The 288,358-nt window shown below is 41.1% G+C and overlaps 4 protein-coding genes across 12 annotated transcripts; 3 read left to right on the forward strand and 1 right to left on the reverse strand.

Moving 5' to 3' along the window:
• The first annotated feature begins 630 nt into the window (after positions 1-630).
• NRBF2 (nuclear receptor binding factor 2) lies at positions 631-15,826 on the forward strand. The gene is made up of 4 exons (XM_051619978.1): positions 631-796; positions 11,777-11,861; positions 13,172-13,212; positions 14,294-15,826. The coding sequence occupies exons 1-4, from the start codon at positions 743-745 to the stop codon at positions 15,008-15,010; spliced, it is 897 nt and encodes a 298-aa protein (XP_051475938.1). The 5' UTR covers positions 631-742; the 3' UTR covers positions 15,011-15,826.
• Positions 15,827-23,069: 7,243 nt separating this feature from the next.
• JMJD1C (jumonji domain containing 1C) lies at positions 23,070-185,570 on the reverse strand. Of its 5 annotated transcripts, XM_051619972.1 has the most exons (27): positions 185,320-185,473; positions 131,938-132,102; positions 79,386-79,499; positions 61,865-61,970; positions 57,025-57,149; positions 55,688-55,831; positions 55,377-55,569; positions 54,324-55,306; positions 53,607-53,705; positions 50,368-50,540; positions 47,830-50,039; positions 44,721-44,922; positions 42,764-42,978; positions 41,603-41,755; positions 38,701-38,790; positions 37,620-37,747; positions 37,226-37,439; positions 36,532-36,746; positions 35,810-36,088; positions 35,229-35,397; positions 34,742-34,832; positions 34,503-34,633; positions 33,246-33,368; positions 32,069-32,208; positions 30,183-30,359; positions 24,309-24,440; positions 23,070-23,974 (listed from the first exon to the last, which is right to left on the reverse strand). In XM_051619972.1, exons 1-27 carry the CDS (start codon positions 185,470-185,472, stop codon positions 23,885-23,887), a joined length of 7,014 nt encoding a protein of 2,337 aa, XP_051475932.1. In that variant the 5' UTR covers position 185,473; the 3' UTR covers positions 23,070-23,884. The 5 variants fall into 5 exon arrangements, with proteins under 5 accessions (XP_051475932.1, XP_051475930.1, XP_051475929.1 ...); XM_051619970.1 differs by having other exon boundaries at positions 53,607-55,285; positions 185,320-185,570; XM_051619969.1 differs by having other exon boundaries at positions 53,607-55,306.
• Positions 185,571-205,343: 19,773 nt separating this feature from the next.
• On the forward strand, positions 205,344-246,555 carry REEP3 (receptor accessory protein 3). The gene is made up of 8 exons (XM_051618650.1): positions 205,344-205,425; positions 225,419-225,491; positions 229,688-229,764; positions 230,256-230,376; positions 231,206-231,319; positions 238,536-238,683; positions 241,605-241,756; positions 242,507-246,555. The coding sequence occupies exons 1-8, from the start codon at positions 205,394-205,396 to the stop codon at positions 242,561-242,563; spliced, it is 774 nt and encodes a 257-aa protein (XP_051474610.1). The 5' UTR covers positions 205,344-205,393; the 3' UTR covers positions 242,564-246,555.
• Positions 246,556-249,306: 2,751 nt separating this feature from the next.
• Positions 249,307-272,482, forward strand: LOC127384136 (solute carrier family 22 member 15-like). Of its 5 annotated transcripts, XM_051618189.1 has the most exons (12): positions 249,307-249,416; positions 251,194-251,340; positions 254,969-255,101; positions 255,765-255,929; positions 257,532-257,661; positions 259,247-259,468; positions 260,727-260,867; positions 262,593-262,678; positions 266,265-266,373; positions 269,853-269,925; positions 270,422-270,585; positions 271,514-272,482. In XM_051618189.1, the coding sequence occupies exons 1-12, from the start codon at positions 249,327-249,329 to the stop codon at positions 271,524-271,526; spliced, it is 1,473 nt and encodes a 490-aa protein (XP_051474149.1). In that variant the 5' UTR covers positions 249,307-249,326; the 3' UTR covers positions 271,527-272,482. The 5 variants fall into 5 exon arrangements, 4 of the variants coding, with proteins under 4 accessions (XP_051474149.1, XP_051474150.1, XP_051474152.1 ...); XR_007889379.1 differs by lacking the exons at positions 266,265-266,373; positions 269,853-269,925; XM_051618190.1 differs by lacking the exons at positions 269,853-269,925; positions 271,514-272,482 and having other exon boundaries at positions 270,422-270,579.
• Positions 272,483-288,358: the final 15,876 nt, after the last annotated feature.

Raw genomic sequence — 288,358 nt, forward strand, 5'->3', positions numbered from 1 at the left:
TCATGCCATCCTTAGTCCCACCTAAGAAAGTTACACACAATCCCTTTATGGCCATTTCCTCCGCTATAGTCTGCATAAAACACTAAGTTAGCTGGTCAGCTTATTTGCTGTCCAGTGCCCTGATCTTTCTCAGTCAGGTTCATTCTGAATAATTAATACCACTACCTTGTTAGCACACACATGGTGATGCGGCAATTTGGGTAACCCCTGTCTTTGCCACCTGCTTTCACACACTGCAACTCCTGCGACGAACAGCCACGAAGAGCTGTTTCTTCTCCCCATCACGGAGACAAGCTGCACCAGCCGCCCTGCTGACCGCCTCAGTGCCCAGGGCCGGAACACCGGCCCGGAGCCCGTCGTGCGGGAGGGATAACGCCCCTGGCGACAGCACCAGCCCTTCCAGGGCAGGGCCTGCCTTTGCACCTCGGCCGCGGAAGGGGGCTCCTGGCTGCCTCTCCTACCGGAGGGTGACCACGGCACCGGCCCTGCGAGAGCCTCGTTTCCTCACAGCAGCCCCGGCCCCGGCGGCGCGAGGCGGGAAGGGCGGTTGGCCGGAGGGGCGGCGCGAGGCGGGAAGGGCGGTTGGCCGGAGGGAGTCTCGCGCGAGCCGCCGTCTCTCGCGAGGCGCCGCCCGGGCCGGGCCGGGCGGAAGCGGCCGCCGTGTTTACAGCCCGGCGGGAGCGGCGGCGGCAGCCGGGCCGGGCGGGGGCCTGGGCCCCGGGAGCAGGCCGCCTCCGTGCCCATGTGCCCGCAGCCCCCGCTGCCCATGGAAGTGATGGAGGGGCCCCTCAACCTGGTGAGCGCGCGGCCGCGGCGGGGCGGGGCGGGGGGGGGGGGTCCTGTCCGCCGCTCCTCTCAGGCGGCGGCGGGAGGGGGTGACAGCCCTGCCCTCCTGCCGCCGGGAGACCGGGCGGAGAGCGCGGCCGGAACGGGCAGTAAGGCCCTCTCCCCCCTCAGCACCTGTTCGGGGCTGGTGCCAGGGCCTGCCCTCCTGGAAGGGACTTGGGACCCGGACTTGAGGCGGTTTCTGAGGGGTGAGGTGGCCGGGCCCCGCTGCCCGGCCCCGCGGCTGGAGGGGAGGGCCCCAGAGGGCCCCGGGGCACGGGGAGGGCGCAGCGGCACGTTTAGCTTGGGGGGAAGGGGAGGGGGGTCGTCAGTCCGGCCTAAGCTGCACGCAGAAGGGGCAAGGGAAGTTCTGGCAGGAAACGTTTAGATGACACAGGCCGTATCTATGAGTTTTAAGTGTCTGAGAGACTTCTCAGCGGCCCCTTACTGGCTAGGTGCTGCTTTTAATTGCAGAAGGTGAGGTGCTTCAAAAATCTTAAATCGGTAATTACTCTGATTAAATCGCTAAGGAACTTTAACTGAAACACAGATATCTGAAAAAATGTGCCTTCACAAAAGCTGATCAGATTTTAAACAGCCTAAATTGTTACTTTTCTGTCACATAGACAAGATCTAGGGTCAAGAACAATTAGTTTTCTGCTGCCTTGTGGGTTTTACCAAAGCTGTATCTTGACTGTGCCTCAAATCCCTTAGAAAACTAGCTTTGGTCCAGCAGTCCAATTAGCCAGGAACAGCACACCAGGAATACAGCTGTCGTGCTTCCAGGAATGAGTTTGATCCAGAAACTGTTTAGACATTGCCATGCAAACCTCAGAGACTTGTGTCAGTTTAGTTTTTAATCAAAGCTTGTTTGCTTTGTGTCAGCCCTGGCAAACCCTTGCCTGTTCCATACACAAGTCACTCACAGGTATTTCTGGCTTGCTCTCCCTAGTTGCAGAAAGGCTTGTAAAATTGGCACTGTCAACCACCCATGGAATTAGGGATGTCAGTGTAGCAGGAAGATTGGTTATTTTGGTCTGAACTGATGGTGCAGAACCACTCTGGGGATGTCTGCATCACGCTGTCTCAGACTTCTTACTCTGTATGCTGGAAGCCTGATTGGAATAGGGGACAGCAGGAAGTAGAAAGCTCTTGTAACTTGTTGATATGATGGGATTAAAGTCAGACAAACTTGTAGCATGGTAATGCAGGAGGGACAAACTACACCTATTTCACAGACACCATAAAAGCATTTTTAAAAGTGTATCTAGTGTATAAACTTCTAATGAGGAAATTACAATTTAATATTCACTAGTAAATGACTGAAAGTGGCATCTTTGTGGCAGTGCAGGGGTCACTAATCAGTACTGAGACCATGTACTAAGGAGGGACAAGAATTTGACTACAGCCTGGTTGATGGTCCTCTGACCACAACAGGAATATGCAGTCACCACACCTGTCTAGCACCAGGCTAACAATAAGATCAAGACACTTCTGCAAAAAAACAGGAAAAAAGTTGCTTTATATAGTTTTGTACTGAAAATTATCATGCTGCCTGCTCATATATTCCTATTCCCTTTTAAGGAGTATCCCAAAAGACATATAATGTTTGGAAACTGCTGCACAATATAGTCATGAGCCACATTATATAGAAAAATTACCTGTCTTTTCAGGTTGTGTCAAGCACCGTGAAAACTCGTCATAACTAGAGCTTGAATGGGTACAGTACCATGGTTAGAACATGCCTACATTTTTACAATGACATGAACAGAATCAATTGGTTTTGCAAAGCTCTTCTATTCAAAGTTCCTCTCTGCAGCTGAGTTTCAGATTTGCAACAACACATAGGGAAGGTGCCACCCTCCAATGTAAGAATGTTAAATTAAGTTTTTGATGCTCTCTGGTGTCATATGTGTTTCACTTGCTTCTCCTATAAACCTCATATTTAGGAAGTCTAGTTCTTGTGGATTGGAAAAGCACAACTTTTTTGAAAGATGACAAAACATCAGAGAGGAGGGGAATAGGCTGACTAATCTGCTGTCAATTACTTCAGTACAAGACATTTTCCTTCTTCCTGCATATCATGGCTTGCTATTTATATGAAATTGGTTTTTCTTTATTTAAGGCGTTTCATTAGAATTTGCTATAGGTCTTGGACTTTTTTTTAATTATTTTTTTTTTTCCCCCAGTAAAACTTGTTCATTAGTGCTGTATTTGAGCATTTAGCCTTAGCTACTGGGAAGCATGAATACTCTTCTGGTTTTCATGGGATGCTGATCTGACAAAAAAAAAAAATCCTTAGTAATTTTGTATCCTAATGTCTCAATTTCTCTGGCAACATGTAACACACCGACTGCACTTAACCGCTTGTGTTGATGGGTTTTAATTTCAGTTATTGGTTATACATTTGACTATTTTCTTAGTTTTCCTAATTATAGGTGGCATGCCATACCTTGTTGTATTCTGCTAACCTCACTTACATTCTGTTTCTACCTTCTGAAAGATAAATTTCTCTCAAAATAACATTTTTATGCATCTGGGTCCTATTTCATGCTTTAAGCTATCAATGATATTTCTTTTTCTTAAATTTAGTTATATTTTGTTTTCCCTAGTTCACTGATTTACTTCTGTAGGTGGCACTAGACAAATACTGATTTGCTTTTAAACAAAAAATCCATAACCACAATGTTTTTCTTTAAAGGAAGTTGACCTTCAGGTCTATTGATTTCAATGAGAAATAGACTATCTTTTCAGAATTTGGGCTTTAGCTCTTCAGACACCTCCCCCTCCCTTATTTTTCCTAATAATTTATTTTTTTATATATACCTTCTGTGCTGTTGTTGCACACTTAACAATCATGCCGAGTCTAACCCCATCTTTCCTTCTTTTAACCTTTCTAGGGCTTCTGCTACAATACTAACTGTTGATTTGATTTTTCCCCTGAGCTGTCCTCAAGGTATTCATTGTATCCAGTGGCTTCATTTAGGTCTAAGTGGAAACAACTTTTCAAAAATCTGTTGCCATCCTCTGAGTTGTTAGAGCCACGGGAAAGTGTTTTGGGGCAGCTCTGATATTTAAGCATTCATTTTGACTTTTTTTTTTTTTTTTTGTTCTTCTTGCCCTTTACCCTCCTTTCCTCTCCCTGCTTAGTGAACCGTGTGCTTTGCAGATAAGAAACATCATCTGCTCTTGAAAGGATGGGTTAAAGCCATGATTCTTTTACTATTAAAGAAGCCAATTCTTCAACCCTACAAATAAAATATTTAGGTCATGCTGAGGAACCTAAAACTGATATGGAGTAAGTGCAGCCTGTGCACCTGCAGACAACCATATGGCAGATACCTACACCAGCTGAACTTGTTTCAAACATAATCCACTGCCAGAAACTAAGACATTTCAAAATTCTTTAACAGATTAAAACTTTTACTGCAAAATCATGAAGATAAGTCTCATAAGAAAAGACACTCTAAAAAAAAAAAAAAAAGCAGTTAAGAGTTTCTCTGGGCTACCTACTGTAGGGGCAATTCCTGCTGCCACCTGGTTTAGGCAAAGAATTCTCATCTTACATCCAGCAAAAATTTTAACCTTAGGTATTGGTTAAGAAGCACAACAGCACGTTGCTGACCATCAGAAGCTTGAAAGTAGCACAGTAAAAATGGGGCAAATAATATAAACTTCAAGAAGAGACCAAAAAGAAAACTTGCCGGTTGAACAGAGTCTTGACACCCAGGACTTCATAAGTCTGCAGATTCTACTTTAATACCTCAGTATCTCCCTATAGAATATTTGCTAAGGAGCTACATCACCTCTGCCTTATATTCTGCCTACAAGGTAATAGCACTTTATAAGGCTTTTATTAAAATAGAATGCAAAGTCTGGTGAATATCTACTGCCTATAAGTTTCACAGAGTGCAGGGGAAGAGCTGGTGTTTCAGTGGAAAACAGAAACCACAGCCCAGTGGCTGGATGAGAATACACAATAAACTCTATATTGCAAGAATATCATATAATGGAAGCTTTTAATATTAATGCTGTCAGCCATTGGTAGCAACCATTCCAGTGCAAGCCAATCCATAAGAAATGGTTTAGAAGTGAGGTAAATGCTACATCCACATGAGGGCAAAATACCAAGCAGAATAAATATGCAATGTGGTAGAGCAGGAGATGAAAATAGAAAGCACCTGTGAAAGTTTACCAGACACCAAAGGATTTAATCCATGTGGGCCAATTTGTCTGAGACTTAACGTGAGCCTACACCTCTGTTATTTTGATTGGAAAAACAAGAATATTATGTTAATCTACAGAAACATCCACTGACTCAAATTTTTAATTATTTTTTTTTTTTAATAAAGCTTGACCTGAAAGCTGCTATACTTGCTCTTCCAATCTAAAATGAAAAAAGAGAGAGGCAGATGGACTCAGTTCTGAACTCAAACTTGAGAAAACAAGCTTTTAGGTAATAAAAGTGGAAGTATCATTATATAAACATGCCTAATTCAAAGTCTGTTTTTACCACAGTGGTGGAAACCTTGTCTAGGTTTTCTCAGTAACAACATGATCTCTGTGGGGCCTTTCATTTCAGCTAAGGGAAACATAAGGTGTGAACCCACAGAGGCAGCAGCACATCTGCCTGAGTGAAGTGCCTGGAGGTGATCAGACCCTCAGCTGAATAGCCAGATCACCAATGTTGTATTCAGTCATATAACTACTACTAAAGTCCAGCACAAAACTGCTCTGTGTTGCATATCTAACAACTTGCAGTGGCTCTCAGTCAGCAACATAATTAGCTAAGTTCCTGGTGGTTGACAGAAGCATTATTTCCTCCCTGGTGTTTGTGCTTTTTGGGTACCTACCAGCAGTGACTTTCTGCTGCCTCACCCTGGCGTGACGTGCACGTTGTCAAGCCGTGCAGCTCAGCTCTGAGTGAGTGTGCCTAACAGTTTACAGACCCAGATGAAGCTGTCTCAGATGCGTGGGGAGGCAGCAGATTGAGGTCATGGCTGAAACCTTTCTGCCCCACTTCCTTGAAATTGTTGCTCCTGGAATAGTTTGTTTACTGGACCATTTGTTGTGATGAGTCAGTTGTCCCTGCTGAGGGGTAGCTCAGTTACTGTAACAGCTTGAGTCATGTGGTTTAGGCCTACATATAGGAGCCCAGATTGTTTTTGTTTATTGTCAGGGCAGTGGAACTGCTCTCATTTAGCTTATAACCTTCAGTTAGCAAGACTGTGTGGTACCAGCTGCAGCAATATATTTGGGGACAAGAAACACGTTTCCAAAGCAGCTGAGAACTGTAGGTATGCATAAACAAAATGGCTCTGACAAGCAAGTTGAAGCATTTAGTGCTTTTATCATACTAAATGAAAAGGAAGAGAATGAGGTTGATTTGACTATGTGATAGGTAAAAGAATACCACACCTTAATGAAGTTGCAGGTGATCAGGGAAAGAGTTGCAGCCATGAGTTCTGAAGACTCAACCTCACCTGAGCAGTGAATGCAGTTTGGTTTCATTCCAGATCTTTCAATTGCATTTGCATGGTGATGAACTGAGATCAACCATTTTATATCAACTTTGGAATAGGTTGGGAACACAGGCATAGTCAATTAGAGCTAATGAGTGAATTAATGTTCGTTGGCTACATGACCATGTCTGCTCATATATTTAAATTCTAATACTATTCCTTACAAGCAAGTTGAACTTCAGTATCTTCACAGCTCAATACAAAGTGAGTGAGGAGCCTGTTACTACTGAGAATACATTCTCATGAGTGTTTCATGTACTTATTTTGCTCTATAGTCACATTAACCTCTCATGTACAGTTGAGTAATTGTTTTGTCAGCCTTGCTGAGTACTTGTGACAGAAAATTGAGCTCTCATGTGGCTAGTGGTTTTGGTTGAGCAGCCACAATTGCTTCTGCCATTTTTTGTTTCTTCTTCAGCCAACTCTATCTATATAAGGAGTATTTTTAAGGGGTCTTGCTTCTGTGGATAAAGCTACAACATTACTTTTTCTTTAGACTTAGTGGTAAGTATATTTGCGTTATTTAGCATAAGTTACAGTACAACTCTGTTATACTAGCTTTGAGTGTAACTGCCTGGAAATACAAGCTTTTTCCATAGTCACCTGAGTTTTATTCATCGTTATTGTACTTTGGTTTTTTTAATTAAAAAAAATATGGATGGCCATAGTTTACTCTTGAACCTCTCAGGTCAAGTTTTCTAGTTGCATTCTCTCTTTATTCCACTTTTTCAATGCATATGCAGACATACACATTCAAACCTTTCTAAGTTCACTATTTCCTGATAAGAATGGCTTTGAAGGAGACTTCTCTAGGTATAAGCACTGACACGGTGTTTGTGGGCGAGGGGGAACACTGGAGCACCCCCTCATCCCACCCTTTGTGGCCTGCTGTTGTAAACATCCACACAGGAGACACTTTGCACTCTTCTGTACAATATGGAAGCAACTGAATGTGCACTTTCTAACTCTTCCTTTCTCCAAAATACATTCTTAGAAAAACAGCCTTCATTCTTAAGGAAACAAATCTCTAAATGCATCCCTCATTTCTCTCTCAAAAAAAAAAAAAAAAAAAGAAATAACCTTCATCATTGCTTCCAGCAGTAAGAGAACATAGGTATTGATCTTTTCTGGCAAAGATAACTGGTATCCACAGTCCATAGCGTAAAACAGATGATGTTAGCAGCAAACAGTGGTTTCACTTAAAACATTTACAAAGTGCTACATTAGAACAGCTATGCAGTTAGCTTTCCTCAGGCCCCATCATTTTAGCAGCTGGAGTTTCCCAGCTTCGTTAGTAAGTAAGGCAGTGTAATCTGTGCTTCCTAATCATATTAAAATATATCACTTTCTAGAGTCCCTTACTATGAACAAGGAAGGCTGTAAGCTTAATACCTTGTGCAAGGCTTTGTCCAGTGAAGAGCTGTTCCCATTAGGGAACAAAGGAAAACAAAACATACACGAGGCTGTCTCAGCTACAGGACTGCTGCAAATTACTGCTCTTAGGAGAAGGTAGTAGACTTACCCTATTTGAAAATGAGTAGTACTAATTTTACCTTTAAAAAATATTGTAGGATCAAGCAGATTTTTTCCTGGTACCATCTATAATAGCTATCAAGTGGAATCATATGGGAAAACAGCTGTTTTGGTTTTTTATTCCCCAACCTAAGCTAGGATCACATGGTGGTAAACCTTTAAGCTGTAATGGAGCACTGCTTCTAGCAAGAAAACTAGCATTTATATATTTATTTTTTATTTTCAGGGAATAGAAAGAGATCTGGCAAATGGGCCTGGTTGGCTTCATTTCTGGCAGGCTGCAGTCACAGCACTGACTGGTTTATATTGGGAAAAAAATAAGCTGAGCGTTAATTTTTGGCCTACTAAAGAAAGGTCTAGGCAAAGAGACCTGCATGGCTGTTTTAGAGGTTGTTTGATTATTTTTTTATTCTGTTGCTCAGAGATTACATATTCAAGGATTTGTGTTAGTTGGGCAAAAAAAAATAAGTAGGAGCATTTCTCAGGAAAAGCAATACAAACTTACAAATGCATCTCTTAACATCTCAGCTGCAGTTAGAAAGCTTGAGGAAAGCTGTCTAGCTTACCTGCTTCTGTAGTCGATCCAGAATGGTTCAAGCAACACAGTAAGGCAAGCACAAATCCCTTAACAACCAAATCTGTTGTAGCAAGGTGAGGAAGCTTTTTAGCTTGGTCATCCTTCACTCCCACCTGCTTCCTCTTAGGAGAGTCAAGTTGTTACACCTGTGCATTTGCCTACTGGGTATTCCTGCTTGTCTGGACTGGGAGAGACATCTGGAAGAGGTTGTCAGCCTGATTCCCCCCTTCAATTCCATAGCTTGTTAATCAGTTATAACTATTCTTACACCACATCCTACATTTATTTCCAGCACTGCAACTGGAAGAGGAAAGAACTGAGCTATATAAATCCACTGCAGGCAGCTGTTTCTGTAATTGTCACAGCAGCAGGACCAAATTCAAAGCAGTCCTGCATAGCAGCTTCAGAATTATTGGTGTAAACACCTTCCTCTAAAAAGACAGCAGACTGGATATAAACTTGAGAACCATTTTTTTCGCTTTATGATAAAGGAGCAATTTTTCCACTGCCAGTTTTATAATGAGATACAGGCCACTCCGAGTTCAAAATGGATTTGCAAGCTATGATTTGATGCTGTGTGGTTAAGCGTAACTGAACACTAAGAATAAACCAGTAGGCCAGACAAGATGTAGAAGTTTATCCATGATACACAGCTACTAAGCATCCAAGTACTTGTGCTGCAGCTTCATCACTTGCTGCTAGGAAACAGCACCACTAATTTCTTCAAACTGCTGGCAATGAATAATCTACCATGAAAATGGGAGAAATTCCTTGGTTCTTCCAGAAACAGCTAACTGGAACTAACACTCACAGGGTGGAATAAATGAGCAAATACTTCCTTGTTGAGCTGGCAGAAAAACATACAAAGTAAGGAATTCCTCTGCCATGACTGACTGCATAACACCTAGCTTTCTCACACAAGGAAGGCTATGCTGAAGCTGGTATCTGTCCTCTTCCTGTTGTTTCCACTGGGGAAATCTGTTGCTCTGCATGAGAGTAAGATGGCCTGACATATATATTTGGATGTAACAGCAGGAAAGGCATTTTGATCTTGTAATCAAAGGAGTCTAGCCCAACTTCTTCAGACTCCCTCAGCTTCACTGGGAGTTAATTGAGAATGGAAATAATTTAATTGCTCAGTCAAATAGCAGCTGACTGTCCTCAGATGGTCTTAATGTGCCTAAGTGATTTCAGTAAGATCATGCTCCGGTAGTTTAAAACATATGAAAATAACCTTTGAAAACAATCAGAATAAAATTCTTAAATGTAAAAACCAATAAATGGAACCAGGCCTGAGGCTTGTTGAATTGCTTTCTTAGCTCTTCTGTCTCTAGCTACCAAGTTTCCTCTCTCCCAGGTTTTTTAGTTCTGTCCATGCAGTTGGCAGAAGCAGCTGTATCAATACTAAGTTATTGAAAAATTGTTTTGCATGGAGCTAGCTCAGGAGTTTTTATGTCCATGACAGCTGATTTGCTACTGGATAAGCTGCCATGAATAACGGAGAAGATGGTTCTATATGAGCTCATACTATTTGTTCATTCCTGTGGGAAATAAGTTTATCTTTCTGGCATATGTCATTTGTAGGAGTATGTAGAAAAAGGCCAGAAAACAGGTGATTTTCCAATAGAAAAACACTTCCTCCTCTGAGATTATTTAACCTCAGGGCAGAAGAAACAGGGAATGCTGACAATGCTCTGAGGATTGGATGAAGGTGAGGAAGAAGAATATAACCATAATATTTGTTGTGAAGAATCAATGATTTGTGGGTTTTTTTAAGGAACACGCTGTATTAGCATATGAAATCAGTTTTAGAAAAGCCAAATATCTAAAAGCAGTGATATAACTGTTAGAGATTGTTTAAAAACAGCTGTTGCCAAAAGAGCATTTTCTGTAGGAGTCTTTCTCTTCTGTGCTATCAGAGCTGTTAAAATACTGGTAGAAAACTGAACCTACTGTAACACTGTAGGTGACAAGTCAGTTTGGAGGACAAAGATGACGAAGAAATTGACCTGCATTTTGGAACTTATTTTTTAAATGGATGTTAGTGTAAGTATCATGTTAGTCCTGATAGAATCATGTTACGGTCCTGTTTGGATTACCTGACCTTTAATGCTTCCACCAAGGCTGCAGGAGACAGAGAAAAGTGTAATTCCATAAGGCCTGTAGGGAACCAGCTGTTCTAACTTCTTAGGATATGGACAAATGTGCTTATTTTTGTGTTGATCCTGGAACATGGTTAAAGTGAGTCGGTGACTTACCTTCACCAAACAGCAGAAGTCTGATGTGTTCTATGCCTTGATGTGGGTGAAGGTGGGAATAGAGAATTTGTATGGGTCAGAGACAGAATTACAGAGGCAGATTTTGGGTTTGGCTTTCTTGAGAAACAATAACCTTAAGGAAAGAAAAAGACAAACAGTTTCTTCAGATTCCTAAATGTCTTGTGTTGTTTCACAGAGTCAGTGCCTGGTACCTGATGTCTGTTTACTTCAGACTCAACATGTAATGAAGCAGTCCTTAATAGTCTGTGTTAATTGAAGGTGATTGAAGCCTTTCCCATTGCACAGCTTGTCTTGGAGGAAGGACCATAAAATTAATGTCTTGTAGTAATGACAAAAGGACTTGCTTTCATGAATGTTGCAGTGCTGGTTATGCAATACTGTTTCTCACTGAGCATATGCAAATACTTGCATTAGTTGCTGCCAGCGATATCCTTAGTCTACCTTAATGGTTTACATTAGTGGCTTACAAATACTGGTGTAGACCTAACTGTTGTACAGCAACTACATGTCTTTGATATCTTGAGCTGTGGTTGTGCTGCTTCCATTAATGGGTGTAAGCTGCAAACAAAAAGCTCAGGATCTTTTTGCAAGTTCTTCACCCAAGAGGCAAAGCCTCTTGGGCATGGAGCAGTAGAAAATGTAAAAACAGCTGCAAGTTGTACCACAATTCAAATATCTTGCATTCTGCCAGGTAAATTGATCCTAAATACTTAGAGATTCTCATAACTTCTTAGGTCTTTTATGTGACTACAGTAAATGCCTGCCTATAAAGGAGAACATGGGCTTTCTGAGGAACATCTTCAGAAGGATTTTGTTGTGTACATGCCATCTTTGCTGTGTTAAAAAAGTTTGAGTTCTTACCTGTATAGTACAGATTCTTGTAAGGTTAATATTAAGAAGAAAGCAAATTCTAAAGCTTAGAAGGGAGTGGGAGGTCTGAGCCTAAAAGCTGGAGAATTGGAATCATACAGGTTTCTGAGATGTGCTGATTAATTTTAAAACATTAACCCTTGTTGATGTACTGCTCTTCTTATTTCAAGGCTCATCAGCAGAGCAGAAAAGCAGACCGTTTGTTGGCAGCAGGGAAATATGAAGAAGCAATTTCTTGTCACAAAAAAGCTGCTGGTGAGTAGGTATTTGTCACATTCCAGATTTTAAAATCAGTTTCTAGATTTGCATCCTTCATAGAAGTAGAATACCTAGTTATTTGCAAAATTTTTTTACTCTTAAAACATGAATTTGTTTTGCAGTCCAGATCAAGCACCCTTTTGGACACTTTTTTCTAGTATGAGCAGATCAAGTTAGATGTTTCTAAAGTTGTTTCAGTTTGGGTGGTTATCACCATGAAGGCAGTTCTTGACTCAAAATAAACACTGTTATTTTGCTTGTGCTTATTGTGATTGACAGCCTGTCCTGAGTGAGACTTTGTTCATTTACCTGTCTATTTAAATAATCATGCCTAATTATTTGTGTTGGAGCCTGTCAGCTGCCTGAGAGTGAGGCAACTGCTTGGCAGAAGAAGAAAGGGGCAGTCTTATTTGGTGCAACAAGTAGGACATTTCCAGTGACAAGGCTTGGATGGAGACAAAATAAGTGGCTGCTCCAAACATCATAACCTAGATACCAGGCATTCTCACTTGCCATTCATAAATACTAGAAAAACAGATATTTTCTTTGGTATTTATAAATAATCAGGGCAGTGAGGGTTAGTGCTTACATTCCAAGTTGCAGGCTTTTCTTTTTGGTTTTCTTTACTTTACACACCAAGACAAAACCCAGAAATGCATTGGATTTTTATTTTCTTCTGATGATGATTCTATGTCATTATCTTGCATCCTTCCAAATTTGGTTAAGACTTTCTTATACCTTGTGATTTTTAGCCCTAGCAACATATGCCTAAAGTGCTCCTGTGTCTCCAAGCCAGCATGTTTTCTGGGTTGGAGGGGAAGCTGATGAAATAAGTGGGAAACTATGGACTATACCTCTTAATGAAGAATATAACTAAAAAGCATGGATTCATAATACTGGTGTGCCATGGGTGAGAGGATTTTACTTACCATGTCTTGTATTAAGATGTGTGTATGTTAGAAGTCTGGTCCTTAGCTGTGTTTCTTCCCTTCACAAGAGAGTTGTTCTGAATCTTTCTGGAAATGGTTGCTGTCCTCTGAAAAACAAATTGGAACAACCTGAGCCAAGAGGATGCCACAGGAGGGGTGTAAGCACGTATTACATGATTTTACAGTAATTTTTTCAGAATTTAGGAAGACAGCAGGTGTTTCCAGCCACTGTAACTTGGTAATTACTGTGCTTCTGGACTGCTCCTTTTATGTGGGGATTCAGAATATGAAAGGTCTAAAGCCTTTTCTTAGCTTTTATGGAAATGTTGAGGTTTTTGTTACCCTGTCTTAAGTGTTTATCCATTTCCTCTTTTGCAGCATACCTTACAGACGCTATGAAGCTGACCCAGTCAGAGCAGGTGAGAACCAAGTGCAGCAGATGCCAGAATCAGCCATAGCTCTGCTGTGTGCCTGTGTGTCAAATTGTGCCCTGACTGGTCACATCTCTTTTGGGCATTACCTTCTGCATAGTTTTCTGAGCCACTGCAAATTCACCAGGAGTTTTAGGAGTGCAGTGATGCTAGCTTTCCTTGAGAGTTGTTCCAAGTTTACAGGGAGCAGGGACAAGCAAACTACTAACCCATCTAAGTGTTCTCCAGCAATGGTTTCTAGTCTGCAGGGCATCTTCAAGTAGGTGATAAAACTAGTTTCATATTTAAGTTTTGCTGGGAGGCACTTGGGCTGTTCTGCTGAGACACAAAGCTGAGCATCTCATTTGCAGTCTGTAATTTTGGTTTTATTCATGTTGACTGGGGGGTCTCTAGAACAACAGCCCTACACCTTTCCCTAGTCATTGCACAAATCTGTCTGTGAATGTAGTAGTGTAGACTGCTCAGCACTTTCATAGCAGCAGGCTTTGAGTTTAGTCAGTATTATCAAAGCAAATAACCCTTGGAGATCAGGCATCTGTTTTCCTCCAAAGGATCATTCTCGTAGAAAAATGGTAGCCTCTTACCCAGGTGGTTCCTGTGAGTTTTTTCTGTGTTGGGTGTTATTAATATATTAATTATATGTTATTAATATATATACATAGTTACCACCATAGAAGCACACACATAGTTTGTGTGATGTAGCTGAAGTGTGGCTGTGGGTGCCAAGTGAATCCCTTCTTGGTGTTGGTCACTTAAATTCCTGGTGCCACCGCTCAGAGGTACTGTAGCCTGGGCAGTGATTTAAAAATAATCAAACCATATGTTAACTCACTCCTCACCATAGCAGTAGTTTTGCTAAATTTGGGTGACGTATCTGGATCTGTTGCACTGTACAAGCAGAGAGCACTTGTTGGATTTAGTATCTGAATAACAGAAGCTCCTCCCTCACCCTCAGGCATTCTATGATGCTGTTCATGTAAATATTTACTTGTGTGTAACTTGACATGCAAGAATATTCAGGTGGGATTGGGAATCACCAATTAAAGTTTTTTATCTTGTTCTTATGCAGGCTCAGCTATCACTGGAATTACAAAGGGATAGTCACATGAAACAGTTACTACTCATCCAGGAGAGGTGGAAAAGGGCAAAGAGGGAGGAAAAGTTGAAAGCCCAGCAGAATGCTGACAAGGAAATAGCTGCACATCTTCAGACTTCTTATAAGCCATCTGCTGAAGACTCTGATGATCAAAACATACTGGTTCCCATTACTCAGAAATACAGCCCTTCCACAGAGAAACATCCACAGGATATTCAGGGTGTCTTTGACAGGGACCCGGATACGCTATTATTTCTGCTTCAGAAGAAAAAGGAGCCAGTGGAAGCATGTATTGGGAGTAAAACTCCAAAAGATGACAAAACAATAATAGAAGAGCAGGCAACCAAAATTGCAGATTTGAAACGGCACATAGAATTTCTTGTAGCTGAAAATGAGAGATTAAGGAGAGAGAATAAGCAGTTAAAAGCAGAAAGAGCTAGACTCCAAAAATCTCCAGTAGACAAGGAGCTGGATGTAGATGCTGACTTTGTTGAAAAGTCAGAGTTGTGGGGTCTGCAGCAACATTCAGAAACTGCTTCTTCAGCTGCAACTTGGCAGAAGTTTGCAACAACTGCTGGGAAGGCAAAGGACATTCCAATACCCAACCTCCCCCCCCTGGACATCCCATCCCCTGAACTCCCACTGCTGGAACTCTCCGAAGATATACTAAAAGGACTGATGAATAGTTAAAAAACAGGAAAAGTGCTCAATGTAGTTACCCAAACTTAAGAAAAGGGAAAACCACCAGGACAATGGTGATCTGAGGGCAGAAACATCTAACACAATCCTACTGTTGGAGAAAAGGCATTAAAGCTACTTTGTTACTGTGAAATACACATCATATCTGATCTACTTCATTAAAGTTACAGGTACCATAATTGGTCTAAGATGACAAGCTCTTTAGTCTTTCTCCCAATGTTTCAAACCAAATGACTGCCTGGAGAATGTTTCAAGTAACACAATCCTTCAGGGTTTTAAAGTATGCTATATGTAATAGTTATCTATAATGCCATAAATGATGGTGCAGAACCTAACTGTTATGGTTGCCATTTGGCTGCCACTTCATTTCTAGCATGAATTTAAACTGTGCATTTCATTATGCATAACTTTGTTAATTCAGATACAGTGCAATTTATACACCTCCTAGATGGATTTATGTGCCACACTCTACACTCCTGACCATGTTAACCTCAAGTCAGGAGATTTTAATTTCCATTCTATGAAGGAACCAACTTACTAGTTCTGTTGACAAGTTGGGTTTTTTTGGGTTATCTGTTTACATAACTAATCAGGGTGCATCGAATCTAGCTGTTGGTTTCTGTATAAAGTGACATTGTTTAAAAAAGAAAAATCTATACTTAAGGAAAAAATACCCTTTTTGTTTTCAGTGATGCATGAATGGAAGTAATTCTAGCTGGCAGTATTTGATTGAAAAAGGAATTGTTTACAGCTTAACCTGATTCAAAAAGGATATGAAAATAAAAAACAAGGTGTTTTGACACTAAACCTGTGTTAAATCTCTACAAATCTTGCAGCGTGTAAAAAAACCTAAGATTTATACTGACAGAGTTGGTACAGATGTACAGCTGAACTTCTGTGTTCATCACCCAGCAAATACGGGAAAACTGGGATGAATTCAGAGGGCCTTGCCTATCCATGAGGGGACTTGGCCAGCAGCTGGGTAGCGCGATGGGTTTACTGGGGGACAGGCTGCCTGGAGCTGAGGGATCCACCTGGCAGAGCCCTGCACAATGCTCAGGATTGGGTTTCTGCACCCCTGCCCGGGTCAGCACAGGTCAGCCCTGCTCTGCCACCTGACCGAGGCTTTCCCCAGGGGTTGCTGCAGTGTGTAGAGGAGACATTAGTTAACTTTAGCTGTTACTGATTAATGAAAAGTGTTAAGTGTTGCGAGCTACCTCAGTGTCAGTTATTCTTGTGCTGTTACAAGGTGAGCTTTCTTTCTAAGAGTACATTTTTCTTCCAGAATAGACTTGGATGTGCAGCAAGAACACCTTACTGCTTGTGCAAATTCTCCCCTTACCTCTGTATACCTGGTGTCTCCTGTGCTTGCTTGAAGGAGAGTAGGGATTGGAGGCTAGAAAAAAACCTGTGGAAACAAAGGTAAGACAAGTTCATTAGAGGAGGTCACTTGTGCTGAATTGTGGCCAGAAACTTAATCTTGATGGGGAAAAAAATATGTTATTTTACAGTTGGAGCAGTTTAGCACATGAACAGAACCTACATAACAGTTGTGGTCAGGTAACCTGGTCTAGATCAGCCCCAGCTTGCTGCTCCCACTAAAGGGCAAGTTACATTCTCCGCTGTCACCTGCCTGGGTGTCTGTTCCAGGCAACAACGCAGTGGAGCACAGTGTTCCTGTTCATCTAAGTAATCATCTAAGTAAAGCAAAGAAAGCAGTATATGCTCACAAGAAGGAAATATTATTTAAGCACCTATCTCATGTCACTGCCAGGGGTAAAAGCTCAAGGCTGTTAGCCACAGACACATTTCAGCTGTCTGCAGCAGCAGCTACAGGAGAAGGAAGCACATTTTTAGCCTGGCTACCTCTGCTGAGGAGTCAGGGTTCCTCAGAGGGCAGTAAGGGAATTGGAGGCTCTACCTTCTGGTTTTAAGACTAAACTGTCCCTTCATACCTAGCTGCATAAAGAAAACACCAGATATGAAGGAAGCTGCTTCTCTGTAGGAAGACAGCCAAGTAGGGGAAAAACTCCTCCCTGCTACTTTTGAAAGTGTTGTTAAGACTCTTCTCTCCTGCAATGCAAGTGTTTGTTCTTGCAGTCTGCCTAATCACCACATGACTGCTGCTGAAATCAAACTCCAGGCAACATGGCTTAGTACCAGTTTTCCACCCCCATGAGTGATGCAGAAGGGAGAAGGGGTGCAGTTTAACAGGCCAGGAGCTCCAGGCTGCAGCATAAGCATAGCCAGTGTCCCTGCTAGTAGCACACAAGCCCTATGAAGGTGATGTGGAAAGCAGAATATTTCTGTAAAACAGACACACCATTCTAGAGCTGGAGCAGGCAATATCAGTGAAGGGTCAGACTGTGGCCTAGTGAGCAACACGAGTGCTCCTGCTGAAAGGAGAACCTGAACACTGCCAGCCTCTCCTTTCCCTCCCTTCCAGGTGGCAGCATGGTCAGCCAGCCCTGAGGCCAACAGGGACAGGACAGACATGGTGGGAGCAGGTAGGGTCACCCCTTTTACCATCAGCACAGGACATTTACAAAACATCCTACAGCTGAGAATCCACTGAGTAATGGCTTTTCCTTATAAAATTCTTCACATCCCAGGGAAAAAGCTAAGTGTATAAAATAAGATTAAATATTTTAATTTTTCCAAGTAGGGAATTTTTCAGTCTGAAATCATAGCTAGGGATTTACAGTCCATTTAAAGAAAGAAAGGTTGTCTAGAGAATACTCGCCACTAGAGGACAAGTTTTACAGATATATAGTGATAAATCTAAGGAAATTCTTCTCCAACATCTGTCAGCAGGGACATTTATGCCCCAATTTAAAGCTGCTTTAAATTATTATTGCCTTGCAGCTTGTTTTGAGTTCTTCTATAGTGAAACGATAAAAAAGACCCACCGGGCTTTCCTCCCTCTGGGTTGGTTGGTGTTGTTCACGCTCCCTTTCCCCGGCCCCAGCCACCCCCTCCCCCGGCCGGGGCTGCTAGCTCGGTGGCCACCGGTGGCCCCGCCGCGGGAACCGGTTCCGCTGCCGCCGATCGCCACCTGGTGGAACCCCGCGCCCTGCTCGGCTTCTGCTGCAGCCCGGAGCCCCTTTCCTCCCACAGCTCCTGGGTTCCGCCGCCTTCCCTGGCTCATTCCCCACGTCTTTCCAGAACAAGGAAGAGGCGCAGTATGTGAATACGATGCAGAAGGTAAGCGATTTTGCATGAACTACAGCAGAAACAACGAAGTGTTAAGTTATTGGTGCTCACACAGTGTGTAACCAAAGCCTGGCACAGTATGTGGAAAGGTTCCCATGGGCACAGAGCCTGATCTGCCTTGTTTTACACTGGACAGAACTAAAAACTTCCATGGTCCACTATTCTGAAGTGTCTCACCAAGAACCAATTTTAAACATGTGTCCAGACACTGATTTCTATTCATAGACTTTGCCTTACCACAGAAACCACTCTTGTCTTGGAACACAGAAATGCTACCCCTGTCGAATATAGCCAACATATGCTTTGCAAAAAGACATGATCATTACCCAGTCTCTGGCTTTATCTCCCCAGAAGGAAAAACCAAAGGCAGCTGGGAAGCAACGTGGAGTCTCCCGAGAATAAAATCTGCAGGCTGCACCACCAGTTACTACTTAGGGTGACAGCTAAAACCAAAATCTAAAGTGCTGGGTTTTACATTTTAGTTTTATATAAAGGGAAAAGAGGATCTTGTGACCTCTTCCTCTAAGAGCATTTCCATTTTCAGGAACTCTGGCCTTGACCTCCTTCCTGCTCTCCTGTCAGCAGCAGCAGCTCTTTAGCCATCTGCAATTCCTGTTTTGCAATTTCCAACTTTCAGTGGTGGGGACTGCACCTCATCTGGGCTCCTTTCCATGAAACGCTGAACCACAGGATCTTCTGAGGTCCCTTCCAGCTGGGGTTCTTCTATGGTTCTGTGAAAGCAGCCTAGCAAAACAGATGGAGAAAAGCCAGTACAGTCACATCAGCTGATAACATCCCTTACAAAATCAATCCAGCAAACCTGTTCAAAAGTAATCAGAGCAGTAGTGTGGCCTGCCACAAACCAGGTATGGGCTAGACACTTTTTACCAGACCTTTCTGCCTGAGTATGTAGCCTGTGGAGTCCAAGTGTATAACAAGAAGCTCACTGCTCCCTAAAGACTCAGAGCTATGGCAGTCTTCCCACCCCCCACCTCCTTTCTCTCCCATGTTTGTTTTACCAGAAGTAACCTAAACATACCCAGGCTTTCTGTCTTGTAATGATTTGAAATGTTCCCTCAGGCCCATTTGCTCCAGGAGTTAAGGTATTGCTGAGATCAAACAATATTAAATCCTTAGAGCCATGAAAAGACAGGATTTCCTGCCTCAGAGCTACTAAACCCTACTCTTTAATTCCACCAAGCAAGCACAGAGGTACGATATAAGCACATGCTCAGGGACTGGAAAACTAAACAGGCATCTCTGTCAAGAACACCTTATATTGGTATAGCTGGAAGGTACCAGGAATGTCCACTTTGAAACATAACAGTAAAAATCCTCCAGTCCACCACCTAGCTTTGAAAAGGCCTGTGTTTAAAATAAAACTGTTTGCATGCAACACGTCAGGTAAAACATATCTTCAATTTGCTCTGAGGCAACATTTTCCTACTGGCTATATATAGATTGTAACTTCCTTTTCAAAACCTGCAATAACAAATGCAAGAAGCACAGAGGTTAGTCTGTGTGTGCTGCTAATGCCACAGATCATTTGTTCCTTGTCCATATGTCCCTCTGCTGAGGTGGAAAGAAAGGATGTGGTGGTGGACATGGCATCAGAGCTTCCAGACCACCAAGTGCTCCCCTGCCCTCCTGGGGCACACGGAGAAGGAAGAGGTGCACTCCTGCCAACAAAGCACAAGTTAAAAGGTGTAAAGCAGGACCACAGCTGACATTGTTCTTTGGGGCAGAGCTGGGGTTAGGAGGGAAAAGCACCAGCAAAGCCCTAGGCTGGGGGTCTCAGCAAGGAGAGAGAGACAGTGGAGAGACACTTTCAACAGGACTTAACTTGTCCAGTGCAGATGTGGGGGAGAGCACAAACATCCTGCCCGGGAAAGAGCAGAACAGGGTGATGGTGGCCGTGGCAGGAGGAAGGAAGGGAAATTCCCAGTTACTGGCGTGGGCCAGGGAAGACTGTGGGAGCAAGAGAGGGCTTGACAGGATGTCACGGCAGAGGGTATGAACAAAATTACCACCTACTGAAAAGGTCAGAGAGCATGAGAATGTAGCGCTGATCAGATGGGGTTCGGGATGCAGATCTGAGCATCTTCCATGAAGCTGGAAGAGCAGAATAAACAGATTTTAAACTCAGCCTGTTATAATCCCCTATGCCTGACCTGCATAATGGGGACCACGGTTGCACTGCTGCAATTCCAGCAGTCCAGTAACTTGTTTCAGCTGAACAATAGACAGAGCAATCCATCCATCCAGAAATACTTCAGGTCTTAGCAGCCCCACTTTATTGTTTGCTAATTACTTACTCTTCATTAGTTACCTCTGCAGTTACAGAGTATTTCCTGTATGGCAGAGCAGTGGATGGAGATGGTGATAAGGAGCTGGAAAGGGGCGAGGGAAGCCAGGGGTGTGGAGAGCAGAGTGTGCAGTTTTGAGGAGTGAGATATGAAGTTTTGAAGGACAGAAAAAGAGGGGGAAAGTTTCATGGAGAGAATAGCAGATCATGACAGAGCTTGATGTCAGTAAGAAGGTGGTGTAAGGTAACAAGTTACTTCATATTCTTATACTAGGAGTTCCTGCACTCAAAACAGCTTCAGCTGATCTCATCGAATACTTTCAGCTAAATTAAAACAGTTGGGATTGTACACCAGAAAACCCCCTGAAGAGTCTTCAGGGAAGGAAGACAGGAAAACGATGCCCAGTAACACTTCACAGAACATGGAAACAGTTGAGAGGGAAAAGCTGGCCTGAACACAAACACCTCCCACAAACCCCGCTCCAGTCTCAGCCATCAGCTATGAACTGGCAGCAAGCACAACACCAGCCAAGCTTCCTGCTCCTGCCTCCTGTAGGGAGCTCCACTCTGTTGGGACAGAGCTGGGACAGAGCCAGGAATCTTGAGACATGGGATGAGTTTGGTACACCAAGTATTAAAAAAACACAAACAACACGACCACCACACGGCAGAGGGAAGCACACCGCAGAATTTTTGGCCTCTTTTCATGGTATTTGGAATACCTGTTACCTTCAGAAACTGGTTGTGGTCTGCTGATGCACACAGCATTACTGTACATCTCGTGTAACTACCATAATAACTTACTAAACTATCAAAAAGTCATGTACACAGCTAAAATCTATAGTGATTGCAGTGAAATCCTACTTAAGCAGTTCAAACGCATGTATCAATTTATCTTTGTTACAAAAGCAGGAAAAGATCTACTCACCCCAGTGACTGTGCAGCAAAGCATGCAACACTGCAGTCCATCAGTTGTCTCTCCAAAATGAGACTTTTTGTCTTAAAATCCTGTCAATCTCACAGACCTCTCCTTGGGAGGGCTGTGCTGCTTCACCAGTCGTTTCACCCACACATTTTTGCAGATTAACAATTTTGTCATCCTCCTAGGGATTCATCAGCAAAGGTGGCAGGAAAACTGTCACAAAGGAAGAACTTTAATATTCACACATGGAAATACAAACCAGTCTCTGTTCAACAACTCCTTCAGCTACCACCTCAGGAGGTGAGTTCTTCAGCCTCGCAGGCACAGGCAGGTCTGTGAGAGCTGTAGGGTGGCAGGGGCAGCCCAAGGGCCCAAAGGACAGTCCCCAGGCCCATCCCGAGGAGCAGGGGATGCTCCTGCTGCACAAAGCACCTGATTACCTGTCAGAAGAGGCAGAGCAGGAAGCCCGAGGCTTCAGCCAGGACAGACACAGCAAACATGACACTTTCTGATAGTAACTCAGGGAAAACCAACCCATTCCCTTCAATTCAGCTAAAGCCAACCCAGGACATGGAGTGAGCTGTGGTGAGAGCTCTTTGTGTGCACAAAAAACAAGGGGGGATATCACCATCTGCAGCAGGAATGCAAGTATCAGCATCCTCAACAAATTTCAGAAATGTTACAAGTACCTCACCAAAACTCCACTCAAAAGGGTTAAATATTTAGACTTCATATTAAAATTAATTCCTTTATTTATCTTGAACTTAAAAAGAAAGAATCATCTGCAACTGAAGTCCACTTGTCATTAAGCAAATGTCCACAGGCAGGTTCTGCGTCTCCAGGGGATGCTCTAGCAAGATGCTGTGTCACCAGGTACAAAGCTGAGAATCAACTGCCAAACGAAGCAACATTAACCTATTTCTTTGCAAACTGAAACAAATTCCAAGTTTTCAAAACCAACTCCAGAACTTCACTGTTGAAACCAGAAACTGTTTTTGTGTTTCACTATTTCTGAAAAGAATTTACATGTGCTTTTTTATGTGTAACCCAAAAGCTGGTCAGACCAGGAGCAATAATCCATGTAGTGACTGTCCCCTTTGGGACATCTCATGAGCCAGCTAAGAGCTGTACCTAACCTTTGATATAAAATCTAAACATATTAATAGTTTTAATTATTTAGATCCACATACACTTTAACGTTTGAAACCAAGTCCAAGAACTGGAATTCTGCTCAGCTCTCTAATATTGATCATTATTAAATAAACAGATAAACCAAATTTAAATATCCATGATTTTCATGTATTACTTGAACTGTAAAAGAGCCAAGATGCTATTAAAAAGTTGGTCTATAGAAATTCCTTTCCCCCCTCACTCACAGTAACGCTTGGAGTGTTAAAGACAGACCATGAGCAAAGCTTCAAAGGCTTGGCCCTTCGGGAGAGGCTCTTTCTGGTTCTTTCAGCCGCGGGAGCCCCAGCACTTCCACCCGCAGTTTTGTTTCAGGCCCGGAGAGGGCAGAGCATTCCCAGCCTTAACGCCCAGGGATTCCTGCATCATCTCTGCCAACCAGCCACTGCCACACAGGGACACAAACAAAAAACCAGACAACATCTGATAAAGTCATTTTAATGGAAAATGTAAAACCCCTTTCAACTTCAATGTACAAAGCATGTGTAACACTTGCACTTTTAACAAATTAAAGCAAGCCAATGTTTTAAAAAAATACATCATTGAATGTATATATGTATATATTTACATAGCATATTAAGTTTAATATTTAGCTTTAAAAGTTCACATAAATTTTACCAAAATGAGACAATTTTTAAATAAATTACACCTTTTGAAAACGTTTAATTGTACACTGAATAGCTTCAATAAAATACTGAAGTGTCTGTATTTAATATCTACTTTATATACTTTATATTTTACAAAGTTTACAATTATTTGGCAGTAATTTTCAGATTATGACATGACTGCTGTGCGGACTCAGCAAGATCCCAAATGCAGACAATAGCTGGTGTTTGTGTCCTACTCTCACAGTAACTGTCTCAATGTAGTGAAAAATATCTGAATTATTTTAGCAAACTGTACAAGTCACATTTACATTTGATCAACAATATAGCATAGAATTTTGTGGGTTTTTTTTCCAAAAATAAATACATCATCTTAAATCTTTGACATTTCACAAACTTCATGTACATTATAATACAGGACAGCAGAATGCTGCTGAATTGTTTGCAAGTCTAACATGGAATCACAGTGGCTGTGATACGAAGCTCTACCTTTGCAGTGTCATTAACAAGGAAATGGGATGACTGTATTTCTTGGCACTGATGGTTTGTGAAGCTTAAATTAGTGTGCATACTGTTCATAGATTAGGAAAAATAACCTCCATTTGATGTTAACAGGAAAAAGCAGAGAACACTTAGTTTTCATCCATATCTTCCATTTCACCTTCATGAATCTTCAAAGCTCTCACCATTTCTTTAACTGCGTGATACAGGATATTTTTAACCTGCAAGAACATCAGACAGATTTCATAAGGCCTATGACTAAGGAACTCTGCAAACTACCTGCCTTTAGGACTGAACCCTAAGCCCAGTGCATGAAATAAAAAAGGAAGGCTACACACCAAGCCAGTGCAAAAAGAAACACCTTTTTACACGTTCTAAATCGTAAGGTGAAATATCAAGGCAGAGTAATTTACAGCCCTGGCATTCATGATGCTGCTCATTGTTATTCTGTGTGAACAGCAGCAAGGAAGTTGCTCCACCAACCGCTCCGCATTTCAATGAGCCTGAGCACGCCCTGCCCTCCCAACAGCTTCCAGAGCAGAATTCATTTCCTACCTGCAGTTTATCATCATAATTGATTTCTTCCTTGGACAGCCTCAGCTCCTGCGTTAAGTGAAATGACTGTACAAGATGTTCTGGAGACACAAAGTCTTCGGTTACTTGAACGCAGCTGTGAAAATTTTGCACCTATCCAAAACAACAAGGAGAGATGGATAATTAGTATATTGGGGTTATTCTAGGGCAGACATACTTGAGAAAAAAATGAGCCTTTACATCTCTTAAACCACTGCCTGATCAGACTAGAGGGCATCTTCATGTGTTTTATGCAGACAGCAATTTGAGTGTATTTGAGTTATCTAAGTTAGCTCTGGCAAAAGGTTCACTTTGAACAACACACACCGGCACATGCTCTGCTGCTGCTTCCACATCACTTCCACATACTCCGCTGTTATTCCCCCCTTCTCCAGCTGCACAGGCAGTGCTGCTGTGCCCCATTCCTGCTGCCTGCACCACAGGCTGCAGACAGAGCTGGCAGCTGCCCTGTCCCTGGGCCAGGCAGGCAGGCTGCCCCAGGCCCCACCAGGCCCTGCAGTGACTGAGGGTGAAAACAGTTAAAAGAAGAAAAAAAAACATCAACAAAAGGGCAGGTTCTGAAGGAGGAGGGCCATTCTATGACTATGAAAAGCATTTCCTTTTTTCCCTAAATGCTTTTTCTTACTGATCAGAGGTAACTACTGAGAGAAACAGACACCACCTCTGGCCACCCAGGTTGTATCTGGAGGACAGGAAAGGAAAAAATGCTGCCTGGTTGTGACCTGACTACCAATTGCTGTTTATCATCTTCAGAAACATACAGCATCGGGTTTTCAACCCCAAACCCTTACAAATTACACTGTTTCCACAGCATGCCAAACCCCTCATTTCCCCCAGTTCCAACAACTGCTCATAAAGTTGTGCAATATCAATTCTGCATACTTGAAAGCCAGGGGGTGGAAGAATCTTTGCCATCCCAGTCCCACCCTGCTCAGTGCTGATGAAGGTCTTCACATTTTAAGGTCAAGTCTAGCAAAATCCAGAGTTTTGTAATGCATACTCTAAAATTTCCATGGTGGTAGTGGACATTAAAAAAACAAACACCTTTGGACCTTACAGTTTAGGACACAGGCTTAATTTAAAAATTACTTTCTTCAAAACCATTGCCCATGTGTGATTTGTAAGGTTAGCTTGTCCCTTTACAAGTTACATCCCAGAGGTAACCCCCAGCTCAACACTCCTGCTGCACATGGGGGTTTCTGCAGCCTCGTAATCACCAAGGTCAAAGCAGTGTTGCTTCCTCCTGCAGACTCATCGAAAGAGAAACCATTCTGGAGATGAAGAGCATTTGTTGATGCCACACGACTGACAGATGACAGAAAGCCAGGAGCAAGGGAACAGCTGCAGAAGTGCCCCTGCAAGGCTCCCACCAGTGCTCGGGGAATTTCCTAGAGCTGTGGCTGGAATGTCTCTGTGCTGCCAGCCAGGCTGCTGGCTCCAGCCTCCTGGATCCCCTCATGCCTCTCACTGGTCATAGAAGCATAGAATCATAGAATCCTAGGGGTTGGAAGGGACCTCGAAAGATCATCTAGTCCAACCCCCCTGCCAGAGCAGGGTCACCTAGAATACATCACACAGGAAGGCGTCCAGGCGGGTTTTGAATGCCTCCAGCGAAGGAGACTCCACAACCTCTCTGGGCAGCCTGTTCCAGTGCTCTGTCACTCTTACAGTAAAAAAATATTTCCTGATATTCATCTTAAACCTCCTATGCTCCAACTTGTATCCATTACTCCTTGTCCTATCACTGGTCATCACGGAAAAAAGCTTAACTCCATCGTCTTGACACTCACCCTTTACATATTTGTAAACATTGATGAGGTCCCCCCTCAGTCTCCTTTTCTCCAAACTAAAGAGACCCAGCTCCCTCAGCCTTTCCTCATAAGGGAGATGTTCCACTCCCTTAATCATCTTTGTGGCTCTGCGCTGGACTCTTTCCAGCAGTTGCCTGTCCTTCTTGAACTGAGGGGCCCAGAACTGGACACAATATTCCAGTGTCTCAAGTCTCTACCTGCCCTTGTTTTCCTTTTTACTCCATGCAAAGCCCACACGACTGATTTCCTTGTCCTCCACTGCAGAAGGGGCAGTATTTGTTGCCCTCAGAAATGTCATTTGCCTTAAAGCCCCTTCCCTTCCAGGGCCTGTATTAGTGGTGTTCCAAGCTTTGGAGGGAAGGCAGATTTTACCTGGCTGGGCTGGCACTTAACACAGGAATGCCTTGCTGACAGCCCACAGGCAGCTATATTTATAATATTTAAAATACAAGCTGTGGCACACACAGACAAATATATTTAGCAACAACTCCCAGAGCTGGTGGGGCGAGGAGTGCAGCCCTCCCACTGCTGTGCCAGCTCCAGCTGAGCTGAGGGAACAGCTTTTCCCTCCGCCCACCTGGAACACAGGTTTTCCAGCAGGGCCTGGCCAATGGGTGAGCATTGGAAAAGACCTTGGCTGAGGCTGGAAAGGTGAGTGGGCAGGGAGGGAAGGGCTGTCCAGCCCCATGGGCAGAGCTCCTGGCTGCAGAGCCAAGGATCAGCCAGTTCCTGCACTGCTCAGCTCCAGAGCCAGTGCTCAGCCCAGCAGCTCCCAGACCTTTATCCTACATCCTTATCACAACATCAGCAGGATGTCACATCACCTTCAGCATGTTATTTTACAATATATAATCCTGCTGTTAAATCAAGATAATCCCACTATATAAATGACAACATTATAATAACCTGTTCTACTATGAACAAGTTTTGCAGGTAGCCTGAACAACGCATTTCCATCACCAACTCAAGTATTTCCAGCTTTTAATTTATCAGTGAAATATTTTTACAAATACGGAGTCAGCAAATTAAAAAGAAGAAGGGCATCCCTAGAGGATGGCTGTGACACAGGATGACCCAGAGCAGAGCAGCAAAAAGAACAAACTACTCAAAAGAACAGTAAAACCCCCTTTTTTCTTATCTGGGGAGGTTTCCAAGGAGAGCTGAGGGCTCACTGTTACAACAGCCAGAGAGAGAACAGGGCCCAGATGTTAGAAAACAGGCGACACTTCTGAGCTCCCCTACAGCCAAGAAGAAAGGCGACAGAATCCTCCAGTGCACCACTCACAGTACATTCAGGGAAGCATCTGCAGAGGAGACCCGTCCAACACTATCTATTTCTGGTTTCCCCAAGAGAACAATTCCTTCCACAAGAGGTACTGACAAGGCTACTCTGACCGTCACAGCTCACAGGAGAGGCTCTTCCCTCCTCCCCTCCCACGGAACAGTCTGACTTTAACTACTGAAATGATGACAAGGGGGATGTGACTGCTGTCTGCAAGTATGCAGGGAGGAGGGGGAAACCTGGGAAGCCAGAGGAATGCTTTAGTCTACCATATGATTTTAGGAACAAGTTACTTGAAAAGCTAGATGTGAATCCATAAAAGCTGGGGGGAGAAAAACCCAAAAAACCCCACAACTGTTTACAAGAAATATGCACAACCTTCTCCATGTAAAAACAGTAAAATTCCAGACTAGCACAGTAGCAGCAGCCCTGTAACAACAATCCTAACTGGTTCCAAGATGTAACTGTTGAAGCTACAGCTCACAGTGACTGCAGGCAGCCAGGCTCCCTAACTCCATCCCTCAGCCTGATTTTCTCTGCTCCACAACATTAATAAAAATGTTTATTTCCCACCAAATTTAGTATCAACTCGTTCAGTTTTAATTATTAAAGATTCATGATATGCATGTAAATCTGAAACACTTAACATGTAAACTTAACCTGGTAGGTATTCTTGTTCAGACTTATTTTTAAGTGTTTAAATGTGCTTTGTTTCTATGAAGTGTTGGTGCTGATCCCTAAGGTCAGGATTTATGCATCTCTACATCAGGAGTACCATGCACGTACATGAAAGAACACCAAGCTTTCATTTCCTCCTACGTGGCAGATTCACAGGAACTTCTTACTGAAGATGAAAAGGTTCTCAGCTTCACCCACTAAAGTCTAAAAACATCTTGTTATTAACTCTTTAGTGCCAGAAGCTAGAACATTACCACTTCAAAAGCAATCTGAAGTTTAAAGCCAAGGAGGTAAAGATAAGAGTGGTCTTATTTTTGGTCCTTAAACCTAGGAACTGGAGGGAAGCCTGGAACAGTCGCATGACTCCATACTTCGTTTTGTGTGCCTTTGTATAATGCCACATGGCTATGTAAAACAACTTTCCCTGGTATGTTTGCTATTTTCCATGGGTTCCCTTTTCACTCTTGAATCTTGGATACTTCCCTCGTTTTGAGAGACCAGAGTAAGGTTACTGGAGGATAATGCAATATAAATCTCACCAACTGAGAGTCCTAACTGCTTTAGCCTAACAGGAGCTAAGAACAACAGCTATGCCAGATGTCCCTTCCCCTTGTGAAGCAACATCAAGCCCTGGAGACATAGTACAGGGAAAGGTAACCTACAGCAACTCAAGATTTGGTCACTTGGGTTTTTCTTTTTTCTTTCTCTTGCCACAAAACAAACCCATGTAGATCACCCAGGGTTACCATGCCAACATGGGAAGCCCATCTGAAGACTCACTGGGATGACAAGAGAGTCTAGCCTAAGTAAGGTACCTGTTGCTTTCAATGCCCAAGCAACTGACATAGCCAGCAGACAGATTAGGGACATAATACTTGTCACTACCATAACCCATTTTTTTCCACAGAGAAAACCCTATTGCCCTGGGCACGGTGACATGCTAAGCAATTGCCTCCTCTCTGCCCAGAAGAGGCAGCAGTTAGAAGCTGACCTGCAAATCAGAAACCAAACAGCATCTTCTTCAGAAAGGCCTGGCCTCACTTGAACCCACGTGGAGATGAATGATAAGTCTTTAACAGGAAGATAGTTTACAAGCCCTACTGGAGGGTGGGGATGCTCCTCATTCCTTGATTGTCAGCCACCTAATTAGTGGTGCTTGAGCTGGCAAGGCAGCAAGAAAGCAGGCTCAATTTCCCATTGAAAAAGGAAAAGTTTCATGGAGTGAAGAAATAAATGTATCTAGAACTGCACAAAAATGTCTAAATATTTGTGCTTTCTTCCTTTTTTCACCAAGGAGAAGCAGTTTGCAGAGTGTGAGGAAAAAAACCACAAACAAAATGAAGTAACACACACTCTGTGCCAGCAGAGGACTGAAGCCTGCCACACAAATTCATACTGTTTCTCCAGAACTGCCCCACTGGCACAACTTTGTCTTACATAACTAACAATTAAATCAGCCCAGCTGCTTCAAAGGTGGTATCACATTTTCTTATGGTAAGGAAAGCTCCTGAAGGGACAACGATTACTCTGGTGATTGATGTACCTTCTGTGTAAAAAGGAACTTAATGTGGAGCAGGAAAAATCCCGTTACAGAAACATCTTGTTACATCCCAGCTGTCTCTACAATCCTATGGCCGAGGACAAACAGTGATACCTGACCATCCAATAACTTGAGCTTGGGTTGCTCTCCCTGCCTCTCTGGGTTTAGGTTAACTCTTGGTTTAGAAGAGAAAAACAAACACTAACTTGACTGCCATAACTATCACCAGTTTATTTAGAAATTTGCTAATGAAATGAAAAGTGGGAAGAAGCGGTTAATAACGGTCTGCTAATTTTTAATTTTCAAGGAAAAAAAGGACAGTGTTATCTGAAGCCCTCAAGCTGCTGTATGTTAGTGCTGGCTACTCATCTATACAAGCAAATGTGCCTTCTTATACATTCCCATAAACTAACAGCTACCAGTAGGAAAAGAAAATCTCAGTACAGACCTACTTAAGACTTTGAATAAAAATTACTGTATTTACGTTTTTTAATCCCATGTATCTTTAATGAGATGTACATTACCTGATGAAGTGCTCCTGCTGGTAGAATGACAGCATCACCAAGGAACTGGATAACTGTACAGGTTTTTACTCCATATTCCTCAAGAAGTCTTTGGCGAAGTTTTTTGTTCACGTACCAACTCTGGTCACGTATCGGGTCGTGCTCCGGTAACACCTCCAAGCCTTGCTCCTTTGCTATCTGCAAGTACAGAAAATATCCCAAGTCACTTTCAAAAGAAGCTGAACCTCTTGCTGGTAAGTTGTTAAGTACACCTCATTTATGAAGCAACACTACTGTGTTCCCAATACCCAAATGGGAATTTAAGTGAGGGATTTCAGAAGAGCGTCAAAGGAACCAGGAAGCCCCACTGAACTGAAAACATTAAATAGACTTAACTATGTGATTCAGAACTTGAAACTATTCTTGTGTATTATCACTTTTCTTCTGCATTAACTAGATACTGAGATTTTTATCTTTTATCATCAGGCCAAGTGGTCCCAAGGGCTAATAATAAATTAACCTTCAATTCAGTATTTAAAAAATACCACCACACCACAAACACAAGGTGGTACACAATTTATTCCGGGTACCATGCAGCAAATTACAAACTTCATCACACAGCATCTTAAGGGTTTTAAACTTCTTAAACTTCTTAACTGTTTTAAACCTGCTGCTCAACGAGCTTCAAACTATCCCTGACTGCTCTGAAAGAGGAAATGCTGAGTAATACTCATTGTTCACCTATTCCCTTGCATTTGCAATTCTCTTCACAACTCTTTTGCAAACTAAAGAGCCACCAACTACTTCATGAGCATCTACTTTTGAATGAACAGAAAAGCCTCACTGTGTAATTCATAATCTCCTGGAATTCTCTGTATTTTATTTACTAGTGCTTACTTTTCCCCACAGTTCAGCTTGCCAAAAAGCCAGTGTTTGAGTCACCAGAGGACAGCTGTGCTGGGACTGAAACACTGACTTAATTGTCCAAGAAAATCTCTACTGCTCAATTTCTTAGGCTCTTCCTGCTTGCAGTAGAGACCTTGGCCTGCAGCCTGTTTATGGACCCCTTTGACTTAGCCAGTTAAAACTCACTGGATTTTTTCCCACAGTAGAAGACAGTGAGGACTTCTTTTCCTTGAGCAACCACTTCAGTTGTATTTCAGTATTTTTATGTTACCCATCAAGACTGCCTTATAGAACATGAAAACATGCTAAAGACATGGCACAGAAAACTGCTTCCAAGATGTACCTCTACATTTAATGCCACTGACGACTTACCAGTGGCCCAGTGGTGGATTTTCATCTTACATGGTAAGCAATGACCTTAAGGGTTCTGGTGTCACTCTAAGTTGTTCATCACATGCTGCTGAAGGAAGATCTGCACTGTAGCTAAAGCTGAAGAAGTTTGCTGCTCTTGAGTACAGAATGCTCCACTGCTCTCATGCCAAGGCATATTCTTTGAGCTAACTGACACAACACAGAGTCCTTATGAAAACTGGTGGCTGCTAGGTTGCAAGGTTGGGTTTTTATGCACAAAATTTTATTCACAAAAATTTCAGCATCTGATAATGCAAGAATGGATCAGTGACAGAAACACTGTCCTACAAATGCCAATACTAAAAATGTAAAAATTATCCTTCGTATTAGAGACAGACAAGACTAGATCTCCATGCCCTCCTGAGCCTTCAGAGCTTGCAGGCTACCTCTAACTCTTCACAGGTAGGTATCACATCAAGTATTTTATTTGTTGACTGATGTTAACAGGTCAGCTATAATTTATGTGCTATAAAGAACTTTGCTTCCCCCACTTCCCTCAGCATACGAATGGAGTTTGTGGTTTTCGCCAGCCCCTTTGGATTTACCTGTTATTTAGACTGTATTTAGAAAGTATCTATGACAAAACCAACCTTTTGCAGAAACTCCCTTATCTTGTCGGCGTCTTTGCCAGCATAAATGTGCCATAAAGCACCAGGTAATTCACTTGAATCTTTCAGCCGCTTCCTTAAAAGGTCATCCAAGTCTTCCTCTTCAAACTTCTTCAAAACTCCTGGGATTCAACAAAAATATTCTTTCAAGTGAGACAGGAGGAAAAATTGAAACTGAACATCTTACTTTCAAATATCTTGAGTGAGACTGAGCAGATGAAAGTTTGCTGAATGCAAGAGAAGCCCCCAGGTGATGCTCTCGTTGGGTGTTTGTGATTTGTTACCAGAGCATGAATATCATCACTACCTTTGCAAACAACATCTAGTTTTTCAATTTTTTTACCTCTCTCGAATTTGACAGAACACATTCTCCTACCTGAAATAAGACAGCAGGGCTAGCACCAAAAAACTAAAGGATGAACAAGGTGCTTTCCTGCAGTCAGCAAGAGCAATGTTTTGGATGCTGTTCTGCAGCAGAAAGAGCTGGAGCTCCCAGCAGGCTGAAGCTTTGCTGCTATTAACTCGGTGCATAAGCAAGTGAAAACAAAGCCAATAAAAGACAGCAAACCTTACTGCAGCTCTGCTGGTCACAACCAAAAATCTACATTTGCTCATTATGGAATGAGAGGACAAAATAATAAGGGGAAAGCAACAAAACTATTTCAGTGATTTAAAGACTGCTTCACATAAGCAATAACCCTCATACTGAGGATTAACATACATACGGTCTCCGGTGCTGAAAAATTACATTACAGTCCAAATTCAATAAAGCAAACACAGTGTATCCAGAGGGAGAAGAATAAACAGAAGGTTTGGAAAATATATCATCCTGACATAATTGTTAGAAGTACCCCAGCTTCCAGACAATGTCCTTCATGCTGCACTTTCATTAGCTCTGCCAGCTCCAGCACAGGAGTCGTACATCAATTATAGGTAATGGCAAAAAACCTGAAGAGCTTCAAATACCATTTCATAATTCATGAACTGCAGTGTATTTTATGCAGAATTAATGCGTGTGCGTATTCTTGAAATAAAGAATCCCCCAGGTTTTAGCAAGTACTTCTGGACATCTTTCATCCACTTCAAAAGGAGAGTGTCAATTTTAAGAGCAGCAGATCATGAGGCACATCAACAGCTCTTGCAGCAAGGTTCCCTTTACCTGATTTGGAAAGCACTCCATTTCCTTTTGCTATGCCAACATAAACAAGGATGTTCACGACATCAGAAACTTCAATATGGAGATTTGTGGTTCCTATATCATGGTCTTTAGTAGCAGCCACACCTATGTCACAAGACAAAATTAAGATTTGTCGTACTGCATATTCACCTTCAAACAGAAATGTAAAACAGCTGAGAAGATATTTCTGAAAGCACACTGAGCAGCACAGAAAAGCATTTTATGTACAAACAGACTTTAATGTAAAATACTGGGATATGCAAACTACCAGCACCCTTTTGTTGCCCATGCTAAGCAAAAAAATGTTACTTTTAACCAAAGACCTTGAGATATCTCTTAGCCTGCCCAGGTAACTGTCCCTGTGCAGCAAAGACACTTCCTGAACCACTACGTTCATTCCCAACCTTTCAGGCTGTTCAGGGCAGAATATATGTGCAATCAATAAACAACACTAGCAAATCAAATGTGTCACCTTTATGCCTGGCTGTAAGCAGAGTTCTCAACCAAACAAAATCCCCAGGCAAAGAGGAAAAACAATTTTAGTTCTAGGATGTGAAAAAACACATTTAAGTCAAAAGGACACTTCAGAACACTAAGCCTTGCAGCAGGATTACATAAGGGTGGCACTAGGGAATCAGTTCTTCAGACCATGCATTGATCACTACTATGGTTAATATGCTTATTTCAAAGGACATCTGGACAACTTTTTCAATCAAAGCCATCATGCCACAAATTACAACTCATCACTTGTCCTGTTACAAAAACTTGTAAAACAGAATCAAACAAAGTTGTTTGCAAAAGGAGCAACTAGAAAAAGTTCTGAGGGAAACAACCTCTTCTGAAGAGGTGGGGTTTTTTGAGTATATAGTATAAACACAAACTATGAGAAATATGCTGAAATTTATGACCAGAATGATGAACATGATTAATACTTCATGAAGTATTTTGTCATACAGCATTATTAAAGACAGGATCTCTGTCTTTGTAAAAGTAGCTAACCATTTATATGCTTCAGAAGCCTGTAACAGCACAAGGAAATTAGAATGCACTGTAGAAGCAAATAACTTTACATTCCTGAGATGTATATACTGTTAATATGCAAGTCAGCAAAGTATTTCTCCTACATTCAGTGAAAAACTAACCTCCTAGCAAGCTCAGCTTTCTATCAAGAACAGTAACAGGGGATATTCTACACTTTATTAGGGAAGAGACAACTGCTAGTGCCTGGAGCATACTCACCGTATGCACTGCATAGTCTGGGTCCCAGATCTGGACGGACAAAAAATCCTGGCAGGTGAGAAGCCAAGTTTAATTTTCCTTCTGGACTACAATATTCAGGCAAGGGTAAACTTTTAAGTAAGTCCTCATACCTGTGAAAGAAAAGAAAGAAAAATGTAATTGAATTTGTGTCACTAAAGAGAGAGAAAAAAACCGATATGGAGATTAACTGAAGAGTATCTTTTATTACACTGAAATACCTTGCTGGCATCATAGCCTTGAAATCTTCACCAGAAGGCCAATCTTTCAGTTTTAGTAGAGCTGTTTCCCCATTTTTTATTTTCTGCCGCTCTGCAAATAACATAGAGATGACTAACAACTACTTTACTTTACTCAATTAAAACATATAACTGAACTCTTAACCTGTCTACAGAGTTTTCATCCATAAAACAGGAGATAATTAATTTCAAGACTCAAGGAGGATACAAAACAACCTCAATAAGTTGAGGAACAATATTTGTTTGGTTTCTTAGTCCGACATAACTAGTATATTAGTGTATCCTTAATTCTGCAAAGGTACAAAATGCAAGTTTCCATCACATTCTCTGGACACAGATTACCCACAGCTTTCTTTTTAACTCAGAAGTTTCTTCAAAGCCTCAAGATCCATAAAGAATATTTTTAACTTCAGTTTCGAACATTAACCATATTCAGAATCAACAGAGTAATAGATTTAAAGTAACGTACTTGAAACATCTTCAAAACCATCCCAGAACTCCTTGACATTGGTGTTTGAAATAATACTGTCCTTGCAATTCAAGATATCAGCCTGCTGGTTTCCAAAATCTAGACTGATCGACTCAGCTTTCCACAGGCTGAAGTTCATTTTCTTATGCATACCAGACACTAAAACAGGCTGTGAAAAATAAAATCAAATCATCAATACTAATAAAATCATCAACACTCATCCTTTTGGAAGTAAACACCTCCTTCAATTAAACTGGAGTACAAATGCATCTGAAAACACATGCTGAAGACCATGGCCCTACTGAGCTGTTAAGACTTCCTGCAACATAGAAATCCACACCCAAGATGTCACACACACAGAGATTTGAAATTTGAATCTCTTTAAGAATCACGTCTTATTTATTAGCAGTTAACTGAAGTTTAAACTACACATGGTGCACATGTGGGCTATACCTGACAAGCTTTTACCCACTGCTAACAAGACATTTTCAAACCTGGAGTTAGGCAAATGTGTCCTTTAACACAACTTCCCCAGAGCTCATCCTGAGGTCACTTTATAGACCGTACAGCTCAATACTTACCCTTCCCTGTTTCCAGCACTCTTTGAAGAGCTTCCAGTTGTTGCTGTTTTTGTGGTCTCTGAGCCACAAAACGTGCTTATCACAGATCCACGAATACTGAATATCATCGTACAGTTTACTGCAGTCATCCTGAACACATTTTCTATCATCCTTTGGCTCATCTTTTATTTCAGATTTTACATTTATCTTTGGTGCTCTATTTGGTGGAATCTTGTTTTCTACTACTGAAGCAATTATGTCATCAAGAATGTTTGGCATAGACCTTCCACTCTTGCCACTCTGTTAGAAAACAAACAAAAGTGCACTTAAACAATGTAAAAGCAAATAAAGTTAATGCAATTCCTTCTGCAGTAGAATGAGAACATTTCATTACCAGTTAAAAGTTTGCAGTTACATATTTCCTTTGTAGAAAAATGCATGCGCTCTGACATGGCAAAGCTACAAAACCACAGTTGTTACAAAACTAAATATATGGAATCTTCCTTTACTTTGTTAGGCTAAGGCTTTATCAAGCTTCCTGGATATTTTCTTCACAGTATGTATCAATTACCACTACCCATATATAAAAAAAAAAAGCTAACACAGATGTGTGTGCATACTAAGTTTTGTTTATAAATTAATATTTAAAGCAATCCAGGCTGCTCTAACTAGAATGTATCAAAACAAATTACAGAGATTTTTCAAATCCTGATATAAAAACCATGCATCTTGTAAACACTTACTGCTGTTCCTGTAGAGTAAACTGGAGCAAAAGCAATCCCAGCATCCGTGGAGCCTAGACGCAGTTTGCCTGCTGTTGTAGTTAATAAATCCCTTAACGTTGAGCCCTGCTCATTGTTCTGGGATGCAGGAGGGGAGCTTTTACAGTTCTGGGATTCCAAATTATCCTGGTCTTTCTCTTCCTTTGAATGTTTTCCAGAAGGACACTCTTTGTTCTCTAAAACAAAAACAGTAATTGGAAGATTACACTGTTGTATCATGATGCAGACATAGGAACAGCACCAGCATCCTGCATTTTACAGCGGTGATAATATACTGTAGCACTAGCACTTTATTCACCTGAAAACACACCAGAGGATGAACTAGAGCCTTCAAAATGCAGTCAAACAGTGTGACCATGAAAAGACCTTCCTCAGCATCTCAGACATGCAGCTGAGTGAGTACCTGTCACAAATGAGAGATGCTGTAGCTGGAAACACTGTCAGGTTACACATGCATTCCGCTGGTGGCTCTTCTGGTAACAGATTCTGATGCCACCAGGAGAAGGCATTGCAGTTTCAAGAACAAAATTAAGGGAGAAAAGAACACCACCTTTTTTTTTGTTACAGAAAATTGTGAATTTTTCCCAATTAATTCAGTTACACATCATTGGTGCCCCCAAAGTCATGGACATGATGTGACTATTCAAACACGTACCTTTCTTTTCTTCTCTGGCTTTCTGCTCTGCCAGATCAGCTAACCAATGCAGTGGTGACTGGGACTCAGGTGGTGTTAGTTTGCTGTCTGTGCTGACATCACTCCTTGGACTGGTATTACCATTTGTCTCAGACTTCTGAGGAGTGTTCTGCTGTTGAGACTCAGGCATGCACAGGGAAATTTTATTACTGTGGTTCAGGACATTCTGCAAAACCTGTAAAGAACAAATTTTTTTAAAGCATTTAACTCTGCTTTAATGTATTGCAAAGTCAAGGCTAGCATTTAACCATTGTACATACAAATCAAAATGCAACTGGTACTATTCAAATATAAAAATCCACAAGGATCAGAACACTGGAACAAACAGCGAGGTACAGACACATTTTACACTCACCTGAGACACACCATTCATTGCAGGAAGCTTGCCAGCTTGTGTGCTTTGCTTGGTGGTACACTGACAATGGGATTTAATTTCAAATTTTTCTCTAATATTGTGCATAGCATCTAGAAGATCTGTCAAAACTAGAAGACAATTAAGAGGAAAACCATCATCAGCTCTCAGTCGTTTTGTGACCCACTGTGACGCTAAAACGTTATCTCCAAACCTCTTCACAATTTAAACCATTAAAAATGCTAAATTTAACGCTCAAAAATATTCTCAAAAGACTGCCCAGTTTACCTTAAAGCTCGTGCAGAGAGGTTTTTAATTAAATAATTGCACGCTATTATTCTAAATAATCCAACCTTCACTCTACATTCACATTGCACAGCACACACCAAGCAAGTCAGTCATTCATTTACTCCTCATTGTTCAGCAGGTGCATCATTGCTTCATTTAATAAAAACCTCAGACTACAGAATGAAATGAGCCACCTCTTGACAAAAAAAAACAGTATGTGATCATGTAATTTAAGGCTGTTTGGTAATGGCTACGCACAGCAGAACAGAAGGGAGGTTATGCAGGCAGTCTTCACTAGGCTGTTTCCAGATAAGCGGTTCACAATTTAAAAATTAAAACCGGTTTCAGTCAGAACCTGTTCTGGGGAATGTCACAATTTGAATTTTATGCAATCTAACCAACCTTCATTTCTACTTGAACTAACATGTAACAACCCATAAAATAATGACTGGGTCTGTATTTCCAGCTTAAAATAACTTGGGAATTTACTTAACAAGTTTAAGGGCACAGCTGAGTTTTCAATTCCCTGCTCTGCATCAATGCTGCCAGAGATGACAAGTGAAGTTGCACCAACAACAACCACCACTCAGGCATCTGCCAGCATATTCTTTCTCTCTTCATGATCTGTGTCCCTTGCTGTTAACTGCTCAGAATCACTGGCCTTCCTATGATGATTTGACACCATTTGCAGGTTTTTAAGTGGAAAATGAGAAGTTTCAAGAAACAACTTGGGCCTATCTTCACAGAAAGATTTGGGAATAAAAACCACAACCTGCTTGCTCACAGGTGGTCTTACCAGAGCCTGGAATAATCTGTGTTGGCATCAGGTGTTTGTGATCATGGGGCTGTCCTTTCACACACTTCATCCAGGCATATAACTCCTTATCTGCAAAATAACATTGCCAATTGCTTTACTTCACTTACAGTGGCACACAGAGCTAACATTTTCCAGATTTGTTCTAGTTAGAAACGATTTTCTACACATTCTTTGAGTCTTCTGTCCTGGGACAAAGATTTGCATACAAGGATGCTTTTCACAATAAGCTAAAGAATAGTTCTAACAAGCCTGAAATCTGAAATAGCTGCATCTGTACCACAGACCCTTGCCAACAACCTCCAAGTTTTGAAGCACATTCCCTTTATTACATTTAGTGAGTTGCCAGTTTAGCATAAGCCAACATCCTTTACAGATGCTGCAGCAGCAGTGAGACTCCCTTGCTGAATTCTCACACAGAAGAGACACAATTACACTGTGACCATATTTTAATTTAAATCTGACACAATCCATGCTACAACTGAAGCAGTTGTCATCAACCAGAGAGGGCCAAACAAGCCGGTAAGAGGAACCTGCAACTGAATCCATTCTCAGCTCTGGCCTGCCAGGCAGTCGCACCGACACTACTGGTGGCACAAAGGAGAAAAAGGCTGCATCCTGGATTTATGTCACATTAAAGCAGCCATGAAACGCCCAGTCTGTACACACTGGTTGGAAATAATTTGTGGCAGTGGAGATGGCCTAAATGGTAGGAGTGAGAGGCTTTCGATTGTTTTGGGAAGACTGTCCATGGCAGAAAAATACACAGTGTAAAAGCAAGACAGAGGAAGAATAAAAGCAGAAAATGTCTGGCCAAGTAACTGGTCACTGATCTGCCATGTGATTTTGGGGCAGAAAATAGGAATGCAATTTCTTTCTCCACCCCCAGTCTTGTATCCTATCCACTGAATGCTAGTTTTAAGGTATTCCTTGAACCTTTTCACTAGTTTGCTCAGCTCTAGCAAAGTAAACTTACTAAGGAGTACACTAAAGGAAGCATTTAGCACATCTAAAGCATTGGGTTTTTTTACACTGTAAGAGACACACAACATAGCAAATGTTCCTTTCAGAGAAGTATTAGGTTTGTTGGCTATACTGTAGCTTTTGTAACTCCCAAAATATTGAAATACACCACTGCTCACCAACAAACATATATCAAATACCAAACCCAAACAGCACACATGTTCCTCATGTATTTTATCACTGAAATGTCACAACATGGCATTCCTCTTGCTGGTGCCAGGAACTGTCTGAAGACAACAATGGATGCACATTCATTCATGTAGTACTGAGAGAAGTCATTGATAAGTATCTGAATATGGAATATTTAGACCTCTCACATTCCTGCTGAAGCAGGGGGAAACCAGTGTATTCTCTGTTACATTTAGCAACTGTGAAAACAACAACCCATTCCAGGAAAAATGGTGCAATATAAAGTGCCATTATACAGAGGTGGGTGGGTGGTTCTGAACTCTGTAGGGGAGCACCAAAGGAGATACACAGTTCATATGAATCCTACAGCAGCATTAGAAATAAAGCAGCAGAGAGGGAGGCTGTCACACTTCTGCTTTTGCATGTCACGTTGTGATGAACAGTAAAGGAGAAAGTCTTCTGTGTTAGAAGACTGAAAAGAAGCCTGCTTCTGTATACTGCTTTTTTAAGTTTTCAAGACATTTTGCTAACATTTTCCTGGCTGGTTAACACGCACACTATAAAAAGCCTCTGACTGCATTTCCCACCAGGGTAAATAACACTCGGCGTATATCCTGAGCCACATCAGATGTGCACACACATGCACACAGGCTTCAGCCAGTTAAGAGCTGCCTGAGCAGCCTCCAGCATTAAAGCATTAATGACTGCTCTTGGTATTGGAAAACACTGACATTAGTTCCCTGGAAACTTCAGGCTTTGATGGAAGTCTCTGGGAACATCCTACAACTGCAGCATAGGAGGCCTCTCACCACAAGCCAATGGTAAAGTGGATAAGTGTCTCAATCTACCAAAGATTTGCCATCTAACAGTTAAACTTTATTTTACTAACATTTCACATCTGTGAAATTATGCTGCTATGACAAACATGGAAATGCTTTTCAAAACAGCATTGTGCTTGAATCAGTTCCTGGCGCTGTGTTTGACCACAGGCCTGTGCCAGGGCACAATGCCTGCCACCCAGGGGGAGGCAGCCCTTTCCAACAAGCAGCCTGAGCTCCAACATCACGGCCCAGGGCTCAGTGACCAGATCCATCTTCCAAGCTGTTCCTCCTTTCAATTGCAACCAGGCTGGGTTGCTCAGAAATCACAGGTTTGCAAGGTAGTTCTGGTATACTTCACTAACTAGACATTTCCATTAAAGCACAGGAATTAAACTGAGTATGTGTGTAGGCTTCTTGATTGTGAAACCTCCATTAACACCCATTTTAAATACTATGTGAAGTGCTCTTCTCCACCGCTTTTTTTATAACAGAAACGTAGTCTGCTAAGTCAGTGTGGCAAACCTGACACTTCTGAAGGCAGGGCTCCAGCAAGCACTCACATCAAGGCAAATCTTATCAACAATGAGTTACCATAAAGCAGGGAGGTGTAAAGGAGTGCCAGCCTCCGAGGTGAACAAGATTTAACCTTGAGGGGCAAGGCACAAGCAACCCAAGACAATCCAGACAAAGACTGAAAAGCTGACAGACCTAAAACAGTCCCCACAGCTTTCTGAATAACTGATTCTACATCTAGTGACAAAAAAGGAGGTGAAAAAGATCTAAGAGAAACCAAAACCACACAAGCAGTAATTCAACACTTCACAGAAAGGCAGTAACACCAGTGGATCAGCAGCTCTACAACAAATGAGAAAAAACAGCCTATACAATACTCTAGCTCATAAAGAACTGACCTCTAGAACTTTTTCTTTCCTTTGCCTTGTAACAATCCAGGCAGACCACAAATCCACATTTTTGGCAGACCCAGTGAATGTTAAATAATGTGGCTTCACATGCATCACACATCTCACGGACTCCTCTCACTGCTCTCTTCCATGCAATTTTGGCTGAAATACAAAATAAGCAGAATAAAAGGACTGAAATTAAAATGCAAAGCACAGAATGAATAGTCTTTATAGATGAGGCATTCATAATTTCCCCTCAGGCACAACTAAGCATGAGGGGAGAAAAGTGATCCTTCATAAACAAACCATCATCATCTACCCCCTTAGTTGCATTACACAGCAATCCCCCCACCAGTGCTACTATCAGTACACTATAAAGAAAGGAAAGCATCCAAATACAGAGACTTCAGTTATGCAGAAAGAATATTCCTGCTCAACAGGAGTGGGCTGCAAATAGGATGAAGATCTTTTTTAAACACATACTTTTAAACTCCCTGCAATGAAGAGAGCTGGATTTTTCAAAAACCTGCCTATGGGACATGCTTAATCTCAAGTGAAGCCAAACTGGTGAGCTGGATGGGTCAAGTCTGCAGGAGGGGAGGGAGCTGACTGTTCTGGAGAGCTGGTCACTGCTTTCTGCCCCACCTCCTCATCATATTGCCTGGAGTTAGTGGAGCCACCAGTCTATTTCCAGCCTGTGCCCATCTGCTGTGGGCAGAAGGCTGGGCTAACTGTGGCTTTGGTGGGGAGGTGACAGTGCTAACACACGCTCTGCAGGGCCAATGCTGTCACATTATTCTCCTTTGTTTTGGGAAAGAGACACATCAGAAACACAATGTCTGTTGGCAGGAGCCAGTACCTGGCTCACTGCAGGCCTTGGCTTGGAGCTGGCTGCTCTGGCTGGAGAGCTGGAGGCCAAGCTGGGAACTGAGGATGCTTCAAACCCAACAGCAGCTTGGTCCTTGCCCAGCACAGCCACCAGCACACAGAGGGAGAAGGGGCTGGCCCTCTGAGGAAGGTCCTTGCCCCTTCCTGACATACCCTCTTACAAAATAGCCTAGAAAAACCCAACACAACAGTCGGGTGAAGTGAGTTACTCAAACAGAAGCAATGGGTCATGATGAATGCAAACACTCGAGTACAACTGCAGAACACTTCAGATTTCCTTACCGTCCTTCTTCACCCACGACATGGCTGTTTTCTCAGATGTTACCAACTGACAGAATTTATCACCTATGATATCTAAAATGTACTTAGAAGTTTCTACATCCAGTTCATCATCTTCATAGTTTTCATGCGTCCATAAACTCAGTGCTTCATCATCATACTGATCAGGAGAGGAGAAACCATCTATCCTAACCACTCCGTTCTTACTAAAAGATAACCTAAAAATGAAAACAGGTAAGTTTCACTGCATCCATCATTATACTCTGTGACACACAGTTAACTTGCTAACATACCTTACTCCTTATGGCTTACAACAAGTAAGTTTCCTTTAGCCTCTTTAGAATCCTTTCATATTTTTTTAATGTAAAAATATATCCTACTGTCAAAAAGTGTTTTTAAAAGAACAGTAAAAAGGCATGAAAATTAAAAATAACTTATTTGCCACTTTTTTTGCATTCAGTTTACTCACTATTCTCTCTATGTAACATTTATTACTGCTTTAAAATTGCAGATATGAAAATTCTTACTGTTTTGGCTTTTTTTGCCAAAGTTTGGTTCCACCTGCACCTCACCTTTAATTTTTGGAGTGTCAGTAACTGCAGACTCATATTTTACAGATCTTTCTATTCTACTGCTCTCATACTCAGAAAACAGGTTTAAGACTGTATTTAAATCTTTCTAGGCAGAAGAAATGACTAATACAAGACAAACTTTTTTGTATCTACTGATTACTGACCTTCAAATAAATAAAGGTTTTCCTGCTACCCTACCCAACACCATTCCACTAAACCTGCCTATATTTAGCCTGTATTTAAGCAGTAATAATTAATTATTCCATCTTGCACAATACAGGATAATTTCTTATACATACCAAATATTGTAATAGTTAAGGAATTTTACAGCTATGACACTAAAATAGTCCTGAATTCAGAACTAAGTACCAAAAATTATATTTAGATACATACTTAATGAACGAGAAGACATGATGAATTTTCAGTTACAAAACCAACTTCCAACAGTAGTGCAAACTTTGTTTACAATTCAAGCCCTTACTATCTAAACAGAATGGAAAAAAGTTAAACTGCCATAAAATCCACCACAATATATTCCAAACATTCCAATTCATAAATTTTGTAACTGTTTTAAAATGTTAGCCAAACTTCATCAATAATGTTCTCTCCTTTATACAGGAGAAAAAACTCAAAACTCTGACACTGCCACGTTAAGAATCAAGAACTCTTATGCAGAAGGTGTGCAGAAGTTCAACCTTGAAATGATTCCTGTAGGACTACCAAGTCTTGTAACCAAAGCTTCATTACAGAAGATTAAACTTGACCCTAGGAACCATCTCCTGTTCAGAACAAGGTGGATCTCTTTTGACAACACAGCCCACATGCAAATTAAAGCTGTTCTGTCCTGTCTCCATAGCTGTGCTCCAGCACCACATACACTATGCTGCATCCTGGGAAATTTTCTTCCAGACTTGTGTGTCTTCCTTGATTGCCCATTAATTGTGAAAAAGGAGGTCACAACTCCTCTGTCCTTTGAAAACTCTCAGAACACCTCAAGCAGCATTCTTACCATATACTGGCATAAGAAGAACTACAAATAAGTGCAACTCTGTGGTTGTACAACTTGTCCAGAGTAACTGAGGCTTGCCTTTTGAAAATCCCACTTCAAATGTCAGACACCTGTGTAATGGTGATGTGCTGCATTTTCTGCTTGCTTATGGTACCCTGGGCAGCTGTTCTGATGTCTCTGCTATAAAACTTTAAACAGCAATGAAGTCAATCCACAAAAGAAATACAAATGTAAATACTGTTAAAATTAGACACTGTCTTTTATCAGGCAGACTGACTAAGCCAGAAAAATCAGACAAGCTTTCAAGCATGCAAGCCCTTTGACAGTATTATTTTTAAAGCTTAAACCACCACATTATCAGGAAAATAGCTGTACTTACCGCCGAAAGTAGTAAAATCTACAAAACACTGGTGAGTGAGTTGGTTCTTCTCCTTTCTTACTTCTGATTAACCTACATTCTCTGCATTTTTGCAAATTTGGTCCTATTTCAGAGCAAGAATCATCCTGCAAAAAGGACTCTCCTGTTTGCTTCAGCTTCTTTACTTTGCGCCAATCTTTTAACACTGAGCGAGGTATACCAGCTGCAAAAGTAAGGAGATGTTCAGGGGAGGGAACTGGCAGCCCTGACGTGCAGAATCCACTCAGATCAGGCAATGATCAATGTTTCTGACAGCAGATTTGTTACCTGCATAACCTATCTCGTTTTTACTTCCAGTTGTCTGCCTGTCAGCACCTAAGTTTAAAAAGCATAGCTACCCATTAGACTTAGGCAGGCTGCAGCACCTCTGAGGCTGAGCACCTGCTGAGCTACCAGCAATACCATGGACACTGTATTTTTACTTGTATTAGGTGTGTAATTCACCAAATATTCCACTAATACCATCTTCAGAAACTCACTCTTCTAAAACAACAAAGAAACACAATACCCCAAGAAAGGTAGGTTTGAGTTTTGAATGAAGATGTACACCAAAATAGGCAACAATTTAATGAATTAAAGCAGAGCTTAAAAAGTAAACCTGCTTCAAATTTTATTTTTGCTGAGGGTTACAGATGTGATGACAGAAGAGCAGCTCTATTTGTGTGTAACTCATATGAACTTGAAAGTAAAATATCCAGTGTAAGGAAGAATAGAATCAATTTGCTCTCTGTCAAGCTTGCCAGGCTAAGGAGTACAACTGAAAGTCAGCAGATCTGACACTGAGTAACACAAGGAGCAAATCTATTGAATAATACGTGCAATTTTTACTTCAACATTTTGAAATTGAACCCCACTGCTATTTAACCAGGCTTTCATTTTAATGACTTTTTAAAGTGGCACCAGTTTTACCTGCAGATAGACAGAAGTATCTGTCATTTCATCTACCACTGCTCTTCAAGGTTCATGTCCTGTAAACAGGGATCTGATGTAGGATGACAGAGAGGTCAGGGTGCTAACTTCGGACTTAGTACCTGGGTTCAGATCTGTATTTTGCCAGAGATGACTTGTGCAAGCTTTGCAAATGACAGCCTGCCTGGGCCTCAGTTCAGGGCCTACAAAATGCACACCAACTCATCAAAGGAGCACAATGATAACTGGATTAAAACTTGAGGGTAGAAAAGTACAGGTTTGCTAATCCCAAACAACATTTTCTACCTTGGAACCAGAGATCCTAGGAGTCATCTGGGAGCTATCAGACTTCAAGCTCTGTGGGCAGGAACTTACAAGACCCCCAATGCTTGCAGGAGTGTAAAATGCCTTGCTTGCAGGAGGGAGCCCTGCAGCCTGGAGCTCTTGAGTGCTCTGGCTGGCTCACAGGCTCTTGGGGCTTTCCAAAACAGCATCGGGACAAAGAAGCTTTCAACCCTGGCAGTATCCAGATACCATCCATGTTGTGAAACTGCCACCGAGCCCCAGATCTTGAAGCACAGTTACCTTTGAATACCTAAGGGGAGCCCAGGCAGCTGCCCATGGGGACCTGCTCTCTCCCAAAAGCTCCTCAAGGTTGACTATGTTTTTGTCCAAATCTTTGTGCAGTCTTCTTTGCAAGAAAATCTCTGACCAGTACGCTCTCAGAAATTGTCACACCTCAAAATAAACTAATGGGTGTATCAGAAATGCTTATCTATTTTAATAAGTCAATTAATAGGAGAATCAGACAAAGACCCCAGGTCTATTAATATTTAGAAATATGGATGGTAAGCACAAGAAGCTGTTATCATGGGACAGACCAAGCCTGTTAAATATGCACGACACAGGCTGTGCAACTCAAAACAGAAGGTAATACCAACTCCTGCCCATTTCCTGACCTAAGTTCCACGTCTTACCATATATCATTTTTATACTCAGCACCCACCAAAACAAGAAGTGACTGCCTTCCCTTAACGTAGGTAAGCAATCCTTCTACAACAAACCCATAAAAAATTACTGCAACAATACAAAGGTCATAAAGACCTAACCTGTTATCTGTATATATTTACAGTTCACTTTAAGAAGTGAAACTGAGAAAGACTTTATAGGCATGACCTCCGTGATCTTCCCGAGTTGGGAGAAACAAACAAAAAAAAAGGAATACTAATCATGACTGGACACAAGCCAAAATACCTCAGACAGACTGCAACACTGCCAGCACCCAGTGCAACTTGGAGATCAAGCACTTTCAGGTAGCAGGAGATTAACTTTGTACATAATTACAGGGAGAAGTACTCATTTTCTTACTACCTGTACTTAAAAATTCTTGCAAAAATTAATTTAATGGTAGACTTTCTCATACTCAACCTGAACAGAGACAAAAGAATAGTCCTTGGAGAAGAATAAATTGGTATAAAAAATAAGGTAAGTCCTTAAATAAAATCCCTCATGTTGGCAGACCAGTTTCTCTTTTCAGATAAATCTAGTTACAATCTGCTACATGCTACAGCATTACATTTAAATTGAAATTTGCATTTGGCTGAATTTCTTTATTCCTTAAAGAGGGATATTAACACCACGTAATGCACACGCTAGTTAGGAGTGTGAAATGACTCTCCCTCAAACCTTTCATTTAATAAACCAAATCATAACAAAGTGGCATCAGGCTCTCAAGTAACTGCCTCTGGCTTCCTGATCAAAGGATGAATTAAAGTTCAACAATAGAGAAACTCTCCCTCCAGCAGTGATCTAAAAATAAATGCATTAACTCTGTAAAAATAAAAATAATTTTTTAAAAAATCAATACAGGTGGCACAACTATATGCACCAATCTGTTGGAATTCTGATGGACAGCATCAACTAGTTTGTTTACTGCTTATTTTTAGGCCAAGAATCAGTTTTTAATACATACATACAAAACACCGGATTTTTTACACCTGGATCTTTCAAATGGCCTCAAGACAGATAAATGTGGATCTCCTCATTTACACAAGCATGTTTCTAAACTCTTTTCCCAGCTATCATGCATGACAAACCCTCCAGGATTAACAGTTAGACTTCACATTAGTCCGACTCTTCCAAATCACATCAATATACTCACTGCTGTTACTGCCGCTCTGTAACTTCAGCTTGCTTTTTTCTTTGGCACTCCTGCTAAGAACACCATTCGGTTTTACTTCTTCCTCTGTATCACCCTTTTTTTTCTGCAAATCATTTTGTTTCTTTTTGTAAGTTGGCTTGGGCTGCCGTTTAGTCCTTTGCTCTGACTTGCTCTCACTTTCATCAGAGTCCCCGCTTTCAGAGCCAGACTCATAAGTTCGTTTTGCTTTTCTCCTAGGGTGCTTATCTTCCTTTGCAAACTTCTCCGCCAAGATTTTACCATCTATGTTATTTTGCAAATCATTTGATGTAGAAGCTATTAAATTGACAGTACATGGCTTAATAATTTCTGAAACACTGTTCCCTGAATTCTCTTTTTTATTAGTGTTTTTATCTTCCTCCGAATGTCTGGTGAGCCAAGCCTTTTTCAGTTTAGTGTGGTAGTTTGGCTGACTTGCCTGGGAAGTCTGCCCACTGCCTACAGAGTTTGCTTTGTTTATTGTGTTACAGACGATCGCGCTGTCTAGGGGGAGAGAGGTTGAAAATGTCTGATTTTTCACAGAGTTGGACTCGGTCTCACTGGTGTTACTACTTTTAAACTGAGCTGCAGCCAAAGCTGCCTTGTGCTTTTTCAAATGGACAAAGTCGGTGGAGGTGGAGAACCCCGGGCCGGGCTGAGCAGGGCTGCCTGTCTTGCCAGCGGCGGGTGTAACCGGAGCCGCAGTGCTGACCTTGCATTCCTGGGGCTGCGCCGCCGCCTGGCTGGCCGCTCTGGAGGCCGCGCACTCCAGCGGCGCGCAGGCCAGCACCGTGTTTGATAAGGAGTAGGTCACTTCTGAACCACCCCAGCTGGACACGCTGGTGGTTGTGGCTGCTGAGGCGGTGACATCCGTTTTGGTACTGCAGGTCATAGTTGTGGTAGGGGTGACAGCACGAGGAACGCTGCCTTGCGAGACAGCTGGAAATTTCTTCTCATACTGTGTGCGAGCACTGTCTGAGTTCATATTTGGCAGAATGATTCTTCCAGTCTCCCTGGCTTCCGCTGTTTTCAGGCAATCCGCTTGATTTGTCACAGCTGAAGATCTCTCACTAACTCGATCTTTGGAAGCAGGCTGCATCACTGATACACTATCGTATTTCGTGCTAGAAGGCGGCCGCACAATAACAGATGCTGTAGCCGACTGTGACTTTCCACTCATCCTTTCAACAGGCCAATCAACTTTTTCGTTATTTGGGGCATTACTGGACTTCCACATTTCTGATAAATTCTGTTCAGAAGTGCCCTTGTAAACAGCCTGAGCTTCCTTAGGCTCAGGCACTAAAGTTGGTGGTTTCTGCAACTCCTGTATTTTGCCACCACCGGAATTAACGGGTTGAACGGGGGTTAGAGTGGGAGGTGACAGGCTGCTGTAGCTGCTTTCTTTCTTCTCGAGGGTCTGGTGCACAGGGGGGTGAAACACAGGGGCTCTATGCAAGGCAGGCATACTCCGGAGTGTATTTGAAGACGAGACTGACAACTGAGTAGGGCTTCTGTTGTCACTTCTAAAAGAATTTACTGAATGAGACTGCACTGACTGTGAAAGCTGCTCAGGTATCTTGCTTGCAGAGCCTTCGCTCTCTGGTTGGTGCTTAATTAAAGGTGGAGGTTTTGAAAGGGAGGAAATGTAAGAGGGGAGAGACTGGGGATTAGCTGCTGTTGAAGGACAATTAGTCTGCTTATCAACATACGCACTTGAAGCTTCCTTTGATGGGTACGACCTTGGTGGCTCGTTTACTACACTGTTAGACAGGGTGGTGAAATAGTTACTCTGCGGCAAACTCTGTGGAACTGAATGCTTCATTTTATACAGTTCTGACACAGAGCGCTCAGCATCTTTGTCATATTTTACTGAATGGCTTTTGGGACTTGAAGATAAGGATGTCACCCTGGAATAAGTCTCTCTCTCTCCCTCCAGTGCCTTCATTTTAGCTGTAAAAGGAGCAACTTCAATACTTTCTTGGAGTATCCGCCTGTGTTCTTCTTTGTATTTGCTCAGTCGCTCCCCAGTCTCCTGTGGTGGCCTTGGCAGCTGGTTCAACACTGGATCTGCAAAATGTCTGTGCATATGGCTCTCCTTCACTGCCTGTGCTCTGCTTTGCTCTAGCTCTGTCTTCACTGGTGCAGTTGTAACAGAACGTGAAGGCTCAATAAATGCTTTCCTCTCCAACTCTCTGTTTGAAAAAGGTTAAGCAGACACAGGTTAGGCTGAATGTAGCACAACGTGCTGAACAGAAGACCTTTCTTCCTGAGCTCCATACGAAGTTATTTATTAACACAAAATAAACTTTTCTTTATATTAGGTACAGCTTTCAAGAACCTTCAGATGACTCAGGGACTCCAACACCACTCCAAGCCAATAGAGCAGGGTCTGTCTTGAAGCACACTGACAAACTTTTTCCCTATCACAGGCACCCACACTTACAAATAAACTACAAGGAAGCTACAAGACATCAGCTACTGAAATACACCCTCCCACACAGAGTTAAACAACAAACTTACTCTTTCTGATGCTCTACAATACTCTTGGGCAACGGTGGGCTGGAATGCGTTGTCAGTTTGAGAGGCCGAAGGGGATCTGCACTGGACGGTCGAACAGGAATGTGACTCAGTAAACCAAGGCTGTCAGCTGAGGTCACCGGGGTGGGCTGGTGGAGCCATGGGCTGGGAGTGTTCTGTTAACACCATCCAAAACAAAACAGATTTTAAAATAATTAGGGGACCACCAGAGTTACTGTATCAAGTCCCACGTGGTTCAGCATCAAATCATGAGCAGTAATTAAAATTTTAATATTTTAAGTCACTTTTGATCAACTGGAACATCTGATTGTATTTCCCCTGGACTTGCATCATACCACATAGTTTACACATTTCAGAATAATTCTTAGAGCCATTTAATTTTCAAATATTCAACATGAATAGTCGGTTTCTATAAAAGTATCTCAAGCTCCTTATCAAAATTAGCAAACTGATGATAGTCTGACAGCACTTCAGTCACGAGGAAACTGACCATTAGCTCTTCAATGAACTACAAGAACTATTTCTTCCAAAAGACAAATACGGTTTAGTACTTCTGGAAAACAATTTTATCTTCAGCTTTGTATCAAAGCTCAATGTAAGGAACAGAAGTATCTCTTTCCTGGATGGCTCCTCTCCTCCCCAGATGATTAAGTCTGATAATCCTAATTAACCTGCTTTATTTTGCCAGACATTTTTATTTGGCATAATCTCACAATCAGCACACTATCAGAACCATAAACGTACACGTCTGCCAAACTCTGCAGCATGTCAAAAACACAATATGCACCATTTTGTGCTGTGTACCTAAGCACCCAAAAGGTGGGCAATACCAACCTCCTCATTTACACACACTATGATGGTCTTACTTTAAATAAATTGTTTTTTCAATAAAATTGACTACTTAAGGCAAGTTTCAATTAATCTCTGAAACTTCTGTGACAACTCCCCAGAACAGACCAAGAGCAACTCTCCATCTCTCCCCCATTTCCCTCTCTCCTCGGAGACCTGCTCTTGAGAAACCGGTGCAGGGGAGAGGAAAGGCAGGGCGTCCTATTTAAGTGGTGCTCAAGGGCTAGAGATGGGCCTGGAAGAAGGGACTAGCACAAGAGCTCCCATGTGCACCCCAAAGCTTTTTAGTGCTGCTCTACTCAGCTCCTGGCACTACCCAGAACTTCTCCCCTTCCTCTCCTCCCCACCAGTCCATCCCTCTCCTCCCCAGTCTTGGCAACTCCCAGTTGAGAACTGCTGCAGCAGACGGGAAGCCAAGAGCTCTCATGACTCATGCACACAGCACAGAATAGATCTGCAGGTGCTACAACTTTGAAGTTATGATTTCTGCACTTCTGAATATTTAAAGCAACTGCTTGGGTTGCACTAACAGTTCTAGCGCACACGTTTCCTAGGCCGGGAGTTCCCACGCTGTGGTTGAGTTCCCACGAACAGCCTGTAAGCTGTATTAAAGTATTATGCAAAAAAGGCCCGTCACCTTCTCCCTAGAGGAGCTGGGGAACATCTGCTTGCGCACCAAGCATTGCCCAAACAGCTTCATGACTCCACCTGCAACCATCTACAGCTCAGCCCAAAGACAGGAACTGCCAGAGCCACCTGCAAACAGCAGCAAAAGGTGGGCTTGGGGACACGCTTCCTTCAGCACACAGACACGGCTCAGCCCTGAGCCAAGGGTGGTGGCTGCTGCTGCTGCTACAGCTGAAACACAGATCCCTTTCTGTGATCGTGGCATCCATGCAAACCCACTGTGGAAACGCCCATTCTGGGTTTCTAAGACATATTTAAAAAAGGCCTCCAGTGTGAGAGCCAGAAGACAAGTCACCACAAGACAATTGCCACATATCAACATAATTAAAAAGCTACGTGCCTCAGTATGCAGGGCTGCATACTTCGGCAGCCAAAGTGAAAACAGAGCCTATCTTAAGTTCTTCCAAATGGACTTCAGCATGGGGTGGAGCAGGCAGCAACATGAAAAGATAAATCCACTTACAGTTTTCTCCTAACCTTTTCTTCTCTGCTGCTGTGTTTAACTATCACATTTTAGATCAAACTCACTTCACATTGCAAGGCCAACTCACACCGACTGACTGGGAAAATCTAAGCCACAATGGTTTGGCTTTTCTCAAGAACGGGGCTGGGGAAGAATAGCTTTCTCCATGATGAGAATGAAAAGAAATCTCTATAACCATTCAGAAACACGAAAGTTTGACGCAAAGGCTTGCAACTTGGCAGAAGGACCACTGTCAGCCACATGCCTTTCGTGGTCCCTGTCAAAATCTGCCCAAATTAGGCCAAGTTGTCAGCCTCTAAAAATCAGTATGCACATACTCAGAGGAGATTTGATTGAAACTGGCAGTAAAGCTCTCCAAAGTTTCTGTCTATGCTACGCACACTTCATCTTACACTGTTCCTCTAAGGTGCCTACAGAGAGCATGCCATATCCCAAGCCTGCAGGAGCTATGAAAACTTCTCCTACAATTGCCACGTGTGCCTGCCAAGCACTGCCACCATGCTGGGTGCTAGGCTGAAAAACACAGACCATTTCTTCTGAGACTTCAGTGGTTATACACAGCACATGGAGGAATTGCCCTGACTTGAATACAGAGGAGCAGAAAGCAGATGGGAACGCAGGGATGTGTGTCAACAGGAACAGAAGGGAAGAAAAAGACATGCCAAGAGAGGGTACACAGATAGGTGTGAAGATAAGAGAAGCAGGTGTACAGTGCAAGAAAGATTTATAAATGCTAGAGTATTTATGTTCAGAACTTCCCACTGGATTTAACACTCCTTCCATCTTAGCCTTCCTCCATTATTTCGTGAACATATATGAAATTTCACTATGAAGACAATTGTCCTACCACTCCTACTATGTTACACAATGGTTTTCATAGACTGAGGTAGCAAATATTTACCCTGTGGCCTTGAGGTCCCAAACCAGCTTGTTGACCTCACTTGGTCATAAACAAAAACCAAACATTTAATCTTTTTTAAAAATACTAAGGAAATAAAGGTCTGGAAGAACTCCCTACTCACGTCCGCTGTGAGACAGTGATTGCTACTGGATTTCCACTCTTAATCCCCTGCCTGCTCACAAAAACCCACCATCACTGCACACTCGGTGCAGTACAAACTATCACACCTGTACCAGAAATAAACTGTTGGGAGGCATCAGCCCCAGGTAAATATGTCATTAAGAAAGGAGCTAAACTTACCCTTCTCAAGGAAGCCTCCGCGTTAACAGGAGTTTCTGGATGGACCCATTTGGAGGAGGGCAGACCGAGTCCTGAGTAAGCATGTGTTCCATTTGGATACTGCCAAATAATTGGATAAAGCCCTAGCTGATTATAGGAAGCAGAAGGATGAGCTTGTCCAAGAAGATGTGGAGACTGGTGTTGTAACATCTGTTGCTGCTGCTGGTGTGCTAATGCCAAATGGCTTAAGCTGCTAGCATGAGCAGTCTCTAGACGTGGATGGCCACCCAGCAAGGAGGCAGCAGGCACTCCGGGCAACACTGCAGGAAGTAGATGAGGGTGATGAACAGAATGGTGAGATGCACTACTAAGGGGGTGAGTGTTAATAGCAGACAAGGGAGCTTGAGCTGAAGACCCAGCTAGCAGATGGGATGAACCAGTTAATGCAGGATGATGAGCATTTGGATTTAAACAGGTTCGGTGGGATGAGGAATGCAGAGGATAATTATGCTGATGCAAATAAGGTGAAATGTGATTAGCTCCTGTTTCTTGTCCAATCAGAGTGGGGTCCCTGTACACCGTGAAATGTTCATTCTTGTCAATGATAAGAGGACTTTTAGTAGCTTCTAGAGCACTAACTCTAGCTGGAACTGGATGAAAACTAGACCTAGGCAAATCATGATCAGTTTTACTGGCTGACCTTGTTAATCCAGTAGCATGGCTGTTTTGGGAACTAACCTTAGACTTCACAGTATCAGAAGATTGGGTGAATTTAGGCTTAACATCAGGTGACTTTGTTTTAGGATGATCAACTGAAGCACTAGGCTTTGACTTCACAGAATCGGGGACTGGACTTTGTTTATGCAGCTTACTCTCTTCTGCGAGAGAAGCTACATTTAACGAAGACATAAACGAGCCATACTGCACTTTTTCTTTTTCAGGATTTAAGTGTTCATTTACTGATAATGTTTTTACAACCCCGGGTTGTAGCAAATCCGTTTTGTTAACAACACTGCTAACCCAACTTTGATCAGCTTCCTGTTTTCTTGCTTCAAGGAAATTTGCATTTGTGAACTGCTGTTTTAAATCACTGCTGTGAGATTCTATTTTCTGCACCGTTTGCAAACCAAAGGTACTTCCACCAGCATTATCCTGGCTCTCCTTGTCAGAGTTGTTTTCGTGAGTAATGTCAACAACACGTTTTGGAGTAGGAGGCCTGGGTACAAACTGCTCATTTTTTAATTCCACAGGATGATGTTTCTCTGCATTGGCCTCTTGAACATGTGGATCCTTGGCATTCTGCTCATAAGGTGTTGGCTGCTCTGCTGCATGGAGTGAAGGTTTTTCCTGCTGATCTAAGATGGATGACTTCAGTCTTTCTGTCTCTTCGTGTTTTTTATCTTCCTGGACTTCATCCCATGGAGACCGCCTATCTGTTAGTGTCTGTTCTACTCCCTCAATAGCCTGGGATTTTCCTTCCTCTCCATTTATCTTTGAAGTGTTTTTGCTTTTTAGCTCATTTTCTGAATTTTGCTCTGAGGATGAATCTGTTAATCGTTTATTTGAAATTTCCGAGTCACTGCTCTCAGAGTAATCTGAGATATTGTCTGTCCGCAGTCTCTTCATGTTTAATTTTTTTTCATCCTCTTCAGGTTTTCTTCTTTTACTAAGGAAGTGTTTATTTTTGTTTTTGGGGTTTTCTGTAGAAGGAAAAAACACGTCTATCACATTTTCAGTCTAACATACTTTTAAGAAGCTCTCCCTCCCTCCCTTTCCAATAACTGCTTTTACCTCCTCGACCTATATAATCGTATCTTTCTTCTTTCATCTTCTCCTCATCAGGCATGCTGCTATCAGAGCCTTTCCTCTTATTTGGCCGAGAATTCCTCTGGTGCTGGTGCTGGTGAGAGTTCTGTTTTGGTGCTGTAGTTTGGGAATTCATTGCTGGTCGGGGACTATTTGCTTGAGCACGTGTATAATGACCCTAAAAATAATTTTGTGATTAATGGACTTCAGTGTAATTTTACTTAGTGACTTTAAACACGTATTTTTATTATTTGCAATATACAAAAATACTTAGGTAAAAAGATAAATGTATCTACGTGGACTGTGTTGCTGTTCTGGTTGGAACGAGACCGTCGCCGTGAAGTGATGCCAATATTTTCACCTTTCAACAAAGAGTGAACAACATCATCTAGAAAGGTCATCTGAACCATAGAAGGATCAACATTCTGTGGTTCTAACACCTGGTTTAAGGAAAAAAAAAAAAGAAAAAAATAATTAACAGATGTTCAGACATTGCTCAATCTGTATTTTCTGTATCAGTGTTCACCAGTCTACGTTGTGTGCTAAACACTAATCACAGAAAAGCCCACTTTATCCTGACAAGTAGAACTGACATCTGACTCTCACCACAGGCTCAAAATAAGAGTAAAACCAAAGCAAAAGTGTCTTTATGCATCACTGTAAAAATGAAAAGGTACCCCACCACCACTTCCTTCCCCACTTCATTGACCTGCAAATTTGAAATTAAAGAACACTGAGCTCTTTCACAGAGCAACCCTTAAATAGCAATTACAATATAAAAATGTTTTATAAAATGTACTTAATATACTGTAAAATATACTGCAGAAACAAACTGCTGAAAGAAAGGAACAAAAATGACTGATGGAGCATTGCTAGTGAGGGCTACTTCAGAAAAAAGAAAAAGCTACCCAGACCTTTTATCAGTGTGTCACAAAGAGAAAACAGTATTTGGGGGAAATTAATTAGAGCAAATTAAGGGAAAGAATGTATTTGAGCATTAAACTAGCCTTAAATTTTTATTGTCACACGATTTTGTCAGTCATATAAAGGCAAATGGGTCATTCACTATATTGACACTGAGCCATTACTTTGGTCCCCTGAAACATAATCCATTACTGCCACTAAAAATACCAATATTAATTCTTTCTGTAACATCAACTTCAGAAATACAACTAAAACCCACCACAGTCAATGCAAATGAGGGCTGCAGCAAATGCTTAATTCCATCAGTTGTGAAAAGCAGTTATTTCAATTACTTAGAAGTAATCGCTACTGCAGTGTTAAAAGATTTCAGCACTGAGAAAAGACATTCTCAACAGAGCTGACAGGGCAGACCAGTTCTTAAAACTAGACTGCTTTACTTCAAAGACTCCACTAGTCAAATCGCCACAACAGAAAAACAGCAAAACTGCAGGACTAGTATTAATCATATAATTTCACAAATGTTCAGCTTCAGGATGGCCTTTACTGCTAGAGCAATGCAGAGTCATGCTGCAGTTTCAGAATAGTAATAGACTTGTCCTGCTGGAACTGAAAAACTCTCTGCATATCACAGCACTAGGAAAGAAAAATCAGAACTCCCAAGATGTCATTTACTTGAAAGCTTGTTTTCTGTGTATCACATGAAACTCACCTGGTCATTCATAACCACCATAGTGCGGGTGAAGAGATCATGGTGAGTGATGATACCTGTGAACCACTGGGTGGCAGAATCCTGTCTGTACACTCTCACCCTGTAACCATTTAAGGAGTATGGACCTTCAGATGGGGAAGAAATAAAAAAGCCATTGAGGAATTAAAAAAAAAAAATTTAAATGGGTTTTCCTAGTTTAAGCTTCACAGCAAACACAGTGTGCATGGCACAGCCAGCCAACTACAGGCAATTCTGGCATAGCACTGCGTATGGCTTTCACTTTTATTCAGGAAGGCATTTTGAAATGCAAATGGTAGGCTTAAGTATGCTTTAGGGTCAATTATGCTAACATTTTCAACATAGAATTTTCTTATCTAACCAAATCTTTCTGCAGCCATGATGACAAATGATGGGAAAATTCCTGCCTACCAACAGCAACCCTAGAAAAGTAATCTGGAAGAGTAGAAAGTGGCAGCAGCAGGTTATACAGACGCTATTTAACAGGCTAGTCACATGCCCACATGCTTTGCTGGCGAAAAGATTTACAGTCTTGGTGGTTAGGCTCTGCATCTGCCAAGTCTTTCCCATAAGTGACCACAGAGTTTCTCTCCATTACAGCAGTCAGAAAGGCAGCTGAGTGATCCTGTCCCTGCTACGGCCACATAGAACCTTCAAAAACACACATGTTCTGAAGACTTCAGCTCCTGTTTTTGATTTATCAACTGCAAAGAAACCCCGCACACTGTCACTTTGCAAAGACCAGTTTAATTTACCCCCAGAAGCCCAGGGGGATGGGGAAATAATATGATACAGTACTTATTTTTATAACTGGTTTCAAGACTCAGAAATCAAGATTGAACCATTTTATTCATGTTCAGTGTCCGAACCGATCATCAGGACCCTAAGTTTCATCGCACTTAGTATTTATGTAGCATTTTGTATGCCCAAGCAACCCTACCACTGAGTTCAGTTCCAAATGTGTGGGTTTCACTACTTCCACAACCAAACCCCAGCTCAGGCATACAGGATTGGAAGCAAAACCAGTCAATGACAACCTACAAAAAGCCTAACTTAAACTATTTAAGACTGCCTAGTTGCTGAAGTGGCACAGGCAAGGCCAGAATTCCTGTCTTTCCTAAAGATCATTTTTTCCAGCCCTTGCCCAGTACATTAAAGAAGTTCAAACTTATGTAGCAAACAGGCCAGGGACCTCTCAAGTGACAGCTTTCTCTAGTGAAATATCCATATTCACACAACTGGGTCCATTATTCTCCCTGCACAAGAAACTGCGTGAGATCATAAGGGCTTTTTAATGTCAACATTTGAGATCGATACAAGTGCAAAAACAATAGTAATTTAGACATTTCCAAGTGGTATTAGGGTTTAATTTTGAAACTTTATCAAGGCCTTTTGAAATACCTTTTGCATGGGATTATCCAGGTTTTAAAACAGCTGGGAAACAGAAAACACCATGCAATGGCACCATTCTTTCACCACATCCACATTATTCACTGCTTAACTGAAACCTTGAGGCCCAGTGAACCCTCTGAGCTACTGGTGTTAACTCATCCCCGGAGCACATTTCCAGTTGCACAAACAAGGGTCAAAACTGTGCCAGCACCAATCAACGATACATATGGACAGAATAAGAGGAACAATCTACAAGCTCGTGTCTCACATTCCTGGTCTTGGACCAGATGTGGTTCCCATTGGGACGCATTTCCTGATGGCCTCTCTCCAACCCTTAGTCCATATGCCCCTGCTAAACGCCTCCAGCTCAGCTCCCACACTTCTGACTGTCTGACCCAACCCAACACGTCTCAAACTTTTCATGGCCGTCCCAAAGCTCTGCCTTGTTCAGACAGTCTCAGTAAAATTTTGCCGTTGTCTCTTCATGCCAATTTCCCATTCCTTCTTTTCTATCCCAGCTACTCTTCTCTTGCATCCTACTGTGAACTACACAATGATTTTCAGTCTCTTGAATAACCAGAACCCCTCTCCCCAGCTTCTTGTCTCATTCTAGCATTTACAATTCCAGGCCCTTGGCTTCCACATTCTTTCCTGGTCTTCTCATCTTACAAGCTCCACACTCTTTCTCCATCAGCTTCTCTTAAACTCTTCTGTGCTGACTCAGTGCCAATTTCTTTCTACTCCTTTTTCTAATCTGTGTCTGCCCTGCATCCCAGCTGTTACTCTACCTATTTTTAAAAGAGACTTTACCTTTAAAAACAGAGGGTTTTTTTCCCCTTACATCTACTGGGGTGGCAGGGAGGAGAAAGATTAAACTGTGGTCATACAACAGGACAGCTCAGCTCCAGCGCAGCCCAGCCCAGCCACAAGCAGCCATTACAGGAAAAGCCTGGCTTTGTCTCCAGTCCCTGGCTGAATCACACTCAGCTACACATTGTTGAAACAGCCTGTGCAGTACTTTCAGGAAATATCTTCAGGGCTGAAGCACACTTAGTGCTTTAAGAGGATTATTATAGACACAGCCTCAGAGATTGTAGTGATAATAAATCTAATAGGAAGAAAAAACTCCAAGATTTTAATTGTTAAAAATCAAAGGCACTTTACTATGTTCCTTGAACTGGTTTTATTTGTCCCAAAAGCTTTCAACTTGGCGAAGCTTGGGAGGTATTTGTTTTTGTTAAAACAAGGAATAAACTACTTTCCTGCCAAACCTACAAGCTCTACTGCAAAGCATGCTGCCTGTGACTGCCGCCCAAAGAAAAGGTCACAAGAGCCAATTCTTTCCTTTAGTGTCATTCTTGTAAATAAGTGTACCTCTTATAAATAATGGACTAAAATTCCCCCTCCTCATATTGCCATGTTTCTTTTAAAACATTTGGAATCTGGTTTTAAGGTTTTTCTCTGACTCTCCTCTTTCTTCAGATAAACTGCATTTTAACTGTGATAGTCAAAGCAGACAATACTAAGATATGAGATGATGGCTTCAGTGCTACAGACAAGGAAAGGGTTGGATCCTAAAAAAACTGCGGAGGATGAAGTAAGAGAATATGGGAATAGCCTTAAGAGATGTGTCTAGACAAGGCAGAACTGAAAATGCTGCTTAAATTGCAGGGAAGAGGGAAATGGTAATAACGGAGAAGGTGAAGACAACCAGGTTAAGTGAGAGAGGAGAAAGGGAGTAGAACATGCTGACTGCAAGCCACTGAAAGGTTTGTGCCAAACACAAAATGGTGTCCAGGACCAGGAGCAGATTATGGGCCAGGAGAAGGTGACAGCAGTCTCTGCCAGCTGACCACCATTCCACGGGGGTGAGGTGGGTAGCACTGCAATGGCCCATCACTGCCCGAGGAAGCATGTCCCTCCACTTGGGCCACAACACATCACATCAGGTGAGCAAGTGGATTTGAACTGCAGCTTCCTCTTAGATGAGGAGAGCCAGTCTGCAAGGACATTTGGATTAGATTCACCTCATCGGCTAAAATACTCCTAATTTGTGCATTTCTAAGCATCCAAACATCTGTTTGAGAAATCATATGAAATTATATATAAAAAGGCAAAAATACAGTTCCTGGAATGATGGGACGTAAATGAGCTGTGTGGATGATGAGCTGGCAGTTTCATTTAGGTGACTGCTTTGATATTGCTAGGACTCTGTTCAAGTGTTCAATCTGTAACACTGTACACAGAGGCTTTTATAATTGTCTTATTATTGTTACTCTAATGAAATACAACAAACAAGCTCAATTTTCGTATAGCCTTAACTTGATTTCACACCACCTCTCAATTCAGTTTTGGCAGCAAATTTCATCAATGGACTATTAACTCCTATTGTATCTGAGGATATTAAGATAAAATCTAAAATTACTAACACTGACATACCAACTTACTATCTACACAATTCCACACATTGCTTTTTTCAGCATCCTTTCTCTGTGGCCCATAAGAATAATCACATCCAGTCAAATAAAAAGCTCCACAGAAGGAGTTTTTACTGTAACTTCAATATTGTACTTACCATATTCCTTTGGTCTTCTGAGTTTTATCAAAGAAACCACACAGCAAGCAAACCTCAGCACCATCCTTATAGTATCAGATTATTTACTGCTCTTCTACCAGTCTTAACTTACAGAATGATTGCTTAAGCATTTTTGTCTTCAAATTGCTTTACTGCTTGCCTGGGGATTTTAACCTAGACCCACAGAGGTTAGTTTCTGCCTTCCACTGTTAGGAATGCTTCTGCAGAGCTGTCTGTGAGTTCTGCAGAAAGTTAATGCTGCAAAAACATACCTTTTTACTATCAGCAAGACTGAGCCAAAATAGTTTATTCTAATTCATACTAGTTCTCATGTCACTTGTATCTACAGTTGAAAAATTATGTGCGAGTTTGCTGCAACCTTCCAGCGTTAGAATCAAATTACCAAATTGTAAGCAATGTGAAAGGCACTTTTCAATCAGGAGGCAAGGAGGTGGGGTGGGGATCTGAAAGTATTCTTCAACGGGGACAAAACTGTGAAGGACTACAAGCACAGACAGATACTGGAGAAGTAATCACTGGTAACAGTAACAGAGCACAGAACAGTTTTAATCACGTTAAAAGGTGCGTGGTTGCCATTCAAACACATTTCACAAATTTTATAAAATACCTACATTCAGACTAATGATATTTAGTTTTTGCTGCAAAGACATCAAACAAGAACAGTTTGCAGAAGTCATGCACAGCTTCTTATATAGTCCTGTTTTCTTGTGTTACCAAATTCCAAAAGAGCAACTTCCAAGTTAAAAATACACTCTCTATATAATGAACCCCACAAAACTAGTGACCTTAAACTAGCTAACACAGAATAAAAATAACAATTTCCCACATAATTACCTTGCATAAAAATCTCCTGAACCTTTTGTTCCTTTACCCAGGCTTTTACCTCCTCATGTAACTGCGGGTTATCCCTGAGAACTGGGTTTAGACTGTCTACGTCGTCCTAAAGTAGAGATTAAAAAAAGAACCATATGTTATGTTTACTTGTAACATTTCTGTTGATTTCCTACATGTATTTTGGAGTACAATGTTAAGTAGAGTTGTATGTTAATTTTACTGATTGCCTGCAGATCCCTGTGTTATTTTTAGAAAAAACTTAAAAGCACAACAGTGCTAGAAGTTATTTCATGGGAACATGGTATGTCAGATCCCACATGTGGCCAGACTTGTAAGCTATTAATAGGATCACACTTTCATAAATACTGTCTTACTACAAGCTGAAATTGCCCTCTAAAGACTTCAATGTTTAGAGGTATGCAGAAAAAAATGTTTAAATAATGATTAAATGAATTTAAAATAAAAGTTTACCATAGCTGTAAAGTTTAATATGGACTTTTTGAGCATAAACATAGATATTAAACCCACAAAGATAAAATGTAAGAGATAGCTGTGTTTTAAGAGAATGTGAAAAGAACATCATTACTGATTTTCAAATATGTAGGTCTTTGTAAATTAGGTAATTTCAAATAAGACATGCTTTATTTTTTATTTGTATTATATTAAGTCATCCTGAAATAGATTATTTTCCACGATCAGAGTAGGACAACATCTGGAAATTAAGACACATTTGGTGACATCATCCTCCAAAGAAAAGCTAGGCACAAAATCTGGTTCACATCCTTGAAAGCATGGCTTAAATCACTGTTAATCTCCAGACTTTCAGAACACCGATTACTCTTCATTTCAAAGCAAACTTGCTACTTCTGCTTTTGAAGATGAGGCAGAGAAATAAAGCTGCACCACAGCCTGGTGATTCCTTGTGCAGAACACGGCCTTGGAAATCCATGAGCTGTAGGAACATTAATTTGTGCTGAAAGAGCTTCAGACAGCTAAAATAATCAGAGCAATTCTCCACATACAAAATGTAGAATGTTTTATCAGCACTGCAGCTGAGATCAAGTAATTTCTTTCCTTGATCTCCAACAAGTTCCTTGATGTTTCACAGTTTATTATGAAGAGCTCCAGCCACAGAATAGAAAGATACAAGCAACACTCAAGGAACCATGCATTGCTGCCAGGCCCTCAAGTGACATGAGCAATTTCTCTCTCGTCATCTGGATGAGATTATTCCTGCTGCCCCACTGATCACACAATGTCTATTTCAAACTCAAAATTCAGTTCCTAACACTTTTAGATTTGCTGTGGTCCGTTATGGAGAACGCATCCATGCCTTGGTCATTACAGAAAATTACTCTCCCTCCCTATGCTTTTGAAAAGGATATGGCCTCGGATGCAAAAGGAATGGTCAAGATGATAATTTTAATTAATGTATGTTAAGTGCAACAATGTAAAAGTGAAGGGGAAAATCAACTGGACCTCTATCACCCAGTTAAAACTACCAACCAGACAAGTGTGCTGCTAGCAGTATCAGAGGCACACGAGGATCAACACTAACATTTATTGAAGGATGGCCAACTAGCAAAACACTGTTTCCTGAGGCAATCTAAAACGGTATTCTATGTTCTCCTTCCCTGTGCAAATCCATTTCTGCATCAATCCTACATAGAGAAACAACACCACCACTGAAAAGAGGGAATTACTCGCCAGGGGAACTCGAAAGACCCTGGAACTGGAGCTGTGTGATGAATATTCATCTGTCCTCCTTCCTATGCACTTTCACAGCAGCTGCAAAAGATTACTGTATCAAAAATCTCCCCTCTCACATCCACAAGCATTAGACCTAAGCAACAGACTGAAGCATTGTGATACTGGAAGTCTGCATGACTTAAAAATGCAGTCTGTATGCAGATCTTGTACATTTTGAATAATTCCTTAAGTCCAACCTAAGAAAATCTCAACTCTTCATTTCAAGATTACACATGTTGTTGCTTAGTTCCATGAAGTCAGACCTGTTACTCTTAATGTTTTTCTACTTCACCAAATTCTTTCTGTAAAATTTTTGGGTCTCTATGTAGGTCTTGAGTCACTTCTGATTTATTGCTGAAGGCAACACACACTGCTTTTCTTTTTTTAGATTCCACATCCTTCCTAAGCATCTTTGCCTTCTTTGAACTTGACACTGAAGATACTGGTGGATTCTACAGACAGAACAAAAGAGGTTCAAATGTACTATCCCCCATTCAGACGCGTATCAGTACCTTTGACAGAGACTGCCTGGTGTGAACACTTAGAAAAGGAGACTGCAGTCAGTTTTCCTCACTCTTCGTGAAAGATGAGCTCCTCTCAAAGATGGGCTCCAAAATGCACAGGTAAGGTCAAATAAAAATTACACAAGCTAAACGCCAGTATGACAGGGATTAAGTAGTGGGTATCAAAGACAACCCAGAGTTTCTAAACACACACAAAACCCACATTCAACATATCAGCAATCACTGGAGGAACAAAAAAAAGTGTTTTGCTTCTGGACATGAACATGCTCTATGTTGGCTCATGAAAATCAGTACAGCAAAGAAAAAATTGTAACTGACAACTGAAGCACAGTATCAAAATACTAAAATAAGGTTCCTGAAATCTCAAGAATTCTGTTCTTCTATGTACAGATTACATACATCTACAAAAAAAAAAGCCATGTGCCACGACTGACCTTTTTTCCACCATTAATCTTAAACCTGAACACCTAGAAACCAGAACATTAACTGCATATTGTGTTAAACTGTAAGGCAATGATGGCCTTAAGCACGTTGTTCTAGAGCACAAACTTTGGCAAAAACAGGAGAGGGGGCAACAACCAAGGCTAAAGACTTGGGAGTCTCCTGCCTGTCTTAGCACTGAAGATGAGCAGATGACTGCAGTGCCCAGTCTTTTTCCTTACTCTGTATTTATTTTGTTCAAGAAATGACAACTCTGCCTACAGATATGAACCTTAGCAATTAAGGGCTTCAGTTTTCCCCTCCTTCTCAGTCAAAATGGAAAGACTGACGACACACTAACCCACAGCAGAATTAAATGCCTCATAGGATTTTCCTCCAGACTTTTCCTCATTTGAAAGTAACTTCACTCACAAAATTAAGAATGGTACTCTCTCCTAGACTAGTTTTTCTACAAGTCCTAGAATATGTCCTCCAGGAGGATGTTAATGCCGATTTGAAATCGTTGTGAAATGCAAATAAGAATGCAAATCAAATAAGTGGGACCACAATTTTCTTCTTTAAATCTAATGCAGGAAGTATGTACTTCATCTGGCAGTGCCCCTTGCTCCACAAATGAGTGTATGCAATAGCTGGAAGAAGACAGTGTATGGACTAGAGAGATACGGTCAAGCTAATCCTTCCTGCCCTTCTGGAAGACAGTCACATGAAGCAATGTGACTATCAGAAGCTTGCCAATCTTTGTCAGGTTTTTTAGATCTTTGCTTTGTTATTCTTCTTTCTTTCCAGACTAAAAGAGGAATTCACATCTGGTGGAGTGCTTAATTATCCAAAGAATACTTGAGTCTGCTGCATTGTCTCTTCTAGGTGAAAAATCTCACCCACTAGGGACACATTCAACTCCTAGGAAGTCCCAAGAAGAATAAAGAATGAAATTTTCCCAAATAAATCGATCCACTGTTTTTCTGAGTATATCTGTTCCTTCTCCTGATGCAAAATGATAGAGCAGGTTGGAAACTATAGACCATATAATCAGGTTAAGATTTCACATCACTGTAACCAGAAAGCAGACATCTTTGTTCAGAGAAACATTTTCAGAACACTTGCTCAAACACTATTTATCATTCAAAGTCACAGGTGAACAAGGGCAGATCACTTATAATGTTTCTAAATTCCTTTCAGTAATGAATCACACCAGAATTTCCAAGATGATACTCACAGAAAAACAAGTCAAAATCCAAACACACAGAGAAGTCTCCATGCACACCGGTCCAAGATACTGAGAGGCATCCCTGGATGAGCTGAACCTGCATGGTGCCTGAGGACCACAATAAGTGCCTTGTGAAAGGCTCAAACAACCATAAACTTTTTCTGTTTTAGGCTGCTGGGCATGTCTGTGGTGGGAACGCCTGCACATTTCCACAGCTCTCTACCTTCTTGCCAACAAGGCTCACACTATTGAAGCAAGATGTTTCCTCAACATTTAAAAATACTTCTCCAAGTCATTCTTCACAAACTTGAGGGGCCTGATTTAATTAAATGAGTTCATTAAATCAGGAGATGAAACCCTTGAGCACAAAACAGTAAAGAAAAGTGGATTCTAGTAAAGGCCCCTACCCCAATCAAACAGCCTGCAGGCTGCTTATATAAAGGTATAGAAAATACAGTTGGCTGTCAACTCTCCATTTTCAGTGAAGGAAAAGTAGAGAACAGACAATACGCATTCCAGGAAAATGAGTCCTGGAAAACCAGTGGCTTTTGGCACAAAAAAGGCTTAAAGCAGAGCCCTGAAGACCAAGCCTCAGCACACACCATGCATTAGAAATGGCAAATGTTTATTTGGGAAGCGCCTTCCTCGGTCACAGTGTCTCTGCATTTGGCTTCAATGCATCAAGGACGTCTTTTTAATATCAATAGGAACTCATTTCAGCTAGTGTTTTACAGAGAAAGACTAAGTAGATTTTGCAGTCCTCGCAAAGGTCAACACCACATTAGTCCTCACCATCTGTGAATTAATTAACTATAGCTTCCTCTGGCTGCTTAGAGGTTTTCTGATAATTTAGGACACAAATTAAATGAAAACTAGTACATAACGAACCTGAGAGTCCTGTTTACAATGCTCACACAGTATGTGCTGCACACAAAAATAAGCATTTTATTAGTACTTTAATGGTAGTGGGTCCACATTTAAACTCAAACAATGCAAATGAAAAATTCAGTGATCAAAGTGTCAAAGGCTTGAACATTCCATTTTTTTCTTGCTTCATGAGTGATCATCTTGAAATCAATATCTATAAAATGAGCCCCTCATACTTCCCCCCCCACCACCTTTTTGCACCAAATCATTTTTACAACTGTATGAACTTCAGCTGCATAGAAATTCAACTTGGAAACTGCAGTCTGAAAAACAAGGAACAAGGTAAGTCAACACCTGCCTACGGATTGCCACAACAGGCTTCAGAGAGCACTGGCATTAAAAAGTATTGTTTTGAAAATGTAGACTGCTGAGAATTTATACTAGTCCTCTGGTGCCAACTTCTAGAGGATTATTTTTTCCCCATTTAAAAGAAACCTAAATGCCTTACCAGCCTCAAACACATCCATGCATACTTTCACTCCTTGTTTGAAAGGTCCATACAATTCTCTTATTCTCATTCCTTTTTTTCTTGTATCTTTCACTGAGTCATCTGATTATATCACTGATCTGTAATATCTTTCACTGATTACAAACATTTTAACAAAACTTCAACCTTAATATTGCCCTGCCTGGTAACAGAGTGGGTAGAGAAAAAAGCCTTACAAAATACAACAGTGACATAAAATCTGGATAGGCAGAATACCAAAGACCTTAACAACAACATCAATTGGTCATATCCCTCTGCCATGCTACTTGACTTTTTTCCAGTGGCAAAAGATGAGAATCCAACTGAAACAGCAAAACTGGCAGCAACTGACACCCCCAAGGGTATCACCAGGCAAGCACTGCCAAGGCCACAAGGACCACACACCAAGACCCTACAGGGAAATAATAAAATTTAGCTGAGACTAAAATACACAGTCTTCTGCAGCTTCACCCATCTTTCTAGACACATATGCATGCATAAACCCCTGGTAAACAGTATATTCCTTATTCCTTTCTGACAAGTGAAAGGCTACCCCAGCTGCCAGACTGCTGCAGCTGGTGGGCAGGAGGTCAGCAGGGCGCTGGAGGCTGCGGGGCCGTGCTGCTCCACACCAGCCAGCAGCCAAATGCCTGTCCAGAGGGAAAACATCGATCCAACCCACCGCGTGCCCCTGCAACTAGGGCTACCTCCCTCCCGCTCCAGGCCTCTTACAAAGAGCAACACTAGCCAGAAACACTGAGACTACGGAAGGCTAGAAAGTTTTTTGGGGAGATCGTGACTTCCCAGTTTACCTTAAACGGCTTTGTCTGAGTGGAGAGAAGAGGCTTAGGCTTACCAGGCGACGCCAGCGCTTTCTATGTAAACCCAGCCCACACTTGACCTATTTTCTGCTGTTCCGAGCGCACGGTCACCATTTACTTCATTCAAACTCGGCAGCTGCTGGGCTACATCTGAACCAGTTAAGTCAAGCTTGAAGGCATAACCCTGACCTCTAAACAAGAAACAAAGTCGAGCTGAGGTCAGCCCTGCTCACACGTGCACAGAGGCACGCCGCATGGAATACGGCAGGAACACTCTCCCCACGGGCAGAGGCCAGCCCAGAGACAGGGTAACTAATCCCTTCCCAACAAGGGGGCTCTGAATGCGTTGTTCAGAAAATAACAAACATTTATGGATATTTCAGACCACAAACACTTAAGATTAGGGGATATTTTCAGTGTCTAGCAAAGAATAATTAGTAATTATGTTTCTATCAGCAGAAATTTAAAACTACAGGAGAGACAAGGTTAATACTAAATATCTAAGTTTTCTAACATCTCTCAGGAAAAGTCACCAACAATTTTTCTTTTGCTCCCCTCTCTTACCTATGCCTAATACTACTCCCCACACACTCCTACTTCCTCCCTCATTTTACCTGTTCAATAATCAGTTGACCCTGATTTTAAAATTTTAATTATCAGGTTTGACAATTAGAGGAGCAGGGCTACGTACACTTCCCTGAGTTATTTCAAGCTCAAAAAAGCACCTATTAGTTCAGTTCTGGAAGAATAACACACTCTGACAATTACCAGACAACTGCTATTAATTTTAATATGATTATACTATGGAAAAAGATAGTAAAGTTAGAAAAATAAATATACAGGAAAAAATTAACTTGTAGTCTAATGCTCTCCCTCATTTTGACTCATAACATAAAGACAAAACCAAACAGGTATTTGTCTTCCTGTAAGGCTACCAGTGTCCCAGGTGAAATGGACATGCTGGAAAACTTGCTTTTTCCAAGTCAGCTCGCTATTCCTGTATCTGTAGATGAGAACCTAGTATGGAAAGGCAGAAAGGAAACAAGAGCACCATACGAATGAGCATGCAGCTGGGAAGCAAGCAGCCACCACTGACACCACAGGACAAGCAAAACCAAATCTGAGCGAGGCAGATATTGTCACAAAATAACCTAAAAACTGCTCTAGTGACTGCTGTAATAGTTTTGCCATCAAAAACAAATTTAAAAAAATAGACAGATGATCCTAAGGCTCACAAGTTATGTCACCCTCTCTGAGCAGCTGGGACAAAGTGCTATCACTGTAATTCCAATCTGGGTCCTGATCTGATTTGCAGATTAGGAAGAAAACAGGAAAACTACTTGGTGTGACCAAGTGGGACAGAAAGCAAAATCTGCTGGAGTGACAGATGTTATCTTTTAGCATTTGATCAAAAGGCTTCCCCAGACAAGTGGTTTCTATCCACAAACCTAGTGGGCTGTCAGCTTCTGCTTAGGAGTGCTGCAGTGACCATTTGTACTACTTATGCTCTGCTCCACTTACAAATGAATCACACTGCTCCATGCCCATCTTTCCCCCTCATTTTGATGACACAGCCATACATTTGCTTTACTTTTGTTTTTTTTCACTGAATCACATTTCCTTCCCCTTTCTCACTGCAGGCTGCATACATTTATCACCACCATCTTAGCAATATGCAACTTTGTCCTAATTTTGCATTTTGTTTTATCTACTCCTAAGAGAAACAGAGAGTGAGTACTGGTCCTACCCCACTCAGCCAGTAACTCCCAAGTCATGTGGTGATACAGGAAACAAAGCCTTTGAGTCACTTACCAAGCAACTCGATGCCACTATGGGAAAAGAGGCCTCAAAGTACAGACATTTCCCTGAAGCAAGTAATTAGCAGTGAAGCTGATGCTAACAAGGAGAGGAACTAAGTGAGTAGATTGGAGAAAAAAATTCTGTATGTTGATTGTAAAATTTAAACTGAGACTCAGACACTCTGTGAACTGTGAACAGCTTTGAGGAGGTACCGAACAACCTCCCAAATCATGTTAGCTGAAGGACAAGCCGTATGGGTTAAGGCATCTCTAAGCAAAAAAGAAAGTACATCCTGTTGAGCATCAGTTGCTTGGAGTAGTGGGCTGCTAGAAAGGCAGTCTAATGCCCCCAGAAATCACGTCAAGGCATCAGTTCTTGCCCAGAGACCATCCATTTTACAGAAGACACAGCTTCCTTGCATCACGGACAGCAAAAGTTACTTGCAGCAGCTTCAACTGGGGGAGTTGGAAAACAATATACTGCCAGCACAGATAACGACAGGCCGGCTAGTTCATCTCTCATCTCATGGTAGTTAACCTCCATCAAATCTTTTATCAGTCATATTACTCAGCAACGCAGTATTCTTTGACGAGACTACTGATAACTGAAAGCTTACTGTATTAAAGAGCAAAGGTCTCAATGCAAATCTGGAGAAGAAAACTAAAACACTTTTCAGTATGTGACAGACTGACAAAAGCTTCTAGAATCAACACTACCTCCTAGAAATGTGCATCAGAGCACCTCACGCTTGTGGACTACCACCAACTTAGATTACCAGCAGTCACAGAGCTACTTAGTCTCTTCTGGAAATGTCCTCAATGCTCTTTACCAAATCTGAACTCTCCAGGAGCTCTGTGAACATCAAACTTTCCAGACCCTTTCCTCTGGTAACTAACAAGAATTACGGGCAGAATACAAATACAAATCAAAATATCTCAAGGATTTCTTTTTCTGTCAAAAGCGAATAATACATCTGATATCTTAAAGATGTTCTCTAAAGAATCTTCTTTGCAGAATTTCACTCAGAAGAACAAACTTCTTCTGAATACAGCACAGACACTCTCCAACTGTCTGGCTGGGCATATTAACAGGCCATGGCTGTGCAAACCTGAAAATGCTGCCTCTGCTGCAAGGCAGTATCAGAAGCAATGCAGCCATCACTGTGTGCTTTTTTCCTGCTAAGAGCTCCCTTCTGACCTGCTGGAGCCATTTTAGGAATTTTCCATATAAATAACAGAGGTCTGACCAGCTGGTACGTATATCATATTTGGATTAACGCTATAGCTCTCTGCAACTCTGGAGAAAGCAGTGGCTGTGCCTTTTATAGAACAGATGAGTAATGGTATTGCAAAGAGGAAAGACTAAATTGCTAATCAGAAAACAGTGACATTTCAGTTGGTGCTGCAATAAGGTCCTTGTGGTAAACTTAAAAAAGTAATTCAGTGTTTAAAATTGATACAATGCTCCTATCTTTCACCTTGTTTTTCTGTCAATAGATCTACTAGCACACAGAACAAAAAAATCCTACTAAAAGCATAATTCAGGACTGAGCTACAACACTTGGAAAGAAGAAAGAAAAAAAGCCTGTCAAGGACCACACTTCAGTCACTGAGTGTTTATGCATCCTGAAATCTGCTTTAACCAGATTTTTCTTGCTGTACACTGAAGTGGCATGGAGTGGTAAAAAGAAGATAATGAAAAGGAAGAAAATATTCACAACAGGTAAAAACCTAGTCTCTGACTGAAATATCATTTCTAAACTGTATGCTTAAAATTCACTAGGAAAATAAGAAAATACTGTAATTTATGATACATGCAGAAATCACTAGCTTCAAACCCACTTGCTCAGCAAAAGAATACCAAAGTACTCTGACCAGTAATGCTAGCAGGCACACAGAAGAAGAGGGGGACACAGGAAAAAACAGAATAGTTCATTTTAATTCCATTCAAAAGACAGGAAGTGTTTGGAAGATTGAAGGGGGAAGGGAATCAGTATTTACACACAATAGTAGTAAAAAAGCCTTTAGAACTATACCTATATAGTATGCTGTAAAAAAAGAAATTAATTTTTGTCAGGAAATGCACTGTACACCAAGTTCTCGACATCAAAACAAACACTGCACTTTTTCTTTTATTAGTAAAGTTATTCCAGTGTCTAAGAAAACAGTAAGATTCATACTTGGTTTTAATTTTTAAAAAATTCAAGTCTGTATAGTATTACTTGAGTTACTCCCTCAATGGCCTGGAAAAGGAATTTCATATACACACCTGGAACAGCTATCACTCTCAATCCCTCCTAACTGCAACTTGCTGAATGATGTGCAGTAGTTTTCATGAAGCACTAACCCTAGACTACAAATCAGTACTTCTAATAGGTGTAATTTAAAAAAGAAAAAAAGCCAGTATTTTGGAATAAAAAGTACCAGCCCTGAACAAAGTAACATTGTATCACAGGAAGAACAAAAGCAAACAAAACCATGAGCACTTCCTCAAACAGATTACTCCATTTATCACATCAAGCTAAAGCTTAATTCTGGTAAGAAAACATTTTAATGAAACTCAGGTTTTTCCCTACCTGAAATGCAGGAAAGTGTAATTCTCCTCCCTGGGTGAGCACTCCAATGAAGTGATTGTGGGATTTTACCCTCATTTACACTTCAGAGTTCCTCAAAGCACTAAGGATTCCCAGTCCCAACACAGAGCAACTACTTGGGAAAGCAAGAACATCCTGACAAATCACCAACCAGTTACAAAGATGCTCTAAGAGACAAGTTGATGTCTGGATTCAGAAAATAGTTAGTTAAAAACATCACATAAAAAATACTTTAAACTTTAATTTTTAACAAATAAAAATGAAGACTGGAAATTTTAAAGGCAAAAAACTGAGAATAAAGCACCCTCCTCTTACTACTGAGTGGTATTTTCCTTGGGCTTTTACTGGTGAAAAAAGTATACATTTGTGATTAAACACAGGAATTTCCTTATCCAGAAACACTGGATGGATTTGCAAATTCAGTAATCCCAAGACTACTTTTGAGAAGTACTAAAACACTTCAGTGAAAGGATTTGATCTTCACCTTCAAAGAAGGAACAAGCTTTGTACTCTCTGTTCTGATTTGAATTCTTAGCTTTTAAATTATGTATTTCAGTGCTATCCTGGGGTAGGATTAATGAAGTAAAACCATTTAACTGACCGCGTTTTTTTTTAAAAATGTGGGAAGAGTAAAACGAGTTTCTCTATGACAGTGGAAGGAAACCTGTTTTCCTATAGATTTGAGATCTACCTCCTCTGTAGCAACCTTACCTTACCCCAGGGACCTCACATCCCTTCCTCCTTGTGTACCTTCCCAAGCGTTTAGTAGCTCCACCTGAACTCCCTCCTCCTACCTGGAGGAGCCACAACATTTGCAGCAGCTCCATCACCCTCCTGCTGACTGGCAGCCTCCCCTCTGTGCTGCTGATTTCCCTAAGGCTTGTCAGATCCAAAAGAACTCCACTCCCGCCTCAAACCTCACTGAGAGAGAAAAAAATGACTTAAAGCGCTTATGTCTTAAGAAAACAAGGTAAAACAGAGAGGTACAATTTTGTTCCACCTATTTTGTGAATAAAGACAGATGAAGGCCTCAGAAGCAGCTCTTTTTCAAAGGGAGGCACCAATGCAGACATAGGAGAGAGGATGTACATCTCCCTCTGACTCTGGAAAGCAGGTGCCAATCCCTCCTCCTTCATTCCTCTCTCCTTGCAAGTGCTCCAATGAAACTCTTCTGTCCCACATGTTTAACAGGGAGCAAGTACGAGTATGAGTCATCTGACCCACTTCTAGCTGGATGCAGCTTTTTGCCTCCCCCTTCATGCTGGAACTCTACACTTAAACATAGATGTGTGGGTAACAAGCTGTTTAGACCATCATTCTTTATGAGTCTGCCAGAGAAGCCAGCTGGACTGCTTATGGGTGGTCCAGACACCAGAGACATGGGAAGTATAGAGACAGTTCTTAAAGACAACACTGAGAAGAGTTACAGATGAAGAAACTTGTCTGTGCCTCTGTTGAGGGTAGAGGAAACAAAACCAGGAGGCAAGCACATGACAGCCATGGCCAACAGCTGGCTGGCACCAGGAGTTCCCGAACTGCTTCTGCCAACCTCAAGGCTAGGACCAACCCAAAAGCTCCTGCCTGGTCAGCTGGGGTACAAGTTTATGGGAAAAGCAACTTCCAGCTGCACTAGCTTTTTTTAAACTTGCAGTTTAAGACAAGTCTGAAAGATGAGTGCACTGAATGATTATGGGGTGCTTAAAATACAGACAGACAAAATATTATTTATCCCTGTTCCAAGATGTTTAAAGATATTTTTTTTAATGTGTACATGTTATTACCACTCAAATCTCACAGCACACTTGGCTTGCTCTTAAGTGCAACCAAATCACAAAACCCGAAAGCATCCTGGCCTGAAACACTCAATGTCTGCCCATAACAAAGACAAAAGCAGAGTACTGGAGCTGCTCAGTGCCATTTTCTCAAGCCTTACTGGAATTTGTAATAAGGAGTAGCACACTACTAGCGTCTGAATTTGAGGTACTTATTTCATCGTAAGTGAGAAAGTTTATTATTATTGCTTCAACAACCTCTAAGGTGTGGTAGACATTTGACCTGCCAGCTCTCAGACATGCAATGCTCATCTAGAAAAAGAGCAAAGTACACACACCTATCACTGTGCATCTAACACCTCCCACAGGGGATTTCTCAGTGCCCTATCTTTACATCTGCAACCTTCAGCACAGACATAGAATGGCAAGACCTCACCATTTTTAAAGAGTAAGGCAACCAGACTTGTCTTCAAAAAAGGAAGAAACAAAGTTAAGAAGGATAGAAGGAGAATGTGAGTAAGCAAGGCAGATACAAGAAAGATTCCACCACAGAGAAGAAGTCTCTTCTTAATCCATTTGTAGCAGGACTTTTTTTTTTTTTTTTTTTTTTAAACCAAATATGCAGGACTTTTTGAAGACACTGTGCACACCCTCCTACTTCCTTCCTTGAGTGGAGAAATACCCTTTTTGCAGGAAGTTTAATGTGAAGGAACTGAATTTGAATTCTTTGCCCTGGCTCAGCTGTGCATACTTGTTCCGGTGCCGTGTGCTCACGTATCCTCTGGACACATATACACACACACAAAATGTGTGTGTGTATATTTGGAAATATATAATCTATCTTGCACCCTGCTCTGCCTGCCCCAGACGCACAGCCAAAATGCACTGACTGCCTGGGCAACACGGAGTCTTTCCAGTCCTTTCTGTAAGTGTATTTTATGACAGAAAAACAAGATATAAACCACTTTTTGTTATTTATTTGCCTGTGTGAAGTATAATGCAGTTGTCGCCAGCTGCTTCAGTCAGTAACTGCAGAAACACACTTCAGCCCAACAGTGCCCGTGACGGGTACTGCCAAACACCATCCAGACAAAAACACCACACTGATGAGGTCACACATACCATATGCTGAGCTTTAATGCTTCACATCCCCATCTATAGTCCTTCAAGTAAACTACAATGCTTAAAGAAAATCAGGCATGAGCAGCTTTGCTGCTGCTTAACTATGTGTCTCATAACGAACCAACACATAGCTGTCACAGAATAGTACAAGTAATTCATTAGTACAGAAAACCATTTCAGCTCTAATAATTTAATTAAGGTCTCACTTGTATTTCTGTAGGCTTATTGTAGTTCTTCTTAAAATATTCTAGTAACCATATTTGAAAGTGTGTTCATCTTCAATCTATAGCAAGAGCCACTGTAAAATCCATATTTGTCAATTTTTATTTAATCACAAAAAATACATGATACATTGTGAATGCAAAGTAGAAAAATATTAAGGACCCAACTAACACTTTATATTTCAAGACTACATTTCCTACAGATAGAAGTGTGACACAGAAAAAGACTGTTGTGTATTTTATGTCTATCACTTCCTGTGAAGGAACATAATTTTCATTTCACTGCTAAGCAAAGTACGGTGGCAAACATTCATATCTGCTTTCTCCTCAAGATCCCCTTGTCATCACCACAAAAAGAACTACATGACTAAATGGTCTGACCATCCCAGATTAATGAATGAGTCATTCTCAGTCACACACAGGCTTCACGTAGACAGTAATACCGTTTGTATCCTCTGTGAAGCAACAGAAAAAAGCCACCGGAAACCAGTTGTAAGTTGGTGTTTAAGGCACCACATATACAGATTCCCAGGCATTTTTATGGGGGACAGAATTAAAAGCAGTGCACAAGTAAGGGAAAAGAAAAAATACGTAACATTTAGCTGTAAAGAACAAATTCACTGACAAGGGTAACACTTGCTATGGAAAACCTTGTGAAGGTATGAAAAAATAAAGGCTAGTATAGCAGAGATGCATAGCCTCCTTTTAATAACAATATTCATCTAGCTCTGACAAAGGTTGTTGAATCTTAACAATTGAAACATTTATTTATGCAAAGAGCAGACATGGCATGGGAATCTGTGGCTCACAATTCACCAATGAGTCCTGCCAAAGTGTCTTTAGTCTTGTTCTGGAAGAACCACTTTCGGTAATAACAGTAACGTAGTTCTTTTCCTACTTAAACTGTTTTTCCTGCCAAGACTAGAAGCATGCCAAATGTGCTGTCTTCTTTGTCTGGAGCAGTTATCACCCTTAACCTGGACTGCACCACCTTATTCATTAAGCCACTTAGCCCAATAGTTGCATTAAACCCATTTAGCCCCAATATTTACATTCAACAACACTATGTAATTTGATCAGATCTGAGCAAAACTCATACCAAATGCTCGTCTGCTGCCCATTACTAGTACTACATGCATACACAACGATGGGAAAAATTACTCAGTAGTTAAAAACTGTATCTGAAATTGAGTCTTCCCACACAGAATCAAACTGTTTGTTTTGGCAGAAAGGTAATGGAATTTTAGGCCCTAACAGCAAAATGCAATAAAAAAGTGTTTAGATCACCACAGTCTCTAAGGACTTCATATTGAAAATGTGCAGCCACAGGAGCTTAAACTAAAAGCTAAACACATCTAGAAAGACTTAAAAGTTAACTCATCTCTGCAAAGAATGGTTCCTCAGTTGTCTGTCAGCATGTTAGCAGTATTCAAGACCAAACAATGGAGCAAAAATGCCATTTTTTCTTCTTTTTAGGAAAGCAGGTTTTCACTGCAAGTTTTCCAAAGATTTATCTAGGACTTACTTTCATGGGAAAGAAAGGCAGGCCTTCCAGAAAAAAGGAATAAGAACCACCTTAAAGTGATTGAAGGCTACAAATGTGATTCCCAGCACTAACAAAAAATAACAAGAAATTAACAGAGAGAATCATCCCACCTCAGGTATCTTTGTGGAGAAAACTGTCTCATAATGATCAAGTTAATATTTCTGTCTATCACACTGCTGGTACATAATCCAGCTAGCAAACCTTAAAAAATAGTTTCTGTGCTCTTAAAAAGACATTCTCATTCAGTATAAGTTTTATCTGTATAATTAAAGTTTGGCAATTAACTTTGCCAGCCCTGCAAAGCGACATTCTTATGAGGATGTAATTTCTAAAACTTCTTATAAACATTCAAATAAATAAATCTTTGTGCTATTCATCAGTGTGCTCAATGGTATTTTACATTTCTACATTTGATATGAGTCTGGATGCCTTAGTCCTTAATAGAAATCTCCATCAGCAACCTTCCTGTAATGTTAAAACAGACACCTGCCGTATCTCGTTACCAAACTACTTATGATTGATACAGATCAGTAGCCAACATTTCACATTTTAATAGGTTGTTAGCTCCACAAGAGGGAGAAACAACCTGACCTCTCAGAGTTGTCCTTACATATCAAAAATGGAGGCCACGAGCTAAGAAGATCAAGTTTTCATACCTGAAACTATTTTTTACAAGATACTGCTTTTGTATCAGTTTTTGGTCAACACCTCTTTTAAAACTGAAGCTGATAATGCATTATCTACCAAGATATTATAAAGCCAGCTGCTCATATGACACATTTTCAATAATGACACCTTCGGTTTGTATGTACCTTTCCAAATTAAAGTGCTTCTGTGTCAAATACTGTATCAGTAAATAATCCTTGAAGTATTCACATACTTCAAGAAGAATGCATACAGTATCACTGTGCTCCTGCCAGCCAGGCTTGGCAATAAGACTGTTTCACAAAAGGCAGTGCTTCTCATATATTCAATTTGTTTTGCTCAGCTCATCTTAGGAGAAATGATCCATTGCCAAAACCAGATTGATTACTGTTACTGGAATAAACCTTATCAGTGACACCATCTTGACAGATTTTAGGCAAAGGTCAGACGCTAGAACAAGTATTTGCTTTGTAAAATGAATCTGGAAGATCATGGCTGCACTCTGAGGGTGAATTTACAGTTCATGGCTCAGCTGCTTTAAGAGGTCACTGCTGCCAAAAGAGGATATCCCACTCCGTGTTGCATCATCCTGACCCCCTCCCTAGAGGAAGCCACAGCACTGGCTGCACCCTGGGCTAATCCAGCTCAGCTCACTAACAACATCACAGGTTTCCCCTGCCCCACTCCCCCGCCCTTCCCGTTTTTTGAAAATCACTGTTGTGCTGGCCTAAAAGGCTGAAGGTGCTAGCGTGGGGTGGGATGTTGGGAATTGTCCTCTGCAACAGCGCCAAGCTGTTCCAGCAGCTTGAGTCATAACATGTAACCTCACCCTGATGAGAAGTGTTGAACTCATTTGGCTTCCCCACCACAGACACACAAAAGCACCAGCTCTTCCACAAACTGAACCTCCCTCCTCTTTCCCCAGTATTCTCTCAGGCTCTTCTCTTTTTCTAGTTCTATATTTGGCATTGGGAAAAAAAACATCTTGGTAAAGCAGGAGGGAAGAAGGGGTGTCAGGACAAAATTACATAGCATTATTCAGGGCCATCTGTTATTCCAAGTCTCAAAGTACTATTTCTGTACCACTGCAGTGTACCACCCCAGCCATAAAGAATTCATGGCTATTCTAATTGCAAACAGTTCTGCACAAGTTGAAGTATCAAGTGCTTTTCTATTTGTCATAGAAGAGATTTTCACATACATTAATACATGAATGTATTTCTAATGAATGAAGAAAGCATTAAAACCAAGGAGACTGAAAATTTTTGCAGGCTTAAAAACAACAGCAAGAGCTCTTTTTTTTAAAAAAAATATATTTTCTGTCACTCATTCTCAAGAAAACCCAAACAGTTAGTCAGGTATCACTGTAGCACTGCTAGACCTAGAAATGAAAACCTAGCTGCAGAGGGATGGATACTGCCTTTTAGCTGCTCTACAATTAATGGTACTCATTAACCTGTAAAGGGGTCAGTTATTTTATTTAAAGGTTGTACTCCTTGACATGATCAGAGTCACTAGAATAAGATACAGTATTTGATATGTTTTGCAAAATAAACAGCAATCTTTGCCAATAGGAAATTACTCCTGTAACACAGTACTTGACTGCAAAATGCACTTTAAAATAATAAACACATGGATTTTAACTAGGCTAGATGGCCAGTACTAACAGAGTAACCAAATTTCTTACCTGATAGGGCTGAAAGGCACTATCTTCAGTTATAAAATCCAGCTGTTTGTCCACAAGGAATTCTACTGCAGTAATTGAATTGTATACACTTTTTCCAACCAAGGGTTTGAATGTCTATTGGAAAAAGAGAGAAAGAAAATTAACCAATTAAAAAAGCTCAGCACATTAAACCCCCAGGACTGTATAAACACTGATGTAACTCTTCTACCAAAACAAGTTAAAAAGGAATTACAATTACTAATTATAGGAGAAAGGAGGATTTTACGTTTTGTTGGTTTTCCTTTGTGCCATTGATGGAAAACCAGCTAGAAAAGGGAACTAAACATTCTCCCCTTCCCTCACTGTGTTTGAGCAAGAGCGTTTACCAGAGAAGCTCAAAGTACAGGAGAACAATTATATCTTAAACGTACAGCTTAGCACGCAGATCCTCTCTTTCGGCCTGCAGGACTAGCTAGTGCGGTGGTAATTGCACTAAGGACGCTGAAGTAGAAACAGACTGCAGACCTGAAAACGCTCCCCCTCTTCCTGTTCTGAAATCGTTCACCTTGCCTGGAGACAACCATCTCATTTCCCTGCCCGTCTCTGCATCTGTTCTGACTCTGCTGCCTGCCGCCCCCGCAGTCGCTCCTCCCTGCAGCAACCGGCTGCTCCGGCGCAGCGGCTTAGGAGACAACAGTGCCCAGTCCTGGGGCTTTTGCAGTGGGGAGCCAAGAGCTTTCCTGCTTCCTCCCACGTGCTGGGGAGGGGTGAAGCTTCAGGAAGCCCCTCACGGCCTCCCCAGCACGTGGGAGGAAGCAGGAAAGCTCTTGGCTCCCCACTGCAAAAGCCAAGCATAGAGATAGGGAAGCAGGGAATAATGGACTCCTCCCTCGATGCCCCCAAACAGTCTTTGTCCAAAGCACCCTGCCCCGTCCAGGCACAGTGGGAAGCAGTAGGTCAGGGAGGAGGGAGCCATGACTTCAGTGGGTCTGCCCTCCCAGAAAGGGGACGAGCAGGCAGTCCCCTTGCCTGCTGGCTGCATTTCTTGGAACAGAAGTGCAAGGAAAGCGTGACTGAGCAGGAATATACCGAGGGGGATGAGTCAGGTGAAAAGGAAATCCCAGCGGATGGAGGGGAGAGAAAACACTGCTCTGAAGGCAGCAGGGAACAGCAAGAGGAAGGCAAGAGTGAACAAAAGAAAGGATCGGCAGAAAAAACATGCAGGATATAGGGGGAAAAAACATGGAGGAACAGGAAAAAAAAGAGGAAAGTTATTCTACAGGATAAAAAAATAAAATAAAATGAGGGAAAACAAGAAAAGAAAAAAGCCCTTTGAGACTGATTCTAGATTTAAAATGCAGGAAGAAAGGACAAAGAGGAGAAACAAGGGCAGGTCAAACCACATGAAGCGCTGCGCAAATGCTACACCAACATCTGTTAAGATGCTGCTATCACAACAGGACACCACTAGCTCACATGCAACACTCTGCAGCAACAGACCCCAAGTACTTACAAGGAGAGGGTAGGATCACAGCCACCTATTTACAGATGGGGAAACTAGGGCACGAAGCAATCCCGTAACTTCACAAAAGCCACCTAAGCCGGGTAGCGGCATAGTCAGTGACCTGCCCTCAGCCAGTCTGCAGGCAGCTCCCAAGAGAGGCACTCAAGGTTTTATCAGGCTTCATTACCTACTTTACAAAGGTGTTGCCTGGCGATTACGCTAAATATAACTCTAGTCTCTCCGGAGCTTCAGCTCTGGCACTTACTAAACAAATGAAAGAATACTTCATCGGAGATATGTAATACTTTCTAATAAATACATGCAACTCTACAAATGCTCACTATTGTTTCCATTTTCTTCAAGGTTTCACTTCAGCTGCTACCCTTTCTCATACAAGCAAGGGAAAAAGACCCTACCAGCCAGCTATCTCAACAACAAGGCAACTAGATGGAAGGGCTGGAAGGGCAGAAAAATATGATAACAAGCTAACTACAGTCTGAATAGTAAATAATTATTTAACCTCTAATAGTTAAGAAAGGGCCTTTACTCTTGCATCACTTTTCTATAATGGATCTTATATTGCTAATGGTTTGAGTTAAGAGAGGGTGGAGTTCACATCACAAAATCGCTGAGCATTGAGTGTATGCACTCAAAAGCAGACAAACTTTTCCTCAAAATAAAAAAAAGTCAATGTTGCAGTCTTTCAGTTCTTAATTCACCCCCTTGTCTTTGCATACACTGCTCTACTTTTTCCACACTGGCTCCTTTCTAACTTTCTGTGCTATCATTCAGGTCAAGAAACATGTTTCCGACTACGAACAACAGGACATACCACATCATTAGCCGAAACGAAACCGTGTGGAACGCAGCTTGCAGCTCTCATTCAGGATTCAGACAACACTACAGATTAAGGTACGTGTGAGCCATCGGTTTATCTCACTGCTGGTATTAAAAGAACTCGTTCCAAATATAGATCTGTGAGTGTGATTATTCTGAGAAAAGAAACATAATGCCTTCTCATATACCTTCACAGATCTAAGCCTCTAGACAGGCCAACGCCCCCAAAACCCTCATGTGGAGGATGTAGGTTATCCCACAAGCACAGAGGAAAAATATGTAAATAAATAAAGTAAAACTATGCCACGTCACACACCTCCTCTTGTGTGGATGGCTGCTCAGCCACACACAACATGAGATTTTCCAGACACTATCAGAAAACATTCCCACTATCAAAGAGCAACAAAACCCCACCCTTTAAAAAAAAAAAAATAGCAGGCCTTCTCAGGAAAGCAAAGTCCAGACTCCATCAGCTCCAGGAGATAGGCAGGCCACCGAGGAGATATCCAAACCAGGACAGCTTAGGCATTTGAAATATCTTAAGATGGAAGGCATGACCAAACTTCACACCACACATCATATATGCACAAAGAAAGACTAAGAGCACAGCAGGCAAGAGTCAGCTACTAGAGGCAAGGCATGTGAGACATGTAACAACATGAAAATAGATGTAAGAAGGTCCAACAAGCTCCTTGCAGACTTTCAGAGGAAGACGCTCCCTCTTTCCATTCTCAAAGTGGAGGACTACTCTGGGGAAAACCAGGCATACTGGTTGAAACCAGGAAAGAACAAATCTCTTCAAACAAATATCTCCCTTTCAAACTTGCATAAAGCTTCCTTTTACCATCTACTTTAACCCAACTCCCTGAAAACCACAATTAAGCAAAGAACTCAAGCACTCAATTTTAAGTGACATCTGACTTCAGCACTCTTTTTAAGTGGCTGCTTGAAAAAAAACCCATTTTTTTTTTTTCCCCCCAGATTTCTCTGCTTGGCCAAAGGGAGCTCTATGAATACATACACATACTTTGATTGCTTTGCTGCCAAGTCCTCTGATACTGAATAAAACGTATTTCTTACTCTGCCTACCGTTCCTCCCCCCTCCATGATTTTACCCCAGCTCATGCATGAAATAACCTGCCTACAGGAAACATCTGGCACAGATCTTAGATTGGATCCTCTGGAAATCCAAATAAATTTTTAGAAAACATGAAGTACCATCCCTTCACAGCAAACCACCTCAAAACCATTCGATAGAAATCACCAAATACTCACAGATACAGCAGGGATTACTCACAGACTGCTTTTTTGAACGCCCAGTAACACGACTCGTCTATTTATTTGCCGTTTCAAAAAACCCCATGGCAACCACAGGCCCTGCTTTTCCGAGGAAGCAGTACTGAGCAAGCACAGTGCATTTTTATCTCTGCCTAATGCAATTAAGCAGCTGGAGAGGCGGCAAGCCGCCCCCACCGTGTCAGCAGGCAGTTCCCTGGCACCGGCCGGGGCTCCCGCAGCCCCGCACCTCGGCTGCGAGCTGCTGGCTCCCGGCTGTGACACCCGGGAGGCTCCTCGCAGCAGACGCTCGGGTTACAGCTGAGCTCGCAGCTGCTGCCCGCCTCATCCCGCACGTACAACCAACCACCTCCCTCCGCCTCCCCGGAGCTCCCAGCCGGCTCAGCCGGGCACCCTGCTCCTCACACCGCACCAGCGCGTCTGCCTACGCACACGCGCTGCCTTTGAATGGAAAAAGGAATTCTCTAGAGGAATTTACACCGTAAAGAGCACGGAGCTTTTTAAAACTAATAAAACCTTATCGAGAAAGCTGTTCTTAAACTAAAACACGTAACATTGTATAGGTTTTCCTCTTTAGATCACACAAATTGAAAGGATAATGTAAACTCAGTCTATAGGTGCTATTCAGCAAACTTTTCCACGTATTGTTCTTCAGGCCTCGCTGTTTAGTCTGCAATAGCGCAAACACTGGCACCTTTGCATTATGACACTTAATCATTAAACTTCAAAGCAGCCGTGCTCTTCTGCAACGCCTGGCTGTTGCCATGGTTTGTCCTCAAAAGACAGACTCACCGAGTGGAAAAGAGCAGAAGGCGAAGAGAGAGGATCTGAAATCAAAACCCAGCACCCCGTTTTCCCATGCACAGGCTGCCTTGCCTGCGCTCCCCCCGGCAGGGCCGGCTGCCAGGGCAGGCGCTGTTCCGGACGGAACTCGCTCAGCCCTTCCCCGGGGGGTGCCGGGGCCCGCCAGCAGAAGGCAGGAACCGGCGGGACGCGGGGCGAGGCCGCCCCGCCGCCGGGAGGAGGAGGCCCCGCCGCATGGCTGCGCTGGCACGGCGGGGCTCCCGGCCGCTGCCGCCTCAGCAACGAGCCCTTCGAGTTCACCGGCCGCCGTTAGCAGCGAGAAATTTAGCCTCGCTAACGTTAAAAAAAACAGATTCTGAAAGGACCTTTTTACCCGTGTTTTTCCCCCGAAGGGCGCAGGTGCTCGCGGTGCCCCCGGCCCGCACCAGCCGCGCACAAAGCCGCCGCGTGCCGCGCCGCGCCCGCCTCCGCACCCCCCCGCGCCCGCGGAAGCCCGCCCGTCACGTGCGCCGCTCCGCACACCGCGGAGACGGGAGGAGGGAGGGGAGCGGGGAACGGAACGCAAACGACAACCCCGCGGCCCAGGTGCGCGCCCCGCTCACCCCCCGCGGCCTCCGAGGGCAGACAAAGGCGCGCGGCGCTCCTCGGAAAGTTAACATGTCCGCGGAGCCGCCCCCGCCCCTCGCGGAGCCCCCCGGCCCCGCACCCGCCCGCCGGCACGCACCTCGCTGCGCGCCCCGCGGCGCGGCCTGCCCCGGCCTGCGGGACCTCCGCGCCCGCCTCCGCCTTTGAACTCGCCAGGAAAATGGTTCTCGCCGCGCCGCTTCCGGGTCGGGCCGGGCCGGGTGGCCGCGCCGGGGGCGGGGACTAGGGGGCCGGGGGAGGAGAAGGCAACGGAGGGTGGGAGGAGGAGGAGGAGAGGGAAGGCTCGCCGCCCGCCCTGGTGGGGCCGGCGCAGGCTAGCGCGCAGCTGTGCGCGGCGCGGAAGCCCCGGCGCGTCCCCGCCGCTTACATAAGGTCGGGCGCGCGGGGCGCGGAGCCGGGCACGGCGGGGCGGGGCCGAGAGGAGCCGAGCCGAGCCGAGCCGAGCGGCGGGAAGGGGCGGCCCGCGGGGCGGGAGCGGCCACGTCCCCCGGGGAGGAGCCGCGGGCCACGTGTGGAGGCGGCCTGGGAGCGGAACCGCGGCTCCCGGAGGGCCGAAAGGCCTCCCCCGGGCTCCCGGCGGCCCTCGGCCCCCTGCGGAAGGGGAAGCCTAGTTCATGGCCTGAATCCTTCCTCCTCCTGAAGAGCCCCCGTGGAAAGCCTTTCTCTCGGGGGGGCTTCTTAGAGTCAGCCAGCCAGCGGTACAGGCCGGCCCGCACACGCACACACGGGGGGGGGAGCGGCGGAAACAAACAAACATAAAAAAACCCCAAACAACAAAGAAGGGGGGACCCGGGCCTGAGCTCAGTGGCGGGTTTCGGCCCATCAGGAGCCGGATGAGGGGAGGGCCGAGCCGGGGGCTGGCTAGGCCAGGAGGGGCCGGGCAGGGCTGGCCCTCCGACAGCCTGGCACGGGGCCGGCGGCAGCACGTCGGTGCAGCCCAGAAACCGGTGCAAAACGCTCTCAAGCACAGTTTTCTACTTTTCAGCAGACGGCCTACTTTCCCCTTGGTGACAAAAAGAACCCCCCAAAAATATACAACATGTTTTTCCACCGTTGAACAGAAGTTAATGGAACTAAGCAACTAGTTGGCTACAGTTTACATTAAAACATCATCAATTCACCTGAACAGTCCAGGGGAAAAAATACATGAAGCACTACCTAATGAAAAAAATAGTTTCCAAACAGAAACTTAGCAACAATGCCTGTAATGCAGTCTTTGAGTTAAGCTCACATACACAAACACAGACAGAAGTAAAAACAAAACAACAAAAAAAATCACAAGAGACCTTGGGATAGAGGCATTTATTTCCTCTGAACCTTTTAAACATAAACAGCTGTACATTTTATACTTCATGGGAAAAACATAAGGCTTGTAGTATGCCAAGAACATATGAGAATAATGGGAAATCAATGCATGACTACCTCTCTGTTCTCATCTTGAATTAGGCCAAATGATGTAAGCTTAAAGGTGTACTGGAATGCTATAAAATACTATGCTCTGAAATAATAAAATACTTCAGTACAGTTCAAAATTAAAAGTTGAACTGGAAGGCTCTCTACCCACCACAGACCCTTTTTTTCCAGCAACTGGGTTTCTTCCACAACATTGCACGATGCTGCACGCAGAGAAGCAGGGCAGGAACCAGGCTACGTGTGCACACTGTGAGGACACTACCCACCCACTCTCAAACCACGTAACTGCAAAACTGGATTTTGCTTTGAAGGGACACCAGCAAGGGCAGTTTATTGTATTGATTTTTCCTTTTTCAGTGGTCTTCCAGACCCAGGAGCCCAAGGCTGCTGAGCAGCCTTATATGGCAGCAAGGCTGCCCCAGTGCTCGGAGTGGCCTCCATCTATTCCTGACCCCCCAGGCTGGACAGTTGCTCCTCTGGTCTCTGGCACCCCACACTGCCCCACACCAGATTTGTTTGCCCTCAAGACTAGCCAAAGAAAGGCCTTCTACAGTCAGCAGAGCATGGGGCTTGCTAACCCCCTCTGCTCCCCTAACACACACCCCCTCACCCAGCCAGGCTGTGGTGAGGATGCACTTCCTTGTCTCCAGAGACAAAAAACCAAACATACTAGTGACACCATTTTGACCTGATTTCTCTCCAATTATTTCTTCTTGACACCCCACCTCCTCTAGGGTTGGGGTGAATAACACACCTCGCCCACTTTCAGGTACCAAGACAGATCACGCAGTAGCAGAGACTAAAACACACCCTTATTCCACGTTTGGTGCCACAGTTTGCACTGCCCTTACCCCTTTGGTGCAGAAGTGTGCCCATTTTCTGCCACCAAACAGCAATGGGGAGCTTGTCAAGTGAGCGGGTGAGTCTTCCACAGATCAGTTGTTCAGAAGCCTAACCTCCTCTAAAAACACAAAGCTTGACCTATCAGTAATAGCTGACACAAGGAAATAACCTGAACTCAGACCTTGTCAAGTAGTCAAAAAATCAAATAATTTTTTTCCAAACTTAATTCTATACTTTCAGGATCTTCAATTCAGCTTTTCAGGCACATTTGAGATTACCTCCCAGAAGTAATGAACATCTCAAAGACATACTACTACTTCCACCAAACATGGTTTTCTTTTAGCATTTCTCTGAAGTAAGAGTCCCAACACTATCAGTTATTTCAGGAAGGGCAAACAAATACATTCTGCCTATTACAGAGAGCCACACACTTTGTGCTACTATTGTACTCAGGGTGCTGTGATAGCTGTGTGGTATGCAGCACAACTGTCAAAGCAGGCAATCCTTAATAAGATCCACGACAGACACTGCTAAAATACAAATCATAAGACTGTCTGGAGGACAGGCAAGTTTGCCCATTTGGACAAAGCTTTATTAATAGACTGCGACTTAGTAACAAAGAATATTAATACCCAGTGCAGCACCACCTATTAGTTACCACAGAGGGATTTTTGATAAAAATTCTCAAGTGGCACAAGCTACATGTGGAATATAAGCCCAACAACTCTATTTCCAAGGGTTTCACTTCAAGACCATCTCAGTAAAAATCGGCTAAGTGGGCAAAGACCTTCTGAGAATATAAAAAATAAGGAAGTTGCTACTGGTGGAACTGGTAATGTTGAGTATGTTAGGGTAACATAAGATGACGTTTACATCATTACAGCTTACTAAATTTACTACAATATGTATGTGTGTGTTCTCAAAACCCACACAACAACATAGATTTGCCATGTAAAGGCACTAATGCTGATTTTTAAATTACAATTTTTAAAATTACTGTCTTAAGAGTTGCAAAGCCTATGGAAAACACTGCTATGGCGTTTGCAAAATACTACACTTTAGAGCAGCTTATTTAATAGTCACATTATTTTAGCGCTGGTTCCAACTACTGTTTGCTTCGCCTCACAATCGGGCCTGAACTGTTGAACAAGCCATCCTATAAGCTTGCAGAACAGAGCTGCCTTTGTTCTTTGGCACTGCCAGTCCCCTATGGAATCAGGCAGCACAGTGAACTGCACTCGGCAAACAATCCCTGACCTTCAATTACTGTCTTGGCTCACTGCCACAGGATACATGCATTGCTGGTAACACAGTGTGCCCTATTTTGCAGATAAACGCTAGAACTACTGATAATCATGAAAATCGACGGAAAAACGCAAACATCCCTTCCTAAAATCACAGCTTTAACTCCAACTACAGCACAGCGTTCCCCTGCTGTGCCGCAGCAGCACAGCCCGGGCTCGGGCTCAGGCCATGCATGCGAGGATGGCAACACTGCGGGTTTTGTATTTTTAGAGACGGCACGAAAAATTCCAGGTGGCATATGGCTTCGCCTTTCTCTGCTGGAGGTTTTCGGTTGATTTTTTGTTTGCTTTGAGGCGGAAGGCACACCGGGTTGTGCTGGCACGGTTTTGCAAGAGCTGCTCTTTTTTTTTTTTTCCCCCTTTTCTTTTTGCCCTTTTAAAACACCGGTAGTTCTCACCCCACAACCCCTGCTCGGGGTGCCCGGGCAGGGCCGGTGGGGAGCGGGGAGGAGCCCCCCGCAGCCCCTCTTTGTTGGCGGGGCCCTGCCAGCTGCAGCCTTGTACTTGCGGGCTGGCCAGCAGCCAGAGCCCGGCCCTGAGTCACGGCCCTGCTGGGAGGCTACAGCACCAGCAACGCTGCAAGGACACCGGGAACTCAAGCATCCCCAGAGCGGGGGATTCTGCTCCCTGCGGGCAGCAAACCCCTCCAAGCGGGCTCCTTCCCCGCACCCCAGAAACCCCAGTGCGCCTGCAGTGCTGCCGGCAAGGGAAGGACACACGTCAATATTGCGAATGAGCAAATATTTAAACTTCAAAACGAATGAAAGTGATTCAAATCGGACCTCATCATTTAAATTCGCGTTTTTCTACTGATCTTCCTGTGTGCGCTGCCCTACATTTGCCCAGCAAGCTGAACCGTCCCCTGGCGACACGCCTGCAGGAGGAACAGTGTAAGAGCAGAGCTACAGACAGTCTCACGTTAGTGGAGAAATTACCCTTCTGATTACATATCTGTGCAAACCAGCCGAGTTCAAACAGTGTACTTAAGTGCAGAAGCCAAAGTCCAAAGGAGGAATTAATGTGTGTGAAACAAATTATCACTAAGACTGCAACATGCAAAATAGAGTAACTTGCTTTCAGGTGCCAGTTCATTTGGCAAAATCTTCATTTAAACTCTCCTCTTAGGTTATCGAGGTGGGCAAATCTCTCTTGGAGGCCTCCAGACATGCAGAAACTTCACCAAGCCATCTTTAGTAATTTTAACCAAATTGAGAAGCTGAGGACAACAGTATCCATGGAGGAATACGAGCAACAATACAATTCACACATAAGCGTATCAGTGCTGACTGATTTTACAGTTTAATCCCACTTAAAATTTGGGTTCTAACTTGGCAGTATTTTCAATCAACTTCTAAAATCACTTTTGTCCTTCCCTGAGCAAGCACCGTGCTGGTTTAACGTTGCATGCATCATGACTGTGCAATTTCCCCCATTACTTCATCCCCACCTACTTCATCACACCAGTACTGGAATCACAGCTCTAGGAATAAGCTCTGTTAGTAAACCTGCATTGGTCTTGTGGCTGAATTTGTGTCCCTGCTGCAACAAGAGACCAATAATCTTGGTAAAGGAAAAAACAGAAGCATGACAATAAAAAAAAACCCAACATCACACTGTAGGCAACAGTATTGCATGAGTTTTCTTACTTGCTGGAGTTTGCTGCCAGTTTTTAAATGATCTCCAGACTTCAGAAATGACAAATTTTGACTGTTGGCAAATCATTTCAGAATAAGGTGCTTTCATTTCTCCCATTACAAAACCCCAGTGCCTTGTACAAATTCAGCTTGCTCTTTCAGATTTAAGCTACCTAAATAGTACTTTTTACAGCTGCTGCTCCTAGTTTCTTTTCTTCCTAGCCCATTCTGCACCTTCCCCTAATTCTGTTTTTATCAGCAGCCCATTGCTGACATTTTTCTCTCTCACAGCCTTTGCAGTAAGCCCTTTACAGATACAACCCCTGAGACCTGGAACCTACAGAACAGTGCTCAAACTCCAGGTTTCTGTCCAAAGACAAAACATTGAGCAGTCTCTCAGGCATCCTTTTGTGGGTGTCTGTCATCTCAAGCCCAGCATCTCTGCAGCAGAGTCCTGTGTTCCTGTGCCCTGTCCCTCCATGAGCTGAGAAAAATGCTGTTACCCTGCCACTCACCCAAATCCAGTAACACCAATGGTATCTTTAAGTGGGACCTGCTCTCCTCTCTCTCACTTCCACATCCAGGTTACATAGAAGTCTTTCAGAACTTTTTTCTAAAGCTTTTAAAACACAGGTTTTCCTACCCGTTCTCATAGTTCAGAGCATCAGCCTACACTCATCCTGCATTTTGATTACTGAAGTCTCCTTCCTCTGGCCTTAAGAAATGCATACATGCTCAGATCCATTCCATATGCTGTCACAAACACCTCCAGCCCACATGGTCCACTCTTTGCTCTTCTTCCCCCAGCCGTACCATCACACAGAATAAAAGAATGGTTAGGATTGGAAGGGATCTCAAAGATCATCAGGTTCCAACCTCCCTGCTATAAACAGAGACACTTCACACTAGACCAGGCTGCACAAAGCCTCATCCAGCTTGGCACTGAACACCTCCAGGGAGGGGGCATCCACAACCTCCCTAGGCAACATATTCCAGTGCCTTACTACCCCCACGGTGAAGAATTTATTCCTGAAATGTCTTCCAGTACAATGTCTAACCTAAATCAACTCTCTTTCAATTTAAAACCTCTACCCCTTGTACTATCACTACACTCTCTGGTTAAAAGTCCATCCCCATCTTTCCTGTAGACTCCATCATCAAACTGTACTTCCAGAAACAGCATCTTCCAATCCTACTATCATTCATTTATCAATTTCAGGAACAGCTTACTGGCAACATTTGTAAAGGTGATTCACTGACATCCTTCCATTTTCTCTTTAAAAGTCTGCTTTGCTGTACTGACCCCTGAAACCTTGACAATGGCTTGGCCACTGCTTTATGGAGCCTCAGCTTCCCTCTTAAGCAATTAGTTCAGACTTCCCACCTGCCTGTTTCTGTGCGTCACCTGCCCTTGACCAAGTCTCAAATTTTAACCCTGGGGATAAAGGAACCCTTTTTATTCTGCGTTCTACAACTCACTGCACAATTAAATCCTGGACTTTCATATAAGTTTCCAAGTGTTGCGGTAATGTGCCACAACAGCCATTAACCTTGGGACTGGATTCTGGCTTCCTAAAGGAAGAACAACAGCTTCAAGATCATAATGTTCTTACCCACACTCCCTTCTGCAATATTCATAAACCCCTTTTTAACTTGGGTGCCATCCACATTTTTCAGTATTCATGCTTCTTCACCCTTCTTGCTTCCCTCACAATAATGCCAAACTCCCTCCAACTCATTTCTTGGCTTTACTCTTTTCTTCCAACCCTATTGCCAACATTCACAACATTCTTGCATCCTTTTCCCCCTGACCTTACTAGAGGTAACAATTTACCTGGCCTCCTTCCAGCCTCACCTCCAGAAAAACAACCTGATGGAGAACACCAGCTTCAGGCTTCTAACATCCACTGAACTGCTGGCTCTTCTGACTCAGCATCCGGCACTGCCTCCCTCTCATACTTCCCACTAAGTGAGGTCCATTACAGAACAGGACTCCACCTTTCACCCTCCTACTATTTCCCGCCCCTCTCATACTGCATTCCCAAATGCTTCTCTGAAGCACATCTCACTTCCTGAGAGTCACCCACATCTAGCTTTCATAACAACCCAGAGCTTAAATACCTGTCTCACCTTTTTCCATCTAACCTCCTACATCCTTGTTAGCTTCAATTCCCAGAGCACTATATTTTTTTTTCCTCAATTCTGCTGTTTTTTCTTTTGCCCTGCCTCTCACTCTCTCCATCCTTTGTCTACAAAATCTTATTCACCAGCTTAGTCAGCTTCCTGTCTCCTAAATGGATGGAATTTTGCTTTACTTCTCTTTGCTCTTCTTCAAAACAACTCAGCATGCACCCTCACCACGGAAAGCTCAGCATCCCACAGTTCAGGCTCCCTGGTTGCTCAGGCTGCCAGCAGGCCCTGTGGTCCAGGGCCACCTCCTGGAAACAAGCCACTGACTTCATCAGAGGTGAAACAGGGTGTGGTTCTGAGGGAGCCTCACTCCAGGCATCACTTCCTCTGTTATAACAGTGGTGAGAATGCACCCATGCCGGTATTTTCCATTCCCACAGCCCTACAACAGTATCCAAGCAACTCTTGTAATACCAAATGCTCCCCATTTGCCTGACACCACACCCAGGGCATGCAACATATTCTTGACATCATGCAATAAAATGGTCACTTGCGTAGGCTGGAACAACTCAGTTAAGAAGAAAGTCTCTATGGGGAGTAGAACTGGCTCTTGAAACACAGCTGGTATCAGGAAAAAGAAGCTCCTGGTTGGGGCTATCTGGAATAACAAAAGCCTCAAAAACATACAAAAGGTGAAGTATAAAAATCCTGAAAAAAATATCAAGAAGACAGCAGTATTTCAGAAGAACAAATCTTGTAAAAGCTGAAAGAGGGAAATACCTGCTTCAGATTATCATATGAATGAAGCTGTTTTACATAAATTTGGATTTTGCTTCTGAGAAGCAAAAGATTCCTCAAGGCCATTTCTCTAGTCTTTACATTTACTCCCTTTTACTGACAGCAGTGTATTTCACTGTTTGTCAGGTGGAATAAGAACTGTGGAATAAGCACATTCCATTTGCAATATATTCAGAATGGGGTTTTTTTGGTGAATAGTTAAAGGCTACAACTTCTATTCTTTCCTCCTTCTCTACTCCATCGACACCAAATACTCAGGAACCCCATTTGCCAGTTCTGCAGGCTTTCTATCTGGCTATCTCTGGGTTGCCTTAATAGGGGAAGGTCATCTGGGGCAAGAGAGGATTACTCTGGTTTTAGATACAGTGCCTCAGTGCTCTCTTAGTTCCAGCTTGCTGGGAGTGAGGTAGCACCTGGACACTTTTCTGTGCTTTGCAAAACAGCTTTTTATATCCTGCACATGTACAAGTAATATTTTCAAGTTTCCAAACACTAAGACTTGAATATTAAGCAATGTGGGTGCATTATGTTTTAATTATCTTTGGAAAAAGCTCCACCTCACTGAGACAACATGCTTAGTATATACTCCTCAAATAAAAATATCGGGTTGTTCACCTCACCTTAGTGTATGACTTAGGCAGGGAGAGATATATAATCAGGTTTTCACTTGTACAGAGAAATACCTTTTAACCTTCTTGAGAGATATTTTTTCCTGCTATGGTTGTTTTATAATATTTTTACTTCATCAGACTTCCTACACTGAGATGCAGCTGTTAATACATTGGTTTGATTCCCGAGTCCATAGTATAAAAGGTTTGGGAGGACTTCTCAAAGACAAAAACCTTAAATGCATAAACCACCAAGAAGTCAAGGTTAACAGTTTACACTTCATAATAAGAAGACTGATGGAACAGATGGGGTTTCACTCAATCTATCCCAGCATCAGGATAATGCTGAAATAATGTTGAAAGAACATCAGTCTATCTAGTAAACAAATTAGAAAATAACCTAGATATCATAATGGATTCCCTCTCCAGTATTATTTTTAGATTCTCACATCTGCCTTCCTACACGCTTGTCCAGCAGCAACCTTGATGGACAAACACTTTCTTTCCTTTCAGGAAAACACAGGACAGATGGTGTTGAAAGTATTTCTCTCTGAGATAACAAGTTTTCAGCTTTTTATAAATTCACTCATCTTCAAACTGTGACAGCTATGAGTTTAAAGATAAAATCACAATTACCCAGATCTTGTGCATCTCCTTTCTCTAGGGTCTCTAAAAGGTCACAGAAATATGTCTCACTTCTAAGTTTCTCACTAAATGTGAAATACATTTCTTATCCAAGTTCAAACTTAGTGCTATGTTAGAAAGAAGTGACATAGCCTTCTGCTTTTTTTCAAATTTGCGTCTCAGGCCTGAACTGTGAATTCAGGATCCATTTGCATAGAATATCAGACAGAATTTACCTCCAAGATCTATTTATCTATAGCACTAATTACATTCCCTCATTCCTCCCATACTAAGAGTATATGACAATGTTACTAGCCTGTATTACCTACTCCCACTTAGTCTCTCATGTTAGATTATACTTCTACACTCTAGTTATCCTCATAATCATCCTCTGTGTCCTGTTCAGTTGGAATCTATCCTTCTCCAGCATGGCTGGCCTGAATTTTTAAAATCACTCTCAAGGGCTTCCGTGCAGGGATGCTAGTGTGCCTCTATTCCAGGGAGACAAGTCTAGTGTGTCCCAGAGTCACACCCGTGATCATCCTGACGTCCCACAGGAGGTCCACAGTTCTCCTCTGACTGGCCAGAAGGCCCAGACTTTCTCCATGCCAGTGCTTCCGCTGGATGAGCTCTCATCTACAATTGCCATCTGCTCCTAAATCCACCAGTTTGTGTTTTATGCAGTTATGTTTTGTTCCATTTCTACTATTTAACTTCTCAAGGACATTCAATTTCAATTATATAAAAAACCCCTCATCCTCTGTGTTAAGGGGTTCCTCCTTTTCTGTACCATCTGCAGATTTAATCAAATGTAATCAATTAGTCCAAACACCTCAGTGAAAACGCTAAGCACGTTATTCCCAAAATGTGTGAACAACTATTGGAAGCCAGACCTATTTCACTACTACACTGCTCCACCTACTTCAACACCACATAGCTAACATGTCATAAGCCAATTCCTATGTAATTTACTGTTCACACTATTAATCCCCATCTTCCTCTGACTGTTCACCACTTGACATAGTGTGGAATGCATTACAGAAATCTAGATGAATGAAGAAAGAAGAAATGCAATTGCATTTTCTTGCCTCAGAACAAAGCAGACCAACCTTTTTGTTCAAGTGGGTCCATAATTTAACTTTTCAAGGTGCTGATGGCAAGAACAGCCCATGATTAAGGTGAAGGGGAGGAAACACAGAGCCGATATAACCAGTCCATTTGTACAAACTTAAAAGAAAACGAGGTGATGAGCAAAAGCCAGCATGAATTTGAAAATAATAAATTATGTCAAAACAAATTTCCTTTACAAACAGAAGAGCAGACTTGAGAAGCAGGTTCATATCCTGATTTAAATGAGGTTTTTGACACTGCCTCCTGTGATATTCACACACCCAAGCTAAAGAGATTAGACCTAAATGAAACTAACCTGGATGCACATCAAGAAAACAGAAGGAATACACAAAATTAATCCCAAAACATTCAGAAATCACCACTAGCTACAAAATATGTAACAAAAATGCAGTTCCCCAAGTTACCTACACTGAGGGTCTGCTCTTATTCCTATTGTCATTAGTGACCCAGATGATAGAACAGAGACTGCATTTATTAAATTGATAAACAACCAGCTTGGCGGGGCAGCAAATTATATTGAAAGACAAAAAGATAAACTGTAAACATGGTCTGAGAAAAAAAGATGACATGCGAAACATTGCACATAGGCAGGAGAAGTCAAATACTGAATGGCAAACAACTGGCTAAGGAGAGATTCCACAGAAATGGAGAGGTTAGGTACAATTTATTAACTGCTATGAGCTAACAGCATCACACTGTAAAAATGCAAATACAATACTGGGATATATGAATGCTAGCTCAACCCGTGTTCTGCAATCATAGAGCCTCAGTTGGAGTACTCTACAGTGAGAAGAGTCTTGGATATTGTTCTTCGAGACAGGTATGTGCTCAGAAGAGAGCAATAAAATGAGCACAGTATTGGAAAACACCATGAATACAGACTGAAGAGACTAGGAGGGGAAAACAGAGCTGGGTGTGTCTCCAACTACGAAAACAGGATGCTGCAAGGAATAATTTCTTAATCTCTACAGCAGACATACCAAGTTTTAACAGCCTTAATTTAGATTAGATGATCTCAAGCTCTTTTTCAGTCTTATGATTCTAGAGTATCTGCAGGGTCACTTACCTCTCCCAAATAAAACAGCATTTAGAAACACATGCCCAAATTAACACTATATTTAAGCCTGCTTTTATTACGCCATCTGCCTCTCTGTTCAGCTTCTCTGCACAACATCACCTACGTCATGGCTCTTCTCAGCAGCTACAAACTGTTGGTCCTTTGGGGGCTGCAATGCAAAAGGGAAGAGTCTCAAGACCTCACCCCCTGGCAGCAATATTCAGGCCCTCTTAGGAGCTGTGAGGTACCAGCCTTCCCCGACCCGCACTAATCCCAGCCTATGAATTCCCACCAATTGACTTGAACACGAAGATCAGCCCACAGACCTTGGAAAAGGTTCTGGCAGATCATGCCCATCCTGAAGGCCAAAAGGCTGGCCTTCCTTGTCTAGAAAATTAATTCTTCTGAAAGACAGGTACTGAGTCACTAAAATTTCTTCTTTCAAGTAGAGATCCTGGATTTTACTTCACTTCCTTTAATCTCCCAATTCCTTGATTAGTCTTTTTTTTTTTTTCCTAAAACAAACAAACAAAAAAGCCTTCCAAAACTTTACATATTTTGAGGGCAGACTGACAAGTCTTTTAACTGCTTGCATAATTCTTCCTTTCCCCCTCTTTATGTTGATATTGCTTTCTCCAGTCATTGGTACCCACAAAGAAAGATTAGCTAAAATAGTTACAATCAGCACTAATTCTTTCCTAATTCTGAGATAAAATTTCTCTTGCTCTCTGTATTAAATGACCCTTAAGTTCCTTCTGGTTGTAGCCATTTCCATTTGCGTATTCTCATTATAGATCTTGCCTTACTGCAAATAAAGCAAAAAATTTTATGTTTTAGTTGTGTATTATTGCTATTCTCTACTGTTCTCACCATATAACAGCTTATTCTTTTTATTTGTTTTCACATCATTTGCAAGATCAAATCCAACTTTTAGAAACAGAGTAACTGGAAATAAGTCCTTCCTCCACCCTCCCATTGCTCACAGGATTACTATTACTGCACTAGTCTTACTATGTATCTTGAGGCTGGCTTTTCATGCATTTTGGTCTGCAGACCAGGAGAACTCATCCTTACTTGGGATTCAGTTTCCAGACTAATTTTAGGTATATGTGACTTCAAGGCATTAGGTCCTCAAGCTCTTGACATCTGTGGTCAGCTTTGCTTACTTATATTTGCCACAAAGAACCAAAACCTAAATTCCAAACTAACTGTCCTGAATCTTTTCACATATTTCAAACTGAATCAACTCATGATTACTAAGGCTGCGATTTTTAATTCCACTTAATCTGATTAACTGTGAACTACCACTGAATGGGTAGGTCCTGAGCTGCTCACCAGCCCCAAGCACTTGCTCTGCCTCCTCTGGCAGCTCATCCATCAAAGCACACAGCCCACCCCGACAGACTAATATTCTTCACTAGCCTTGCTGCTCTAACTCCTGCTTGGGCTGTGACTGCTGGGATCAGCCAGCCAGAGGCAGAAAGGGTCACCTAGACAGGGCCAGCTCTCTCAGCAGCTGATTAAGCATAAAGTGAAACCAAATCCTCAATCCAAAATTATTTTCTAGAGTATCCTCATTGCTTTTCAAAATGAAGTCTGAAGCAACACTGATTTCCTGTTAGTTCAGTGACTAGTTTAGGGGGAAAAGTTGCCAGCAATACTTTGGCCCTATAATTTCTTCTCTAATCTTTACCTGGGAAATTAAACCACCTCATAACAAGCAGTTTTATCTACAACACCAGAGATCCCTATCCCTATTCGAGTCTAACCCGGGGGCTAACAGATTCTTTACTCCTTCTGTCACCTTTGTCTAAAGTGATTTTGAGCCAAACTGATTTGAGTCTGTCCTCGTAGCCAAGGTATTTTTTCTAGCCTACTACGTAATTACTACTGCAGAACTTCTGCTTTAGTTATTTCTGAACCACACCAAAGCTCTTTAAACACATCTAGTCCCGTTAGCAAGAGCATTCTACCATGCTTCTGATAATCATTTGGTTTATATCCTGACCTCTATCAGAAGCTTGGATTTCTCCATTTTGTTGTTCAGGCTTTCAATATGTATACACAACATTACAGTTGTTTCTTAGTACCCACATCCCACTATCCAGTGAAAACCTTTCCCCCTAGCTGCAATGCCAGACTATAATTCTCCTTCATCTTGGAGTTCTTCCCCTTCTCAATTAGTATTAGTCTTAGTGTAAATTGCATAGACTGGTTACAACTTTTTTTCGTACACCGCAAGTTCCCAGCCCTTGCACTAGCATTCTTCTCTAAAGGCAGTTTTTCTAGGTACTTGGCTCTAAGAGTGATCTCCTCAGGGCTTTCTCCTCCAGGGACCCTAATTCCACTTAAGATCATCAGACCATCTATTCTATGTCTTCTCCAGTACAGTATGCTCATCTGTAATCTACCATGGTAGAAAATCTGCTGTTGTTTATCCTATCATGAAGGCTAATGATGGAGTCTTTCCTTTCCACTCCTGCTCAAATCCCTTCAGGATCTCTCTCAGCTTTCTCCTTCTTCCTTATCTTCCCATTCAGCAACATCAAAAGTCCCACCAAGAAGTCTGCAGTTTCTCAGCCACATGAGCCTTCTCATAATTCTTGGATCCGGTTTAAGTCTCAGCTTAATTGATAGGGAGGTAAGAGGCTCAAGATCAAACTATCTCTTTTTCCTCCTCACTTTTGAACTGTATTACTGATTTAATGCATACTATATTTAGTCATCTTTATTAAATCTGCCATTTTTCAGGTTTCCTCCACAGTTCCCTAGATTATTAACTCTCAGCTCTTTCAAGTCCTTGCCTACAAAAAGGACACACTCTAAACTCCCTTGATACACCCACCAGTTACCAGCAACTACTTTTCAGCGGCTAGACTTTTGAAACATGCTCAACTGCTGTCCATAAATTACGTTCAAATCAAACACTAGTCACTGATCCTCAAGAAACAAGACTTGCTTCCCAACACCCATGGGAAAGGGTCCTATGCTGGCTTTGGTGACCTCTACTAAAAGCTCAATGCTTTATAACAGACTGGATGTGTCAAAGATGTCTGCTTTGGCTATTCCCATGGAAGTCTATCCAAACTTGGCAGAGTTAGAGGACTTAAAAAAAAAAAAAAAAGAGTTCACAGGATGTTAACTGAGAAACACTTGCAATCAAGGGGCTGTTTCCTTTCCTGGCCTCAGAGGTCAGAACAGAAAGTGTCCCCCATTGCTGGCACCCAGCACTAAAGGAAAAGGAAGACATCAACTGAGGAGCTGGCACAGGGGGCAGGAAAAGAACCACCAGAAGGGCAAGAAAGAGTCAACAGGCACAACAGCTGGCAATGGATTAACCAGAGCAGAAAGTTCTGTGTAATACCACCACATATCCCCCCTGGAAGCTGCAAACGCACCTAGAAATGCCAATTCTATTTTCTACCAAGACAGCCTATGGCTTTTTTTGTTGGCCACAAAACCAACCAGCCAACTAGTGTGAAACAAACCAGCTTCACTCTGTAAAATGCTTGAATACTAAATGACAAACCAAGGTTTTAAAGCTTCTCTCTACCTCACTACCTTCACCTCCATCATTGAAAACAGGCCTCCTTCAGGGACATCCCTTCCCCAAATTGACTGGAAGGAGCAATGCTTTATTTCTTAAAGACACTGTTCTCAACAGTGTCAAAGCACAAATCACCAGTGCACTCTTCACACTTTCCCCATGCCCTATTCTGTTTGACACCTTCCTCTCTTTCCTAGCCTGTTATCACTTCAGAGAACTTCTGCTGCTTGCAAGACACAGCATGCTTATGTGAGGATGAAGAGCACTGTCATTCCCTTGCCTTTTAACTCAGTACAGCTCCTGTAATTGTTTTAACTGTCCTAATCATGTTCTATTTTTTGTAACAATATTTCAACTGACCTTTTAAATTAAATTGTTCTTTTTTTTGCCCAAACAAACCAAGTGCAACTGATACAAAACTGTCAATAAATCAGACAACAGCATCAAATCTAGGACTATTCAAGAGTTTGGGGGTTTTTATCCTCATTTAAGGTATCTTCAAGCTGTGCTTATTCAAGATATAAAGCAAGTAATGGATGGAAGTTTAAAAATGATGCCTTTCTTTGGTCTTTATATCCTTACAACTGTAAAATTATTTAAAGAACTTTACTCCCTTCCCCACCCCCCAAAGTAACACGAAAAAGCTAAGTATTGAAGGAACAAAAGACTAACTCTCCCTGACAGTTTTTTTTTTTCTGTGAAAGTGAGCTCTTTCAGACTGAGGCCCACAGATAGGGCTAGACAACATGGCAAGCCCTAAATCTCTAGGACACCTTCCCCCCGCCTCTATTTCTTCGTGCTATAACATTGTACATTGAATTACTTCAGGAGAATCTATAAAATGAATGACCCATTTCTGGTCAAAAATCCCAACTGTGAATCACACAGCCATCTGTCCTATAAAAAGCAAAAAACAACCTTTTTTTTTTTTCCCTCCTAAAACCTGTTCTGATACAAAAAAGAAGTGAGGATGTTTTCCCATGAATATAAGAGATAAAAGCTTTTTGAGAAAGAAGCACAGTTACTTTTAGTACTACCTTTTCTTATGAAATAAATCACTCCACATACCTGCATAGAAATGTTTCATTTCTCCCAGCCATTATTGGGTCTCTGAAACAATTTCTCTGCAAGTTTCTCTATAACTGAGTTACACCCAAGTTTCTCTGTAAATCTGCTAATCTCAAAAATAAAGGGGATAAAGAAAAATGTAACCACGGTTTTGAGTTCATTTCAGCAGAAGTAAAGACACTTTATATTAAGTGGCTGTAATAGTGGTCTTCATGATAGAAGAAAATATATATCCCAGTTTAGAGAGATGGAACAGAGATACTGTAGCTATGGAAGATGTCTCTAACTCAAGTACTTTTGCAAGACTTGTGCCTTTAACTCCTGCTATTCACAATTTTTCTCTGCCTTCACACTAGAAGATGACTTAAGTAACATATCAATGGACTTCAGAAATAAATACCTCATCATTGTAATGAAAAAGAAATGGACCACTAGTTGTCAGAGCAGAATCTAAATTAGGTTTCTATTTTTAGAAGCACCACCTTTCTTTTGAGGATAGTAACGTGCTTCAGTTCAAGGACAAAAGGACTCATATGAAGTTGGTACAGAAGCTCCTGAACACAAGTATAGGTGGCAAAAAAGAGGGAAATGAAAGAAATTTATATGTAATGAGTACTGAATGTAAAATTATAACTTCAAAATTAAAACTAACCTTGTAGAAGATGGGATGCATGTGAAATTGGAAAGTGAATTTTAACTACTTAAATTCTATATATTTAAAGAAATTAAAAGGACAAAGCTATTCATTCCATTATCAGCTTTTTCTTTATGACCTTTCAAACAGAAATGAATTAAAACATTATAATGACACCAGACATCTGTTACAGTAGTAGTGTTGTAGTTATTAAGGTCTAAGGATGAAGATAGACACTTCTAATTCAGAACTGAAGAAGAATTTGAATTATTGAAGCTTGGCAGTTTAGTTCCTTACATATCTGTCAATCCAATAAAATATATTAGCTCTTCTACAGACTTACTCCACCTATTATTTAAAAAAAACTGAGGATTTTTCTTCCATTGCATTCTGCCCCCCTCCACCCTGAACTCTGATATACTTCAGTTACTCCTTTACTTTTTGTCACTGACAGACTTTAGAAAGCTGATCCACTGTAAGCAAAACACAGTATTTTAAAGTACACCCTACAAGTGAAAATTACTCCCACTGTTTTTTTTGCCTTTCATTCCCTTTCATTTTCTTTGTCACTGAAATGTTCCCATTCTGCATTTATTAAAAATAGTCAAGGTGACCCTAACTCATTTATTCAGAATCTAAAACATCCAGTAACTCCAGATGTTCCATTCCAAATCAACTCCATTTATTTTCATTTCAATTTTAAACAGACACCAGATCCTCTGGGACATATAAGTAGAAAAAAATGCAACCGGCTGAGCAAAGCGACAGTACTCAAAGCAGCTGCACTATGGAAAGTGCAATGGACTTCACAGCAGAAACTACTTTGATTCATAGATATGCAATAAGAGGGGAAAAAGAGGATTAATATGAAATATATTAGCCAGAATACTGGAACACAGTAATTCATTAGGCTGAAAAAATGTCATTCCCAATAGTATGCAACACACATGTAATCTTAACATCCAGCCACCGAGCCATGGAGCAGAACTGACCTGTTACCAGGGTGTTTAAACATTCAGCAGAACATTGGCAAGTCACCGAAATAGTTGTCTGCCTTCTTACTGAACCATCCTGCCAACTCCAATTCCAGCACACATTCTTTCAGATAAGATCATTTAAGAGAAAAAGTGAAACTCATCATCATTTTTACTCTCTGGTCTGGTAATAACTTGCAGCTCTACTTCTCACATGGAAAGATTTAGACCTTTTTCAAAAGTGCTTTCTTGATGATGTGTGCACATACACACAATGAACTCTAGGATTATAATAGTTCTAATACTATAAAATGCATACTTTATTGGAGCTGGCATTCTGCTGCACAACCTAGCTTTTCCAGAGAACTCTAACACTGAGCTAAAAATTACGTTTTAAAGATTGAAGTAGATTGATGAGGACGGGGAAGAGAAAAATATATCTATCTATTCATGCATTGCAGGGGATGTACGTAGACCATAACCTGACTTTTAGCAAGACTACAGCAGGAAATAAGCAGCTACATTCAATACAGCTATGAAAGCTATGAATTTCTTTCCTTTATTTTTTTTTTCCACCAGCCAGCAACATTTTAAAAATTAAATTCTCCTTCAAGAGGGAGACACTCCATACACAAGGCTGATGTCTATGAATGCTTCCTAAGAGATGCAGCTCACATAAATATACTTCAATATATTTTGCCTCTGATTTTAGGAATGGGCAATAATTGAATTTCAGCTTGCTGATGGGTGGGTTCAATATAGAGTTTATTAGGGGCACTCAAACCAGACTCTGCATTATGTGCAAAACAGCCACTTAAGCACTTACTCCAGAGCTTCCCCCATGCCCCCCAGGGTGGACTAGGGTGGAGGGGTATTCTTGAACATCTATACTATCTAGATTCCTTCAGATGCTACAGATTACCAGAAGACACATGCTAACATATTAAAAAATGTCTGAAAATCAGTACTGTTTAGTGACAACTTTATCATCTTAACATTTACTGAATTGCTCCTTAGCTTTTTCTGCCTGCTGCACAAGCAGGCAGTAGAGGAATGCAGACATTTGAAAAGAGAAGCCCAGTTTCAAGATCCTTTTCTGTCTGCCTGAGATCAGTTTTTGTTACTGCTCACTCTGAACCAGGAACCTGAACCTCTCTCTCCTACCTCCTGTGTCGGCAGCAAAACCACACTCCAGTGGGGAAAGGGACCACTTGATGCAACAACCTCCCCGTGAAGGTTTCCATGAGACTTGCTATGTTTTAGAAACAGTTTATTTTGCCAAAAAGTACGTTTCTGTGGCTAACTCAACCATCTAACAATGGCGGATGGTCTAATCCAGTGTAGTTTACTAATTTAAATATACTTCTCAGTTGGAAACAAAAGCTATTTCTACGTCTATCATATGATTACAGCTGATGGGGGGAATAAACACTCGCATTATAACAATGAGTATTACTCTTCTCAGCACAAAGTTGACTTTTAGAGGCTATCAGCTATCAACCCTGAAGTCTTCACTGTCTTCAGTGAAGGGCAGCATTTAATTCAGAGAAAGCAGATTTTTTATACTAAGTTCTGGAAAAGGATTTCCCATGGCTAGTCTGTTTTGACAACAGTTACCATGTTGAGACATATGAAATCACTGTAGTTTTTCCCACACTAAAAGCAGAGCCTAGACAACCATCAATTTCAGAAGCATTCATGTTTGTTAATTAAATGTTCACATTCTCATACTTACAATGAAAAGGGGTGAAATGGGATTAAACTTACCAAGCTAAGCATTAGGCTTGTTTTTGTTTGTTTGTTTTTTTAAATATATATCTTTCATTATATATTTTCTTCTAAGTACCATCAAGTTACAGTAAATATTTCACTTTATGACACTTATTAAAATAAAAGGCCTATGGCATTATAGTGTCAATTTAGCTAGCTAAAAATCATGTATGTGAATGTGTGACTTTTTGTCCATAATAGATGAAGAAAAAGAAGGCAGGTTATATTGAAGAGCATTAAGTATGATTAGAGGCTTCTCAGAAAAGCATGCCTAGAAAAAGTTCTGTTCCTATACTAAGAATTGAATATAGGTCTGGGAAGAAGTAACCAAGTACATTTTTTTGCATATACTGTATAAATAAGCTTACCATGCAAATATATTTGTAGCATAAGCAATTAGAAATCAACTAACTCCTGCCTCAGATTATTTTCCATAACTGAAGGTTATTGACTGGCTTACTCTTAGCAGAAGTGATTTAAAACAGTTGTGGTACATCAGCAAGAGTCTGCCCATGACATTCACCTATTTACACTGGAGCTGCTCATAACATGGGGATAGCAGAGGCAGCTGACTGATGTAGCCAGTGTATTTAGATTTCCTTAGAGCCAGACTGAAGGAACTGCATTCATGTCTGTGTGAGCCTGCTGGTTTGGTGCCAGAGTGTAAGAACAAAACCCTGTGCTTGGCCCTGCACAGCACTGGGAATGCAAACTGCACACCCACGAGATCCATGCTGGGCGTGTTCCCAAGGATGTCCCACCTGGAAGATGAGACAATAGCATTGCAGAGAAAATGCCCAGAGTGTGTATGTTGAGGACATCACAACCTGCCCATCTGCCATGCTGCCCCACAGCCTTTGCTCCAGCAGGCACAGCCAGGCCCTGATGCTGTTGCTTACCACTGTAGGGTCACAAGCTGCTCTAGGTTCCTCAAACTGCCTTGGTAAGCGTTTCTCTCCTACAGAAGCAGAGAAAGCATCACGGGGCTCCTATGTTAAACATATCAGCAGCCCTCCCTCTCTTTCCAAGTAGCAAAAATTTACATCCTTTTCACTAGCACACTTTTGATGTGAGGAATTCTTAACCTTATCGCAAAGGCCAGGAAGTCCTGGGCTGGACTGGTAAGCAACTGCACACTTCTTTTTCCTACAAGAAGTCTTCTGTTGGACTGGTGCTGGCAAGGCTCCCTGAGAAGTCATGTGTTTTGCCATTTACTCTTTTATTGCAGTATATGGTTCCTCTTACAACTTCCTGATCTACTGCTTCTGCTTCTCTGAAGCAGCAAGCAGATGTCCCTGTACTTGCTACACTCACACAATGTTTCAGGACTTCATTTCCAAATACGATGGGTTTTGGTCAGAATTATTAAAGGAAAAAAAATAAGATTCTATCTTCCTTATAACGGCAGGTGTAAGGTAGCAGACTAAAGCACTACCTGCATCACTCCTTCATGTTTCTCTAAGACCAGAGAAACGTCTTCCAGCCCCACACAGATAACCACCCTGGCTGAGAGACCTCAAACGTGAGAAAAGCTGACAAAAGCAACCTAGGGTGGGGCTGAAAAAAAAGCAGCTTTTAGTAACAGGTCTCAACATGCAGAGTCACTATCAAAATATCCACACTACTATCAGAAAACACAAAGCATGCCAAATAGATGTTTACTTATTGTGCATGTGAAATTTTAAGTGCCTGGTGTAGTTTATCCAGTGCTGCTGGTGTCAGTGCACATGCTACAGTAATCTGAAGATCTTCACAAGAATTGCCCAGCCCAGCTCTGGCACAGGAGACAACTTGGGTCACACCTAAAGAGCTCTACCTAAACACCTCCGGATTTGCACCTCGTATCCACTTGATGATGACAATTTCCCTCCACCATAGCATATGTAAAACCCTTACCAGTGAAAACACTTATGCTTGAGCATTTAAACGAAGCGTGATTAAAAGCAGAGGCAGGATTCAGGTGGTGTGTAGTACTCCTAGTGCATCCCTTCAGTGAGGGTGCTCAAAGTTTCATGGGGATTTTTGAAGTATGGAAGTGTAACTGAGGACTGCCTATGTCATGTCTCAGTTTAGATCTTACAGCTAAGACTTCAAAATACTGACCTACAACATAAAAGCTTAATCCATATTGCTGCTATTTGAAACCATTCAGGTGGGTAGATGAAGGATGAAGAAGACCGCCAACAAGTGCATATGGAAGATCACGGATGACCATTCCTTGAAAACAGCTTACAAAAAGACTTTACTCAGCAAACTTAGTAGCAAGTATCATGTTACTGTACTGCCCTGAACTTTTGATTTTTTTGCAGAAGTAAAAATTGCTTCCTCATACCTACTCCCTCAGTACCTGAAATTCCAAGCCCTCTTTTTGGCAACACTTGGTCGCAGATAAGATGACAATCAGTTTAGCTGGTATGGTACCTTCTTCATCTGGCATCCTCACTAATTCTTTTGCTTTTTCTGATGGCTGGAAAGCAGCTCATGGCATTTATCTATTGACAGTGACTGATGGCAGGAAGTTGTCTTCAAGTAGCTCTATTTTTCTCTTCAAGGCACACAGAGTAGCATTGGATAATTGTACATTGAAACTAAAGACTCTTTCATACAAAGTGCCCAAGGTTGAGGAGGCTCTCTGTGTACAAGGCCATCAGGGAGCTGACAAAACACTGGTTTTATCTCTGTGCCTCACAGACATGTAAGTGGCAGCCCCCAGCACATGCTGAGATACGATGACTTTGAAGCTAAACCTCAGTAACGGCTTTATTGTTTTGGGGTTTTTTGGTTGTGTGGTTTGTTTTGTTTTGTTTTTTTGCTTGTTTGTTGTTTGTTTGTTTGTTTGTTTTGTTTTCTTCCATAGACTAATTCAGGCTAGAAAAGTTAACTTGCATTTCCAAAGCCCCAAACAAACCATATTCAAATATAAGGATTAAATTAATTTCCTGCCAAAACCATGAAAATCATAAACTGAAAACTATACATTATTTTGTCTTGCTATTTGGGCTTAGGTTTTTTCGGGTAATGTACACTCCTAAGCCATCACAGAAGGTTTGAATGAAACTTTTATTTGTCAGAAAGGCACTCTCAGACATGTCATGCTTTAAGTCTTAGGTAAGAAACACTTCAGGCTGACGAACACCCATGGCCATGCATGGCAGCTAACACTATGGAATTAAAGCTGGGATGGTCACGAGGTGGCTGGGGAGAGCAAAGGGAGTTTACAACCAGGTGGTTGCTGAAGCAATGATAATCAACTTCTGATGCAAGTAAAGGGAAAGGAAAGAAAACGGAGAAGGCCCAGAAATTTTAATTTACAGCTTAATTTCTTTGTGCTGTTAATATCCTCCATCCTGCCTTCACTGAGAAAGATGAAATTACTACAGAGAGAGTTGTTCACAGTAATGCTGGAGCACAAGAGGGCATAAAGATAAACTTCCAAGAAGGCAGAGACTTGAAAAAGGCATGTCAAAATGATACAGCCTAATTCCCTCTCTGACCACACATATAGCTCCCTCAACCACATCAAAGGATGTTACAAGAAAAAAAAAATAATCAGAAACCCAGAAGGAAAAAAAAAAATTTCCTAAAGAAGCTAGCTGACAACATCTTGTCAAAGTGGTGTTTAATAGAAGCAGGAACTGCTAACTACTGTTATTCCCATCCCTTCCTTCACAAGAACATCAGCAGTGATACTGAGTCAAACAAGGTCACTACCCGGTGTCAGCGATTTCCACACACACACTTTCCCCTCCTCAAAACAGAATGATCCAGCAAACAGCGGTTTACGGACCAGTTTCCTGAGCCAGAGTCCACATCCTATTTCATTGTCCTCTCCCTGAGTCAGCATAACTGCCTGTCATGTCCATGTGTGTTTTTTACCACCACAGCACAGTGTCCGGTGGCAAGGGCAACGTCCCCTTTGTGGATCAAGTACTTGCTTTAGCTGGTTGAGAACCTGCTGCTCCAGTATTTCACTGGGCATCCACTGGTACCTCAAGGCAATCATTTTCCATGTGCTATCTCAACAGCATTCACTGCTATGCAGAAATCTGCCCCCCACCATCAGCCCTGTTCCAAGCTAGTGAACACAACTCTGGTAAAGACATCTAGGAAGTTACTACCCAGTCAGTCTTTTCTTCTGACCCTCTTTCCTTTTACAGTTCTACAATCCTTGACCAGACTGCGTTCACTACGCCAAGCAGACATGCACTGTTAGCTTCTACAGTGACATTTTTTTGGTTTTGCTTTGGCCTTGTTTTCACTTTTTTCCCCATTGCTTGCTGCAGTTCAGCTGATCACTGAGCTAAAATCCAGACAGAAACAAGCAGCCATAGTTAAGGTCAACTACAGGCACGCAACCACTACCCAGTCATTAGAACAATGCTAAAATGCTCGATAAACAATCAACTGTGCACTTACTTCATGATTTTAGAGGGCTGGTGGTATTCCAGTACCAAAATCTTTTTTAAATGCCATCAATGCATTTCAGAATTAAAGAGCTTCACAGAGAGGCTTACCAAGTGGAGAGACTGACAAAGTAATTTCTTAATTTTATGGAATTCCAGATTAATAAAAATTTGGAATTAGAAATAATGTTAGTTTTAGGTTATCAGCTGATCTGCCAGAACATTGTGTTTCCATTAGTACTTGACACTATCGATAAACACTTGTATAAAATGAATGTGTGCCTCATTTGGGAAACATGTACAGGCCAAAACAACAAAACATGTCAAGCTGATGGTTTTACTCTAGGATCCTGAAACACGCTTGCCTTTGTAAAGATCTATACTATTTGAGAAAGGCAGCTGTAGTAAAGGTTTTCCTTGGCTACTGTCAGTAGTTGAAAAGATGGCTTAGATGAACACTTATAATGCATTTTATGCTTTTTTTTTTAAAACCTGACATAATTTCTGCCATACAAAAAGCTTTATTTCAATTTATTGTAAAATCTACCTAGTCTTACATACAAAATATTAGAAGAAAACATTATCAAGACAGGGCTTGTAGGGAGAGAGTATCAAAAGATTCAGCTATGAAAAGACAGTAGATGAACTGATGACTTACAAGGACATCTGCAAGCACACAGTATCTCTAGACCACCAGAAATCTATACCTCTTAGCAGACAAAAAGCCATGCTTTTTCCATTTCCATTATTTTATTTCACAAAGTCTTTGTGTGTTGATAAATCTCACCTTGATGCCCTGCACATAGACCAAGAAGGCATTCTGAATCGTTGCCTTGGATGAACTTCACATAAAAGTACTTCCTGAGGCTGTTCAAAAAAGATGTTTGCCAGCAACACAGCTTGTAAAAATGCAGACTGAGCAGGATAAAGATATACTGGTATTATTTTCAAGATCATACAAAAGACCCCTATGCACTTTAGCCAAGGAAAAGAAAACTTTATTTTATGTTTCCTGAACATCTAAAGACAGCACTTAGAAGGTTCTAGATTGTAAGAGTACATTCTTAATGGCAACAACATTCCATCAAGCATCTATCAACAAATCCCTTTTGGGCAGAAAGTGAGACATAAGTATTGTAGCTTATTCTCCAACAATGGCTTTTAGTATAAGTAATTTTTTTTTTTCTTTTCAGAGTATAAAAGCATGCTTGAAACACCTAAAACAGTTGACTGACCTGACTTCAATTTCATCTGAACATACAGCATTATTTATATTAATTTTTTTAAAGGAGGAAAACAAGGTATAGCTGTCTTCATAATTAATGCTTTTTAACCGGAAAACTATTCTGGGCATTAGAAAGTAGAGCAGAAATTATGCTTGAGGAACACTAGGAATAAGCCTTACATAACTCTTGACCTAAAGCAAACATTAAAAAGTGATGCTTATATTAAAAGATACCTGATAGTTTCTATTTTTATAGCATCAGTGATGGAACAGAAGAACTCAATTCCTGATTAACATTTAATATACCATGCATCAAGATATTATTTGTTCAGCTTCTTTTTTTTGGAGTGCAACAAAAATACAGTAAAAATGTGTACTTTTTTTAAGTACTTTTATGCAGAACCACTAAAAGCCACTCCAAAGTATTTCACATAAAACAGAATTTATTCAACCATGCCTCAGCTACAGTTATTAAATTGGATCTCATATAAAGCTCTGTACCATATTCCACCATAGTATTTCATAGAACTTCACAGGAATTTTCTTCTTCATCTTTTACCCATCCTAGCTATTAAGTAAACATAACAGTTTTAAGGAATAAGCACATTCTAGACAATTCCTAGTACTAGGTGCAGGGTAATGGGCAGAGGGAGAGTAAAGATACGTTCTCGCATTATTTAAAAATTTAAAATACTGAAGAGCTTCAGAATAAGAAAAGACACAAGAGTGAATCATGATGATCCAGATAAGGACTGTCTTACACTTTTGACAGAAAAACTGATGGATCATCTGTCAGCTGGATTTCGAGAGATATCCAAGAAAGAATATTAGGCATTGATACTGTCCTCCTCTCATTACATATGCAACTTTAATTACAGTTTTATTCAGTTAAAACTAAAAAATTTTCTAATGTTCAGGAAGAGAGAACTGAAAATCTGCACAGGCAACTTAATCCTCCAGCCTTATCTCCACAGAGTAAAAAAAAAATAAAATTCCAGTTTTTCAATGGCTGACTTTGCAACCTGAATACTGGCTTTTAAAGTATGATTTGTTTTAATCGGTGATCTCCTAAACTCAAAAAAATTCCATCATGTGGAAGAATACTGACCCCAGAAAGATCACAAGTCTAATGTGAACTTTTAAATTTCACTTACTAACCAAACAAAGTAAATGGAAGAGTAGCAGGCACAGGGGCCTCTGCCTGCAACTACACGTATTCTCCTACTCTGAAATATTTTCTCTTCTAAAATGAAATTATGGCCTGAGATGAGGATCATCCTGAGCTTCCAAACCGAATACCAAGTGTTTCGTTGCCCAGAAGCCAACCAACAAAGTTCCTCCCAGTAACAGATGAACCAGAAGCTCTGGCAGGCTGCCACAGAACACAAACCCAGAAGACCTTGCTCAAAAGCAACCTACCTCGTCAGATGCCTTTTGCACTAAGAAGCCTAAAAACCTGTGCTGCAAGGCAACCACAGAAGCTGGAACAGTTTTAACAGAAAACTGTTCAGACCAGTCCTGAGAAAGAGATGAAAGACTATGTAAATGAGTGTCATAATTATCTGGTAGACAAGTTTTGGTACTCAGGATTCACAGGATTTATTTTTAGTTCTGAAAGGAAGTATGCTTTTTTATGGTCAATCTCAATTTGCCTCTTTCTGCTTTCACTGCTCTTACCACTTTAGCAAGAGAAATTACAGTACTTCCCACTTCAGCTGCTCATGGGTTTTTCTGTAATGGTTACATGAAACTGGGATTAATTGATACTCCCATTGTTATTCACAGAACTGTACAGGAGAGGTGGCTGCAACCAGAATTAATGCATAATTAATTTCACACTTCCTACAAAATTCTGGCCTTCCATTGAAAAACCTATCTACTCAGCTCAAGCAGTAAGTTCATATAAAGTATTAAGGATCTTTTCAGCCAGATTTGTTTTTATATAAAGTGCAAGTCCTACAACAATGGTATGGCTAGATCTTGGGCACATTAAGGAAATCTTTCCACCTGCAAACAAATCCCTCACAACCTAGAAATATGACAGAGTTATAATATAGGGTTTTTCCCCCCCTTATAACTAGAAATTGGTTTCAAGCAACTGAAATGTATTTTAAATCATTTTCTTACAACCAAATGAATAGAGGCTTGAGCTAGAGATGCATGTCACCCTGCAGACTGATGATCAGTGAAGATGGCACCGCTGTGACTCACTGTACCCTCAAATAACCTCCAGACTGTTCCGACAAGAGCTGCAGCAGAACTCTCTGGCTGCTGACTCAAACAGATGCAATAGGCACGGCCTCGTTCCCTCACAGAGCGCAGTGCCTTCTCGGTGCCATTAAATATGATTCATGCACAGCACATTGCCAAAATCAAAAGAACAGATCAACATTAGCAGACAGTAAATTCTAAGTCGGCTGTTCTTTGAATATTACAAGCAAATAACCTCTAGTATAATTCTGCATATAGCAACTTGCCTTTCAGCCTCAGTAAAGATGTTACCAATTTACCACCTTCAGTAAAAACACACATCCCTTTTCACCATGTAAGTACCCAAAAGAAACATCAGAGATGCCCGACACCAAAGTAAGGTAAACAGATCCCAGTGTTTTGCATCAACTCTTTGTTACTAGCAGACTTTGGTGAAAGCACTGACATCAAAAGTCATTAAAACCACTTCCAAAAAACACCTTCAGATTTCAGACAAACTAACACTCACCTGGACCCCTCAGAAAAGGAGCTAGTGCCTTTGGTTAGAAAGAAGGGCATGTGACAGAAGAGCTTTTAAGCTATGCTGTCAGGCAGCATGGCATGAAGCAGTTCCGGTCTTGACAGGAAAGTCAGAGAGAGACAGACTTGGCTAATAATCCCATCCTTTTCAAGCAGACAGGATGTGATTCTACAATAAAGGAACACTATCAACTGCATTAACCTACAGTGCTGGAAAGAAGTCATGAAAAATGTATTAATTTCCACTGCTCATACCATCCTCAAAATAGCTGCTACACGCTTACCTATCATTTGCAATATTTTTCAAGAAAATACCATGGTCCAGAGAGAGAACCATTCCCCAACTAGAATATTAAGTTTATTAAAGAAAGAACAAATCCATAAGTTAAACACAGTCTTTTTATCTGCTGATGTTCTTCTGTATGATGAATTAGTCCCTTCCTATGGTATAACAGACTTTCAGGCTAGACAAATCGATCTTGCTGCCCAAAATTTAAAGGTTTCACTAGCAAGGACTTGAACTTTCAGTAAAGTAAACTAGGGGAGAGGGCCTTGATAAACTGTTTATTTACATATCTGTGTACCTCTTTTTTTTTTTAATCCCTTTCCCCAACTTGTCCTTCATAAATTCAAGATGTACTAAATCAACATGCTGTTTTGGTATTTAGCTTACTGAGCTTTTTCCCACTTCTTTCCTTTTTACAATGTCTAAGAACTTTGCCAAATTCAGACAGCCTGCATACTATAATAAATGTCAATTTACAATGTTTTTGCCATTATAAAAACAGAGAAACCAGAGAAACTGACAATATATGGGAAAAATACCTTCCAAAAAAACCTATTACTCTTTATAAAATGTTCTTTGAGAGTGTCTCATACTCACTGAGTAACTTATTCCCCTCCCATCCAAATAATGGTCCTCCCCCTGTTGAGCTGAAGGTGAACAAGAGGTGTTAAAGATCCTGTTGGACATCACAAAAGCATGATGGGCTTTGTGGTAATATCCAAGCTGTTAGAAGTTCCAGTGCATGCTCCTCCCAGAAACGTAATTCATTCCTGGGACGTGTCAGACAGAGCATAGCACGCTGGGGATTGCACCACCGGTCCCAAACTGGATTTTGTGAGGAGTCAGCTCCCATTCTGAGAGCACCACAGAACAGTCACCCGTGACTCACAGCAAGTGAGAGTCTCTGCCAGCCTCTCCAGCTGCAAAGGGACAGGGCTCTAGATAGGAGAATTCTTCAAGCAGCCACAACCCACTTCCTTTCACTAAAAGCCCTCCAAGTAGCTTTGTTACTAGCCAGGCAGCAAACCTGCAACAACGGCACATCAGCAGCCAAGGGCAAAGCCTGCATTTTAGCCATAGAGCTGACGCCCTTGTCAGGTGACCGAACACAAGCTGTCTCATGTAAATGTGTGCTTTTAGTGAAGCACTTCTGGAGGCAGCTGCATACTGTGTGTCCTGTGAACTGCTGTGACTGACCATGTACAGGCAATACTGGGACATGGTTCTCAGCTCCAAAAAGAGAGCTGTGGAGAGTGACCCAACAACTGAAACAACCTGTCCCCAGGGGATAGAAAAAACTCCTTATAGGAGATATTTGTTGTTAATGAACCTGTACATTACAGGTACATTAACAGAAAATGCAAGGGTATCCTTCCACTGCTCCTGGACTGACTGATAAGAAAAGCAGAGCTGTTAGAGGGGTACACACCAGGCAGGTACCAGCACCATGAAAACCCAGCTGAACAGCACAAGAGGGGACCAGGACACTGAGTAAGTACCAAATGGCTCTGAGGAATTGTAAAGGCAATAAAAGGGAAGGAACAAATGGCACATTGACATGTTGTGTCTACATTTCTGAAGTCTGCTTTTCTCTCTTTTTTTTTTGTCTAGACTTTTATGGTTTCAAGTTTCTTTCAGAATTAAGGTTACTGTAGCTGAATTGTCAGCAGACTGTGGAACCAGAGTTCACACAAGGGAAGCACTTTGAAAAGGGAGACTTGAAGCTACTGAGAAACCCTTAAGGAGAAGAGGTTTTAAGCAGCACGTGTTTTTAAGACAAAGCCCTAGCAATTAGGAAGTGGCAGAGCATGAGGTGTCTCTAAGCCCGAACCTCACCTCACAGAACAAGTTCTACACACTGCCCTGGAGAAAACCACACTATGGGCACAGCATTCAAAAGTATGATCCAGAGGACATTTTATCTGTTATGGCCACAGGAAGAAATTCATCACAACATTGTTAGATACATCTGTGAGTTTCCTCTGAAATCTGGTTAGCCTCTTCTAAAACCACATAAGAAGAGGTGGTGTGGCTCACTGCTCAGTTACTACAGGGTTAGGAAATACTGGAAATGAAAACCTTTCTCTGTATTACATGGAGAACATCTCAAATCTGGCTGAGATTACTTCCCTGTAGTCATCAGTCTTGTGAATGGATCATTGCACAAGATCTGGCAAAATGAGGAAAAGAACTGGGGATGAAGAGGAGAAGGGAGATGTGTGTATCCTTTCAGTATTGTATCTGTCTGAAGTGAGGAAATTGTAGGCATCACAGAAAAGTGATCAGTGATTCCTCACAACTAGATTATATTGTAAAGACTCAGTAAAATGGTAATATTGCTCTGTCTGTGACCATCACTCCAGTTCCTTGGTCTTTGCTATGCAGAAGTAGCATGGGGGTTTCCTGCTTTCAGTTTGTGCTGTACAAGTAACTCACCACTACTCTGGGACCCTACACGAACAAAAATACATACTCCTTTTTTCATTAGCCACTCGTCTATTCAACACCTCACCTGGAATCAAGGTAGGGGATTCTCCCCCATCATTTCCTCCAAGAACGGCAAAAATGACAGCATGAAAAGATCACCACAAAGAAGCAAAAGGAAAAACCCACTGGACTCCACCCTATTCTGATCTGCAATCTTCTGTGGCAGCAGTAACCCTCCTTTAAAAAGCAAAATGCAGACAACAGATACTGCCAGGTATTTTATGATTCTGTTCACCTCAGGAAGAAGGATCGGTGTGCTCTGGTGAAAGAATGGGATTATTTGAACCACCTTCAGCCTCTTCTAGCAGAAAACAGAACAGGGAGAACAAAGACTCCCCCTTTTGACACCAGTGAGCTCCTGCAACAGTTCACTGAGTTTGGAAGATGAACTTGGAATTTAACAGTCACTTGCCCGAAAATGCTGTGTTTTAGTGTATGCCTCGTTCTGGCTACAGGTAGGAAAAGAATGAACCAGCAACTGCTGAAGACCAAGTCTTACATGCTAATGAATGCAATCTAGACAAACAAAAGCTGATACTGAAACAGGAGAAAAACAATCAAAACAACCTGAAGAAATGGTAAACTGCACAACTACAACGTGATGTTTGCCTTCTTTCTGTGGTTCCCCTCTCATACCAAGGCTTCTTTGTTCCTTACTGATGAATTCCCAATTCCCTTTTTTCCCCTGCCAGTAGCCTCCATCCCAACACAAGCCCCTCAGACAGCTCTAGAAGCACCAACATTGCTTGCACTGTTATCAAAACAGCAGCAGAGAATTAAACCAGGCACCAGTCATTTATTGGAACCAGATACAAGCAGTTCAGCTAGACAACTCTACTGCTTTCACACCTATCCCATTACTGATGGTATCCTCCTTTCAAACAGTGACAGACAACCTCCTATGTCAAAACAAGCACCACATCCTGGAGGCAAAGGAAGAAATGACCAAATAATTCTTTCTCAGCCGCGAAGCAATCCCAGTAGACAAAAGAGGAATTAAATAAAAACATACAGCCAAATTTTTGCATAACTGCTAAAGCCCTATCAAAATTGGAAATCACACAAAATGAGGGGGAGAGAGTCTTCTTTACTATTTCTGTGCATAGGCATCATAAAAAACACAACTGAATTGACATCCTGCCCCAAAACTACGCAAGGGAATGCCTTCTCAGTAATAAAATTGTATTTCCAGCCTTCATGTTTGCAAGCTGAGCCTAGAGCTATGAACAGGCTGCAAATCATTGCTTGCATGAGTCGGGAGAAATGACTCAGATCTGTAGAGTGCCCCGTTAATCTCAAAGCAATACTGAGTCCATGGGGTAGAAACTCTGGCCTTTCTCTACATACAGCATAAAGATGACATTTTTGCTAACAAACTTCATCACTTGGATGCAGTCAGGAACTATACCACTTCCCTTACACCACAACTGCTCCTACTTGCAAGCTTGTCCCTCAGAGGGTAGCTAACCTGCAAGACAGTTCAATAGGCAGGGAAATGTGAAGAACAAAGAGAACACAGACTCTGTCTGCATGAAAGAAGAGACAGAAATATGGTCTGGTGAACTGATCAAAGCCACAGAGGAAGGGGAAAGGATAGGGGCAGAGATTCGGTGAAGGTGGATCCAAGCTACAGTCTCTGACACAGGACACCCAAAACACTGTATAAAAAAATACATCTGTGCAGTCGAAGGCTGTTTTTCATGGGTGAAGAACTCCAACAGTTTAAAACATATAGGTCTGAAAATCATTTTACTTACAATTTTTTTATCTTCTTATTTCCACTACTCTGATGAGAAAGCTGTTTGAAGACAAAATGTTTTACAGAAAAAAAAAGCCTTACTTACCATAATTAATTTGTGGGTAGTTCATACCCACATTTTCATGTCTACCTTGGAAATGGAAAATAAGCCCCTATTTCTGATAAATTGACATTAGTGTTTTTACCTGCATACATGGTTACCAATAGCTTTTGGCTTCTCATAGTTTTGGATGATGGTTGAAAACAATTTCAAGAGAAGCAAGTATCTGCTTCGGCCTAATGGCTTGTTTTCCATAAGAAATTTGATATTCACAGTTACTGGGTTTCTCTGTTTACTTTTTCTAGTCAAAATGTTATTGCTGGCCAACATAACAACAGTTTTCAGAATTTATTGTGTTTTATAAATCTTGCAAGGACTTTCCTGTTATCTTCCATCTTCATCTCTCATTTATGAAAATAAACAGATCCTTTAGTTCATTTCAAAGACAAACTCTAAAGATAACTAGCAAAAATCTGGATTGCATTAGTTAAAAGAACTACACTGAAACTGTACTGAGAAAACAAACTGCAGCTAGTGCTAAAAATTCAGAATGTATATGCAAAGACCATGGTTAAAACCAGTGAAAAAAGACCATATATGCTAAAGAATAACATTTTTCCAACAGAAAGCAATTAGCTATTGACTACCTTTCATAATCTCACTTTGTCAAAAATGTTCACAGCTAAGTAACACACCTCTACTTTCTTTATACAATTATATAACTTACTAAATAAAATGTAAAAAACAAACAGCCAAAACAAAAAACAAACACACAAAAAACCCCCACATCAGTGCCACAGTGTAAATACATCTATTGAAGCATATGTTAAAACACCATTCATATTTTAAAAAGTGTTTAGAATCCAGTAAAACCAGGGAAAAAGCCAGTTCCTCTCCCCCCCTAGGCGACATTTGCTTGAAAGAACACCAAGATCTGGGGTGGGCACAGAACAACTTAGTTTTCTAATTCTCTTGGTAGGTAAGATGTCATGCACTGTATCAACAAAAGGCAGGTAGATAAAGGACCAATTACCTCCAATAGCATTAATCTCCCTCGCCTGGACACGTGAACAGTCACCCTTCCTTCTTTCAGTTGTACTTTGTATGTGCATTTGTAGCATTTACGGAGATCACAGAATCACACATAACCAGGTTGGAAGAGACCTCAAAGATCACCTGATCCAACCTTTCCTGGCAAAAGCACAGTCTATACAAGACAGCCCAGCACCCAGTCCAGCTGAATTCAGTGTCCAATGTCAGAGAAGTGACACGGAGATGACATCCACCATTTTGCCACTTTGAAATTAAGCTTAAGGTTAGATATTCAGAGGAGGGTTTAAAAGGCCCAATAAAAGGTTCTGTGGTTATTCTAATAAATAATCTAGTATACAATCTTATGTGTGCCAATAGTGTAATTTGTATTGAAGGAACTCCAAGTACGTCTATCGTTAAAAGATTGTGCAATTGCAGCAGCCAAAGATGTCGAAATCAACATTCTACAACAGTGTCAGTAATTTCAGAGCCATGTGCCAAAATATGATTAAAGACAGTTCACTGGGTATTTTGATAGTAACACAGGAAAACAGCTTGTCATAGAAAAACCATGTGATCAATTAAGAATGCTATCAATCCCCCATAAGCATAACCTTCTAGCAGTATCAATGCCACAGCGCTTAGACACGCAGATTAACTGCCAAGATATAGGTTATATAGATGAAGTTCAAAACTGCTAATAAGAGAGTATATGGAAAACTGCATTAAGTCTTCACTAAGAAAAGTTCATCTGAGATGATGCAAGTCTAAAGGAAACACAGACTGCTGCACGTTCAGACAGCAGTGCTGCATTTCTACCTGACCACAGTTTGGAGGGGGAAAGAAAAGGAGTCCCAGCAGGTTCTCTGTACACTACATACACTGGACAGATTTGTAGAAGTCAATCCCAGCATGTTCTCTGTACACTACATACACTGGACAGACTTATAAAAAGCATCTGCAATGCCTTCCTTCACCTGCAAATCAGGCCAAACATTATTCTGTTAGGACTGCACCAGTTTTGAGCAATTAGACACTGCTGCTGCCTGCAGCCTACCTTCACCAGCAAACTTGATGGTGCTCAGTGGAGGTTCATACAATTCTGTCTGTACAGGTGAAGCCAGACAAGTCAGTTTGCTATAAACAAGTTCTGATGCAACCTCAAACCTGTAGCTGGGGTTTTTTTTGGTGTTTTTTTTCTTAAACACAGGACAGATGCTAGTATTTTACTGTGAAATAGGAAAAAAACCATAAAGCCTTAAGTACTCAAGTGCACATAGTGATTCTATTTTATTTTTACATTATGTTTAAAAAGTTACAAAGGATTTCTCTAAATTAAATTCCCCCGCAATCGTCAACAAGTTGCCTCAAATATTTCTCATTCTTCCCATATTAATTGCACCATGAGTCTTAGAAGACAGCCACAAAGACGTGTCAGTCTGGTTGACAATAAAAGATCACTGTGAGTTCTTTACCAGCTCTCAGACTACCTTGTAAATGCTTCTTACCCAAAAAATAAAGGAGTATTGATTACATATGTTCTAAGTATCCTACAGAAGAAGACACTGACAGCTGGAGGTGCTGCCCAATCTTCAGGATTCAAATTATACTGGAACAAAAACAACGGAGTTCAGCTTGATAACAGTCTCACTAAGATACTGGTTAGAACAAATACAGCCTGTTCCAGACAAATACATCACAATGTGTAGGAACATTGTTCTCTAAGAAGCCAGTTATACTCTTAGATGGAAAACTAATGTAAATAATTTCTATACAAATGCATTTTGGTTGTATTCATATTAATATAACTTTCAAAATTGCTGGATTAATCAACCAACGATAAGTACCACCATTAGGCTTGCTTCAGGATTCAGCTAAATGCTTCAGTGATTCCAAAGGCATCCCTACAAATCCGTATTTTATTCCTATTATGATGATACTAACATAGTTCACAGCAATTCAATATGTGCATTTTAAATCCCAGCAAATCCCTCCAATGAAATATGTAAGAATGTTTCAAAGCCATCTGAAACTAAAGACATGAACAGGAATATAATGCCGAAATAATTTATTAAAATAAATGAGGTACTTACCCAATGTCTTAGACTCAAAACTGACGAGAAATTTTAAAATTAAAATACTCAGTCAAGAGTTTTTCAGAATAATTCATTGTACATAAGAATAGTTGCTTTTTTCTTAAACAGTTCCATCAAACAATTTAATATTAAGAGGTTTCATGTAAATTTCTAACAATTGATTAGCTAACGGTCCAACTTTCTTTCATAAAGCAATAAAAATGGAACAGAAAAGCACCTAATGAAAGGCCAAAAAGCTTAATAAAATAATTTTGTCTACCCATGACTGATGTGGACCCTACAACAGTCAGTAGTCAAAAAAAACCAACACTATTTGTTAATTGTGTTAATAATTCACCTATCTGTAAATAAGAAGTCAGACTTACCCAGGGTTAGATAAGGTCAGCCATGTTTCTCTAGTAATATATTAATTACTGCTAAAGGATATTATTTTCATATAAAGACCCATTCCCTGTGTTCAACAGTAGACTATTTTGTTTGCTTACAAATTCAGTCTAACAAATATTTTTCTGAAATTATTTTGGTTCCTTAAGACTTCCTGTAGTCCTCCATTTGCAGTTTTTAACATTGATTCACTTTCTGGTATTAAAAGTATGATACATGCTTTAAACATGCAATGCACACTAAATAAGATAAAACATCTTAGAATTACCAGCATTTACTGATGAAGTAACCTCAAACTTTACTGCAAGGAAGTGAAGATAAGAAAAAAAAAAATGACATAAACATAAAATCAAACAAAATAACATAAAACCACAAACATAAAATCAAGCTGCACTGTATGTCCTCCATTTATGTGAATATTCCTTGCAGTAAGGTAGAAAAGAAGTGCTTTAAAACCACAGATATGACAAAGTGGTTGTTTCTCAATATTTGATGCATTTCAAGAGTTAAATGGCTTCAGTGTTGTTCACGTTGTGTTCAAGACTGGTATCAACCTAACAGGACACACATTGTGAAGAGAAACTCTTAAGTATTCAGGTTAAGTTTTTGCTTTCTCTTTTAAGAAGTCACCGAAAGGGCATTTGCCATTTCCAGCCCTTGACTCAACTTCCTGGTTTGTCCAGCAGCTGGAGGGATGCTAATCCGAGGGTCCAAAAAAGGAAGTGCAAAACAATATGCTCCCAGCCCTGGTCCCTGAGTGCTCAGAGAGAGAATCAATTTTGAACCCACTGCAGACAATTGGATGTGTAAAATAACTCGGTTGGTTATTTTTTATTTAAAAAACTAAACAACAACAAATAAGTAAACTGCTCAGCAGAAGAAACAAACCTGTGCCTTCAGCAGCTTCTCCCTCTATCCTTCTCTTCACATGAATACTTCTTCACAATGCCGATTAGCCTGTGGTTCCTGCCTAATCACATTTTAATTCTTCTCGTCATGAGTGGCATGACCTGTGGTCAGCCAATGTTTCTGTTCCTCCTGCCCAGCTGTGGCACATGCAGAACTACCAAATTTGAGGACTTCAAAAACACCAATTAAATCCTTGTTGACATCAAGGCTGCAACATGAAGTTCAGAATGTAACACGTTTCCAGAGGAACATGCACCTGAACAGAACTGACTAATACTTCAGAAGAGTGATGTTAAGACAGTAAAGCCCGGAATAAAGGACATACTGGTTTCACTACTTAGGATTTTGGTTTTCAGAAAATGAGAATGATAACCACTTTAAAAAAATTATGTTTCCAGAAATTTCAGGACACTCAAAATATAAAATACAGATTCTATCTCAGCTAGCCTCCTCATGCAGGTTAAACACCTGAAGCCAACAACATGTTCTTATGTTCAGTTTTATCCTTAGAAATTAAGATAAATTTTAAAAGTAAGCATCCTAGATGTAGAACATCAAATCATTACTAGAACAACTTCTGCCGTGTAAGAGGTTGCTGTGGAAATTTGACTTTTTGTGGTTCACAAGAAAGTGCCATGTATGAAAACAGATTGCTCATGATAAATGTATCACACAGAGCACATTTATAAGGCTTTAGCACCTATATGACAAAGAAGAAAAAGACCCTGTACTCCGAGTACTTGATTTAGTCTGTTTCAGTGTAACTAAAGGCCTACAACATCTGCCAGCCAAAGAAGCTCCTATTAATGGTAGCTAAATACTGAGATATTTTTCAAATGCAGAGCCCTGAGAGCACAGAATGACAGAATTAAATCAAAATACACACTAAAACACAGTAGTTCAATACTATTCAAGTACAAAGCATAACGGTAATATACAACAGCATTTCCTTCTCTGTGAACACACAAGAGCTTAGTGTGAACAAAATATTTCTGTGTAATGGTGAGGGAACACGAGTGCATAGACACGCACACCTGAGGGGACAGATCTTGCAGATCTAACTGAAATTGAGGGGCTTTTAAGCCACAGTACCAAGAAGGGGAGGCAGAGGCACTGTCCCTTGCAGCATCAGTGAGATTGGTCAGATTCAGTGTGAAACCACATCCGTAACAGATTAAGCTGAAAGGAAGCTAAGGTTTTTGTTTTGGTTTTAGCCTTTTGGCAAGGCAAAAACATTAAAAATTACTACCATAGCACTAATGAGCTTCACTGCTGGGCTGCAGAGGTGAGATGATTTTCCTCCCCAACAGCTCCTCCAAACTTTGTCAGGACCACAAAGGAGACAATATTTTCTTCCCAACAGTCTAAGCTGTGACACAAATAACACAGTCACCCCATAAGGTAAAGAAGCTACCCTTTCTTCAATTCAATATCCTTGTTATCCCAAATATTATCATCCTTTTTCATATCACATGGGCTCAAAGGACTAAAAAAGTCTTCCTCTGTCTTTCTCCCCAGTCCATGTTGTCAGCTCACCTTTTAAATCTAGCAACATGAGATCGCCAACCATCACTTATTTGGCTTATTTAAAGTCATGAAAGATCATACCCAGTGACAAGACCTGCTGTTACTACTGTAAAAAGAAGTAAAGGGGTACAAGAAAATCCCAGAAAACATGAGAATATTGTTTCATAGGTGCTGCCTCTATGGTAGACTGAGAACCTAAATTACCATGATGGAATCATGACAGAACATAAATGCTCTGTGGCATCACTTCACAGAAAAGGAAACCTTAAAAGCAACAGCTGCCTTGGTTTTATGTCAATAACCAAAATTTAGGTGGAGCTGAAATATGTACTTCCATAGCACTATGAAAAAAGCCTCCTTCAGAGTCTCAGTACTTTGCAAATTGCAAAATTTTTATCCTAACCTAGCAAAATGTGGTGCTTGGCCTCAACTGCAACATTTTCACTTCATCCAGATATTAATTTCACCTGAAACCCCTATGTCTCTGCTGTAGAGAACTGAGTCTGTGCCCACGTAGCCATATGTTTCCAAACAGTCATGTGTAAACTACAGAATTACTTTTTCAGGAAAAGTCCTTCACATTTTGGGTGGGTTCCCCATGCTGCTATACATTTCAGGTGGATATTGACACTTCACAGAGCACACCACAGGATTCCCAATGAAACCCAGCAGAAGCTGCTGGAATTCTGAGAAAGGGGAAAAGAAACCTGTAAAACTCTAATTACACCTTCCTTAACTCATCTTACTGAAGTCAGCACGAAGAGAGCAGTGCTTCAGTATTGCACAGCTGACAAGTCATTAATGCAGAGAAGCAGCAGTGGAGATTTTAACAGTGGGTGGCTTTTGAAATTAGCTGCCAAGTGGATTTGACAGGTGTAAAGCCCAGCTGCTCCTCCCCACTATCACAAGAAAAACACTGAGCAGTTGCTTGTGGATGGAAATCTCCTGGCACAGCCTTCCTCAATCTGGACAGCCACCATTCATATGGATGACAAGTACCACACTGACATCCCTCCCTCACTGTACAACCTCTCAAGACATAGATCAGGAGAGCTTTTTAAATATTCTCCAATATATAAAGAAAAATATTGTATTTGTGTGTCTATCTCTATGCTTATACATCTACAAACGTCTATAAATACATACTCACACATATATACACATATATAAAGTGTATATATTTCTAAGTTATAATTGATATAAAAACAGTAAATAGACTGTGTGACCAGACTGATGGAGATACACAAAAAGCACTACAGGCATTCAGTCATCCTTCCAAAGCCCAAGCTCTGGAAGTTGAATTTCCAAAATATTGTGCTGGAATAACGAGCTGCATCCACATGCCTATATTCTGCTCACCACTGTATCTTCAAAGTTGAGCTGATCCTTCTAGTTCACTGAAGTTCAGATGATGGCTACAAAGCAATTTGTTTTCTTCAGCACAAATGGAATATTTTTTCTCATGGGAAAACTATGGAAAAAAATACAAAACTTAGGACTTACTGAATTCCATAGGACCCAGCATAGCTCTTTGCTTTTATACCTGATCAAACTGTAGAGCAGGTCAACACTGAAGCTGCAAGTGTGAATGCAGTACAGATACACCTGCAGTAACTGTGATGTAGCTGACTAGGGTATCAGCAGGAGCATAACCATATATTGAACCAATATAAGATTCACCCCCAGTTATAAAATCAATATGCAAGCAGCACGGAGCTCCCTGCAACACTGGCTGCTCTGCTTCAACTGCCTAAGCTTGAATATGAAACCTTGAGAAGCTTTGTCTCTTTCACAGAAACACAAACACATTATTACCAGCATTTTATTGCTATCTGTTCTTTGAACAGGTGCAAGTGATAGAAGCACACTCACTTGTGAGCACTGCTTAGCATTGCAGCTGAAGGACACTAAACAATACCTAGTTATTTCATTTGCTAATCCTTGGAGAACAAGAAGTGCTTTAACAGCAGGAAAGAACCTGAAGTATGGACACCTTCAGGATGACGTGACGTACTAAACCAGCTTTCTCTAGTGAAGCTACCAAAATGGCAACTCCCAGACCCGTATGATCAAAATGACTGGTGCTTACTGTTATTTTAAGGCTAAAATCTAGAAAAGACTCAATTTTGTTTGAAATTCTAGCACTCCTGTAAATGAATTTGACATTTAAAACCGTTCCTAGCATAGCACTTAAATACAAAAAGTATTTGCTGTGTTTAAAATTTGGAAGTATGCTTTTACAAAACTAAATCCTTTAAAATACAAAGGATCTCCTTTGCTTAGAAGTGCAAGTTCATAAGAAGAAAGTAAAAAAAAAAAAAAATTAAGTACAAGCAGGCCTTCAGCCAATACCTTGAGACAAAAGCTTTGGAACAAACAATGCAGTAGTGTCAAGTGCACAGAATGCACCAAGGCCACATACAAGTCAGTGAGGCTTTCCACTCCGTCACTGATTTCCAGAGTGGGAAGCCACAGGATAACATCCATATTTCTCAACAGAGCATCTGGGGAGGCAGATTTCAGTTTATTGCTGTTCATTTGGGGCATGTCCTGGGAAGGTAGTGGCCTCTGCTTAGAAGGCTTTGTGGAGAGCAGTGGCTCCCAGTAAGCAGTAGTTCAAAAAAAGCAAGTGCCAAAGTACACAGGCGGGATGTGGTACCGCTTGAGACCTCTGTGTTCTGTGGGAATATTACAGTAATGTACACTCTCCAGCAAAGTCATCTTTGAACCATCTCCAAGTGCTGTTTCTGCATGTTACTGTCTTTCACAATGCAGAAAAAAAATCTGGTCATTTATGCTCTGCTGAGTCAGTTACTTAAATTTTCTCTTCCCCCAAGTGCCTTAATTTTTCTAAGGACCTGACAGTTCCCAAGTGTTTTCTCCTCTACTGTATATATCTCATCTTTACCCCACATTAGCAAGGTATACAAGCACTAGAATTCTGATGCAGGAAACGGAGAAACTGAAAAAAACAGTATCAATTCTTTATTATTTTCCCTGGAGGCTATAGCACTTCCTCACCTCAAATTTGAATTATCTTCAAAGTTGTTAAATTATTTTTAGGACTCAGGAAACTGAGTCTTCTCTCTGCCTTGCTTTCCATATACACAGTAATCCTTTGTGAACTTATTTCTCTTTACTGCTAGAGTATGTGAGTGTCTGCTGAGGATTTAATCACAGTATCTGGCAGTGTATACTGCTATTTTTCATTGTGTAGGAGGAGAACAGGCTGCAGTGAAGTACTGGAATATGCAGGGGGAACATTAGCAGGATCTTCAGAAACTCCTGACTTTGAAAGGGATTGATCTGATCCATGGGACCAACATACAAGAGAGGAACTTATTCAGAAATGCTAAACTTAGACCACCAAGGCAAGGAAGAAAATCCTAACAAGACTGAAAAAGTGGTAGCTCATCACAGTATAAACAGGAATGAACAAGGGACCTGTTCTACTTTCCATCATCAAGCCAAAATAAAGAATTTGATTTGTCTAAAGAATCTCTAGAAGCTCTACAGAAGCTTGTTGTTCACTCTGTACACTTTCTTCTTAAATCTTGACACAAATGCCAATAAATTGGCACTTCTTAAGTATATGCTTTATAATCCAACACAATCAAGCCAGCTGAAGTAGAGTGTGGTCAAGCAAAAGGATTCTGCCATTGACAGCTGGGTCAGAAGAGTGGGGAGGGAGCAAGGGGGAGGTTACACAAGGTCAGAGGACAAGCCTGTCTTCCACGTGTCCACAAACACTTCTACTCTTTTACTTTACCACCAAGTACACTAAGGTGCAGTCAGCACATAAACATACAGGTTCATTCACATCTAACCAGAACAAATGCATCCACTACAATCCAGAAGAAACTTCCATCTCCCTCTTCTGCAGCATGACCTCCTCATTAGCATGATGGTCAGACTGAAGGTCCACAGTCCCACAGGTGCCACTGGCAATGCCCACCATAAATTAGCTGCAGATTCTCACAGTGGAAAAGAGTTAGTCATTGCCAATGAAGACCCACTCTTTGTCCCTGGTTTTGTTCTAAGCCTGGCTAAAGCTCTCTATTCTTGCAGAGCCCTGGACAGAGTCCCAGGAAAGATTGTTCTCAAGCCACTGGTTTAGCAATGACTTCACTTGTTCCAAGAAAAAGAGACAAGCGAAAAGACACACTTTTATTACAGAGGAGGAGGGTGGGGAGGTTCTGTTGTTCCTGCAGCTACCCTGCCTTGAGAGACAAGCATCTTCAGGATCTCCTCATGAAACATATTTGAGGGCAACCAGTTTGTGCTGTATCACTGTATTATCACTGGGAGTGATACAGTTATTGCAGACCTCTGTATTAGTTGAGACCACAGGGCAAATCTTTTGGTTTTACATGGTGAGTACTGGTAAAGTTAGCAAAGCACTGTCTCCATATTCAAACCAACAGAGAATTCATATGGATTCTTCTGATTTATCATTTTATGAGTTCACACCAAATTCATAAAGCAGCACCATTTTATTTATAGGTATAACAATAGGCAATACATACTTTATAAAACAAACCATATCCAGTTAAACACATGAAACTGCTGACCTATCACCTGTGCCTGTAATCTTCCCAGGCACCTCCTGTATTCTCTTAGATCCTTTTCCTGATAGTACAAACTTGCTATGCTATATCCACCTTAAACTCCTTTAAATTTCAATCATAATTTCAAGGGTAATTTTCAATAACCCTCCTTCCCTTATTTTCTTTCCAAAACGATGGAACATTCCTGTTAAAATGCTTGATTTCTCTCATTTCTATCCTGTAGACTTTCAATGATAAATTTTCATTTCAGCACATTACTGACATTTCCAAAACTCTCTTCCCAAACAAAACTAAGAAACGGCACTCAGTCCATGCCTTCCTCTGCCTTAAATATATATGTTGATGCTGCAAAAAAAGTGAATGGCTATCTACCATGGCATCCTCTACACATTAAACCTTTCTTCCACATTATTATTCTCCAAAATGTCTCTAGCAGCTTCTGTCCTTAATCCTCCCTTTTACTCCCTCTACACCTTATTTTTAGATATTATCATATGCAATTAGAGAGAGAGTAATTAAATTCAAACTGACAGCTCACAGAAGCTTTCTGTTCTGTCCATATTAAAACCTGGGCTTCAATTTGTCACCCTGCCCACACACTTATTTCTATCCCTCTCTTGGTGGCTGAGGGGATACTATCATACTTTTAAGACTTCAGACTGAACTGTATCAAAGGCATGATTTTATCACTGATCTCTAACATCCTAGTATCCAAACTATTTCTACATCTAGGAGACCAATTTACTCCCTCTAAAATACAACTATTCTTATCCACCCACAGATCAGAATAGTTTATCCATCATCTCAACTGCTGTAAAGTTGTTTCCTGAGGAATTTAAAAAGAAGGAAAAAAAAATAAATCAATTTCTCACTTTTTAAGTACTGGCAATTCTCTTAGCCCATTACTTTGAGCCTATCGCTCCCTTCTTTTTGTATCTTTGTCACACACACATACCCCCCTTGTATACCAAACTAAGCTCATGCCTTCAATTTCAACACCTTATCTAGGCTACCTTTCTTAATCTCTTAATGTGAAAAGACATACCACTCACTTCCAGTGCCTACAATTTTTAAGTTTTCAAAATCCATACTTGCCTTTTTTTGCCTTCGGCTGAGAAGTTTTCTCCTGCATTGACACCTGTAAAGCAACTCCATTATTTGAGTTAAACAACAAGAATTATTTACCAAACACACTCCTCCCTAATATCTAGGGGACGTTACTTATCGCCATTGCCATTTCTTTACATTGCTTGACAGTCTTTTCCTCTATGTTTGGAAACACCCCACATACAGGATGATTTCCAATTATACCAGTCAGCTGGGCAGCCAAGAAGTTCTCCAAACTTTCCAGAAAATCACTTCACAAGAAGGAGAAGCATTTGATTACAGCATGAACAAGCTGAGGGCACCACACTCCCTCGCTCTTTCACCGACTTGCACAGTGGCCCAGAAACAGGTACTCAGTCAACATCAGAGTGACCCTGACACCATGAAGCCTGTTGCTGCCAACAGGGCTCTAGGCTCATTTAAAGTCAACTTTTCACCTTTGGCACAAATGAGGCAGGAACTCTACTGAAAGAAAAGATCATGTCATCATGAGAGAAACTGAATTTTGGGAGATAACTTATCCCTCCTGTTACCAAGCTTCTAAACAAAGAAACTGTACTGCTCATTTCCCTGCTTTCTCAGCATCTGGCACAAGAGCCCGAAGTCTTAAAGCACAGCTAAACGAGGTAAATGGGCACTGTGCTTTCAGGAACAGCTACACTTCAGGCATCTAAAAACATCAAACATTTACAACCAACCTAGATTCTAGCAATTTCATCTACAAAGTAGAGATTACATTGCTTCACACAACTGAGTAGTAATCAGTAATTGGGAAGTACACAGATACTAGACTGATGACCGCCAAAAGGAAGCCCCCTAGGAAATGACAGACCTTGTCTTCTGATCAGGTTTGAATATCATACAGTAAACTCAGACTATGTTGATCAAAGAAGAACAGAGGGTGATCACTATCTAAATAAACATGCACATTCCAGTCACTCCACTAAAGGAAAAGATCCTGTAGAACTGATACATAAAACATGCTTAAATACTGCTTCGCTGTGGGCACATTTAGCATCCAACATGAAGTCATGCCAGAAACTTTTATTTGGGCATTTAATATGAAGACAAGATTGTCAGGTACATTAATGATTTCTTTCAATATAGTTTGCATGCATGGGAAGGATTGAGACCTTTCCTTTAATAACTACAGCAAGACTCAGCATTTCCAAAAAGTGTGCAGTATCACATCAACACTCAGTATTTCACATAAAGTCCATTTACTCCCATTGCTGTTTGGCAAATCAAAAATATTTACAATCATTTCCATTGGTTTCCCATTTTTACTAAGTCTTGTTTTGACCAAAAAACCCCCAAACCTTCATAGAGGTCATCCACTCCACTGCATCAGAGTGTTCAGATAGTCTGGAAACAAATCCCAAAGGTGTTATGGCATTCTGAGCACCTTCCCTGCTCCCCAAGGCCTGGTGTGCTCAGTGCAGCTATCAATACAGAGCAGAAGTTTGGGAGGTCGCTATAGTGGGAATCCCCTCTAACTAGAGTTAATACCCTGTATCTGCACTTATCCTAAAATACGGGTTTTCTGGAATGGATTACTAGAGGGTTTGACTCTGAAAACAATTGCTAGAACATTTGTAAGCAGGCCAAGTACAAATGATGAGAAGCTGCCATCTTTAACATCTGGAAATAGTGACCCGACAAGCTATTTTAGCACCACTTTTGACTATATTATTTCAATTTTTTAATTTTAAAAGCAGGAGGTGGATCTTTTGCAAACCTTCCTTCTCATGCCTATCAGCTACATCAAGAACATTAACATTAAAACAAGAATTAAAAAATAAAAAATATGGAGATGGAAGAAAATAATGTTTCTGCCTTCTGCTAGACCAGCACAAGAAGTCTCTACTGAGAGAAAGGTGTGACAGAAACATTTTCACACATTAACAAAAAAATAGTTCTAACCTGGGGACAGGATCAGCAGCCAGACTAGAATACTTTCTAGAAACACACTCCTTCTAAAGCCAAAAAGGACCTCTATTCTAAAAGGTAAGATTAAAAGCATGAAAATCACAGAGTACTTGGTATCTAAGTTGCTAATATTTTAAAATCAATCTCAATCAAGGAGAAATGAGTGACTTCAAAGAAAAAATGACATGACTCCCTAAAACTAAACTTTTTTGCTCAAGGATATACCGACATAAACCAGAATATTTGCCTGGAGAATCAAATATATGGAACAGCCTGTAAATCCAGAAAGTCAGCTTGCTTTAACTCAAGCACATTAGCACAAACACAGAAGGTGAGCCAATTAGGAATATTAACTGAAGAGGAGATAAGTCCATCTTAAACCACCTATGCATCTCTCTTCCACCATTAAGCTTCCTTGAACATCCTGCTCCCTGACCTTCAGATTTACTGTTCCAATCTCCAGAAAAATAATCATGAGACAGGATTTCACAAAGTTCATTAGGTACTCAGAGATGACAACACAGAAGGAATATTTTAGTGTAACACAGCTAGAGCTGAAGCCTGGAGGAAAAAAAAAATTGTCTACATTCTTTAAGATCACAAATTCCCAGAAAAAAGTTTAAAGTTACGGATACTAAGCTTAATATTAAATATATCTAAGATCTCCCTTCACCATTTTGACAAATTTGCTGGATCTCCCTTTTACCTGCTAGTCTATGAGAAATCTTCCCCAACTCTCTACAAAGCAAAAACATCCAATATAGAGGGCTCCTGAGCCCTCCTATCTATTTGGCTCTTCTGAAGACTTTGACAGCACTTGTTTCTTTGCAGAAAAAAAAGGAATACACATTTATTGCTTATTACATTATCTGATCAGATCCTTATTACTCATCAGGGCTATCAAAAGGCATGTCAAAAGTGCACACAGCCTCCCAGAAGTTCTCTCAGTAGCTTTGCTTGGGCATCAATCCAGAAAGTAGTGAGTCACAAGTATCATCTCATAAACCAGGCAAGCAATTATCACTTACTTTATTATCTTTGCTCATTTTTCTCATATTTCTGAACTCTGACCTCAGTTCTAGATACATTCAACTCCCACAAAGAAAGTATCACAAGCTTAAGGGTTTATTTTTCACCTTAATTTCAATCCTCCAGAGAGCATGTAGTGATAAGGTTGTATTTGTAAGACGCTTTATGTGAATTGCCGTTAGTTCTATTATGTCACTCAGAGCCTAGTTCTGCAGTGCTCAAAGTTGATTCAAAAAGGAAGACTGACTATTATCAACGCTGCTCCCACCCTTTCAACACAAACATGCCTTACTAGCATGTTCTTATCCTTTTTCTTACCCTCCTCCCTCTCCGTGCTCACAGCATTCCATCACCACTTGAGTAACCTAGACTTTTTCCTAAGGAGAACAGTTTTTAAAAGATTAAAATAGTTTAGTAAATGCAATTGCTCAAGTATCTTACCAATGCAGGCCATTGAATTTGTTTGATCTTTGATCCCTGAGTCTGGCTTGGGTCCTTTCTTTTCGCCCAGACCAGCTGGTACTCCACCAAGAAGGTTGCAAAATCTTCATAAACTTTAACCCATTCTCGTTTTTCCCATTCAAGGTCATCAAATTCCACATATACCTGGGGAAATTTAAGAACAGGAAAGGACATACATTATAACATATACACAGCACATGTGCATCTACACACACTTCTGAAAGCATGTGTTTTAACATTTAACACAAGAGCTTTGTTTAACAGCTTAATATACCCATTTTACTGTTTATGGTATGGAAATTATATAATCAGTTCCTGCACCACAGATGAAATTTTTCTTGGCAGTGCATTTGTGCTGCAGAGGGGAGGGTGACATTTGCTAAAACATTAACATTGGGTAACTTATCTCATGAATGGGAAGTACAACACTAAGTAGTTAGGGTATCATTCAAGTAATTCACACTGCAATTTAGATATCAGTAAATAAGTTTTAAGAATACTTCTCGTTTTCACTTCAATACCTGTCATATAATACAAACCAAACAAGGAAACATTATTTCAAGATTATTTCAAGGAAAAAAAAAAAAAAGCCACTTGGAATAGAACCAGAAAGGACATCCTGAGCCTGCAGATCCTGCTGCTACAAGCAAGGCTAACACACAGCATCTAACAGAAGAGGCTCAGGTTCTTGCCATTTCTGTTTTTCTGGAATCCTGCTCCTTTGAAAAGAGAGAGAAAAAACAAACAAACAAAAAAAAAAACACAAAAAAACCCCCACCAAAACACCACTCTTTGTTTCCAGCTACATTGATTTGGAGCCAGTTTGCAACTATTTGATCTTGTGCCATCCCTGTCCTGCAGGTTATGTAGTTTTTCCCAACACATTCTTAGAGAACAACTCCCTCAGCTGCATTCACTAAGCTAAATATGCCAGAAGTGTTGTCTCCTCTTAAAGGGAAGAGAGAACTCAGACAAAAAGCTATCCAAAAGCTATCTGCATTATCAAACACAAACTCTCGTTAAACCATTACCTTTCAAAGTTACAGAATTTATTTAAAATTGGGAAAAAAAAAAAAAATCAACATTTGAAAAAGTGTTTTTTTTTTCCCAAATAGTGAGAAAATTCTTAAGAAAAAACAGCTGGTATTATAAATAAAAGCCACTGCTTGTCACACAAACTGGAGAAGGGAAGATGCTTTGCTACTCTCCTGAATTTCAGCTCTCAGCCACACCCAAGACAACTTCTGAAACTGGAGTTTTTTCCTCTATCTGCTTCTGAGAACTTAAATCGCTGCCACAAAAATATTCTTGTCTTTTTAACTTTGGTTAATTTTAGGCCTGCAACATACTTCCTTGTCTAGACTTTCTGTCTCACACTTTCCAAACGTGTACTACATTGTGCTCCTTCTCATCTTGTCCTTCTCCCTTCTGTGTACACAATTTAAATTTGCACCAAGCCTTTTCTCACTCCTGTATCAAAATTCATCATCCCAGTTTTCCCTGCCATTATTCTCCTTTTTTAACCCATTAATCCTATTCTGTTCATACACACTCCCTTTCTTTTCCTTTCCCACTATAAAGCCCCAGATTAAGAAGATAATTTACTGCAGTTACTTTCTTATATGACAGCCATTATTGCATCTCCACTTACAATTGGTCCAAATAAAACTAAAGTAGTTACTTGTCCTGTCAAACTATGCTTAGTCAATCCATTTATGCCACTGCTCTCTCTCCTCACAGCCTCCACCAACTGCTAGCTACTCAGACTAACTGCAGCTATCACTCACTGCACACCTGTCTCCTCTTCATCCACCCCTCTACCAAATACTGACACCCAACCGTCCCTGTCCCTGGGCATGCTTCTTGTCACCAGTATCATATTCACAGCCAACTGGTCTTTCCACCTCTTACCTCACATCTCATCTTGCTACTCTTTCTCTTTCTTGCCCGGTCTTAATTGCTGGGTAAAGGTAGAGTGCATAGGGCAGTTGTTTGCATTAAATCCTGTTCCTTCTTTATTTCCCAAAGACAGAGCTTTCCCCCTGGATTCACCACATCTGGAATTTCTGCAGTTATCTTTCTGCCACTCCTCTGTCATTTCGTTTTCCCTGGCTGATCACAGTTATCCATCTCTGCAACACCTTATTCATCAATGCAACTACTCTTTAACCTTTTCCCATTGCCCATTTCACTCAATGAAACTATCACTAGTCTTTCTGGTGGCATTAGAATCTGGCCTATAGGAACAGTTCGCATAGAAAACACTCCTCTCACCTCAGCTGTCCATTATTACATCTATCACCTCTTATGCTAATGAAACAAATAGAAAACAGCTAAAACTCAAAACCAGAAACTGTAAATTGATGCCTTTCACTAGAAAACACTTCTTAATAACTTGATTTCTAGAAATTAAATTTAAAATACATAAATTGCAGAATAATGTCTCATTCAAAGCAGAGTTAACAGTAAACATTGTCACGCTGTAAAGCACTGGCAGGAAAACATGTATCTCAAATCATCTTAGCAGCACTTTCTTGTATTTACAGCTACTTTGAACCCTTCTAAAGAGACACTGATTTCTACAACTAGTCAAATGACAAAATTTAAAGACAACTTGCAGAGACAGCACAGTCAAAAATCATTCTCTAGAGTCAGCTTCCTCCTGACCACTCCTCCTGCAAGTTCCACTCTATTATTCTGGACTGGTTGAATAATTTTATTTCAATACATGGAAAGACATTTTACTTGGGTCATCTATAGCAGGATGTAAGAGGTTAAGCACCAGACCTCACACAGCCACAAATTAAAAAAAAATAGGAGGCAAGGGGAAACAAGTGAATAAACATTTCTGAAAAACACTGCTAAGTATAAACTGGAGTTAGCAGTTTAGAAACTGCCACAATAAAACATACTGTATCTTCTGGATACTAGCCAGGACTTGTGGATAACTGAGATACAATCTAGTGTTTGTGTGCAAGTTTTACACCCCAAATAAACTGAAATCCGGTGCAATGACAGTGGGAGTTATTGCTGAGCTATCAGCAGAGTCTCCTGGCACCGTATAATTAGATCTTCAAAGGAGCAGTTCCAAGAAAAGTGGAGAATGGAGCATGGCACAGAGCCAGCCTGCCATGGCCCAGGGCACCATATTCCTCTTCTAGTACGATACACACACAGAACCCTACTTGGGAATTACTTCTGCCAGCTTCCAGCACATTCAGGTTTGGACGCCAAGACTGCTGGCTTCTTAAAGTTCATTTTTGAAAGGCAGAAACAACAGACAAAACACAGCGCCCAATCCTCTGCCCATTCTCTTTTTTTTTTTTTTTTGCTAGGAAAAACTTGAATCAGGAAAAACCATTATGAATTTTTCTAAGGCAACAGTAAAAACCTCCGAAAAGCACAGGCTTCCTCCTTCTCTGCACACTGACCTACCACGCAGAGAAGAGTAGTATCCCAAGCAGCATAATTTATTAAAAAAGGGGAGAGGAGGAGGAAAGGAAGCAATCCAGCAACCTATGCCAACAAAATAAAACGCGGAGCCAAAGTTAGACCCCCTAAGGAGTGCAAAGGCTGAAAATATTTAATCTTTCTTGCTTCACTGAGAAAACCGTACTGCAAGAAACTCTACAAGATTTGCCTCCCTAAGAATTAATGTTGATTTTGAGATTTTTCAGCCAAATTTTGCTTCCTTGCCTTGTCAGCTATACAGAAGTTCATGTTCCCAGAGTGACTTAAGTCTCCTCAGCACATATGCATTCACTCACATAAAAAAGGAGAAATTCCCACTGGGGTGATATTACATTTATAATTGGCATTAATGTGCTAATTTTGTAACTCACTACTATTTTCCAACAGGAAGCAGCATAAGCTTTTAGCATGCTTTTCCAAGTAAAGCAAGACAACAAATTACTTTCCAATGGACTCAGCCAAACAATTGCAACAAAATATTGTTGTTTCATAGCCAAAACACAACAATCATGGTGAAATTCTCTACACGCAGTGCTGTGAACCAGAGTTTTCCAGTCACTTCTGCTCCAAATAAATAACGCCTGACCAAACAAATTCCAAAACCCTTTAGACCATCACGAAAGCAACTCTGACTTCCAGCAAACTTGACTTAAAATGCTAAAAAGCATAGTCCATGCACAATCCACAGTCCTGAAACCACCTGAGTGGGCGGATGCCCCAGCCTAGCAGCATATGTGTTGCCCATGGGCTGGTTAGTGCTGAAGACAACTGCAGTGTTACCAAACCAAAGGTTGGCTTCAGGTTAGGTATGCCCTGGCAAGAGCTCCAGACAATATAGCTGCAAGAGTCACTAAAAACTTGCATTATTTTAAGGCAAAGCAATCTCTAGTAACAAGGAAATTGAGTGCTATACAGCATTTACTAGATTTCTCATCTGATGTGCTAAAATGGCCCATACACCTGACCTGTATTTAAGAGAACACAAGTTCTGTTTTCTCTCCTAAAGAGGGAGTGTACAGTTTCCTCTATCAACTGAAGATTGCTAGCAAAATTTTTATTTCTAAAAAGAAAAAAACAAACCAATCTTTCTTAAGATGTCCTTAATATAGCAAAGAAAAAACTTCAGGTTTGGACCACAGAATAGTCTTTCATCAACACCAATCTGGCTACTCAAGGTGAGTGCCAAAAACACATCCCACCAGGTTTCACTCGTAACGCTTTCCAATTAAGAAACAAAATTGCACAATGTGCAATTACAATGCATATATACTTTATATGTCTCTTTTAAGAGTTGAGAACTCAATACTCAGGTGCTAAAATTTAGGTGTGGAATTCAAAAGTCTTAGTTACACAACTTAAAAGATATTTCTAAAACTCTTAGTATTTAATCAAGAATCAAAAACTAGTTGTCAGCCAACTTCCCAACCTTGTAACATATGATCAGGTGAACACAAGAATGTAAACCTTGTGTGCCACTTAGCAGAAATGTACTTGCAAATATATATTAAAAAAACCATGTTTCAATGGCAATACAGGTAATCTTTCACCTGTTGGGTTGTGTTTTGTTTTTAGAACCCATGGTAACATCATTAAAAGGAAAAACAATTTTCCTGTTTGATCCCTCCAACTTCAACAGAATAACTAAGGGGATCAGAAACTACATTACAGATGTCAGGACAGAATTTCCAAACCAGCAAATTAAAATGCAAGCCCAAGTTTAACTCCGGGGCATATACATTTTATGAGATGCTTAAGAATAGCTTATTCTTGGACCAACAGAGTGCTGGGAGTTTCCTGGTTTGTTAGAAAATCTGCTTTCAAAAAAGAAAATTCAAGAAGCCAAGCAGAGGCAGATGAAGGCAGCGACTCCAGGTATCCTAAACCAAATCACCACCAGCCAGTGATGCAGGTTTGACCCTTGGCTGGCAGGTTTCTGTAGCTCTAAACCCCAAACAACTCCAAGAGCCTGCTTAGCTCCAGTGGGCTTTTTTTACCTCTCTGTGTAGCTGTAAATGAAAACAAACGACACCGGGTTCTGAAAAAAATTCTCCCTCTAGTTATTGAGATGGAAGCAATTGCTAAATATTTAACTGATACAAATGAACACTCATTGTAAACACACAGGGAATGAAGCCAGTAAGAGTGTTTTTATAAAACCTAGTCTTCCCCTCCTGTTCAAAATATCCTCGCATTCACAGGTTTTTTACAGATTTTTTTTCTTTGATGGAAATGGCATTACCCAGCAGTCAAGCCTTTCTAAATATATCTTTAACTAATCAAATGCAATCAAAGTGCAATTTACTATAAAGCAAAACAGCTTAACACTGTAAAATTATTACTGTGTTATACAAGCGCTATCCATGTCCATGTGGAAGAGCAGTGAAATAGCAACCAAAGACAGCATTAGAGGTTTTTGTGTTTAATAAAAGGCTTGCAATGCTGTTCTGTGCTACCAAAATTTCCCCAGTCCTTCATATTGGCATTTCATAGTTGCTCTATGGTAAAAAGAACTCATGAAAGAATCATTATATCCTTTCCTTTACATATTGAAATGCTATACATTTGCATTTTGCAAACTCTTCAAGCAAAACAGTACAGGAAAAACAAGTATTTGAAAATACACTGGCATGAGTCCATACAGCCTAAAAACGGCTGGAATAATGGCAATAGAATGGTCCTTAACCATTAGATTCTTTAGGATTAAAATGTGGAGTTTATTGCCACCATGTATTCTTAAAAATAGCCAGAATCTCTACTGCAAATCAGACATATTAGTTCCTGAGTACTTATATTTGTATACAATACAGTATTTACTTTCAACAAAGAAATACTAAATGTACTGCACATTTTTTAGCAGGGGTGAGAAGACATCCACAATGTCACATTGTCTTGAAAATGTTCTTGACAAAACCAGTATATGTTTATTATTCAGACTTTTACAATTCTTCCACCATTCAAGGAACATAATAGTTTGTCTCAAAAATGCAAGAACTCTGCAACTAATTCTAAAAAACCAAAAAGCTGTAGACTCAGATATATGTTTTACAGGAGAGAACATTGAAAGCTCTTCAGATGACAGCACAAACTAACAGTGTTGGTTATTCTATGCTATTTCAGCCCTTAACATGAAAAAAACATGAAATGGTTTGGATAAATGTTCAGATCTGCATATCTGTTTAGATGATTTGTGGAACCAGCAAGTAGTAACAAAAATTTAGAGGCAGAAAAATTTGATTTTCTCTTAAATGGAAAGAGAAAGTCCTGTTAATTTCAGATGAGCTGTGCATGTCAAGAGAACAACTCCTCAAGATTAAATCCCCTTTGACACACTCTACTAACATAAAACATCATGCTCACTCTTTGGAGTTTTTTCAAAGGAAAACTGAATAGGCATATTGTCCCCAGTGCAGTCCTCAGATAGAACGTGGGAAGTTGAAAAGCACAAAAAAAGAGGCTGGTTCATTATCTGCTAGGTACTAAGTCTCTGTTGTTTCAAAACTGCCCGGAAATCCCCGTTTTCTGCAGTATGATGGTTCTGGGTCTGTCCAGCAGGAATGGACTAATACTTACTTCATGTAAACCACGGAAAGACCCTGCATAACAGCACAGAGCTGCAATTCCTCAGAAATTCAGAGAGACAAGCCCTCCAAAACCACTCCTCTCATTACCGAGGAAAAAAAAATCTGCAGCCTCACGATCATCTGCTCAAAATGTATAAAATTATATAGAGGGGCATATTCTTGCTCAAGACACAGAGTGACAGCCACACTCAAGCTGAGGCCATACCTGAACTGCCAACATCACTCAATACAATTCATGCATGGAAGAATACGGAAGACAACCCCGCTCTCTCAACAGGCTTCTGAATAAACCAGAGATACACACTTGTGGAAAGACATGTCACACATATGTCATGTGCGAGAGGGAAGAGGACCTGATGCAGCAAATCCATGCTTCAATAACCATGAATTTTCAAGGCAGCTTCCTTATACCAAGCTTTAAAACATAAAAATCCTACAAACAAGGAGAGGCTTTCAAAGAGAAGCTCAAACAAAGGTAGCCTCAGGATATTTTGGGGGGAATAAAAAGAGAAAGGTGCCATTTATGGTTAATCTAGAAACCCTAATTCCGCATTCCCTGAGATGCATGCTTGAACACTGAAAATTAAGTCGCTTTTGCAGAAAAAAAAAATGCAAAGAAAAATGGTTGCAAAATGAAGAAAAATACCAGAACTATTGCAATAGCCTGCTGCAGTCTGTAGCTTGGATTGCTAAGCAACCAGCACGTCACAGAGTACAAAGTAAGATTGCAGGGAAGACAACAGAATAAAAAGGCATCCTACTTATATTCCCCAATAAAACCTTTGAAAAATAAACACATAAACACACACGTCTTTCAACCCTCAATTTAAAAAATACATTTTAAAGAGAAAGCTGAAGGGAGGAAATATGAACTACACTGAATTGCACGAAAAAACCCCATAGTCCTTGTATGCGATTTAGAGTTTTAAAGTAGTTTCTCAAAGGCAAAAAAATAGAACCCACAGAAGCGCCAAATTTTATTGTAAAATCTTTTCAAATCACTTAGGTATTTAAAATACGTAACATACCTATTTTGCAAATCTTTTTCCAAATTCAGATTTTAGCAGCAAAGGGAAGCAAACCAGACATTCCTGGACTTACAGTGAAACTGAAGTGAAGTAGACCTATTTTAAAAATGCTTTATATGCCAAAACTACACTAGCTCATCCAAAATTAGAATCAGAAGTGACTTCCAATTTTAAGAAAGTATGAACTATTAAATCAGCTGCAACTAGTTAAAATATGCACATAACACAAAAATTTCCTGGTCCTTCAGCTTCCAAAAAATAAAAAAATTCAGATTCTCCTTGCCATCACACAACATATGAAACTTTTCTTAATTCAGATAAATTCCTAAACATGAATTTATAAAATGAATTGTTAAGAAGCACACATACTATAGAAAGCCTTCATATTCAGCTTAAAAATAGAGGGAATTTTGTGTCTGATTCAGGCATTTGTTACATTTAGGTAAGGTGAACAACATTCAGCAATTTAGATTACTAGTTAACAGCAATTCATATGTGCATATATGCACACTTCTAACGTCACACTAAAAAAGAAACACCTATCATTCAATAATGAATCATTATTGCTAAATCTCAATTCAAAAAAGATCATGCTGGTTTTAAACTCTATAAATATCATATTTAAGATCTGACCGAAAAACAACCAACTGGAGATAAGACCATTTAAAATACTAATTATTAATAGTTAAATGGAAATGGCTTTTAGTCAATTTTTACAGTGCAATGGGTCGATAATGAAGATTAAGTTTGTCCAGCAGGCTGTCAGCAGAAACAAAGTACTACAAGAGGCTGAAGTGTGTGCTGAAAGGAATAGTTTATTTCCTAGTTAGAATTCATTATTTGGTATTGTTCCTCATCCCCAAAATCCAAGTTAGCTACAAAGAGAAATGTACTTCTCTTGAGGCAGGAAACTTCACCAAATCCCCTGGCTGCAGCCTTACCTAACAAGGTATGGCTGTAAAGCCATTCATAGGGAAACAAGACAACTTCAGTCCTCCTGAGACAGTCTGGACACATGTAGCTGGAACTTAAGAAGACCAGGACCTAAGCAGAGAGGTACAATGATTACACGAGTTTTTCTCATGTCTCACTTCAGCTGAATAGCCCAAACCTGAACCATTGCTAGAGGGAATCAATACAAGTCCTAAAAGCACACGGTTTTCCCCATTTCTACCAAGACAACCCAATTACCTAGCTAAGGAGCAAAATCAGTCATCTTTCCAAGGTTCAAAAGACTAAGCCCTCAGGTGAGACCTGGACCTAGAAATATTTATTAATATCTATCCAGACCAAGCTTCAATCTGTTTCCTACGTTGTTATGGAAAGTGATGTCCACCCAAAACCACAGGGCAGAGCCTGAATAAACACTGTACTTTTCAACAGCAAATCTTTGAGGTAAAAAAAAAAAAAAAAAAAAAAAAAGAGACAGTAAAACAAAAGGAAGTGTTTGAATTGAACTTTTGATGCCTGTACCTTGAAATCCAGACTAAGAAAAAAGATCAAGTGCTTCTCAGCTGCTCTGTGTGTCCCCGTTGTTCTCTGGACAGCAAGCCAAAAACAGCAAGAGTGGGCTCACAATTTCCTTTTGGCACATAAAGCCAGGGATACCAAAAAGACATAAGCAAAGCTGATGTACCAGAGACATTTTCTCAAGACACAGTTCATGACATCAGGAATAAAATCAGATAACCTCACACAACTCGTTGCTGTTCTTTGGTCAGCTTACAGCAATTAAGAGAACTACGGGGAAATATAAAGAGCGTAACCAGGAAAACCAGAAGAAAATTTACCAAGAAGAAACAGTGTATTGCATTTTTATAGATTATTATCAACTACAAAATGGTAATTTTCTGTGTTCAGACAATGCCATGTTTGCTTTTATAACCAAGATTGTTAACTCAAAGCGACAAGCCAACTAAACAAATCCCATCAAGTAGATGAGAAAATAGTAATAATTTGAAAAAAAAATATTTCAAAAGCATCAACACAAGAATCCTGAAAGATAAAAGGAAGTTAGTAAAATTCTACTTCATTGATTGTCCACTGAAATGTCGAAAGATATTTTCCATATGTTTTTTCCTTCACAAGAGGACTAGAATATTTGACTAGGATTGTTAGAGTACCGTATCAATTACTTTGAAGTTTTATCTCTTATCACAGAAAAACATTTTACTGTTGTAATAGTAACTTGCTGTCCTCTTTCCCCCACTTAGCGTGCTGTCTATAACCACAGTCTGCACATTTTTTGTCCTAGTCTGACCTACATCACACCTCTAAGCAGTATAATAAAGAAACTGTTTTTAAGTTCTCCCTAGCTAAGATGCAGAAGTATTTCACTTTTCTTGTTGTATTCAACTTTTATTTTTTAAAATCTTATTTCTTAAAGTGTTCCCCTTTAGTGTTGTGATTGCATTCAGGGCTATCTCACAAGCCGAATTATTCTTTTGTTGTTATACACAGGGACAGCTTCTCATTGCCATTCCAGCTTTTGGGATTCAATCTTCTCTGCAAGTCATTTTTCAAAACTACATCTTTATTTCTTTCACATAGTTTATCTTCGTCTAATCCTCCATACCGAAAAGTCAGCACTCATTCAAAAATAAGACTCACATATAATCTTTCTGATATAGCTAAAAGCTTGAAGACACTTGCTAACACAGGATTCATAAACAAAATTTACAGAAGTCTACTGTTTTCCTACGGATTAACTGCAGCATAAGAGAAGAAAAACATTATCTATACTCACAAGCTGAAGCTTCAAAAACTTAAAAGCTTTCAGGTGTGCATGAGCGTCTTTTATTTTCTGTTTTATACCAAATTGCAAGGCTAGACTTTCTAGAAAAGAACTGGCTCATCACTGTTCATAGTACACCAGTGCATAAATGTCCACAAACTGGGATCAAGGTTCACTCTGTGAACTGAGACATCTCCACGTATTGATATAAGACCAGAGGACATTAAGACCAGGGGTGCTGGTGCACGTGAGTGAACCAGACCTCAGGAAACATCCTGCCAAAATTAAGTTGCACTGTGGGTGCAGAAGGAGGAACATAACTAAGGCTTCCTGGGTTTTCTGTCTTACTCCACATCCTCGACCTTTTCTTTGCCACAATGGCCACTCAGCCAGTTTGTGACCAAAAAAATTACAACTCTATAAATAATATGTAAACTGTAAAAAAGTATAGCAGCACCATAAGTAATTTAGGCAATAACCTTTTCCATTTCACAGTCTTAAGGAAATCCTTCACATCAGAATGAAGACTCATTAGTAATATGCACAGACAATTTGGTCCCAACTTAACCAACTACTTATCTTTTGTCAATGTATTTCAGGTCTTCCAATAGCTGTTAGTTCGTAGTTTGTTCTTTGGGTTTAAAAAAAAAAATACAATGAACTTGAGACATTTATAATTAATTAGGAGTTTCTACACTCAGTTGCTGACAGCAGGCAAGTTGCAATCTCTGTGCTTTAGTAGCTAGTCCAGGACTACAATGACTTCAACCAAGGGCTGCCTGTTTTGACCACGAATTCTTTGGGATCGGAAATCACATGTTTACATGACACAAAATGTAATGGAGATGTAATGTCTGTGGCTTTTCAGGTGTGACTGAGGCATTACTATACAAACCACTCTTGATCACAGAAATACAGAGACGATGGACTCCTCAGAACAACTCCCCACTTTGGTCTTGTTGCTGCCGCTAAAGCTACAGCAGAGGAAGGACTGCTTCAAATAAAACGAATTACTGATGCCTGAAAGCCTAAACACTTTAGGTTAGAGAAATTCATTCATTAAACATACATGAAAACTCTCAAAATGTTTGTCTGTAAGTGTTTTTAAGAAGATACACTTTCGCTTTATCATCTAACCTGAGTTTTCATCCTGTTACAAAATTTCATCAATACTTGAGGAAAGATGTTTAACCTGCTATATATTAAGTGTTAACTAATTTAGTTCAGTACCGCAATTCTCCAAACTACAGAAAAATGCTTGACTTTTTCCTTAATTGCATGAATATTTGTTTTTTTCCAAAGTTTACAGCATACCTTTTTTATTTTTATTTAGACATTGTCCTAGAAAACTCCAATGTACTACAACTCACACAAAAAAGTGAGGGCCACAAAACATTCTGCATTTTCTGCTCTCCTAGTGCTTTCTTGCAAAGATCTTTTCAAGGAAGAACAATAGATCTATTGATAACACCAAGAGAACAATAGATCCAACAGATAACACAGTGAAACCCTAAATGCTTGAACCCAGAAATAAGGACCTAAGAATAAAATACTGGTAATAAGTATACATCAAAAGCTGCCTAATGAGCCAAATTAATCTTAATTACTACATTAGCTATCCCTGGGTAACTTACTGGTGAAAAAGTCTAACAGGCATTCCCTGTAACAACAAGAAGGATATTTTTTAATAAATGGCATTGTAAAGATTTTTATGATAAATTAAAGTTTGTTTATGCACAATGATTTTATAGGCCATAACTTTAAGGGCTGGGCCTGGGAATAAAAATAATAATAATAATTTAAAAATCCTCCCTGCAATTCAAAATGCATGATGCAGAGAATAAAACACATTAATTCAGAACTGTACAGAATTTGCTCACCATCTGTGCATGTTTCTGGAACAACAACAAAAAAAATCAAGTAAGGTTTGCTGTATGTCCAAGACAGCTTTTCATGCTAGAAATTATACATATGACAAATGTACCTACTGCATTGACTCTGGTATTTAGAAGAGTTATTGAAATCCTTCATAGCATTGAGCAATTAAAATGTGACGCCTGCAGTTCAAACACAAGGGCTGGTACTCTTCATCTCCCCCTTTCTCCCCTTTATTTCCTCACTATCATCTTCCTGATTTAAAATTAAGATATAGTTTTATGTATCCCCCCATTTCAACCATTTCTATATATAAAAAATACAGAACAACTTCCCTCCAATTTCTAGCATTCATTCTGCATTTGCAAGTTTATTTTCCAAGGAGCTTCTTATAATTCTGATAATCACTTCAACTTCGATTTTAATGAGAACCTTTAAGGAAATGTATCAACATAGGCAAGTTCTTTTTTGTATCAAATGTTAACACACCTACTTCAAGATTTCTGAATGAGGAAACACCTTGAAAACAAACAAAAAAGCCCCCCGGACTGCAATAGATTGTGCACCTACTGTTACACACTACAGACAAGACTTCTAGAAAAAATTAAACTAAGTAGGGCCTTCATGACCTCCAGAGGTAACTCAAGCAACCACAGCCTTCCCTGAGTGAATTTGCATTTAACATTTTTATTCTATTAGGCTACGTCAGTTCAAGAGAAGATACAGCATACTCACAGCATAGTTGTTCCCATTCCCCTTGGGAATGAGCTGTTCAAGTTAAGGGATCCAAGTGTTCCCTTCAGAAAGATGAACATGCTGTAAAAAGGTACTTCTGACTCCAGGAGTCTCCAGCTGCAGATCTTGGTGGCTTAAGATCACTGAAGTATCATTGATAATGACAGTTAACCTGTTTTCAAAACATGTAACAGAAGGACAACTAAGGTTTCCACCTTGCTTTACCAAATGCCTTCTGCTTCACTGTATGGAATACCTACAATGTGGAGGTTATTTCTAACAATCAGTCTCATTTCCTTGGTAAACTGTATGTGTAACAACACATATTATGCTGCAGTAAATTTACTGTGAATGAGAAAGGAACAACTGTCCCTCATGTGAAACTTCACTCAGCATCCAAGGCAAAAATGCAGATGCAGATGTCTTCTACTGTCAACAGACATTAATACAGCAATGAATTAAAAGAATACGCAATAAATAATGTTGAAAGCAATGTTCATTACTGGCTTTCTCACAACTTTTGAAACGTTTATTTCACTGCGACATGTATCATAATCTATTTTAAAAAGGATTGAGCATAGCCAAGGCCTGCATTCATGCAACTGCAATATACTTGAAATAGATCACAGCTCTCAAATACATATACCAGGATTTTTACTCAGTGTATATATGAAACTAACTGCATGGGAGGGGAAAGGAAAAAAAAAGCAAGCCTTAATTTTCTCCCATGCATTTCACTTCCCACAACACCAGTAAGTCCAAGATGCTTTATTCTTTGGTCACTGCATGGAAGAAAAAGAGGGAGGAGGGAATGTCACCACTAAAAGCCATTCTTAAGTCTCTCTCTTAGGGTAAGGAGGAGGAGATAACTGATGAACTAGACAGAAACAAACATCTAACCCGCTCAGGGAATCAGTAAGAGTTGCTACCATCGCCCACTCCCTCATATTTAGATCAGGAGATGAAGGATGAATAAACAAGAGTCAGAAGTAACATTAAATGCACTACACACAGGCAAGGAGAACTTCTCTATTTTTGCTCATAAAAAGGGACCAGAATATTGCATATATTAAAAAATTAACATGATTTGGTACATAGATTATTAGACATCCAAACGAGCTGCCAAGGAATTTTGGCACAAATTCATGGGAATCATAAAAATAAAGAAACATACCTGACAAGTTCCACAGCACTGGAAAAATTAAGTGTTCTTGAGCATTAAGAGCAAAGGGCAAAGACTTCCAGACTTCCTAATGTGTAGCTGGCTTCTCATACCATCACATCCCTTCCTATCTAACTTTGATTAAAAAAACCTCACATATTAGCAGGATTTATTTTGCCAAGTGGTCCACAATGGCAGGACTGATTGTTCAGTTAAGACTACCTCTTGCTTTCAGTACAAGTCGGTTTCTTAACTTGTTCTCTGCACCCAAACTGTTAATTTAAAAAAAAAAACAAAACAGGAAAATTAAAAACCACACACACCCTCCAAAAAAAGTGCAAAAGTATGCAAGATAACTAATGCCAAGCCCAGATAATTTTTTGCATGTTTTTTAAATTTAAAACCAGAAATAGGCAACTTAGTCATTAAATTTTTTTTACATTAAACGCCTAATCCTTTAAATAATTTTTCTTCCCACATGCAACATACTGAAAAACAATTGTAGAGCTCTGAGGAAAGCCAGCACCTGCAGGAAAGGGTTTAATCTGGCAACTGCTGGTGTTGTTGAGTTATTCATCACATAAATCTCTTATTAAGTCCCACCTCTTTCCTGTAGTTCTAACCGTTGGAGCTTGAGAAAACAGACCTCGTTTCATGCTAAACTCCCACCACTAAGCAGCTGAATCTCCTACATTACTTAGGATACTGTTCGTGAGAGTAGACTTCACATGGAGTCATGCAACATCCTGTTCCAAGCCAAATGCTCCAGATGGGATAAGTTTCACTCCTGCCTCCCCCTCCCAGCCCATTTAGGCTTGTTCTTTTTTCTTTGAAAGCATTTATCCCGACTTGATGCTATAGCAGCATGCTAAAACTGACCTTTTATGAAAAATACAGGAAAATCAAAACTTATTTAAAATCTAAATGTCTGCACTACCAAAAAAAAAAAACCAAAAAACAAACAACCAACCAAAAAAATAACACAGAAATCCACATCCTCTCACCACTTAAAATTATCAAAATACTCGTATTAGCAAACCAATTAGCAAAACTACATAGACAACAAAATTCATTACTTGATGCACCTCTACACTGCAGGGAAATTTGCCTTGTTTCAGAAAGTTTACTGATCATTTAAAAGCTTCACATTGTCACGCATATTACTAATCTAATGGAAGTTCTCATCGACATAACAAGGAAAAAACTGTCTCGTCTGCTGATCACTCTGAATGCTGGCAATTTATCAAACATCTGCTAAAGGTCAGATTTCCACTGCATGGAACCAATCAATGAAGCTACACAACACTCCCAGCGCCATTGGAAGTGCCAAACAAAGGCCACTGTTTTACATAAGCAAAGAAACTCAGCCTGAAATCTTCTAAAACACTACCAGCAAAGTCTTCGCTCCCGTCGCCTCATAGCGCCCGTGTACCTGGCAATGGCTGTTAAGATTTATCCTAGTTTTGCTTTTTATAGCAGAAACCCAGTTACTTAATGCTAACCCAATTTTTCTGCATTGTTCAATATCGTGCAGCCAATACCACATACAGAGAAACACTACAGAGGATAAAATCAACATACATTATTACAACAAAACAGAAACTTATTTAAATGTTAATCATCACAAAAACAAAGTTTCAGAAAACTGAATATTCACACATTTGGAGCCTTTGTTTCAACTCAGTAACTTTAAAAAAAAACCAAACCCTTACTCCTGCTGAGTTCTAAAAAACAGATCTTAAGAGTTAAAAAACAGCCTTAAAGCATAAAATTCTGCCCTAAATTCCTTACTAAGGAACCTCAGAAATATAATCCAAATATCCTAACAGATTAAGGAATTGTTGGCTCCAGTTAAAAACAACATGCTCTATATTTCAACAGCTTATCACATGCCATAAAACCAGTGCTTTAGCAAAAGCCTACACAGAAGAAATAAATTATCAATTCTGATGCTGCTGAAAAGCAGAGCTTGTTCTATTTTTACAGATAAAACCTTATTTTATATATGGATAATCTGGTATTGATTTACAAGAAAAAGTCTTTTGCACACACAGGAGAGAAAGGCCAATAACAAAGCAATCTGATGGAATTTTTTTTTTTTTTATTGTGTCACTAAGTGATCTTCAAACTATCATTTTAGGCTTGTTGTATAATTTTGTGGTGGTGGTGATGTCAAGGAAAATCTATTTTAACTTCAGAGCCAACATTGATAAATGAAGGGAAGCAGACTTCAGTAGACATTCCAATAAATTCAGAAGTATTCTCCCGCATTCCTTCTAATTCAACAGCTAATACAGCAGTGGTGTAGCCATGGGGTAAACCCAAATGAAGTGAATATCCAATTAAAAAATCCAGTTATTACTAGGTAATCATGTCACCGCAGAGCCAACAGCTTTGTGCCACAGGCCTCGCTGTGCAGCGCTGCAGTCCTAGCCCCGCAGTGCTCACAGCTTTGCCCCTGACCCCCAAGCCCCCCACCACAGCAGGGACTGAGCTACCAAATGGCCTCACAACTCCAGTGCCTGAGGTGAACCACACTCCCTCTTACAAAGGAGGGAGAGAGAACTGCCATGCCAGGAATCAGTACTGTCATTGGTTAGAGAAGGTACTACCCTGTGTGAAAGGAGAGGAACGTGCAGCTGCGTTATAGGAGAAGGGACCAGGACTCCCCCAGCAGGACTAGGTTCCCTGGAAAGTGGTGTTTCCTGATAGCAACAACAAAGCAACAAAATTACGAGCTGCCTCTACAAATACCTACCAAAAAGTTTTAATGGCATGATAAAACTTGGTATTATCCGAGACACCAAAATGAAATTACTAAAACTGAATTTATCCTCTAATTTTCTCTATTATATTAAAGCTGAATAGTAGTAGGGCTACAGGATATTTCAAGGAGACGGTTATTCCTCCATACTAGTGCCACTTCAACTTTGAAAAATTACTTCAGCTCCTTCGAGCAACTTTTTTTCATTACTGTTTCGTGCCTCATCTAGCTACCAGTGCTTGGGCTGATCTGTTTTGTGGAACATTTAGGGGTAGGAAGTCTTGTCACACTTAAAAAACAGAAGGCAGCCTCAGAAAGGCCTATCAGTATCCAGCTGTCTCCTAACTTTCAGTCATTCAACCATCTTTCCACTCAAGAGAAGCCAAGAAAATGAACAAACATCAGTATGAGATGCTTCAGGGAAGAGTGCAATGACCAAAAAAAGTTTGTATCATACCCTATATTGCTTCAAGCAGGTCCATACAAATTGCCATTAGAAAGGGGTTTCTTCAAAGTATGTTTAGAACCGGTATGTCACTCATAAGGGAGGAAGAGTAACATATGCTTCAATAGCAATTCAGTATAAGGATCATAAATCAATATTATCCAAACAGTGGCAGCCTGCAGGATTTGGGGGCTTTTATATGCAAAAATTACCAATTGCATTAACATACCTGTGTACAGTTTTTACTTAAACAAATATCATACTCAAGAAGCAGCCTAGCCAGATGGAACTATAGAATATATGTGAGCCCAAATAACTTACATAAGCTCACATCTCCACATATGTGGGAGGGTATTGGCCTGGCATTCCTATTACTAGCAGTTTTACAGAAGGGGGAGAAAAGCATGCTTAACTCTCAAAACTGAACTGGAATTGTATCATCAGCAGTCAGCATAATTTACTTCTGGAAAAGATACCAAACAGGGTTAGTTTCTCCAGCTTTCCAGTATGTGTAGATGCACCTCTATTTTAGAGAGATTTTAAGCCACTGATGCTGGTTTCCAGAGGTTTTTTGATGACCTCATAATAAACCCACAAAGCAGTAAGTTGAGACAAGAAAGAGCCCGTAACGCCTGATAAACGTCAACTGTACACACAGAGTGCACCCACCCTACCTTTACCAATCTCATGCACAGCTTGGATGTCAGCCAACCAATGAAGAGGAGAGGTGTTAGAAGGGAGCTAGATGATCTGTAAAGAACAGTGTCATGACTGGAGGCCAACTGCCAGTGCATTTACTTTGCAACCCATGTTACTGCAGCTACGACAGCTTAAATCCAGCTCAAGTATATCTGTTCTGCACTGCAGTGCACACCCAGGGACTTGTCAGCTTGCTCTGCTTTACTCTCTAACTTGGGTCACTCATGCTACTTTTAGGGAATCCACTCAGAAGCAAATTATTGAAGACGGTGGTAACAACCCTCAGTAACACACCGAGTCACAATGTCACCTGGTACCAGTGAGTGAAGTGTACTACAGAAGTCACAAATTTACTCATTAAGCAGAGGAAAAAGAGGAAAAAAGCCGCTTAAACACTGCTTCCAAAAGACCTGTACAGTGAATGACTAACCCAAGAAAAGCACAAGTAGGTCAACATTAAACAGACAGTATCCTAGCTTCAAATAGATGGGAAGAAGTGCAGTACTTAGGCCTTACCCCTACAGAATTACAGCACTCATTCTGTACTGAATGGATTAGTTTACCAAAGAATTCCCAAAAGTTCACTAGTTCAAAAGATGCAAAATGTCCTTTAAATATGTGCTACCAACATTGCTACCAAAATTGCTCCCCAAAACATCGCCATGCATGCATAGTTAAGATTAACATCTATTAACATAGTTAAGATTAACAGCTTATTTAACAGACAGCCTACGAGAAAAAAATTTAGATTTAGCAGCAATTTTCTTCCATGGCTTTTCAGAGAATGAAGAATAACATTCTCCAGAGAACCTCTCAAAACAATTGCCCTTTTTCCACAACAGCTGCCATTTACTTACACTCTCAGAGGGACGGAAGCCATAGGCTGCCTCCCAGCAAAGAATAACTGTTAGCTCCTTTCATCCTTTCTCAAAGTCATCATCTATATCCCTACAGATAGGACGCCACTTTCTCCCCTGGGGGCAATTGGCTTCATTCCCAGTAGCAAAAACAGAAGGCAAGTAGTGGCCATCTTTGTTCAGGCAGTTGTGGCTTCAATCAGACTGAAAAATGAGAAGTTGCAGGCATAATGGAGGGAAACACGCTTTCAGGATCTGTTCCTTAAAAAATAATCTCAGTCCTAAACATCCTCAAACCTGCTGCATCTGAATTAGCCAACAAGTTTGATACACGGAGGGAGGAAACAGATACATGTCTGAAGCATGAAAAAAAGGAAATGAGGAAATTCAGGAATTCACAAAATATCAAGAATGAAAATAGACTGTGGGTCCTGTTGCTCTGTCAGGGAGATGAAGCAGCTGTAAATCTGTCTAAACCAGGTCTGCAGTATCCAGTTGCTCTGTAGCTCCAGAATGCATAAAACAGCTATCACATGCCAGTCAATCTGACCCTTCAAACTGTTAAAAGACTGCTTTATTGAATATAGATTCATTCTTTATGGATTTTCTTTGGGGTAAGAACACTACCTACGTGGAGTGTGAAAGACGGGTCAAGCCAAAGAAATTGCCAGAAGAGAGCTACATAAAGGCTGAGATAAGTCACTAATTTAGAATCAAAGGAAGCATTTTACTGCAGGAAGACTGGGGCCAAGGGACAACAGGACACAAACTTAGAAACAAACCATTACAAGTTTAAAATGTTAGTAATTACGCTTACCCTAGTTCACTGCAAAGTCAGGTAAATGCAGGCTTTTAACAACAGGTATGGCTAATTCCATTTTCCTTGAAATTTTCTCTTAAATATTGGTATCTAATAGTCTGCAAAAAACACTACTCTGAAGTTTAAGGGTTTTTACTACTCCAGTTGTTTGGGTGATTATTACATTCTTCCCTCATCCTAAATTACCCATCAAATTCTCTACCCTAACTTAGTGTTCCTTAAGATTTTGCTGCAATACATTTAAACTAAGAAGTGTGGCAGATAGGATTATTCAGCTGTGCTGACAGCATTACCATTTCCTGACATTTTAGTGCTTGAATTTGCAGCCTTTAATTACATTTTGCATGGGAATAACAAAGAATATAAAACAATATGAAATTACATACATGATATTCTTAACTAGAGCAGCTAAGATGCTTTTATCACAAGATGCCTGCAGGCTTTTTGCACTTCTGTTTCATACCTTTTCCAACATTTTGAGATGCATGCTAGACAGCCAGCTAATTTGATGGGTTTTGATTCATTAAATATTCTTGCACATAACGTTTGCAATACTCCTTCTCCTCCCCACTTGCAAGGATGTGAATACTCAGTTATAAGAAAGTTGAAGTATCAAAAATAAATCAGTTTTGAAAGCATAATTGCACTCTCATCCTTGAGCATACAAATAGCTAGGATTTCAGCTAAACTGTTGTCAAAGGCAGCAGTCTGCAAAGTTAATCAAGCATGGCATACGTAACAATTAGAACAATTTACTCCTTCAGAAGATAAAAAAACAAAACGAAAAATAAGAGAAAACAACCCAATGAAGTCCACAAACTACCAAGGGGACTAACAAAGTCTGCACTGCATGTTCAACAGCTGGGCAGAATCCAGAAAGCAGAACATGCATTTGCACTGTTAACATCAACTGGTACAAACAAAACTGCCATCATACTCACAGCACCTTTGAATGGAGGTAAAATGGGATGAAAGTAGCATCTTTCGCTTATGCAGGGCAGGAAATGAAATTACTTCGTACGGTGACACAGTACAAAGAATCTATTCTTAAAACAGACACACAAACGTAATAAACCTAAGGAATGCAAGGAAAAGGGTTTACCGTGTCCAAGTTTACAAATGCTAGATCCCATCACTGCTCTGGTGTAACAATTCACCTACTGGTCACAGACCCTGCAGGGCCAATTAATACCACCTCGTGCAGGTGACAAGTTACTGACATACGAGAGGTTAAACACAGCTGACATATACCCTAGCAACGGCTACAGTATAAGTGAACAACATTCCTAACTTTAAGACATTCCTTGAATGAGTATAGTTGCTATACTACTCATTCCCAATAATCCTCCCAACCTACCAGATCAATTCCAAGAATTACAGATATACCCCTTGCTACACAACGGCTGAAGGGACTTCAGGATCAAACCCAGACTCTTGCAGGCTAATATTAAAAACTTCCAGATGGCAACGGCTACTTTTACAACTGTATTGGTTCTTCCAGTATTTCAAGTACTTCATCACAGGAAAATGGAGGGGAAGCACTCAAAACAGTCCCAACATGGGCCAACTTTTTTCTTTTTTTTCCCCCCAATATGTAAAAGTACTTGATTCATTGCTGTTCATCCCATAACTATAAAGCATCTCAGAGCTTTTAATATTGTGACAATTCCCTTATTCTAGAAACACAAGCATATTCAGGATTGCTTGACAGACAGGTGAGAGTATTGCAATTACCAAGTCTGACAAGAACGCTCCATTTATTCTTACCTCCCAGAATTAGCACCTTTCCAAATTTCATTAAATACCCAAGCAGTATTCAATTATTTCTCAGAGTAGCATCACATAAACCTACAAACTGTAATCACTGACTTCTGATTTAATTTATCTATCAGCTGGCCTGCCAGTACAATTTCACAGAAGAAACGAGCTGAGACAAAACAGCATCATATGGTCACAGCTAAATCTGAAGGTAGGGGGAAGAAGAGGGCAGGAAAGAAGAAACAAGTCACAAGAATTATTACTCTGAAGTTTCAAAGCCTACCTTCCCAAATTTTTAGCATTCAACACTTAACAGAAATAAAGGCATGGATGCAAATGCTAAGGTATACCATAGACAGAATGAATGCTACCTTGGCAGGTTTGCCTGGCTTGCATTTGTGCATAGCTCAGGTCTGACAAGTAGTGTGGACATATTCCAAGTCATTAATTCTTGCAGAAATCCAATTAAATATTTCAATTTTCCTTCCACCTGCAAGAGAAAGCATCAAAGACCTAATAAAAACAACACTCTATATGGGAGGGACTGTGCTCATTTAATAATTGTCTTTTATTTCAGTTTACGATGTTATAATTTCAAAGGTGATTTAGTCATCACCTGACAGCTGAGTCTTCATGAAGGATGAATAGATGTCACCAAGTCTGCCATTCTGACTTATTACATATCCTGAAGTTTGTCATGATATTTCAACCATAAAACCCGAGTTTCTACTGCATTTTTATGCCAGCATAGAGAAATTCTATGTGGTAGTACAATTTTGAACCATGCTACCTGGGTGCAGATATTAAAAAAAATAATAAAAAATCTCAGTTACAATGTCCACACCACATACATAAACTGCTTTAGAAATCAGATCTTGCTACATTGTTTACACTGATTAATACTGGCTTACATAGGACATACCTTCCACATCACTCACTGCTTTCTTATGAGTTTTTTTTTTTTAAGAACTCTTTTCCCAGAAGCAGAAGACAAGTGTGGGGTTTCTTATGTTCCCAAATATACTCTCATCACATTACCCTGAATTCCCTATGGAGCTGCAAATTTGAGTTCCCTCCCATAACAATCTCTCTCCCTCCCACTCCATCTCTTATTACTTCCAAAAGCTTCTTCCCCTCTCACCCTCTGAGCTTACCTCCCCAACATTCTATCTTGCAGTTTTACTCAGCCTGGACTGCTGGGGATATGACAGCACATGCTGTAGCTTAACCACATGCATGACTCTGCACAGCTTGTTTGTGACCAAATTAAATCAGCACTTGCTGAGCTCCCTGTGCTTTTGTATGCAAAGTGTTAAATTGGACTCCCGCCCACTTACTCAAACATGAATTTTCATTTACTTAACCATGAAACAAGGTGTCTTTAGTTACCATAGTTTTATGAACCATTTATTTCACTGAAAATGGTCAAGAGAGTCCAGTATCAATGAAAGGGGACACACTGAATAGACAAAAACATGGAAATGCCTAAGCTTCCCCACTGTCGCCCCAATTTTCTTTGCATCTGTCCTAACACCAGACTGGCAGAAAAAAAAACAAAACACCACAAACCTGAAACAGAATTAATGAGACAAACTGCTGAGGAGCTTTGCCCTTGAAGGACAGGGGAGATATGCCCACCACTGCAGTACTCCAAAAATGCCAGTAAGAGAAGCTGGTAGAGCTGGAGAAGGGGCAGAGAAAGTGAGCCTAAATGTTACCAAAAAGAGGAAGTTCTTATCTAGAAAGACAGATGTGCACAGCAAATTAGTTCTTCAAATACCTAAGTTTTTTCTTTCCAATAAAGTCAAGAAACTTCTCCAATTTTCTAGTTCAATCATGGCAAGGTGGAGTGGTTGTTATTAAGTTGGTAAACTTAAAACAGCAACACCAAACTAAACACTTTTAGACATCCAGTGTCTATCACAGTATGCCATCTTCGCTTCAAGCCATGCTACTACAAGTTGACATGCATATAAAAATGGATATCCAAAAGTGAAAAAACTCAGCTTAACAGGTCTAAATCCTTTCTTTTACTATATAATAATTTTTCAGAACAGTGTAGCTACTAACTAGTAAATGCCTTTCACCTATGTTAACATTTACACAGCAAGAAAGAACAAAGTTTCTCTGCATTCTTGACAAACTCTTGCCTAGACACCCAAATACTTCTAGTGAGCAAACCTTTAAAATTAGGTTTCTGGCACTGAAGGGGAAAAAAATCCCACCTTTTCTTGTCCTGAAGTGTGTGGATACAGTTAATACAATTAATCATTTTAAAAGGGATGTCTAAGCACCATAACACAAGAAAATACATTGGGAAAAAAACAGAATCAGAAGCGCCTGGGTGGATGATTGTACTTGGCAGGAGAGGCACAAACTCACGCCAAACACTCTTCTTTGAGACATAATCAAACCACAGCAAAGTATCAAAACCTACACAAATGCTTATGTATAAGCAATGTGTAGAGCATCTTCCCCAATCTCTCACAGGCTCCTCTAAGCAATAAAGCTCAAGTATGACCTTTCCAGCAGACAAAGGGGTGTGTCAACCAACAGCACCGGTGATCCCGCAAAGAATGTGAGTAATACATCAACGCTAGGACAGCATGCTGAGCTGACAGCAGCTGGGGGTCAGCTGAAACCAACAGCCCCCGTGTGCTGCACTGTCACTGACTTGGTGATAGAGGAATCCAGGCATTTTTGAAGCAATCACCATCAGTTGTTCTGACACACTACCAAGAAAAATTATGGGCAACAATTAAACATTTAAACACTCTCTAAGGAGAAAAAAAAAAAAAAGTAAAACAAAACTTGAACTTGTGCAGCTAGAGTGTCCTTTACACTACTTTACCACAAAAAAAAAAAAAAAAAAAGAGATCTTGTAAGCATCTAAAATGCATTGCCTCTTGTCAGAAACAAACAGCTGCCTGCTACCAGGTCATCTCACACATACACACACACACAAACAAGTCACTTACTTCCCCCTTCAGACACAGCAGCCTAAAACATTATGAAATGGGTTATGTTGTTTGAGAAAGCCAGAAACTCAGGAGGTAAAGAAAAACAACAAGTCTGGTAGCAGTCTGGCAAGCTTCCTTCTGGAAAGACTAGGGTGTCTTTACCCAGGAATACTGTACCTGCCCAGCAGTACTAGATCCAAAAATACTGCAGTAGCTTGTTGATTTATCTGTGCAGAGAGATACTTTCGTGCATCTGGCAAGCCAGGACTCGCAGAATAATTTAGCGCTTTTGTGAGACTGCCAAAATGGCAAGAGCCAGGCATCAGATTTCTTCCAACAATTAAATGGGTCAAACAGAAACTACCCATCAACTTACTCCCAGAGAACAAAATATCCATAGTAGCAATAGGTTTATGATGAAGGAATATAATTTTTTATTAGGTGAACCTAGCATTTTAAAGTTAGAACATCCCTGCATTAGTCTGCAAGCTACCTTACTCAAAACCTGAAAGCAAAGTCTACAAAGAGAGTCTCCTGATAAGTTTGATTTTCCTGCAGCTAGGAACCAACACAGGCATGCAACAGCAGTCAAAAGGAATATATGCCTACATGACCAGGAAAATATGAATTATTTTAAGTGGAAAGAATTAAACATGTTGTGGACAGCTCACGCTAGAAGACAAGGTAAGCAACCAGTACACATGCAAAGGTTTTGTATGTGAAAGGCAAGAATCATTTTAATTAAGAGAAACAAAATCCAGCATACTTGAATGTTGTTTTTCTGTAACAATGTACATCCAAATGCAACTGGAAAGAACTGTATGATGCAGACTTCATCAAAAAAAGGATTCAATATCAAAACACTATTTTCTTTTGAAAATACTTGCTAGCATGGAAATGGAGGGAAAATGGAGATCTGGAAATGGATAGCAATAAAACCAACTATAGTTCATTTGTTTTTTTAGTTCCTGTCAATAGGAATTTTTGTAAAGTAGTAACTCCAAATCGGGTTAATTTATAGATATGAATTCTACTCATAATGAATGTACACATTCCACATAAGCTCAGGAAATTCTCTTCAGCAGCCTCCATTAGGGGTCACACAAGCACACTCCCTGCTCTCATACTCCCAGGCTCGAGCACATAAGGGTCAAAGTAACCCACAGGGCCACACGGGCCCCAGTGCAAATAAAACCAAGGTGCATGAGCACAAGGCAAGCTGCCGGATGGACAAGTACAAAACATTTCTAAGTACAATAGATATATTAAGTAACAGCTTTTTGCCCAAGTATCCATGCATATGACTCTCACTTAGCAGCTTGATCATTTAGGAGAGGGAAGCTAGAAATTCAGCTGAAAGATCAGAGGGCGAGCTCTCACTGCATCTGTTCTCAGTGCTTCCATCAGCACATTGTTTGGTTAGTGCATACACGAAGACCACGTAGCCTCTCTCCAACCCCTCACCACAGAGACCTCCCTGAAATAAGCTATGAAGACAGTCAAGCTGAACAACTTCCAATACACTGTGGAGCATTTGTTGATATCATTTGTTGTTATGCCTCAATCTGTAATCCACTTTAGTATCCTGTGCCAAAAACTACTCCTCCTACAATCAAAAGAAACAAAACAATCCAGGCACTAAGCAAAGAGACCTTGCTCTACACAAATACAGTATTTCAAATAATCAGACTATATAATTTTGCTTCAGTCTGACAAGCATGAGACAGGCACTCAGGACAGAACAAAGAGGTTCTCAAGCATTTGTCAATCTTAAATGCGATTGCTGGTCTGCCAAAAAATAACACTATAAGCACAGCTATCTTGCTGTACAAGGTCTGATAAAACAGCACCAGGAAGGTTGCTCCAGAACCAGCAAAACCACCTGGGCCTTTAATAATCTCATACAAGAAGTAACACACAAGCTGAGCCAGGATCGACAACCAACATTGTGTCTTTTTTCCTGCCAGAACACAAATCTCTGTAGAAGCAGCAGACCTACTTGAGGGATTAACTCATTTTAGGGGCACTAGGCTCAGAACAGACTATCTTAGAGACTACTATATAAACCAGAGGCTCTATCACAAAGAAGGTGGGCTACTTTGTCAAGCTCTCCACAGACATGAAATGTTTCATATTTACAACTAATCATTCCCACACTTGGACTGGTTTGGAAAAGTTATTTACCTCCCCGTTCACGCAAAACTAACATATCCAGTAATTTCTCAGAACACCTCAGTTTTCCACACAGAATCAGACAAAGATCTTGTTTGTGACTGGTTGGTTGTTTTCACAAAAGTTCATACGAAAGTTAATAACCACTGACCAAATGACTGGCGGCAATGAAAGAGTGAATAAATTTCCAAGACAACTGACAATTCTTTTCTCAGTTTGTTCACCACTAGAAACAAATTGTCTTACATTTACTTTTCTTTAAAATGCCTGATGCACCAATGCAACCCTTGTAAGAAGCATCACATACAGACATGTTGGAACACAGGCAATGACATCTATTTTTTGCTGGTTGTATGTGGCTTGTAAGCTTAATGATAAGTAGTTCTGCATTTGAAACGCATCTTGATGGAAATCTTTAACACTCTGGAACCCCAAGGCCACTGTAGAAAATTACACAGACTGGGACAGCCAGATTCGACCTTTTAACAAGGAACTGCAGGTCTCTAAGGAAAACAAATCAGAGATTACTGTTTTCTGAGGAGAGATGATTCAGGCATCTTCACGTCAATGGATAACTCCACCTACAGACTTTGCTACCAACGGATAGCTCATACAATTTTGTGAGATGCTTAATCACAAAAACCTGCAACGAGTAAAGCATTTCAGTCTCTAAACCACACCAAAGCTTAAGCTGTTTCTGCACTACATAAAATTCCTTCAAGCGGAGTTACTGCATTATCCTTTAGTATCTCTTGGGGAATACCTGAATACTGCTAATGGGAATTCTATCCTTGTAATAATACCAGTATCTGCTTCACCAGGAGACTAAATGTTGCTCTGACAATTGACCGTTACCCAGAATAATATGGCAAAGTTTGCTATTAAGCTCACTGTTGGTTTGGCTGAGGAATCAGTGATTGTTTCCCCAGAGGATTTTGATAGTACAGCTCAATAATAAACTGCTGTGTCTGGAAAATGGGGGGAAGGAGAAGAGAAAAAAATGACATATCTATCTAAAAGATCAAACTTATGTCATGCATTGTTGCTTTAATTTCTAATTACCATGACTGCTAGAGAGAATTGCAGAGTACTGTAAAGATACTCAAAACCCTTGGAAAGTATCCAATTTATGTGGTTAGCATGGTGTGATGATGTGGAAACAGAAGATAATGTGGCCCACAGAACTTTGGCAGACTTCAAAATATCATCTTTCATAGTAAAACTCTATTTTAAGGAGCTGATTGAAAAGTATTAACAAGGCATTTGGGTTGATGTCTACTGGTGCAGGGAGGATTGCACAACTTCTGAAAGAATTTAAAGACTATTGGCTCTCTTTAAAAGCTCTACAAGTCCTCTATTTAAAGTTACCTACCTAGCTCGGGGTCATCTGTGTATCGAGATCTCTGTCCTCAGGGCTCTCAAGTTGATGGCCCACAAGATGGAGACAAGGGAGACAAAGTTGCTCCCACCGTAAGTAAAGACAAGGTTCATGATCATCAGAGGAACCTGAACATACCCAAGTCCATGGGACCTGATGAGATGCATCCAAAAGTCCTGAAGGAACAGGCTGACGCAGTTGCCAAACCACTCTCCATGGTATTTGAAAAGTCAGGTGAAGTCCCTGGTGACTGGAAGAAAGGAAACATTATGTCTGGACCTGTTGGAGTGTGTCCAGAGGAGGGCCACAAAAATGATCAGAGGGGTGGAGCACCTCTCCTGTGAAAACAGGTTGAGAGAGTTTGTTTAGCCTGAAGAAGACTCCAGGAGGACCTGACAGCAACCTTCCAACACCCTGCAAGAAGGCTGGGGAAGACCTACCTGTTCACCAGGGCATGTAACAATAGGACAAGGGATAATCGTTTTAAGCTAGAAAAAGGTAGATTTAATGTCTCCAGGGATGAGGCCTCCACCGCCTCTCTAGGCAACCTGTTCCAGTGATCCACCACCCTCATATTAGTTAACTTTTTCCTAATATCTTAACTAAAAGTCAGGCTTGATGGGGCTCTAAGCAATGCGTTCCAGTTGGAGATGTCCTTGCTTATTGTACAGGAGTTGGCCAAGATGACATTTAGAGGTCCCTTCTAACTCAATACATTGTACAATTCTCTGACAGGGCTAAGAAACAGCTTTGATCAGTCACCCATTTTTCCTAACTGATATCACTACTCTTACTGGGGCCATAGCTGAGAACAAATAAATCAAGTCTTGGTTTACCAATCAAATTTGACAGAATCATAAAGAACCTGCTACAGCCAGAAATCTGGTTGAAGACCTGTAAAAAAGAGGTATTTAAAGATCCTTCTCTCCTGAAAGAGCATGAAGGAAAAGAAAGATCTCAAGCTAAGTGTATTGGAAGTTGAGTCACTTAGCTGCATAGTTCTTACTAGAGTTCTGCACTGAGGCACAGCACTGCACCCTTAAAAGTTAGCAGCTTTTTCCACCCCTTTTTATTAACCTACTTCAGTGGAGAGACTCAAAGCTTCTCTCCCATCTCAACCTGTTACATCCTAACTGCAGGAATATTAATTTTGCCAGACTTTCTATTGCCACATATTTCCCCCAAGTCAAAAACAGCAAGCAAATACCACGAGCCTCACACTGTGCTGTGTCTGAAAGCTTACTAAACCACTGCTATAGGTAGAGTCCAAGTCAGAAAAGCAGAATACTTTTTTGCCACATAGCAAAATGAGGTATCTATCAAGAGCTGCAGTACCAATTAAACTGCCCCAAGTAAAAAGCAGCTGCATGTCCTATAGCTGAATGAAGTTGGTTTAGATTAGGGCATGTCACAAGTTAATGTACTGCAAATAAGTAGCAAGCACTCTCTTGCTGGCAGTTCCAAATACACAGTGACTGTAATACTGACATCCACAACATCAAAGCACACGCAAATCTTCATGAGGGGGTCAGGTTTTCTTCATCTTAGCTAATGCAACATGCAATTAATAGGTCTTTTCTTCCTTTGTCTTTGGGACATACCTCATAACATTGCCTCTCTTTAAAGCAAAGAGAACATAAAAACTGATCAGGAATGGCACCCATTAAAGCCCTCAAACCACCAGTTGCAACACCCTTTCTACAGAACACCCCTGATCCACTTGACATGCTGGTTATAGATATCTGGGTTCAAGTTAAATAGGCTTTCTATGACTCTCTAAATCTGAATCATTTAACTTCCACTCCCATTTAATGTACCTTTCTACACAAGGATACCTTGCCTCTGCCTATGTTCCCTTAAAAATCAGCCTCTAGACTCCAATAGGCCAAAAAAGAGAGATGGAGTCCTGCTCAGTAAGAGAAACAGCCTATAAAATCTCACTGAGTGAACTGGTTATGCCTAATTATTTATTATCTATTTTAAGTGGCTCCCAAATGTTCTGGACCACTGACAGCGTTCAGCATGTCTTCCACACAGCACCTTAATCAAATTTAGGTTCTTTTTCAAATAGAGAGGCAATTAAATTTTGCAGACATCTTGCTGCTTTCTTGGGGCCCACCAATGACACAGATCTCTCTACTAAACAGAGTACACTAAAACAGCACACTGCCACAAACTAGGCTGTTTCCTTCTAGTCATTCTCATAAAACTACATGAAGAAACAACACTGACTGTAGCACGTTTACAGGAACAAAACTTCCCAACACAAGGCACAGCGAGTCCACTCCAACTCTCTGCCCAAGCATTGCAGAACATACAGAGTTTAAAATGCCCTTGTGAACTGCACGATGACATGAAGCTTCCACATAATCCTTTATGGGTATTGCTGGCATAAACTTGCCAAACCTCCCGTGCAAAGGGTGTCTGCCAACAGTGATCTTAAACTAACTAGATGATTAATTCAGTAACAGAAATGACAATAACTTAAAAATTTGCGTTGCTTTTAAGAAGGAAAAAAAAAATAACGAACAAACACCTTTATACTTTACTTAGTTTTTACAATTAAATTAAGGAACTACAAAAGTCGCATGAACACTAACGCAAACGTTATTATCAACTAACTCCAAACAAAATTGCAGGAAGTCCTGCTCTTCACGTGTTGTTTTGAAAAATTTTAGTAGGAAAATCTTCTAATCTGAAAATACAAATTAAACTTGCAAGACTGCTGCTGTTGCTGAAAACATAAAGGTCTTTTTTTTTTAATCCTTGTCTGTTTGCAGGACAGGCTATGAATAGTCATTTCCAAAGTCTTATTGATGGCTCAATTATAGTTTGTGTTGTCATGCATTTGGCATGACAATATCACCATTCACTGCTATGTGAAGAGTTCACGCCTTCTCTGCCCCCAGGCCTTGAAGGAGATTGCTTACCAGTAAAAGCAGTAGGAAAGCAAGTAAATTGAAACTGGAGAGATAACAGGCAAACACAGAGGTAAAGAAAAAGAATGTATCGGCCAAGCAGTTTTGGTGACACGGTTCAATCAGCAAAAACTAAAAAGCTGTGGCAAAATTGAGCATTTTTCACTGCTCCTGGTCAGGGTTCTGTTGCCCTGTTTGTTAAGTTACAAGACATTAAAATATATTTTTTTCAGGGATGCAGTCTCTCCTTAAAATTATCTTTCAAACAAAAACAGGTCTAGTTCGCAGTGTTCCTTTTGTGAAGAAAAAAATAAAGAAACAAGAGGTAGCCTTAAATTCTGCATTTATTTATATTTGTGATTTTAAAGTCTGAGATAAGGATTATGTCAGAATTTAGACTTCTTCCCTGAAACAGTCTTCCCAAAGACTTCTCTAAGTTACACAAATGATTTCTCTTCTTCCCTGCCTTCTCCTCCCCCCACCATCTCTTGAGAACCGCCTGAAGGCAAATATAATTGGAACCTTGCACTCACTGCAGACATGTCATGAACAAGAACATAATCCAGGGTCATCAGCAGGCTAAAGGCAGCGCACTGCACTGCCATGCAAGATGATCAGCGCTCGGATGATAAGCATGCCTACAGGCCAGCACCGCAGCCCAGGCAAACCCGAGAGACCTGAGAGAGGGCAGCTCCCATTGTTCTCAAGCAAAATCTGTTTAGACCATCTCCAACACAGCTCCTAGCTCTGAAAGCAATTGTACCTATTTCCCCACACCCCCACAACCCCTCCAGTTAAGAGGACAAAACACAAGGTCCTAAGGCTTGGGAAGGGGGAAGGGAAGGCTGAAAGCGAGGATCTGCTTACAGCCAGAGAAGAATATCATTAACTATTAATAACAAAAAGGCTGCAATGCAGACAACTTGAAATCTGGTACAGCCTACTAAATCACAACTGCATGAGAGACCATTATAGCACGGTATACCAGTAATAGCTCCACAGTTCAGGATCTTTACCTTGAAATCTCACTTTCAGTGAGAAATTCATACATTTATATGAAGACCACATAGCACATCTTCCCAGAAATTTAGCACTTACATGATGAGAGCTGTTTGAAAATTGATTTTATTTTTTTTGTTTTTCATTTAAACACTCATTTTAAACGTAGGTCTTTCTGAAACAGGATGTTTTATGCCAAACAATTTACAGACAATATTCAATAAAGCCTAAGTGCAGATCTTACTCAGTCTGCAGCAACATTGATGAGGGAGGGGAAATGCAAGTCATGCCTACCTAACAAAGCTTCTCCACTAGGAAGAAATTATGAGTAAGTTTCTTCTGGAAAGAGTCCTGTGAAAGCCAGCCTCTTTCATGTATCAAGACAGTCGTTCTGACTTCTTTCCACTTCACATCAGAAAACCAGCAATCAGTACGTAGTTAATACAGTACTGGCAAGCAAGGCATAGCAGAGAGTACTGCTGAGTGCCAAATGAATAGCACAGGAAGGTGCTGGGTTTTTGTTTGAGGGTTTGGATTTTTTTATGTTCCATACACTAGTGGCCTAGGTGGAGCCGCCTGTTCACATCTAAGCGAGACCATTTAGCTGATCCCACTTTCCTCTCAATCCCTGGACAGACATTTCAGAGAGTATTGATCTGCCCTTTCAGTTGCACTCTTCCTTGGTGAAATACAGAGTAACTGTTATCTGTTTTTGCAGAATGACAGGAGGACAAAGGGCTAAAAGAAAACAGGGGAGACTGACAGGAGAAGGGCTGGCTCACACTTGGTGCTAGTGTCAGAATATAGGACAGGCAATGCCAGGTGTCTCAGAGCTGTGAAATGAGTACAGAGCAAATGGGGATGAGAATGCCAGTGCTGCAGCAAAGTGAGGATGCTACTGGAAGAACTGCAGCTGCTTCAGTGCTGGAGGTACCCCCTCTCTCCTCACCAAGTCCCTGCTGGAGCTAGTTCAGAGGCCTGGAGTTGCATGGCCCTGTTCCCCTCCTGTTACTTCATTCATAGGCCACAGAGCAAAAAGAAGCTAGAGTCTAGCCCTACTGCTTGGGGCTCACCACTTAATGTGCTCTCCTTCCTGAAGCAAGGTGGGCCTTTGGAGTAGACAATGTATTTTATAAAAAGGGGATATTTCATCACAGCTGGTCCTGGTCTGTCAGACCTCCCAAGGAGTGGAGAAGGCTGTCCATGCACATAGATGTGGCATAAAGACAAAAAAAAACAAACAAACAAACAAAAAAAAAACAACACAACAAAAAAACCAAGGTAAAGACTCATTATCAGGTGATTTTAGTCATATTCTTCAGTCTGCAAATAATTTAGAAGTTAACAATAGCTCCAAAGTAGCCCAATATGTTGGCTACGTAGAAATACGTTGGAAATCAAGAAATAAAACACACACACAGAGCTATTTTAAGCATCCAGAGAACATCAAGAAATGTCAGGGTGGAAAACCAATTAGGACAGTTCTGCAACAAAAATTGCAGATAGTAGGAGGGTGGTCCACTTAGAAATGGAACAAAGAAGATAATCAATGTGGAGTCACAGACACATTAAAAAAATACTGCATATGCTTAAGGGTTAGCTTGCTTCTTTTTGGTGTTTAATTTTATTTGGGAATTTGAATGTAGAAATTCACTATCTCTGGGAATAAAAGTAAAAACTGTGGAAAAAAAAAAGAAATGTTAACAAATCTCAAAAAAACTCTTCTTTTTCAGGCCTGAGAAACTAGCACAGCTCACTGTTTCATTTCTTTTTCTAGCAGCTGGCAACTTCTCAAAGTGTTTGGGATAGTATTATATTTTCCCTTACACTTCAAATTAAGCATGCTGGTAACATTTTTCCTCCCATCTTCCCATTCCCACCAAGTACAGAACATGTCAGAAGCCCAAAGCCCAGCTTTCAGACACAGGATTCCCAAAAACATCAGGGATTTAGCCCTTGCTCTGGGCTCTGCAGGTCCCAGAGCTCAGCAGCAGCCGGACGACAGCTTTGAGCCCTTCTGGCTGATAGTGGTCGGTGCATGGACATTTTGAGAAATGCTCAGTCCAAAATGGGGCTTGAGAGCTGGTTCCACTAAAAGAGACAACCTATTGCTCACAAGTCTGCTGAAACACCTGAATTTGCCACAGCAGAGTGGGCAGGCTCCCTCCACAAGGATTAAATTCAATGTTTGGCCCTCACACTCGGGGGCTGTTTGTCAAAATTTTGACATATCCACAGCAGAGAAGTGCAGTCATGCATCTAAACACAAGAAAGGTGATAGAGTACAGGAGATCATTATAGAAAAAGACAAAAAATTCAATGTTGAGAGTGGATAAATGGTTTATCATCATGAGCAGTGCTGATCATGAGCTAATACAGTTGATTGCAGAAGGGCAACACTCCTTTGAGTAATGTAATGCCAAACTAATGGAACTTTGGAGAACATCAGAAACCAAAAACAGTGAAACTATTTTATCCAATAAATGTTTTGAGGCTGAAGCTCAAGTATTACATCAATATTTTTAAAAACATGCTAAAAAATGCAGGAGGATTCAGCAGAGGAGTACTGAAAAATTACTGAAAACAGGCAGGAAAACCCATTTAGTGCTACGTACTCAGATTGCTAACAAAATGAGAGAAACGATACTTGCAACTTGCAAATACTACCAGGAAATATCTCACAGGAAAACACCAGATAGCAATAGGCTACTCTGACAAAGTCATGACTAGGGTTCCTTCCAAATATTTTGGAGTTTTTGCCTATCTTTATTCTCTGCCTAAAACCACAAGTCAGTTTTCTTTCTTAACAGCATTAAAAGGTCTGCACAATCAGTAGTCCCCAAGTTACATGTCTATAGATACCTCAGATTCATAGAAAACTGGTATGTGATTCTTTTCTTCTTTGCTGTTTGAGAAGGTAAGGCATATTTGCACAATCCAAACAAATCATCTGCTGAGAAAACAGTGATAATGCTGTCTGAGCCACCACGATCTGAGACTTTTATCAAAAACGCATTTTTGTGTGACAAAAATCTAATGCTACATCAGACAGCTTTTCGTTAGCAGAAAGCTAATAAATTGATATCCTCAAATTAATTACAAAGACCGGGCAACAGGAAGTCTCATAGCAAACAAGTATGTTCAACTTCCATAAAGGCATTTGCCCCTGCATGAGCTCCAGTTTGGAGAAGACAAGGCCAGGTGAACTGGTGAACCGAGTTTCTTTCTAACAAATCTGTTCCATTAGTTCTCAGCTGCAGTAAGCACAGCTGACTTTGAAAACCAAGCCAAGCACTAACAATGATCAATAACGCTTTGTTTCTTTCAAAAAGCTCTGTACTTTTTAAAAAAAGGTTATTCTCTTTAAGATTCAGCTACATCTCTTTTCTACTGAAAGCTTGCTTCTGGACAGCACTGGAGGATTCCAAGATCTCATGTACTTTTCAGTCTGTAAATCACAAGGGCTTTTCCTCGAGTACTAAAAGCAAGACTCACAATAACATCATGGGCAGACTCGGTAGCAGGCAGCAGAGCAGCAAGAGGGGAATCACAGGACTTAAGTCACCCTGTTGTGCTTCTCAATAGGAAACGGAATACTATTTTAACAAGGATGAATCACTAACAGAAGAACATGGATTCACTACTCAGAATCTTCAAATCGAGTCTAGATACCTTTTCTGGATATGCTTGCATTAAATTTATTTTGAAAACCCAGTAAGACAGCCTCCAATAAAGCTTCACAGCCTCAATTACTCAAGAGATCATTATTACCAGCTCATCTAAATGGACTTTACTGCCAATAGTGCTGAACACTAACTATAGCTCAGGAATTCACTGTTCTATATACAGCACTGACCAGTAAATAAGACACTTCTAACATAAGAATCCTAGATTTTCCTTTTTATTATTAGTTTCTTTAAACACCAGAACAGAATATAGGAGTAAGTGCTAATTACACGGGATTTGCAGCTGCCTTGCATCTGCAGTGCAGCAGTTCATTTGCCTAAGTAAACTCAAGAGTTTAGGTACTTGAATGGCAACAGATTTATTAGCCTAGAGAGCCACATTAGCTAAACCAATCCTGGAAGAAAGGCAGGCAAAGACCAGCTAAGAAAACATTAGAAAGGAGCTGGACAGAGTGATCTGTGAACACAAATACAAGCCGCACCTGAGCATTCAAATGTGCACGTTACTGCAACCTACATTTGTCAAAATCCTCAGTCAATGCAGACAACTGGCTAAACTGTGAGCAGGACTGACGGTCAATAAACAGATTACTACTTAGCACAGAAGATTATCAATCAGTTTACGCTTCTGTTTTTGTTTTAGAGGGCTCTCTTTTGCACAAAATACTCTAAGCTGGCTCCTGTCCCAATGCTTAGCAGCTACATTAGCGCCAGACAATGACTTGCCAGCACATCTAATGCCATCATAGTAAACACATTCTGCAACACAGACATCAAAATCCTGGGATCTTGCACCTGCACTTCCCAGAACGTAACATTCCTTGTCCAATGCACTATGTGCCTAATGGAAGCTAAGCCGCCACTGTAATAGCAGAGCTCATTACAGAGACAGAAATATCCAGCTGCCAGAGCAGGACATCACTTGGCATATAATCATCTTTGCACTCTCTGCCCTGATCCACAAACGTATTCCAAAAACTGAGCCTGGGAACAAACTTCACTGAATACAAAAAAAAACACAGTAACTTGGTAGATATAAAGTGCCATAAACCCAGTAATTTTACTTCCCTCCATTCACCTCTTCATATTCCAAACATAAAACTACAATATTTTTATTTTCCTGGAAGATGAACTTATTTCAGCACTTCTTTCACCTCCCCTTCCCATCCTCTCATCTACATTGCTTCCATTTAAAAAACAGTGAGTTGGACACTGAAAAGCTTGTCTAGTTTTCTGCCCCCACCTATAACAAAACATTTAATAATAGTTTCTCTACCTTTGAACTTTGGATTGCCTGCACTCTAATAGTGACACAATAATGTCCATTTTTCAAGGGCTCCTATTTTCTCTTCATGTTTGGTAAACCTAAACGACCTCATTTGTCATTTGCCCTTTTAATTGACATTCACCTCTAAGCACCCAGATGCCACAACAAGAACCTATTGATACATCCTATTCCTCTGATCATGATCTTTGACAAAACTCTGTAATAACCATCATTAGTACCCTTCATCACCAAGTGGTCTACTACCTTGTTTACTGACTTTGATACTTCAGATGGTCTTTTTAAGAACCTGTGACCAAACTAATCTCCGGTTTTATTTAAGCACAAAGAGAAAAAGACTGAGAAATAATTCTAGAGAATGCCTGTTTTAACATCTTGTGATATTTAAGACTACTATCTAGTCAAGCACATCCATTTTCAGGACCTGTACATCTCAGTCTAAATTCTTGAATTATTACAACTCATTCTTGTGAGTGGGAGCTGAAATTGTAAAAAAAAAAAATAATAAACTTTTACATATCCAGCTTTGGTTCTTGTAAACAACATCACTCCTGAAGGCTTAATTAAAAACAAAGAAAAAAAAAAAAAGCAAGGTTGTGGGGGGGGAACAAAAGATGACAGAGTCACTGGCTTAACAGCACCCAAATTCTCTTCCAAGACACAAAATTCTCTGTTCCTATTTTCCCCAGACACCTCCACCTCCTCCTCCCCAGTAAACTAAACCAATATGTTCACACAGTTAAGTGTCCCAATAACATGGTCAATATAAAATATTCATAGTAGCTCCAAATCTATCAAATTAGGATAATTATTCCCTCTGAGTTCAAGAGGCATAAAACCTCAGAGGACTGCAACCATACAGCTGCTTTTTCCTCCCCTCCCAACTCCTAAGGTTGTCCTCTTGTGGAAGAATTAAGAACTAAATCATGAGGGAATTTAATGACAGCACAGTCCACATTTCATCATGTTTTACGACTTTCACAGGCTGGAGATGTTAAAACAAGAAGGTGTCTCAAACCCTAGTTAACAGCTAAAATTTTGTTAGGCAAAACTGAATGAATACAAATCAGAACATATGGAGCATTTCTTCTGTCTTTCTTTATGCAACTCACAGAAGTGATTAACTTGGCTTGTGACCAATTTGACATCTTGACAAATTAGTCAGTTCCTCACAGAAGGAGGATCTCAACTATTACATGTTTAGGCAACCCAGGTTAATTTGATTATTACTCAACTACTCTGTCACTCCCAAATATTCAAATCTCTACAATAAAGTGAGAACCCAGAGGTCTTTGCCACATCTGTAACATAAAACACCACACACATCACAAATTATATATGAAAAAGCCTGCTGGCAACTCAAGTTGCCACCAAGCCTTGACATCAAGATGCCAGTAACTACGGACCCACTAAATCATTAGGAAAATATTCAAATAAAGTGATTCCAAAGCTTCTAGGACTAAAAAGCTATTGTTGGCATTCAAAGTTTCTAAGATCAGTATTCACTTAAACTTGTAACAAAAGCACTATAAAGGTACCCTGATTCCACTTACCATTTCAGTTTCCTAGACCACAAATGGTCTGCACACAGATGAAAAGTCACTTGTGTAATCTATTTCAAAAATTATTTCCCAAGTTCATAACCACAGAAAGAGAAGATGTGTGCTGGAAATGAAAAGTAAATTCTCTATGCTGGAATAGGGAAAAAAAAACATTCCCAATGTACTTAAAATAGGAGCTGAATCAGACTACTTGGCACAACCCTATGATTAGGGTCACAAAAACCATCTAGAGTCACTCACTGACACTAACTTGCATAGTTTGCACCCTCAAGCACAAGGTGGCTAAGATTGAGCTTTCAGCATTTGTCCCACTGCTGTTTCCATCATCTCCTCTAAGGTCCTTAGCCTCAGACCTGTGTTTAAGTCTTGACTAAGTTCTTACCTCAACAATTGCATAATTTTTTTTTTCCTTTGGACTTCAAAGAACTTGGTTTCACACACATCATCTCTCAATACTGCTACACAATTATTATTCCACTGTGTCACAATGACAGCATCTCTCTTTTCTACATCATTATGCCTCCTTTCTTTATCAACATAACTTTGTGGGGCTTCAAAGGCTTCAAACAGCTACTAAATGCCAAGTTCTGCTTCTGATCCATACTTCCTCAAACTCCCTGTCATTGGCTGCTTAAAAAAAAAAAGGTAAAAAAAGTTTTAGCCTGCCACCACTGGAATTTTATCCCTGGCTATCCTTCATGTTTGACAGACATAACCAAGAAACACTGGTAGAGCTACTTCCTTATATGCCTCAAACCTCTCCTCTAACTTCCCAAAGGTTAGGCTGCTGCACACAAACAACACATCATTATACCCTCATTTCAGTTCCTTGTCCTTCCGGATTTCATAAACTCTGAGGCACAGACAATTTTAGCTCTAAGTTTGCACAGCACCTACCACAGTGAGGTCTTGGTCAAAGAGTGTCCTACAAAGTAAACAGAGTTGCATGGACACAGAAACGGTAATCTCAGCAATTCCAGCACAGAGACTTGACAGAAGTTTATCATGTAATTCACAGTCTGTTTACCCTAGAACATCTCAGTCTTACCTTTAGACAAACAAAATCACATGCACACACATCCATTTCTGAGGCTAGCCCCTCCCCTAATCTTTCAGATCACCTTCAGCAAAAACACCACTACTAAATCTTTGCTCCATTTACTACATACAGAACCAAACAGCCAACAGACCAGTGTAACTTTTTAAGATGAGCGATTACAAGTTTCAGTATGTTTGAGCTTCACATAAAAATGGAAGTTATTAGTTAGCTAATTATATCTTACTACATGAGAGAAGGGAGGTTTACTCTATGTGTTTCAAGTGTCAAGACAGGACAATGTGTTTATGAGAAGCCTGAAGTACTGTGACCATAAAAGATGCAATAAAGAGATGTGATCTAAGGAGAAATTATTAAAATATAGCTCAGTGGTGTAGGTAAGGAACAGGAGATGCTCAAAAGGACTAAAACAACATCAGACGGAGTGTTTTGCACAGGATGAGAGATTAAAAGCTGTGTCAATAATTTTGACTTGCATCCAAAAAGAACACAGGCGAATCTTCTAATATTTATACTTACATCACAGGAAGACATCTTCTCCCTGTGTAACACTGATCATTTCCAATTTTCTCATGCTGGCTACCTTGGTGGTTTGGTATTTCTAACATTAGAAGTTAAGAAAAAACATAATACAGCAAGGTGCATGGAGATGTTATTTTACAGCACTCATTTCAGAGCACCTCCACAATGCCTTTTATAGTTGGAATGACCATGACATTAACTGTTCTGTTTACGTGTTTAAAGATTTATTTGTAATTTATGTTTATACACTACAACCTATAGAAAAAAATGTAATCTTTTTTTCCTAGGTGTCCATTTCCCATAATAAAGTTATAAAACACTGCAGGTTTGACTCAGTGTCCAGGCTAGCTACCCTATAAACTATTAACCCATTTGGCATGACTCTGCTAAAACAGGGCTTTATTTTCTTCTAGATTGTTAGCCCTAGCTTTCATTAGAGTATTTGAGCAAGTGTTTTCCATTTTAAATAATGTTAATAACCTGCTGGGAAAAGGATTATACAAAAGGAACCAACAGAGGAAATAAAAAAAACTGTAAAGCACAACTTAACCGCATACACTGCCCACAGTCCATCATTGCTGCTCACCATAACAGCCTTCACCACTACTGCAAGTGCTGTACACCACAGAACACAACCCTAGCTCTCTTCTCCCAACCAACAATACCAACAAAACATAGCAGAGGTGAAGTCCTGCATACTCCACAGCACAAGTACTACAGCAGCAATTTTCAAGTTCTATAGCAAAGTGGATATACTAATTTCTTTATGAAATACCTTTAGCTTTTATCACCATAAATGCCAATACTAGGAGACAATGCCTCATTATCACACCTTTCTTTTTTTATTATTACTTCCTACTACTGTTTCTAGGTATATATTGCTTTCAAGCATGTTTTCCAGTCAAGACCTCCTGTTAACCTTGAGCTACCGCCACATTTCAGAAGATCTGGTAGTTTCTGTCCACCCACTAATTTCCTCTTAGAGGCTTGTTAAACAAGTGACTTGCAAATCTGTAGTTTACTGATGGTTAGCTGGCTGTTTCCCTAATTGGCATACCAACAGTTTCAAACCTTGTGCTGCCACTGCTCAGCTGACAGGTTCCATAGAAAAAGGTTTAGGATGTGGGCAAAGTCAACAGGGACATAGTGAGGAAAGCACCTGGTATTAACTCAAAGTAGATTTCAGTGACACATTCACACATTTAAGTTCGAAACCATTGTCTGCTAAACTCTGGGGGGAAAAAAAAAAAAAAAAAAAAAGAGTAATCCCCTCCACACTGAAGGAAAAGATTAATTCTCTAGCTGCTCTGCTTCAGACAGTAAGATCACACTGTAGAGAGAGTTTGAATAGCCTGAGGGTGGATAAAGCTGCAGTCAGAGTTTGCACTTTACTGGACATCTGATAAACTAATCCCCATCAAGGCTACCTGCCTGGTTGAGCTCTCAGTATGAACAGAAATCAAGCAGCCTTAGTTAAAAATCAGGTGAAAGGGCAGCCAACTAAACTGATTAAATTCAGAGGTGACTGCATTAGCACTGACACACTCAAACACTTTTCTGTGGTCCACAGGTAGTCCAAACCTACTACAGTATTAGGCAACACCTCCCTCCACCACAATATGTACTTTGTAAGACCTAACTTTCCAAATCCCAGAATTGCCCATAGCTACCTATCCCAGCTACCTGGCTGTAAAGTAGGGTTTGAGTTCAGGGTGTCTCTGCTGTACATGAAGGCCCATGGAAGAGCAGTGCCTGTCTGCTATGGTACAAGTTAGTATCCCTTATAGGGAAAATCTGATGAATGCAGGTAGGTCCTGGGAACAGAAGGAAACAAAGCAATTAAGAAGAGCTGCAAAAAAGCTCCCTTCTCTCCAACCACCCTGAGAAATATCAAACTGACAGCCTTTGAACAAGAACTGCATATGGCCCAAGCTACGATGAATGAAACAGGAGTACCAGCTTCATGTCTGCTCTTTGACTTTAAACAAGCAATACTTTTTGAGATGTTATTTTTCTGACTTTAAGGAACCATTAGCTTTGAGTAGAACTGTGAATGCAGGCACTGAACTTCAACACGTACTTCTTTTCCTACACAGATTTCTTAATATTCCATTGTGTTAGAGAATGGATCCACTGCTTTGGGAGCCAGAAGCCTCACAGAAAGGTATGCTGGCTTTTGTGCAGAAAGAAGGAGCCTTACTTTTGTCAATTTATGTCCAACTATGTATGGTTTCTATATCGAAGTTATCATATCCTCTCTTCTTTCCCTGCCTCCTCTGCTGATTGACCCACAACACTCCAGCTTCTTACATGTGCCTGCCCAGTCTTTCCATAGAAAGTACTGATCAAAAAAACTTCAGTAACCAATAAAAAATTTTCAGGAAAAAAAAATAAAATAAAATATTTTCTTTCCTATTCTTTTCCCCTCCAAATACTGGCCAACTCAGTCCTAAGATGCGCAAGGGCAACTTCAGGAGCCCTTAAATCATCCTCTTCTCAGCTGAAGACATACTACCTAAACCACTGGCATGCTCAACTCCAGACGAAAACCAGGCTTCTGTAAGAAAGGAAGGAAAAACACAGACATAGAACTAATTGCTGACTTCCACTGAAGCACTAAACTCTCAAGTCTATCAGTAAGCAATCCTGAACTCACAAGTTTCAAGTACCTGGAAACAGGCAAACTACCATAAAAAACTGATCTTGGAAAAAAACAAAGGGATATTAAATGTCACCCTTTTACCTCACCCAAGGAACCTAAGAACCCCCTGGAGATACAGATTCATCCATTTCAAAAGTACCAACTGAAGAGCCCAATTAAGTTGTACCACTACTTAGCTCTTTATTGGTCCTTATTTTAGCAGAAAAGTAAGGTGTGGGCAAGCTTAACTTTATCACATTTGAAACCAGTCAGTGAACTGCGATCAGCTTTGCTATGTTATAAAATGTGAGCCATACTCAAGTGTATTTGCAAGCTGAAATACATTTTTTTCCTAAATGATAAAAATTAGATAACAGAAAAATCTATTGAATGTAAAAAAATTATGACAGAGGAAAAAAATATATCAGAGTGTACACACACATCTCACTTTACCCAGATATGACACGGCTACAGAATTATTAAAAAAAAAAAAAAAGTAAAAGTAATGTCAGGAAGCCATTTTCCCAAGCGTCACCAAAAAGCCAAATATTTACACTTTTAAATAGAAAAATCTTCTCCATGCTTTATGAAAGTACTACATTCATTTACAAAAGAAACCGCTTGATGGAATTAGAAAGTAAGTTAGTAAGTGAGTAAGTTATCAAAAGAGATTTTTCATATTTTATTTAGTCTTAGTCTGATTCTCAGTAGTTAACATTTGGAAAAAAGCTACAGGTAACAATACTAACAGACTAATCTACACTACAAATTTCTAATCAAGAAAATGTTACAAAGCACTTGAAACATTTCCTATTTATACAAAGATATTGAAATCTATTTCAGGGAGTCAAAACTTATTCTTTCAAAAGATCATGCAGAAGGAGGTAACTACCTCATCATACAGAAAAGCAACCCATTAAATTAAGAATTGGTCATGACACTGTCTAAAAATATTCCCATGTCATGTTCTGACCTATATACAAATGTTAAAATATGACAGCGTACAAAGGATCAGGTATATTTAGGACAACCCACCTGTTGTCAAGCCAGAAGTATTTCATTACCACCCTCCTCATTTTTTTTTCCCCAAAGCTTTTACTCACTGCTTAACTGTTACTGAACAGATGACCACACAGGTTTGACCAACACCTGGGTATATTACATATCATTGGACTTGCCAACAGATAATTTGGTCACCATAAATGAAAAAGAAAAAAAGAAAAAAAAAAATCAATATACCCCAGTGGAGAAATAAATTTTTACAATTTACAACTCATTTAAAATGCCACTTTATTTCCTGAAAAAAAAACTTGAACTGAACGCGGCCATTTTAAATTAAATCTATTCAGAACAAACTGCAGAAAGGAAATAAGGTGCAGATATGCATCTCAGTGTAGATAGCCATTTAAAATATGCAAACAAACTGCACAGTCTTTGGAATAATCTGGTTCAAACAAATTTATTTGGACAGGGTTGGTAGAGGCTGACAGACAGAACAGATACCTTTGAGTCTCTCAGGTAAACAGTTCGGGAAAATTGCCACATCTATATGCACCAAGAGAGGAGCATGAGGTAGTACAGCACAGCTAATAAAAACATGAGTGACATGCAAATGGCAAACCAGGGCTGACTGTTGACTTGTACCTCACAATGCAGGAACCAAAGCATGTCTGAAACAACAGCAAGCAACCCTGAGTACGATGTGCAGTTAAAGCCTGACCCTTTATTGTCACCAAATGTTGTAAAGTTCACAGGGATTCAGAAAGGTTTCCTAAAAAATAATCTAGGAAAAATCCAGAAAGGGCTACAAAACCCAAAGACCTCTGTTGGATCAAGTCCCCAAGTTCCAAATCACCATAGGGAATGACTGAGAAAGTACAGCTAGGTGCCATAATTTTTGAGGTATGATAACTGTCACAACAAAAGCTCGTAAGTCCAAGGTAACTTGTTCACATTTGGTCTTTGACTACATCAGCTTATGTATTTTTGACTGAAATACTGGCACTAGACCACTGCTGGCTCCTAATTCTTTAAAGATAACCATGGGTCTACAGCCCAAAAGTCATTAACCTTTCCTCTAGAATGCAAGGCAACCATGCCTTGCTTGCATGTATTCGCTCCTGCTTTTTACGATGACCAAGGCTGTGAAGCTGAAGTCTTCAAGCTTCGCTTTAGGAAGAACTAGGATACAAGAAAAACGACAAATTACAAACTTCAGGCTAAAAGTTCACTACTGATTTCCCATCAATATTTCTCCAACATTTTTAACATTAACTGAACAGTTCAAATAATGTATTTCTTAAGACATAGGAACAAGTGCTTTTGTGTGTCTGATGTTGCCTTTTTGGGTTGTTTTGTTTGTTGTTGAAAGGTAGTAAATTTACCTTCTGTGTTTCAGGAAAGAATAGAAGACAAGAAGAGCAAAAGAATAAGGAAGTAAGTTGAAGGACTGTTTTAAAATCAACAGTCTTTGCCAACATTAGTTCAAAATTCAGCTTTCCAGTCTCTCTCTGCCAGACATGCAGGACTGAAGAGATTTGACTTGGGCCACCTGGCAGTGACTCAGCAAGTGCTCTCCAGATTTTAAATCACCATTTTATTAAAGAGCCCTATTCCCTTAGCAAAAAAAATAAAATCCTGGTGAGTCAACCTAACTAAGCCAGCAGTGTCTACTTAAATTGTCATACATATCAGTAGGTTACTTGCAGTGAAACATACCTGCAGTCATTTCACCATCTACATTCATCACAGTGATGACCAGAACACTCAAAAATATTACCATATTTATGCAGAAATATTATATGCAGTATTTTACTGAGGCATATGCATGCATTTTAACATATAGATGCTTAAGTTTCCCTCAAACCACTTGCTTTCCCATCTATTCTTCCAAAACTTGCTTTTGCAAATGAGAATAGCATCAACTGACAACAAATGACCATGTTATAGGTCATTTTGAACATATATTTTCTTATTCAAGTGAAAGAATAAATTATTCATACTGAACAAATAAATACCATTAATTCAATTGCAGTACAAAAATCCTGCATTACAGCTGAGCAGGTTAGGACACATTCACTAGCTACAGTTTGCTTTCAACTACTCCATTTAGGCCATGGTCCAGAGACATCTCTCCTGGAACTGGTGCCAGCTTAAGCTGCTCCTACCCTCAGACATTTGTCTCTTATCGATCCCATACCACGTCCTCAGCACAACTGCTTGAAGTGCCATATGGTGAACTCAGGAAACCGCTCAGGGTTAAAAAATTAAGCCAGCACTGCCACCAAGAGAAATGTCTGTGGAACCACAGTCTCCAAAACTTCTAAAAATGGAAGGGTCAAGCTAAAAGCCTTAAGGCTTATCCTGCATCTTCTGTGCTCAAGAAGCTCTGAACAGAGTACACAAATTACATCAAACCCAGTTTCTATATATACATAGGCAACTGCCTCATGAGTGGATTAAGTTACTCCATTCCACTTTACTCTGAAAAGAGATAACTTTAAAGTAAAATAATTTAGGAAATCAATTAAAATGTTTTTAAGAAAATTACTAGAAAGCAAAAGAAAGCAAAATCCCCAAGGGTCTTCTGGTTCCTGGGTTCTCATTCCATTTTATAATACGAAAGTAGTAGACGGGAGCAACATGAACTAACAACAGTAATTTTCTGGACAGGTCAATGCAATTAAGCAACATAGCATTACTTGGCTTAGAATTCTCCACCAGCTGAAAAGAATAAGGTGGTTACAGGCAGAACAGGCCTCAGTGCCTACCTAGTAGGGCCAGGAGGGAAACCATCCCTGCAGCAGCATAATACCAGCAAGTCATAGCAGTGTCTCTTCTGAGACAACCACTTGGTTGCCTATTTCAGGCAAACTTCTCAGATTAACAATACTTACTTTCTTCCAACAAAAAACAGAAGCAGCTTACCCTGTCCTAGTGAAAGGGAAAGTCAAGCCTGATCCCAGCAGAAATTCAAGGTTGGAACTAAGCATCTCTACAACTCAATGATAGTAGGATCAGAAGAAGGTTGAGCTTATTTTTGGCCAAATTTTTAAAGTATCACTTTTTAAATTTGCTCAATTTGACATTAAAGAACAGTTCTGCTCTTCTCAAGCAGGTTTTGAGGCCTTGGGATGTCCACAGAGAAAATGGCTTCCTGTAAAATTACTATTCATTCTTTAACACTCTTCAAGATGGCTATGTCCTGGTTTTTATTTGGTTTTTTTCAGGGTGCTTGTTTTTTTTGGTTGTTGGATTGTTGGTTTTTTTTTTGAAACCCCACCAAAGACACAAAGTTCTGGAACAAGAAAAATTTGATGTATTGTCAAGGTGGAATAATACAATATTTCTATGTATGGTAGATAACTGACAAAAGCAAATGCTTTTTTTAATTAATACCCAATATATCTTTCTTAACACCTCCTGAAGGATTTAAATATAGATTTAAACCTTTTTTCCATATTTCAATCACTACTGCATACTTTGCAACGATGCAGCAAATAAACTGCTTAATCCCTAGCTCAGGACACCAAAATTCTATTTGTAATCCTGACACTCGAATAAACCTTCCTAAAAATCCATCAGTGCAAGTATATTTATTTGTTGAACAAAAGCAAAGAGGAGGGAAGGGCAGCGTACCAAGCACTGAATCCTTGCAGTCATTTTCATAGGAAACATTTCCATGTTTGATCTTTTTGTCAACTTATTATGAGGGAGATGCTCCTTCCTGAACACTACCTGAACTTTGGCAGACCAATGAGGTGACATTTACAGGCACAGGATGACAAACTCAATCTCATTAGAAACAGAGAAAGGAAACAGGAAGTTTTCTTTACAGCTGAGCCAGGGAAAGATTGTCCAGTTAATATTACAAGACTCTTGTTGGCTTCAATACCGAAATGGAACAGCAGAAACAACTTAAAATGACCTAAATCCCTGTTGCATTTTGACCTTCTCCCACTCCTTTCTACCCAACTTCAAAAACACACAAAATGCTTCCTACAACAACACACCCTGCCTTGATCCAGAGGTAGCAGTGACTTGATAAGCTCTGACATGTTTGTAGCATCATCCCCAATAGCTGGAGTAAACAACATGACAGGTTCATCAACAACAACTTGCTCTTCATCTTTAACTCAGATGCTAGTACAGAAATATGCATATCTTTACCCTTCATTAACCACCAACAAACTATGCACAACTAGCTTAAAGCATATTTCTGCATAATCAAGAATGGAAAAAACTATTTAATTCTTAAATAGACTAGCTCAAAAGTGTTGAAAAAATACATACAGTTTCTCCTTAAAAACTAGCTTAGTGAAAGGAAAACAGAGGGCAATGCAAAATACTGCACCAAAATCAATATATGGCAGAAAACAAATGTAACCTAGAGAAGTGCAATTCTGTGCCTGTGTGACAAAACCATACTGCATTCAGAAAGTTTGGGAATGCAGAAGCAGGAAGATTAAAACAATTACAGGCCATAAAAAGACTGAGTAAGATCAGCTCCACACACAGCAAAGGCAAATTTAACTTCATCTTTAAGTGAGAAACTCTCAGCATGTGGGTAACCCCTCTAAAATATATTATTTTCAAATTATCAGCAATTATTTAAAATTATTTTCATGTTATCTGCAATACAGTACTGATAAGATTCCATTACATTCTGTGAACTTCCATTTTACTGGTAAGCAAAGGCAAATTCAGTTAAATAGACACACAAAGTCTGCTTCTCATCTCTCCAAATGGTTTTACCAGACATAGCAGATTTGTAACAATTCCTTGTTTGCCAATTACCAAAGATGAGACACCAAAAAAAATATTTTTTAACAAAATTATTCAGGTATTATTTCCCCCACTATATCTTACTGATTTCACTGTAAATAAAAAGCAAACTATTTATTATCATTAAGATATAGGTTTTTCATTAAGGATAACTAACATGCTGATGTATTGCCACAATATTATTTCCCCATGTACAATTCCTAAATGTTACATCTGCCTATCATAAAATATTAAAGGCTACCAAAGTACTCAATTCTTTTATTCTGCATTCCAAACCATGGACATCATGGCAGCAAAACTCACATATCAATAAATACACAATTATAAATCACTGCAACTTTTAACTATACTTTTTAATAAGGGTTGCAGAGTATGTGCTTAAAAGCTTATTTCCATTTTCTCTTTCATGTTGAGAAAACACAGCTGAATATATTATTATAGTCAATATACATTCAATATAGTCAATATACCATGAAAATTCACAGAACCCTGAAGCACTTCCAGTAAGCAAAATAATTTTAATAATCTTACATATATATTTTCAAATGTACTCCTCTAAATAATCACTTTTTAAGCATAATATGGGAAAACAGCTCTGCCATCAGTGTGTCAAATGTTGGCAATACTGATTAAATCTACATTTGGCAACCTATGGCCCAGAAAGCAATTCCTACAGGACAGCAAAGACCATGGAGATCATACGGTGTTGACTCCACCTCCTTCCTCCTGGCTACTGCTTTATTTGCCCAGGGTTATCACTGCAATCAGAGCAGCATGCAGCCTTTTCCAGGCAGTTAGCAGAAAGGAAAAATCCAGTTCCCAGCTTCCTCTTAATAGCACCCACTGTTACTTAAGTGGAAAAACAGAATTCTCTCAATGACTAGTGAAACAGACGCATACATACACACAAGTACATAGGTGTATATGAAGCTTTTTTTGCTTGCATTTTCTTAAATAAATGCTTTTCATGCAGCAGGAATGAAAGATCAAGAGGTCTGACTGTCAAGTTGTGACTCAAATTATGAGCATTCACCTTCCAGAAGACCAAGAGTACTCACAATCAATACCAGCTGTTCTCACCATAATCCCCACTACTGGTAAATTGCTAAGAAAGGTGAGGAAGGCAAGATTTCCATAAAATAGTGGGAGAAAAGACACTCTGGTACTGTTCTAAAAAAATCTGTTTTAAGAAAAACACAGAGACAATTTATCAGCTTTGTTGCAATCATTAAAAGTATAATGTCACTTAAAGAAAAGAAATTGTCACTTAACATACTTTCATGGAGTATCAGGAAGAAGATCCTGGGTGACTGAGTTCTCTACTTTCTTACCAGGACACTAACTCCAATGATGAAAATATTAATTAATTTAGTTTAAAAAAATACAATAATGAAACAAACTTTAGTAGCATATGAAAACTGGAGCCTTCGCCAGCTCACCAGAGGAAAGCAGCTAGTCCAGCCTTCGGGTCTGGAGTTCCTGATTTAATGAGTAGTTATGTTTACAGCAGAACCAATGAAGTTTGGTTTCCCATGGATTTGCACCTACAAAGCCCTGTGGCCACTTAACATTAATTATGTCGGTTGCCTCTAAGCTTGCCCATGTCTCCCTAATATCCTTCACCTCATAAAACTCTCCATTTGTCCCTATATTCCCATATCCAAATACGCTTGCTCTCAGAACTTTTGTTAATGCTCAGCTTTTTCTCATGCCCTTAAACCCACCTTCACGTACCATGGGCTCCATCCCCCATCACCTTCCCATCTCTGCACAGCGCTAAGCAAGAGGCAGCATATGCTGTAGCTGGTGTGAAGCTCAGTGCGTGCTGGTCGGCCAGCTGGAGACCACCTCTTCACTTCCAGGAGGAGCACACCAAATGCCATGACCTTCTTGCCTTTGTGGGTTTTTGGAAGGAGGGCTCTTGCAGCCCTTCAGATGTCATTTGTCACAGACTGAGGGAAGGTAAGCTTTCTTAGACCTCTCTCCGCTCTTAAACTGACTGGGGGTTGACATTTATTAAGGAAGAAAAGACACAAAGGGAATGTAAATGATATTTCTTTCCAAAGCTGGCGTTAAAAGGTAACTCAGCTCTGGTCATTCACAAAACATCTTGAAAATGCCCACTCTCTTCCTGCAGCTGAGGACATCTTCTCTATTTCTGCACAATTCATCCTGCTCAGAGGGACCAGGAACAAACAAAATTGACAAAAAGTAAATTTCAACATTTCTATGCTGCACCTTGTGGGCAGCAATGAAACTGTCAACAAGAATTACCATTTCATTGCCCTGACAAGTAGCAGAAGGGTCTGGAGAGATTCACAGGGATGGCCACCACAAAACGAAAGCCACAGAAGGACAAGAGCAGCACTCACTCCATCTGGGATAGTACACATGTAACCAGGGCTAACAGAAAAATGCCCGTGTCTTTCATTGGGGGCAGGGGAAAAGGATACTGACGTTAGCAAATATCAACTAATGACAGGCTAACATTAATTACAAATGCTAAAGGAGAGCCTAACACACAGAAACGACCTGTTGCTACCAGAAACCTTACTCTGGTTTCCTCCTCTACCACTCCCTTTGTGACTTATACTTGTTCGTGCCTTGAGGACAAAGAACAGGTCACACAAAAAACAACTGCTGCACTTACAGGGGGGCAATGATGCTTCAGTAGTTAAGTACTAGTCTGTGACTCATTAGACTTAGATAGCATTTCCAAAACCTTCCCAGGCTTCCAAAACTCCATCTACATAGCATAATGCAGTGCTGTGTAGCTAGGTCAAATACCAGAAGGAATACGGACACATCAGCACTGCACTGCACCCAAGCTGGAGCATCCATCCTGCTTCTCAGGGAGTTCAGATCCATCCAAATGGTGCTCTGCTACCACACGTAAGCACACCCTTAGTCATCCTGCCTCAGAAACCAGCCATAACATGACAGCTTTTCCTTGTATCACCAAGAAATGTAATGAAAAAGTATCTGAAAAGACAAACACTCAGATACTAAAGTTAGGAAGAGCAGCAAGTATCTACAATAGGCAACACACGTTATTTAACATACAAGATACAACCTCTGAAAAACCTCATTTTAGCACCCTTCCTCTCTTTATGTCAGCTTGGCCCCTACAGTTTACAAATTAGGGCTCTGACTTGTAAATGTTAGTAAATATCTCCTTAAATGTTACTCAGTGTTTCCACAATTGTATACAGATTCTAGAGAACACTACCCTGCAAGAATAACATCCAAAATAGGTTTTAAAAATAAAGCATTCTAGACTATTCTAACATATAACCAAAGGCTGAAAACACAGGTCATTTCATAAAGAAGGGCATGAAGAGCACAATACTTGAATTATAGCTGCAGAGTGGAAAAAATAACAATCCACAATATCATAAAAAGTAGCATTTCAAGTGTCAGATAGATTCTGTTTCTAAAACAAAGCTCAAAGCCTGAAACACGAAAACAAGGAATCTAAATTCTGTGAATCACACTTCTCACACCAAGCAATCAATAACCTCTAAATCCAGATGCTGGATGAGTTTGTCAAAAAGGGAAGGTTCCATCTCGAACTGTGTGTGGCTGTGAACACCTCCCCCTTTCGCAGCAGCAATATAGATCGCCCAGGGCAGTTTGGTGATTCCTTCTTTCAGTCTACGTAATTCCCATTTACTTAGTCATGGTATTTTTAAACGTGCCTTCAGAGGGACAAAATAACATAAAAACACGGAAGGGAACAACCACAGCAGCAACACGACACTCGTCAAATTCACAAATAAATTAGCGACCAAGCCCAGGGAGCACAATAAAACTCCATTTTACGGATCATGCATTCAGAACTCCAGCCCAAGGAAATCCTGGTCGTGTTTCCCCCCTCAGCAGGAGCGTGTCTGGCCACACCAGAAACGTATCTCGGCTCCTTCGCTAACCTCCACGCACATTCCTACACCCCTTAGGAAAACAGTGACAGCGGATATAAAAGGAAAGGAAACAATGACATTCTTCTCATAACGACGTTCGCTACCGCGTCCAGTACGTTAGACCCAACCGGTCAGCGCTACACCACGACAGTTTCTGCACTGGTTCCCCTGGCACAGCCGCATTCCCCCCAGCAGCAGGCTGCTTTCCCTCAGCGCCCAGGCCAGGTATTCCCGCTCTCCTGCGGCCGCCGCAGCCCCAGGCAGCTGCCCGGCCGGGAGCCGCATCCGCTCCGGGGGCTCGGAGGAGACCGTCCCCTCGCAGCCCGGCCGCACACGCCGCAGGGAAACGCGCCCCGGCCCCGGCCCCGGCGGTGCGGGCTCCACGTCAGCCTCCCCCGCCAGCGGGGCGCTGACCCGCACCGTCCCCCCGCACCCGCTGCCCCCCAGGAGAAGGGCCGCGTCCCGCCGGGCCCGCCCCGCCGCAGGCCCCGCGCCGCCGCCTCGGCCCCGCCGCAGCCCCCCAGCCCGGCCCGGGACGCGGCTCTTACCGCCAGGTCGGGGCTGCGGGAGTCCCGCTGCGAGACGGCGCGGATGACCCCGGCCCGCCAGCGCCCGCTCTCCGGCGGCTCCTCGCCGCCGCCGCCGACGCACAGGAACCGCTTCCCCACCAGCTCCGGCCGCGTCTCCACCGCCACCGCCATGGCCGCCGCCGCCGCGCAGGCACCGCACCAGCCGCCGAGCCCGCTGCTCTACGGGCCGCCCATGACGGGAGCGGCGGGGAGCGGGGCAGGCGCGGGGCTGTGGCCGGAGCGGCGGGCGGGCTGGGTGGGCGCCCGGGGCCGCGGCCTGACACCAGCACCGGGGGCGGGGAGGGCCGGGGGCGCGCGCTCCCTCCCTCTCCCCTCCCTCCCTCCCTCCCTCGCGCGCTCGCTCGCTCGCTCGCTCACCGCCGCGCTGCGGCCCCGACCACTCCGCCCACGTCGCCCACTGCCATGGAGACCGGCACCACGCGCCGTCTCCCTCCGCCAGGCAGCGCGCGAGGCGGGGGGCGCGAGCGCGCGGGCGGGCGGGCGCCGCTGCCGCGCGGCAAAGAGTCCGGCCGGCGGCCTCACCGGCCCCCGGGCCGGGGCGGCACCGGGACCCCGCGGGGGCCGGAGCGCTCTGCGGGGGCCGCGTCCCGCCGGGGCAGCCCCGCGGCGACGGGCGCGCGGCCTCACCTGCCGGCGGGGCGGGCCCGGGGCCCCCAACGAGCCGCCCTGCCCGTCCCGAGACGCCGCCACGGGAGCCCGGGCGCCCCCCGGGCGCAGCCGCCCCGCCCCGCCTCGCGCCGGCCCCACGGCGGGGTTCCAGGTACGGCCGCTGCTGGGGGCTGCCCCTCGCGCGGCGCCGGGGGCTCGGGACGCCGCCGCTGCAGGGCGGGAGGAGCGGGGCCGGGGCTGCCCCCCGCCCGGCCTGCTGCCCCCCGCCCGGCCTGCTGCCCCCCGCCGGGCCTGCTGCCCCCCGCCCGGCTCGGCGTCAGCGCGGCCCCGGCAGCCCCGCCTGGCCTCGCTGCCGGCGGGACCGCAGGGCCCTGCGGGAGCGCACCCCAGCTTAGCCCGGCTGGGAAGCTTCTAGAGGGGTAACGCTTCAGACCTAGAAGGGATTGTTGGATGGCCTGGAAGGGAGGAGATGAGAGCGGGCAGCGCGGGGCGTGGGCTGCACCCCGCGGCAAAGCCATCTCTAGCAGCAGCTGCTGTCACCGCCTCATGGCTTTCCGTGAAGCTGTAGTAAAGCCGTGTTCGCGTTGTAAAAGGGTTTTTATCCGGCACCTTATCTAGAGGTGTAAGTTTCATGAACTTCTGCCTTTCTTTACTGGTGTGCTCGCTCTCAGGAGAGCGGGTTAATGATCTCTCATCTAGCACCAGAAAGCAAATTTGAGTAGTGCACCTCTGAAAAAGAGATCACGAGGCAAAAGCGATAAATCAAGAGTGCCAACGTAGCGCATTCCCATGGATTTCAGTGGAACAAATAACTGCTGGTACAAGAGAAGTTAATTAACATAAAGAAAAAAAAAATTAAAAAATCAATTCATTATTCGCCATGACAAGTTTTTTTTTACAGTATTAGAATAACTTACAAGACGTAACATTGATATAAGAACCTCTAGCTGCCTGACATCCCACTGGCAGCAGACTAAGGACACATGGGCACGTGCTCCTTAGAAGCTGTGGAAGAAACCACGGTGCATTTGGAGTAAATGAGGTTTTCACATTTCAAGGTAATGCTGCAACAGGCAAGGAAGTCCTGCAGTCTTGCAGAAGTATGGAGCAGTTATTCGTGTGAGATATAAAAAGAAGTTACAAGGGCAACTAAATATTAATCATATCAAAACTCTTTACAGTTTTATTAGATTCTCTCTTGTTTAGCTGAGGAGTAATTCGATATTATTTCGGAATTATACACTTAAGTGGATTATATTAGTGTGCAACAAACCATAAAAATGTCCAAAACCAACCCTTACAATTCTAATAGACTACTTGGGAATTTACCATAGAAAATACTAAGAATCAAGTATTTTTCATTTGTTCCAAAAATTGTTATCAAAGTGCTGACACCATGATTATGTTCTAGTACAGATTAGAATCCACTAAAGGTTATTGTTCAGTGCTGTATCATTTTGTAGTTGTTATCACCTGAAAATATCAGCAAGATCAAGTCTCATCAGCATTTAGATGTTCATTCCTGTGCTCAGCTGCCAGCTCCTCTGTACCAAGTGAGAAGAGCAGGACCTTTGCCCAGCTCCCCAACACCCCACCAAGTACAGCACTGCTCTTGAAAAGCTTTTCACATAGACCAGGAGAAAAGAGTTTAAGGGAATGCCTTGGCATCTTGTCAGGGCAGCTTGACTCCTTGGTCACCCGCATCTCAGCTCTTCTCTCTTTTGCAAACAGCTATTCAGCTTTGAACAGCTTTTGTTGCCTGAAAGTGCTTTAGGAGTGTCAAAACGACTGTGTTCAGGTGGATCAGCACCCATGGGTGGCTGAACATCAGCAACATTATTTTCTTACCCTTTTCTCCTTTGCTTTCCTTCTTCCCTCCTTGTTTCTCTGAAAGTGCTGGAAACTGGGTGAGCTCTACATGCTCAGGATGTGGACAAGTCAGTTTAGAGCTCTCAGAAGCAGCAAAGCAAAGTAATGATGCCATGCTGTGGCTTGAGGCCTGAAGATAGTTTGGAGACTAACCTTTAGACACTCAGGCTCTGTCACACTTCAAATAGAGCTTCTTCCTTTCTCAGAAGCCTTTCCAAGTGTCAAACCAGTACCTTAATTTCCTTTTCAAAGCAACATCCCCATTTTCTTGATAAATATTGTGCAGTACTTGAACTGAAAATTCAAAGTGTCAAAATGGGGAGGGTTGAAAAGATTTGGGATGGTCTAGATTTTCTCTCAAAAATCAGTAATTTCTACTACAAAGCTAACTTTTTATTTCCAACTGTTTTACCTTCTACATAGAGTCCATGGGCTTTTCTTAATGCATCCTACCAAACAAATCTTCCTTAAAAACGTAATTATTTGGGTGGCAAGGAAGTCCTTGAGCACTGAATGGGTCATGGGTCCAGAGGAAACTGGCTTTTCAAAGATGGCTATTTGATGCAGGTGCAAACACTGCATTAAACACCTGGGGGTGCAAAGGTGCATGACAGTAAGGGTTGTGGTTCATGGGATTACATCCCCAGCTCTACCACTAACATCCCATGTGGCATTTTACTATTACACACGTCATAGAATAATAGAATCATAGAATCCTAGGGGTTGGAAGGGACCTCGAAAGATCATCCAGTCCAACCCCCCTGCCAGAGCAGGGTCACCTAGAGCACATCACACAGGAAGGCATCCAGGCGGGTTTTGAATGTCTCCAGTGAAGGAGACTCCACAGCCTCTCTGGGCAGCCTGTTCCAGGGCTCTGTCACTCTCAGAGTAAAAAAAAAATTTCTGATATTCACCTTAAACCTCCTATGCTCCAATTTGCATCCGTTACTCCTTGTCCTATCACTGGTCATCACTGAAAAAAGCTTAACTCCATCTTCTTGACGCTCACCCTTTACGTATTTGTAAACATTGATGAGGTCACCCCTCAGTCTCCTTTTCTCCAAACTAAAGAGACCCAGCTCCCTCAACCTTTCCTCATAAGGGAGATGTTCCACTCCCTTAATCATCTTTGTGGCTCTGCTGTCACCAGCTGTCTACCACCACAAATTCCATTTTAGGGCTGGGAACTGACCACTCCTGATCTTTTCCTGTGCCTTGGCTTTCTCACTTGTAAAAAAGCTTCAAATTTGCTGCAATATTTACAATGCAGGTGAATGCAGCACCCCACAGTGCCCAAGTATTGCCTTCAGGGCTTTCTCAATATCATCCTGGCTGTTGCTACAGCACAAAAAGGAGGCAGATTTAAGTTTATTGCATTTGCTAATTGCCCCAGCCATATCTGCACTAGAAAACACTGTAGTTCACAGGGTGCCACTCCATCAGTGTTAACAGTAAGGAGCACTACCAAGCCTCTGAGTGATGTTTCACAGTCAATGTTCTAGCCTAGAACAACACACCCTCATTCCAACTTATTTTTGTTCCCATTAATGAGGTATCAGCAAAACATGGCTGAACAAATTAAATAAGTAACAGACCCTCTTCCTCAGGAGCTTGCTGACATCTTAAGATATTAAGTCATCCATATTTCCCCCCTTCTTTCTTGTCACCCTCATTTACCATTGCCTTACACTGGAGCCAGCAAAACAGACCTTATGAGCATCCCCCATCTGTTTTAAATACAGTCAGCCAACTCGGCCCCATGAAGCTGCAAGGGCAGGTTCTGCTGAGCCCTGGGGCTTCTGCCCCGAAGCTGCTGAGATGCAGCTGCCGTGGGGTGGCACCACCTTTACCAGCTGCCACTGCTTTCTGCTAGAATTAAGTGCAGCCGGAGGGCAGAGCATCTTTAGACCAGCACTAACCTTGGTACCAAACAGCCCCTCCCAATCCTGAGTAGTTTATACCCTACAGAGGTAAAGAGCAGGTGGACAATAGAGATAATAAGGCTGCCAGTTAATCTCCATCTTTCCCTGAATACCTACAGACTCAGTTCCTCAGGTGGAACTTCAGGGCCCTACTTTAGCCTTATCAGATAATGTCTCCATCTAAAACAACCTCTTTGAATGTGCTTGGAGGAAAATGTTCTCAGTTTCTTCAAGCTGGGCTAATGGTCACTCGGTGCAAATGCAAGCACTGAGAGCAAGGGCACCACAGACAGCAGCAGTGTGACAACGTTTGTGGCTCTGCTGTGGCAAACCCAGAAATATTAGATCTCCATTCAGGTTTCTTCCCTACATTTCAGCGAGCTGCTGGTGCCAGCTTGAGGCTTTGACACATCTCAGGAATAAGACCCTACCAGAGCTCTCCTAGGACAACAGAAGATGTAATGCCTGGAAGAAAGAGCCAGAACTGAGAACAAATTCTTAATCAATTGATCAGATCTGCTTACAGAATAAAATCCAGAAGAGATCAGGCATGTTCAGAGCCTAAGTAGCCCCACAATGCTGCATTTCCTCCTGAAAAGACCTACTGTTTGCTGGGCTGCTCCCAGCAGCAATATTCCTTTCTCCTGTCAACAACTCACTCAAAAAACCTGAAGCCAATCATCATTAAAAGGTAATTAATCACCTTTCCAGGAGCCTTTACTTCCAGTATTGGTTCCTCCCACTTGCACCTAATCTGTATAAAGTCCAGTAAGTTGTTTGCTACTGTTTGTAGTGTATTAGGTAGCAGTTTGATCCTGTGTATAGAAATGCTTGGTTCTTTCCCATAGTCTGCTGGGTCACTAATTTGGTGAGTTATCCAGTGTGTGAGCATTTTTATTGTTTTTACCTACTGGTGAAGGCTTGGCTATTTCTATGTTTTTTACAACTAGTAAGTTTCCAAGATTAGCAGGTGAGCAATGATAAAAAGTAAAAAAAAAAAAACACAACAAACAAACCTCAAACAGCAACTCTGAGAACAAAGGCAGTTATTGCTTCTACAGTAGACTTTTATCTGCCAGAACCTTGTAGGTGAGCTTCTTTCTGTGTTGGATGAAAGGTGTTTAAGTAGATGGCTATGAGTAGATACCCCTACTGATGAAAATAATAGGATATATTTAGCACTGAAGTAAAGGTATAGACCTTCTTTGAATTAACTGACAGCTGAACCCTTTAGAGGCAGGGGTTGAAAGCTTGCCAGCAGCTTTAGACTGAAATCACTTGGGTGTTGGTATTCTTTATAGTCATGTAACCAAAATAGGTAATAGTTATGGTAAAAAAATGGCTTATCATGCTGCTACACAATGAACAGCTAGTGAAAAGCTTTGGGGTTTAGGAAAACTCTAAAGATGAGGTGAGAAAGACCTGAGTTTAGCCCTCATGAAACCATGCACTAGTTAGGAAAAATGATTTGCAATGTTATTTATGGCTGCTTTTCTGTCTGGAAAAGAAAATAGGAAGTTGTGTGGGTCGTTCTGAAAGTGACATAAAAATAAGAGCTCATAATCACTTTTAAAAATGTTCTTTTAGCTAACTTTTCTTTTTGGCCTTTCGGTTCTGTAGTATCCTTTCTCCTCAACTTCTTTCTGCCTTAGCCTAATTCTCTTATTATTCTGCCAACTGAATTCCTTTGCATTTTCATCATATAACTGTAGTACTTTCCTTATATTTTTTAGATCATTAAGCATAGTTGTTTGGTATCAAATTTGTATAAATTACTATCACATGTACTAACTACCATTTGACAAACTTGTCTGGTGGCTGTTTTTGTGTGATGCTAATTCTTCTTTCCATCTGCCAGAAAACTGGCTCCAAATTGGATTAACACCAATACACAGGTTTCTTTCCTATATTCCAGCTGCCTGTCTTGTTGAGTCTTTGTGACAGGAAAGGCTAACAAATTGGTGTTAATTGTGCCCTGCAATGCAATAATAACTATTATTTAACAATATTTACCTCTTTGGTGAGGTTTTTCATAATATTTCATAGCATTGGATGGCACAGGATGTATGCTACTGACTTCATGCTGATCAAGCAACAGGACTTTCTTCTTTTTCCTGGCACTGCTTTCCCAATTAAAACCATCACAAATTTTCTACTGAGCCAGTAACTTCTTCGATTAATTTACTGTTCTCATTAGGAGTGTTCCAAGGTCTGCCTGTCACATTTGTTCAGGCTATGCTCAAAATTGGCCCTGGAAAAGGAATTGATTTAAGTCTGCCCTTATTGCAAGAGCTATAATGAGACATTACATCTCATAATGGCAATCTGAAAAGGTACAGACCTACAGAAGCAGAAAGACAAGAAGGGACTTGCTTATCTTCTTGGACTTAAGAGCAGAAGATTGTGCTTGGTTGTTCCTGTGTGGTTTAATTGAAATTGTCTCAAGAGTCATGGACCAGGTGAGGTTGGAAAGGACCTCTGGAGACTGTCTAGTCTGACCCTCCTGCTCAGAGCAGGGCCATGTACAGCAGGCTGCTCAGGGCCATGGTCGGTCAAGTTTTTAATATCTGCAAAGCTGTAGACCTCAAGGTCTCTCTGGACAGCCTGTTCCAGTGTTCAACATCACAGAGGAAAAAGCATTTTCTAAAGCTGAAATGGGATTTCCTGTATTTGTTTGTGCTCATTGCCTCTTGTCCTTTCATTGGACACCCATGAGAAGAGGCTGGCTCTTTCTTTACTCCAGCATCATAAAAGATTCCAGCCAACTGCTCGTATTTGTATTAGTAACACCCTGCTTATTAACAAGGCCTATATTATACATTCATTATTGATTTTTGTGGTTCCAAGGGCATCCAATTAGCATTACAGATCAATGCTCCCAAGTTATCTTACTTGGGTTCCCATCCCAGCAGCACTGCCTGCTCACTGTGTCAGCATCCTTGCAGCTGCTCAGGTTGTCCCTCTCTCCTGTAGTGCTCGTGACCTTAGACTGGAAAAACTAGAGGCAGAGATGGGCTCTCCTTGCCTCAGTTGCTGAAGCTCAGCCAGCAGGTAGCTCTCTTGTCTTCAGCACATCAGCTCTGTGGGTGCAAGCACAGAGCAGCTGCTGTGGTGTACACACCAGGGAGTTATCTCTCTCCCTGAGCTAAGTCCTAACTACAGGTAAATGTCTAAAACTTAGAAAAGTGCATGCTCTGCAGCTGCAGTTTCATTCACAGTAAACATATTTAATTAGAAAAAAACATTCTTGAAAAGAAGGAATAGCAGAGAAAGATGTGCTCGGTTCTCAGTAGCTGCAGATACCTGCACTGCTCCTGTTCCCGGTGTAACTGACACTCTGTCATTTCTCTGTATAATTTTTTTACTGTTGCATATGATTTCTGGGCCTGAAGTTTCTATTAATTGTAAGATATCAGTCTTTTCAAGCGCTTATCTATACAGGGATTTATCTGTTCCTGTCCCATAACATTTCATAGGATGATATGCAGGAATCCTAAGGAACAATCTGCTTTAAGGTGTACAGATTTGTAATATTTAAAAAAGGGTCTTATTACAACGCCTGTTGCAGAAATTTTAGTAAGATGTCTGCAGGTGGTTGCCAGGACGCAGACCTGAACTCAGACTGCACAGATCTGTGGGTGACCTACCTCCTTTTGGTGAGTGGTCTGAAGCTGGGCTTGTGCTCATGATCAAGCCCTAAATCCAAGAAGCTAATGGGTGCCAGGACTCTGTTACCCTTTCTATATTTAGATACTGTTGTTGCTTAAAGAGTAATATGTCAGAATTCTTGTTTATCTCTAATATTAGAAGTAGCTGAAGGGAGGCAAAAGGAAGAATAGTAATTGAAGATAAATCCTTGTATATCAGTCCTTTATTTTTCCCCTACCTGTCATCTCTTCCCTTTTAATCAAAATGCTGTTTCCAGAAAACTTCTATCTGGTATTACTGAGTCGTGGCAGTAACTACATGGGAATATTCATTACTTGACCACATCTGAAGAAAGATTACCCCAAATTATAAAACATCAAGTTGCAATTGTAACTGCAATGAGAGAATACAGTGTGCAGAAGCTTCCCCAGCACAAGCTAGTCTGTGTCTAGAGGCACTATGTGTAACCCGGACTTCAGAAAAGGCCAGCGAGTCATTTCTGCTGGCTTTATGATGCCAGTGATGCTATTTACCTGAAGCAGACTTTAGGTGACTGCACAGCACTTCATTTTTGATGATTCAGAAAGGTCAAGGTCCAAGGCAGGTAGTGAGCCAGCCTGCATGGCTGTGTTGATGTCCTGGACTGGAGGGATGTTCCCTTTACAGGAAGAAGCCTCAAATGGCTCTTATTAAGCCTGTAATTTGGGACTCTCATGCCCAAATATAATGCAAATCTGCTGTCTTTCTTGTTTGAAATTACTGACAACAGAAGGATGAAATGGAAGTTCAAGGAAACGGTTATAATAAGCACCACCTCAAAGCCTCCAGCTGACTCCAGTTTTCTTATGTCTTAGCCTGCTTTGAACCCTCTAAGTTCTGTTCCAGCAATTAAATGCTTGTGTTTCATGTTGTTTAAGGGAACTTTTTAAATACAAGAAAGGGTCCAAAATCACAAATTTGGTGGTAACTGCTAATCCATATGGAAGACTGATGTCACTGAGAAAAGAGACTTCAGGGGTGGTTACAGCTGCGATGCAAGAAATAAGGTAAGGGAAGAAATTAACATCTTCTTTCCAGCATTTGCATGAGCTACAAGACTTTTTCTATGACAAGGATGATGGCATTTGGGTATTTGATTGGTATCTGAGAACCCAGTGCGTCAACCACATAAACTTTATAGATACTGAAACCATAAAGGAGACTTCATGTTTCTCAGTTCAACTGATCAACGCTCTTAATTGTTGAGCCTCCATCATTTGTGGAGTTAATGGTCCTAAGTACTTGAGAGAGTACTAAGGTTCCTGAGTTTTGGGTTCCACTTTGGATTTGGTTTTGTTTGGGTTTTTTTTGTCCTTTTTTTTTTTTTTTTTTGGTGTTACTTCTGGTTTCATGTATCTTGGTGGATTGTTTTTCAAAACATGGGAGAGAGAATGGAAAAAAGCATGTGAAAGGACTGGGTCTATGCAGGAACATAGTGGGAAAGGATGCTATAACAAACCAACTCCTGATTCTCATCATTGACTTGCTGGACAGTGCCTTTCAGTGTCAATTTCTGATGGCTGCAGGTTCTTCCAAGTGAATTCTAGGAGACAAGGGGTATGCAAAAGAGGGTAAAACTCTTGTGGGAAGAAGTTTTGATTTGTCTAGACAGAGCTTCCTTGATATAATGTAGATAATTGCTCCCTAGCCTCCTGCAGACTACCAGCTTAGAGCAGATACAGCACCAGTGTATTTATGCCTGTTAAACCAGAAGTTCTGCCTATTGTTTTTCCTGCCTGCATCAATTTCCACTGCTATATTCCAGCTATGTTATACCAAGACATTAAACATTCAGCATCCAGAATGTCTAGACAGGCTGTAAGACTGTCTGTGCTCCATTTTTCAGGGTCAACTTTCCTAAGAGCTAAAAGACTGTTTGGAAAGAGAAGGTGCCAGAGTTCCTGGTATGAGCCACATCTTCAAACTGCCTTCTGAAGTGAGTACAGCGTAACACACTGGTAGGGATTTCCAGCAGTGCACAAAATTCCTGTGTAAGCCTCCCCCTGCTCCCCAGAGAGGCTTCAAGCCTTTGACAATTATTGCTAATGTCCTAAGCAGCTTGTGCCTGTATTCTAAGAATAAAAGACTACATAGAAATGGACCCTGTTAGTTGGTAATGCCCTGTTTAAATAACAGGGGAAAGAACTAATGGGTGGCTTCCTTGCTGCAGAAGATGGGAAAGATTTTTCTGAAACAGAAACAAATGGTTTCCATTTAAAATACGGGACCTGTGGACCAACAGAGATATTTTGCTGTGCGTAACTGCTAGTTTTAGCACTGCTAAACAAGCAAGCAAACAAAAAAGCCGAACTTTTTGCCATGTAGCTTTTTCCCTCAGTGCTGACCTCAGTGGCTCTCTGTGTAGTAAGAAGCAAGGGCTTGTTTCCTGCAGAATGGAAGTGAAAGTTGCCTCTAGAAGCCTTGAGACTGAAAGTTAGATACAATATAAGGGCGGATGATACTGTTGATTGTACTTTATACCATAGAAACCTTAAGCTCTGAAAAGACCCTAGGAGAAGCCTGGGAGGCTTTGTTAGAGGTGTGGAGGAAGGGAGGACAATCAGTATCTGAGTCCTTGTGCTGCTCACAGGAGTGAGGACAAAAGGGTGCTCATATCCATCTGTGTCTTTGGGGTCCATCTGAGCTCCCTCTTCCCTGGGGGGGCTGAAGATTCCTGGGAGACTTTTGCTAACCCATTTAACTTGCAACAAGAAAGGGCAGCATCCCTGTGGAAGTGCTTAATTACCTTGTCTCTTTAAAGCAAAGTATATTTTGCTGTATTAAAGAAAGGTGAGCCCTCCAAGAACAGGGAGAATCAACAAAGCCTTCAGACCCATAGTCAGAGTATTAAGAAGCAGCAGGCAAGAAACATGCCTGGATCAAAGATGACAAACAACGAAATGTGACTGCCCAATATGGTGGAGTGGTAAAAAGATAACCTTTTGTTACCTCTATTCATAAGACTAAAAGGTAGATGGCAGATTTGTTATCTTATGCCATTTGAAGTCCTAAAGAATGAACCAGCTAAAATGTTCAGTATATGAAAGTACTGGAAAAAATGTGGGTTAGAGCTAGAATTCACTATAAAGCATTTAGGGACTAGGAAAAAAAGTAATTTAAAGAAGCTTGCGGTTTAATTTGTCAAGAGATTGAAAGGTGACTTAAGCATGCATAAATTATTGTGGAGAGTGCAAAAAAGCTCTTTGTCACTTAAAACAAAGCCTTTCTCTATTCAGAGGAGAATGCAGAGGCAATTATTGGGAGAAAAGGAACTTGACCAATGAAGAAATAGAAAACATTGCTCCAATATAAGATAAAAATAGGATATTGTATAAGAAAAGCTTCCATAAATGCATCTGTTGGTCAGTAGTTTTGACTAGACCTGTTTTAGGATGAACAAGGAAGGCATAGTGAAGTCAGCTGGCAGAAGACTGACTTTCGGTTGTACGTAGAATTGCTATCCTGGCTCACAGCAGTGGTCTCCTGGTGTAGCTCTCCCAGCTAATTGTGCTGTGCTGCCTTGGAAGGGTGGAAGAGGGAGGAAAAGAAAGGGAAACCTGATAGCCAACTGTCCTTTACTGGCAGCCTTTTGACTTGCTGGGTAATGTATGATGGAGTCCTTCAGCTCTTGGTTCTGATTAAGCTCCTCTGGAGGGGGAGTGTTTGAGCTCTGCATTTCGGTAGGGGGTGGGATGTAATAAAGGGAATCTAAATATCTAGAAAACGTGTCATATTAGGGTTGTTTCTTCAAGGAAAGATGTGATAGCTCAAGTACTGGTTTCAGTTTTAAAAGTTTCTGCAAAGGGAAATGAAGTTTTCCTTCCATTTTTGGGGGAGACATGATGAAAACTCCCAAATACCCCTTGACTCAGCTTAACTTTGATATAAGGAAAAGTTTCCCAGTAGGATAATGAAGAACTAGAAAAAATACCTAAGAAAAGGTGTGTAATCTCTGCTGACAGACTTCAGGAACAGGTAGAACAAGGTATCTGTCCAAATGACAGTGGGTGATCCTGGGTCTGTTATGCAGCAGATAAACTTGGGGTCCTTTCTGGTTCTATTTTCTTCTGCCTCTTCTGGACTGATAGCCTTGGGGTGGTGCACTGTTTAGCTGGAGGCTATGACTTTGTGCAAATGGATATTGTGCTGAACAAGGTTCTAAGTGTTGCCAAAGAATGTATGTCTCCTTCATTTCAAGTAAAATCTATCAGCCAGTTCAAAAGGCAAATGTTGTTCCCTGATAAAATGCAGCTGGTGTGCATATGAGTTTAGTCAGCAGACTATAAAATAGCATAAGGTTTCCATAGTGATCAGAAACATCAAAAGTAGAAAGTGTATTTAAAAAAAAAAAAAAGATCTCCAACAGATTGCTATAATTATTAAATGTGATGCATCACAAGTGGGGATGGAATATAGCTGACACGATATTACCCAGACAGGAAGAAATGTGGCTTTGGTCTCTGTCTCAGTATACAGATTTCAAAACCCAGGGAGAGGGTGGGTCACCGGATGCCAGAGGATGTGTAGCCCATCATTTACAATGGGGTTTGCTCTCAGGAGAGAGGCATGTACTTACTGTGACATCCAGCTGCAGCTTTTGAATAAGTTAACAGCTTTAATGCCAGTCTGCTTGGGAACAGGGAAGAATAAACTATGCAAACCTGTTGAGTGGACTGTGCTGCTGAAATGCAGGGGTGTCTAATCCTGGTGTGTAGTTATACCTACCTACACAATAATATTTGCAGGCCCATGTGCAATACATGTCAAAAACATTTGTCTATAGCTTCTGGATACAGAAGGAGGGGAGCAACAGGTGTGGCACTGCTGCTTTGTGAGGCTGTCTCAGGTATTCTTGATGATGTGGAAATCAGTTCCTTTGTGGCCTCTGCTTGCCCTTGAGGGGCTGCATCTCATATGCTTTCAACTCCAAATGGAAGCAATAATGTAGGATGGACATACAACTGCTGCCAGGAGAAAGTCTCAGATGGAGCAGTTGTGAACTTTCCCCTTCCTCTTTAGATTACATTTCCCTTAAAAAAAATTGTAAGGGGTGCTCTTAGGTTTCTGCCAAGAAACAAAGACCAGGGGGTATTTAACCCATTGCAACCAGTCTTTAAAAATTGACACAACCAATCCACTGTTGCACAGCCTTTTCACAGAGTGATGACTTTTTTTTTAATAAAAAAGTAAGCAGAGTACCCTCTTAATATTTGTACTTTTAATCAGGCTAATTGGATTCTGTCATAATTTCCTGGTTCTATGCTCTCATGCTGCAGTCAAAGCAGGCTAGTGCTGGGGTGACAGGAATGCTTTGGCTTTGTATTGACAGGGCTGTTCTGGATTTCTTTCAGTCTTGGCCTTATCTGCTTTCCCTGACCTATAACTTACTGATTTAGCAGTGCTATATCTCTTTCTTTTGTAGTCTTGGGAAGAAAATAAAATAATCCCTGGGTCTGATCTTGCATTTGCTGACTTCTCTGCTTGCTAAGACTTACCTCTGCTATGCAGTTTAGTCATCACAGAACCCCAGCTGGATGCCTTAACTCCGAATTCTGTACTGCTTAAAATACAGCACTAACTGAAATAGGACCCCAGGAAAATTCCTTCAAGAAACACCCCCCCCCCAACCCATTAATTTAACATCTTGCTCCTGCTGCTTTCTGAGTTTTCAGGCTTTGCATTAGCAGGTATGTCTGCTAACATGAGAAGAAATTATGAAAATTCTAATGATTTTATTTGTTGATATAGAAGCAAGAGCTTGAAAAGGAATGTCAGACTGTGTAACAAAGCTATGAGAACAACAGTGGTTAAACCTACTAGATTAAATGGACATTTCTTCATTTTTAAAAACTTTTCCTTTTTCAGTAATTTGGTTCTTTCACATTCCTAATTTGGAGTGTTAAATTTCACACAAACATGTTTCTGAAAAAAGTTAACTTATGGCCTCTTGGTACACTGTCTGTCTCTGTATTGGAAAAAAATAATCACTTAAGACACAGCTGTTTTTGCCATGTTCCCCAGCAGGATGTTGCACGGGGAGGCTGGAACACACATGTGAGCAAGAAGTGGCATGTCTAGAATTTTGTGCGAAAGCGTTGGCTGCTTTGATTTAATAACATTTCCAGTGTTGCCCAACAATTGCTCTCAGATGGAATCCCAGTAAGGAAGTAGAACCAGTGGGCTGTTAATTGATCAGAGCCTGCCTTTGACTTCATGAATAGGGAAGATACGTGAGGAGTCAAATACTTGAAGGTAGCATAAACCATAAATTTCAACCATGTTCATTAATAAACAGATATGGGAATCACACCAGCTTAGCACATGCTAAGAAACAGTAATCTTCACCCATTCTGTATTCTGTTGCTTCATCAAATAAACTGTATCCTCTGTTCCATATTCTGGCTCAAAAATAACCAACATCTCTGGTTAAGATTCAGTAATAGAAAGAATTCTGTAATTTTTTCAAGTTTTTCTATAGTCAAAGCTTGTTTAGAAAAGATGTGTAAAACAGCAAAGTTCAGAAAAGCCCAGCACCATGACTAACAGAGGTGCTTTTTTGGGAGCTACATGGAAGTGGTCTTTGGGGAGCTCATCCTCCTAATGCAGGGGGCCAAATCCCACAGTCAGCATCAAATGCTCTATCAGAAACCAGCTAGTGTCTTCCTAAATGTTGCTCAACTGCTGTTTCCACAGCTGCAAAGCAGGGAAAATGTTTTGTTTACCTGTTAAGGAGGAGGAAGTTAAACATTATTGTTGCTATGCATACATTGTGCTATACCAAAGAAGTTCAAAGAAAATCATGGGCAGGTGAACTTCACAAGTGATTTTCCAAGCACTGTTAAAACTATTTAAGGCAACTTTTATCTATATTAAGTGGCTTTTGTGGGGGCTTAAAAATATCCTATAATGAGATAGCTGTAAGTCTCTTTCTTACATAAAAATAGACAGACATATGAGTAAGACACCCCAGGTTTGAATAAGTACATGGCATGGATTTAATTGCCATGCTGCTCCCTGTGTTTCTGCTGTGCAGGAGTGTTGATTATCATGTTGTGGGAACTGGAATACAGGGAAATCCATGTGGCATCCTTGTGCCTGTATGTTGGAGGCCCAGCAAACACCACCCAGCTTCTTGCACCAAATTAAGTCTCAAAACATTTTATGAAATAAAGCATAATCCTCTTAGCAAGATATATTACTCTTAGGAGCCATCTGCCTTTACCTTTTAAAAAAAAAGGCCTCTTTGAATGTAAATTTAGCTTTCTGCTGGAGACAGTATTGCCATGGCAACAAACACAAGAAAAATAAATGCCTTTATACAAAATAAAGAGTGGCTTTTCCTCTTAAACATACTCCATATGAAATAAAATATGTAGCTATGGAATTAATGTATACACTATCTGATAGTAAAACAGAGTATCAGTCTTTTCCTGGAATTGTTCTCTGAGATAGTATCAAACACAAAATAGCTTGCAGTCAAAAGATCTATTGTGTACTTGTTTAACATGCTATAAACCAGGGTTTGCAGTTTGCTCTAGATGGGCTGGAATGCTACAAACTTCAGCGGAGTGTTATGCAGGCAGCAGGATCTGCCTCTGTGCTGGGGTTTACAGAACTGGACTCTAAAATGTAATCTTTCCCAAGTAATTTATATTATGAATGCTTCGCTGCGCAAGCTTGCTTTGTACAGTCTGCCACTGGAGAGGTTTGTTATTCCAGGGGCATGGAAGCAGTGGTTCAGTTTGCTCCTTTCACTGACTGCAAGGAAGAATGCATTCAGGTTAGGCCTGTTTCAAAAATAAGATTGAAGAGGGCTGTACTTTAAACTGCCCACAAATGAATTCCTCTCTACTTCTTCCTGCGTTGGTTACCCCCTGCAGAGGCCAAGGTGAGGAGAGACCCAAGATAGCCAACATCACTATTTTTCAAGACCCAAATCCGTGCATGGTAAAAATAAAGTTTATTTTTAAACTATTGTGTACTTTCCTACTTCAAGCTTTGCATTTCACAGTATACAACTATAGCAAACACTGTCATTGTTGAAGTGTTCCATGTTAATGTATTTACCCTCTTATTTCTTTCCCAAGTCCCTTTCAGCCTTTTGACCTTACAAGTTTTGTTTGAAGGCTGCATAGGAGGGAAGATGCCTGGGGCTGGGTTTTGGTGGTTTGAGGAGGTGAGGAATTCTGGTGCTTGCCTACAGAACAGAAACCATCCTGCACTCATCTCACACCCCTCATCTGGATAAGAATAGTTTGCAAAGATGAAGCTGTTCCTTCTCGCTGCATGGCAGGCAGGGAAGCTACGTATTATCCTTACTTAAAGACATTTGAAGAACTAATTTCTGCTGCGGGTTGTGACGCTGACCTTGTCATGTCATTCGGGGTGAGAGTCCCCAGGAATGGCAGAAAACAACCCCCTCCTCTTTCCCTGCCCTGCCTGCTGAGCGGCAGCAGCAGCATCGCTCGCCTGGGGCTGCTGCCTTGGCTGTTCATAGAATCATAGAATCATAGAATCCTAGGGGTTGGAAGGGACCTCGAAAGATCATCTAGTCCAACCTCCCTGCCAGAGCAGGGTCACCTAGAGTACATCACACAGGAAGGCGTCCAGGCGGGTTTTGAATGTCTCCAGTGAAGGAGACTCCACAACCTCTCTGGGCAGCCTGTTCCAGTGCTCTGTCACTCTTACAGTAAAAAAATTTTTCCTGATATTCATCTTAAACCTCCTATGCTCCAACTTGTATCCATTACTCCTTGTCCTATCACTGGTCTTCACTGAAAAAAGCTTAACTCCATCGTCTTGACACTCACCCTTTACATATTTGTAAACATTGATGAGGTCCCCCCTCAGTCTCCTTTTCTCCAAACTAAAGAGACCCAGCTCCCTCAGCCTTTCCTCATAAGGGAGATGTTCCACTCCCTTAATCATCCTTGTGGCTCTGTGCTGGACTCTTTCAAGCACTTCCCTGTCCTTCTTGAACTGAGGGGCCCAGAACTGGACACAATATTCCAGATGTGGCCTCACCAATGCAGAATAGAGGGGGAGGAGAACCTCTCTTGACCTACTAACCACACTCTTTCTAATACACCCCAGGATGCCATTGGCCTTCTTAGCCACAAGGGCACACTGCTGACTCATGGTCATCCTCCTGTCTACCATGACCCCCAGGTCCCTTTCACCTACACTGCTCTCCAGCAGGTCAGCCCCCAACCTGTACTGGTGCATGGCGTTTTTCTTCCCCAAATGCAAAACTCTACACTTGCTCTTGTTAAACTTCATCAGGTTTTTCCCCGCCCAAGTCTCCAGCCTGTCTAAGTCTCTCTGAATGGCAGCACAGCCTTCTGGTGTGTCAGCCACTCCTCCCAGCTTGGTGTCATCAGCAAACTTGCTGAGGGTACATTCTGTGCCCTCATCCAGGTCGTTGATGAAGATATTGAACAACACCGGTCCCAGTACCGACCCCTGAGGGACTCCACTAGTCACAGGCCTCCAACTAGATTCTGCCCCGTTGACTACAACTCTCTGACTTCTTCCTTTCAACCAGTTCTTGATCCACCTCACTGCCTGATCATCAAACCCATACTTGATCAACTTATCTACAAGGATGCTGTGGGAGACGGTGTCAAATGCTTTACTGAAATCAAGATAGACCACATCTACCGCTCTACCATCATCTATCCACCTAGTAATTTCCTCATAGAAGGCTATGAGGTTAGTCAAACATGACTTACCCTTGGTAAAACCATGTTGACTGCTCTTGATGACCCCCATCTCCTTGATATGTCTAGAGATAGTGCCAAGGACAAGTTGTTCCATTACCTTTCCAGGGATGGAGGTGAGGCTGACCGGTCTATAGTTACCCGGGTCCTCCTTCTTGCCCTTCTTGTAGACTGGAGTGACATTTGCTATCCTCCAGTCCTCAGGCACCTCTCCAGTTACCCATGACTTACCGAAGATGATGGAGAGTGGACTAGCAATGACCTCCGCCAGCTCCCTCAGCACCCTTGGATGCATTTCATCCGGACCCATCGATTTATGGATGTCCAGATTATGCAACTGATCCCTAACCCAATCCTCATCTACTATGTCCTCACCTATCTTGACTACTTCTGGGGTTATATGAATCTGGGGCTCATGGGAAAAGCCTGCAGGAGTAAAGACAGAGGCAAAGAAGGCATTCAGCACCTCTGCCTTCTTCATATCCTCTGTCACCAGGGCACCCACCTCATTCAGCAGTGGGCCTATATTGCCTCTGGTATTAGCTTTGTTGGCTATGTATTTGAAAAAGCCCTTTCTACTGTCCTTAACCCGACTTGCAAGGTTAAGTTCCAAGGAGGCCTTAGCTTTCCTAGTTGCCTCCCTACATTCCCTGACAACATTCCTATATTCCTCCCAAGTGACCAGTCCCTCCTTCCATGATCTATAGATTTTCCTCTTCCACTTGAGTTTCCCCAGCAGCTCCTTTTTTAACCACGCTGGTCTCCTAGCTCCCTTACTAGATTTTCTACCCATTGGGACACACTGATGCTGTGCTTGCAAGAAGTGGTCCTTGAATATTGTCCAGCTATCTTGAGCCCCTTTACCTTCTAGCACTCTGTCCCATGGGACTTCCCTTAACAATTGGTTGAGGAGGCCGAAGTTTGCTCTGTAGAAGTCCAGGGTTCTGGTCCTGCTGGAAATTCTGTTCCTCCCACACAGGATCCTGAACTCCACCATCTCATGGTTACTGCAGCCAAGGTTGCCATTGACCACCACTGCTTCAATAAGGCCCTCCTTGTTGGTGAGCACAAGATCCAGCAGCGCTCCTCTTCTAGTCGGCTCATCCACCATTTGCATTAAGAAGTTGTCATCAATGCATTGGAGGAACCTCCTAGACTGTGAAAGGCTGGCTGTATAAGTCTTCCAGCAGATATCGGGATAGTTAAAATCTCCCATGAGGACCAAGGACTGCAGTTGTGAGGCTGCTTTCAGCTGCCTGTAGAAAGCCTCATCAACTTCCTCATCTTGATCAGGAGGTCTGTAGTAGACCCCCACAACTGTGTCACCCATACTACCCTGTCCTTTAATTCTTACCCACAGAATTTCAACTCGCCCCTCATCAGCCCCTGTACAAAACTCAATACATTCTAGTTGCTCTCTCACATAAAGAGCAACTCCACCACCTCGCTTCACCGACCGATCTTTGCTAAAAAGCACATAGCCATCCATGGCCACATTCCAGTCGTGTGAGCTGTCCCACCATGTCTCTGTTATTGCTACCAGATCATAACCCTTAGACCGCACACAGACCTCTAACTCTTCCTGTTGTCACGGGAGGAAGGGTGAATGGTGACAGTCATGGCACAGGCAGAACTTTCTACCACCTGCTGTTCAGAGAAAAGAGGAGGCAGTCTGTTTCAGCAACACGTTCCCCTTTTACGTGTAGCAGCAGCTCTGCGTGAAGTGTGGAGCTGGTATGTGGGGACGGGTTGTGATGGATTGGGTGTCAGGGAGCAGGCAGCTCCTCCTGCCTGTCCCGACCTGCCCGACCATCAGCTTGTCAGGAGTCCCCGGACTAGGTCGTGCTGTGACTGCCTTGTCCCGCCTTGGGCAGCGGCTGGTAACGCCGCGGCCGGGGAAGGCACAGCGGTAACGGCACGGAGGCAACGCGAGGAAAAGGCGAGGGGCGAGCGCCTCGATCCGCCCTTCCGCCTAGAGGTGGTCGCTGCGCTCCGGCGGGAAGAAATGAGAAGGGGAGAAAGGCTGTCTTACAGCATTCCCAGCTAATTACTCCTGTCCCCGCTCCCCCCGCGGTCCCGGCCCATCCCCAGCCTCGAACTCGCGGCCCCGCCAGCCTCGGGACCCCGCGCGCCCCGCCCCTCGCCGGGCGCATGCGCGGAGCCCAGGGGGCGGGGCCGCGGGCACTCGGGCCCGGTGAGGGACGCGCCGCGGCCGCCGCCATCGCCATGGTCTCCTGGATGATCTCCCGGGCCGTCGTGTGAGTGCGGGGCTGGGGGGAGCCAGCAGCCTGGGCCGGGGGCTCGTCCCGTGGGTGGGCGCGGGGCTTCTGTCGGCGGGGTTGGGCTGGGGGCGGCGGCGGGAGGGCGGCGGCGCGCTTGTCCCTTCTTCCCCGCTCCTCTCAGGTGGGCTCCTGCGCGCCCCTCGGGAGCCCGTGGGGCCGCCCTGGGGCCTCGGCGGGGCCGCCTCGCCGCCCCAGCGCGGCCTGTTCCCGCCGCGCCCGGAGCAGGTGGGGTGCGGGGCGGCTGTCTCCGGGGGCCGCTTGGTGCTGCGTTCAACCGCTCCGCTCTTAGGCGTGTCGTGAGTTCAGAGCGCGTTCCCCCCCGCCCCGGCCTGGGCAGGAGGGAGGTAGCGGGAGGGACGGTTCTGCCCGGGGGTGACACTGGTCTGGCAGCAGCCGAGCTGTGCGGTGCCTCGGAGAGGGTGGCTGAGCTCCCAGAAGCTCTCGCAGCCGGCACCGGGCTCCTGGTGGGCACGGGGTGTCCCCCCTGGTCACCGCCCCGTGTCTCTCCCGCTGTGAGCGTGTTCTAGGGCTGCAGCGCCAAGCAGCTCGGGCCGCTGGTGCCCGTCACACGGAAGCCGTGAGCGTTGCTTGGATCCCAGTGAGCCTACCAAGTCTGTTTGGTAGCTGTTTTTCTTTCTGACTTGGGGCAGAGCTGAAAGGGCGAGAAGACTTGGGAGTATCAAATGCGGGTCTGTTGAGTATGGGTCCCCAGCTGATGAAGGGGTAGACTGACGGTGTTACTGTGCGCTGGTCTTTGTCAAGCTGAAATGTTGGCAGCCCAAGGGTCAAAGTTGCATAGGTGAAAAGTAACGTCTTGCATGTTGTCCAAGTTCTATGTGAGAAAGAGTAAACTCCAGTGCCATTTTTTGTCTTGGGCATTGTATGGTTCCTTCATGAAACTGATGGGTTGTTTTGTTAATTTGAGTAATATTCCCTAGTAAATATTGAGTAATATTTGAGCAACTGAGTCTTCCTCCTGCTCCTTGCTGAATAGCTCTGTGACTGTGGGGGCCCTGGTGCTTATTGGGTCACTGGATGTGAGCTTTGCTGTGTGTGACTTTTTGCCAGGCAAATGAAGTGAATCTGCTCACAAAGCAGTCCAGCAAACATCTGAATTAGTGCCAAGGATGTAGCAGGAGTGTATGACCCAAAGTAGGATGTAATAGGATTTCCCTGTTTTGTTGGTGACAAACATCCCCTCAAGCTGTCTGGTGTCATTGTATCTGAAAACTTTTATTTGCTGTCAGAAAGCTTTCTCATACTGCCACGCACATGTTCCTGCTGCGATCCAGTCGCCTAGATAAGTAGCAGTCCTTCTCCCTCTCCCTGAGACTTGTCAGATGATTGAAACTTGTGATGCAGAGCATTGTGTTCCAGGACTGGCAAAGGACAACACTGGTTTGGAAGAGAGAGGCTGTGGGAAGAATTGCTGTTCCTGCACTTTGTCAGTGTAGCCTTCCCATGACCAATAACCCAGCGCTAGAGGAGAGAGGCATATGCTGACTTTCTGTATATCAAATGTAGCTGCTGAACCTGTTTCTACTTTGTTACATAAAAGCACCAACCAGATTTTTTTTTTTTTTTCTTCTAGCAACAACTTAGACTGCCTTGGTTCTACCTAAGGGTAGTATCAGCAATGCTGAGCACATCAATTTCTAATGGCCAGGTTCATGTGAAGCTAGTGTGAAGCTAGTGGTTTTTTTCCCATGCAAATTGCAAAGGGCAGTATTTGCACAGAGGATTAAGTCCTCTCTAGGCCTAACAAATAGCACAGGGACTGAAGAGAAAAGTTACTGCTGTCCACAGATTTATTGCATGAGGCAAAAAAAGACAGTGTATTGCATTTCTGTTGTTGGGCTTTCTGGTTGCTGTTGGTCACTCATTTGTGTGCCCTGATTATCTTTTCTAAAAAGGGAGTCCTTAATATTTATGAATCCTCTCCGCCTTCTTGTGTCCATGTTTCTATCTGTGGGACTTAACTAGTTTGCCAGTGTTCAGCTTCCCAGAAAGGGAGAAGTGTTCAAAGAGAACTTGGACAGCTTCAAGGCTATTGTTTAGCTTTGCTAATAGAGCAAAATTCCTACGGAAAAGGAAGATGAGAAGCACAGAAGTTGATGTAGACATGGGAGGTCTTAATTTCAGTGGTCTTGAGACTGCCCTCATTGTCCTCTTCTCCCAGTGTCCATTATGCTGTCTTTCTCTATTTGATTTGTTTTCCTTCCTGGTCTCTCTCCAGACACACCCGTTCCACTGTCCTTGTTTCTGACTTGTGTGTCATGAGTTCAGAAGGCGTATGCTACCTTTTCCTTAAATGCCGTAAGAAGGATGGGCGTATTTTTAACTACTACACAGCTGTTAGGACCTGAAGTTCTCTATTATTTATGCAGTGTTTTAATTTTGGTGTGGTGACTTCTGGTGTATGTGAGAGCTATGCACATCCTGTGCTGTCTGCAGCAAGACCAGGAAACTGTTCTGTCGTGTTTGGGCAGCCATCAGGAATACCTGTTCTCTTGACTGGTGATTGGAAGGTGCAGCAGTTGTTCTGGCTGCAGCAGAATTCTCTCCTGACTGTCTTGCCTATTTTTCAGGGCTGAAAGAGCATCAAAATATTAATTTGTAGGTGTGTCGCAGTGCCCTCTACTGACTTTTGGCGTGGAGGACTTGTTCTGACATGTGTCCCCCAAGCAAACTGACTTCTGACTCGCTTTAAGAGTTTGCTGTTTGGGGTTAATCAACTCCACTAAAATAATTTAGTTAAAGCTTTCAGGAACTAGGGAATGGAGCTACTAGAGAATTAGAATTCTTAATTGCATGTGAATTGTCTCGGAGTCATGCACAGGAAACTGGGAGTGGTTCAAATGAATCGCTCCACATAATTTTTGGCAAAACTTCATTTTAATGAAACAATGTCCCTTTGCTCTATAAGTGGTGTTATACTTGGGCATCTAAACATGTGAAATACCTTGTACTAATTGCATGTCCTCTCCTTTCTGTCAAGAAGCACATAATTAAAACATTTTTCAGTTAGAAGTACCCATTATGGGGTGCTGCTGTAGCAAGTATAGGTCGTTACTAATTCGAAAACACACTGGCTATTGCAGCAGTTTTTTCGGAACAATTACTGCAGGGTTTTTCCTTTTTTCACTTCCAAACCCAACAAGAATATAGTAATTCCTTTCAGAGTCTCAGAAAACTTCTCCAAGTGGTACACCTTGTCACGTGCTTAGCTTTAATGATGAGAATGGCTTTTTAAATTTGTGGCTGACCATCTTGTTAACTCTAATGGAGCCTGGGCCTGTTTCTTAGTCTGTTTGGATTGCTCATTCTTGTAATTTGTAAGGTCTGAGCAATTGTGTATGCATCAGTTGCTGAGACAGTATTTAATAGTAAACACACAGTACTTGTCAGTCACAGCCTGGTATGGATGAGATCAGACTATCCTCTTGTGCCAAACAAAGATGTGAAGCATCCTAAATACAAAGTAGATGGCCATTTTGTTCTTGCAATCTGTTAAAGCAGACTGTCTGCTGTAATCTGTTAACTTTTTTTTCTCCCCTCCTCACTTAAAAATGAGAGTTCCCCCATCTGTGTTGCTTTGCAACACTCTCTCTACCCTCTTGTTTTAAGTACATGTTTTGTTTTCAGTCAAGCTGGTCAGTAGTCGTGACTGTTGGGTAGGAGAGTTGTAGTGGTTCACAGGAGAATATAACTATCTTGTGTACTAGTAGTTACTTCTCTGTCTGCTCATACTTAGAATGTCTGCCTTCCCAACCCATTTTTAGAGCCTTGCAAGGAACAAAAGATGTATAAGTAAAAGATTTGGCCAGCATTTCTTGATTCTGATATTACATTATAACTGTAACTACATGAAGCTGAACAAAGACTGGTTGAGGCCCACAGGAGGTGACCTGGAGGTAAGGAGTAGTATTAGTCTTTCAGCTTTTGCTACTTTACATATTGGAGCTGCTTCTTTCATGGTAGTTTGCAAGGCATTCTCTTACTCTGCTTTTAAGCTGCTGTTGTTCAACGTTTCCAGGCATCCACCTTAGAAGTACAAGACACTTGAGAACTGGTGGCAGAAGCCATAGCTGCTGCGTTGACTGGATTGTTGTCCAGAATATCTGGCTTAGCATTGTGGTGATGTTGTATGTAACTGTGTATGCTTTGTTTGTAAACCTGGATTGCATCTTGCGTTTGGAATATAGATTTTTTTAATTTACAGCAATAAGGACAAAAAATATTTAGTCTCTTGTTTGCTAATCAACATGCTGTCAAACATGTTGTCTTGAAACAACCATAATTCATCAGGTGGAATTAAGTAATGATAGCATCACGTGCTGTGTGGAAGGAATAGCTATGTACAGTCTGGTCTCGAAGTCAGAAGGGCCATTTGTAGGAGAGTTTCTCTGACTGTTTGTAGCCTGCTCTTCTTCTGACAGGATGGTTCCAGCTGGAGTATGAAGGATGTTGAGTGCTGTTGAATGCTGAATGCATTCCAGTTTCAAGGCCTATAAATTGCTGCTGCACTCCTGTGGAGAAAAGGAGTTTCTGTCAGAGTGTGAGTGACTGAGATGGAGAGATGTGCTGAAATGTCTGTCTTGCCACAGAACTACAAAGATTCAGTTACCATGTATCAGTTATCCTCGGCATTTCATGCCAACACTGGCCTGTTGGTGGGAGAGGCCATCCTTCCCCTCACTGTCTTTTCAGTCTCCACTTTCCACAGGGTCCAGAAGTTGTGTGGACACGGAGTGAGTCTGGCTGTTTTGTGAACCCAAGTGAAAATTAGCATGATTGAGAGAGGTTTATCTTTTGTTAGTTGCACTGACCTGCACCAGCTCATGCTTTTGTCCTGTAGTTGCTAGGTAAGTGCTGTGCTGAGAATTAAAAGTTGCAGGACAAAACCAGCATTGTTTTTGGCATCAGTATATTACCAGACTGGTTAACACATACTCTGAAACTACTTTCTTCACTTGCAAATTTTTGCTTATTCTTTCTTGTAACTGAAGCTAGTTCGAGTAATAACAGTGCAGCTGTTCTAATCAAACAAGGTGTCAGATTTTGGAAGGGTCTTAAATTTTATAGGTTGAAATCTGTAAGCATATGAAAGCCTAGGGATTAAGAGTATTGTCTCTTCTGTGTGAAAGTTTAAAATCATTTACATAATTGAGCAATTAAATAATGTGTCCAGTAGTTCAGCTTTGCAGGCAATCCTAACATGTACAGCAAAAAGTGTCTGCTCACTGAACTTGTAATGGCTATTCTGTAAGTTAGTGCAATGCAAAATGACTAGCTCTGACAATTTGTTAGAAGTAAGGGTCCCCACTGCCTGCCTGGCATGCCTTTCCTTAAATCAGTGTTTGATAGGCAGTCTAGCTGCTCTTTTTTCTCCTGTGTTGATGGGATGGTGCAGATGCAGCACATGCGTGGTCAGGGCACGCAGCTGGTGGCAGGCGGGTGGGTTGGAGTTTGCTCAAAACAGATGGAGCACAACTAGAGGCATGCTGTGGAGTCTGACAGGCTTACTTAATGATCTTGGCATGTGCTCTGTTACAAAACGTGCTGAAATACACATCTGTGTCCTATGCGTTGTAGATAAAGAAATACTAAGAACTGCATGGTCTGGCACAAAATGACATTTCTAATTAAAATGCACAACCTCTACTCCTTCATGTTCCACCACCAATGTTTGCTTTGAGCGTGTTTTAGGCTCTTGAGCATTTCTGCAACCTAGATGGAACAGCTTGTTTTTCCCTGGTTATTTTGTGTGTAGAGCCAATTCCTGATATGCTCACATAAGGCTGAGGAAGATACCAAGCCAAACTCTGATATTTAAAAAAAAAAAAAAAAAAAGGTTGCTTTGACTCAGTGCTTTTAATCCTTGATAAGAAGTTATTTAAAAATGTGTGCAAAACATGTCTGGCAGAATCCCCTGTTCTGGTGCTTCATGGGTAAAGAAGCTTCCTCTAAGCTTTTTGATCCTTTGTGTTCTGCTTTCAAAATTTATTAATTTCAAAATCTCTGTACTATTATGTGAAAGGATTAGGGTTTTAGAGAAGAAAATAGTAAAGCCAAAAGCAATACAATATCTCTGAGACTGTAACAGTTTATTGTTGGACAAATGAAATGAGGTGTATCGTCTATGTAGGAAAGATACTGCAGGTTTTTCTGTTGATCAGTGTGACTTGAAACATTCCTGGCCTTGGTGGCACTGAATAACCAATCTGAGATGCTTTTGGATATAGGGAAAGTAAAATACTCCAGAATGGCTAACTCTCTCTTGAGCTTTTTGTGCGACGTCATTGTTAGTTTCCAGTTCAGTTTATCACTGGCAAAGTAAGAAGTTGTTAGTTCTGTTTGCATGGTGGTTTTTAGCTAGTCTGCAAGCATTGACATGGAAGTGAGTTTAACTAGATGAATGTTTCCCCTGTGTTTATCATCTCTGAAATACTGCTTGCTTATCCTGAAGACAGTTGGAACTTGCATTTGATGATGGAAGCTAAGTGCAATTTCTTGCAAAAGCCTTGAACTCAATATTTAAATGCAAGGATTTCTGAGGCAGGCTTTTTCCTGAAGTGAGAAGTCTGATGTAATGTGCAAATAAAACTGTTGGAACTTGTGGTGCTCAAAGGGGAAAATCAGAAAACACTTAGTGCTTGTGCCTTCCCACCACTGTCTGGTTTTGTTATGTCCTTCCCCCACCCTGTTTTGTGACTCATTGATCAAAACCACGGACAGTGAGGAAAATGATCACTAGCTTAGAGATATCTTGTTACTTTTGATAGTATGAAACACTACCTTAAGCTGCAGTGCTAAAAAGAAAGGAAATTCTTTGGCTTTGTGCTCATATTACTCACTTTTGTCTGCTAATCTTTTTTCCCAGACTAGAACTTGGTTCTAAAACACATGGTTCATCTTACGTCTAAAAACATGTCTAGTGTTACTCTGCTGAAGTGTATTTGCTATTAGACTGTTTTAGAAGCCAGAGAAGAATCTGACCTACTCACTTTTTTCAGTGGTGAACGGCCTAAAGTTTACTTGAAAGACAGTGTAGCCACATTGACATAAAATACATGTTTTAAATGACTGCTATGGCACTATTACTTTGCCATAGATGCGTTATAAGCAGTGTTGGGTTTACTATTCTACATAAAGAACTTCGAGTGGTAGTTTTTCTTGACTAAAAATGAACTTTGAGTGCTTGAGACAAAATGGAACTTAAATTTGTATAAAGAGGATAATGTGAATCTGGTAAGTTACCTCTCCTTGACATTTGTCACAAGATGTTTCTGAAAAGGCACACATAATAATAGAATCATAGAATGGTTTGGGCTGGAAGGGACCTTAAAGTTCCAGCCTCTTGCCGTGGGGTTCTCTGTAACTTCTGGTTTCCTAGCCTGTTTATGTATTGCCATTCAAGCATATTTGTGTTAACAAAAGTAAACCTTTGGGAATTGTTATAGTGGACATTGTGTTTTTAAGAACAAAACCCAAACTCCTTTATTAATGGATGAGTCAGTAAACAAAAAACAAGAATAAATAATTTAGTTTCAGAAGGGAAGAAGTTAAAATATCTCCGAGCATGGTATTTTTGACTTAAAGGTGAAGTTACTAATGCAATTACATTAATAAGTTTGGTAGAGATTCTGCATGTTGTTGGTTCTTGACTTGGTGTCTGTCCAACAGCGTATTCAGAGTTCTCTAAGTACCGATTGTAAATGAGGAAGCTTTGGATTGACAGGTCCAGATGTTCTCATTGGTATCTGCCAAATGCAAACTTCATAGAAGAAGCCTTTTCCTGTGAACAATGGGGAAGCTTGGTTTTCGAATGCTATAGGAGACTTCAGAAATACTTTTCTGGGTCATAAAGATTAGCAGAATTGTTTGGAAATCTGGGATCTTAAGGCAAAAATGGAAGATATAAATAACTTCTCAAAAACAGACAAAAAAAAACCACCCAGCTGTCTGGGGAAGAGATAAGACAGGATAATTTTTACTTCAAGGGTTGGTGTTGTGTGGCTGTACTTTTTTCTTTGCTCATATTCTTGTATTTTCATAACATTTTCTTGAGAGCACCTTGAATCTGGTCTGCAACAATGCTATTAGATTCTAGGATGTGTAATGAAATAGAAACTTTCTTGGCCTTTGGTGTGTGAGCTTCACTTTTCTTTGAAAAACTAGCCAGCCAGATGACCATTCCGTGTTGTATGGCCTGTAGCAATATTGGACACTTCTTTAATGAAAAAAAAAAAAACAACAACATGGAACCCGTATGATGAATGCATGGTTATGTGCAGTGGGGTTTATCTTTCCTTACAAAGAGCTCAAAAATAAGATGTGGTTTTCTTTGGAACACATGGAAGCAATTCTTAGCTGGGACCCCTCCTATTTTAAATGTTAGTTTCCTATAGCTGATTATTTTTGTTGATGGTGCTCCAAAAACATTGAGAAGATAGTCATTTAGAGCAGCAAGCTGTGGCACAGTTGTGGATTTTAACTTGTAACATTCTCCAAAGCAGACCAGTGTAAGGCGAAAAAGCAAAGCTGACAAGGTAGGAGTCCAAGTGGAAACCCATTTTTTGTTAACAATATGGCATTCTGACGTATTGGAGGGATGATGGCTCAGGCAGAGATGGGAAAACTCCAGTGCAGTGACAAGTATTGAAGCCGCTTCCCAAAGCTGAAGAAAGCTTTAGGTGCAAAAAATGGTTGAAAAAAAAGCACCACTTTATAGTCTTAACTTGAGAGAATATAAACTTTTTTCTCTAATATTCAGAATCACCTGGGAAGTTATTAAACTTCCATAGTTGGAGAGTTGGATATGTCAGGTCACTTTTTCCATATACAGCTGCTGCAACAAGAGAAAATATGCTTGAACACTTTACTGCAAAGAGTTTCTCCCCATCTCATGCAGTTCAGATTTGCATGTCTATCTTGTGCTATTATGCGTGACTACCCATCGTGACTTTCATAAACTGGTGAAAGGTAATGTCACTCAGGGTCAGTATGTCCAAATTAGCACTGACAAAAAGCTGGCCTTGGATCCTTTTGGACAATTATTTTTCCCATCACTGAAAGATTTTGAACACAAGATACTGAGTTATCTTGCTTTGAGATTTAGATACAGAAATGGGTGAGGCTGCTTTAGACATTTTGTACAGGAGAATGTGATTTTTGGAGTTTTTTTGGGGTTTATCCTGGAGATGAGGTGTTTTGTATTTTTGGCAGTATTTGTTTTAGTTTGCTTCCATCAACTGCACAACTTTTGTTATTGAATTAGTATTGCTGCTCTTCAGCTGTGCAATCTTACTGTTTCTGTTACAGTTTTGTACTGGATGAAAGATCACTTTCATATGCACATAGGATTCTTACCTGGTCATTCCACCAGGATTGTGATCTTTGGGATCTCCAAGAGCTGAAGCTTTAAGGCTGTTAAGTGTTTAAATATGTGCAGGAGTTGGCAGTACTGAGGTGCTAGTATTTGCTTTATTCTTTCATGCTAGGTTTGGCTCTTCAAACATCCATGTATCTTAGCTTGTTCTGTTGGCATGGGACAGAAAGCCTTTGAAAGAAGTGGCCACTGACTATACATGAGTTAGCTAAAGTTACTGTAATCAGCAATTTTTGAGTATACCAGTTAGATTAAAATGTAAGGTGTTTGCAGGGTCTTTCCTGGATTCCTCTAGAGTGTCCTTGATAGCAGGGGCGTCATGTTCTTATACAAAGATTAAGACCTGATTGAAAAAATGTCAGAGCTTCCAAAATTATTTTGAAGACAACAAACACAAAGCTAAGAGTAGTAAGTAAGTAAATAAGAGAGCTGGTAACTTTTTTAACTTCAATTTGTCAAAACAAAACCTAAGTATCGAACGCATATGTAACCCTCAGGACAAAATTAAACACCTCATTCTTAAATTTGTAACATTCATGTTAACCTTATTTAGTACTTCATCTGCAATAAATTAGTCATGTCTTCTAGGACCTCATCAGAAGTATCCTAAATTGAGATCATCATGTGGCTAACAAAAATTTTCTGTAGGTGGTACCTCAGTAAATGTAAAGAACTCCTTCAGAAGCAAGTAAGCTCATATGTGTTTCTCTGTCAGTCACCTTCATTATATAAATTCTTTTAAAGCATAATAATCTAAAATAGTTTACTATATGTGATGGTTTCTTTGAATGTCCATATAGGTGTCAGCTTTCATCATTACATGAAAAAAAATAGTTCTGATTATGTTCTTGCTTACCTGCTCCATGGAGCAACTTTATTCATGCATGTACCAAATAGAAATAGAAAATACCTGCTGAAAATTCAGCTCCAATACTAGCTGAAAACTAGAGTTTGACCATTTTTTGAAAAACATGAAAAATAAAAATTAGTCAGTTGGTCTGTTATAACTGACATCTTTAATCCAGCTGTCCTTGCTGATAATTAAAAGAAAAGCACAGTAGAAGGGCACATATTTTTCTCTGAACTAAGTCATGCCAGGTTCTCTCAAGAGCTGCGTGAAAAGTAGATGATGTTATTCCTATTTGTTGGCTATTCTCAGTGCTCAGTTGTGCTCCTGCTCACTGATGCTACAGGTGGCTGCTGTGAGGCCACAAATACGTTACTGCTAGTGGTAAACAGTCACAGCAACAGGTGAAATCAGGGACTATTTAAGGTAGATTTCAAGGAATATAACTTATTTGAGATGTAACTAAGTGTTAGCAGTTTTGGAAATTAATATTTGTTCAGCAGGGATAGAATGCCGCTGTTGAGCTTGAGGTAAGAGCTAGGTGGAAGATTTGAGTCCTGTGATAAGGGTTACTCTGTATTGAAGGTCTTCAGTGTTTGCTCTTTATCATGTGGAAGTTTTTATAGATACATCTTGGTTTAGTTCCTCTGTGTGGGTGCTTGGAAATTATGAGTTCACCTGCTGATTGTTCTGCACACGTGGTGAAGCTTAGTAAGTCTGTAAACAGGAAATAGTCCTGGGATAGTCAGGAGGCTATTACAGTAGTGGGCAAACACGTATGCTAAAGTCATGAACTGGTAGGCATGCAGAGAAGTGACTAAGAGTTTTATAACATTTTTTGTTCCTACTAGGTTTCTGTTTTGCCTTCCAGTACTAGATTTTTGGAATTTTCTGTACTGCTGGGTTTGCTGGGCCTATTGACTGTATGCTTTGAACAGGACTTGAGAGCTAGTGTTTGAGGTTTTTTTGTTTGTGTAGTTTTGTTTTTTCAATGACACAGTGATGATGTCTCCAGGTTATATCCTTCTGTTAAAATATGCCTAGGCTGTCCAGCAGCACAAGGAAAGGTGACTGGTCCTGGACACAAGTTTCAGACACCAACTTCAGGCACAGGCATAGATTGTTCTAGTGAGATTTATATGCAGTAGCTTCTCCCCAAGCACTGTATGTGATCTATTTGTGAACAAGACACCTCTTGTTGTTTATCGGGGTTTTGTCCTGTCAAGTCTGAGAAGAGAGTGACTGGGAGAGATGTATTGTCAGAGCACTGATGCAGCTTCACTGTGTGAAAATCTCTAGGCTGACTCCTTAGAGATAGGGGCCCAGATATTGCTTTGGGAGTTGTTTTTTAACAGTACCTTATTCCAGACTGCTGCAGGCCCCTGAGAGAGGGCTGTTAGGATGCACATGCAGCAGTTTTGTTGCTGGGAGAGTGGGACTTGGACTTGTGTTCGGGGTATATTGCTGAACTGGCTAACAGGCTGCAAGCTGTGTAGGCTGTGAGTTGGAAGCTCAAGGTTAATTATTGGTGAAGGAGGCAGTACATCTCATGTTATCAAGTTCATTGTTAGTTAAGACCATGCTCTGATCTTATATTGAGTTATATAAGGTTTTGTGGGAGCAAGTTGAATGAGTAACAGACAACCTAGAAAATGCTATGAAACTTTCCAGTGCTTTCAGGTGGTTTTTAACTGCTTGAGTAGTTGTAATACTTCTGGTTATGTTGTTCTTTGGAAGAATCTGGCAATTGCTTTAGAGAATTGCAGCTTCCTAAGCTGGAAGGTTAATAGCTGCCTTGCTCTCCTCAAGAATGTGCTTTATTCAGTTCTGTCAGTGCTTCTGGGTATATTCTTTAACTGTGAAGTCTTTTTTTCTGTGTCTTTTGGGGATATTCGCTATATAAAAATGCTATGAAGATGTTAACAGACCTGCTTCTGATCTCATTCCTGCCTGTTGGTGACTATAATTTGGTCATGTAGTTGCTGAATTTAAGGTTTGCTACTGTTAGCAGACATGTTCTTTTAATGGGATTTATGATTTCCCCTGCTCCATGTTCAAGGTGGGGGTTGGAAGAAGAGGTAGGATGCAATTTGGTGTGAGGTTCAAGAGTCTCTGTAACTAGCATTTTTGTCTGTGTATTCTTTATAATTACTGGAATACGTGGGCTTTTAATGTAGATCATGATGGTTAGTGTTGTGTAGCTGAATGTTGTCCAGTAGTAACATGGAACTAAATTATGTCAGGTGTTGGAGAGAAAGACTTTGTATAGTGTTGTGTCTTTCAAAAGCATTTCAGACAAAAATGCTAGGGTGAACTTTTGTCTGGACATGTAAAAACCTAGGAGATAGCTGGCTTAGTCTAGATCTTAGTACCTAGTTGTAACCCAAAGGGAGTGTTGATGGACATGACTGGGGGTCTTGCATTTTCCATTGAATTGCAGGTTTGTGGTTTGTTGTTTTATTTGTTGAGTAGAATTCTTACAAATACTCCCCTTATGCTTTATTTTGAGCATGAGGTACCACAGATGCAAGCAGTTATAACTTAGCACATAGCTACCTTACCAATTCATAGCCAAAAAAGAAAAACCCCTCAAACTGCTTATCTCTTGTGGGAGTGGTTTACAAGTATATGAGTAGCATACAGTCTAAGCAAAAATATCTGTGCTTTTTCAGTGTGTGCTGACTGAAACCTCAGTGAACACATTGTTAAAGAGTATGGTTGTAACTGTCTTTTTAAAGCCAAGAATAGCCAGCTGAAGTCTCAAGCATTGTTCTTCAGACTAAATTTCATTCTGCTCCATTAGCAAACTTCCCTTTGAAAGAAATCTTGCTTGAACCAAATTTGCTAACCATCACATGGAATAGTAATTATAGTTCATATAGAAGTAATGCTAACAACTTCAGACCTAGTTGCTGTCTAGATACTAGAGTACAGTTAAAGCTTACATACCACTCACACAACTGGGAGTCATCTGTGTTGCTTCTGTGGTACTTCCATGGTGTCTGATCAGCTCTCAGAAAAGTTTGTGAGTGTATGTGACAGGAACGGAAGATGCTCCTGTCCTAACTTGAAGATAAAGACTAGTATTGGGAAGGGGAACTAGGCATGGTCAACAAAGGAAGTAAATTGAGTATTTATATTCGTTTCCCTGGTTTTGTGGAGATGGGGAGGATTCTTTTATTTTCCAACCTGCCAAATGCTGTCAAGTGATCCTTCAGGATGTGAGTGCGTGTTTCCACTGTAGATGCATACATTGACAAATGTCTGGCTCTGTATCGGTCTATGTGCCAAGATCACCAGTTGGTCCGTGGGTGGGCAAATCCTTGTCATCTCTGTTATCCAACTGGTTAAGGAAAGGGAGCTTAGCAAATACCATTGTCTCCAAAGTGCCTCACACTGAATGAGTTTCATCAATGGCTTTTACTGTAAGGGAACCCCTGTGGCCCTTGTCTTTCTGTATTTCAGAGGCACAAAAGAATGACGTGCCAAACAGTGTTCCTTGCTTCAGGCAGTTCTTGGGCAACCTGAACAGACAAAGTCTTAAATGTATTGTAGGTTTAATGGCTTAGCCTTTTGGGCGTCTGGATGCAAGTAGTCTTTCAGTGACTTGGTGGTTTTAATGTGTATTTATTTTAAAATTATTTTTAGTGATGGTTACTATTCAGGTTAAATATGCTCAGTGCTGGAGCAACGTCTGTGCAAGTGATTGATTTTTCAGTTATTGGTCAAACACAAACTCAGTTGCTTTGTTTCAGAAATGAATTTTTCAAATAGTTGTGCACTTGAAAGCTATTTAAACTGTAAGACTATGGATTATGCAATAAGAGAGCCAGTAGATTGTTTTAATGTAGCTATATGGATACAGAAATATTTATTCAGGTTTCAAGGCCTTTTGATACTTTTTTTGCTTTATCTTTTGATCTTCATCTCCTAGTATGTTTGAGAAACATTTCTCTTTAAATGAGCAAGAAGCTGATCATGGAAGAGGCTGTACGAAAAAAGGAATGCTACACTAGTTGCTGAGTACAGCTGAAAAACTGAAATAGCTGGCAGTAAAATTACATGGGTAAGCAGGATTATCCATATATCTACTAGTAAAATAAAGTAAATGACATCACAGTCGGCTGAAATCTGTTTCCATCTGTGGAAACTGGCTTTGTTTTTGTCCACTAGTGCAGTGTGCTGATAGCTGGTGTCAAATGCAAACTGCACTTTAAAAAAGTAACCCTTAGGCTTTTAAATTTGAGAAGCCTTGGAATAATTGGGCACATCCCTGAAGTGTGTTCTACAGTTACTGTAGAAATACCAGAGGAGGGATGTACTTATAATGTTGTAGCAGTAGATGTTACTAACAACTTCAGATATTTGGGGGTTATCAATGCAAAGGGAAAGCTATTAGAAAATGCTGGGTGGCTATTGATGTCCATGGTAGTGGTTGTACTCAGGCTCCCTGCTGTTCATGTTCTGTGTTTCTGCTTCAATCAGCTGTAATGATGCTCTCTTTCCTGCGTACAAATCTGTCATGGATAGATTGAGGGTAAAAGTTAATTTGCTGATTTTTTTCAGCTACGATTAATGGTGACAAGCTGGCTTTTCTAGTGTTAAACTGCTTGGTAGCTTTAACTAAGATTAGATGACTTTGCCCATGTGAAGGAGATAGTGATGCCCGAGTTGGCAGCAGTATTAGGCCACACTTAAACTGTCAGCTCTGGGTGTAAGGAGCTAAAAACTTGACAGTACTGGTTCCTGTTATTGCTGGCTAAATGTGCTGATCTTTTCCATTTTAGTCCTATCTGTTCTCTTCTAGTGAACAAGTGGCAGGTTTTCTAACACTTCAATGTTACAGTGATACTCAACACTAATAAGTAATAAATGTATCATGGTGTTAAGTTGCTTGTTCTTTGGTTTAAAAAGTGTTTTCTAGAATCATTCTTTAAAAGAAAAAAATTACTACTAAAATAGGGATTTTTCTGACTCATGATTTAACCAGTATTGAGTAAAGTGACCATTAGCCAGTTGGAGATAACTAGCTACATGTATGGTGCTTGTCTTGTGCTAATGTTCTCATTTAACTGGAGGTTGTCTTTTAGCTTAGTTTTATGATCTTACTGTTACTGTAACAAGCTTTCTGCTTAAGGATCAATTTTTTCCACGAGGGTGTTCTCAAAATTCCCTTCTGTCCCAATTCTTGTTTCGACCAGATTTTAGAGAACGACATATTCAAAGGATAAATTGCTGTTTAACTTTACAAATAAGGCTTTTTAAAAAATAAAAGTGGTGCTTACTTGACAGTAAAGTGAGTGGAAAAACATAGACCAAAAATTTGTAAAGTGAAAGATTCAAACTCTCTTTCAGATGCTTCATATCAAGAAACTTATTTAAATAGCTACAGCCCACACATAAAACTTTGTACTATTTTTTGGTATTTGAGAGAGGAATTATGCAGTGGTCTGACAGTTGTTAGTGGTAGAGATATTCAGGAATGTCTTGTATCATTTCTTTGAACAAATGAATTTCTGCCCTGATAACATCTGTGTTGTGATTTTAGGATTAACAGGGCTTTCCTTATCTTTGATATTTAATAGCTATAATTTCAGCCAGAAGAGCAAGGGAAGGTGAGAGCCATTATAGCTGATGGGTTACTGAACAGAGTATTGCACAGGGACAAAAATTAAAGAGATGTTGTCTGCAAAATTTCATCAAAACAAAGGGTGTTTGGTCTCATATTCCTTCTGTTTCCAGATCTCCTGTTCTTTGGATGAATTGAGGCTTTTAAACTTGTGTTGTCTAGCTTTTTTCCTAGTTGGGACTAAAACCATTCAGGTTTATTGAGTGTTGTTTTTCTTGGCCTTGGAATGAAAGGTCTTTGGCTTGTAGTAGAGCTGTGTTTGGATAGGCTTCTACAGACAAGTATGCTGAACTGGAATTCAAGTAGTCTGGATTCTTTCAAAAGGCATTTCAACATCTGAAGCATGTAGGTGGGCTCTGCTGTGGTGCAGTACCAGCCTGCCTGTGGCAGGATGCATCTTCTGTTAGCTGCAGTTTAGAATGAATTGTGAAATTCTGAACACACAGATCGAGGTTTTAAAAGGCCACTATGGGACACCAGTTATGCTTTTTTATATCAATGTCATTTTAAGTAATTGCAGTGCACCATCCCTTCTGACTACATCTCATGGCAATCTGATCTCGTGGAGACCTGCTTTAAGTGCCCTTCAGCACCTCTGCTGCTACTGGCCATTAACAGCTGTTGTATGGGTAAAGGCCCAATGTAGGCAAAGATGGCTAATGTGCCACAAAAGATTTGTTCAGACCTAGTGGTGTGGAAGTGAGTGCATCCTAGAAAAGAGCTATACATTATTAACTAGGTTTGATTCTTACTATAATGAGGAAGTAATTCTTTAAATTGTCCTAATTTCAGCTGAAACAAATTTCATGACTGATTGATGAAGTCCCTTAGGAGGCTACCTTGAAGGATAAAGGATTCCACGAAGTCTGGACATACTTAAAGAAAGAAGTTTTAAAGGCACAGGAGCAGGCTGTCCCCATGTGATGAAAAAAAACAGTAGGTGGGGTAGGAGACCAGCCTGGCTAATAGGGACCTTTGGCTGGACCTTAGGAACAAAAAGAGTGTCTCTGACCTTTGGAAGAGGGGACAGGTCACTCATAAAGTCTATAAAGATAAAGTGAACCTATGCAGTGTGAAAATGAGGAGAGGGAAAGCACAGCTAGAACTCAAACTAGCTACAGCTGTTAGGGATAAAAAATGTTTCTGTAAGTTCATTAACAGCCATAGGAGGATTAGGGAAGGTCTCCATCCTTTATTGGTTGCAAAGGGAATCTTAGTAACCAAGGAGGAGGAAAAGGCTGAGGTCCTCAGCACCTACTTTGCCTCAGTCTTTAGCAGTGGAACTATCTGTTCCATGGATGCACAGCCGCATGAGCTAGGAGACAGGGAGGGGATGCAGAATGATGTCATCACAATTAAAGAGGAAGTGGTCAGAGACCTACTGCACCATTTGGACACACACAAGTCTAAGGGACTGGATGGGTTACTTCCAAGGGTGCTGAAAGAGTTGGCAGATGTGATTGCCAGGCCACTTTCCATTGATGGTTGGACTCAGTGATCCCAAGGGTCTTTTCCAACCTGAATAGTTCTGATTCTATGAAATTATTTTTCTTAGTGCCTTCTTTGTTGTTTATAGGTATGAAAATAGTTCAGTGTAGAGGATTTTTCTTAAGTTGAGTTCTATAATTTAAAAATTAAATTACAAAGAAAATATATACATGTTACACATTCAGGAGAGAATAGGTAATATAGATGTGAGACTTAAGACATTTGACTGTGTCCAGCTTTGGGTGGATTGGTGCAAACAAGATGTTAGTTTATTTGAGAAAGTTCAGTGGGGGCCACCAGGATGGTCACAGTACACATCTCATGAGGAGAGTATGAATGAAGTGGGCTTTTTGGACCAGAGAAGGATTTGGGGGAATTATCAGCTATCTTACATACTTTTTGGAGGCTAAAAGAGCCAGGCCCCTTCTCTTGCTGTGCTACTCAGGCAAGTGAGACAAAGGTCAAAAACTGCTGATTCTGACTGGGCAGAACTAAAATTTGCACTAGGGGGCCTGTTAAGCATTGGAACATGCTGTTCAGGGAGGATTTAAATTTCCTTGGAAGGCTCCAAGACCTGGCTGGCTGAAGCCTTAAGTAGCCTGGTCCAAGTCTGACACTGACCTTTGTTTGAGCAGTAGATTGGACTAGATGACTTCACAAGGCCCTTTGAAATGTGAAGGGTTCTGCAATTATGCTTCCATAATTTTATCCTCCCACCTCACTTGTGGCATTTATAGCTTAATATTAGTACCTGTGTTAGTGTCCCCTGGCAACAGGCTTATTTCCATGGATAACAGTATGTTTGTCTTGCACTGAAGATGGATAAAAGCTCTCTGTATGGTATTTGCAATGCTGAAGAAAGTATCTCACTGTTGCTGTTAACAATTCCATACCTTTTTCACTTTTGATAATATATGTTAACTGTTGGAGATGACTTGAGCACTCTAGATTAGCTTCTTACTAAGCAGAAGACTTCTGCGTACATCAGAGTGGTGCTTGGAAGATGGTATATATCAAACTGACTGAATTCAAACTCATATTGAGGTCTTTAATACTAAGAAAGTGCTGGGGTAGACTTTACAAATAATATGTTGTAGAAGATGAAGGCTCTTGAAGTAGTTGTTTTAAAACAAAAAATACACTGGGCTACAAGTTCTTGGTATTCTTTCCTAGGTTTAATAGTAGAGCCTGGTAGCATCATGCAGTCCTCTGCAGTGGCTCTGTAGGTAGAACTACTTATTTAAAGCTAGCTAATACAATTATAAAACATGAAAATTTAATATATTATTTACTTTGGTAAACTTCAACCATTTGCCTTGAAATCTTACATGCCAGATCTGTCCCAGGTGAACTCTTATTAAAAAGATATGATACATGATTTTTCACCTAAATGAGAGAATTACAGAACCTTAGGGGTTGGAAGAGACCTGGAAAGATTATCTAGTCCAACCCCCCGCCAGAGCAGGATCACCCAGAGCACATCACACAGGAACATGTCCAGGTGGGTTTTGAATGTCTCCAGTGAAGGAGATTCCACAACCCCTCTGGGCAGCCTGTCCCAGGGCTCTGTCACTCTCACAGGAAAGAAGTTCTTCCTGATATTCACATGGAACCTCCTGTGCTCCAGTTTGCACCCGTTGTCCCTTGTCCTATGACTGGACATCATTGAGAAGTTACTAGAACTTAAATTACTTAAGCATTCTGAACTTTCTTAGATTTTTGGGTATCCCTGCAAGTGTAAATTTCTCCTGTATGGCCATCCTATGCAGGCTGTAAGTGATGCTGCAGAAATGTAGCCAGACTTTTCTGTACTGGAACTGTAACTCCAGCTGGAGCTCAGAGCATGCAATATCTCGACTTCCCAAAGTGCAACAAGCTGATGAAATAAAACTATGGAGCTCTCAGATTTGTCAAGGAGATGGTAACTACTGCTGTGCTTATTTCTTATTAAGAACTGTTCTGCTAGTCTGTGGCCAAGACTTAGAAGAAGACACTGTGTTGTAACAAAGCTGTGTTACAGCAGATCTTATTTCTGATTCTGCTGTCAGCATGGATTGCTTGGCACCCTCTCACCCTGCTCTGCCCCTTACTTTTGATTAATTTTTGCAGAAATTTGCTGTCTGAGCAAATCAGGATTTATTCCTGCTGGCCTCCATTTCCTTGTATTGCTGTTGCACAGTTTTAGGAGATACAATTATGTAACTCATCTTGTTGTCTTAAATTGCTTTTGAAGAATTTTCTGGTAAGCTGATAGAAGCAGATGATTCTGATTGCCTACCAGTAGTTGTGAGAGGCTCTCCAAGTGTGACATCGCTGCCGATGCGGAAACAGCCTTTTGGTATGGACAAACTGCAGGACTGGTTTTACTTGTAGCTGAATCAGAAGAGTGACAGGTTTTACATTATCTGTTGGAGGCTTTTCTGTTCGTGTTGCTCTGGTTGTGTGTATTGCTAAACTTCTTCCAGTACGCCTACAAAACTGTGTTTTTTCTTTTTCAAGCTACAGAACGAGATTTCTTTTGTTAAGTTGGCTGCATTGCTCTAACAGGTATTGTCATTGTTTTGTCATATACATTGTAACAGATTCTGAAAGCTCTTTTTTTTTCCCCCAATAGGCTGGTGTTTGGGATGCTGTATCCTGCATATTACTCATACAAAGCTGTGAAGACAAAAAATGTGAAGGAATATGTAAGTCACATTCCTGCTTAATTAAATACCTCTGCTGACATACAGCTGTGAAATTTTCATTATGCAGTATAATAAATCATATGAAAGCTTGGTTCAACTATTGTAGATACAAAACCTGTGTGAATTTAGTAGTCAACCTCGGATTTTGTGTGAAGAGCTGAAGTTAAGGTTTCTCAGACTTTTCATAGACTTTGTTGAAACATGTCCAACACTGTGCTGGATACAGATACGTTTAGGAGGATCTGTAAACATAAAACTTAGTGTTGGCTGCATTTCAGCCAAGTGCCCAAAATCATATATTTTTGGGCAGGAGGTAGAAAAAAGGTTTCCTCATTCTGCCAAGATCTATAGTATAAGCAAAGACACATTGATTTTCAGTGACCACTTGAGCAGTAGCAGTGGTTTAATTGCCATTGAATTGAATTCAACAGGGGATTTCAAATCTACCTGAGAAAAGGGTAGCTCTGGTTAATCTGTTATTCCTCAAAGAGGAGAAAAAATGTCAAGGAGGAAGGAAAAAGTAAGGTGAAGTGAAGGAAAGGAGCAGAACAGACAGAAGAATAAGATGGAGAAAAACACAATCACTGTAGTTAGTGCAGTTTAGAATTAATATGTTAAATTATTTACTTTTCAGGGTGAACTGCGATGATTACCACAAGAATGTTACCCAGTTGCAGTCACAAGGAGCTTTGGTCACTGAGTTACTTCCATGTTTTAAGAGGCAGTCTAACTTGACTTCTGCAGCTAACCTATATTCTCTCCTGAACCTTGTTCTTAACTTGGCTGCCTGACTCAGGATGGAGTCAGTGCCATCAGTGACTTAAACTCAGCAGCTGTACTATGACCTAGTGCTGCTGTCTGGGTGTGTGGTGTCTCTACTTTGTACTTGGCTGGAGCAGTAGAATGCAGTAGCTATTGTTCCTCCCCTTGTATGTCTTAAATTTAGTCTGATCACTTCATCAAGACTCCAAAGTGGGCACCATATTCATACTTTTGGGTTCTGTGTGCAAGCTGATTAGAAGTTATTCATTGCTTGCCAGAGCTAAACTTCTGGGAGAAAAAAATATTAGAAAATAATAGGAGAATTCCCTCTGTCTCCTGCTTACTTTACCCTGAAAGGAAAGTATGTAATGCAAAGAATTTGTAATCTGCTTTTCCTCCCTGCTCCATCAAAAGGGATCTGCAGGCTACAGAGGGGATAGCAGTTTCAGAAATAATTTTAAGAGGTTACCATTGCCTCTTGCCACGTGTTTCCTAGAAAAAGAGAATTAATGATTGTAGAATTTTGAGACTTTGACTAATCTCAGTAGTCCAGTTAGCTATAACTGAGCTGTCTGTCTTAGGCACCCTTTTTTAGGGAAGCCTGTCATTTACACAGGACCTTTAGTAGGGCCTGGAACCATATTTTTCCAACTGTGTATTGCTATTTAGAGTGAAAACCCTGCTTTTCAGTCACCTGTGGTCTTTGAACACTCCCTGAACTTGCAGTTCATGGGTCTGAGATGGATGAGACCTGTAACAGTGACTTGTTCATGGGCAGGAGTTGTATTGATTCATCAGTGAATTACCACTCCGTTGCTGGCTGGGTTGAGAGTCCAGATAGGTCTTAGGGAAGACCCATGGCTTTCATCTTCCCAGGTGGGTAATCTTCTTTCCTGGACAGGGTGTAGGTGTAACTGCAGCCTTGAACATGGCTCAGCTCTGCTGCCAGTCATATTATGGCCCAAGTACAACTTCCTTTCCACAGTTGTGTGGCTCAGGAGCCATCTGTTTTTGTTTGCTGGATTGCAAGAGGATTTTTTTACTTAGCCACTGCTTACATCAGTAAAAAAAAAAGAACAAATAAAAAGTACAGACATCTTGACTTGCTGTGTAGGTCATGATGCAGTAAATTGTTCAAAGATTATTTCTGAAAAAAGAAAAATGTGTTGCTGCTGGGTTTGGTAATTTAAAAGACTTAAGGACTTGAGTTCTAGAAATTAGGATCTGTGCCTTTGAGGAGATTTACTTGTTCTTGTAATTACCCTGGTTTAATGGAGTTGACTAAGATCTTTGAGGGTTTTTTTCACTGTGTTACACCAAAGCATTTTTAATAAGCATCTGAATTGTAGTCCAGAAGTCTGGAAGACCAGTCTTTTCAAACCCTGGCTTCAAAATCCTGATTTGAAAGGATGAGCTTCAGCCAGAGCCAACAAAGCTGAGTTTAGCACTTGGATGGTAGAAAAAAGCTCAAGAAAATTATGTAATCACCCTTTTAACTTGAAAAGCAAAACTCAGTCAAAGCTTCTGTAACATCATTTTTAAGAGTTAAGTAGATTATAGTCTTCTGGGAGGTGTCAAATATCATCTTCTGTTTTCCTGTTTTTTTTGTTGTGGTGTTTTTTTTTAAATTCCCATTATGAAAACCACTGTAAGTCACTCAGGTTCTTTTTTCAAGGATATTTTGGTACCTCACACATCAGTTGTACTAGAATGTGATTTGTCTTGTGGTTTTGAGAATCTTTGCCCAGAGCTCAGCAGGACTTTGGGCAGATCTCATGTGCCATTCTGCAGAGTGTTTGTTACTGTTCCTAGCAGCCCAAGAGAAACTTCACTTCTGCTGTTGTTCCTAACTGGATAAATAGGTGTTGATTAAAGAATTAATAGCATAGATAAAATATACTGGAAAAAAATTCAGCCTTGCATGGCATCTTGGAAATTGCATTCCATCGTGGTTAGGCTGATGGGGCAAGGGTGGATGTTAATTTTACTTTTATTCAGGTTTTGACTCTGGTTCATGGAAGGGTCACCAGTCTTTGTCACATGCCTGTTGGAGATGACTTCAGCTGTTGTGTACAGTTTGTCTTAGTTTATTCAAGCTGAAATCCTCTGAGAGACTGAAGAATGTCATCACATGACTTGGGCTTCTTTTCAAATTGAAGTGTAGAAAAGCATTTAAGATAAATGGGTCTCCAATTGTGACAAGGGAAGTGGTTTTAAAGGCAGTGCACAGCTATGAAATAGCAGCATTGCAGCATTAGGTTTTGGGAACTTAAATTTGAGTCCAATTCAAAAAAAGATGGCTTTAAAAATGACCATGAATTTACAACTCAGCCTACTGCCTAACAAAGATAGTGTCTAATGCTTTGTGGGTATACCAGAAGAGTGTCTGTTTATGGCCAATGAAATGAGGTTCCTGCATCTGCTTGTGGGGGATACTTGTCTTCTTCTTTATTTTTTTAAACTTTTTTTCTAGTACATACAATGTTGGAATTTAAAGAACATGTGGGTGTTCAGTTAGTATGAATAGCCATCAGTGGTTTGCATTGACCTGTTTTGGAAATTCATCTGTGTTGGTGGCTTTTGGCCACTGGTATCTTAGAGAAGACAAATGCATGGAACTAATGCAATAAGATTTAATCTGAAAGACATAATCAGTTTAGACAACCAAATTTGAACAAGTGTTCAAGAAAAACGAGCTAGTTAGGTAAGTGTTACAAACTAAAACCTGTATTTTAAGCGCATTGTCTGATTTCAAAATTTTATATAGTGTAAATCTTAAAATATCTAGATGTGAACCCCTGAAGCATCAAGATGCTTGTGTGAGCTCTTTTCTTAACAAGATTTGTGGGTTTTGGCATATGAATAGAACTAAATTTCTATGAAAATGCTTTTTTCCTGCCTTGCCACAGGGTTCATACCATAATGCTAAGCACACATTTAGAACTCAGCTGCCAAGTATAGCTGAGTAATGAATATTGTGAAATGAAAGCAAGGGTTGCCTGGCTTGCTAATGCTGACTTTTGTGTGCATGTTATAAACCATACGGATGAGCATTGAAGAGAATGAAACACCCTTCAGTGCTGTAGTGGGAATTGCATTTCACTATCACTCTTTGCAGTGATTTTTTTTTTTTTTTTTTTTTTAAATCCTTAAAGCTTTCCAGAGGCAGATTCTCATCTGTGAAGCCAACTTAGGTGAGGTGGTGACCCAGCCATTGCACTTCCGTTGTTGGAACTGGAACTGCTAGTAGTTCCACTTATGAACAGAAAACCCTTAGGACCTTCCTATAAGTTCACTTGAAACCTGGTTGATGCAGACTGAGATATTGTTGACTGTCTTCCTTTGGCAGCTCTGAATTGACTGTACAGGGTATAGTGTATTCTGTGTAATGGTGAAATCAGCTTTCTTACTGAGATGGTGTTTTTAATTTCCAGGTTCGCTGGATGATGTATTGGATCGTGTTTGCTCTTTATACAGTTTCTGAAACAATAACTGACCTAACAGTCTCTTGGTAAGTGCCTGCTTTTTATGAACTCTGGATGAAACTATTTGTTTCTGATGTTCTTTGATTTGTAATGATTTCATTTTTATAAAGAAGTTGTGCTTGTTGGTAGCCATTTAGTTTTCAGGAGAAGATCTTATTTCAAGCTTGCAGTACCCTGTCACTCAAAGTAGGAACTATAAGTCTTTCACCTTTGCTATAGAAACTGAATAGGGGAAAGGAATGCTTAAAAGGATGAGCTGTAATTTCTCTGTGCAAAAATGTATAATGCAAAGCAAGTATATTGACTATATTGTAATTGAATAAATTGAAACAGTTAATTTTAAATTCATAGGTCTATAACTACTCTAATTTTTGTCTAATACAACTTATTGTATGTGAAGAATCCAAGCTGCTAATATGTAATTGTGTTTCTTGAAGGGATCTCTTAATGATTATTAATTACTGTGCGTTTTCATACTGCAGTTGTTGATTTCATGCAACCTTTAACTTCTCTGTAGGTTTCCACTCTACTATGAACTGAAGATAGCTTTTGTTATTTGGCTCCTTAGCCCATATACTAGAGGGGCAAGTTTAATCTACAGAAAATTTCTCCACCCGCTTCTTTCTTCTAAAGAAAGGGTAAGAAATAGCTTCTCATATTTTTAATGCCTAATGTGGAAACACCATGTGCTGAAATATTAACTGTTGCTAGACACATGATGAAAGCAGGTAAGTGTGTTACTGATTTGCCAAGCAACATGAGCTTGGACTAGCAGAGGCAAGTGCATATGTTCACATATATGCTTCGGTTTAACTTGCACGAGCAGACAACGTACGACTTTCTGTTGACATGAGATAGCTTGGTGTTCTCTGGTCTAGTTAGTGCACCTTCTGAAATTTGAACTGTAAACTCTGAAGGTGGAACTGTAAACAGTTTGCAGCTTCAGAAGCAGAACCATCTTTTTCCCATGCTCTGCTGGCTGTTGTGAACTACTCCAGGTGTTTACCACAGCTGGGGATAAATGCCACGGCTGTTGTTCTTCATACTTAACTATGTCAAAGTTTTGCCTTCAGAAGTTATTGGTGAGCTGAGCTTACCTTTCCAAGCAGCTCTGCAATTATTATCTTGAGCATGTTCTTTCTTAAACAACTTTTTTCTGACAAGTTAGGCTTACTTTCAGTAAGGAACTTGCCTTGTAGCTGCAATGTTTCTGAGCTGGACCAAAGTGATCTATTTTATCTTTTTGTTTGACCAGGCATAATTCTTCTTTACTTGTAAATGAATGAAAGATCAGTATGCAAAGGCAAGAGTAATTGTCTGAGTATTTTCTTTGTCTAAGATATTGTATCTAAGTATTTTATTAAAGATGTATTTATGTCTTACTTCACTGATGAAAAAATAATACTGTGGGGTAATGTGACTCTCTTATGCATAGCCCTCTAAAATTTAAGTATGTTTTGCTTTTAGGAGATTGATGAGTACATTGTACAGGCCAAAGAAAGAGGCTATGAGACCATGGTCAATTTTGGAAAGCAAGGGTTGAATTTGGCAGCAACTGCTGCAGTTACAGCAGCTGTAAAGGTAATTTTCTGTTTTCATTAATTGCTTTTGTCCTTGATATAGAACAGGGTAATGGTACTGAGGTTTTGCCATTCCTAAACAAAAAAATGAATTCTACAATGTATTTAAAATGTGGAACACAAAGTAAGGCTTGCAGCCCTCTAGTCCTCTTCATACTATGTTTAAGATGGCTTGTAGTTATTTTTTGGATGATGGGGATTAATTCACTGTAATTCAGAAGATACCATGCATTTTTCTGTGCAGGCTTTTGGTAAAGATGACCATTGTTTCTTTTCTGTCTCTGTTGTGCTTTCTTGTTTGTAAACAAACTATTTAAAGGATATCTGGCTTTTCTGCTGTTTTTCTCCAATCAACTTGAGGTAACTCCACATAAGAAGTAAGGCATGAAAGATTACTACCACAGATAAAAGTTATCTTGACACAATTAACTTGTTTGCAACTTGCTGATTGAATTATTCCTTTAATACACTAAGCATAAGCTTGCATATTGCTGTTTAGTGTACTCTTGCTTTGTCATGTAATTGCCATTAAATTGTGAAGTAACCTGTGGTTGTTTCTACAAAACTCATGACCTTCAGTTGAACTTCAGAGGGTTATATGTTTAAGAAAACAAAATATAAGCTTATAATTAAGATTCTAAGCACCTTGTGGCCCACTAGGAGGAGTGTAACTTGAGGCAATGTGTATCCTATCTAATAGTACTTTAAACCAAAATGCAGAAGTATGGAAAGAAAAATGTGTATGCCTTAGTTAAATCATAGTTTTCAAGTAATCAGGATTAATTTATTCCAGGGGATAAATGAAACTGCTCTGTTCACAGTAACAGGATTGAAAACCTGGGCACTGTTACTAGATAACAGAAGAAAATGTAGATCCCTGGCTGTCAAAGTTGAGTAGGTAGAGCTAGCATTTAACTTAAATTTCTGTGGTTGTATGTGAACATCTTGCTTTATAAATCAAAGATTCCTAAAAACTACATTTTCAAATGCTGTCTCACAAAGGTTTGGAAGAATAGTCATGCATATCTTGTTTGTTCCTTTTCTCTTTTTAAATACAAGTGCGGGTGGTAGTGTGAAAAAAAGAAAAAACAAACATAACACTTTCTGGTTTAAAATATAGACTCTTTAAGTCTAACATACTGAGAATGTGGTTCAGTTTTATCACTGGTTCTGTTTTAGTTATTAAAATTCTTAGTATTGCCTTGAGGCATGAACTAATTTAGAATGCAATAGAGTATACCTCTAAGTGTAATGAAAGTATCTAGAGTGCAAATAGATGATTTAAAAAAAAAACCAAGGAACAAACCTCAAAGTACTCTACTGGGAAAAAGATTAAGAACTACATTAAATGCTAAAATGCAAAATCTTTGCCAAAAAGCAAATAATAATTTATTACAATGTGCACCTGTAATGGTACTTAGGCTCTGTGTGTTTTCCTTATGCCTGGCTGTCTGAGTAAGGTTGGATATTTCCTTGTTAATCCTTATGGTGTTACAAAAATATTGTAAAATAAATAACTCAAGTATCTCCTTCTCCTTTCTTCTGAAATAACAAAACTTTTCCTAAAAGTCTGTGTTTAGATTTAATTGCTATTCAGCTGTGACTGGCAAGATGCCTGCTAGATTTGTTAAAACTTGTTAAACATGCTCATGAATATTTGTACAGAATTAGTTGGGTGCAGCAGATGAGATTCTTGAGCAAAACAACCACTGCAATACCAATGACCTGAAATAGGCATGATTTTTAAACAGTATGGAAGCAGAGACTGCCTGAAAAATCTTTATTTTGGCATTTTGAACCTCTCTTCAGTTTGTCATTCCAAAAAGCTGATCATGACTGCTCCATGCAAGCAAATGGAGATAATGCATGTGTTCTTGATTTTTCTTCCCTATTTTCCAAGGGTTGACTGCTGCCTCCAGCAGGTGAAAAGATTATCCCTTCAGCATGAGCTGGGGGAGCATGCTATAGGATTTCAGGAATGGAATCTTTTTAGTGGGATCAGTTTTGATGGGAAGGAGACACACTTGCATCACTTTTTTTTTTCTTCTTTTTTGAGGGAGCAGACATGCCTATTCTGACATATTGGATCTCAAATTAGGAGTAGAGAATGTGGGAGGTTAAACACAAGAAGAGGTCCAAAGAAAGCTTCTGTTCACACAAGTATCTGAGCAAAAGATGTTATGATGTCTGGTTATGCTGGCTTTAAGAGGGTGGTAAAATTGCTTGGGAACTCTCTGGAATATCAAGCGTGGGAAAGTGTGTTTTTCTCCAAACGCTGTCAAAGGAATAGGGGATTAGTATTAAAAGACTAGTTGGCTGTGTTGGGGAGGCTGGAGCAGTCAGCCAGCCAGGTCAGTCTACCAAAACTTCACCTACATGTAAATCTGCTCCACTGTAGTTCAGTTAAAATGTAATTGGCAAGAGTCAAGGCTCGTGGCTTTCATTCTTACGCTGATAGCTTTAGTTGGTACAAGTTAGCCACTGTTTGTATAGAATAGTGTTTCAGAACTTGCTAGATAGCATAGATTAGCAAAATAAATGGTGTTATGAAAAAAAAAATCTCTGTAAAAGCCTGATTTCAAGAGACTTAAAGATAAAATATGTTCTAGACTGACTTTAATAATTTACTGGTAAAAAATTTCTTCAGAGTATGAAAGCAACAAGATGCATTTAATGATAAGAAAGTTGTTGGATCTCTTTCAACTCAGTAGTATATGGATTTGTGAAAATTATGTCCACAGCACTAAGTTCTACTGATTATATCTTGGGAAAGCAGATGCATCAAAATACAGATCTTCTGAGATGCCAGTTACCTGTGCATTCCAATCGCAAACACAGAAATCTTAATTTCTTAAGCTACTAGCAAAAACTGGTCTGTTGGTTGCTAAGTAAGCTGTGAAATGCACTGTCCTTTGTGAGGTCACACAAATATTGTTCATTTATGAAGTATTACTTGGTTAAAAAAAAAAAAAACAATAATTAAAATGTAGGGGGTTGTGTTTCTATATGTCTTTTAGTAATCCTGAATCTGCTGCCTCTTTGCTGGTGAATATTATTCTAGTGGCCTTGCTCAGGCTCCCCCTTCTCCCCACTCAGGGCAGGGCAGAGCAGAGAGAAGAGGTATCTTGCAGCCAGACACTGTCCCTCGGAGCAGCTCAGCTCACCAGCAAGGCTGCTTTCATGCCTCCTCCCTGCTGGCACTGCCTGGCATGCTGCAGAGGTCATTCACGGGACAGCAGTCCCTCTCCAGATTGAGAGGGAACAGGAGTCATTCCCTGTCAGCCCAGATCGGATTAGGGAGAGAACAGCTGGGAATGTGGGTGCTGCTCACTGCAGCTCTGCAGCCACAAAGCTCCGAGCAGCTCAGTGGACACACGGTCCATTGAGAACTTGCCCAATGAAGGCAAGCAGCTTTGTTCAGTGATCCTGACCACTGAGGGGGTGCAAGTCCAATTTAAACAACCAAAAGAGTCCCTGAGGTAGATGTACTGTGTGGTGTCTGTTTACAGCAGCTTCCCTGGGTTAAATATATGGACTATAAAAATACATGCTCGGCAACAAAATAGAGAAGGCCTTTTAATGTATGAGGGTCAGCTGATGAGACTTCAGGTTAATAGCTTACTAGAGTGAGTAGTCTCAAAAGGAGTCCCTTAAGTAGGCTATATTTATCAGAACTAGATTCACAAACCCATTACAGCTTAAATTCATGTTTTAGGTTGATCACTGGTAATGAATATGGTCTCTGAAAAGTTTTTAATGTTTTAGAAAAAACTATTGAATAAATAAGCAGACTCACTGTTCAAGACTTGCATTTTGTTTAAGGCAACCCAAACTTCACAGTTCATCGCTCTCCAGTGTTCATTTGCATAGCTATTTGAACATTGAAGTTCTCTGCTTTTTTGCCTGCACCATAATTGTAAATGTGTGTTTCCATCTTTTGTAGTGTAATTTAGTTGGCAGCATCTGGGCTGGATGCAGTCCTCTGTTTTTCTCCCTTACTGGTAGGAAATGTTGAAATAATGGGGCACCAGTGCAGGTGTGGGAGCTGCTATGCCATCTTCTGGAGAGGAGTGTCTAGGGCTGTGTGGGGAGAGGTGTTCTCTGCTGCCATCCTGTACTCATGGCACCCCTTCAACTCCACCTGCAGTTGGATAGCACTGCATTTGCTTTCAAGCTCTGGCTAGTAAGTCTGAACTTTCAAACAAGATATCAAAACTCTTAATGCATTAATATTCTAAATGTGAATGTTGCTCTCACTCTTCCTGCAGTAGAGGGTATTTAATGTTTTTCAGACAGACTTTCATTTTGAGCTGATTGTAATCCAGATCCTCATGAAATGCTTGGTTTCAGCAGAAAGCAATTACCTGCTGCTTTTGGGCATGGGAGGGTGGAAAAGTCTTCTGAGAACTTGAGTGCTGTATGAGCACAGTGATGTGTGGGATTTTAATAATAAATTTAAAAAAACCAAACAGAACGACAAACCAGAAAAAAACACTTATGAAAGAGCTTGGAGTTTGTCCTCCAATCAGTCTATGCAGTGGTGTGCAGTAGAAATCAATACTGAGTTGGTTAGACTGGGTTGTCTCAGGGGTGGGATGGAGACAGCTTTCAGGCAGGAGGAGACATGGGGGGACCATAGGGAACTACCTGCATAGGGTGAGTCTAATGTGTGACCGTGTCTGCACAGCACAGCAGTGGTTGTGCAGTCCTCATTGCTACTGCCACTCTCAGGCATGTCTGTTGCTTCTCTTAGTTGTGTATGTATCATTTCAAGCTTCTTTAATATTTGCTGTGTGTAACTTGAGTGAAACTTTCCATCTTGGCAAGTAGTTTTGGAATGAAGGGCCCATTGTATGACTCAGTTAGGTCCTCTCTGAATGAGGCAGTGCTCCACAGGAGCTCTAGCCTCATCCAGCATGCAGTTTGGTTAAAGGCACAATGTTATGTTATGGCACATAGTTGGACTCTTTTCCCCTTTGAAAAACAAACTTCTGGATCCAACAACTGTACTGAAAAAATAAGGCTGAATGTTGCCAGCTTGGATCTAGTCCTTTATCTACGGTGAAATAGGAAATGCAGGCCTGTAACTTGAATTCTTCTTAGCATGTTAGTTATAATCTTAGCTAATTTGCAATGTACAATTTGCAAATCTGTTTTTGTAGTACATCACATGATGAATGAACTTGCATGCAAGTGTGTCTTTCTATACTTTTGCTTCTGGCCAAATCTAGCTTATATCACTATTTTATAGTAGATTCTGTCCACACTGAGCGTGGAGTTGTGCTGAATTTATGTGGATTTTGCTGAGAATCAACTGGGTTTGTTTTATGCATTTATCAGTGTTCAGTGGTTGGGGCTTGAGTCTGATTGTGTCTTTTCCAACAGTGGATGCAGATTGATCAAGAGTATTAATGTGTTAAAGCAGACACTGTAATCTGTCACTTGCTGTTGGAAGGCCTGACTCTCCATTTCTCTTCTCCAAGTTCTCTTATCCAGTGTCCTAGGAGCTGACTTAGTTCTCAGGCTTCTCTGGTTTCTGATTTGGTTTGTAGGGCAAATGCTTTTCAAAGCAACAAGTAGAGTAGTGAAAGAGTGGTATCCTGCCCTAGGGCAGGACAGACCTGCCTTAAATAAGCCATTTTAGGGAACAAAATTAACTTCAGAATTTCTACAGTAGCTTATACACAGACTGCACAGTGTCTGTAGGGCATATTCACTCAAAGACAAGCTGTAGGTGTGTTCTTGAGAACTGTCAGTCATCCTGCATGTTTGTAGGAAGAACTAGAAAAGTAAAAGCTTCTACTTCTCTCCTGAGAAACCCTTTCTTTATTATTGTTTAGTGGCAATGTCTGAATGGTGTTGTGAGAATTAAAAAATAGTTCATCTTGCCTGTGTAACGTGCATACTTTTACATGCTGTACTAATGACTTGTCTTCAGAAAATTAATATTAGGTTTCAGCTGCTTCCTGCACACCACCCCTGCCCGCCCCCCCCCCCCCCCCCCACCCTCTTTGGTATCCATGCTCTCCACTTTACATGGATATTTTTAACATAGAATAATTTAGTGTGCTGGTCTCCATCTGCAAGCAGTTGTTGCCATGAGAGTGGGGACAAATGGCTGTGGCCAGTGGTGTACAAACTGCCTTATGCTGGTGCTGTGGCAGAGAAGTGCGTGTGGAATTGTACCCAGATTGCTGCTACTGTTAGCTAACGTAATGCTCAAAGGAGGAATTTTACCTAAAAGCTTCATTTGTAAGAATGAAACAAAATCTTGAACCCTTGCTCTAAGTGGGACTTGTGCATGGACTCATCAGCCTTCCTCTGAAACAGTTATTTTTTTGCTTCATGTGCCAAAGGAGGAAGAATTAAATGATATAATGTGACATAATGTGCTTGTCCTTTTAGGTGCTTATACAATAAATTAAGCTTCAGTGCTTTTAACAATATCAACTGGTATAAGATGAAAGAGCTGCTTGATGGCCTTTCTTTCCAAAGAGGAGCTTCCTATATGTCCCATGTAAAGACAATCAGAGAAGGAATACTAATGTACAACTGTAATCAGCTCTCCTTATATGTAGCATTAGCTTTGTGTTTGTGTTACATCAGTAAAGCTACATGAGTAAGAACCTGCTTGCCTGTAGGCCAGGCAGGATTGCTTCGGTTTGTGGTTTCAAGTGTCTGTCAACTACAGCTTTTGTAGTGCTGCCAGTTTCTCAGTTACTTGAGCTAAAGTTACAGAGTCTATTTTTAACACATTTCTCCTTTCTTTTTAAATTTGCAGAGGATGAAATACAAAATAGTGGAAACCTTTATCTTCAACCACACTTTTTAAAATGGAAATGTTTAAACCCACTGTCATGCTACCAAACACTGCTAGAGAATTATCATGTTTGTCGTGAATTGAGCATTTCTGATGGGTTTCTTCTTCTGAACACTTCCCCTCACTCAAAAAGCCTTTATTTGCTCAGATTAAAGGAGCGAAATGAGGCATTCATAATGAAACTTTTGGCTTCTCTGTAACTTTTTCATGTAGGAGCTATATACAGTTAAGCTAAAGTAAAAGCAATACTTAAAGCAAACATTAATCTACTGCATGCTTAGGTTCAGTGGATTTTGTAGTGCAGCAAGGAAGCATGGACTTTAAAAATCTTTACCTCCCTTGAACAGCCAAGTTAAATCTCTGCTTTGTCTTCAAAGATACTGTTGATCTATTTCAGAGTCAAGGTGCTATAACTGAGAAACTGAGAAGTTTCAGTATGCATGATTTGACTACTATACAAGGAGATGAGCCAGTAGGACAGAGACCCTATCAGACTTTACCAGAAGCAAAAAAGAAAACCAGAGCCTCTGCAAGTGAGTCTTCAGGTAAGTATCTATCTGCTTTTTCTAGCTACAAGAACAAGTCACCAAAGACAAAAAGTGGGAAAACACTTAAGAAATGGCAAAAGCCTCAAAGAATTCCAGTCCACTTGGACAGAGTTGACTTAAGCAAGATATATTGCAGCAGTTGAGAGATCCTCCCTGAACTGTGTTCTTCTCACAGCCATTAACAGCATAGTCATGCTGTATTCATGACTCCTATCTTTGCCAATTATCAGTGAGAATTCCTTGCCAAAGTAAAGCTTAATTGGAAGGAAGAAAATACATGATTAAGTGGTGTTTCTGTGACAAATATACAAAAAGTTAAAAAGGAAGATTTAAGGAAGCTCAATAAATAGGAAGAGAAAATAAATGGACATGAAAGCAGGTCTGTAATAATAGTTCAAAATGTAAAATTGCTTGTAGTGATAGGAATAGTGAAAACATGAAGTTGTTATAATGGACTAGTGCACATCAGCCCTCAAAAGATGGTGTGTGATGACCAATATATGTTTTTGCAGAGGTATTTTACTGCCAGGCTGATTTTTATTATTTTATTACACGTTATTATCATCACCACAACTTAACTCTTGAGCCTGTGATGCTTGACGGAAGGTTTCAATGCAAGGCTGCCAGTGCCACCTTTTAAATGGTGAGGCTGCAATGGAAAGCAGTTGACGTCCCTCACCCCCACCCCCACTGCTTTTCTTTTCACTTGATCCTGACATTTCTTTTCATCCCTCTATTTTGGGGAGGGGTGGTGCTTGTGGAGTGCACAGAATTCCAGGAATGGCATGGTAGCCCATGGAGTTTCTGAGGAACAAATGGCCACCTGAATGGCCCTAAGCTGAATTGTTGATGGAGCCCAGAAGGTATCCTCTGCAGCTAGGTGTAAGGACAGGGAGTGGGGGCCAGAGGGAAAGCTCAATAATTCATCAGGAGTTGCAGGAGAAATTATGTCAGTGCAGCTGCTGCACAGGGGCTGTTCCTCAGCAATTCAGCCTTTGCTATCTGAAATAGCTCAAAAATTGAAAATGCTCACAAAATTAAAAAAAAAATAAAATTAAAAAAACCTCAACAACACAACTACTCAGGTACAGATGATACTGTGGAAATAACTGCTGATTGTGAGATAAAATCTGGCACGTGGATAATGCTTTCTTAGAGCTAGTTTAACTTCATTGTTTCTACTCCTGGACTCAAATCTGGTGTACACCTTCTGTTGTCTTTGAGCTTTCTTCAGCATTAGAAATTTAAAAGAGCAGACTACTGACAGACCTAGGAACACTATGCAGCAATATTTTGTTGCAATTAACAGAAGATTATCTTTTTTGTGAACTGAACTGGGAGTTCCTGTGAAAATGCCTTGGAAAGGATCACAGGAGGACTGAGCTATCAATATACTTGCTGTGAAAAAGGCACCTGTGATTCTGATGCAGCAGAAGAGGTGTTAAAAATAGAGATAAGGAAGTATTGGTGTCACTGCAAACATAGCTACTCAGAAATTAGATGAGTAACAGATGTGATTCAAATCTTCTGTTTTGAAAAAGTTTTTAATTAAAACTGTATTGGAGCAGAGACATGTTGCTTCTAGAATGGCAGAAGAGGCAAGTTTGCCTGAAGTAGTGGTGGAGCAGGTGAATCTAATTTAAGGAAAAGAATGAAATTACTAAAAGAAAATTACCTAATTATGCCTAAATAAAATACTGGCTTGAGATTAAATGAAGCTTAATAATTACTGAAGTTGAGTGTAGAGTCTAAAAGGTGTCTTTACGTGTTACAGCTTGTAGGTTCTGGAACGGCCTTATAAAAGGAGAACTTGGTGGGAGGGAAGAACCAGACTGCCTTCAGGGTGTGTTTATAAACATCTGTGATGGGGATTAGGGCAACAAAGGTGATGGGAGGGCTGGAGCAGCTCTGCTCTGGAGACAGGCTGAGAGAATTGGGGTCGTTCAGCCTGGAGAAGAGAAGGCTCTTGGGAGACCTTAGAGCACCTTCCAGTACATGGAAGGGCTTTACTGGAAAGCTGGGGAGGAGCTTGTTATAAGTGGATGTAGTGAGAGGAGGAGGAGGAGTGGATTGAAGCTGTTAGAGGGGAGATTAGACATGAGGAAGAAATTCTTTCCTGTGAGGGTGGTGAGACACAGGCTGCCCCCCCGCCCCCCCCCCCGGCAGTGTGCAAGGCCAGGTAGGACGGGGCTTGGAGCAACCTGGTCTAGAGGGAAATGTCCCTGTCCGTGCAGGGGGGTTGGAACTAGGTGATCTTTAAGGTCCCTTCCAACCCAAACCATGTGCTGATTCTGGGCCGTTGGACCCCAAGGCTCTCTCGGCCCTTGTTTTTAAGCAGTTTGCGCCCTCTCGTGAGAATCCTTGGTAATAATCTCGGTCCTAGTTTTGCTGGATATAAATAACCCTGCATAGTACTTTGATATTGTATCCATCTGAAAGGAACATGGCTATTAAATAGAGAGAAAGATATACAAGTATGAAGAAAGTTCCTATGAATCACAGAATTACAGACTGGTTTGGGTTGGAAGGCACCTTTTAAAGATCAACTAGTCCAGCCTCCCTCCCACGGGGACTGTGGCCAAAATTCTTAGGTGGTACTTAAGAAGACCACTGAGGTTTTTGCAGTTCATTGTAAAGCAGAGATGGTAGCAGATAGATGCTTTAACTTTTGACAGTTAAGTGACCACTGCCTTAGAGATCTATGGAATGAAATGGCTTGTTACTTAAAAATGACAGAATTGTAAGTAAGAAGCTTCAGGCAGACAAGAAATCTTGTTGTTTAGAAATAGCTGGCAGACTGACCATATTGCTTAAAAGAATGAGGGATGAGCGTTAAAGATGAAACTCATGGCTTGCTTAGAAATCTAAAAGCTACAGCTGCTTCTTATTAAATGTTTTGATAAAACTGTTTTTTAAAGGTTACAAAAGTTCACTGGAAAGAAATCCTGGAGATGATAAAACAGATGAAGAGATGGAGGGAACACACTCTGAGGATGAAATGTTAGCTCAGAGAGGCCTTCGAAGAACTCAGAGCATGAAATCAGTGAAAACTATTAAAGGCCGTAAAGAGGCAAGTTTTGAGTTTGTTTTTAACAGTGTACCTTGATATGTTTAATAATGCAGAGAAGTGTTGTTTTTTTCTTATGTTAGAGGGGGTTTCAATGGTAACTGGGTTGTAGACTCCTAAGTGGAGAAGGAAGTATGTGATAACAGTATCTAAGCTTGGAGGTTTTGTACTTTGGGGTATTTAAGGAAAATGCACAAATAAAATTACCTAAGCAAGGAAAAAGGGAGAGGAGATTAAATAGACTCTGTGTATGTCATGCTAATTGTAGCACTACTCAGCCCAGATTCCAGGAACTGCTCACCTTGAAAGGGTTGTAGATGTCAGGTATTGTCACCTGCATTTGTGTGTCTTGGTTGTGCACACTGAATTATTTGCTGTTCTGTGGATTAAAGAAGATCCAGAATTGTTTATTTTCCATAGGTATATGGCCTGCTTTGACTGTTAACACAGGAAGAGAAGATCCTGTGTAGGATTCCAAGTGCTTTTTATTTGCATTCATTAAAAAATTTAAAGTTACTTCAGGAGAAATGTGTAAGCAATCTCAAGGTTTTTTTGGGTAATCGTCGAAAAAGGCTTAACCTTCTTACCCAGTTCACTTGAAACTGTAACTCGTTCAGTCACAGGCAGATTCTCTTACTCAATCTGTGGAGTGTCTAAATCACACTTAAAGATGCCTACTAGATTGGATTAGTGGAAAGGTAAATATTTCTGCCTGAAATAAGCTCTTTTAAGTTATTTTTCTTCCCCCTGCAGATACGGTATGGATCACTGAAATACAGAGTAAAGAAGAGACCTACTGTATACTTCTGAGTGTATCGCACAATGCCTGCAAGACAAACTGCTGTATGATAGTAACTTGAATTCAGTGCATCAAGTGTGAAAGATCTTTGTATGATTTATATAATGAATATGTATTAATAGATATGGTAGGACTTGGTTTTACGAACCTAAGTGGTCGGATAAAGTGTTACTCTGCTTTTCTGTAATTGCTTATTGTTTCGACTTAAATCTGGACAAGTTATAGTATGAATTTCAGTACTCCTTAAATGGGAATTAAATGAGTAACAGGAAACAGCCTTTTTCCAGAGGTACTGAACAGACTGAAATGATTACAACTCCAACTGCATTAGCAGAAGTTGTAACTATTTGCAACTTGTGAAAATTCAACCCATGGTGTCCCCAGGTTTACATGGAAAGACAGATATACTTGAAATATTTTTCTGAACTACAATTCCTGTAAAGGCCTTTGTGTAATATAAAAATGTACAGCTTAGAGGACAGCAGATAAGGATGGGGAAGGAAAAGGAAACATGAGGTACATGTGGTATATCCTTCAGATCATCCTCTTGCATCATATTGCCAAGCTTAACAAAGATAACGCCAGTGGGTGCAAACTGGGGGTACATTCAGCACTTTATGCAAAACTGGGTAGTTTTGCACGCTCTTACTGGTTTATAGCTGCACATGTCATGGCTGTGACTTCTTAGGTAGGGTTAGCCTTTTGAATCCTTGTGCTTCATGGTCCTTTAACATTTATCTTGATTGGTTAATTAGGCTTCAGGTGCTGTAGATAAATGCTACTAACAGTAATATTATCAGGTGCCTTTCTACGTATGGCTAGGCTGTGTGGGTTTCTGTCTGCACGGGGTTTTTCTGTGGGTTTTGGGGTCTTCTTTTGTTTGTTGTTTCATTTCTGTCTTTCTCCTTTACCTAGACAGATAAAACATCATTTAAGTCAGTTTTTGGTTACAGTTGTGGTAAGTAAAACTTGTAGCAATTCCATTTATAGACCTCAGGGATCTGATCAGCCCATCAGCTGTGTTTTAGAAGTCATGCTGATGTGAAGGCATGTGTGATAAATTATCCAGGTCCTGGTTTGGTTTTGCTCTGCGTTGCTTTAAGAATGAAAAATTATATATATATTAGAACATGTACATTTGTATATTTCATATCATATGTGGATTCTAAAATTGGCTATGTTGTCCTTTCATTGCTGAAGTTATTACTAAAATAGTTACATACAAATAGCTTTTTCTAAAAGTCTAGCCAATTCAGTCAGCCATTTTATAACCTACAGTCCCGTGGCATAACTGATTGCACAGAGATTAATTTTGCAATGTCATTCAGGTAGGGGCTTGTCATAATGATTCTTTGAGGTTTCCTTTGGTTTTACTTTGTGCAATTCTAAAATTAGACTGACTTTAGTTTCCTGTGAGACACTATTTCTACTGTGGATTCAGGGAGGAAACACTATTATTGTAGCTAGTAGTTTTTATTACTTGGCATGGGGAGAGATGGTGTTACTTTTGGAAAAGAAAATGGCATGTGATCCTTCCTATCCTTGGATCTCGGACTCCAGACCTTAGGCTTCCCCCCCAGGAATGACAGTCATCTGCAAGCTTACTACAGTGTTTTTAAACATACTCTTAAGGCTGGGGCCTGCTACAGTTCTTTTTCTTTATATTACAGCCATAGCACGTTCACTGCTAGTGGACACTGGATGGCCTGTTATTATAAGCTGGCATTTGAAGTAGTCTTCTGTAGACTTTGGGCCAGGGTTTGAGTTGTATGGATGAAAATGCAGCTGGTCTGTATTGGCATTGTGTTCCTCACTTGCTCGTGTAGGCCTTTGTAAGCCAAGTGCAAAGCCTTGGTCAAATATTACAATACTGATGGCTCAGTGCTTTTAGCATCTCTGAGGAAGTTAAATGCTATGTAGTAAGAAGTTGCAACAGTCCACAAGTGATTAAAAGGCCAAAGCTTGTAGTGTTACTTCACTCAAAGATGCAGTATCATACTAGAAGATAGTAAGGCTGCTCTCTCCCATATAAGTCTAGCACAAAAATCCCATCCTCTAACTACAACTGCAACTTGTCATCTAGCTTTTATAAGGATCTGTTGTTGTCTGTGGGGAAGGCAGTGATCAGACAGGCAGCCTCCCTGGAGCATAGGGCATCACTTGTGCTCCAGGAATGCTTGTGCTTCTCATCTATTTCCCTGAACGTAGGGGGAGCCTGGCTATGTGTTAAGTATGTACCTTTCTAAAATGTTAGGGGAAACTGAGGCTTTTGTATTTGCATCTTGCCCCTCTTTGAAAATTAGACTAACCTGGGCCTGGGGTGCAATCTCTTAATTCTTACTCTCCAGCTGAGTGTTCTCCTTGAGCACCTGCTGCCACATCTTGCTTGAACTCATCAGGTTTGTCTTATGGGCAAGTATAGCAATAAAATTGTCATTTTCTACAAATTTCTACAAATCAGAACCTTGCAGGAAGGAGCAGGGTAAGCCCTTCTTTCAGAACTACAGCACCTGTGACAGGTACATCCTGTTTTGGGAATAGTGTTCTTGTCACATTTCTGGGGCTAGAGATGATTTGAGTGGTTTAGGCTCTGCCACAGTTGTGTCAGTAAGTTGTTCTACATGCTATTATAAACTTAAGGCTGTAACTCCTGGCAGTCTTAACTTGCTAATTAAGTAGTGACAAAGGCTGAATAAACTCTCCTTTTTCTGAACTATGCATTGAACTAGGAAAGCTGGCAGTATTACTCATATTCATTACTGTTTGCATACAAATGTACTTGTGTTATCTCAGATGCTGTCTTCACTGATAAATCTTCCAGTGTTTACCTAGCTGTTTTTTCAGTCTTATGTCCTAATGTAAAACTCTTTTAACACCTCCATTTTTGCTCTTTGAATTAATCCTGAAACTGGTTCACTGTGTTATCTTGTGGTTTTTTTTTTTTTTTTCTTTCTTGCTGTTCATTGTCAGCTGATGCTTTGCAGGGCACAATGGCATGATTAGCTTTCATCCCAATTGTATGTATTTCTCTCTGGTTGTTGAATTTAGTTTTATTTTGAAACACTACACAATCTTTTAAACTCTGTGTACAGGACACTTGCTAACTTGTTTGCCTTAGCAACTGCAAAAGGGATCTGTAGAACTCTTGCCAGTAAACATCTTGGAAAAATGTTAAATCAAAATTTAACTTTTTTGGTTTGTTTGGGAATGTAAAATGGTAGCTCCTGTCAAATTATGTATTATTATGAACACAGCATTTCCTGAGAATTTGCTGACTGTGACCAACAAGACTGCTAATATAGTGAAAGAAAAACTTAGGGGTTAAAGGTTCTTTAAAAGACAACGTGTATTTCTGAGGTCATAGGTTTCAAGCCTTTCTAAAATATATCTGAACTTAGTAAGATTTCTTAGCAAAAGCCTGCTCTACATGGTAAAATACACAGTTGGAGATAAGGATTGAACTGATGGCCTTCAGCTGCAAATAAACTTAGGCCAGACTCTGATTACAAGGTAACTGCCAATGTTAGCAACTTAATGCTAATTGCTTTGCTATGTGAAAGAAACTGAATGCTATCCAAGATACTTTTGGCAAACTATAACAAATTTAAAAATGAACAGAAGATAATTTTTTTAAACAGAATGGTGGAGTAAATGCTAGATGCATTTAACAAGCTGTTAATGACAAAAGATGTCTTATTTTCTGTCTTGCTTTTATTAATAGGAAGTTGATATTTTAAAGTATTTTTCTATAAAAATGTCTATGTGCAAAGGCAATACTTTAACATTTTTCAAGAACTTGTACTTTTAAACACTACAGACCAGAGACTGTCTACATGGAGACTGAAGTTAGGAGCTTTAAAAAAATGCAATGTAAGCTTTAATTTTTTATATTGTAATAATAACAACTTGCTGTCAACTTGTTTACATATTTTTAGGAGGGAAAGCTTCATTATGCATTGATTTATCTTGATACTGTCTTTAATAAATGCTGCTTTGAACAGAATGCAGTGGATATTTTATTACCTGAATTACAATTAACAAACTGGTAATGTAATGTGTATTCTGTTATTTATTATAATGGTTCCAGTACAACCTATTTGAATTTTAAGGAGACTTTAAAACTGTTTTGAAATAGGAGTTACAGTATTAGTGAGGTTTTGCCATGGAGCCTGATGCTGATTTAGACTTAAATGAAACTTACCCTGCTGAAAGCAACTAGAAAATGCTGTAGTGTTATCTATTTTGATTAGATGTTCAAGTTTGGAGTAAAATGAAAGCAAGATGCTTAGTCTCCCAAAAGAGTATGGCTTCCTGGCAAACTGCTGGTTTTTGGTTTTTTTTTTTTCTGAAACCACTTCTAATGCTAGCTTTTTTGTGGTGGTTTTCGTTTGTTTTTTTGTTGTTTGGGTTTGGGGTTTTTTTGTTTGTTTTTTTTCTGGTGATGTAGCTTTACTGCCATTTGTCCCCACAAACAATTTAGGTTTAAAATTTCCTAGTCGGAGTTTTTCTGGTAACACAGAAGTGCACAGGTAAATGTGTGTCTTTGCTTTTCCAAACCTTACTTCAAGTTAGCTTTTAATATCCCTAGCAAAAAGAAAAAAAACTAAGTTACCACATTTTCTGGACTTTTTTGCAAAACTTTGTGACTTGCTGCCTCAAAAGAAGTAATTTATTGATATGGTTAATTGAGGAGAAAGACTTAAAAGCTACCATTTGTTGCTAGTGTCTCCTAAGCATTATGAAAACACATCCTAGAAGCACAGACTGATTGCAGGGACCTTGTAGTGATTCCATTCCTAATGCCAGAGTAGTTCAGAAAGTATGAAAGCCCTGCCTGTTGATGAAACTGCGGATGTAGGAAAACAGTGCTGTTGTTTGTTTTTTTTTTATTTAATTTGTTCAACTCATGTTTATCAGGAACAATCATGAATGAGGGCTAAAAGCTTGCTCCCTGCTGTTGCTGGTGAGACCTGCTGAGGGAATTATTATCTGGTGATTCTAAAACATGGTTGGTATGTATGTCCTAGGCTAAAATCTTCAAGATGAAGCAGATACATTGCTGTAGCAATAGTGACCATTTTGGGTGGCTTTTATTTTTAAAAGGCCTTAAGAGTTGTGTATTTTCCACATTAACATGGGAAAACAGATGATTAAGGTCTTGTAAATTCCGTAGGCTTCCAAAGTGATTTTAATCCCTTCTGTAGATGCATTGGGGAACAGAACGGGAGCCTGTCTTATGTCTGCCTGCCTTTGCCAAGGTTCAGCAACAGATTGCTCTTGTTTGAATTAGGGCAGGAATCACGCAAGCAGCTGGAGCAGAAACTGTAAGGACTTGAAATAAAACCCTAGGATTTCACTTCTACCTGCTAATGTACAGTGACTACACAGATGAGGAAGCTCAGAAATTATTTGGAAAGTCCCTTCTAGCCACGCTGTCACAGTTCCAAGGTAAGCAGCACTTTGACCTTCACACTTAACTCTTCCTGGGCAACATATCAGCTATGTTGTGTGGCACTCGCTGCTCTCTGTGCTGTGCTGTCCCAACCAATCTTGCCACTGATTTTAGTTCTTCTAGTAGTTAAGAATACTAAGGAGAGATCATCCTAGCTTACTGCCTCAGAGGAAAGAATTCCTTGATATGGCTAACTGGGGAGAAAAACAACAACAAAGCAACCCAAAAACTTGGTGTGAGGCTAGTTTAATAGTAAAGCTGTGTCTTCAGACTTCATGCTAGGAAAAATGCAAGCATATAACCACTGTGTATTGTATCTTGAAGGAACTGCACTAGAGGAGGCCACTGACTGTGCTTTTGTCAAACACCTTTTCCCCAGGTCTAATTAATAATAGTTGATGTCTCAATAATAGTTGATGTCTCTATTCTTAATACTAGAATTGCCAACTTTTAACTGGAGTTTATCCTTTGGTCCATAGGATGTGGAGCTTTTAGGTGCTGCTCTGCAAAGTGGATGAAAGGCACAGGGTGAGCAGTGAGTTTAAGGTAGTTTTGTTTTATTGAATCAGCAAGCAGAACTGACATGTTCTGTTGGTGCCCAATTACCAGGTCTGGCCAGAGACAGCAGCCTGGGGGGAAGACTCCAAAGCAAAATTAACCTTTTGTAGCAGGCTGTAATTATCTAGACTAGATTCAGTGCTGATGAGAAGTCCAGCTTCTCTTTAAAATCGAAGTCGTGAAAGAGGGAGAGCTGTTCCCACGTTAAAACGGCTCTGGAGCGACTGGTGAGCTGTTCTGCTGTTGTGTGGGTGTCTCGGGCAGCCTTGCTTTTTGCTGGAGAGGACATGTGGCCGGATCCCCTGAGATCCGACCTGACCGACCTCATACTTCTGGTAGCCTTTTGTTCCCGGAGCACTGGCGAGGCTATTCCCCGCCGCCCCTCACGGGTGCTCTCCGCACTGTCATTCTCCTGGATCACTTTAAAAACGGAACTAAGGAACAATTCATTCGACCCGTGCAGCAGCTGCCTGGTCCTTCAGCCTGGAGCACTGGTGCTCTGGAAAGGACGCCCTTGTCTAACCGCTCTTGAGCCCAGCGGAGGGGCCGGCGTCCCTGCTGGGCTCTGACCCCCCCGGGGCCGCCGTGTCCCCCCCCGGGGCCGCCGTGTCCCCCCCCGGGGCCGCCGTGTCCCCCCCCGGGGCCGCCGTGTCCCCCCCCGGGGCCGCCGTGTCCCCCCCCGGGGCCGCCGTGTCCCCCCGGGCGGCAGGCGGGGCGGGGGCCGGGCCGGGGCGGGATTCCCGGTCCAGCGCGGCGGGCGGGCCATGGCGCTGGGGCTGGAGGAGGCCCTGGGCATGGCGGGGGAGTTCGGCGGCGGGCAGCGCCGTCTGACCGCCTGCCTGGTGCTGCTGCAGGTGAGGCGGGGCGGCCAGCGGGCCCGGGGGCAGCGGGGCTGGCCGGGCGGCGCGATCGCTCTTCCGCCTTCTGCTTTTCCTTGGTTTGGGCTTGGGCCGGTTTCTCGTTCTCTCGCCCCGGGGCAGCATCCCGGGGAGGGCGGTAGCGGGACGGGCTGAGAGTGGAGCGGCAGCCGGGGTGTCTGCCGAGCCCGGGGGCAGCCCCCGGGCACGCTTGTTTCCCCGCTGGGCAGCGCTCCCTGCCCGGCCCGGCGGCAGGTCGGGGCCGCGGGGCACGGCGCGGGTGCCTCGGGCTCCTGTCCCGCCCCGCCCCGGGCTCCTGTCCCCCTCCCGTCCCCCCCCCCGGGCTCCTGTCGTCCCCCCACCCCCGGGGCTCCTTCCCGGCCCGCGGGCGCTGCCCCCGCTGCTTCCCTGCGCTCCAGGCAGGAATTGCTGCGGAGGACGGTGGAGTCACTTCCCCGGGCAGACACGTCCTCGCCGGCCCCTGCTCCGTCCGATCAGCGTTTCATAAAGGATCTGGAGGAGGGGGGGGGAGGTTTGATCCTTTTGCGAGTTCATTTTCAAACCTCCTTCTCGCCTCAGTGCTCTTACATGCTTCACTTTTAGAAGAGTTCATCTTCCTTATTTTCTACGCATATCTTCGTTCAAAGAGTGCCTTTCGAGTTTCTGCTGAGTGGAAGGAAATGGAGTCTAACCCCAGCAGCTGGTTTGGTGGTGGCTTTTTTTCTAAAAAAAACCCAAACAAAAAAAAACAACCCAAAAAACAAACCCATACCATTCTGAAAAGTGACCTTCAAGGTGCTGTCTTTAAATAGTGTCCACACCCCCACATGCAAACATTGATCTAGCTTCTCTTCAGCAGGTGTCCCTCCTGTTTGTGCAGTTCTGCATTTTGAATTAAAACGCTCTTGTGAGGGAGGGGGGTTGTGTTGATTACCGGTTTTTTCTTCATCACTCGTTTCTGCCAAAACATTCAAGGTAAGCACGGGATAAAATGGCACAGCAAAACCAAGTCCAACCAAATCCTCCACCCAAGACTTCACCCAATGAACAGCCATTCTAGAGTCAAAACTTGTCCATTGATGGTAATGTGCTGAAAATCACTAATACTTGGGTATGCTTAAGGATAGTGTCATTTTAAGTTAGGAAAAATAAACCACATGCAAAACCCAGAAGCCATTCAGAAGATCTTGAGGACCACACTGATAAACAAATAAGGGTTTCTTTATAAAGATCTCTATGCCTATGCTTTTATGCCTTCTTTATGCCCATCTTTATGCCTAGTTTTTCTAATGATCAACCTAAGGTTTCAGTCTCTACAATGGAAAGAACTAGCAGAGGCTTGAAAAATCTGTTTGGTTTGTTTTTGTTTACTTGTCACTACAGATGTTATTCTTTGTGTATAGTAAGTAAACTCTTTTTAATAATAATCTTGGTCTAGGGTTAGATCTCAGCTATAAAACTATGATGAAGTTCCTAACATCTTCCTTTCCTGGGACTGGCTGTGAAGCAGGAAGAACAAACTGAAGAACTTGGCAACAGGAAGGAGGGTGGCAAGATGAAGCTTCCACTGGAAGTGCAGCAGTGTCTGTGGAGTCATGCCTACTGCTCCCAGCTGCCTCCATGGTTGTCTCTGGGGATTGAAATGCTGATTGGATTGTGTTTGTGATACTGGGTAAAGGGGAATTGTTGATTAGTAGTTTAATTAAATGCTTATGGTATCCCATCAGGTGTCCTTGGGGTTATTTAGAATAAGTGATTGTGCCTTTTTTTTAAGGTATACGTGGCTTTTCAGTCGATGCTTATCGTGCTCGTGGGAGCTGTGCCTGAGTATCATATAGACCAAGAAGGAGTTCAGGCAAGCAAAGCTGAGCTTGCCAAGCATATCCATTTTGCAGACAACTTCACGTCTATAGTAACTGAGGTAAGTACCACTGCTCCTAACCATTTCTTCTCCTCTTGGGATTTATGCCATTAGTGCAGAAGGTAGCACTTGAAAAAGCTAAGCAGGGCCTAGTTTTGTTCATGCTATTAAAATTTACTGGAACCCACCTATCTGGCTTTTTAAATTTTCATATTTGAAAGCATATGATTGCATCACTAGTTTAGCTTTTCTGATGTAAATCTAATATTTACTAATTTAGGTTAAACTATTTTTTCAGTTTTCCTTATCTTCAGTTGTTTTAGAGAGCCATTACTAATGAAGAATGATCACTTTACTACAGTTCATAACTGTAGTTTAGAATGCACTCCTCGTAATGTCTGTCTTCTGCTAAGGAAAGGTTGAGTTCCTTGTGTGTGCACAATCTGCTGTGCATGTAAGCTTTACTGTGACCTGCATTGGTTTCTCACAGAAGATACATCCTAAAGATGAAAACTAATATGAAAATGAAACTCATGCTCCACGTGTCTGGGTGTCTTTGTGTGGGAGATGGAAGTTTGCTGAGTGGGACAGACCCTTCATCCTCATGCCTTGTGAATTCCATGCAAAAGGCTCTGTTTTGCTTTTTGCTGGTCCCTGGGCTGTGATGACTAAGGCAAGCACAAGTGACCTGAGCATTGCTGCCAGTGCCAGGAGAAGGGCTGTGTGTGGCCTGGCTTCTAGCATGAGCTGTCAGAGTTCTGCTGATGGAATTCTTGGAGCAGCTGTCTGTAAACTCCTGTAAGATAGGTTAGCATTGGGTGCAGTCAGTGCCAAACTTTTGCTTCCTTCCCAGATGTGACTGTGTAATGTTTCTCTTGGAAAAGTGCAGTGACGAGACATAAGAAGGAATGATGTAAGATTGGATCATATCTGCTGTCAGAAACAGATTTTTTTGATTAGCCTGTTTTCCAAGATTACCATTCAGTTTCAGGCTCTCAGCCGGATGCATGATATGGGGTAGTGCTAATTTATAATCACAAATCAGCAAATTTTAGCTAATTCTGTGTTTTTAAACGTAGAAGTCAATCTCCCTGTTGCCAAAATATGTAGTAACTCTCAAGACTCGTCAAAACAAGTTTGCGTTCCCACGAATTTCAGGAAGTTTATTGTAAGATTTCAAAAATCCTATTGTTAATCTTTTTTTTAATGAAATCTTCAGATGGTGACCAATGATACGCTGTGTGCTAGCAGCCTAGTAACTAAATCAAACTGCCATGTGGATTTAAAGAGCTGAGAGGATGTCTGTTTTGGTGATAAAAAATTGGCAACGTTTTTGTTGGCAAGCTACGATTAATTTTGACAAATATTTAATGAGTTATTTTTGTGCAAATAAAGTAGATGTACATGTTATTTTAAAAGTTATACTCTTCACTGGTTATTGTATTAGACTTGTTAAAATATGAGCACCTTTCAGTGGCACACTAAGCAGCACAAGTAATGGTTTGCAGAAGCAGTCTGTCTCTTGTTCTATCCTGAAAAAGGAAGCTGGTTTATGTCAAGTGTATTTCCTTTATTTTGGTGATGGAGCTTAAACTGTCAATATTTTCTGTTCTGGTTTGGCATGGGCACTGTTCAGCTCTGGAGCTCAGTGCAACTTCAGAGCAGTGCTTCATATCTGCTTCAAGGACTAAGCACTATAATTAATTTTGGCATAACTAAGAATTCGTAGATACTAGCTCAGGCATGGAAAATGGAGCTGTTAGAATTACTTCTTGGTCTAGCATTGACTCAGTCCCCTACCTTATTTAACAAGTGATGGTGCTTAGGAAGGTGAGTTCAGGAACGTCTTATATTTGCTGTGGAAGTTGTCCTTTGCCTGTGAGATGTTGTTTTCTACAACGACCCGCAGGCACATGAAGTTATTTTGTTTCCTGTATCAGCCTCAAACACTCTGCAGATGAGAACTAGGAGTTGGAAATGTGTGTGCTGAGGAGTGCTAGCGTGGAAAAGGACTTAAGTCAGCAGTGCTCTGTGCTTTGGAGAACACATGCTGTGGTATTTTTATAGTTGAAGTTTTCCGAGGATTTGCACCCAGAAATATTTAATTGTCTCCTCAGGAAGTTAAGAAACCCATACATTTCAGAGCTATGTTTTTATGCAATTCAATAGGGTAGAATCTACTGCTTAGCAGGATACGGTAGAAACCAGCTGCAAATGCTGCTGCTCAGGAGTTTCACCTTCCCAGAATATCTAAAAGTCCCCCAAAATTCCGAAGTGCTGGAACACTGGCTACACTGGACTAAAGGTGTCCTGTGAGTGCTTTAACTCTTGTCCTGCTCCCACAGCCTGCACCTTGTGGGCTGCTGGGTGGGCAGAGCACAGGCCACGGGTGGGTTGCTGGGTGGATGGAGCCATGTCTTCTCAGTATTTTGCCACTAAGTGAGTTCAGACTGAGTAAAAGCATATGTTTCTTGAGATTGCTATAACTAAAAGTTCCAATAAACTCCTCATATTCTCTGGTAATCTTTATTAATTCAAGGCAGACACTTCAGGGCTGAGGTCCTAGTATGTTGTATTGGATTTGGGTCATGGGCCTCTTATTTTATTTTTTTAACCTTCTACTCCTTAGAAAAGGGGAATGGGATTAAGATCCTTCATCCTTTCCACAAAGCACATAGTGTGCATGACACATCCTTTTTTGAAAGTAAATTTTACAGTAAATACACTGGGAATTCTTTAAACACTCTAATTATTAAATATTTCTTTGGCTGAAATTTTGTATTGAATTCTTTAAATTATTTTCCTGGAAAATCACTCAGGGTTTCCTGATTGCCATTCTTTCCCAAGTTCACCAGTGTCAGTCATATTTGTGATCTCAACAGTGTTTTTCTATGAGTGTTGATTCTCCTTGTTGGTAGCAGGGGGCTGCACAAGCTGGCTGTGCCTTGCCCTCTCAGGAAATAATGTGAGTTTCATTCCAGTTTCATTCCAGCTGCAGCTCACTGTCAGTGGTTTTCTTCTTTTCTGACCATTTTTTGATTGTGCTGCCTGAGATTAGTTTTTGGATGAGGCAGAAAGTAACTTTCATAAAGAAACCCATAATTTGTTTCTAACTTCTGTTTGATTATAAATGCATGTGTAGAATAAGATACTAAACTATCAATAAGTGGGTCCTAGACTTTTCATAAAACAAGGCCATCTTTCCATAGTACCTTCCTGCTTCTCTTCCACCATTCAGTGTGAAGATGAGGAGGAAGGGCACCAGGGATGACTCGTGCTTCAGGAAGCTTAGCTGCACACTAACTCTGTAGTGCAATAGTGAACATGCTTAATTCTTGTTAATGAATATTTTTAATTACCTGTTCATTGAAATAGCTAAGCTTGTTTCAGGTTGCCTTGTTGAAGCTTGGTAATTGGAGTGCAACTAGTTACACTTAGCAAGGTGAAAGCTTATAATAGATTAAACTGAAATGGCTTGAGGGAGAGAAAGTAGAGATGTGAGTTAGGAAAAAGGTAGGATTGCTGTTGGCTTACCTATCAAGCTTTGAACAAAACTTAAATGGGATATAAAGCAAGAAGGGGGAAATGGCAAGATAAGAATTTTGAAAGGCTTTTACTTTTGAGTAAGCTAGCAACTTGCTGGTAATGCTTCTAACAATAAGGACATGTTTTAAATTTTTTTCAACAGTGGTACCTGATCGAACAAGAAGCCTACAAAGTGAGCCTTGCTTCATCCCTATTTTTTGCTGGATTGCTTATTGGAAATATCACCTTTGGCCCTTTGTCAGATAAGCTGGGCAGGAAACCAGTGTATATCTCGGGTACGGTTGTTGAAAGGTTTTTCTTAAGCATTCTACATTGATCAATCTCACTCTCTTCTGCCTGTGGGCCACCCTGCTAAAGAGGCTGCCCCTGGGCTACTCTGCTGTGTCGATGTCATGGAGCCAATGATCTGCATAAGCATTTCACTGAGAGAAGAGCAGCACTAAAATGCGTCAGTATGAGCATGCTGGGCAGCATAGTGGTCACTGGAATATCAGTGGGAGATGAAAAATGACTTGGTTTTGCTATGTCTATCACTGCTTGAGCACAGTGTTCCATGCATTGCCTGACAGTATTGTCTCCAATAAAAATAATTAGCTTATTGGGGAGGGAGGGTGTGTGGGAGAATGAATTACCTAAGCATCTTTAGAGTGGATAACTCATGTCCTAGTGTTCTGGTTTTTAGCTGTGTTTGCAGCCAAAAGAGACTTGTTTAATGGTAACATTGTCTCAAGGAAACATCATATTTGGCATTGCAGACCTCAAGGGTGTCTTGAAGGTGATTGTAATTTTCATATGGTGTGATTTCAGAAAGCCAAATGTGAGAGAGAGGCAAGTGTACTATAGACTACTCATTACAGTCAGTACTGTGCTCCCTGCCTTTCTTCTGAGTTCAAGCTTGATAGCATAAATACTAATTACATTTTATTCTCTCTCTACAGGTCTATTTTTTGATGTTGTTTTTGGGTATGTTACAGCATTAGCTCCAAATTATGATGTATTTGCAGTTTCACGTTTTTTTGTTGGAATTGTGAATGGTGGAATGGCTCTTGTGTCTTTTGTGCTAACCCAAGAATATGTAGGAAAATCATTTTGGTCATTTACAGGTGGGATTTGGGAATATTTCATCATTATTACTGTGCCATGTATTGTTCTGACTATCAATACTTTCCACTTTAAAATATTAAGTTTGTAACAAATAAGTTCGTTTGTGGCATAAGTCAAGTAAGTGTGATGTGATGCATCCAAGTTGTAATTTCTGTGGGAAAGGTGCCTGAATAAGGAAGATAGGATTGAGTTTGATAACTAGCAGAACTGAGGTTTCAGAATTGGTACAGTCATTCCTAAAGTTTCCCAATTTGTATACTCAATTACATTGGAAAAATAAAAGTTTTGGCAGATCCTGGCAACTTGTGAATTATGCTGTATGGTCCCTTAGGAAGGTACTCTTGAAAGTGTTCTTTGAAGTGTCCCTGCTCCACAAAATTACTTAGTGCCTGGATAGTGTTTTTTCCACTGCTGAATGTGCTGACCATTTAGTATTTTTAAATGTCCTTTTTCATATGTCACTGCCAAGGCTTAAAAGAAATTTAACACTTGATTGTCAATCTGCTGTAAAGCTGGAGCAGCTCAGGCTGGTAATGTCTTTTTGGCTGGTGCAACATGGGGAAATCCTTGGTCCAAATGCTGACTTGCTATGGCTGTGAGCATATTTCTCTCTCTCTCATATTTCTTCAGTTACCTCATTCTGCTGTTTTTCTTCTGAACTCCTGGGATGTATGAGACACTTGTGATTTAGTTAGAGCTTTCAAATTTTTTTTTTTAAGTACTGGATTTTTTTCTTCTCCTGGGTTCACTTTTTTGACTCACACCCTGTCTGTCTCCCACTCCTCCTTCCCCCTTGCCTTCTTGTCTATCTCTGCTCTTCCCAGCCTTTCTCCCTGCAGGGCTGGCCTCCTGATGGACCGAAGGGACAGGCTGATTGTTTCCTGCTGCTTGGCACTCTGGATGCTTTAGTTCTGCTCAGCTGTTGAGAAAGAGGTGCTGAACAACTGATCAAGGGCTGAAGGAGAGGGAACTGCTGGATGCATCTCAGCAGTGCTGAAGAAGCTCTCCAGGTGTTGGCTGGGAGCTAGGCTTTGTGGGCCATAGCTGAGAGTCTCAGTTAATACCAGATCTCCTGTGTTAGTCTGTAGAGGGTTTGTTGTTAGGCTTTGGGAGTTCAAGTTTACTCAATATTTGACATTTTTATTGTGCTTGTTCATCAGAAGTCTGCTGTAAATACCTCTGGCTTGCAGCTGTTTTCATTCTGATTTCAGTCCTTGTATTTTTATAGCTTTCTTGCAATTTCTATTCCAGCCTGCCACCTCTGTTCAAGATGACCTTTACAGACCTAAATAAATCACTCTTAACACTTCCTCTTCCTGTCTTCAGGTTTTCTCTTTAGTCTATAGTTTCCTGTTCGTTTCTTGCTCTGTCCTTCGTTTCTGGAAAGGATCCCCAGACATTAATCCTAGTTATTCTTTGGAATTGCATCGTACATTAAGCCACCTGGTTCACGAGTGCCATAAAGATACTTGAAAGTTTTTATTACTATTTAGGTATATCACAGGCTAGGAATTTCAGGCTTCTGCTTACCTTTTTTTTTTGTTGTTGTTGTTCTTTTGCCAGTGATTTCTGTAGTCACCTTTTTGGTCTTGTGTTTTCAGGTTCATTAACTAACTTGACCTTTGCAGTTGGCATTGCTGTTTATGCTTTACTGGGTTACTGTGTCAGAGAATGGCGCCACCTTGCTTTGGTATCAAATACTCCAGGAGTCCTCTTCCTCCTCCTCTCTTTGTAAGTGTTTCATGTGCATTACAACAATAGGAAAAAAATATGCAGCTTTTTAACAGTTACTTTTTGTGGTCAACAGTCAAGAGAATCGTATGAACGAGGGTGACATTTTTATGTGGTTTTTGAACCAAGGAAGAGAAGAATCGTGTTGTGAAGGAAGAAGCAGTTTTAAATGAAGCAGAAGGTCGGGGTTACCCAGAAGACAAGGTTGTGCTTTTGCATGCTGTTCCAGTTGTGGTGGCCAGTGTTGTAAAGAGCAGCTGTGTGCCAGCTGTCCAATAAAACTCGATTACAAATCTGCTTGGAGAAAGGAAAGCATACCAGAGGTTGTGAGCTGGAGCACCAGCCAGGAACACTGCCTTCTGCCAAGGAAGGGCTTCACCAGTTGAGATGTTTTGGAAATGATCCTAGAGGGATTTTAGAGTTTCATGAGACACGTGCATGCAAAGGGAAATAAGTGAGAACACTTGGATTTGGCCTTGTAGTGTGATATGCACTGTATCTGCTTGCTTTTCAGATGCCTTCTGTGTTTTCCTAGCGCTGTTGAAATTGGGTGCTCCTACGTAGAATTCCTATATGGATGTTGTTATAAAAATGGTTGTGAAAAGCTTCAGTACTTAAGGAATTGAAAGTGCTAGCTTTGCCCTGTGTTGTTATACCATGTATATTTCTGGTCCCTAATTAGAGCTGTAGAAGAAAGAAAAGATTTAGTGGAGTAGGTTGTCTACACAGTAATACAGGGAATGTTTAGCATAGACCATAGATCCAAAAAACCTCTGTAGTAGTTCAAGGAAAACACAAAGCCTTGGGGCTAAAGGAAAGGAGTTCTGCATCATGTGTTTTCCTCTATGGCATTCTGTTCCTGATGGAAATGTAATTACTTCCCCCAAATATTAAAAAACTGGGATCCTATGAAGTAATGAAAGGTTGTAGGATGTGTATCTCTTTTAAGGGTACCAGAGAAAATAAAGATTCAGTTGAAAATATTCCTGGCTTTATTTTATGGCTTATATAAAACTAGCAGCAGTCTTTACAACCTGAAAAAACCCAAGAATCCTGAATCAAAGTTGTTGTAAGCAAGGATATTCTGATACTTTGAAATAAGAGTTTCAAAAGTTGCGCAAGTACAAGTGAGCTGGTACTGGAGCCTGGAAAGTAATTTCCCAGTAAGGTTTCTTTCCTCTTCTGTCCAGTCAAACTCAGAGCCCTTCCCATAACAGAGAAGCTCAAAATAAACTCTGTGAAAGCAGTTTTGTCTGGGCTGTTCAGACAGTTGGGATTTGAGATGGTCCCTAGGTAATGCTAGTGCAGTGTTTCTGAAGAAGTTAGTTCAGCAGCAGTCAAGAGTAAAACCCCTAACGTGACTGTGCTTTGTCAAGCATCTCCAACAATCCTTCTGTAAGGTTTAGCTGTATTATTATCAGAGTACATGGAATTTAATATGCAGAACAGTGCAAATAGAATGTTTTTCTCGGAATCTTGGAATGGTGCTTTTTTCAAGCAGTGGCTTGCAAAATGGAAATATTTCCTTCAGTGCTTTGTTCATAGCAATGAACTTGTCATTGATTTTTCTGTTCTTGCCTGTTAGTATTCTCCCAGAGTCACCACGATGGCTGTATTCCCAAGGGAAAATGGCAGAAGCTGAAGAAGTGTTGCAATATATTGCCCTTGGTAATGGAAAAGAGGGATTAAATCTAAAATTAAAACCGAATGCAGGAACTTTGCAAAAGGATGAGTCTGCACCTGGTGTCCTAAACCTAGTAAAACACCCAATGCTTCGGTGGCGAACTGTCATACTGATGTATATCTGGTATGTAATGGCAAGAGGCTGAGGTGCTATGAATGAGTCAGGCATGAGGAAACTATTAAGATTTTCATCCTTTTCATTTAACTGAATCGTAAACTTGTCAATTTAGCAGGCCATAAGAATTTAAAATGTGTCATGAAGTTGATGTTTCATTATTATTGCTGTTGTGTTTTATGGTTGTTACTTAGAAACTGCTTCAGAACCTACTAAGAAGTAATCTGGTGAGGACAGAATACTTACATTGAGTGCAATGAGAAGCTGAAGCAGAAATTACTGAGAGTATGTGTATTTGAAATAGTTGTAGGAAGAAAATATCTGTGTGGATTGGGCAACAATAGATATCTGGAGTAAGAATAATTTTTAAGAGCTGAAAAGATAATTACACAGGTTCAGTGGAGGAAAACTGTGGGCAAGATAAAATGCAGATTGCATAGGCTTATACTGTTTGCTGTCTTGAGAAGCTGTACAACTTTTTGGGGAAAAAATGGCCTCAAAGAGCAGTAGGATGTAACATGGAATGTTAGCAATATATGGCAGCAGAAAGGGAGTCCCTGGGGTGGGGAGGGTGTTGGGTTGGTTGCTACAGCAGCAGCTGTTGCAAATTGGCTTGAACTAAATTAGATGGGAGAAGAGCTCTTTTCCAAAACAAGTTTTCCCTTGAAAGTTCAACATTGTATTTCAGATGACTGTCAGATGTAGATGGGGAAAAACAGTGAATTGATGTGTGGGATAAGCAGAGATCTGCAGGATGTGGGAGAAATGGCAGGAATGTCTTTGCAAAGTAGGGCTTTTCCATAATAATCTTAGGCTCTTTATGTTGGTGGTGGGTAAATGTAAGTAATCATGGTGATGAGAAATAACAGATAAGGCACTCTCACCTTCTGGAAGAAGGGGTTGCAGCACTGTTGTGCTAGGCAATGGATGTAGGTATTTTCTTTCATAGGATTGCTTTACAACAGTTAAGCATGATCTACTTAGAGTTAAGCTTATTACATCTGCTAAATAACTTAGGAAAAAAAACCCAGGGTAATAGAAAGTTGAGTGTTGTGCTGTGCACATATATCATAATTTGTTTTCTTTCCAAAAGGTACACTAATTAGGAACTATTCTCTTTGCCTTGTTTCCCTTTAGGGGGAAGTAGAGTCCTCAGCATCTAACTCAATCTAGCTGCTCCATAACTCAGCATAATTTATTTTTTAAATAATTTCTTAGCCCTGAAGGCTAGTTATGTTAGTAATGTAACTTTTATGGTTCTTTTTAGGTATGTCTGCAGCTTTGTGTACTATGGTCTAACTTTAAATGCTGGTGAATTAAGAGGAAACCTGTATTTAAATGTGGCTCTTTCTGGTCTTGTAGAAGTTCCAGCATTTCCTCTCTGCATGTTTTTAATTGAGAAATCCTGGTAAGAAAAATTTATTTCCTAGCTTTCTGCATATATTTGTAGATAACCTAGAAAAATACTCCCTTTTTTTTTTTTTCACAGAAAGTTACTTCACTGTTTTTGTAAAACAGTTGATTCTTTGGGGCCTTACTCTGCTGCAGGGGTTTCTGCAGTTGCTAGAGAAATGGGGCTGATTTTTCTACCTCTTACCTTTTCTATTATTGTCATTTTTTTAATTATTCAAGAGATGAGCACTTCAATTATTCATGTTATTAAGAAAACTTAGGTCTTTATGGGGGGAAAAATTAACTGAGTTATGCGAGTATCTATAGCTTGTATTTCTCTTCCATATTTTATTCAGAATTACTTATTTTGTACTGCATACCAACTGCAGGTGGAAGCAGTTTTCAGTAGTGTTCAGTTTTACTGAAACTTCTCAAAGAGAGCTTGGAATGAGAGCTGCCCAGTTGTTGTGAAGGCATGAATGGTTGATGTCAGGTGTCTTCAGACTTGTCAGTGTCTCTGGCCATCCTTTGCCTGGGTACTTATTTCCAAAGGCCAAACAGTCCATCTGGTAACCCAGAGCTACTCAAGATTTCATGTTCCTTCAGTTTGAATATCTTTCTAATGTCACCTTGGTCTCACTGAGGTCAGTGGCAGAAATCCCATTTCCTTCAGTCAGATGGAGAATTCCACCTTTTGCTTTCTTTGGGCAGTAAAAGAAGCTGTCACCTCAGACAAGCTCAAAAGCAAAACAACCAACCAACCTTCACCCCCAGTCCAGAAAACCTAGATCAAGGACATGTATTTAAACCACAAACTGCAAAAGTCCTTTTCTACATGTTTTTCTTTCTATTTTAATTTGAAATTTGCAATTTATTTGACAATCTTGTTGTTTCCTGAAGTAAGGGTATGTGTAGTTCTAGGTGCTTAATGCAAAACAGTGTGACAAGCCCCCTGCTCTGTTTTCTTTCAGTTTTAGTGAGCAGTATCCTTAAAGTATAGTTTGTTTGTTGCAAGATTTAGAAGATGTTAAAAACAAACTTTGTACCTTATAGATCAACTGTAGTTCTACTAGTATGGGGTAGTATTTAGAAATAGTGGTGAGAGCTGATGAAGTAACAAGCATGTATACTATTCCTACATGCCTGCAAATTGTTACTTATAGTATCTTTATCTGTCGTCCTTTGCAGATAATTATGAAATATTTAAGTATGGCAGATGTGGAGGTGGGCTGGTGATTTCCTATCTGCTGTGTTGTCCTTTAAAACAGCAATAGAAAAAAAACCCAACTTTGCTTATTTCTGTGTGCACACAGACAGAAAAGAACACAAAATAGTTTTACTGTGTAAGTGCCTAAACTTATGCAAAGAAAAATACAGATTAAGCAGCATTAGAATCATGTTTTTTTGACTGATATTATTTTGATCTTTGTGTTTATGCACTATAATACCATTTTGGTGACAGGACCCATGGCCTTGCTCAGTAAAGAGAAGTAAGTCTGAGTTCTTGTTGCTGAAGTAGAAGGGTTCTTCTCAAGGCTACAAATTCAATAGCATAAAAATCAAAACTTGTCCAGAAATAGGACCTTGGTACACAGAGCTGGGAAAATAGTGCAGGATTTGAAGCACCTAGCAAGATAAAATAGATTACAACTTACTAATATGTCTGTGTACTTAAGATGGTATTAAAAAAATACTGAAGGACTTGGTTTCCATCTTCATCTGGGTGCTCTTTTCCTTCTAGGTGTGGAAGACGTAAAACTATGACATGTTTCCTGATATTTGCAGGATTTGCCTGTATGTTTACCATGTTTTTACCCACAAATGCTGGTAAGCTCATACTGCTGCTAAAAGAGATGTTTGTTAATGCAGATAAAAGCTGACAAAACAACTTAATATGAGTATTTTGTGAGCAAGTATATCAGGGACTAAAGCCTCTTTCTTTCTCTGTCTTTTCCTTCTGGGGCTGGTTGGGGAGCCACGGTCTTGTCTTAAATTGCTTTTAACTTCTTGCTGGCATAATTTGACCCCGCTAATTGATCAGGTTTGTCTGACTGCAAGCCCTTGGCTCTTTGAAGGTCAGACCAAGCCATCACATTCTGTCTTAAATACTGACACTGCATTCATCTGTGGCTTAAACAGTTTACTTAAAATGCTGGATTTAATAGCAAGACTGTGTCTTGCTGCACTGTGCAGTTGTGAGGACAGTTAATGGGAACTGGAGTGTAAGCAAGTATGTTTCTCATCTCAACATATTTTTTTTCTAACATTGTCAGTGACAAATGTGGGGGTTTGTATTTTCATTTTTCTTGCCGTCTGAAGTACATTTATTCTATACTAGCAGTTCATTTAGCTACGGAAACCTTAATGCTGTATGAGACTAGCAAATAGGAATAGCCGCTCTCTGCTTGTATTTTTCTTAATGTGGCTTCAGTAGAAATGTTTTAGCCTTAACAATGTTTTCACCCAAGCATGCCAGCAATGTGATTACAAGGTAACCTTCTATAGGCTGTGTGTTTATCCTTAACAGTTAAAAATGCTGCCTGGCATCCATTTCAAATTGATGTCAGGAAAATCTCAGGAGGAAAAACGAGGAGAGGAAAAATACCCCATAATCCTATTTGCCATACTTGGGTTAATTCAAGTCCTCAGATGTTTTGTCACTCCTTTTATTGAGACAGTTTCTTCTTTTGTTCAAACAAGTTTGCTCTTTGTGCTTTTATGTATTTTAAAACAAAATGAAAGAAAAGCAGTAGAGACTACTCAGGATAGGTTAATACTTCTTGAAGAGTTGCTAAATTTCAGGAAAACTTATGCCTTTTCCAGTTGAGTTGACTTTAATCCCATTAAAATGCCTTTGCACTGTGGCAAGAGTAAAGCTGGTTCTTGGCCCAGGGTCATTTGTGTCAGTTAAGTGGGAAGAAATTGAGCACCAAGCATGATGAAGATGAGTCACTTTGCTGGATGAATGAGGGTTGCTGCATCTCTGATCTGACCCTCCTGTTAGTAAGGACAAGATGTCTTACCTTTGAGTCAGTGTTTTTTGAAGTGATTGACAAGAACCTTGATTTTTATTACATGGGATTTAAGATTTTAATGAGGTACTGGGCACTTGCTGCTCATGTTGGTGACCTTCACTCAACTGCTAAATAACTCTGCTAACTTGTCAGTGAGAATCTGATCCAAGCCATCTCCCCTGTGGAATAAGCCAAGAACATTTCAGTTATTAACCATGTGTACTGAATTTAAAACTAAAAGTCTCTCTGCTTCAGTAAAAACTGATATATCCCTCATCTCCCTCTTCCTTGTCACTTAGAACTCATCAATTAATTTGTGTGATGATCAGATTGGAAGATGGTGAGAGAGAGTGGTAACGGGGGAGGAATGGAGATGTTATGTTCTTTTCTTTCAAAAGCTGCTGTAAAGCACAGAGGCACCTTCTGCATGTTTCTGCTTTATACTTCAGCAAGCAAAGGAGACTGACAGTCTAGGAAGAACTGGATTTTAAATTCCATTGAGATTGACCTGCTTGTGGTGAACACATAGCTTCTTGTCACTTTCATTGATACACTGTCTGTTGAAGAAAGAAGAACATTGGCAGATCTGAAAATCAGTTGTCTCAGCTTTTCTAAATGTTGGGTATTTCCTTTTGTTGGGAAATAACTTTCCCTGGTGGATATTTCTTGGAAGTAAATTTAAAGACTCCTTTAGTTTCAAAAATACTGTTGAAGTGAACTTTTTCTTCCAAGAATGATAGTCAGAAGGTGAATTTACATAATGGCACTGCAAGTGGGACCTTGCGTGGCAGTGATGGCATCAAATCTTGTAACTCCTGTTTTGGAAGCTCTTAAAGATCAGCACTGTTTGTTACCCTTTTCCTCTGTTTTGTCTCCTTAAATTGGAAAGATAAAGTAATGGATTAATTTAGTGAGAACTTGGAGCTTTTGCCTTTTGCCACAATTTGAAACAGTTGCCCTAACGGTACCATTTCAGGCAGAACTGAGTGCATACCATTGCTGCTGGATGTTCAGGGGAAAGGGTGTTAGACAAAATAAAAGTGTTAAGGATGTTGCATGAACATGCTTGGCTGAATTTAGCATATGAGCTGTAAAAGATGAGCAGTGCTTTCCTACTTAATGGTTAGATTTTACATGTGTAAAGAAAATAATGCAATATTGTGTAAGAATTGCTAAAAGTATGTTCCAAGACTGCAGGGATAATATCATGTGTATGTCTGGGCTTCCTTACACAAAGAGCTGATGGCAGTGAATTCGTAGTGTGCTTCTAATCCCGCAGTAATTCCACACGAGGCAGCCTTCAGCCTCCCCTGGGGGAGGGAACCTGGAGAAGACACAGCACTTTAAATTCACTCTCGAGCTTCTGAGTGCTAATCTCTCTGTCTAGACAGACTCTTTCTTCTGTTTTGATAGTAAGACCAAAACTTCCCGAGTGCACTGATGCTCAATTTATAATACAGGGATATGCAATGTTCAAGTTACATCTCCTTGGGAGAGAAAGAGCAAGTTTTAAAACACATTTGAGAGTTACAGGTTTGTTATTCATTGCTTCCTGTTTGGATAATGGAAGAAAGGGGAAGTCCCAGCTTTCTGATGGCACCCAGCAGGGCTCTGAGGACCAGGTTCACACCTTTTGCATCTGGCAACTGAATCTAATATTCAGTTCTTACTGAACAAAAGGAGAACTTGGATCAAACTGTTGCATCTGTTTGGCATGAATTACAGAAATAACTGCAGAAACGCATCAAGCTTAAAGGCATTAAATCAAGTTTCTGGATTTCAGTTTACGTACAAATGAATTTCTGCTTCAGTTGAAATAGGATCCGACTTGATCAGATGAACAGAATGAAAATATTCAAGGGCAAAATTCAGTTTAGCCAGCTAAACTCTGCCTATTAGTAAACTGGGCTGCACTGGCATTTCTTCTTTCCAATTAGAAAGTTGCTGAATTTTATGTCCCCGTAGGATGTCCTTGGGGAGCAAATAAACTGTTGTGAATCCAGTTTTATGGTTTTAATCTAATAAATTAGTCAAGCAGGCTGTGTTGTCTGTTTGTGCTTGTCAGAACACATGGTTACCCTGTAATGTCTTCTGACTGCAGAGCTGGAAGTGTTAGCCCTTCCTTCTAGAAGTGTGATAATTTTACACTTTCCCCAAAAAAAGAGGCAAAGTTTTTCAGTCCTGAATATAATTTTATGTATTGTTTCTGATGCTGGCTCTTAAAATGGTGGGAAAGAGCAGAGATAGTGCTTTTGTACTTGTAGTTGAAAAACGTATGGATGGAACATAGTTTTTATGTGACAGTCTCTTAAAGAGGACGGGATGTTTTCAACGTTGTGTTAAGAAGAGTAAGAAAATGGACTATTGATACTTACAGCTTGTTTTCTCTTCCCTGAAAGGCCTGCTCCTCAGCCCCACGTGGTTAGCATTGTGTGGGAAGATGATGGTCAGTGCTGCTTTCAACATCCTGTATATTTACACATCTGAGCTGTACCCAACAGTACTGAGGTGATGTAACAGAGCTCGTGGGTAAAAGACAGTACTTGTCATGCACAGTAATACTGATTGCTGGTGTGTTTTAATATTTACCTGCAATGAGGAGTTGTTCTTTCTGTAACTAAGGCAGCTTGCCAGGGCTTGAAAGGGCTTCTCTTGCTAGTCACGTGTCATGTCACACATCATGCACTTTCCTGGGCTCTCTGTGGCAAATTTCCTTAGGTTTGAATCCAGAATAAAAATATGAAAAGACAGCTGCTTAACATGGCAGTCCTAGATGCCCTATTTCTCATTTCCACTGTTGATTCTTAGGAGTGAAATTACATGGTGCAAACCCAAACATAAGTGTGATGGGAGTGTATGCTAACTTAATTATAAATAAAGACTGTGCAGTAAGGGCTATTTACAGTCCTTCTGTATGGTGCTACTCCCATACAATTATGCTTGTTTGCCTGCTGAAAACCAGCTGCTTTTCTGTATCTTTTTAATTAAAAATATTCATAAAGCAACTAATTTTAATAGTTTCTATACGACAGTAATTTGCTTTACACCATGTAATTAATGAACAAGTGAGCTAAAACCCTAAATTATTTTTCATAGTTCTCACCAACTCTTGGTGAGGTTACTCCCTCTCCTGTTGTCCCAAGATAAACCTGAGATGGAAAAATGTAATACCACATGGTTGCCCCCCCCCCCATCTTGGTTCCAAGTGGTTTTCTGAACAGTGCCCTGTGTCCAGAACTGGGGCCATACTGCACTGGTTGCTCAAGAAAAGCAACTACAGAACTGCTGTAAAAATTGAGTCCTCTTCAGAGAGAGCAGGTGAGTTGGAAGCTGGAGCAGGGAGGCATCCTGGCTAGTGGACAGTGTCCTATAGCACCATAAGGGTATTTGGGATGGTGACATAAATCACTTTATTCAAGGACACTGAGAGCCTTGGGGTGGGAGGGGAAGTGGGTGACTCTTGGATTGGCTTTTTTTCCCTTTTGAGTTTCACAATTTTCCATATGTTACAGAGGCATAAAAGCTAGATTATGAATGCAGTTTTTGCAGTAAAACTTGGGAGGATGGAGGTGGATAGACCATTTATAGATACTGAACTTGTGATTCCTGACACAGGTTTAGGTTTAATAGGCAAGTCCCAATCACACTGACTGAAATTGGGTGTGGGGGCTTGTTTACGTTCTCCCTGTGCCCAAACTTTTGGGTTTTTTTAAGTGGTTGGCTTTGACTTACTGCTTTCCTGTCCCCTCTGCTTTTCTGGAGTTGAGATGAAGAGAATTGGAGCATATTTTAATTTCTCCGCTTTTGCTTGTTTCACTTGCATTCACGTTATGCTGTCTTCTGAAGTCTGCTTCACTTGAGAATCTCCACCGAGATTCTGGCAAAAAAGTAACTTGATATGTCAAAGATAGAGAGCTCCAGTAGAGAAAATGCAGGAATAGTCAGTTAAAAAAAATGAGCAACTTTATTTGATCGCTCATATTTAAATAGCATGTCAAACTGTTACGTTAGATCATATGGAAATTCCTCGCACGTGAACATTTCTACATGTAAAAATACATTTTCTGTCTCTCTGATACTAGTATTATAGTTTATATAAGGAAAGCAATCACGGGCGAGTGTTGGATTTAAAGCAAAGCATCAGCACCATCTGGTGGTCTTACAAAGCTCAGTGGTGATCCTGGCGTTGCTCTGACAGCAGAGCTCAGACATGCCCAGGGGTGGGACCTGCACCGGTCAAAGGGAGGGGAGGGGGAATTAACTCGGATTTCTTTTCTTTTAATTTCTCCAATGGGATGTTTTGCAGAAATTTTTTCTGTATTACTGCTCCTTATTTAAACCTGCTTACTACTTTGAGCACAGGGCTGTTAGCCATGAAGTTCATAGTTGTATGGAGGAATGCCAAGTACACCTCATGCTGTCTGGAGAAGAGTGGATGTGCTTTGGGCTTTTTTCCTTTTTGTGGCTCAGATACCTGCTGGCGAGCACAAAAAGTTAGAAAACATCACCACTGTTGCATTTGAGACAAAGAAAGGTTGTCTTTGGGAACAAAATGTAATCATAGATCTAGATGTAAAAACAAACTCATGGGGGTTTTTAAATGAAAAATGGTTGGAATGTGATGGAATCAGAGTGGGGCCATTGGACTGTCCAGGATAGTGTTGCAAAGCTTATTTGCTTACTTTCACAGTGAAATGACACAGTTTGCTTTTAGGATCACCTTTTGCCCTACTTGCTCTCAGCAGAAAACCCCTGGATATGGATATGTGGGAAGGATGCTTCTAAATGAAGGGTTCACACGCAGACTGGTGTCTCTGATCTGCTCCAGGATTTTCTTGACAGGGGAGGTGCTTGGCCTTGTCTTGTGGGGTCTGGGTCGATGTTGGCTCAATGTGAGGAAGCGGGGGTTGCTTTTTCCTTTTCCCAGGGGGACCTGATAAGAGAAAAGGTTGTTTTGTCTGTTTGTTTTTTACACCAAATTCACTGGCTTCTCATCCGTTCCTTCCATCATCCGTTTCCCTTAACTTGTGCAAAGGGTCATTAGGGAAGGACGTGGAGGTGGGTGGCTTTGGTGACCCGTGTCACCTCTCTGCTTGTCATCTTTCATCCTGTCACTGTCTTCCTGTCTTTGGAGGAGGGAAAGGAAATGGGGTGAGTGGGAGCAGCTCAGCTCAGTCGTGTAGCTGTGGATGATGAGGAATGAGAGGGAGAAACTGACAGATGGAAGGAGAAGACCTGCCACTGTGAGCCAGGACTCGCTGTCGGGCCGGTGCCAGTGTCAGTCTCTGAAGGGGCTGCTAAACACTATTTTTAGGAGGATTTTTGCATTTGATCAGGAAATGAAAGACTTTGGGGGATTTTACTAAGTTTCTTCGAAGAGGATCCTGCTGTTTTATCCCATGCTTTGATGTTCACCATCTAGATGAGATTGTTTTAAACAATTGTCTGAAAATTGAAGGGAAGGCAGAATTCAGCAGCCCCTCTAGTGACACATCTGGCCAGATGTTTTCCAGCTTCACACTGGCAAGTAATTTTCTGTTTGGAGGTAAGCACTGACTTAGCTGAGTAACTTGGGGCTGCTGCTGAGGGCCTGTGCTGCAGATAACATTCAGATTCTTCAGTCTGAAGATCCTGCCAAATTATGAAATAATTGCTCATTAAGCACAGAGATGTTCTGATAAGTTGCCCTTTATGGCAGGTTGGAAAAACCTCTCTCTTTGTCCAAATTCCTGTAAAGGATTGCACAAAAGAGAGCTTTTGTTAGGGTTTGAAAGGGTGTGATGTACCTCGCTAGCAGCTAGTTGAAGAAAATCTTGGAGTAACTGCTGGAAGCCTGTAAAACAACTTCTTTTTAAACATAAAGACTATTGATAACCTTTAAAAAAAAAAAAAAAAAAAAGGTGGTTCTGACAGTGCCACCACATGTTCATGCATGATTCAGTCCTGCATTCTGAAACTACAAATCTTTCATCCTTTGTTTGAAACAGAAATGCTGGCTTGGGTGTCTGTTCCATGTCTTGCAGATTTGGGGGCATTTTGGCTCCATTTGTGCCATCTATGGTAAGACTATTTTCTACATTTTACATAACTTGAGTTTATTAAACTCTCTCAAAAAAGCACTTTGATTGTAAAGCCACATACATGTGTATTCCTTGAAAAATAATTACTTTCAATGAAAAATTAAATTTCATTCCGTTTAAAGAAATAATGAACAGGGTGTTTAAAAAAAAATGGTATTTTACCCTTTTTGGAAATAGTTTAATATTCTCTGTTAATATTTCATCTGTTAGCAAAATGGTTGTCAAATAATGCATTGGGTACTGCTGAAGCTCCCTCTGTGTCTGACGTCCTGAAGGCACATGAACAAAATTTTCATGTGAAGCTGCTTCTGTGAAGTAACACTTACTGGGTTTCTCTGTTCTACCAGGACATGGATGATTGCACAGCTTGCTGGAGTGAGAAGTTGTAGTCTCTTGGTTTTGACTGCAGCTCATATGAATCCTATTCTAAGAGCAGAAAACAATACTGGGTTTTGACTATGGATTTTTAATTTCAGAAATCTCTCAGTCCCTCTGTGCCATTCATGGTGTTTGGAATCAGTGGACTCTCAGCAGGATTCCTGACTCTCCTTCTGCCAGAAACACTAAATAAGCCAATTGCTGAGAGCATTGAAGATCTCCAGAGTCCCAAATACCAATTGCTTAAAAATGAAGAGACAGAGTAATTTTCTTTTACTGCTCTGCGTTATTTTCCCTCCATCTTTCCTGTGTATTGCTGAGATTGGGTGTGGATGAATGTGTGTGTGAAGCTTTTAAAGCCACTTTTCTCTGACGTTCAGTGGAAGTTAAATTTATTCTTTGGCTCTTAGAAACAAAAAGGCTACCCACAGCTTTCACCTGCATGTATTAAGTTATATGCAAATGAATGATACTTTGTTTCCTTACAGGAAAACAAATTTTAGAAAAGCAATCTAAAATAATCAAGCACAATAGGGCCAACAACAATCCCCTGCTTTTACAGTAAAATGAGGCATATTTAAAATATATTGGATTGTGCCTCTTTCCTTGTCATGTTTTGTAGTGGAATGTAATTAGATACCTGAGGAAGTGTTTCATCCTTTATTAGTCCCCTGGGATGGAGCCATTTTAAGTGTTTCCCTGTTGTAGATGGGCACTAAACAAAACTTCTGAAATGGAAAATGAAGGTTTTGTTTGTTTCAACAGGTAATAGAACAGAAGATAACAAGTACTTCCACTGAGTTTGGGAATGGCTTCCTGGAAGAATTAGTTATAAAAGAGGAAGGGAAAAAACCCTATCAATAAGGAATTGTTAGCTTAGGACCAAGTAGGCCTAGTGTAGATAAAAATAATGTTTTTCTTCTTGATGTGAGTCTTGTTAATTACCTGGCAATCATTGTACTTAATCATACTACACACACTGTTAAGCTTACTTTGCTGCCTAATTCATAGTAATACCCCATTCAGTTGAAATGTTAAAGAATAAGTTTTGAGCTTTTCAATACAATTTATCCTTTAACTTTTAAAAACCAGTGAATTGAGGGTTTCACATTTATTAGCCTATAAAATTAGGACAAGAAAACTGAGATGTGCAAACATTTTTCACTAATAATTTTTCTTCTCTCTGACAGGCAAACCGGTTAGAAGAAAACCCATTTCAGAAGGCCTGTCTGTGGTGGGAAATGAAGCCTCTGTTGGGAAGGTGCAATAACAGTTCAAGGGCAGAGTCTTGCTCTACAGATCCAACTGGAATTGTTGGAGGACTCATGTATAATCCTGTTTATAGTGCGTTGAACAGTTTTATGTGGAGGCAAATTGAGAAGATGGAGGAAGTTGATCAAAGCTTGTGGGGAAAAAAAAGGTGTCAAATCTGTGCATTAATGTAATGACTTAACAGAAGCACAGTTTGGATGTCTGGACTTCTCTAAGGCTTCCTCAAGTGAAGTATTAATTTATTTTACAAAACGGACTTATTAGCCTCAGATTGAGCTGTAATGTAGTAACTGAAGTGACGTATATAATTTAAAATTTAGATGGCTTTAGATGTTCAGGCAAGCTGTAATTGTGAAAAGTAACAGCATCCTGGGCATGCTAACTTTCCCTACAGGTTTTTTGCCTCTAAATTACAGTATACCTCACAGTGTGAAGAGACCAAAGAGCTTTATGGGTTGTTGGCCTTAGTATGTCTAGTGTATAAAACCTGAGCAGGAGATATGAAAGGAGAATAAATGGATTTTTTGGTGGGAGTAATTTTTTAATACAGTTTTACATTAAAATATAAGTTAAAAATAGGACTAGATTATAAAAACTGTCAGGCCTTTAAGAGGTACATTTAAAGGAGAGGATGGGTAACCTCTTAGCCAAAAGTTATGGAGTTCTAGCTGTACATGTGGAACTAGAAATTACTGAACATGAGTCATACATTGTCTCATATGTCATGTCATCCAATCCATTTCAGGTATGAACTAGAAATTCTTCCCATGGGGACGAGGCAGTGGTGTTTGGTTAACAGTTAGTATGTTAACTTGAATAGATGCATCACAAATGTTAAATTTTTTGTCGGCCAACACAATTTTGTCATTAAAAAGAAAATCAGTTACCATCTGTATTATGAGTGCTGCTTTTTCCAGCATATTTACCCAGGCTTTTTGAAGAATACTTGGATCATTCTGATTTTGGACCTTTATCTAATTCATCTGATAGAAGAAGGTGATTGTAACGGCCTTTGGATTTTGAGCAAGTTTCATAGTTCAAGAGGCTGCTCTGCCTGGTGCCTCTCTGACATCTTTATGGTGTGCAGGTGTGTGGGTCCACGTGTGCTTTACCAAGAGCCTGGTCAGATCCCCAGGATGAGAAAATCAGTTGGCAATCAGAACATGTAGGTAATGTTGACACAAAGATGGATTACATGTGTGTTTACTAGACCTCTGGGGCTGAAGCTTGGTGACAAACAAGATACAGAGTATGGTCATTGAATCATAGATTGGTTAAGGTTGGAAGGGACCTTAAAGATCATCAAGCTCCAACCCCACTGCCATGAGCAGGGACACCTCCCACCAGACCAGGCTGCACAAAACCTCCTCCAACCTGGCCTTAAAAACCTCCAGGGATGGGGCATCAACAACCTCCCCGGGCAACCCATTCCAGTTCCTCACCACCCTTATAGTGAAGAATTTCTTCCTAATACCTCATGTAAATCTCCCTTCTTTCAGATTAAAACCATTACCCCTTGTCCTATCACTATTTCCTCTGATGAAAAGTCCCTCCCCAGCTTTCTTGTAGGCCCCCTTCAAGCCTTTATCTTCTGATCACTTACTTATTCCGAATTGTTGTGATGTTTCACTTTTGGGAGGATTAGAATTGAGTTTGTGATTTACTTTTTTTCCTGAATAATAGTAATGCCTTCCACTACATGAACATTCATAATCAGTCACTGATTATCCCTCCTTGAAGGATAATTGGGTCAGCAGGGATATGGCGAAGACCAAGTTTTGTCACTGTAGACTTCTGCTTTTTTATTACAAGAAAAACAATTTAATAAGAAATAGAATGATCTAAAGTTGTGTTCCAAAAGCAAAGACAAGCCTATGGAACAGTAGGATTGTAAAGATACCATTATGTGATGGGAGTCTGTTTCTCCCTCCTGCCACGTGTCAGGTTTATCAGTGCGTTCTTTTATTCCACATTACGTGAAAAACGGGAAAAAAGTATACATTTTGAAAATGCTTATTTCTGCCTTATATGACCTGGAATTCATGAATTCTGTTCCTGGAATGACTTCTGTGATTTTGGTGGATTGATGACCAGAAAGCTGCACGTCCCCAAAAAGAAGTTAGTGACCTTTTCAGCAGCCTCGGCGTGACTCGTGGCACCTGCAGCTCTTTTTATGAGCACAGGCCTGTGTGGGAAGCTGGTTTGGTACTTCCTCTCCCAAGATCCAAACAAGAATACAGATGGAAACACTTACTTCTTTTTTTGTTTCTTACCTTTTCAATTTAACACCTCGTTTGACTTGATCTTAGATGTCCTGCTGCATTTTGCTATTGCTGGATAAAAAGATGCTATTTAGAGAAAAAAAGTGTGTTTTCTTCCAGCTGCATGTTTAGAAATAAGGAAATTGTTTGCAGCTTTATTAGAAATACTTTCAGCTGGAGTAATGTAATCAGTGCATTGTATCTTACAAGGTCCTAAAGTTAAGAAACCAGCTGTCTGTCATTGCTGTGTATGTCATGGCAAATCAGAAAATACAGCATTTTTTGTCAAATAACTGCTTTCTTGGAGTAGATACCTTCCCTTAAACCATTTGACTTTGTAGAATTAGAAATTCTTCACTTAGGGCAAGTCTTTTTGCCTTTGTTTTTAATGAAGACAAAGCAGTTTTGGGAAGAATGCCCTAATAAATTCTTTACTCACTGTGGGACTCTACATCTATTGCTTTCTACTTCTTCGTAAAAAGAACAAAGGGAACAGAGTTAATTTAAATTATACACATTAGGACAAAATCCTTAAGTATCTCTTCTAGCTCTTCCCCTGTGCTTTATCTGTGTGTAGAAATTTTATTGTAATGTTGCATCTGTTTCTGCGTTAGAAGAACTACTTCAGTTGTGAAATTGCCTTTACTACTTTGTTTTTAAACTGATTTGAAGTCTTTACTTCAGCATTTGAGAAAAATCTGCTGCTCTTTGGATTTTATCATGTTTCAACTGCAGATCTCAAGGTTTAAGAGGAAAAAAAAGGTAATAAGATTTTGCTGCTTTTGCACTGTCTATAGATGTATCTGTGATATTCACAGCTTGTCCAGAAAGGAAGTATCTTACTGTATTTTTTCCCTAAGGAGTGCTGGGGTTTTTTCTGTCTTAGGTGCTAAGAGTGCTGAGCAGAGGCAAAGCTTGAACATTCCTTTATGCCACCTACATTTTAATCCTATTTCACTGTCGTTAGGCAATACTGATCCTTTAATTCTTGGTTAGGTTTGCTTAAGCCCCAGTTTTCCTGTTGTCAGAGGAAGAACATCAGTTGTACAAATGAAAAAACGTGTTTCCATTGCTCCTGCAGTTCATGCTAGCTTTTATATTTTGTTGCTCTACAGCCCTCCAGGTGACTGACCTGCCATGGAGAAGCAACAGGGGTTGGGCTGAATTTACCTTTTCCTGGCTGGCAAATACCATCTGCTGTATTTTTCCGTAAGCCAGTGACACAGAACCCCACACCATGTTAGCAGTCAGGTCAGGTATAAAGGCAGGGCTTCATTGCCTTTTTTCTGGTAAGTAAACTTTGCCTGATACTCACGTCAAGCTCCTCTCAGTGATCTTTTTCATGTTCCCATTTGATGTTTCATCAAAGCTGTTTCCTCCTTGGTTGGAGAGCTGGATGTTATTGCTTGAATGGAAGGCTATGGATTAATTTTTATAATTTATCCTTTTTAATCTAAGCAGAGTGAAGTACAATCCTTTGCTTTGTTGACTAATAATCTTGCAGCTAAGGAGCAGAGAATGGAGGAGGTGAACTTTTCACACTACCATCTGTAACCAGCTGGTTCTGCCACTCAGTTCTTACTTATCTTGAGGCAAATAACTCTGTCATGTATTACAGCATGCAAGAGATCTAATTTTTTCCATGCAGTGAGCTATCAGCAGTTGGTTGGAAAGGTCATCTTTTCTTTATATCAGTTGCTGCAGGAGATGTGAAATTTCCTGGAGATTATTTTTGGTAGATGCAAACCTTCCATTAAATTTGAGAAAATCCTGGACAGCTACAGGCAAACTACGTAAATCTGGGATCATCTTTTCTTGTAGTAGCAGAATTTATTTGTGCCAAGAGTTCTGAATCGGTGAAGAAACATGTGGACTGTAACGTGCCGTGCGAGGACTGTTAGTGCCCACCTGAGGAGGGTGGTAGACCACAGCAGCTGAAGACTTGGGTGAGAGAAAGGGAATATGGTTGAAAAGTAGCAGAGGAGATTTGGGAATCAAACTGTTCCCAACTTCTGCATACTTGTGATGTGATCTGGAGTTACATCAGGCTCCTTTTAACTTGCTAGTAAATAGGTACAGTATTTCCTATATTATACACACTCCTCTTCCTCTGAGTAGTCTCCTGGTTTATGAAGTATGCTGGCATTGGGATGAAGAAACCAGAAAACAAACTTGTTGCAGCAATTCAGAAAACACAGTACAGCTCTGCCTGGGCTGGTTTGAGTGTGGGTTCCTTCAGTGGTCCAAAGAGGTTTGGAGCTGTGCAGGCTGATGGCTTTTCACCCAAGAATGGCGTGTGAGAAAACTGCTTAAGTGACATCTTCCCATGTAAATAGGAAGCTGGCCATGCTAATGACAGGTAAGGCTGAATAGACTGGCACCCTGCAGTTTAATGCTGTGTATTTTGTATTGTCCAGTTTCTCTTACTTGAAAATGTTAGTTATTTCTGTGAATGGACACTTTTGCAGGGCCTCTCACTTTTTAATCTGTATGCCTTGAAATAGGTCAGCAGTGGGCTCAAGATGCTTGGCTAAGGGAACTCCCTAAGCCTGTGCCCAGTTTTACGTGTGCAGAGACCTCCTGGTCAACCAGAGTGAGCACTCTGACCTGCAGGAATCTGTCCTGTCTGAGAAAATAATTGCCCAACCTCCCTTCTAACTAGAGGGAGGCTTTTCAGTGTCAAATTCCTGCTGCTTTGATGGGATGTGAGGGCTGTTTGCAATGGTGAGATTTTCCCAATGGATTCCCCCGTGGATGCAGTGACCCAGATGGTAGAGGTTAGAGCTGGAAGCCAGCTTCACCTTCTGCTACTCTTGCAATGCTCCAGCTCCCTGGAATGGGAGCTGCAGTGGGCTGGGCTCAGCCACTTGCCAGCCTGGCCTGACCAAGCACCTTTAATCATTGCTGGTTTGGTCTGCTCTGCCAAACTCCTGAGCTTTCCTGGGGATTGTGCTTTTTTTTTTTTTTTACTGAGCAATTTCTTGATATTCAGCTCCAGAGAAAGTTCCTTCTGCTGCGGTTTGCAGAGTTTGTCCCAGCTGCTATAGCATCCTCTCAGTGTAGAAACAGAAATAATCTTGCCTGTGTGTGTGCCCTGCACTGCACTGCCTTAGGGCCTTTGGAGTAGAGGCAGAGCCAGCTCCAAAAACCTTGTAAGCAGCAGCTTCTCGGTCTCAGAACAGTTGGCTGCCTGAGGGGATAAGTAATTTCTCCCTGCTCTTCATTTGGAGGAAACTTTTTACATTTGACTTCATAGTTCTTGCAAAGGAAATAATAAATACACTGATAAAAACCCAAAAGACTACCCAACACAGGTAAAAATTAGTTTTTGAGATGAAAAAGCAAGGAAAAACAATGACTTAGCAGCAGTTATCTCTGTTGAGAAGCGTATCCCAGAAGAGTAAAACTGGCAGCAGGAGGGTTCCTGCAGTCATGGTCTTAACAAATTGCTATGGATCTGAATTGGCTATTTATAATCTTTAATCCTAGTGGTCTACAAGTAAGGAAGGAAAATAATTACCAATGACAGATTTTAGTTAAAGTTAATTGATTGGTGGTGAAACTAATCACACATTCCAGGTGTTCATCAGTTTAGCAAGACAATGTTTAACTATCAAATGCTCCAATTACAATGTGGTTAATTAAACATGATTAAACTGTTGAGTTTACAAACACGCAACTAATTATATATAATTACACTTGCGGTGGGTTTATGGTATGCATCATGCAAGTTCTGTGCAATTTTTATAAAGTGCTGCTTGTAAGAAACTGCCTTATGCTTGTATGTTAATATTTAAGTATTAACAGCTTGCTGTGTTTTTAAGTGAGAAATCCGTGGAAAAGTTGTAGTAAGATACTGAATAAACAGATCAGTTAAACATAAAAAACGGGGTTGGGAGAGTGGAAACTGCTCAGAAATCGCAGCTGAATGGTGTGTTGTGTGAATTGGTAGCAGCTGGAAATTCTTTGCTCTTTAAATGATTCTGCTCTATCAGGTTATTTTGAATACAGCGAGATGAGTGTTCCTGGGGGCTCTGGGGTGCTGGGTCAACCTGCCTCGGAGAGCTCTGGGGAGAGAGCGGGGTCTGGGGGCCCGAGACCCTCCGAGAAGGGTTTCTGGGGCTTTCTAGGGCTTCTTGGAAAACCGCTGCTGGCTCCTGCGGTGGACGTGCTGGAGATGTGAGATGGATGCGTCTCATCCTCTGAGGCGCAGAGCAGAGGGTGTGAAACGTGCCGCCCTGACGGCGGTCAGCCAGCCTCGTGGCGAGCAGCCTCATTCCCCAGAGAGAGGGTGTGCGCCAGCGTCTCGTCTGAGGCCAGTGCACCCAAATAAACCTCAGCTGCCGAACTCGGCGGCTTGTGGGCGTCAGGTCCAGCGGGTCTTGAGACCCTCTTGGCCTTGCCGGGCCTCAGCCCGGGCCCCGCGGCGGCCGCCATCTCACCCGCTCTCCGCCCGCACACGAGATGGCCGCCGCCCCACAAGATGGCCGCCGCCCCACAAGATGGCGCTGCGGGGGCAGCTGCGGCCGCCCGAGGGGCCGCGGCGCTGGGGCCGCGGCTCCGTCAGCCGGAGTTACAGCGCCCTGCCCTTGCATGTCCTAGGGCGGTATAAGAGCTTGTGCCTTCGCCGTAACTTAAACCCCACGGCGTGGGTTAAGTGCGCAGCGCGTGGGCTTTGGTTTTGCTGTCGGTTCTTGCTCTTTTGGTGAGTGCCTGCAGCTTTGCCCGGCGACAAGTGCCTGCGATGGTGACAGCAGCCAGGCCAGGTAGGAAACCATGCCCTGTCCTCCCTAGTCATCAGCGAGTGCTAGTATTCGAAGCACTAAAGCTGCGCGGATTTGTAACTGACCTGGCTCTTCCTGAACCAGGAGGCCCCTGCGTGAAGCCAGCTTGCCTTCGTTTTCTTGTCCTGCATTGGAATTGTATTTTGCGCTGCATTTTCCCTGTCTGCTCCAGGACCATCATCTGGAGTGTCAGATACAGCACGGAGGAGAAGTCTGGCAGACCCAGGTGAGGGGCCACGCTCACCTGGGGAGGAAAAGCCTTTCCTCAGACGTGGGTGATGCAGGGCAGGCCCCGGGCTGGAGCAGGCTTGGCTCTTGCTTCCCCCTCTTCTCTTACTGGCTGCTAGAGAAGTGGCTTCTGTTGAAGTAACTTATTCTAGGGACCGTTCAACGAATGTAGCGATGCATGTGCCCCTGGCTGGGAGATCAAAGCGTGAGGATGGGAACTACAACAGCCCTGAATTGGTGCCCTTCAGGGAGGAAATGGGAAAACAGGAGGAAGATGGTTAGTCTTCCCCTGGCGTCTTCATATTATTGTTAACAAAAAGAACCTAAAACAGAATCAAGTAATAGCTCTGGGGAGAGCCACAGTTTTCCCTGTAGCCCTTTCCTGGGGGTGTATGTGTGTGTGTGTCTGCAGGCCCGCGAGCGACCCCGAGATGAGCTGCGGCGAGTGCTGCGTCAGCCTGGGCATGGAGAGGTGGGTGGGTGGCCGTGACACCCGCAGGATCTGCCCTGCTGCCCGCAGGAGTGTGTTGTACAGAGCACAGGGACCTCCCTGGCACCTGCCCGTGGGCTTCTGGACCTGTACGTTGTCCGTCAGGACTCCTGGTAGTAGCCCAGTGTTCGTTGCTCTACTAACCATGGAGGTCTGGAGGAAGCGTTCTAAAGTTTAATATTTGGGGGTTTTTTTGCCTTTTCATGAGCAACAAATTGCAATGAAATAGAAGTGGATGAAAATAAAATTTTATGCTGTGCCTTTTGGGCAGTTTTATACTTCTCTCTGACAAGAAGGCTGAAAGAGCAAAATAATACTAAGTCTCTGATCTTTACTTAAGTACTCTTTAATCAGTCCACTTGTGCCCTAAACAATGTTAGCTTTTCCATGCAGAGGGACTGGGGAGAAATTCACCTGGCTTTTACAGCTATAAGAGGATGGCAGGGCTGCAAGCAAACTGTGATGAGCTTGTTTGCCTATGCTTTGATGAAGTTTAAGATGAGATGCTGTACTGTCACTCAGATGATGTCTTCTGTATATTTAATTGACCATTGCAGCTTGTGAACAGCCCTTTAGCGAATGTATTATGCTTCAGGGGGCTAATGCTGAGTGGTGATAGTCTCTTGGTCTTGCATTTGTTACAGAAAAACTTGGTAATTTGAATGAGCTTGGGGAAAGAACAGCAAAAAGGCAGAAAGGTGGGTTTTATCTTTGTACTTGTTAATGTGGATGTATAATTTGGAGGCTCTGTTGAAGAGCATTAAAATGCATAGACTTGTAATGATACTACAAGGGAAAACAAAATGGATGCCTATGACCGAATCTCTCTTTTTGAAAAATTAAGAAGGATGTCTAAGTCCCTCTGACCCTCAGACCACTCCTGGTGCTGTAGCCTACCTCTGACACCAAAGCAGGAGTAGGCATGGAGAAGGGTTGCCTCTGGTTCTGTGACTGCTATGGGGAAATCTGGCTGATTTTGAAAAAAAGAGCCTGGTGATTTCTGCTTCTCTGGCAGTGAAATGGATGAGGGTTACATCTCTGCTGGGCCCTCTACTTGAATGTGAGTTGTGACCCTTTATATTGCCGCACTGAGATGTAAGGATGGTCAATTTAATTTAGGTAGTTTATTAGCTGTAGTTGCTAGCAGTATGAGGGTCTTCTATTTATGTTATTACATGTGTATTGGTGTGTGTAGTATCAGGTTTAGATGGTTTACGTTTGGAGGGTCTTCCTGTGCTAAACTCCCCCCGACAAATGCACTCCCCTAGATAGTCACATTGTTCTGCATGGATTTTTAAAAATCCATCCAGGGAAACTGTTTACTCAGTCTGGAATAACCCCCTCACTCTGGTAGAGACGACCTTCCCTGTCTGGCCTCTGCAGCCCCCTGAGTTGCCAGACCCATCCTGTCAGGGTGGCAGCCCGGCTGTGCTTGCAGCAGGGCCTCCCCTCTGCTCCAGGAGGGACATGGTCACTGCCTTCACAGGCTGCAGTTATTTGGGGTTATAATTAATTAATCTCACTGGCAGTTCTCATCTTTCCTTTCCTTTATACCTTAATTGCATTTTATGCAGTGAGAGCATGACACACACATGTGATGGGATGGAGGAAAAAATGGAAGGTTTCAAAATGTGGCATTTGAAGAGATTCCTGTTGACACAGGCTTGATCTTTGAGCTTTGCTTTACAGCTTTCAAAATGAAATCCCTGCTCTTGCGTTAGTCTGGTTTTGTCCCTGCTCTGGACTTGTGGCTTTTGCTGTCGAGTGAGGTACAGTGAAGATAACTTGCAGATGCCTTGGTGTGTGACAGCTGGGTTACTGTGTTTAATCTCACTCATTTGCAGTGCACAATCCCCTTTACTTCCCTCTCCTGAAAAAACTGCCTCCTTGTTTTGGTTAGCTTTGGTGGTGGGTGTGGATGCTGGTGCTTGCTGGGCAAGAGATCTTTGCCTTCAGTTTTCTGGGACCAGCTTAGTGGTGGAGCATGCACAAGGTTGCACTTTCCCAGAGGCTGCTAAAATAGTGGAGGGGAAGAAAAATAAAGCAAAATGCATTAAAATCTTGAAGAAAGTGCAGTGAACCCACTTAATGCCTGAGGAAAGAGCTAAGTAAAAAATGTAAGAAATTACTTGAGAACACAAAGGAAATTGCCATAGGATGGTTGTTTATGCATGAGCAGGTTTGTGAAGCCTTGCTCTCTGGTAGAGAGTACTGGAGTACACTGTGTCCCTGCTCATGAGAGAGGGTTGGAACTAGATGATCTTTAAGGTTCCTTCTAACCCAAACCGTTCCATGATTAATGAACAAAACCTTGAGACGGTTTTTGTTCCGTTGTGATAATTACCAGATTTGTCTGTGCAGAGAGAGGAGAGATGGAGAAAATAAAAGGTGGTTTGCTGTAGCAGGCAGTGGAGGTGAGTGAGAGTGGGTATGTGGCAGTTCAGCCTTGTCCTCCTCTGCACTAAGCCAGAGGGTGGTTTTGCACTCAGTGTCTCGATGGAGATGGTGCCTCCTATGCATGCAAACAACACTGCTTCCTAATGACTGCTAAAACAGCAAGGTGTGTGATCGTGCACGCCAAGGGAGCATCTGAAGACAGTACAAACTTTTTCACTGTATTTTCTCCCTTGCCTTGCTGAAGAGGGGGGGTGACAGTGCAGCTGGGTGGACATCTGGCAGCCAGCTGTGGTCTGCCTGCCATGGTGAAATAATCACGTCTAAAACATAACCCTGGTGGGTTTTAGAAGAGGTTCTGCTGCTGACCACTGCTGGGACCTCTTGTGCTCTCTCCAGCATGGGTGTGGTGATAGGATCAGTGCCCTTTCAGGCACTATTTTCCAGGTGTGCCAGGCATCAAAATGCAAATTGTAGCATACGGGAGCTCACATACACACTTAAATTGTGTCTCCTGAAGCAATGACTGGATCTCTCATACATACATGAGTGATTTTTTTAAAAAAAATATTTTTGGTTCTTTTAAATTTGATGAATTTATTTGTGACAGATGGTTTCGGGCCAGCATGGTGTTGGCTGTGGTAGGGCAGAGCCACAAGGGACATGGTGCAGCTCCCAGAGCTGCAGCGGAAGAGACAATGGCCCCACCAAAATGCATGTTGTTTGCCATCAGGGTTTGCGTGTTTGAATATCCACAATTGACTTAAACAAGGGACAGCAAATGCTGCAAGGCCAGAGCTTTAATCTGAGAGGTCTGTAGGCTGTATCCCTGCTTGGTTTGGTGGCATTTTCATAGGTTTGGGGTACATGTGTGTGAGAGCAGGATGCTTTCATTCAACAAGCACCAAGCAGTTAAATATTCATTGTGGAAAGGACAATCCTTATAGTTGTCTTGTTTGAGATGGCACCCCAGATTTGTAACCAGGGTTGTGCAGCAGCTTCTGCTTGGAACTGGAAATGCTTAATTGGAGAGTGCGTTTTATGGGAACTGCAGGTGGCAGTAGGGGCTAAGTTTTACAGGAAAAAAAAGGATTAAATTTCCTTTCTCCACAGTAGCTTGGCTTATGGCAAAAATCTGAATCTCTGCAAGAAGCCTTCTCTTAAAGCCAACTCTCTGTATTTTTAAGGATTTGTCAGCTCCTTTTAGGTGTGATGTTTTCAATAACTGTAATTACACTTCCTACTCCCTTTGGCATGCCCTGCACTGCTTTTCCCCAAAGGTGGGTTTCTGGTGCTTGTTTTGCAGCATTGGCACGGCTTTATAAATACTCATTGAAATCTGCTTTTATTTACTGTGTGCCACCTGGATAAGTAACTTAAGTGGTCTATTGCTTATATTTGCCACAATCAAAATCATGTCCATTTGAAATGAAGAAGCAGTTGAATTGCTATGCATTAGGCATAGAACTTTGAAGTCCTGTGTGTTACACAGGAAAACCATGAACAGATCCAAATGAAGTTGAATACAAGAGATTTTATCAGTCCTGGTTTGGTGTCTAGGCACTGAGCAGACCTGAATTCAAGGTCATTATTCAAAAAATAATTAACAGACTGTTGTCCCCCATGCGCTGTGTGTTTTTGGCTTAGGAGTTATCTGTCATCTTGTGCTTCTTCATTTAGGATACATAGATTTATTTGTCAGGTTGAATCAGAATAAAGAATGTAATTGTTTATTGCATGTCATGAGGAACTTGAGAGGGACAAGATGCTGGACTTGTGGGGTTCAGACAGCTGGTTGAAGAGGCAGAGGCATGCCCATGTTTTGTGTGTCTGCTGGTATCAGTTAGTGGTGTGTGTTGCTTTTACTCTGTAAGTTACACTGCACTGGATGATGATTTAAAACTTTCCGAAACACCTAAGGCTGCTATATCTGAACTCTGAGGTGAGGCCGAGTATAGAAGGAGTACGAATTATAGAAGAAGTAATACTAATTATTGTTACTGATGAAGTTGTACCATAGTAAGTGAAAATCCCAGAGGGACTCATGTTGATGTTGGCAGGGTCAGCTCAAAATCTGCAGTAAACGTTCTCGGTAGCATGTTTTCCAATTAAAAAGCAATAATTAAGTACTTAAATGTATTGCTGGGAATTAAATACTTCTCTAGAGTTAATTGCTTTTGTTGGTAGTTTTTCAGATGTGCGCTAGAAAGACGACAGCTTGGACTGTGAAGGACTCATCCGTGTTTTAAAAACCTTCTCTGGCATGGAGCACTGCAGTGTTGATTTCCCCCTGGTGGTGCTTCCTTGGCTATAAGGCTGGTTACAAGCCATATATCCGTGCACTTGCTCCTGGTCAGAGAAGGAGTGTCAGTGAATCTCTGTACAGGAGCCAGCGGTGTTAGAGAGCACATCCCAGCCTCCCCGTGGGAAATACTAACGTGCAGGATGATGAAGAACTCTATTACCTATTAAAAAGTAATTATCTAGGGCATGTAGAAAAGAAAGCAAGATGCATTTTAATAACTGTTCCTGAGTAATGGGAAATCTTGGAGTGTGCATATAGGGTTTTACTGTCAGCATGCTGCTGTTGGGAGTATCCTAGGGAAGGGGCTCAACAAGGTGAGAGAGAGGTGTTCTGTGCACGTGTTCAAACACAAGTTTAAGAGAATTAGCTCAAGCTGCTCTCACGGACTCTCCCTACTCTCTTACTACATACATTTGTCTGCATTTATTTGGCTAAATGTCTGTCAGTTGTGTTGCCTGCCCTGAGTGCCCATTTTGGCTTACATGCTGGAGAGTGCCTGTCCTTGTAACCCAGGGAGAGCTAGAGTGCCCTGTGATTTACCTTAACAATTATAATCAAAGCCACTCAGCTCAAATTATGAATGTTTGATCTTTAAGCTTATAATCAACCCAGAGAAGAAATACCCCAGAAGCTGTTTTATTGAATAAATTTCAATAATGCATTAATTTAAGAAAATAATCACAGATGAGAAAATGGCTAAGTTAATCAAAGTATTAATTTGTTCAGCTCTTAGTGGTATGTAAAATCTTAATGTGTAAATATCACATTTGGCATGTGCATACTTACTACAAAATATGAATTAGGTGTAGTGAATGCATAGCTGAGTAGAGACTATGTAAATATGCTTTAATGATGCTTAATGGGGGGCTGATATACATCAGGTTTGGAAATGGTTTAGGAAATTGCAGAATTCCAGTTTTGGTGCACAGGTTAATGCTTATTTCCCTTGTGACCAAGCTCTTGATGAAGAATCCCAGTCAACATCATGCACAGAGACATGCTGGTAAACCACAGCCTTTTGGCAAGACTTCTTGCATGTAGTGAGTTAAAGCTAAATTGTCTATATTTCTCAGGTATCCCTAACCATGCCACTTAGCTGGAAAAGGAGGAAAATGGGAGAGGTGCCATGTGGAATGCCATTGCAGCTGGTGCTGCAGGTGGTGTAGGAGGTGTGTGAAACACACAACGGGTCCTGGTTTGCTCCTCCACTGCCTCCAGGCTCAGCAGTGGTGAACACGATCTGTGCAGCCCAGGCAGGTTGGGGTGGAGTTCTCCAAAGTGTCCCACAGAAAATCTTGTTTTGAAAGTGATCTAGGAAGTTAGGAACCTAACTTGATGGCTCCATAGCATGGATAGGTCTGTTGGCAGACACAGAAGGCTGGTGGCAAACTCTGGTAGCCTTCACTCTAGCTTGGCCACCCCTTACAGCCCATCAGGGCTTGTGCTGTTTCTGCATCTACAGTGAGTGAACAGCTGCCCCCCAGGGGGAATAGGGGTATCATGGCAATGCAAATGGAAGCACAGAAAGAGGGTATTTAAAGTTTAAGTTAATGTGCCTCTGGCCGTGCTGTGCCTGCTTCATGTATGTGATATATTAATGGGGAGAAATACTGTGTTCTTTCCTAGATTGACAGGAGATTTTAATTTCTTACAGTGTACCAATCTTCATCTGATTTAGCTATTTCCATCCTGGTGTGTGGCAGTGAACATTCTCGCAGCAGTCTTCAGTGGGCTTAATAAAATGAATGTGAGTATTAGTCAAATACTGGCTGACAGTTTTCTTAGGCTGGGCTCTGACAAGAGCCATGGTTGGGAAATTATTATTTTTCTTCTGTTACTTCTTTGACTTAATATTGATGTGTGGGGCGATATATATGGTGTTTATTTTTTTTAAATAGCCTTTTTATTCTGACTCAGGGACTAGAGTTTGGTATTTGTATTAAATATTGTATCAAGTGATTAGAATTAGCTGTGGGGTTTAGTGGGATGAGAGCTATTTGTTTTTACACAGAAACCTGTAGTTCCTTTTGTTACGGCTTTGGATTGCTTTTATGCTCCATTCTCACAGGAGAAATGCAAATGCTACTGAAAAATTATATTTTGATTACAGACACAGATAGCAGCGAAGTATTACAGAAGAAGTTAGGTTTGGCTGCTTTTTGCCTGATTTTATTTAAAGTATGGAAATTACATTCCACTGTCTTCCTGCTGAGAAAATAGCAGGCAGAAGCTGGGATGAGAAATGCAACATTGCAGCTACTGTGGATCCAGACTTTAGTGATCCAGCCCCTTACGAAGTTCAAGGGGAAGGTACCCTAGGGACAGCAGGCCCTTTTGGGGCTTTTGGGTTGATGTGGGAAAAGAGGATTGTGAATGGGCTGGATGTGGAGAAGCCAGCACTATGCTAGCAGGGATGCTGGGGCAGCTGACTCAACAGCAGGGCTGTGTCTGAGCAGGATGAGGAGGGAAGCAGCCGAGATGGGGGCTGCTTTTCCCTTAAGCAGAAGCCAGCAGGGGTTTTTTGTACCAGCAGCCTCCAAACTGGAGCTCCCTGTGGCTTTCCCTTCCTTTGGGTGATGGTGCTGACTTCCTGCCTGGCCCCACATGGGTGCTGGGGAATACTCACTGTGGACTCATCATGCTCCCTGCACACATTATTCCTTTCCTCCTTGGTATATTTATCTTAACTCATTAAAATAAACTTGTGAATTTATTGCTGTCCCCCCCTAGGAGGGAGTGACCCATTCCTTGGCCAAGGCTGTGCTCTCTGGCAGTATGTGACAACTGCCTGGATGTGATGCTGGTTACTTCACCAGCTTGCCTGGCTTTCTTAATCCATGGAGGCTTCTGAAATATGCATCCTTTGGATTTTTCTGTCACCAGATAATCTGATCAATGTAATGGATGGTGGCCAAAATTCAAGTGCGTCCTTGAAGCTGATAAGTGAGGTACATTACATTATGAGCTGACCTGTTGCACCTTAGGTCCAAGGTGCTTCCTTGATTGTGCAGAACAGCTATTTTATCCTGTCCTTCTGCAGCTCCTGATGAAGAGCTGGGAAGAAGGGGGGGGAGGGTAATCAGAGCATTTCATGAACGAAAAAGGGTCTTTACAGGCATTTGAAAGACAAAGAAACTCCGTTTTTTATTGGTTTATAAATCAGCATTAGAGAAGTGCTGCAGTTCTGCTTTTCTTGTTATCTAGTACATTAGGAGCAGAAAGCAGTCCATGTGATGTTATATTCTTAAATGTAATTACAAGTCAGATTAGGTGTGATTCTTGCTAACCTTTAAGGGGCCAAAACAAGTTTTACAAATGCTAGGCAGAACAAAACCCTCAGCTACTTGCCACAATCTCAGTATATATTCATATAAGAAAAATGAAAGACTTAATGCAGACAAAAGATATTCTGATAGTCCCACTAAAAAAATCAGATAAAGTGAATTAAAAACAAAAAATACTGGCAGTTTTCTGCTGTGATCACTAGGGGGGGAGAAGGTTGCAATCCTCCCACTACAATTTTTGAAAATACAGAATAATTCCTAGTAGAAGCAAAAATAGGATTCTCCTGATGATTTTCAGTTGTCTGAACTGTTAAACCCTGATTAGCTTAAATACAAGTTTGTTATTTAAATGTGAAAATAATTTATGGTATCATAAGATAGAAATTTGAACTCAAAATACTAATTTTGGTTATATATCTACCAATTGCCTCCCATGTAGGCAGTTAATGTGAGAATCCAGGTATTTTATTGCGTTCTGTGGGATGCTTTTATGCAATTTACATAGAGAAACTGTTTATTTCCAAATTGCATCTCATACACTGGAGAAATTTCCCTGAAGTGGCATTTCTGGTGTTGCCTGTTGAAGTTGCCCATGGAGAGAGCCTGCATTCCCATCCTGCCTGGTGGCTGCTCCACCCCCTTCCTATCATAAGCAGAAATACTATTCCCATCACATGGCTTTGCAAAACATAAGGAAAGAAGCTTGGGGGCCCCTTTGGTTCCACTTTGGGGCAGCTTGTGCTCTAAAGGTGATATGCTTTTTCTGTGGGTGAGTGTGAAACGTGAGCAATTTGAGCAGTTGGAAAAATTGCTTCTGCTCTTCAGTAGGGCTGAGGCCAGCTGCTATTACAGTGGGGTGGCTGTGCCTCTTTTAGGATGGATATTTGCAATATTTGCTTCAGGCTGACTCTCTTTTGGAATGGAAAAATCTGCCCAGATGCCAGCATTGCCACAAGTGATCCCGTGGGTTTTTCCTTGTCAGCTGATTTGGTTATGGAGATATTCTTTTTTTTTTTT

The sequence above is a fragment of the Apus apus genome, chromosome 4 (assembly GCF_020740795.1).
Source record: "Apus apus isolate bApuApu2 chromosome 4, bApuApu2.pri.cur, whole genome shotgun sequence".
NCBI classification, from domain to species: domain Eukaryota; kingdom Metazoa; phylum Chordata; class Aves; order Apodiformes; family Apodidae; genus Apus; species Apus apus.

Coding starts and splice junctions, on each gene's coding strand:
- JMJD1C (XM_051619969.1), bottom strand. CDS start 185,472: ATGGCGGTGGCGGTGGAGACGCGGCCGGAGCTGGTGGGGAAGCGGTTC. Junction 37,748..38,700: donor ACAGATTATTCCAGGCTCTG/GTAAGACCACCT, acceptor ATTGTCTTCTAG/TTTTGACAGATCTTCTAGAT. Junction 30,360..32,068: donor TAAGGGAGTTTCTGCAAAAG/GTTGGTTTTGTC, acceptor CTGTACTTGCAG/ATAGCAAAGGAGCAAGGCTT.
- REEP3 (XM_051618650.1), top strand. CDS start 205,394: ATGGTCTCCTGGATGATCTCCCGGGCCGTCGT. Junction 231,320..238,535: donor CAGTTACAGCAGCTGTAAAG/GTAATTTTCTGT, acceptor GATCTATTTCAG/AGTCAAGGTGCTATAACTGA. Junction 238,684..241,604: donor CTCTGCAAGTGAGTCTTCAG/GTAAGTATCTAT, acceptor TGTTTTTTAAAG/GTTACAAAAGTTCACTGGAA.
- LOC127384136 (XM_051618189.1), top strand. CDS start 249,327: ATGGCGCTGGGGCTGGAGGAGGCCCTGGGCATGGCGGGGGAGTTCGGC. Junction 257,662..259,246: donor CTCTTCCTCCTCCTCTCTTT/GTAAGTGTTTCA, acceptor CTTGCCTGTTAG/TATTCTCCCAGAGTCACCAC. Junction 259,469..260,726: donor GTCATACTGATGTATATCTG/GTATGTAATGGC, acceptor GGTTCTTTTTAG/GTATGTCTGCAGCTTTGTGT.
- NRBF2 (XM_051619978.1), top strand. CDS start 743: ATGTGCCCGCAGCCCCCGCTGCCCATGGAAGTGATGGAGGGGCCCCTC. Junction 797..11,776: donor TGGAGGGGCCCCTCAACCTG/GTGAGCGCGCGG, acceptor TCTTATTTCAAG/GCTCATCAGCAGAGCAGAAA. Junction 13,213..14,293: donor AGCTGACCCAGTCAGAGCAG/GTGAGAACCAAG, acceptor GTTCTTATGCAG/GCTCAGCTATCACTGGAATT.